Below are 288,358 nucleotides of genomic sequence, written 5' to 3'. Positions count from 1 at the left end.
CTAGATACAGCTAGGGCAACAGAAGAATTCTTCCGACAACCTAGCTACTGCCTCTCAAGGGGGTGGATTGACTACAGTGATGGGAAACCCCCTTCCCTCTCTGTAGTAAGTATCTACACTAGGCAGCATAGCTGCAGTGCCTGTAGCACTTGTAATGTAGACTTACCCTTAATCTATGTGGGAGCAGCTGTGATTGATGTGCCAGGGTGCAGGTGTTGTTGCAGAGAGCAAAGGTATCCTCCATTTTGGAAAGTGAGGCATTGGACTGTAGGGAGCTGCAGTCAAAACCAGCCTCTGGTGGCTGTTTTTGAAGTTACATAAAACACCAAAGTGGAGATAGGCAAAACTGCTATAAACAAGATTTGCATCAGTGTCCCTGCTTGAAACTGCTGCCTGGTACAAACTGTGATTTATACAGCTTTGCCTGTCTACATTCAGGGTTTGCACTAGTACAGCTATACTGGTGGCCAGCCCTCAATGGATGTAACTGGGGCAAGTCCCCAGTGCAGACAAGCCCCATGTTTCTTTCTTTGCATGTTCTCCTGGTGATGATAATGCTGCTGACAAAACAGTTTGGTAAAAGATTTGCTGCTCTCTCCCTCAGTACGTATAACTTTAAGTCATAACGCAGTTTGCCGAGAATAAAGGTGAGGAGGAGCAAATGTTATGTCATTTCTCAGCTGAATGTCACCTGCCCCTGGTTGGTTGTTTCATTTCATCATTGGACAGCATTTCTAGTCAGTGTCATTTTGCCCAGCAATTACAATTTTAACAAACTCTGAATTAGCCAGCAATTGTGTTCTATGAGACTTGAGCTTTTCTGAATAACAACACATGCACTACAGTTGCCGTGAAATCTGTTTCATATTTAGTGTAACAAATTATGCAAAGAACACAAAATAAGAACCATTTAAAATTCCAGTGGGCCTTTCTGGAGTAATGTTTGTTTGGCTGTTTCCCTTCTGCTCTTATTAAAAAGGTGATTCACTAAAAGTAATTGTGTAACAAACCAGAAAGACAATCAGTTCAGGAAAGCAGCCTAAGAGCCTATAGAAAACCAAAATGAAAGTCTTTGTTTCTTTTATGCCAGGGAGAGTTTTATTACATAATCTTGAATGGACACTTGGCTTAGACACCACACATCTCTCGCCAACAAGGAAAATTCCAAATATTTCTCACTATCAGATCTTTCAAACGCTCCTTCTACCACAGTCCTTCTGTACAGAAAATGTCCTTTCCTAAATGAAGAATAATACTAAGGGGATGGAATGGCACTGAGGACTGGTAACAAGAAACAAAGAATTTTAACTTTAACTTAATTTTAACTTTTAATTTTATATACCAAGATGCTTTAGAAATAGCTGAAGGAGGGAGAGAGAAAGGACAGACAGTTTATATAGATATCCTTGGTTCAAGTCAGGCCTGGGCAGGTGATTACCAAAAGTTATTGCCATTTAATGGCTGCTTTTATCCAGCTCTTTGGGGAAATGGGGACATAAAAAAATGGCACTGTGTTGGGGTGGACTAGTCCCAAAAGCCCCCTTGCTGGAGGCCTCAGGGTTCTGCCACACCCATCCCAGGAAAGGAGCAGGCTGGACTGGCTGCAGGGGAAGCAGCCAATCAGGGCCCAGGAGGGCCATATAAAAGGAGCTGTAGAGCACAGCAGTAGTCAGTTGCTACTTGGAGCAGAAGAAGAAGGACTGTAGGAGCAGCAGGGCCAAGGATGGTTTGCTAGCAGAGACTAGGGGAGCATTGAGGAAGCTCCTGGCTGGTTGCAAAGACTGAGTGGGGACTGAGCCTGGGGAGGGCTGCAGGAAGATAGTGTCTCCAGGGAGGAAGGCCTGGGGATACAGCCCCATATCAGGGGTGGACTACTACCACCAAAGGGATGCTGAGATAGGCCCTGGTGGACTGTATACCCTGGAAGGGGTTTGTGCTGGTTAACAGGAAGACAGTGTAACTTGGCCGGAGCACTGTGTCACTGACAAACCCAACTGAGAACCCCCGAAAGGGGTCACCAGAACTAAAGAATGCAGACATGCCCAACCAGAAGGGGGCACTCATGAGAGGTGGGTGCCAACCCCATTACAGGCACTAATTCAGTATTAACAACCTCAAGTGTTGAAAAATCAAGCTTCAGAACATCCATAGCTAGCTGTTCTGTTGTCACAGTACAAGCCCCTATGAGGTCATTGGCTCAACATCCTTGGCTATCTGTTCCTGCATCCAGGTTCAGGCCTCTGTGAAATCCACTAGCTCACCACTGCTAACTTGATGGACTGATGTCATAGCACAGGTCTCTGAGAGTATTTGCTCGACAACTCTAACTGGCTGGACCTACATCAAGGTTTCTGCTCCACTTGCTGGTGAGAAAGTCTTGGAGATCAGTACACTCTTGAGTCAGGCACAGTTTCTCTTGCTGCTCCTACATCAGATTCTCTGCCTGATTTCACCAGGCAATGCAGAAACAGCAATAGGAGTAGCTCTGGAGAAAATGAGCTCCCACAAGCTCAAGAGAGGGAGATGAAAGGGAATTCCCTCTCCAATTTCAACAGCAGAGGAACCATGTTCATCCTTAATTTAAACGCCGCTATTTCGTCCTTGCTTTTTTAACAGAGAATCCAGAATGGTAGTTTTCAGAAACCCTTCCTTCATTACTGCTTCTTCACTGGAAACAGGTGAGTGCTTTTACATAAAATGACTATCTCAAGTTAGCTCTCTGTGTCTTTAAAAAAACCACAACAAACTTTTTTTTTTCAGTGAAGACCAAGCCCCTGAGGCTAAGCATTATTTCATCCCTTCAGGATGACCTGAAAGAGATTTCCCAAGGACAGTGGGTTGTAGTAAAACAAGATTAAATACCAGGACAGAAAATCAGCTTGAAAGAAAAGAAATAGTGTGTCTAACACATTTAGTCTTATACTTTGCAAAAGCTAGTCTGGATAACTTTTTGGGTTATCATCCTTGTCTCTCTTCTCTGTGCTTTGCTCAATTTATATATCTTTCTGGCAATGTGGTAGGGTATCCAGTGTGGTACTAAGGTGGGCAGGTGGGCCAATTAACTCCACAGGCTGCACCTGGAGGAGAAGCCAGGCAGATGGGAATTGACTGGAAGCAGGCTCAACTGGACAGTAACAGGAGGAACATCATACCCCTACTCCTGAATGCATGTTTGGTTGTATTTGTTACTGAGCAGCTGTATGGGTGTATACAGGATTCCAAGAAGAGGGAAGCCAACGCCAAACTAACAACAACAAATGCCCCCTTTAGGAAGGCCGCCAAGCCAAGCCCTGCTAGCAGAGTTCTTAGTTCCCCTATCGTTCTAGGAGGTAAACTGGCTTTCTCCCTTTCCTTTAGCCATCGGGGTTAGGGGAGAAGCCATTTAACCCAGTTCATAAGGCCTTTACCTCAAAGCCTTCAATCAGAGCAACCCAACTTATACACAGAAAAATAAAGCATCTTGTGCTCAGGTCAGGCTAGTGGTCTGGGGCCTGTAACAGCCAGCGTTGTTCCTAGCCCCAGCATTGTTCTCTCTTGCTCAGCTTCCTTTTCTTGTTCATATAGCCCAGTCCCAAGGACAGGGCAAGGTGTTCTTTGACTTTTTCCCCTTTTTTGTCTTGGTTGTAAGTATCAGACTATCCCTTAAAGAGGTAATACGCCCCAACACAGGATATTTAAAAATCCCTTGGGTTTGGTGTCATGTGGTTTAGAGTGCTTTAGCACCCAGACACAATGGTCACTGGTACACTAGAAATACATCTAGAGATGTGTAGCGAGATTAGCAGGCTGACTTTCCAAAACGCTGAGCTTCTGCAGCTATTATTGACTTTAATGGAGGGGAGAATATCAGACGTTCAGCAGCTCTGAGAACTGGGCTTTAAATGTTAGTCCAGATATGTTTGTTAGCACCACCACCCACTGCACTGTCAAACTGTAATTGCTAACACTGTAAATATTTTTGACACTGAGTGCACCTCTTCTTCCCTTTGGATCTTTTCCATATAGCTGTGCTGACACTCCATTTGAGAATTAACCCACCAAGGCTCAGTAATGCTCACTAAGTAAGCCATAATTCCCATCATCTAATATATCTAGGTTGTCTTGCTTGTTTTGCATCCGTACAGACCATGCTAGAGGTTAAACTCATCTACTCTTCTTATTCTCCTTCATCTTTTATTTCAGAACAACCCTATTTTCCACCTTATTTTGTATGTTGCAAGTACTTATACGATCATTTGAGTTAACAAAACTTTCCCCTCTCTTCTGCTCCTACTGATTTAAAGTATAATTAAAGAGGTCTGAAAGGTTTGCACCTAGGAGGTTGATGCCCCTTCTGCTAAAGTGAAGATTATTTAACCCAAATAGGCTCTCATCATGGCAAATCCCAATGGGACGTAACCTCCTGGCAGATTGAGCAACACCCACATCGATCTCTAGCTAGGTCCTTAAAGCTATCATCACAGAAACCATTCTAATGATCCATGAATCCAAAACCCTCCTCTCTTACCCTAATCAAGATTTCAAATGTGGGGCATGATTCTTCCTTGCAGCCCACATCTCCTCTTCTACCTTCTCCCAACATCTGTCCATGCAATATTCCAAACTTCTTTATGAAGCCAGAAAGTTAGCCAAAATTGTTTTTATCTAAAATGTGGGAGTATGAGTGGCATATCATGGCATTTCTGAGGAGCAAAATTTGATGCTAGTTGAACTATACAATATCTGGATTAAAATATGCCAGGTTCATGAAGACTAAATTGTATTATATAGAAAACTTATTGAAATAAATGAAATGCTTAAATAAATGAAAGATAAGGCCAAACACACTAGCTTATCAGCCTTACTTATGAAATGCCCATGAACTTAACTGAGGGTAGGCATATTACCAACAATGTTGTTCAGGAAAGTGGTTTTTGAATAGTGGGCCATCTGGTGATTTGATAAAAGTATTTAGTTTCTCAAGGCAATCTGAGTGTATACTCCCTAGGCGCCACCGTTTATAGACTAAATTTGACTTGCATGTGGATTCAGCATTACAAATAAGAAACAGCAGCCGTTGGACATGTACACTAATGTAGTCCTTTCATCACCCAGTTACCCTTAAGCATCTCCTTTCCTATTGTAATTTAGGTTAAATGCAAAGCATTAGTCCCATCAATAAAAACTAATGGTTATACTTAAAAAAAGAGGCTTATTTAAAATAAATAAATAGCTTGCTTTTCCCCTCCCTATCTGACTGTGTCATGTTGTATTTGGAAGCCGCAGGAAGTTTGCTGGAGGGTGGATTGCAATCTTCGACTGCTAAATACAAGTCGATCAAAGCAGTGCCTGTTGGCACCGCTGTTAAGGGTCAGTCTGCATTTCTGGTCTTAATCCTATTTTCTGGGCAGTTCTAACTCACCAGCTAATGCTAATGTTGATATTAAACTAGGGTGACCAGATGTCCCAGTAAAACAGGCATTGTCCTGATATTAGGGGCTTTGTCCCCATCCCAATCAAAGTCCTGTCAGGACGTCATTTTGCCCAGATTTTTCACAGTGCTGAAGGAATCCGAGCCATGCCACGTGGAGGAGCTCAGGCTTAGGCTCCTTCAAGGAGGCCTACTTTGTACTGTAGGGCTCCTTCGAGGAGCCCTGTGTGCACATTCTACTTTCAACTTTTTAAATCTTATATACACAACTCCCCCCCGCACCCTCCTGGAAATGTTTTTTCCCCTTTTTCCACACTTGCTATCTGGTCACCCTATCTTAGACAGGCAAAGACAGAACCAGGGGATGCATTTTTTCTTTACCAATTTAACATAATCATATGTTATGGCACTGGTGTGTATGAAGAACCTATTGAGAGAAAGCAGAGTTGACAATATGAGTAAAACATGTGCACTGCAATATCTTGTCACAGTGGGAACAGTGTAACATTAACTCCTATGTATTCTTGCCTCAGAGCAGTTAAGTTAGTAACTGAATGTTCTTTAACTCTGATATTTCAGTTGACATGGCTCAGGTTAGAACCAGGGAATTTTTATAAGGAATCAAACATAAATGATATGCCATATTTTAGCAAATCAAGAGAGAAACAGACATTGTGGGCAAGATCTTCAGCTAGTATAAATCAGAGTAGGTCCACTGACGCTAACAGAGCTACCCTGATGTACAGTCAGTGAAGATTTTTATGGTACCACCGAGTCTGAAATCACACAGAACTGTATCAAATAACTTTCTGTTTCACAGTAGCTGAGATCTGCCTAAAAAAGGAATTCATACAATATTCTATTTTTAGTGTACGTGCACACTTCAGCTATAAATATTAAATATGCCACTTATGCCTATTGTTGGGGTTGACCTACTGTACACTAATACTGACTCCTGACTCACTACTCATGAGCAGGGTAGAGTTTCCTCATGAAGCCAATAATGAGATCAAGTGCTGAAGGCAGGAGGCCCACGCAACATTTTTTTGCAGTTAGTCGTAGTCACAGAGTTTAAGGCCAGAAGGGACCACAAGAAAACCATTCCCAGAGAGTAGTTATCCGTGGTTCACAATCATGCTAGAAGGACATAACGAGTGGGGTCCACCAGGGATCAGTTCTGGTTCTCTTCAATATCTTTATCAATAATTTAGATACTGGCGTAGAGAGTACACTTATAAAGTCTGCAGATGATTCCAAGCTGGGAGGAGTTGCAAGTGCTTTTGGGGACAGGGTTAAAATTCAAAATGACCTGGACAAACTGGAGAAATGGTCTGAAACAAATAGGATGAAATTCAATAAGGACAAATGCAAAGTACTCCACTTAGGAAGGAATAATCAGTCGCACACATACAGAATGGGAAATGACTGCCTAGGAAGCAGTACTGCAGAAAGAGGTCTGGAGGTCATAGTGGATCATAAGCTAAATATGAGTCAAGAGTGTAACACTGTTGCAGGGGTGGGGGCGGGGGAAGCAAACATCATTCTGGGATATATTAGCAGGAGCATTGTAAGCAAGACACAAGAAGAAAAGGAGTACTTGTGGCACCTTAGAGACTAACCAACTTATTTGAGCATAAGCTTTCGTGAGCTACAGCTCACTTCATCGGATGCATACTGTGGAAAGTGTAGAAGATCTTTTTATACACACAAAGCATGAAAAAATACCTCCCCCCACCCCACTCTCCTGCTGGTAATAGCTTATCTAAAGTGACCACTCTCCTTACAATGTGTATGATAATCAAGGTGGGCCATTTCCAGCACAAATCCAGGGTTTAACAAGAACATCTGGGGGGGGGGAGGAAAAAACAAGGGGAAATAGGTTACCTTGCATAATGACTTAGCCACTCCCAGTCTCTATTCAAGCCTAAGTTAATTGTATCCAATTTGCAAATGAATTCCAATTCAGCAGTCTCTCGCTGGAGTCTGGATTTGAAGTTTTTTTGTTATAATATCGCAACTTTCATGTCTGTAATCATGTGACCAGAGAGAGTGAAGTGTTCTCCGACTGGTTTATGAATGTTATAATTCTTGACATCTGATTTGCTCAAGAAACTCCCTGAAAAAGCACAAGATCAAATCCGCACAGACACACCCCTGGAACCCCGACCTGGGATATTCTATCTACTACCCAAGATCCATAAACCTGGAAATCCTGGGCGCCCTATCATCTCAGGCATTGGCACCCTGACAGCAGGATTGTCTGGCTATGTAGACTCCCTCCTCAGGCCCTACGCTACCAGCACTCCCAGCTACCTTCGAAACACCACTGACTTCCTGAGGAAACTACAATCCATCGGTGATCTTCCTGATAACACCATCCTGGCCACTATGGATGTAGAAGCCCTCAACACCAACATTCCACACAAAGATGGACTACAAGCCGTCAAGAACACTATCCCCGATAATGTCACAGCAAACCTGGTGGCTGAACTTTGTGACTTTGTCCTTACCCATAACTACTTCACATTTGGGGACAATGTATACCTTCAAATCGGCGGCACTGCTATGGATACCCGCATGGCCCCACAGTATGCGAACATTTTTATGGCTGACTTAGAACAACGCTTCCTCAGCTCTCGTCCCCTAACACCCCTACTCTACTTGCTATATTGATGACATCTTCATCATCTGGACCCATGGAAAAGAAGCCCTTGAGAAATTCCACCATGATTTCAACAATTTCCATCCCACCATCAACCTCAGCCTGGTCCAGTCCACACAAGAGATCCACTTCCTGGACACTACAGTGCTAATAAACGATGGTCACATAAACACCACCCTATACCAGAAACCTACTGACCGCTATTCCTACCTACATGCTTCCAGCTTTCACCCTGACCACACCACACGATCCATCGTCTACAGCCAAGCTCTGCGATACAACCGCATTTGCTCCAACCCCTCAGACAGAGACAAACACCTACAAGATCTCTATCAAGCATTCTTACAACTACAATACCCACCTGCGGAAGTGAAGAAACAGATTGATAGAGCCAGAAGAATTCCCAGAAGTCACCTACTACAGGACAAAGAAAATAACAGAACGCCACTAGCCATCACCTTCAGCCCCCAACTAAAACCCCTCCAACACATTATTAAGGATCTACAACCTATCCTTAAGGATGACCCAACACTCTCACAAATCTTGGGAGACAGGCCAGTCCTTGCCTACAGATAGCTCCCCAACCTGAAGCAAATACTCACCAGCAACCACATACCACACAACAGAACCACTAACCCAGGAACCTATCCTTGCAACAAAGCCCGTTGACTACTGTGCCCACATATCTATTCAGGGGACACCATCACAGGGCCTAATAACATCAGCCACACTATCAGAGGCTCATTCACCTGCACATCCACCAATGTGATATATGCCATCATGTGCCAGCAATGCCCCTCTGCCATGTACATTGGTCAAACTGGACAGTCTCTACGTAAAAGAATAAATGGACACAAATCAGATGTCAAGAATTATAACATCCATAAACCAGTCGGAGAACACTTCAATCTCTCTGGTCACGCAATTACAGACATGAAAGTTGTGATATTACAACAAAAAAACTTCAAATCCAGACTCCAGCGAGAGACTGCTGAATTGGAATTCATTTGCAAATTGGATACAATTAACTTAGGCTTGAATAGAGACTGGGAGTGGCTAAGTCATTATGCAAGGTAACCTATTTCCCCTTGTTCCCCCCCCCCCCCAGACGTTCTTGTTAAACCCTGGATTTGTGCTGGAAATGGCCCAACTTGATTATCATACACATTGTAAGGAGAGTGATCACTTTAGATAAGTTATTACCAGCAGGAGAGTGGGGTGGGGGGAGGTATTTTTTCATGCTTTGTGTGTATAAAAAGATCTTCTACACTTTCCACAGTATGCATCCGATGAAGTGAGCTGTAGCTCACAAAAGCTTATGCTCAAATTGGTTAGTCTCTAAGGTGCCACAAGTATTCCTTTTCTTTTTGCGAATACAGACTAACACGGCTGTTACTCTAAAGACACAAGAAGTAATTCTTCCACTCTACTCTGTGCTGATTAGGCCTCAGCTGGAGCGCTGTGTCCAGTTCTGGGTGCCTCATTTGAGGAAAGATGTGGACAGATTGGAAAAAGTCCAGAGAAGAGCAACAAAAATGATTAAAGGTCTAGAAAACATGGCTTATAAGGGAAGATTGAAAAAATTGGGTTTGTTTTGTCTGGAAAAGAGAAGACTGAGAGGGGACATAACAGTTTCCGAGTACATAAAAGGTTGTTACGAGGAGTGGGGAGAAAAATTGTTCTCCTTAACCTCTGAAGATAGGACAAGAAGCAATGGGCTTAAAATGCAGCAAAGGCAGTTTAGGTTGGACATTAGGAAAAACTAACTAAATGGGTAGTTAGGCACTGGAATAAATTGCCTGAGGAGGTTGTGGAATCTCCATTACTGGAGATTTTTAAGAGCAGGTTAGACAAACACCTCTCATGGTGGTCAATTATTTTTTGTCAAGGTCCAAATTTCTTGGCCAAGGTATACTGAAGATCCAGACTCCAGAAAAAATAATAAAAAAAATAACAATGATAAGTAAATAAAAAGATTATGGGGTCCATTCAAAAGCATCTGGTGATCCAGCTTTGACATGCAGTCTGCCTATTGACTGCCCTAGTCTAGATAATACTTAGACCTGCCATGAATGCAGCAGACTGGACTAGATGAGCTCTCGAGGTCCCTTCCAGTCCTATAATTCTAAGATCATCTAGTTCCTGACCTCTTGTATATCACAGGCCACTAAATACCCCTCACACCAAGCATAACCACCAGAACTAGACCAAATCAGTACAGCACTCAGTAGATTAAACTATACAAACTTTCAAAAAAAGGCTTTTGTAATATAAGGGCTTCCTCCTTCCAGATATGAATCTGACATAACATTTCCAAGAGTCACCAAAACCGAAAAGGACAAATACCCATGATTATTGGTTATACAATCTTCTGCCCAATGTCACAGTGCAAGTCAATACAGCAGAATCCCTGTCCCCACTTATAGGGCAAGATGGAACTGTAAGTCAGACATAATAAATGGGTTGACTCTAGTCATGTACATTAATTTCAGCATACTTGCCTCTGTTCTATTAGGCAAAATAGATTGAAGGCAAAAACACATATCAGATCTGATCAGTGTGGAGGAGGTATAGACTGTTTGCATGTTTCCGCTTACTGTTCCTTTTCACGCTGAGAGACATTCAGCGTAAACCACCTCTGACTTGAGAGATTGGCAATGTTCCTGGTGTTGGATATCTTCAGTTGTAAAAGCTGTGGAGGATAAATTGAAAAGACTGGAAAATAAAACTACCAGTCTTGGTGTCTTTATACACCTTTGGGGTAAGGACCGTGTCTTCTATGTAACGAACATCTCCAGGCACATCAAGAGAGCTCAACAAATAGCTTCTCATCCTCACCTCCAAGGCTCTGCACAGCTCTCCCAAGTTGCACCATCTCTCTTCCAGCTGCCCTATGATCTGTTGATCCACCTCTCCTGATGCTCCCTGGGCCTCTTTGCCCCTCAAGAGCTACCATCTTTTCTTATGCCATCTCCATGCTTGGAAGATTCCCTCCACCCCCATCTCTAGACCATGCAACCTCACTCTCCTCCTTCAAATCTCACCTCAAAACCCACAACTGCCAGTTAACCATCCAGTGCTGAATGAACTCTCCCCAGCTTTCATCCCACTCTCCTCCAATTTCAGCCAGCTGTAAAAGGGGGAACTGACACACTACATCTGTAGCAATAAGTATATCTGACCTTTCACTGTTGCAATAATCTTTGTCTCCCCACCCCTCTTCTAAACACTCTCATCCCTTTTGTTGTTGCTGTGTTCGACCTAATTTAGATTGCCAGGGACAGGGCCCTGTCACTTTTTTTAACTGGAAGAAGAGCTCTGTCTGACGCAAAAGCTTCTCTCTTACTGACAGAAGCTGATCGAATAAAAAATATTACCTCATCTACCGTGTCCCACTTTTTTAAGCATCATACATACCTATGTTGCTGGATACATTAAAGAAAAAATTAATAATAAACAATGAAGTTAAAGTTCCTGTTAAATGGTTTCACTGTAGCATTCACAGTACACTAATATCAGGCAACAAGAAAATCAGGTACGGAGTATTAAAGCAGGTTTTGACATAATTGATAAAAGAAACTATAGTTAAGAAACTCAGAAATACTGGAAAATACTGCGAATCTGGGATAATCGAGTATGTGGAATGTGTCTGAAGCTGGGAAGCAGCTTGTTGGAACACTTTGCATTATTGGAAAATATAGGCCCACAGCTGACAGGTGCTCAGCTCCTTGCAGTAATTGGCTGGAATCTTGGTATTTTTTGAAACAATGGGTCTAGTTCAAATCCTTACAGGACAGAGCATAATATTAGCAAGAAAATTTGACCCATTGTTACTTTGCGGAGAGGAGGGTAAAGAAATGTTCTGGTTTCCTGAACATTCAGGGGTGGGGATAGAACTGGGTGGGAAGAGGCAAGGAGAGGGTGGGGACCTGGGGCAGAGCGGATGCGGGACAGGGCCAGAGGCTTGGAGGAGGGAGGCGGGACCTGGGGCAGAGCAAGTGGTTGAGCACCGCCTGAATGTTCTGGCGTCCTGCCATGGGGGTGGAACAAGGCACAGCCTGTTCACTTGTGTGGTGGTGTCAGGGTTATGGCCAGTGGTGAGCTGGAGCCGGTTCGTACCGGTTCGCTGGAACCGGTTGTTAAATTTAGAAGCCCTTTTAAAAGGGCTTCTAAATTTAACAACCAGCCAAAAGTGGCTCCTTAGGCACCGACTCCATGGGTGCTCCAGGGCTGGAGCACCCACCGGCAGCTCCCCGCCAGGCGCCCACCCCCAGCTCACCTCCGTTCTGCCTGCGCCTCCTCCCCTGAATGTGCCACCCCGCTCTGCTTCTCCGCCCCCCGGTTTCCCGCGAATCAGTTGTTCACGCGGGAAGCCAGGGGGGCTGAGAAGCAAGCGGCGACTTCACACTCAGGCCCAGGGAGGCAGAGGGGAGGTGAGCTGGGGCGGGGGGGCACGAGGAGGGCCCTCCGCGCAGCAGCAGGTAACCCCGGGGGGCGCAGGGGAACCCCTTCCCGTCCCAGCTTGCCTCCGCCTCCCTGGACCTGAGCGTGAAGCTGCCGCCTGCTTATCAGCCCTCTCCGGCTTCCTGTGTGAACAGCTGATTCGCGGGAAGCCGGGAGGGGGCACAGGAGCAGAGCAGGGCGGTGCGTTCAGGGGAGGAGGCGCAGGCCACGCAGAGGTGAGCTGGGTCTGGGCGTGGGGTGGGGAGCTGCCGGTGGGTGCTCTGCACCCACCAAATTTTCCCCCTGGGTGCTCCAGCCCTGGAGTCAGTGCCTAAGGCGCCACTTTTGATGTGATCAGTGGGGGGAGAGGCCGCTCCCCCCCCCCCAGCTATGCTACCCCGCCCCTAGGAGCCAGAGGGACCTGCTGGATGCTTCCTGGGAGCCGCCCCAGGTAAGCACCACCGGGACTCCCCACCTCACCCCCCGGCAGGTCCCTCTGGCTCTTAGGGGCAGGGTGGGCACCCACTACAGTAGCCCACGAGACCCTCCTGCCCGGTTCTAGGGGCAGTCAGGGGACAGGGGAGGGGGATGGATGGGGCAGGGGTCCCGGGGGAGGGCGTCAAGGAACGTGGGGCGTTGGATGGGGCAGGAGTCCCGGGGGGCGGGGGTGGGCCTCAACCTCCTCATGGGGTGAGGAGGGAACCGGTTGTTAAGATTTTGGCAGCTCATCACTTGTTATGGCCCCACTTCTCCTCCCTATCTCCGTTGAGGCAATATTCATGTTGGAGAGCACACAAAGGCAGTAGCACAGCTCTGCCCTGAGTACAGGGACTGTGATTGTGCTTGGCCCTTGGGTGGGGCAACTGAGGAGGAAAAGAACATTGTTTGCCATGCCTCTCACCATACACCAGCATCACATCTGGCCCTTCATATTTCCTTGACTGAGTCATATGGCTGCAAAGAGTTATTGTTCCTGTGAAGCCAAGAAGTTCTTATAATCAAAAATACCTAGCTTGGAGCAAGAAGTAAAACTAGCTCAATGATCAACTTATGAAAGGAGGACGCTATAAACAATTATCTTCCCATATGTTATGGTCATTGGTGGCTTTTACTGGGCAGTATCTGGTTCTAGACCTGACTGTATCTCTCTTTCCTTACATCTATCTAAGATATTGACGTGGCGCCCATTACTATAATACCTGAATGCCTTTCAGTCTTTAATTGTTGTATGCAGTATTGTAGCCATGTCGGTCCTAGGATTTTAGAGAGATAAGGTGGGTGAGGCAATGTCTTTTATTGGACCAACTTCTGGTGCTGAGAGACGAGCTTTCAAGCTTATACAGAGCTGCAGAATAGCTCTCTGAAAGCTTGTCTCTCTCACCAATAGAAATTGGTCTAATAACAGATATTGCCTCACCCACTATGGCTCTCTCAATCTTCAATGTATTTATTATCCTCCCTAGCACTACTGAGAGGGCAGAGAGACAAAATCTCTTTCCCTAAGTCAGATTGCAAGTCAGTGGCAGCACAGGAAAATGAACCCGAGGCCTTGTCTACACTCCAGAGTTTTGTTGACAAAAGTCATGCCGCTTTAATTAAAGCACTGGTGCATGTCCACACTATACTCCTTGTGTCAGCAGAGCGCATCCACACTAACAGCTTTTGCATTGACACAGAGAGCAGTGCACTGTGGGTAGCTATCCCACTGTGCAACTGGCCACAGAGTGCTTTGGAAAGGGTTTGCAATGCCTCATGGGGCAGATACAGAGTCACATGATGCACGCAGGTTTCTCAATCCCTTTGTTCCATGGGCATCCTACTAGATTGCCAGATGCTTTTCGACTGAAGTGGAGGAGGGGGAGCAGAATGTGTGACGGGGAGCATGTGGGAGCAGGAGAAGAAACAGACAGAGTATATGTTGGGGGCATAGCACTGACTTCCTCCGGGCCGGGGGGGGGGCGGTGCTCAACCACTTGCTCCGCCCCAGGTCCCGCCTCCTTTCCCCAAGCCTCCAGCCCTGTCCCGCATCTGCTCTGCCCCACCCTCTCCCTGCCTCTTCCCACCCAGTTCTACCCCCACCCCTGAGTGCGCCCCATCCCCACTCCTCCCCCTTCCTCCCAGAGCCTCCTGCATACCAGGAAACAGCTGATTGTGGCAGGCGGGAGGCACTGGGGGTGAGGGCAGCTGGCTGCCGGTGGGTGCCAAGCACCCGCTAATTTTTTTCTCGGCGCCTATGGTCGGGAGTGTGTGTTGGGGGAGAGTGAGTGTGTCGGCATGTTGTCTCTAAATTCAGACAGCTGCTGGAAGCAACCAATCCTGAGGGAGGGGGACACCCCAGACATCAGCCCCTGCCTCTCCCTGGCTTTGTACAGCAGTCTCTCTCTCTCTCACACACACACCCCTGCCCCCGGCCTGCCTGCCTCTGTGTTCCTTGTGGAGGACAGAGCAACATTCCACATTAATGATTTGCTCTTTGTTGCCTGCAGCAGAGCAGCAGGCTCAGCTGTCAGAACTTCCTGGAGCTTTGAAAGGGGAGGGACACATGCCTGCAGGGCAGCTGAGTTCAAAACAGTGAGCAGAGTGGTCACGGTGGGCATTGTGGAATACTGGAGGAGACCAGTTAAGTCGACATAATGAATGGCAGCGTCTGCACTGACACTTGGTCGTTTTAACTTTGCCGCAAAGAGCTTTATGCCTCTTGTCACGCTGGTTTTATTTTGTTGGGAAAACAGCAAGTTTTGCCACCAACAGTAGATTTGTAAAAAGAAAAGGAGGACTTGTGGCACCTTAGAGACTAACCACTTTATTGGAGCATAAGCTTTCGTGAGCTACAGCTCACTTCATCGGATGCTGTAGCTCACGAAAGCTTATGCTCAAATAAATTTGTTAGTCTCTAAGGTGCCACAAGTCCTCCTTTTCTTTTTGCGAATACAGACTAACACGGCTGCTACTCTGAAGCCTGGCAGTAGATTTGTAGTGTGTACTTCTCCACTGTTGCCTTTTGCCGACAAACCTGTGTAGTGTAAACAAGTACTCCATCTCTCAAATCCCAGGGAAGTATTCCAACCCCTAAACCACCCTTCCTCTCCTTATGTGTTGAAATTATTTACAGTGGATACACTTAGGCCGGAATGTACTTTGGCCTGTAAATATTATAAAAATAATTTTTATAGTGCACTCCATTTAAGTTAATATTATCAATGCATGATCCTTTCATGAAGAGTCACACAGTCCCAATCAAGCCCCATTATCCCATGTGATCCTCTGATTAATTGCAAATGGTACATCCTACAGGATCATTTGCTTTATCTGCATGCCAAATTCAGATCCAGCTATTGCTCTGATTATTAGATTAATCCTGAGATTTTTTTCCCATTAATCTGTCTATCTGTAGGAAAAAATCTCACTGATATATACAAACATTTTTGTGACATGAAAACCATCCCCATAATGGTGAGAAGACTGTGCAAAACTTTAGGTTGAACCAAGTGAGGGTTCAATTGTCTAATGCTATAAGGGAGTGTTCATTAGAGACTCTCATAGACACCAGTGGCAGTTTGATGGGGCCCTTAGGTGGCTAAGTTTTGGAAACTACTATATGCTCCATTTTCAGGGTATAGTCCTGTGATTATGTCACTACATAGTGTGAGTGTATATATATGCATATAAACTGTGAGTGTTTTATATACACAAAACACATGTACTTGGAATGGTCTAAGGCTGTACAATAGTCACACACAGATAATTTTATATACATAAAATTTATGTGGAGTAAACTGTGGCTATAAAGATAACATGTAAACATCTTTCTTTCATTTAGTACAGTATATAACAAATACTGTTAGGGGTTTTTTAAAAGACATTTGCATGCATAAAACTTCTTAATTTTATTAAGACTTCAGAAAAAGATGAGACCCAGCAGCCTGTAGACAGGGGTAAGTCCTACAAAAATGTGGTTACCAACATTCTAAAAGCCAGCTAACAGCTGTCTGACCATTGGATATGGCTATTTGCATGGTTAACAATTGGATGTCTATCTACTATTTGAATGGCCTGCAACAAGCTGTTTGTTTGGAGACTATTCATAATGGCACAGTCAAAAGTCCCCTGAAAGGCATACTCGTTTCCATTTCTGTTCTTTACCCCTCCAAAATTGGCAATTTATTACATCAAAAAATAGCAGTCACCCCAGAAAAGAACAAAATTGACACAGTTCCCTTTTGATCTTTTAGTTTTGAATAGGCACTCACCAATGAACTTCCCAATGAATATTCAGTGGATGCAAAAGAAGTCGTCCAGCATTTTTATAAATAGAGAATTTACTCTAAATATTTAATAAAAGGATGTCAGTTGGTTCTTTAAATGCTATGGAACCCAATTACAAATATCTTTATAAGAGTAGAGAGAGAATCTCTCTTTGCGCATTTATTACATTTTCTCTATTTCCATTTTTTTTTTACATTTCTATTCTTGTGAGCAGGTTATTCCATAACTGCTTTCTGCAGAATTTCTTGCACTTTCCTCTGAAGCTCCTGGTACTGGCCACTGTCAGAAATGGGACTGGACTCTAGATGGACCACAGGTTTGATCCCCTATGGCAATTCCTAAATTCCACTGAGTATCTATATTATGATTCAGAAGCTTACAGTACAAGGGAGATATTTGAAGTTTCCTATTCCTGCAAAAAGACAATGGTCCCTACAGAAATATGTTCACTTCAAACTACATGCAGTACCATCGAAATAGTTGTAATATGGCATAGTAGTCTTTGTTTCCATATCAAAGTCATTTGAAAGAAGTGTTCAAAAATGTTTGAATGCTGTGGAATACTTAGCATGATATGACACAAAGCTTTCGCTTGAAACAGACCAATAGAAGAACTATCTGAGTTTTCAAATGTGCACAATTCAGTTTCACTAGATTGTAAGTCTCCTATGATGTGGTTCCCACTGAAATCAAAGTGAGAAGTAAGCACTCAGATACTCTGGTGATTAGCACAGTATAAAATCCTAGGTAGGACAGAATAGTTGTGTCACTGGCATAGCAACATGTGGTGTGAAAGATGCCACATTAATTGTAAATTGGAGCAAGTGCTTTTGTCCATGGTTCTGTCAACTCTTTTTTGTGCAGTAGAATAAGTCGTATATACTGTTACGCTTTGCCATTGTTATGTTATCTTTTTTGGCAATGGCAAAATACAAGGAATTTTGAACCCTCATTTGCCCCTGTATTTTCCAGGTAACAACAGTGGTTTGTGAAGTCTTTTTTTTAACTGATCTTGGGATGACGTGTTCATCCTTTTCTCCCACATGTTGACCACAGTTGTTCTGTATTTTTGCTCCACTGACTGGATTACTGTGCTGCCTTCTGAACACATTATGCTCTTGAAAGTCTTGGAAGCTCCAGCTAGTGAAGAATGCAGTGGTCTAGTTGCTTAGTAGGATTGGAAAAAGGGAGAACGTAATATCGGTGCTCCAAAGATAACTATTAATTTGCACTCAGAAGTGACGTAGAAACTAAAATATTGACTTTTTTCTTCTCTAGAGACTTACATGATTTAGGGCCTAACCACCTTAGAAACCAGCTCTCTCTCTGTGCACTGCTGCAACAGTAGAGATCAAATGAGATGCTGGCTAACAGTCTTTAGAGTCATGTCTGGGGCTGAGGGCAGAATATTCTCAGAGTCCTCAGCTATGGAATTTCCAACCCCATTTAGTCCAGTGGAGCCCAAGGGTTTGTGTACTGCACAAAAGTTGTACTTCTGTATCTATACCTGTATAGTTAAAGTGCCACAACAGTGCTAGTGTGGATTCAGTTGTATTGATATTGCTTTTTTGCCCCACACACTGGGAATTGAACCAGGAACTTCCAGAGTCAAAAGCATGAGAAGGCTAGAGCTAAAAAGCCAAGCTTTTGTACCGGGAGTTGTAACAACACACTGACTATGCACTGGCACAGAAGTGGACTTGTAACACCCACTCACCAGTGGGTAACACACATACTGGAATAGCTTATTCCCATCTGGCAAGGGGAATACATTATTTAATGTACCAATATAACAGTGTCCACACTAGGGATTGTACCAGTATAACAATAGTGGCACAAAATCATACCTCTATATATGAAAAATGTCTTGTGTAGACCAGACCCCAGTCTGCACACCTTCAGGGCACAGCCCATTTCTTCATGCTTTCATCATGCTTTGTTTTAGGACTGCTCAAGGTAATGGATTAAGAACTTTATGCTTGTCTTTATTTTTATTCTGTCAGAAGTAGCTGTAAATTCAAGGAGTTCATCTTGTTGCTGCCACTTGGTGGAATATCAAATTTTATTTCATGGTGTTTCAAAGTCTAGCTACATTTAAAGGCTTAGGTGATTCATAAATTGAATCAAAATTGAAATAAGCATGTAGGTTTTTTCTGCCCATAGTCTATTAATTTAGAACCTTAAACAGTTTAACCAAACTTTGTAATTCACCTATAAATGTTCAGACTGGCTTTTGCTGTTTGGGTGCTCAGTGGTGGTCCTACAAGACCCTAAAGGAAGAAAACATGGTACTGTTATGTTCACAGTTACAGTAAGTCATGGATCAGTCTAGTAGCAATTTCAGAATCCCCCTTTAATTCCGCTGCTGAATTACATTTCATTTGGTCAAGTTAAATAAGATATATTAAGAAATATTAATGCTCCAAATATTATCCACAAAAACGGTCCACTCTTGTAGACTTTCCTCAAGGAAAACTCCCAGATGATAACAAGGTCTTTTGCTTGTGTAAGAACTACAGAATGAGGTCCAGAACAAAGGTGTTTTTGATATAAAGAGGTGTGTAATAACAACAATGCTTGACTCCTTCCCCACCCCCACCCCCCCACCAAAAAAAAAACAAACTCAGCTCTCATTCTGGCACCCAAATTAAGTGGCCAAGTTTTCAGAAGTGTTCACAATGAGGTTAATACTTTTGAAAATTGGGCCACTTCATGTAGGTGCTTGAATCACAGCTGAGCTCTATTAAAAAAATCAAGTCCCTCCTATAAGTTCTAAGCACTTTTGAAAATCTGTCCTGTTATACTTAACATTTTTCAATAGCACTTTTCTCCTTTAGTGCAATGTTCCACCATTAAATAATGTATCAGCCAAAGACAGGTTAATTTCAGCTCATTCAAAACACAGTATTTTCCATGTTCGTATGAAGTAACAGGACAAAATTAAGAGAGGCTCAATAGACTTTCAAGCTTCTTTAAAAGAAATTACAAACAATTCAATATACAATTGTAAAGAGATTAGCTGAAAATTAAAAGGACATTTTAATATACAGTTTTTCAGTTGTTTCTAGACTGAATCTAGCTCACAGTTTTTCAAGGATTTTTCTTACAATCCACAAAAAATATGTTTCATACTAAATTAGGACGAACGAGGAATAAAACATGTCTAAAGCCTGTTTGCACATTAGTCAAATATTTCTAAATCAGTTCATCTTTAAAAAGAGATCTCTAACCTGCTTATCTATTTGCCATATAAATGAAAATTATGTACTTTAAATCTGAGAGGCTACTTAATTTGCACTCTAATTCCCACAAACTGAGTTCTAGGTTTTCTGTTTATAAATTAATAGGCCTGTTTCAGGATTCATTCTCGGGGTTTTGTTTGTTTGTTTGTTTTGGTGGTTTCCCTGCAAATTACCTCCTCCTTGCTCATGGCACTCAAGCGCTGAACCTGCTCCCATTGAAACAGATAGTAAAACTCCCAATGACTTAACAGGGAGTGGGGTCAGAACCCAATGGCTGAGAACCTGTAGCTCCCATTGACATCAGTTAGAGTTTTGGTTAGAGAACAAGATACAAGATTGCTCATGGTTATCATGATTATGATGCCAATGCTTGGAGCAGAAAGGACAAGGGCCCAAAAGATTTGGAAAGACTGGGCATGTCTTAGGGTAAGTGAAATAGATTGCTGCTTGAGTGTTGTGCAGATTGAACCTTTAGGTGTTTATCAGAAATTGAGCAGGAATTTGGATCAGGAAATAACACACCTTTGCTGCCAGCGCAATGGGAGGATTTGTAGCTATCAGGAAGCAGTAGATTTTGTGAGAAGGCTATCTGGGGAAAAGTAACTAGTACCACTGGGGAACAGATGCAGTCTCTCAAACCCAAACCATTCCGAGCTTTATAAATCAAAACCATCTTTAAATTTCATCCAAAAGTCAATCTAGAGTTGTTGCCTTAAGTGGGTTATGCCAGACTGGGGTTTTGACATAGCTTGTTGTAGAGAAAATAAGTGACCCACATTGCTCTTTTAGATGTCTTGTACCTTGAAAAGCTTTGATCTCAAGAAGTAAAGACACTGTTGCATTTTGGAGTAGAATGACTATAAAAAGGGTTTGTTCCAAATGGAAACAGACGTTCTGGCACATAGACCAGCTTTTCTTTATAAATCTGCAGTAAGCCCTAGTCTCTTCCCTGCTATGCAAAAAAGCCTGTGATGGATTTGTCACAGAATTAATGCATACAGAAAGGCATTTCTTTGAGAAACTATGTGTAAAATACCTGTAATTTACTACAAAAAAACACATCCACTTTTGGTGCACAGCTGGGTAATTTTACCCACTATTTCCAAATGTCAAAATTCAATCCATGGCCAGTCTTTCACCTAGATCAAACAGTGCAAGTAGACCTCTTTTTTACTGATGTGGATAACAATTTAGCCACAGTATTAAAAGACTATTCCATGGAGAGTGTAATATGATATATTAAGATCACAAGAAAACAGTATACAACTTGTGTTAAACTGTCTAGACTTACTAATACTATGATGGATAGTCATGAAACCATTGAAGAAGTCCCAAAAGAATAAAATCCTACATCACCTATTTTTTCCCAAGAATCAAAATTATACAGAGGTGGAAAATAATAATGCTTTAAAAGATACAAAATAACCCAACCCATTGTGTGAGTAAAACCTTGTCTTGAAGTTTCCAGATTTGTATGGTACATCCTTTATCTATTATAGTGCTTTATGCAATATATAAAAAAGATTAACTTGGACAGATTTTCTAATCCTACTGCAACACCCTCCCACCCTCAAAGTGCTTTGTGCCAGCTAAAAATTACTGGAGCAGACACACTTCAATCATCCCCTCTTCAGTACTCAACATGCACCCTACACCAGAGGCTAGGAAGAGGGTGATGAAGAGCCAGCTATGGCATCTTTGTTGCCAGGATCCACAAAGGGACTTAGGCATTGCAAACCTCACTGTTGCAAATGCCTATGTTTTAGGGTATATCTACACGTGAGCTGGGAGCATGCTCCCCAGCCCAGGTAGACAGACACACAGTAGCTCTGCTCTAGCTAGCGCAGTAAAAATAGCAATGTGTATATTCTGGCACAGGTGGTTGCCTCAGGCTACCCACCTGAGTACAAGCCCACCTAATCCCTTTGGTCCAAGCTCGGGTGGCTAGTCCATACCACCACATTTGCCATAATGTCCATACTGCTATTTTTAGTGGGCTAGCTACAGTAGAGCCAGCAAGCATATGTATATCCAGGCTGGGAGGCTTACTCCCCACTGCAGCAGAGAGAGACCTTTATATGCCTAGGTAATCACTGCAACAAGAATGGGATCCACAAAGCCTGAGTCAGGCACATAGAGTCCCTATACAATGCCTGCAAAGATATAGGTGCCTAAGAATGGGATCCACAAAAGCCAACAAACTAAGCAGGGAGCTGCCTAAACTAGCCAATGGGAGATGGTGAGAAAAGGGGCATATTATCCTAAGTCCCTCCTCCCCCAGGAATTTCAATGCCTAAATCCATGCTACAGGGAGACAGCCATCTCTGCTGGTGACCCACTGTCAGAAACCCATTTCCTTGAGCCTGATGGCTTAGGTGCCTAAGTCATTTCTTGCAAGAATTAAACAGGTGCCTAACTACAAAAAACAGGGGCCAAGTTGATATGCCACTAAGGCTTCCCTTATACCTTTTATCCCAGAGGTTAGAACACTCTCCCAGAATGTGAGACACCTTGGGTTCAATCCCCCCACTCTGCCTGAATGGGAGAAAGGATTTCAAGAGGGGCTTTGCCACCTCCCAGGGGAGTTCCCTCACCACAGGACTATGGGACAGTCTAATGTTGCTGTCCTTCAGTTTCTCCTGTTGAAGCCATTTCACGGTATATAAATAGTCATTGGAGAAGGGGTTCTGGATTCCATATCTCTTACCTCCCAAGTGGGTGGTCCAACCATCAGGCTATAGAGTCAGTCATTCTCATGTTCCCTCTTTGGCTCAAGGACTATTTGAGTATTTATCCAAAGTGGAATGGCTTCAACAGGAAAAAGTGAGGAAAATCCACATTAGCATATCCTATTGCTCCTGAGATTGTAGGAGACCCCTGGCCAAATCCTCACTCCCCCTTGTCGAGAGAGGAGAACTGAACCCAGGTCTCCCACATCCCAGGTAAGTGTTCAAGTCACTTGGCTAAAATATATAAGGAAGGCAGCAGCCTTTGCTGGCCAGGTTTTGAACAGGGCCCAATGTGATAAGGGCATATTCAGAGCATGCCTACCACATTGGGTCCTGCAGGCAAGATAGGTGGAGGAGTGCCTATCTTCCCCCTAGTTCATGGATTGCACTGGGGCTTAGTTGTGAGATAGGCATCCAGGCTCATAGAGCAAGGTAGCAAAGCGCATACTCAGAGGCAGGAATTTAGGCACCCTAGGGAACTTTTACACCAAAAAATTTAGGCACTGAGTGAGTTTAGGAACCTACCAGGTTAGGCAGCAGCTGACTGGGAGATTTGTGGGTTGCAGTGGCACCTATTGGGACTTAAGCACCTAAATTGGGGATTTAGGAGCCTATATATCTGTGTGTATCTGGTTTATGCTACCAGAAGATTCCCCATACACAGAAGGAATCTTCAGTTGATGCTTAAGCTGGCAGTATGGACTTTTGACTTTGGAAGCTATGTGGAACTCTTGGAGTATCTGCTATTAGGTATTGAACCCTATGGCCTAGTCCAATATAATAAAAAGATGTCCCAGTGAAGCTCAGGATTTAGCCTGAAATATCTGAGAGACTTCACTTACATTAATGAAAATCTTGTTGTTGTACTGCAAAGAATCAGGGCACATACCCAGACATCCATTCAAAAGTATTTTTTGTCAAACCCAGTTCATATGTCACATACAAATTACACTTTATAATGGAGTGACTATAATAACACTGTAGTTACATTGCAATTCCTATGTAATTACTTTATGGTTGTGCTTTTGGATGCATGTAATTTAATTACCAATAATTCCTATAACCAAAAGTCTAATCGCAGTGTATGTACCAGGGGTTCTCAAACTGGGAGTCGTGAGGTTATTACACGGGGTTCATGAGCTGTCAGCCTCCAACCCAAACCACGCTTTGCCTCCAGCATTTATAATGGTGTTAAATATATAAAAAAGTGATTTTAATTTATAAGGGGGGGTCACACTGAGAGGCTTGCTATGTGAAAGGGGTCACCAGTATAAAAGTTAGAGAACCGCAGGTATGTACACTACATGTACTTGGTTTTAAAAACATGAAAAAGGGGTAATTAGTAATATTTACTTTGTAGGTGGATTAAAGTTATATGAATTAGTTCCCAGCAGTCAAAGCATAACTGCACTGTAAATGCAAGGCAACTACAAGGCCATTAGTCACTCTGTTAAAAAGTATAACCAGTGTTTCATTATTCATTTATATTAATTATGTTATGAAAAATATCCTCATTTCTAATTACTCTGTTCTTCTTGCCCTGTTCAGCAATATTGCTATCCAATGTTTAACTGTGACTTTCCAATTCACTACCGTGAAAGGAGAGCTGTGATGTAACACATATGGAATAGTGGGATCACCAAATGAACCAAACTGGACTTATTCACATAATTCATGCTACATAAGGAGGGTTCAAAATGAATATACATACATATATGCGACTCCCATTGGCCTCTACTGGTTGTGTGTGCATAAAGACATAAATAGTTATTGGGTCAGAAAGAGAGTGAGTGATTCTCTAAGCCTAGTGATTAGAGCAATCTCCTAGGAAACTCAGGTTCCAGTCCTGGCTCTAATGAATATTAGATTATTAAATAAATGTCATACAAAGTAGAGTAGGAGAGAATGAGCAAAGATACCCTATAGCCTAGTGGTTAGGACACTTACATGGGAGAACTGGCTTCAAGTCAAATCAGGTAGAGTGGTATTTGAAGCTGGGTTGCCAACAGCCTTGGTGAGAGCTCTAACCACTGGGTGAAAGGGAACCGGGACAACATCACCATCACTTTTTAAAGAAAGGGCTGATGTGGCTTAGGCATCACAGTTGTGAATCCAAACAGAGAGGCACTTAACCCTCTTTAAGGGGTGTGACCTAAGCCGTGCCCCTCTCCTTGGCATTTCTTATTGGCTAGTTTAGGTGGCCCCCATTCTGCCTTCTGACTTCTACAAATCCGATTTTAATTCTCCCTGTGCATTGTATAGGAAGCCTGGATGCCTAACTTAGGGCTGTGATTCTGCTATACAGCAGGGCACATAAAAGTTAGGTATTGGAACGCTGAGCCTTAGTCCCCTTTGTGCATGTATCCCTAAGTGAATTAATCAAAGTCACACAGGAAGTCTGTGGCAGAGCAAAGAATTGTATCTTGGTCTCCCAAGTTCCAGGCTAGTACCCTAACCACTGGATAATCCTGCCTCTCAATTTCTTGTTCCAACCACAGATGGAATAATGGGGGTGACATTTCTAAAGAAATGCTGCACAGTGAGATTGGATATCTCAAGACCTGAGTATAAACAAATGTCCTTGCTGAAAGAGGGAAATAAAACCACATGATTGTATCCTTTTGGCTTTATAACATTACAACCAAAATTAAAAACAACTTACATTTGCTTTCTCCCAGCATGTAAAGCATCCTTACTCTCTGCCTTCAAATCCCTCCTGAAAACCCACAGCTCTTGGCACTGACACACTATCTCTCTTTTTCCATTTCTTTTGTCTTTCATTTTGCATGCCTGGTGATGGTGAATTCTGACTGGATGCTGCTGCAGTGTCATTCATTCTAGATGTAATTCCAGGAAAATATAATGACATGGCAGTTTGGCAGATCCAGCTGTGTAAATATTCTGTATTCCTCTGGGGAGAAGTGGGTTGTTCCCATATTCATTAAAAAAAATAGTCTTTGTTTCTGTCTGGTCTCCAACCATCCTTGCCTGCGGCATGGCTGTTCTCCTTAGTGTGATGTCACAATTCCACCACTCTAATTATTTTACTGAACAGGTGACTTCTATGATGTCACAATTCCTCTGCTCAGCATGACCTGTTCCTAAAACAAAGCAGAGGGAAAGGAGCGCCAACTCCAGTGGCACAGGTCCACCATCCAAGGATTCCCCCCAGGTACCAGTGAGCTTTAAATATCACAGAAATGCTCACATTTTGATTGTCGTGTCAGAATCACACACTTTTCATCAAGTTTCAGAGTAACAGCCATGTTAGTCTGTATTCGCAAAAAGAAAAGGAGTACTTGTGGCACCTTAGAGACTAACCAATTTATTTGAGCATAAGCTTTCGTGAGCTACAGCTCACTTCATCGGATGCATACTGTGGAAACTGCAGAAGACATTATATACACAGAGACCATGAAACAATACCTCCTCCCACCCCACTCTCCTGCTGGTAATAGCTTATCTAAAGTGATCACTCTCCTTACAATCTTAATTTGTGCTGGAAATGGCCCACCTTGATTTTCATACACATTGTAAGGAGAGTGGTCACTTTGGATAAGTTATTACCAGCAGGAGAGTGAGTTTGTGAGTTTGTGTGTGTGGTTTTTGGAAGGGGGGGGGTGAGAAAACCTAGATTTGTGCTGGAAATGGCCCACCTTGATTATCATACATATTGTGAAGAGAGTGGTCACTTTGGATGGGCTATTACCAGCAGGAGAGTGAGTTTGTGGTGGGGGGGGTTGAGAAAACCTGGATTTGTGCTGGAAATGGCCCAACTTGATTATCATACACATTGTAAGGAGAGTGATCACTTTAGATAAGCTATTACCAGCAGGAGAGTGGGGTGGGAGGAGGTATTGTTTCATGGTCTCTGTGTATATAATGTCTTCTGCAGTTTCCACAGTATGCATCCGATGAAGTGAGCTGTAGCTCACGAAAGCTTATGCTCAAATAAATTGGTTAGTCTCTAAGGTGCCACTAGTACTCCTTTTCTTTTTGCACTTTTCATCATCATTTGAGGAAGATTGGCAAGATGTAATGTTCAAAGAGATTGGTTTTGCACACTGTATAAAATAATACTCTCTGTATCTTATTTGAGTAGACAAGGCTTGGCAATTCATGGCCATCAGATTGATGAAGGGAATTTTATTGAATTACTGAAGCTTCACAGCAATGACAATGAGACCCTGGGAAGCTAGCTGAAGAGAAAACAAGATTACACAAGTCCAACAATTCCGAATGAAATCATCAGTCTAATGAGCCATGAAGTTATCCACACTATTGTAAAGGAAATTAATTGTGGTTCACAATGCCATTCTGTCATAGCTGATGGAGCTCAGGATTACATAGATATGGCATGCAGTAAGAAAGTGTTAGTCCCCACCATGTAGACCCTGGCACGCAGCATTGGGAGGAATCAATTATATTTTACCAGCCAAAAGGCAGTTCTGGGGATTTCACTGCAAAAACGACTACATCTATATTGAATAAGCCAAGTCAATACTTTAAAGGTGTCCTTTAGGTGCACATGGTTTCATAGATGGGACCATTAGATCACTAGATGGGACCATTAGATCATCTAGTCTGGCCCCTTTCATAAAGGGACAGCATCGTTAAAAGCTGTTATCCAGCCATGTGACACTACAAAAGAAATTAAATTGGGAGATGTAAAAACAAAGGCCAGCTGTCTCTGAATAGGATAATTCAATTGTAAATGTGTTTGCTTTAATGTCCCTCACTTGTAGAATCCTAGACACCTCTGGAATAAAAGTTCACAGGAGAGCCAATGCACTATACCAAGCTGGGTATGTCAGGTAAACTTTGTCAAAGAAAAATTAATGAGGCAAAAGAAGTGATTCAACTGTGTCTATTATTAAATAAGCAGAAGAAATTGTCTAAACACTGGACTTGGATCCAATAGCACCTCCACAGCCCAAAGCTCCCTACGGCGATGTGCTGCTAGCAGAGGAGCAACTTGATAGAATAATGTCTGAAGAATTTTTCAGCATGTAGTACTTCAAAGAAATTGTGCCCTTTGTACAGCTGGAGAACTGGTTCCCGGATCCTGAACTGAATGAGTATCTGAAATTGGAAGGAATGCTTCATGCTGTCGTGAATGAGGAATTTGTTGGCTGTGAACTTGAGGGGAAAAGATTCATGACTGAAGAAATATCCCCCACTCAGAGTCTGAATGCTTGAAATGCAGCTAGAACTACTGTTATGAACACACAGCCCGGGAACTGTCATAGTAGATCCTCTGTTGCATCAGTGTGAGTGACAACTGCACGGGCTTCTGCCATAGAAAGGCTGTCTGCAGAGTTCCACAACTGATCCATCTCCAGATTAGTCTGCGGCAGAGAGACTGCATCTCTTCTTTGTTGTTTTACTCACCAGCAGAAAGATTCATAGCACATGTTGTTCCCCCTAAGGTCTGCGCTGTTATGAACTGATTGGCTTTTGAGGCTGTATTAATATCAGATCACCAGTACAGGCCACTTTAGGGTAAAAGATCCTTTAGCAATACCCTTGTCCATCATATGACGTTGTACACCTATCCAGAAAAACAATACATTTTTAGATAGCATGCTTAATACACAGGGCTAGATTCACAGGGTGGACTTAAGCATTGCAACACACAGGGCTGCAACACCTAACTTTTAGATACCTGCTGCATAGTGGAATTCCTAATCTTGAGTTCGGCACTCAGGCCCTCTATACAATGCATTGAGAGAATTAGGTGCCTAAGCAAGGGATTCATAGAAGCCAGCAAGCTGAGGGGGAGCTGCTTAAGCTACCTAGTAGGAAATGCCCAGGAGGTGGTGGGGCCTGAGTCCCACATCTCTCAGGGAGTTATTAGCCTTTTAAATCCTAGCTGAAAGGAGGCACCTCCCTTCACTCAGGATTCGCAGCCATAAACCTCTCCTCAGCCATGAGCCCTCTCCTGGGGATAGGGCTTATCTGGCTTTGGTGCCTTTCTCCCAAAAAGCAGAGGGGGAACCTATACATCCCTAATATTGACAGCATTCACCTGGGATGTGGAGATCCAGGTTCAAATCCCCACTCTGGCTGAGGTGGAGTAGAGATGTGAACCCAGCTCTCCTACTTCTCAGGAAAGCATCCTAACCACTGGTTTAGGGGGTACTCTGGGGTTAGGGAGCTCTCCCAATCTCTCTTGTTGGAGCTGTTCCACTCTGTATGAAAAAAATGCATAAATATTCATTAGCCTAGGGACTTGAACCTGGATGTCCCACATCGCAAGTGAATGCCCTAACCACTGAGCTATTGGGTATAAAGGGTGATGAGGACACAATACCTCATCCTCAGCCATCTTTTGTGTGGGGTAGATATGCTCTGAGAATGCCTACTGAATAGGGCCCCACAGGCAAGATAGGTAGGGAAATGCCTAGCTAATGAATCTCACCAGGGCTTAGGCATGAGTTAGGGGCTGAGGTACTAGGCAGTGTCAGGACTTAGGTGGGTTCCCACATGCCCACAGGAACAAACTCAGACACCTAGGGCACTTTACCAATGGAATTTAGGAGCTTAGGGACTTTAGGCACCTCCAGAGGTACCAAAGGCAGCTGAACAGTGGCTTTGTGAATGCCAGTGGCACCTGAAGGGGAAGTTAGGCAGTTAGGTCCCCTTTGTGAAACTAGCCCAATTCTCTATTAGTGGGTCATTAATAGGAGCTCCAAATTCCCTATTGCCACTTATGTGCTTAAGTGCCATATGAATATTCAAAAGCAAGGTCTGAGCAGACAAAAGATGGCCTAAGGTTGCCATATCTGAAAAATGGGTCCCCTGTATCACACACGTTTTTAGAGACAATTGTAAAGCAAGATATAAAGACGGAGTTCCAGGCAGATAGAACTAGTGACCCTCTGACAACTGCCTCCCCCGCATGGTGATGTGTTAGAGGAGGCTCTGAGGAGACCCTTGGTAAAATATCAGCACCATGCTGAAGGGAGCGTTGAGATAATTTCCCTGCTTCTGACACCACTCACTCCCACTCTGGATGTGGGTATATCATCCTTGCCAGATATGATATTCCTTTAAATAATGCCAGACTTCCATTCCAACTGACCTCTCCTCTTTTTCACTCCCTCTTCCCATTGTTCCCACCCCCATCCCTCGATCCCCTCCTTCCCTTTCTCACCTATTTGTTCATGTTGTCTTCTTTTTTATATTATTCCCCCATTCTATGGCTGTGTAATATTGTCTGATTTTGCATTCTCTGATCTTACAGCATTGACAATGTAAGCGGGGAAATGGTCCCGCTATTGTGGGGAACTTTTCTGACTCTGCACTACCCCAGTGAAATGGGCTAGCAGAAGAATCTGAGTCCTCGCTCCCACTTTCTTTACCCAGAAGCCTCCCTGCCCTCAAGCACTCCCCTTCCACTCTCCTGTCTGGCAGAGTCCTTGTAACCCCAACAAGGCTGGGCCCAGGATTCCTGGGGGGCTCAACCCCCCAACCTTACTGTAGTCACCTAAGACAGGGGTGAGGGTGTCCCCACTCCGGGGTACTCTCTCTGCACTGGACACTTCCCTAACCATTACATATGACTTAAAGCAAATACAATTTATTTAATCAACAATTAGTTTAAAAAGGAATAAGGAAAAATGGCAAAGGTTAAAGGAAAACATATCACCCCGCTCTGTGGCAGGGAACATCACAAACAGTGTCTCTGGAATGTCAGGGCAGTTCAGAGTCTGTTCCTTGTAAGTCCCAGGCCTTCTTCTCAGGCCTTGGCTGTGCTGCAGGAATGCTGTGGGTTGAACACTTGCTCTGGTGGTGGCCACACGCTCTCAGGCTCTGAGTGGCAGGACCCTTCTTCCCAGTGTTGCCCCCGCTCTGTCGGGGTTACATGATCCCTCTCCAAGCCTGGCCTGCAGAGCCTCTTGGCTGAGGCATCTCCCTGTGCTGGGCCCGTTGCCCAGGGTCCCCCTCGCTCTCCTCAGCTGCTCATGACACCCGGCTCCGGGCTGCTCCAGCCCCAGCCCCACCACTCTGTCTCAGCGCTGCTGCTGCTCTGCCTCCAGCTCCCTGGGCTGCTTTTCTAGCCCCTCTGGCTCTGGTTGCTGTAGCTCTTCTCCCAGAGCAAGTCTGCTCTCTCCGGGCTGTGCCTCTGGCTTTGGGGCTGCAGCTCTGCTCCCAGGACAGGGTCTGCTCTCTCTGGGCTGCTTTTCTGGTCCCTCTGCATCTGGAATGGCTCTGCTCCCCAGTTCAGTTTGGACCCCTGCTTTCTCCTTAACTTGGCCCCACTCAGTCTGACGCAGGCAATTCCAGCTTACACGGAGGACGGGACCCCCCTGGCCTCCTGACTCACTGATTAGCCTGCCCACCCTGTCATTCAGGCTGACCTGGAGCATTGGCTTCTCCCTATTGTTCCTGGGGACTGCCAGTCTCAGGGTCCTGATTTCCCAGTGACCCTTCCCCTTTTAGTACTGGGAGCTAGCCAACCAAAACACCCCCACTGAATGTTAGTAAGGGGGCAACAGTCCCCTTACATTCCCCCTTGCTAAAATTCTGCTACAGCCACAATATTCACACCAGCACATCTGGGCCCCATAGTAACAACATATATCCACATCATGTTATATCAAAAGAACATTTAACATATTTAACATTCCACATCTACTTCTTCATACTATACATGACAATATTCATTAAAATACTACATAGAACCAATAACATAATCATCTCTAAATTTAACAGGCAGTACACCCTTATTAGCCGTTTGGGACCTTCTTAAGACTGGTGTTTCGTTACCGGTCCCTATGTACTACTCTCTCAGGACCTCCTTGTTCAGGCTGGATAGTGTACACTGGCAGTTCGGGACTGTTGTGAGTGACCACAGTGTGGGGATTTGGCTCCCATTTGTCCTGTATTTTATTACGTCTCTGGCATCTGTGGCTACGAACTGGTACACAGTCACCAGGTCTGATGAGAGCCCCACTGGACTTGCAATCATAAGTCCTTTTTCTACTTTGGGCTGTGTCTTTAGTTGTACTGGGAGCAACTTCGCTTGCTGTCTTTGGCCTGTCAAGGACACCTTTGACCCAGTCATCGAAATTGGTCATCCCATCCTTTGAAAAGGCTTCTTGATGCTTCTCTGGCAACACCCTTAAGTTAGCCACCTATGCAGGAATCAGCCCTTGGCATGCTGCTTGAACTGGAACTGGCAGTCTCCCACCACATCTTTCCTGAAGAAAGGTAACTTGTTCTCCCTTCTCCCCAAATGTTACCTTCACCTGAGGGATCACCTCCTCAGGCTGCAACTCCATAGCCTTCACGCTTGAGTTTAGAAGACTCACTGGTACTCTTCCTTTGATGGCACTAGTCAGTACATTGGCTGACTGAAGTCCATTAGGTAGGTTTACCCCAGATGTAGGATCTACAAGAGCTCGATATCTATTGGTATTTTCTGATACACAGCAGTGTTCGTCAAGGACCTTCCCTTTCCAAGGACGAATAACAGTTTTCTGCTTTCTGCCCACTTTAACATTTCCAATCTGCCCCGCAGGGCCCAATGAATGGTTTTGTCTCTGTGCTCAAGCCAGTACTCTACTCAGCACAGCATTCTTCTTAGAGTGCCCATGACGATTCATCCTCCTACTTCCTTCTAGTGGCAGTGGTAGCTCCTTCAGCTCAGGATGTTCATCCCTAGAATCCCTGGGACTCCTTCTCCCATATGGCTCCCTTCATAGTCTTTCTCTTTCAGGATGAAGATGCATTTCCCTAGCAGTGTCTGGCCCATGTAGTCTATGTCTGCTTCAAGATATCCCACCACTGGGATTGCCAGTCCATTAACTGCTGTTAGATATACAAACTGTGTGCTATGCATGGTCAGCTCCTTGTCTTTCAAATATTTTTGAAAATGCGACTCAGTAATGGTGGTGACTTCTGAGCCAATATCTAACAAACATCTGGTCTTCACCCCTGCTATACATACTTCACCAGTTAGTCTCCAAATGTTCACTTACAGAAGTCACTAGATATGCTGGCATTGCCCACATTCCTTTCAACACTGTATGCAGAGTGATTTTCTACCAAGGAAAGGCCTAGGAATCCTTCTGCCACTGCTTGGCCTTCTACTGTAGATGGACCACTTGCTCCTGGTGCCCCACTGGTTTCCAGTGCCTGGGACTCTGTTCTCCTTCTCAGTGGACATTCTCGGCTAGTATGCCCTGGCCTTTCACAAGTGTAACAGAGGTACCTTCCCAGCTCATCCTTCAGTGGGGCTCTTCGGGATCCCAGTGCCCTTGGATACTTTGACATACTAATGGGATTTTTTTCTTTCATCAACTCAGTTATCACTTTCATCATCTCCTCCTGTTGGACTGCCAGTTTTTGGAAAGCCTCACTTAAACTTTCCAGTGTTAACTGTGTTTGAGGCAGGGTCTTTTCCTCAGTAGTTGCATTCACTAGGCCCCCACTTGGTGTATGGGGGTTAGAGTTGGCCCTCTCTTCCACAGGGACTTCCTCTTCTTTGGACCACATAATGGCAGCCTGTATGAGTTCATGGAACTTCTTACTGGGCTCTTCTTTAAACCTCCTTTTCATTTCATGTCGGAGGGAGTCATCCCAGAGCCCCAGCACCAACTGCTCTTTTAGAACCATATCTGGGTCTGGAACTCATTGAGGGTCCCGCCGCTCCACTTTGCTCATTCTCTCCTGGAGGTCATATGCGTATGCCCGGACAGTTTCACCAGGCTCCTGCTTCCTCTCAAAAGACTCCTTTAGTCGGGTTCCAATAGGTACCTTGTCTCCATACACTTCTAGGAGGAGTTCAAATACCTTTTCCACATCTTTCTTGTTCGCCATTGCCATGAACTTTATTGTGGCCTTGGCCTGGCCCTTGAGGTGTTCCTCTGTGAAGTCTACACAATCTTCTTCAGGTACTCTTAGCACATGCAGAGCTGCCTTCACAGACTTGACCCACTCCTCTACCGTAATGTCTCCTGGTCTTGTCGGGAAGCCACCAAACTCCATGCCCTTCCGCTCCCATGAGACATAAATAGTAGGGGGTTTCTTAGCTTCTGCTGCCTGTTGGTCTATTACTGCCTTAGCCGGTGATAAGGCTTCTCTCTGTTCTGTTCTAGCTTGTTGTAATGCCTCAGCTACAACAGTCCCCTTACAACAAGTTGTAAAGTTGCATAACTGCATCATTTTATTGGCTATCCTGTGATATGTGTGGTATTTGGTAACACATACAAGCTGCAAGTTATTTTACCTTTTTGTATTTTTTATGGTTTCTTTTTTTATGAAAATTAACAAAAAAAATGAGGGAGAAAAAACAAGTGATACTCTTGAGGCTCATAAAAATAGATCTAAAGAGCAAATTTTGTGGATTTGGAAGGGTCCAAATTGTCCCAAAATATTCAAAGTACGTGGGAGACTGGTATAGTCATTTTTTTGTTTGTTTTTTGTGTGCTCAGAGTCCAACGAGGATAGAGGAGAAAGTGGTGTCATCATAGTTTACTGTGAGATCAAGAAGGATGAGGTAAGAAAGAGATCAATTATTAGAGGTAAGAAATAGGTTGTTAATTACAAACAAGTAATAGGCAAGATTCAGAAACGATACAAAGTGGGTGTAACTCTACTCATGGGACTTCAGTGAAGTACCGCAGGTCTTAATTTGACACATAGTGTGTGTGTATATATATATATATATAGGGCTTTGAAAAAAAGACTTGAATGTTTAAGAGGTATCTAAAATAATTTTTTAACCTGAAAATTAACAGAGCTTGGCCTGACACATGACTTCAACTTTTACATGTAAAAAATATCTTTATTTTCCTTTGGATCTGTGAGACTGTTCTGAAATTCATGGGCCAATGATAGTATTTGGGGAGGAGGTTGGAGAGACAGATTCTTACTTCAGATGTTTTAGTCCATGTTGAAAATATACAAATATAAAGGGTTTCAGAGCATTTTCTAGATGATTACTTTTTCATGCTTTCTGTGGAAAGAAACTTTTTAAACGTAATTCTCCTTATCTACAGTAGAAGTTCTAGCAAGTTTTAAACTCCACTAAATTTTGTACTGAGATGTCCAATGTACTTCATTAGAGTTAACTCAAGATAGGAGAAGAAATACTATTTTGAACTTTAACGTTACTTTAAGTACATAAAAATTGCCATTGCTAAATTAAACCAATGGTTCATTGAATTCAGCATCTTGTCTCTGATCGTGACAGGTGCCAAATGTTTCAAAGGAATAAACTTTCCATGATACTGTACCATTGGGCACAGCAATTTCTTCCTGGCCCTATCTGTCAAGAATCTTATACCGTGTAGCATGAGAGACATACACAAGTGTCATAGCTGCATAGACACTTGGTGCATACAATAGTTAATTTTGAGGTAAGGTTATTAAACTCATCTCCTACCAACTCAAACCATAAAATGTATTGAAATGAGCAGTTAAGTCATTCAGTGGTCCATTTATATTCCAAACATCAGTTCCCCTTCTCATCCTCAGTTACCTTTCCTTCCACCACCCACATCAAGAACAAGCAGTCTCTCTGAAGAACCGTAGGTGCTTTGTCAGAGTGGGGATCTATACTCTCCAATTCTTCCTGTAAGCCCTGTAGCCTTAGAGAGTAGAGAGCTGACTAGTGACACCTGTTGGTAAACAAGGAGAAGAGTGATCCAGAGCTGCTTGAGAACTCCACATGGAGAGAAGTTCCATATGGGAGGGAGCTCTCTGCTGGCATCTGCTGGTGAGCAAGGCAAAATGACTGAATGACACAGGTCTTACTTGCATCTTTGTTATGTAACATTTTGGGGCCTTTTGGTCAAAATTCATTTATGTTTAAAATATGAGAGTAATAAAACAGAATTATCCCTGTTAGGTAATGATAGTACAGGAGAACTGCACCAAATGATTCTGGGTAAACACTCACCCTAACCAAAACAGCATGGTTGGGTAGTGGAGCCTGGACAAAGCTAAATAGAGAAAGATGGGGAAAGGGGTATCTGTCTTCTGGTGGAGTGCATCCCAGGACTCTGCTCAGGGTCCTATAAGCCATTGATCCCTCTCTGAAGACCAACTGAAGAGGCAATTTTGAGGTGGGTGGTGGTACTGAGGTGGCGTTTATGGAAGCCATAAAGAGCAACAATATAGCTGTGCATCTCCAGTGAGGACCCCCCTATGCAGTAATCACTAAAGCTGTAATCATTACAGCTGGGTTAGGTGGTAGAGGCCCCTGGAGCAGAACTTAGGGGCTGGAGGTGGGCCTATCTGAACTCTGGACTCTGCTAACCCTGAACAACAAACAGTGAGTGGGGGATGAAGGGAAGGAGGGAAGTGACTATTTTAGGATCACATTACTTTACTGGATGCTCACAATGCAGGTGGATGAATTTATTTAAGACCATTGCCAAGACACCTAGGGTTGGGGAGTCTCACTTACATACACGCAGATATTGTTGATATAGTATTACTGGCTTTCCCTGATTTATTTGGTGCCCTTTTTTCCTCCAGTAAAGTTTTATTGGTTTTGTACAATGGACTGTGTGCTTGTGTAGGGGCAACTATTGCTTATCAAGGTCATCCAGAGGAGGCAATATAGTTTCCCCAGGTTTCTGAGCAGGGTCTCGAGCAATGTTATTTAAGTTTTCAGAAGGAAACATTAGATAATTGAACCTGGCCCTTGTTGCCGCAGACGACACCTAGGAGAAGGGTTACGCCCCCTCCTAGCTCAAGTCCTATATTCCCGTCCCACCCCCGGTCTTCCCTCTATGCCCCTCACCCACCATTATACACCTGTCTTGCATCTCCTCCCCACCAGCAAAACCCTCAAACCCCAATATTACTCTTTCCCCGACTCCACCCCACATGCTCATTCCCCACCATGCCCTGTACTTCCCTACCACATTCAGTTCTCAAACATCAATATATGTCCCTGGGACTATTTACAAATATCGATACCCATCAACATTTTAAAAAACGATTGTGATGAGGAATGGGGATAAGAGGGGAGCATGTTGTGGAGCAGGGCATGATCGGGGGGGAATGAAGGAAGCAGGTGGCTTCAGGGAGAGAGCAGGGAAACTATGAAGGCATGGGGGTAATGGAATACAGCTCTATATTGGGGAAGAGGAACAATGGGGTTCTGCATGGAGGCATACAGGTGATAATACGTAACCGGTGATAGCTATTTATAACTGTTAACACTGATACAAAATTTTTAAGTATCTGGTAAATTCCCCCAAAAAACTTTGTTACCTTTTAGAGATAGTGGATGGACCCCATATTCCACCAATGCAAACTGTAAGAAGCAAGAAAACAAGCAGTTAGGACATTCAACACCTCATCTATACTCCAACAATCAGTTCCCTTCTCAGACTCTGCCTCTACCACCCCCCTCTTGGCCCATATACCATGCTGACATCCTGAACAATCACTGTGCAACCTTCACTCCATCCATAAACATAATACACCAAAGCACATGCAGATTTCAATACTGTAATTTCCTCATAAAAATTAATACCAAATGTAGAACAATCGCCAACATAGATCATCAGACATTCAGACATTTCCCTGAACATTCAAGAAATATAGTTTATAGCTACTATTTGCAGTCTGACACTGTGTGTCTTACTTACACACCCCAATAGAAAACCACATACAGAATCACTTAGAGTGTAATTCATGAAAGCCACACTAGCCATAGAGTAATCATTAAAACATAGGAACTTATAACCAGTAAACCTGGCCAAAGTTCAAGAGTGCATGTTGGTTGTTTTGGTTGGAGGTGGCAATATGTGGGCTGCAAGTGGTGGAAGGGAAGTAGTTGGGGTTGAGAAGAGTAATGGATGAGTAGACTGTAAATGGGGTGGGAAATGATTTAACTGCCTTGTGTTTTCTTTTGTGGGCTATGCCCAACATTCACAAAGACTTTTGTGTGGTGTCTAATATATAAATAGATACACACTTCAACACATTGAATTTTCCCAGACAGAAAATAAATTAACCTCGCAGAGTCTGGTTCTTACTCTCACTGGTACAAAAGTGAGGTAATTTCATTTTGAAGTTATGGCGTTGGTGTGAGAGGAGAACCAGAGCCAGTCTATACATGCTTTGTGGGCCTACTGTTTGCTAAAAGGTTGTATAGCAGCAAGCTAAAGGAAAGATACAATAGGATCTAGAAGCCCCCTCTTGTGTTTGTCCTGAAAACTGCAAGTCTGCGATATTTTGATATTGTTATGGCTCTTTTCAGAGTAACAGCCGTGTTAGTCTGTATTCACAAAAAGAAAAGGAGTACTTGTGGCACCTTAGAGACTAACCAATTTATGCTCAAATAAATTGGTTAGTCTCTAAGGTGCCACAAGTACTCCTTTTCTTTTTGTTATGGCTCTAATTCATTTCAAAACACTTGAACGCTATTTGCTATTGTTAACTCTGTTTCTTTTAAAACAATGTGCTTTCGTGGTAACTTTTCTTAAGCAACAATTTAAAAAAAATTAAATATAGTCTAACTTTATTTGCAAACCCAAACAGTGTATAAAGATTACTGTAAAAATGAATTTCAATGCATTGGTTTCTTTAAATGTTACATGCATTGCAAACAGATACCTAAAATCTCTTGGTCTCATATTAAATCACCACAGGGGGAAAAGCCCTCAAGTCTTTACCCAGTTCTTACTCGGGCAAAACTCTCAACACTGCTTTGAAGAGACAAAGTGCCATGCAAGTGTTAAGTATCATTATTAAAGTGCAACCATGCTCAAATGGCAAAAAAAAAAATTATAAGGTAAAGGGATATTTTGTTGAAAGAAGCCAAAATTGTTATACTGCAAAGCCTTGAGGTTCATGACAAAAGCAAAGTCAAAAGTGTCTGAGAACTTCATTTCAAAAAAAGATCAGCAAGGTATTTTCCCTTGCTCAAAACAAACTCAAATCACACAAGGTCGAGACTCCACTTCAGATTTTGCCTGGATATTTGACAGCTATGAAATTGCAGTATATTTTGTTAAAAGTTTACTGCTTGTGGCTTGAAAGTGCTAATATTAAGTATAAGAACTTTTAACTCAAAGAAATAGCTGCTTGGTCACATTTTTACAGCACGCATGCTTGGTGGTCATTTAAACAATGATCCACAGATTACTTTGATACAGACTTGCTCGCTTGTGTGCCAGTGATGCTATTGCTTGTACATCAATCTAGTCAGTCAAATCAAGTAAACATGCTCGAAGGACCAAGCATTTCTACCATTAAATATGGCTCTAATGACATTTTCAGGCACAAAACCTAAAACAAATTCCGTACAATGAAGGCAAAGTGAAGTGGTTGGGAGGGAGGGAGGGAAATGGCTCTGGGACATGAAAACAGTGTGGGAGATTCATCACAAGGTAGGGAATCCCAGAGTTATCTGTATACCCAGAAAAATGAAACACAGCAGACCAGATTAAATTATTAAATTAAATATATGACCAGATTAAATTTAGTGCCAGTTCCTGCAGTCTTTACTAGGTCCTTATGCAATTTCAATTAATTTTAGCATGTGTTTTGATTGAAGACTTAGATATCCTGCTGTCCTCTGTCTAGGTTTTATAAAGGCCACAGCCCTGCAAATTCTTATTCATGTAAATACCTTTACAAACATAAGTTGTGCCATTGAGCTCAGCAATACTACTTGCATAGACAAAGGTACCTGTGCATATATTTTTGCAGGATTGGGACCATGGTGCCCATCACCATGGTATCTAAGTACGCATTGGATAGTAACTTGGTACATGAAAGGGTAAAAGGATAGTTATAAATGTACTTTGAATGGAGAGCCATTATATGTTGTCAGCTATTTTTGGAAACACTACACAGCTCTTCAGATTTGTTTTTATACAGAGAACAAATTTAAAAGGACTAGCTAGAAATACTGCTGTTAAATCAACCCTCTACTCTCTGTCATTCACCACCACATATGGAACAGTTAAGACCCAAATAGGCAAATGCTAGACTGACTCATTTATTTCCTTTCTCAAAAATGTGTCTTTAAGAAGTGTTAAAGGTTAACCAAAATAAAGGCAATCATTTTTCTGTGAGTTTATTTCAAACCTAAAGATTAGGTCATTCCCAATGTGTTCGTAGACTCTGATGCTGGGTAACCAGTTTAGAAACATCATGCTTAATTATTTTGATTGAGATTTACAAACTCTGTCAGATTTTGGTGGCATCCAGTTTTCATCTATCACACAGTTCTCTCTGTTTTCCAGTGCCAAAGAAACCGGGCACCTTCTAAATCTCACCTTCTACATTATTTCAAGAGTCTAGCATAGATACCAATAGCACACGCTACTTTTTCTTGCAGCCTCCATTCAGACGCAATTGTGCTTATCTTTTCAGAGATTCCATACTGTTTTTTTCATGTTGCTGACCACCAAGATACATGACTCAAATATTTGTATATTGTTTCCAGATTAATATGAAAATTTGCAATACAAACAATAGTTTTATTACATTCTACTAATATTTACATTTTTTAAAAAATCAAATCCTCCAGTATTTGATTCCATGGCAGAGGAGGAATATAATATGCTATAAAATTAGCTTTAAATCATGTAAATATCCCCTAATTCCTTTAGCTGCAGGCAAAAGATTGTATCTCTAAGAGAGAAGATTTTTAAAGCTTAAGGACATTTTGCATCCAAGCAGTAAAAGCCACTAAAGTATTGCTGTTACCTTTGTATTACTATTTGTGAAGAACAAAGGCCTTTCTAAGCACTGAAAAGCATATTGGTGCAATTAAGGTCTGCTAATAACAATTGAAAGTATTTTCATAAGCCAGTGTAAACTGGGGTTTTGGTCTTTGATGAAAAGATTTAATCAGGAATTTCTCACACACTGTAATTGCTGTAAAAACTGTTAATTTGGTAAAGAGAACTTACATTCTGTTGATGTGTCTATACTTTTCCCATCTAACTACTCCATGAGCTCATTCTTTATCCCCAACTTTAATTACATTCTAATCCTAGTTTTATTGTCCCATAGAGTCAATATGGCCACAACTTGTTTCAAATCTTAAAATTAATTGCATCCTAGTGAAATCCTATTTGGAAGCATATTGTGTTGTAGATGCATATCAATTAAATGCAAAATATAAACATGCACCAGGAGAGCTACAAAGCAAGATGCATACATAATACAAAGGGAACGTGGGAAAGGTGGACAGCTTTTTAAGAGAGTTATGTAGAAAGGATTCTCTGAATATTGCTAATGGACCACTCTACAATTTAAAGTTTGGTAAGTGTATAGCAATATTTGTTGCGTCAAAGTAACTCCTAAAAATAAATATTACCAGTATAAACAAGCTGTTCTTACTTCAAGGTCTATTTACCAGTATCAAACCAGGCACATTCTAACTTGCTGAAAAGGTTTGTTTAAATTTCTCATTACCTGGAAAAGCCAGTGGCTTTCCAGAAGCTAGGTCTTCCACTGTGGAAGGAGCTTATCAAGTCACTTCACCAAAGCCTGACCTTGCTGACCTCTACTTCATGCTGCAAAGTCTGTTTGTTCTCCCAAACTTTTCCAAGCAGTAGGGATGAGCAGAGGGGATGGGAGAGCTTTGGTTTTGGAGGCTATGCCCCATGTAAAACAACAATAATAGTCTTGCCTTTACCTTGACCTTTGTCTCTTTTGCCTATTTAGATTATAAGATCTTGGGGGCAAAGACTGACTCTCAGTATGGGAGACACTCTCACTTACTTCAATAGGCTTTGGATCAGGCTCTGTGTGTGTGTACACCCATCTCACTTGGGGCCTCTGGGCATTATTGTAATTATGGAGGTGCCAGTCATGAAATCATAGTTGAGGCTGAGTTCTGTTTTTCACTTAAAGCAAGGATTCGAGCTCTGTGTTTTGTATGACATATACAGAATATCCTCCCCAAATCTGTAATATGTACACTTAAGGCACCCAAACCACCTTAGCTCTGTCCTGTTGTGATGCCATGAAGGGAGAAAAATATGAACAAAAATTAATGTTTTTAAAAATTAGTTTAATCTAATCTGGGACCCCAAATATTAAATACCGTAATCATAACTACATGGTTATTGCATGGCATCACTACAGGGCATATTTAAGGCTGTTTGGGTACCTTAACTGTGCATTCCTTTCCTTAACATGCATGGATTTCTTTTTAGATTAATCTTAACTCTGAATTTCCTGGATTCATAATGGTTGGTTCTGACTTCATTAAAACATTCCTGGAAAGTATTTTACCCTTAAGTTACTGATGTGTATTCTCAACCTTAACTCCATTTTAACATAGGTTACTGGGTTCTCTTGTCTCAACATATAAATAATATTTTATTTCTAAAATAAGTGAACATAAGTCTAGATCAATGGAAATATGAATTTTGAAAGAGAGAAATATATAAATATATAGAAAGATATTTAGCTAGGATTGGAATTAAAAGCCATAGTAGTAGAGTGTACAGAGAAGTGAAATTGGTTTATAGCAATAAATGTAGCTTTATATGTAAGCTAAATATAATCTTTTAAATAAAAATCGATTCAACATACGAAGATTTTTTTTCATTCCATTATTACTCACAGTGTGAAACACTTGCCCCACTGAAGTCAATAGCAAAACTCCCATTGAGTACAATGGGGCCAGTGTACAGTTCATTAAATAGTTATAATTTTGTGACCAGAACTTGAAAAGCTAGTGCTCAAGTATGCATGATTGTGGCTTATGTATTTTTATCTTAGAAGTATATGACCTACTCTCTAAATAGGTTTGTTTATGTGTATTCCATCCAGTGCTACAAATTGCTCTGTCAATAAATGTCCATGATTGAAATCGAGGGAGGAACACCATTCTTGGATTACTAAACCTGGGTTTTAAAACCATCCAAGGGAAGGAGTTGATAAGACCAGAGAGACAAGGTTGCCACCAGTCTGAGATCTGGAATGTAAATGATACCCAGAAGCCATTTGGGTGCTTTATTTTAAAAAAAAAAAAAAAAAAAGCACTGAAGTCAGAAACACTACTTGTGTGTGGGTTTTTGCATGCATGGTCACTAGGATTATCCTTATGTAATATCTGTGATGACTAAAGATGAAAACGGTACTGTTTTGTAAAAAGGTAGTAAATTTAAAGGAGGAATTTTTAGGACAATGGTTTGAAAGATTCACCCATAAAACTGCTCTAATTATACTGCTTTTTTCTGAGTCATAAGGAGGTCTAGACCTGGCATACAGGAATAATACCTATAGTTGTAAACCCACAGTCGAAAACAAAAGTGAGTATGAGAAATCTTAAGGCCTGGCCCTGCAAGATGCTGAGAACTGCCGAGTCCCACTGAAGTCAAGAGGTGGTGCTCAGACCCATGCAGATCAGCCTGTTGGAGGGAAGAAAGATAAAGCCATTGCTAAAAAATAGTCTCTAGTATATTATATTAGTAACTTTGCAGTAACTCTCTTTGGTGAATGAGACCATGCTTGACGGTGAATGGGTGCCCCTTAGCAAAAGCCTGATGAACTAGTAGAATATTATTTTTAAGGCAACTTGCTTATTGGGTAGATTTTTTTATCTTTAATGAAGATGATCATTTTCACACCAGAAACAATCTCCAGGACCAGATTCTGCCATGATGAGCTAATTATTTCTTTGTCCTATAAGTAGTCCCACTACTTGAGCAGAAAGCACAGAGGCCTAGATCCAGCAAGGGGCTGAAGTCAATCGTACTGCTCACATGCTTAAAGTTAATCTTGTGTCGAAATGCTTTGCTGATTCAGGCCTAAAGTCACAAACAGGAGAAAGAGACTTAAATGAAGCATTAAGGAGTGAGCAGAGTATAGGAAAACCCCAAACCAAACCCTATTCCATAATGCTGCCAGGAGCCGAGCTCTAAACACAAACCAACATTTGGCACAATCACTGTATAAAGTAATTGGTGGGAGGGTGGAGAGGTAGTTATGGTTTTAATGACAGTCTGCTCTGCTCAGTTTTTTCATAGCCCAGCTTCACTTTCTGCTGGTTGGTTCAACTTCAGATTTTTTTTTTTGAGTCCCTCCTTGTTCTGTGGTGAAAGGAACCACCACATTTAGCTTAGGTCTCTGGTCACTGCTCATCCTCCTGTTAGGCACTACAGGATACAAGAGGTTTTCCTTGGTGCTCTTTAATGGGACATACCCCCATCCCACTGATAGAAAGGACAGAGAGCATTCCTGCACTCAGGCAGTGCCAGTTAGGTGCACCTGCAAAACACGAGCCTCGAAGAGAAGTGGAGCTTAAAAAGTTGAAGCTTGCCACTGTGGGGAGTTGAGTTTGCCTAGGAGGAGAGGCTGCAGGGGATTGCTAGTGAGCTCTGGTAGGAAGTGCAGCCCAGCATTTCTGCCTGCCCCTTGCTTGGGGTAGACAGACACTGCAAGCCTGATATGGGAAAGGAGCCCTGGAAGGCTGCTTCCAGCAACTGGTGGTGAGACCTGGGTGGGGAACACCACCAGAGACTCAGAAGTGAACTGAACTCCTGCTGGGAATAGTGAGATTGCCCAGATCTGGTGGGAGGGCTTCTACAGGGATCTAGGAGCAAGAGACTGAATTTGACTATGCCCCAGTCCAGAAGGCTGAGGCTGGCTCATCATGCTTTTGTTAACTGAATGCTTGGAGTCCCTTTTCTGTACTGCCTGCCTTGGCTGCGCAGAAGACACACAGGAAAGTTGAGTGAAAAGTTGAAAGTGAAAGAACCTACCTAATGTTAGGCTGAGTTCAGCTCCTTGCCAAAGCCATAAACAAAGGCCTCTACCAACATAAAAGGAGAGGTTGTTCCTGCCTCCAGTTTCTGGTTCATATGAAACAATTATTCAGGGACTCATGAAATGGCACTGGAACTTAGAGCTTGTCTACGCCTGGAGTTGTTCCTGATTAAATCCAGTGGTGGACATTCATACTGAATGCAAGTGCCTTGTTACTGTTGAACTTAACCAGTTTGAAAGTGGAAACAATGCACTCTTATTCTAGAGTAAGTGTCCACATGTGGAGTTAACTCCCAGTGAAGCCAAGCCCCTGACTTCATTTACAAATGAATGCTTTTCATACAGTTTGTTAAAAAGCTCACACTTACTACTGGTCATTTGAAAACAGCAAACCACTTATCAAAGATTTCAAAGTGAAAGTAACTTAGAAAATCTATTCTGACTGGTCAAGAACATGAAAATAAGAGGTAACCTAAGAAAGAAAAAACAGTAATTTTACAACTATCCTAAAAGCTGAGCTTCAGTATAGTTATTATGCACTGAAAACTACAGTAATACCTGGATCTCATATGTGAATAGTTGTTTGGTTTATTCAATTAAAGTTGTACACAGTCAGTAGCTTGTTATCTCCAAAGTGAGTGACTTGAATGGGTAAGTATCAGGGTCAAATCAATGACAAACCTCCTATTGACTTCACTGGGCCTAGGATGTCACCTTAGTTTTATAACACCTGAACTATAGAGCCACTGGTCTGAATCTTGATGGGTTGGGCTCAGCCCTTCTTACTCAGCAAGATAATTCAAGCTCCTTGGGGGAGACTGTCATCCCAAGTTCTGCATGCAAAGTCTCTCCTCCCTGTATGAATTCCCCTTTCCCCTGGGAGAAGGTCAATGGCCTCTATGGCACTATTTCTCTTCCCAGACCTGTGGGACCTCTGTTAGGACCAGGGTCACTGTTAAGAGGATGGAGTCTGGGAGACAGGTACACTCAAGTGTTGTCTCAGCCAATGATGAATCTTCAGAAAAGAGTTGCTAAGCTTTAAGGTGCATGAACTTTTCTGTAAGCTACCACCATGACTTGGAATTGCCCTCTAATGGAATTCTAGAGACAGCAGTGAGCAGAGCAGTGCTGCTAGAGAGCCAGCGTAGGGAGCAGGGGATAGGAAATCCCTCACCTTCATTCTGACACTGCTATAATCATTTTCAGATCAAAGGTTTCTTTCAGATCAAGATTTAGGAAAGCGTGAGCCCAATTCAAAGCTCACTCAAGTCCAGTGAAAATTTTTGCTTGCTCTATCCACTTTTCATGAGAATATTCATAACAAATTAAAAGATCAATCACTCAACGTTGCTGTAGTTAATGTTGCCTATTTGTGCCAGGGGTATGAACTGTCCCTTCTGACTAACAGTACCTAAGTGGAATGCTTCAAGCTTTCACACTATAACCTTGCCAGTCACTTTCTACACTACCATATTTGTGAGTGGAGCTCCTTTAAGCCTTTTTTCTGTGCTACTACTCCATACTTTTTTTGTATTTTAAAGCAGATATGAGCACAGTCAACTGGCTGATATCTTGTTCTAGAGCCATTTCCACCACCTGACACATTCTAATGGCCTTTTCTAATGCTGAATCTATCCACCCTAGCAAATGCTCTTCCATTTTCTTCACACTGACCCCCACTTCCTCTCATCTTGCATGAGATCTCGCATCTCACTTCCCCCGCTTCCTCTCATCTCGCATGAAAGTTGCACAGTCCATCAAAATTACCAGGTTGATTCTTTACCTTTTATTTATCACAAGTCAATTAATAGTGGTGCATTCTTTTACCTTCTTCAATAAAGGCAAACAATGTTTCCAATGTTGCAGCATTCTGGGTGAAAGTACTATACCTGTAATAGTGTAATTTTAAGGGACTGTGTAAACTGCTAATTCATTCAGGCTCATCTACATGGTAAACTCCCTGGGGTTAGGAACTGTCTTCTTACTACTTGTCTATACAGCATCTAGTACAGTGGGGCCCTGATCCTTGATTGGGGCCCCTGGCTGTTATTGCAATATAAATAATAACCTAGGGGTAACCAATGTTACCAACTCTCTTGCTTTTGTAGCAAGTCTCATGATATTTGATTTTTTTCTTAAAACTCCAGTTCCCAGTGACTACTTGAGAATCTTAGATTTCATTTAAAAAAAAAAATGTTCTTAGCCCTAATGGTTGTGGAGACAAGCCTGAAAACATGAACCGAGTGCAACATAAAATAAACCCACAAGCAAATTTAAAGAACCCAACATTCATTATATATATCATGATTTTTAAACCAGTCTTGTGATTTTTTTGGAGCCTGACTCATGATTTTTGTTTACTTAGGGTTGGCAATACTGAATACTAATTTTCTTCTGGCCTAGCTAGCACAGACCGAACAACCATGTATTGTTTGATATATTGATAATGAGGGCAATTGAATATTAACATATAACCAAAAACTGCCCCCTGTTGTAAGTAATTTTCAACGAAAATATCATCACTTAATCTGAGATTAAAGCAAAAGAGATGCCATAGGGAGGATATACACTGTAACCTTGAAGAGCCAGACTACTGCAATACACAGAGCTAGGAAAGCATAGTAGAGTCATCGTAGATTTATTTGTATATGCTCAGGTGTTTTGACATGACCAATAGGAATTGATCTAACCTAGCTGTCCATCTAACTTTCCAGGAAATGGGTGTACAGGGAAAAATCTTAAATGTCAAATGGCTATTTACTGAGAGTCAGAGGGGAAAAGAAGAATGATGACTCTGTGCACAGTAAGTATCAGGGCCGAGGTCTAAAATAGAGAGAGAAATGGTAAGATTTAATTTTTGTTTGTAATTTTCTTATACTTTGTTTCATGAATCTATCTTGTTTTTATACCTTTTTGGATTCTTAGACTGACAGATCTAAATGCAATAGAAATTCTGTTATCTTATTTTCAACAAGTATTTTCTCTGCACTAGTTCTTTATGAATATCTATAAATAATAAATACCATTCTAAAGAGATCTAATGGTTATCTGTTGTTTCAAATAAAAGTCTGCATGTAATTAGCCTCTGAAGGGAGATATTGTACATGAAAAGCCATATAGTGCCAGATCTTAGACTTAGAGCCTAGAGAGATTCTATTTTCTCTAGAAGAAGAGGCAATGCATAAATCCAGAGCATAAACCAATAGTCAGGGAAGATAACTACACACACAAAGTGTGGATTGGAAACAGGGAACTTCATGATGCATCTCTTTCAGGGTATATTGTGTCTCTAATTCTTACATTAATGGATTCCTATATTTTCTTCCTCTGTATGGTAAATATGAGAGAGCTATAAACGTGACTCAAATGTATCTGACCCAACTAGCATGAGTGACAAAGAGCAAGACAAGGCAATCTTCATTTCTCCTCTTCACCAGTTACTCTCAACCTCCTGCCCCCCAGTTTTCTTCAATATTTCCTATAACAATAACCTCCATGGGGCACAGCAAGGCTCCATTCTCTGCACTGCTGCACGCAGTTCGCTCCTGGCACTTTGCCGTTTATAGCTGCGCCAGGTATTTCCCGTTCAATGTTTTGCCATGTCTGAAAATTAAGTCCATCCACTGAATAAAAACATCATCTCCCAACATTATAATGGGGTGAGCATTGTGTGTGGTCTTTTAGTGCCTCCTGTCTTTGTTACCTCTGAATATGCATACTGCTTATGGAAAACAGACGTTCCCCAGTCTTGAAGGAACCAAATACAAATGGTGTTTTTTGCCAGGGCCATGTAAAATAAATAAAGTAGCTTTCCAATTTCAAAGTCATTCAGAAGGCAGTGTCTGAAATAAGTGTTAGTTATGGGTAAATAACTAAAGGGTCAGTTTAGATATGCTTCCAAAATATCGAGGGTGAATTCTTGGCCCTCTTGAAGTCAATGGAAAAATTCCCATTAACTTCAGTGGGGCCAGGATTTCATCCCCAATGTTTATCCTAATTATCCAACCTTTACACTGACTTATCACCAGGCCCAAGCCTGGCTCTATTATTTGTTGTGTTCCCTCTTTATGGAGACCAGCGGCCTACAACATTCATGGGCCCTCATATTGAGCAGCTTTAGGGCTGGACTTTCAAAAGAACTCAGCGTCCAGTTAGGCAACTGGAAGTGGCCAGAGTTTCAAATGTGTTCAGCACCTAGCCGCTCCCTCTGTTCTCGATGGCAGCTTCTGGGTTCCAAGCACTTTTGAAAATCTGACCCTTAAAGTTTAGCATGACTGAAAAGTCTCTGCAGTTTATGCCCCAGCATGCACAGTAGGATACTGAAAGCACAGAGCATTTAAGCTCCCTCCCTCCTTTCATATAGGAAGCACTAATACCACAAGTAATGTTTTCACTCACTCTAAGCTTTTTCTGCACTCTGGGAAGACATTCTAAGAAAACCCAACATTTTAAAGTAGCCACTTCAGCATAGGGTTGCCAGTTTTGGTTGGACGTATTCCTGGGGGTTTCAATCTTTAATTAAAGATTAATCTTTAATTCCTGGAGTCAACCCTAGTTCAGCAGGCCCATTGGCATGGGTCTTCATGGAGCAGAGCAGCTAGTGACCTACAAGATCAGTAGTGACCTACTTGATCAATGTCTAAAAAGTGCCCCACAGGAGACGGGAAGGGAGTATACTATCTAGCTATTGTAGCCTTCAAGAAGACATGCCACAACAGGTCAGTAGTGTGATGCATAGGTCCTTAGGGATGGGATCCAGAAGACAGGAGAGCATGTCAGGTCAAGGAAGCTTTCTCTATGCTGGTTAGAGACTAACCAATTTATTTGAGCATAAGCTTTCGTGAGCTACAGCTCACTTCATCGGATGCTCACGAAAGCTTATGCTCAAATAAAATTGGTTAATCTCTAAGGTGCCACAAGTACTCCTTTTCTTTTTGCGAATACAGACTAACATGGCTGTTACTCTGAAATCTATGCTGGTTGGTTGACAGTGGGGAAGTGGTCACTGGTAATGGAGGGATTAGGAGCAGAGGACAAGTATACCTATCTCTATATCCTCAGTGTTGTATGCTGTTCAAAGGGTTAACACATTGCTTTCTGACTATTTAAATGGTCAGATAAGCAGACCTTGGGTCCATCATATCACAGCTAAACTGACAGAGTATTTCCCAATGAAGAGATGGCTAATGTGGAAGTCATCCTGTCTTACCGCTGTGAGAACTTAACAAGAGACTCGTAAAAGAGAAAAAAATAACTTGTGATGGTGGTACTGTGAGCTGCCTAAAGGAGGATGGACACTATGGTTTTTAAGATGTAGCAGTTACAATGACATTTGTGCCTCGAAATAGTGACACTTCAAAGTTATTGCATGTCATTTAGTTTTTTGCAGTTTTATTGGCTCTATTTTTGAGGGGTTAGGAGGGGGGTGTTAAATGAAATTCCATGGGATTTTGCTCAAAAATAGGATCAATGTGGAGTGAAAATGGGCTCTGGTTTTGATCAAAACAATTTTAAAAATAAATTGCAGAATCAAAATAATATTTTTGCCAAAAAAAAATTCTACTTTTTTTTTAAATCGCACTTATGAAAATTTTGCATGAGTTGATGCACAGCTGCCATTTTTAGAGATATTTTGTGACAAGAAACATTAGGTAGGAAGCCTGCAAAAAAGAGTGACACATTTTTGACTCCATTTTCATTTACTCCCAGTTCCAAATGATAACACCAGCAGAACTGAGCCAATGAGAGGAGAAATCCTATCCATGGGGAATACTGGTATCTTACCTTGACTGAGAAAAAGCAGTTGTCTTAGAGAGGCAGAAAATGAACATACGGTCAAGTGTTTTTGAAAGACTATCACCTCATGCATCACTAGGAATGAAGAAATTCCAAGCTAATTCAACATCAAGAAAAAAAAGTACAACAACAAAAACAGTAAATCAGCCAAGCTTGAATAGTACTAAGGAGAGTTCATAGCAGTTACTAGGTAACGTGTTTTACATGATTATATAAGTGTTAAAACTGATTTAACTTGCTCTTGTAAATAAAGAATACCCATCCAAGTATGCATGTTTATCTCCCTGGAAAAGATAAAAGTGTTCCATCTGCCAGTAGCCTCTGGTTGGGTTTTATCTGTATTTCATGGGTTCCAGATCTGGTATTCAGCAGTGAGCTCTCCCATGTGGAACAGTTTTGGCACTCTGACTTTATTTTAATCTTGTTTTTAGTTATTTAGAATTGTACTTCGGCGTATTACTGATTCATACATGTAAAATTAGGCTGCCAGGGAGCTGGGTCCCGATGGTCAGTTTTGTGGCACTTTGTTTTCCTGTACTAGCGGTTAGAATAAATCACTGATGCCACAATGGATGTAGTGCTAATTATCACCTGCATACCTCCCTTACCCTTATCCTCTTGAACACAAGACAGGAGTATCAAAGCTATCCTCTCCAGTGAAAACTAGGTGAGAAAAACCTGAACGTATTGAAAACCCCAGAAAATTTTATGTGTTACGTTGTTTAAGCTAGAAACACTGATGTCTGATACTCATTTATGATAGCATTTCTATGAAGAAATATGATCAGACACTTCCTTATGCAAGTTGTGTTTTCACTTAACCTCTTTATTCCATTATACATATTTGGGGGGTTTTTTTACTACAAGCTTAATAAATTCTAACATCCCTGGACTTCCTGACCACCACTGTCCTACACTAACATGTAGATCTTTGGAAACTTCAGTAACTAGATATAACTTACTGTTCTTGCTACCTTTGCTACTTATGCTTTAATCCAGTATAAAACAAATAAACTTTCATCTTCTAGGCACTTAAGCTAATTACATTTAGTCAAAATTTTAAAGTACTGGAATCAGTTCTATATACAGCCATTACAAAGCCAAACATCATAAAATCCAGATGCAAAACTCACAGCAACTTAGTCTAACAACTTTTCTTTCTCATGAAGTACAAAGCCCTACAAACCATTGCACTACTTCAAATGTCCAACTGTTAATCAGGCCTTTAAAACCCCTTTTTATTTTATCGTTATTAACATACATTAACTTTCTATAGAAATATTAACAAGTCTGAGTTAAAAGACCCATTTGGATTTGGTCAGTCTCTTATCTGTGTATTTATTTTGTCCCTATTCCAAAGATGTTAATCATATGTTATAAAATCTACTTGATCCTGATATAAGATTGTCTGTCATTTTTGCCATTGAAAGGATTTCCCATACCTTTTTTTTCCAGGCCACTAACGTAAGGGGATCTGTCCTTTTCCAAAAGTGAATGAGCTATCATATTTGGCAGCAAGTAGTAAATGTGTTATCAACTGGTCCCTCCCTGGTCAATCAGTCTTTTAAGGTCCAAACATAACATTTGAAATCATCCGCTGGAGGGAAGGGATAGGATACAGAGGGACCTAGACAAATTGGAGGATTGGGCCAAAAGAAATCTGATGAGGTTCAATAAGGTAAGTGCAGGGTCCAGCACTTAGGACGGAAGAACCCAATGCACAGCTACAGACTAGGGACCGAATGGCTAGGCAGCAGTTCTGCGGAAAAGGACCTACGGGTGACAGTGGACGAGAAGCTGGATATGAGTCAGCAGTGTGCCCTTGTTGCCAAGAAGGCCAATGGCATTTTGGGATGTATAAGTAGGGGCATAGCGAGCAGATCGAGGGACGTGATCATCCCCCTCTATTCGACATTGGTGAGGCCTCATCTGGAGTACTGTGTCCAGTTTTGGGCCCCACACTACAAGAAGGATGTGGATAAATTGGGAAGAGTCCAGCGAAGGGCAACAAAAATGATTAGGGGTCTGGAACACATGACTTATGAGGAGAGGCTGAGGGAACTGGGATTGTTTAGTCTGCAGAAGAGAAGAATGAGGGGGGATTTGATAGCTGCTTTCAACTACCTGAGAGGTGGTTCCAGAGAGGATGGTTCTAAATTATTCTCAGTGGTAGAAGAGGACAGGACAAGGAGTAATGGTCTCAAGTTGCAGCGGGGGAGGTTTAGGTTGGATATTAGGAAAAACTTTTTCGCTAGGAGGGTGGTGAAACACTGGAATCTGTTGCCTAGGGAGGTGGTGGAATCTCCTTCCTTAGAAGTTTTTAAGGTCAGGCTTGACAAAGCCCTGGCTGGGATGATTTAATTGGGGATTGGTCCTGCTTTTGAGCAGGGGGTTGGACTAGATGACCTCCTGAGGTCCCTTCCAACCCTGATATTCTATGATTCTATGATCCCATAATTTGTTTCCCAAGCCATACTAAATAGTTTTAAAAAGTAGAACCAAAAAAATCATAATCTTAACTCAAATCAGATCATCATAACTGATCAAGAGGAGTATGAGGATAATTCCCCACTGCCTTGTCCTTCATGGAATCATTTTATTCTGTGCAAAGTGGGTCAGATATACCTCCCACCCACTGTGCACAGGTGGAAGTGCATTTTGATTTGGTGCATTTTACACCTACTCTGCACAGGTGCGTATGACTTCAAAAGGTTCAAAAAGGTGTTATATAATCTCCAAGTTACAAAAAGATCAGTTCAGTCATATAAAGGTATACGGAGCCTGATTCTTCATTTGCACCAGTGTAGAACTGCTGTAACTTCAATGGAGTTACTCCCAATATATCTACCTCTAGAGGATGGTGTCCCTAGCCTCTGTTTGCCAGAGGCAGGGAGTGGACAGCAGGGGTTGGATCAATTGGTGGTTGCCTGTTCTGTTCATTCCCTCTGGGGCACCTGGCATTGGCCACTGTTGAAAGACAGGATACTGGGCTAGATGGACCTTTGTTCTGACTCAATATGGCTGTTCTTATGCACCCATCTGTCCTAGGGTTTTATACAGCTGTGGTATCTGAGCACCTTTGACATAAAATCAATTAACAGCAACGTTTCTACTGGATTTTGTGGCGTCTCTGGCACATCTCCCTTTTTGGGGTAGAAACTTTACTTGAGGAAGTTTTTGTTTTCCTTAATTTATTTTTTAAGGTTGATTTTTTTCCGGGTTATTTTTTGTTTTGTTTGAGGGGTTGAGGGTTGTTGGGGGTTTTTTCAGAGGAATGGGGTGTCAATGTTGTGGTAATCGTATGATAGAAAGGCCTTTTCAAAGAGGAAGGTTTTGCAGTGATAGCAAGATAGCAAGACTCTTTCTGTCTGGTTTCAAAGTAGGGACCACATGAGACAAATGTGATAACCAATAAACTACAAGAAATTGGAAACCTGTATGTTAAGTGAGAGGCAAAACCAGCCTAATGTATCTTTTAAAAGGAGCTATGCTAGAAAGGGTTAGCCATCTAAGGATCCATTCCTGCTGCCCTTACTCAGGCAAAATGTCCACTGGTATTAATGGAAGTTTTCTGTAAAAACAAACTGAGCAAAAATTTGATATCTGGTTTCTCATCTAGACCCCATCAGAGCAGTAACTGATCACCATATTAAATAAACTGGATTAACTTGACTACCCTACTAGGGTTAATAAGCTTATATACAGGATCACCAAGTTAGCCCTAATTGTCTTATTTCACTTGACCCTTTAAATAGCTCAGGGGTAAATTAAGGGCAGAGAAAAATCTTTACCTCTGAATGTCCTGGATTTTGTTCCTTTAAGCCAGACTCTTAACTTCTTTAATATATTTTTTGTATGTAATAAAATGATATTTTGTCTAGCTTAAGATATTTCCTCCTTTATATGTTTTTAAACGCAACTTATCAGCAAGAGTTTCATATGGTTTTCCTTTTTGTGAGTGAATATTATTGCTGGCATGGTCTGACACACAATTAATTCCTGAAAGGCAAATATCCCATGAAGACACAAAAATACACCAGAAAGAGTAATAATATTGGCATTTTTGAAAAGAGCAAATACCACACAGGTTATACTTCAACGTATTTGCAAGTTTCAGAGTAGCAGCCATGTTAGTCTGTATCCGCAAAAAGAAAAGGAGGATTTGTGACACCTTAGAGACTAATCAATTTATTTGAGCATAAGCTTTCGTGAACTACAGCTCACTTCATCAGATGCATTGAGCCTATGCTCAAATAAATTTGTTAGTCTCTAAGGTGCCACAAGTCCTCCTTTTGTTTTATTTACAAGGGATCATCAAGTCTTGCTGGAGTTTAAAGGGTTTCTTTCCTTCATCTAAGCAAGCAAGAAACCAGTGATGCCAATTTTATAATGTAATAATAGAATCATAGGACTGGAAGGGACCTCGACAGGTCATCTAGTCCAGTCCCCTGCATTCAAAGAAGGACTAAGTATTATCTCAGTGGTTCTGTACTTCTGTACTGGTGACCCCTTTCACATAGCACTTCTGAGTGTGACCCCCCCCTTATAATTTAAAAACATTTTTTAATATATTTAACACCATTATAAATGCTGGAGGAAAAGCGGGGTTTGGGGTGGAGGCTGACAGCTTGCAATCCCCTATGTAATAACCTCACGGCCCCCTGAGGGGTCCCAACCCCTAGTTTGAGAACCCCTGTATTATCTAGACCATCACTGACAGGTGTTTGTCTAACCTGCCATCATGGAGTCACTGGGTCAATGCTCTCTGGAACTACTCTATACAAAGCCAGTCAGGACACTGGGGTGCCTCCTCTCTGGGAGCATACTGCCTCCAGGGCAAGAAGCTTACACAGCTTCGACCTTCCTGGGTCTGACCTCGGAGCATTCAGCATCCCCTTCCACACCATGCGCTTCCCGCAGCGAGTCCGCCCAGGCTGGGCTCCTGGGGAAGCCAAAAGGCCCTGCACCCCAACTCTGCAGTCAGATGTGACTCTCAGCCAGCCATTAAAACAGAAGGTTTATTAGTCAACAGGAACACAGCGAGGACAAAACTTGTTAGCACAGAAATCAGTGATTTTCAGCCAGTCCATCTGGGGGGTGGGGGGGAGGGAGCCCAGAGCCAGGGCTCTGGCCCTCCCCCTGAGCCCCAAGCCAGCCGAGACTGACTTTCTTCCAGCTGCCTGACCCCTGCCCTGCCTATTGCTCCTCCTCTGGCCTTTCTCTCGCTTCCCAGGCCAAGAGTCACCTGGTCACATCCCCCTCCTGGATCTCAGGTTACAAAGCAGCAGCCATAGCCTTGGTGCAGGCAGCTGGAGCAGCCTCCACAGAAGTCACACCCCCTTATTCCCACCACCTAGACATTGGTGCAATACACAGGGAAACTGAGGCACACACAGCATTTATGCAAAACAGTAAGACTCACATAGGCTAACATACAACATAACAAGGGAAAATCCCCACTTCATCACACCTGCTCTTAAAAATCTTCAATGACAGAGATTCCACAACCTCCCTAGGCAATTTATTTCAGTGCTAAAGTACCCTGACAGCTAGGAAGCTTTTCCTAATGTCCAACCTAAACTGTCCTGTTCCATTTGTGTGACATGCTTACATGGTCATTGGGCTAGAGAGAGAGAATGACTCTCTAGACCACCAGTTAAGGCGCCTATGTGGGAGAAATGGATTCAAGTCCCTGCTCTGAGTCAGGCAGACCAAGGATTGAACCTGGATTTCCTGCCTTGTGGCTGAGTGCCCTAACCGCTGGGTTATTAGGTATAAGCCTCCTTCAGTTTTCCTGAGAAAGAATTGATGTGAGAAGGTTCACGGTGTAAATCCCAAGTGGAGGTAGTCCCTGCCTCCCTCCAGCCAGATATTAGGCACTTAATGTCTTTTGAGAGGCTGGGTTTAAGCCACATCCCTTTCCTTAGCTTTTCTTACTGGCTAGTTTAGGCACTTGCCCACTCATCATATTGGCTTATGTGAATCCCTTTTTAGGCACCCAATTTTCCACATGGATCGTATCCGGAGCCTGAGCACCTAACTCAGTGCTGTGAATTCAATGAGATAGTAAGGCATCTAAGGTGTTGCAATGCTGAACTTTGCAATGCTTAAATTCCTTTGTGAAGCGGCTAGCCCCTAGACTCACACCTGCTTACCACTGTATAATTTATAATCCACCACTTGCACATCACCTATCAATTTGCCCCAATAAATTGAATGTAAGAGAGTCTAAGACCATGTCTATACTAGAAATGTGCACAGATTTACCTAAACGTAGTTAAAACTTGATCTAGTTAAATTGGTATAAATCCCTTGTGTAGATGCATTTAACCAAGTTTCACCCTTGCTTTAATGGGATTAGCTTGCATCTCTAAATTGTGAGGCAGAGACTGTCATTTATTATGTCTCTACAGCATCTAGCACAATGGGGCTCTGATCTGGTTGAGGCCTTTAGGCGCTGTTTCATTATGTTTATATGAAAAAGATATTCAAATGTACCAGTGGCAGTTAATCATCTAAATCCAATTAAAAGTCAATGGCAGCCTCGTGCCTAATTGCCATTAATGCCTTTGACAATGCTGTTTAATGGCATTTATTTTTCATAGCCAGTAAGTTCCTAAACTACAAATAGACTTTAAGGCAAAGTATAAGGAATGCACTTTCACACACCTGCCAGGTAACAGCTCAGAGCTGTTTTCCCAATGTAACCTTTGCTGCTTGCTATCAGAGACCAGGACCTGTGCCTAGTGTGTAATTACTATAGCACTTATTTATGTCATGCTCTTAAACTAAGCTCTTGATTGATGAAGCAACCCCTTAAATGGCTCATTTTCCAATGGGATACAAGAGAACCTACAATACTCGTTATTACACCTGGTCAGGAATGATCCATTGAAATGTTTATTCAATGGGAAATGCAATTTTCCTCTAGAAAACTTCACTTTTGCTGATTTTTTTTTTAATTTTCTACTGAAATAATTTAAACAAAATATTTTGTTTCAGATCAGGTAAACCTGAATCTAAACATTTCAATTTGTCAAACTGAATTCAAATGTCTAATTTTGGATCAGGTTGACATTAATTTTTGTCTGCCTGAGTTGCTGTACTGCTTCATGAGCATTGTAGTCTAGCCAGAGTGAGAGCCTGGCCTGTAGAGGAGGGACTTGGGGCACCTGAAATACTTCTTCCATGATGCACTATGGTGTCCCATCTGGCTGAACTGATTGTGGTACATCATAGGAGATATGTGAGCTTGGTGCCTCATGGGAGAGTTAGTCCGATTGGGGAGCCCAGCCCATACGAGTGAATTAGGATCTGAGGGTTTCGAACTACAGCTCCCATGAGGCACCATGGTAGCTCAGGGGGCACAGATTAATGTCAAACTGAGCCAAAACTAAATGTTTTGACATTTCCAAAACAAATTGTTTTTGGAATTACCTTAGAACAGAAATTTCCATTTTTCAACCCAGCTCTACTTGTTATGCAGCAAGTACAATAGCTGTTTCATCATTCCATCCCATGAAACTCAATAACCAGACAAACAAATAGCTAAATGCAACCATCTGCTGAATCCGGACGATGCTTTAATTGGAATCACAAAGAAGATTTTTAAAGCAAGATTTAAAAAAAAGGGGGGGGGGCAGGGAGGCAGGAGAGCAAGGATTACAACAGAATGTGAATAACTTATGTAAAGGACCATGTTGTATCATATTCCTTGTCTTCCCCAAAATGGGCTTCAGCATGTGTTCTCTTTCCAAACCGTTTATGAAAATGGCTTCTTATTTTGGGTGCCCTTGATTTCTGATTGCCTAAGTTCTGATTCTTTGAGTCAGAGGTGCTTTGCAGCCTCAGCTGCCATTGATTTCAGCTGGAGTTTTGGGTGCTCAACACTTCTGAAAATCGAGTCCAAGTTATTCAAAATTAGAGGCTATTTTTGAAGCATTTGGCCTTGGTAATCTTGTGATATTTAGGCCTAGACCCTTTTTATCTACTGCATTGTTAGAGGGCACACAGGTTCATGTGGTTACATACTATGATGATTGGTGCTATGTAAATACAGACACATATGCTAGATTACACAGTTAACAGTAAATTGTCCACTTATAACTCACGAATTATCTGTGTTCCTCTACAGGTACAGTAATAGTTAAACTTCAGGGAATTGTGCAACTGTGACTAAACAGTCCCATGGAATAAAAAGGGTTAATGAGTTCAAATATGGTAGATGCCTCCAAAGTGATGCCAATGGCAAACTAACCACCATCCTTTCTGAGGAAGAATACATGAGGCAGCATTCAAACCTTTACTGTGTTCTTTTGTAAAATTTATTGGAGAAACCTTCCATCACCTTGACATTTTCCCTAACAAATGAGTTAATTAAACAAATTCCAAGTGCAATGGGGGAATCTCCAGGTGGCTATTTAAGGAAGCTATGCGGCCAATTTGTACTGCCAGAGCAGTGGGAAAAATTGATTTAAGTAGAGCTGTTAAGCTTTACACCAGCTGAGCATCTTTGTTGGTCCCTTACACTTCTAATTCTTCATATTAATTAGTAATATTAACAACATTTCTAAGGTACTCTTCATCACAGTATCTCTGCTCCATTAAAAGCACTGATGCCTTCTAAAAAACTAACCAAACTTTCCTCCAGATTTTACTTTTCTTCTTTTCTGTAAACATGCATATCTAGGGTGGGGATGTTTCACTAAGGATTGTCATTATTTCAGCTTGCCTCGGGACTGAGCCTTTTGTGAGGGATGTTATGTGACTTCACTTTAGAAGAAAAGTGGGGTTTCTGAGTAGTTAAAGAAAGAAATTGAATTTGTTAATGGTGCGTTCCTCACATGTCTTTGTAACTGGCATATAACATAGCACCAGATCAACCCACATAACTAAATTGCAACATACCATTGCTTTTAGTTACTAATAAAACACAGGCATGTGTCAAATGTTTTTAATTATGTGTTTATTATTAAAGTATGTTTTCTCTGCTGTGTTCCTATAAAGTTTTCATGTAAGTAAAAATTTATGCTCTGAAATTGAAGCTTAATTGTATAACTCAGAACACTTCTGGATTGGGCATACAGCAGCTAATGGCCATTATCAATGTGTAGATAATGTGGTGTCACCACCTCTTGAGGTGGTCTCTCAAGGGGCCTCAGCTTCTCCTGACTGACCCTCCTTAGTTTTTTCTCAGTCCAGTCAGTTCCTGGATCCTTGCCGTCAATTAAGCCTGTCAGCTCTTCACTTTTTGGGCTTGTCATCTCTTTCCTTCTCTGTACTCTTCCCTTTATAGCAGGCCTTGTTTCCTCTGGTTGCAGTCTGGGTGCCTGCCTCCATCATTGGCATATATGCTGCCAATCTAGTATACTATGTATACTGGCTTACTTCTCTCATCAGCCAGGATGTGAAATTGGTCCCTGATCTGTCAGGACCTCTCTAGGAAACCCATGCAAAGACTTTCGGCAACGCATTAGGAATAATCTTAGCAGTTGTAGACCAGAGTGGTATGGCTTCCAGGTAGCTGGTGGCATAGTCCACAATGAGAAGTATATGGTGATGTCCAAAAGCCTTCCACCCGCAGGCATCACTCCTGCAGCTCCCATTGGCTGCGATTCCCCAGCACCTGCCCCAAGCACCCATGGCACCCCCCCACCAGCACTTGCGGCACCTCCCCTCCCCCCAGCACCCACGGCTCTCTGTTCTACAAACAGACACATCTGAGGTAGGACTGGGGGGGGGTCTTTCCCAAGAGGCAGATGGAGAAGACCATCCGATAGTATATGTCAGCCAGAAACTCTTTCCCTGCGAGAAAGTATACTGTGTAGAAGAGATGGCAAAAGACCACCCTGGCTTAATCAGGAGATCTTTAATGATCTTAAACGTCAAAAAAGAGTCCTACAAAAAGTGAAAACTAGGTCAAATTACAAAGGATGAATATAAACAAATAACACAAATATGTAGGGACAAAATTAGAAAGGCCAAGGCAGAAAACGAGATCAGACTAGCTAGAAACATAAAGGGTAACAAGAAAACATTCTACAAATACATTAGAAGCTAGAGGAAAACCGAGGACAGGTTAGGCTCATTACTCAATGGGAGGTGGGGGGGAATAACAACACAAAATGTGGAAATGGCAGAGGTGCTTAATGACTTCTTTGTTTTGGTTTTCACCAAGAAGGTTGGTGGTGATTGGATGTCTAACATAGTGAATGCCAGTGAAAATGAGATAGGATCAGAAGAGTCTAAAATAGGGAAAGAACAAGTTAAAAATTAATTGGACAAATTAGATGTCTTCAAGTCACCAGGGCCTGATGAAATGCATCCTAGAATACTCAAGGAGCTGACTGAGGAGATATCTGAGCCATTAGCGATTATCTTTGAAAAGTCGTGGAAGACGGGAGAGATTCCAGAAAACTGGAAAAGGACAAATATAGTGCCAACCTATAAAAAGGGAAATAAGGACAACCCGGGAAATTACAGACCGGGCAGCTTAACTTCTGTACCCGGAAAGATAATGGAGCAAATAATTAAGCAATCAATTTGCAAACATATTCTAGAAGATAGTAAGGTGATAAGTAACAGTCAGCATGGATTTGTCAAAAACAAATCATGTCAAGCCAACCTCATAGCTTTGACAGGGTAAAAAGCCTTGTGGATATGGTGGAAGCGGTAGACGTGGTATATCTTGACTTTAGTAAAGCTTTTGATACTATCTCTCATGACCTTCTCATAAACAAACTAGGGAAATGCAACCTAGAAAGAGCTACTGTAAGGTGGGTGCAAAACTGTTTGGGAAACCATTCCCAGAGAGTAGTTATCAGTGGTTCACTGTCATGCTGGAAGGGCATAATGAGTGGGGTCCCACAGGGATCAGCTCTGGGTACGGTTCTGTTCAATATCTTCATCAATGATTTAGATACTGGCGTAGAGAGTACACTTATAAAGTTTGCAGGTGATTCCAAGCTGGGAGAGGTTGCAAGTGCTTTTGAGGATAGGACTAAAATTCAAAATGACCTGGACAAACTGGAGAAATGGTCTGAAACAAATAGGATGAAATTCAATAAGGACAAATGCAAAGTACTCCATTTAGGAAGGAACAATCAGTTGCACACATACAAAATGGGAAATGACTGCCTAGGAAGGAGTACTGCGGAAAGGGATCTGGGAGTCATAGTGGATCATAAGCTAAATATGAGGCAACACTGTAACGCTGTTGCAAAAAAACCAAACATCCTTCTGGGATGTATTAGCAGGAGTGTTGTAAGCAAGACACAAGAAGTAATTTTTCCACTCTACTCCTTGCTGATTAGGCCTCAACTGGAGTATTGTGTCCAGTTCTGGGCACCACATTTCAGGAAGGATGTGGACAAATTGGAGAGAGTCCAGAGAAGAGTGACAAAAATTATTAAAGGTCTAGAAAACATGACCTATGAGGGAAGATTGAAAAAACTGGGTTTGTTTAGTCTGGAGAAGAGAAGACTGAGAGGGGACATGATAACAGTTTTCAAATACATAAAAAGTTGTTACAAGGAGGAGAAAGAAAAATTATGCATACAGAGGGGTTTGCCTCTCTCACCAACCTTTGCTTTTTCCTTTCTCTCCTTTTTTCTTTCTGGGATTGTCTGTTGTTAGGCTCAGAGGTAAAAAGGTCAGGGTCCTCAAAAGGGAATAAGAACCCTAACATCTCTTCTAGGATGTTTTTCTCAGGCTCCTGTGTTAATGGAAGTCTCTGCAAGAGCTCAGGGAAATACGGCCAGTCTTGGCCTAATGTCCACTGGGTCCTTGTTCCTATGTAGGGGTGGGGCAAGGAGCTGGCAGGGCACTTAAAGGCACAGGCCTACTGTCGCAAGGAAATATTACTCATGAAACTTGAAGCATTTGCCTGCCCCCATCCTGTCCATCAACCAGTCAGCTGTCAGAGTTTTCTTGAAGTTTACATGAGGGGGCCACCACACTTGGATCCCTGGCCCATTTCCTTCCTCAGTGTAGCTGCAGCAGTTATTTCTTCTGGAGAAAATCCCCAAATGGCTTGTGTAGTCCATGAGGCAGGTGGCCTCAGCTAGAATTACCAGTAGGTGTCTACAAACCCAGTCTCAGCCAGCGGGTAGAAGAATCTGTATGAACTGTTCCATTACTGAGATCAGCTATCTGGGGTCCCATCCGGGACTCTGGCTTTAATCTTAATGCTTTGGGCAATTGCCTGTGGTCATTCCTTGAGAGGTAGCACTCATGGCAGAAACACTGGTGGTAGATCTCTTCATCTAGTCCAAGCATGTCCAATATGGTTGCCTTCACTTGCTCATAGTCCTGGGCCACTGCATCACCGAGCCCCAGGTATGTGGATCAAGATCACCCACTGGGCTGGAGGCCAGTGGAAAGCCATGGCTATCCTCTCAAAAGTTGTCAGGAATGATTCCGGGTCATCATCTATTGTCACCTTGGGGAGCATCATAGAATATCAGGGTTGGAAGGGACCTCAGGAGGTCATCTAGTCCAACCCCCTGCTCAAAGCAGGACCAATCCCCAACTAAATCATCCCAGCCAGGGCTTTGTCAAGCCTGACCTTAAAAACGTCTAAGGAAGGAGATTCCACCACTTCCCTAGGTAACGCATTCCAGTGTTTCGCCACCCTCCTAGTGAAAAAGTTTTTCCTAATATCCAACCTAAACCTCCCCCACTGCAACTTGAGACTATTACTCCTTGTTCTGTCATCTACTACCACTGAGAACAGTCTAGATTCATCCTCTTTGGAACCCCCTTTTAGGTAGTTGAAAGCAGCTGTCAAATCCCCCCTCATTCTTCTCTTCTGCAGACTAAACAATCCCAGTTCCCTCAGCCTCTCCCCATAAGTCATGTGTTCCAGTCCCTAATCATTTTTGTTGCCCTCTGCTGGACATTTTCCAATTTTTCCACATCCTTCTTGTAGTGTGGGGCCCACAACTGGACACAGTACTCCAGATGAGGCCTCACCTATGTCGAATAGAGGGGAAGGAACATGTCCCTCGATCTGCTGGCAATGTCTCTACTAATACATCCCAAAATGCCATTAGCCTTCTTGGCAACAAGGGCACACTGGACTCATATCCAGCTTCTCGTCCACTGTAATCCCTAGGTCCTTTTCTGCAGAACTGCTGCCTAGCCATTCAGTCCCTAGTGTGTAGCGGTGCATGGGATTCTTCCGTCCTAAGTGCAGGACTCTGCACTTGTCCTTGTTGAACCTCATCAGATTTCTTTTGGCCCACTCCTCTAATTTGTCTAGGTCCCTCTGTATCCTATCCCTACCCTCCAGCATATCTACCTCTCCTCTCAGTTTAGTGTCATCTGCAAACTTGCTGAGGGTTCAATCCACGCCATCCTCCAGATCATTTATGAAGATATTGAACAAAACCAGCCCGAGGACCGACCCTTGGGGCACTCCACTTGATACCAGCTGCCAACTAGACATGGAGCCATTGATCACTACCCGTTGAGCCCGACAATCTAGCCAACTTTCTATCCACCTTATTGTCAAGGTTCCTCCCCCACTCTGAACTCTAGGGTACAGATGTGGGGACCTGCATGAAAAACCTCCTAAGCTTATCTTTACCAGCTTAGGTCAAAACTTCCCCAAGGTACAAAATATTCCCCCCCGTTGTCCTTGGACTGGCCGCTACCACCACCAAACTAATACTGGTTACTGGGGAAGAGCTGTTTGGACGCGTCTTTCCCCCCCAAAATACTTCCCAAAACCCTGCACCCCACTTCCTGGACAAGGTTTGGTAAAAAGCCTCACCAATTTGCCTAGGTGACTACAGACCCAGACCCTTGGATCTTAAGAACAATGAACAATCCTCCCAACACTTGCACCCCCCCTTTCCTGGGAAATGTTGGATAAAAAGCCTCACCAATTTGCATAGGTGACCACAGACCCAAACCCTTGGATCTGAGAACAATGAAAAAGCATTCAGTTTTTTACAAGAAGACTTTTAATAAAAAAATAGAAGTAAATAGAAAAAAAGAAATCCCCCCTGTAAAATCAGGATGGTAGATATCTTACAGGGTAATTAGATTCAAAAACATAGAGAACCCCTCTAGGCAAAACCTTAAGTTACAAAAAAGATACACAGACAGAAATAGTTATTCTATTCAGCACAATTCTTTTCTCAGCCATTTAAAGAAATCATAATCTAACACATACCTAGCTAGATTACTTACTAAAAGTTCTAAGACTCCATACCTGTTCTGTCCCTGGCAAAGACGACTACAGACAGACACAGACCCTTTGTTTCTCTCCCTCCTCCCAGCTTTTGAAAGTATCTTGTCTCCTCATTGGTCATTTTGGTCAGGTGCCAGCGAGGTTACCTTTAGCTTCTTAACCCTTTACAGGTGAGAGGAGCTTTCCCCTGGCCAGGAGGGATTTCAAAGGGGTTTACCCTTCCCTTTATATTTATGACACTCTGCACTTGTCCTTGTTGAACCTCATCAGATTTCTTTTGGCCCACTCCTCTAATTTGTCTAGGTCCCTCTGTATCCTATCCCTACCCTCCAGCATATCTACCTCTCCTCTCAGTTTAGTGTCATCTGCAAACTTGCTGAGGGTTCAATCCACGCCATCCTCCAGATCATTTATGAAGATATTGAACAAAACCGGTCCGAGGACCGACCCTTGGGGCACTCCACTTGATACCAGCTGCCAACTAGACATGGAGCCATTGATCACTACCCGTTGAGCCCGACAATCTAGCCAACTTTCTATCCACCTTATAGTCTATTCATCCAGCCCATACTTCTTTAACTTGCTGGCAAGAATACTGTGGGAGACCGTGTCAAAAGCTTTGCTAAAGTCAAGGAACAACATGTCCACCGCTTTCCCCTCATCCACAGAGCCAGTAATCTCATCATAGAAGGCGATTAGATTAGTCAGGCATGACTTGCCCTTGGTGAATCCATGCTGACTGTTCCTGATCACTTTCCTCTCCTCTAAGTGCTTCACAATTGATTCCTTGAGGACCTGCTGCATGATTTTTCCAGGGACTGAGATGAGGCTGACTGGCCTGTAGTTCCCAGGATCCTCCTCCTTCCCTTTTTTAAAGATGGGCTTTTTCAGGATTGCAGTGATCCCCTGAATTATGGGGGAGGCATTCCCCGCAGGGGCAGGACTCTGGGGATTAGCAGCCAGTACTAGCGCTGCCAACAATTGCAAAAACAGTTGCTGATGGGCTGCCATCTGTTCAAATACCTGTTGTTCTCCCTATTGTTGTTGTGCTTGTGAGTCAGTCAGCCATTGCAGGCGCTGATTCACCTCCATACTTCCCTTGTGTATAAAGAAAAAAAGGAGGGAAGGGCTTTTTGGTTTTATTTTTCAATCCCTTTTTACAGGGATGGTTAACTGCAATTGCACCTTTAGTAACACACTGTCACTGCCTCTTGGGGTGGTCTCTGAGGGGCCTTAGCTTCTCTTGATTGACCCTCCTTAGTTTGCTCTCAGTCAGGTCAATTCTTGGACCATCATCTTCAATTAAGCCTGTCAGCCCTTCACCTTCTGGGCTTTTGGTCTCTTTCCATCTCTTGGCTGTTTTCTTGGAGGCAGCCTGTTGCAGGACTGTCACCACCTTGCTGTCCCAGTTCTTTCTACCTCCCTTTCCTTCTCTGCACTCTCCCTCTTTTGTACCAGGCCTTGTTTCCTCTATTGGTTGCCGCTGTGGGTGCCTGCCTCCATGATTGGCAGCTCTGGCAGCTGCGTGTGATTGTGATCAAGCTGCTTGCTTGTAAACAGAAGAGACTCACCTCCCCCCACTGTCTATGCTCAGGATGGGGTTTGTAGACCCCATTTCATGTAGATATACTTGTAGATAAAAGAAAAGCCACTTTTGAGAGTGTGATCGGTATATAAACCTCACACTGGGACAGAAGGGGATAAAAGACTATACTGGGCTCAGATAGCTCTGCCCCTCCAACCCTGCAAAGCATGCTCCAACTGGAAACAGGGTTGAAAAGGGAGCAACCCAGCTCAGAAGGGGAGAACTTGGGGAAGAGTGCAGACCTATCCTGCAGGCTCCTGTGAAAGGAGTCAGAGATGCCTCCCTGAGACACTAAGACTGGATACTGAGCCCAGTTGGGACTGACAGTTTGGTTTCCCTTTTATATTTTCTTTCTCCTTAGCTGGGACTGGAAGCAGAGAGAGCAGTGATAGGAAGCGACTCATGAAGAATAGCATAGGGGGTCCACAATCCTCTCCAGGCACCAACATTGATGACCCTCATATGGCCCAGAGTCAGAGCCTGTTGGAGTAGGTGGGCCCAGGCTCCCCTACCACTAACCCCAACCTCCATCTGGGGAGGGTGCTAACCGCTAGGCCACCTACCCTACCGCGGACCCCACTACACAGAGATGGAATGTTTTGTTCAACCCAAAATTAAATTTTTCCAACTTTTTTAATTTTCTGAAAATTTAAAACAAAAAAAACAGTTGCCTTTCAACCCAAAGCTATTTTTTGAACTGCCAATGAACCAAAAAAATCAGTTATTTACCCATCTGTAATTTCTATGCCTTTCCTTGTGAAACCGTGTAAAATGACCACTAGTGATGCCTCCCGCTGAGATTAAAAACCCAATTATCCATACTTTTGCAGATGTGGGTTTCTGTTAAAGTTTCACCCTACTCTTAATTTCCTGGATTTCGAATAGTTGTTTTGACAATAATAGCATCCTCTATGTGCCAGAGTGACTTCACCTGAAAGGGTCAGCTAGTGCCCAATTGCTGCACAGGTACAGGAGGATGCAAGACACCATTGCTCACACCAAGTTGGCATGGACAAGACTGTGATCCCACTATCACCAGTCAATACCTACACACTGGCCAACAGAGCTAGCTGGACTCAGAGAGGGGAGTACATGGGACCAGTCTAAAGGATCGTGCAGTGTGCCTGTTTCCTTCTGTATGCCGGGGAACTGTAGGAAGGACTGTGGAACCCTGAAACACAATCCCACCTAGAACACCCTCTGGGGAGATGTGGCTACTCACCCTCCTAATGCACATCTGGTAGGTACAAGTGAGCCCTAAAAGGAGGTGGAGGGAATATGAATCCCCTACTTCAGAGGGGTGTTTGAAGTCTACATCCGTTGATGTTGGTAACAGAGGTTTAAAATCCTTGGATGAAAGGCAATATAAAAATGCAAAATATTGTTAATTTCCTGATCCTGCAGCCTTTGCTCACAGGAATAGCTCTCACAATCTTTAATCCTTGAAATCCTTATCCTTAGTCACATGTGTATGGGTGATAAAACTGACCCCTAAAAGAAGAACAGAATCTCAACTATATTTAAGTATATGAGACTGTCAAGAGGTCATATTCCTGTTTTATTATTTGTTAATTACCTTTAAAACCTTTTTTCAGTAACTTATTCTTCTTTGTAATTAAAGGTGGTGAGAAGCATATCATTTATATTAAACTGAGATTTCCTTTAAGAACAATGTGATGATGTACTGTACATTCTGTGATATGGTTTGGAAGAGCCTATAGTAGAATGACTCCTTTTGTATCAAAACTTTGTAAGCCTCCAGAGAAAGGGGAATGGTTTATTTGAAAATATAATGGATTTGTCATGGACCATTAAAATGCAGAGTTTTGAACTGATAAGAATACACAGAATACAGACCGGTTATTTAGAACCTAACTGTCCCTGTGTCCCTTCTTCATATTGTTGTTTTTGGTGTAAAAAGCAAAAGACATAACACATACCTTATTGTAAACTAATATAGTACAAACCCTGTTAAACCATATATAAAAGTGATGATAGTTTTGTCTACACACTCTGCAGCTAGCATTTTGCTATCAGTTCTTGCTACACATTACAATTACTAGCTATTTTATAAGTTTAATATACGCCTTTTACCTTAAAAAAAGCATTCCTGTCAACAGAAAATATGTTACACGTGGCTTAATTTTTTTTTTTACAGGTCCAGTTATAAATGTTTGTGTGTTCTGTTAAGCAGATTGTATGTAGTAATCAAAAGAAACAGATATGCCTTTGAGAAAAAGCTAGTTTGGGAGATATTGTGATCTGGGACCTCTTTCTGGAGCCTTAACTCAGGTTGGTAAGCACTTGGCCATCCAAGTAATCCCCTTGGAGGTATTTACAATGAGGCTTTTTTTGCTCCAAAAGGTCCACCATTGTTTCCAGTGGTTTAATTTCTCCAGTACTAGCAATGTTGTGAGCTTTTGAGTAGAAGGGGCTTGAGGCAGCAGTTGGTATCTTAAGCATTGTGTTGCCTAATTCTGCCAACAGCACATCTACATGACATGGCATTTACAACACTGGCACCCTGTCTTCATTAGTGCTTCCAACGTCTAACCCTAGGTAGAGACATCTTAGAGAACTAAGTTTAGTGCAGACAAAGCTAGTGAACTACTTGTGTAAACGCTCACCAGGGTGATTAAAGGTTGCACAAATGAGCCTTAAGTGATAAATGCAAGTTAGTACATTCTCATCAAAATGAAACAGTTCAGTGTCATGAATACAGCACCAAAGTAGGTTAGTTTATAGATTACAAATTCCAGCCTTTCAACAGTGATATCAATGCATATGATTTAACTAAGGCAATTATTTGAGAAAAGTAATTGTAATGATCTTAAATTAGTTTTTGTTTCATTTCCTTATGCTGTGTTGCCTTGATTTGCAAAATACTTACACAGCTCTTTATGTTCCTCTTTGAGATCTAATGTGAAATGGAAGTTATATTCACTCTAGCATGATAGGGTGCTTTCTGCCTTTCACATCGTCCAACCCCTACGCACACAGACCCCTCTATTTTTTCTGACTGAGTGGTTTTGCAGAGCAGAGATCAAAAGGAAATTTATCAGTATCTGTCTCCCTTCAGACCATTGAAGCCAGACTTCTGACAACGTGTAGCAGCCTGAAAGCTGAAAAAGGCACCAATACCAGCAAAAAAAGAGAGAGAAAGAAAAGCCCCATGACTACATTGTAATTGTCAGATTACGAAGGAGGAAATTGCTGTGTGAGCACCCACAGATGCTTTGAAGGTAGGGTGGCAGAGCCTGGGTACTGTGGCCTTTGTTGATTGTTGGTTTGTCCTGCTCAAAAGGCTCCAAGGTCACAGGCCCCTGAAGACCCTTGAGCTTATAGCTCTGAAGTTGAAACAGCATCCTCTTGTGTTATAGAAACTTGTGGTTAAAGGTGAACTGAAATGCTTTAAATATACACACGCACAGCTCTTGGAGATCTCATTTCCCTAACAGAACACATATGTAGAGTTAGAAGTTAAAAATATTACACTGTAAATGTAGCTTAAAAGCAGTTGTTAAAAATTAGTTCTTTCTTCATGTAGCTTCAAAAACATGAGTTAAGGACAACCGAGTTCTGAGTTTCTTATGCCTGCTGTGCTCTCACACTCAAATGCTCTGGTGATGGGTGAAGTAAGAGAACCTAGATAGAGAAATCACTGACACCTAAAGCGCTTACAGATTGCTTTGAGCTGCAAAATTTGGATCTTGATTTGAACTTTTCCAGACTTCAAGGGAGTTTGTCTTGGGATTGTCTGCAGTCCCTTCCCTGACTGCTTAGCCAAGGCCTGGCATCATGATATTAGCCAGCAGACTCTTTTTAGCTAGATTGGAGCTAGAGTGTCAGAGAGCACTACAAGGCCCTGTCTATCAAATGTGCATGGTATTCACTCAGTCGTATCCTGTCTCCACCACACTGCAGGGGCCTCCTCTAAAAGCACTATGAAAAACGCAGCTCCTGCATTACTTTAGATGATCACGTTAGTGACATGATTGTTACAAGAGGAACAGACAAATCCCTGAGCTCAGGACTTGAAATGTAAAAACAAGTGGTAGGTGAACCTTCCATTTTGGCAACTCAGTTGGGGTCAGGTAATGAATTAAATGGGTAGATGCTTGTCCAAACCTCATCCCAACTGAACAATCCAAAACAATGACATCTGCTACCCCTGGACCCAATCCAATTCTCTTTGAAATCAGTAAATGGCCTCTCACTGACTACAGCAGGAAGAGGATCAGGCCCTTGGGCTGGAATTCTTAAGCAAGTATGGTTTCTTGAGGGATTTATGGCTCTTTCCAAATTCGGCACAAAATGGACAGAAGGCTAGTATTTTGACTCTTGTGCTTCTAGCCTCAGGTACAGCCAGGAAGGATAGAGGCAAGTGTAAATGCAAAATAATGTCATAACCCTCCCCCCGAAAAAATTAATGGAACTTTTTATTAACTGAAGAAAAAATTGGTTCTGTTTGACTCTTTCAGTTTGAGTCAGTTTCAATTTTATCTCAACCGGTTCACCCAGCACGAGTAAAAAGAATTCATTATGAATAAGTAATTGTTTATTTTCTGTCTAAATATTTATTTTTATTAATGAGTTAAGATCTCAATGGACATTTTAAAAAAAAGTTTTATCTCTAAAGTAAAATAACACCACAACAACAGAGCAAATTCTCCATTGATCGTAAATGAACATTTTAGAGGTTCCATATGGCAACTGGCACCAGACAAAAGGAAGTTGACCAAAGAGGTTAATTATTTGGGACACATCTCCGCAAAGTTTCACACCATGTTATTACTATCCAGATATTCAGCAGGATGTGGTTATACTTCTCATTCAAGGCATTTCAGAAATGGTTAAGACAGCATTGCTGAGCTTTTTCCAGATTTAAAAACTGTCATTCCCAATATTTGTGTTTGACAGTGTAAATGACAAAACGGATATTTGCTTATAGGGTTCTCTACATACATGTATTTAAAGAAAAATCTTTACTTCTATTGCTAGTGACTGTAGTTGGTCAAAAACATTTTTACCATGAGAAATTTTGAGCAAAATTTTTTTTATTTTTCATGAGAAATTTCTAAAAGCAAATTTTCATTTCTATTTGAATAGACTTTTTTTTAAATGAAACAAAATACAATTTGAAATTAAACAAATTGTCCTTTCACTTTGACATTTCCAGGGGAGGGGGGAATAAAATCAAAGGCTGATTGAAAATTATTTTCCCACCAAAATGTTTGTATTTCATGAAAAAAAATTACCACATTTTTTTCTGAAACACAATTTCAATCAGCTGTACTAGCAAACAGCTTTGATTTTCAAAGACATCTGGGCACATTCTAGAGCTCTTTGGGTTTCCCTTTCAAAAAGGCATCATTGTTGGTGCTCAGGGAAGGCAAGAGCAAAGAAGTTTTGCAATTGTAGTCTCTCTTAATGTGCCTTGGGATGCTAGCCACCCCAAAGGGGGTGGGGAAGAGCAGTGAGGAGGTGAGATCATGGCCTTCCAGAGATCCCCTGTAGTAGTGTAGTTCTTCACCACCCCCAACAGCAGTCTGTGCTCATCAGATACAACTGAGCCCTTTAGAGCACCGACTGTGGTATTAGTTTTGTGCCTCCTATGGCCCTATGCACATTATCTCTGTTTAGATGATTTTTTCCAGGTGCATGTGTCATCTGCAGGACTATGGCCAGGCAAGAGCATATACGAGTTTAAATGAACATTCCTGGTCCCTGGACCTCACAATGAATGTTGCTCCATGATTCTTTTCTGAACCTCTTGCAGAGGCCTGTGATATGGTCTTTCTGTAGGTTTTGGGGGAACCAGATTTGGGGTGCTTCCTTATGCAGCTAGGTACAAATGCCAACCAGAACTTGGCTCAAAGGATTTCTCAAAATCTACTTTTCTTTTTATTATTGATACCATTTATTTACTTTCTCTCAGCTGCATGAAATGCAAATTGAAAACAGTCATCAGTGTCACTTTTTTTTTTATACTCATTTTCTGGTAATGTTCATATTCTGGTTTTCAGGCACTCACATTCCAGAGTGAGCTGGACTCACAACGTGGCAAGTGATGTTCAAATGCAAAATGCTTTTCATTATAATGAGAACAAGCCATAACAACTTTTCCATTCATATTATTCTTAAAAAAAAAAAAAAAAAAACCTTATAAAAAACTAGCTTGGGGCCTTATGCCAAACAGCAGTGTCCTTGTAAAGGTAACATTTTCATCTATTTATGTTGAAAGTTAGAGATTTCCTGAAAAGTGCAGAGAACTCTCAATTCCCACTGACTTCACTGGGCATCTAAGACCAAATCCTGACATCTGTGCTCATCCCTCCTTCATGAGAAACTCTCACTGACATCAGTAAGGACTTTGGGTTGACCCTTAATTTCTTAGGACAAGATTGAGACTTTACATCTCAGCTAGATAAGGGATGGTGCATAGCTGCACCAACTTTGGAGCAGTCCAGGGAAGAAATTGTGACTTGAAAAAGTACATTTCCTTCCCTGGTTACTCCCCAGTTGGACGTAATCTACTCATGGCCCTTACCAGTAGCAGATTACTTCTTCACAAGCTGCCTCAGTTGCCTGTGTACAATGTAGATAGCTTGTGAGGAGATAAAGCGTGTCATGCCGTGCTGGAATCACAGGTGTGTGATATGCCCTTTGCGATATTCACTGTAGTTCTATGAATGAATCAGGTGGAAATCCCAACCAGTTTGAGTGAGCTGAGCCTAACACAGTCACTGTGAGGTCAGGTTTAGCAGACACCGTGTTGCTCGCATTGTGGCACAGATTCCAACACGTGCCAGATCCTTATATTCTGGGTGACCCTCCCCAGGCTGAGGGCATGAAACTAGGGTTAGATACTTCCTCAGAAAGCTGAAAAGTGAGAACATCACCACCGCAGCACAAGGGTTAGGGTAGGGCCAATAATTTCTGTATGTGACTGATTAAGAGCCCTGCACTCTGGAAACCTATCCTTGGAGCATAGGGTGCAGAAGAAGTTCAGTTTCAGAAACGTTTATGATGAATAGGAGAAGCCAAACCCAGACTTTCCTCAGCTTGCCCATTCCCCCCTGTTCAGTGCCAAAATGTGCTACAACTTTTTTTCAGACTGTGTATAAACAGTTTCAATGGTTTGTCCTTCCGCGGAGATGAATTCTGATTTCATTTACACCAGTATAAACCCTGAAAACCTTCACTGAATTCAAAAGTCTTACTGTGGGTTTGCACTCATGTAACAGAAATCAGCCCTGGCCCAGGGGGTTTGTTCACACAGTTATGAAGTCAGTGCTGACCATGCGAGTTTCAACCCTGGTGCTACAATTTATCAGGCATCTGTTCTTTTTTGTTTTAAACAAAATATGAAGTGAAGCTGATGCGATTGTGCTGACAGAAGATATTTCTTTTAAACTATCCACACACATTTCAGAACCAGTCAAAAGTCTGACAGGGAAAAATGTGCTTGCAACTTTAATTAATTAATCTACAGTCTGAAACAAGATCATGCTTCTGAAGGCTGCAGCTACAGACCACTGGGAAGATGTTCTCTTAATTAAGTGTCTCAGGCAATATCATGCTCTTATCTTTGGGTCAAAGTGCGTTATGTGAATAAGAATCTGTGCTGCTCCCTGGGAAAACATCCTACTGTGAAAAAAAGGACTAAGAAACAATAACAATCACAGTGAAATGCTACTGACATGTCTCGTGAAGGGAATAATTCTGCAATGGTAACAATGACCTTTGAGGTCTTTTCCAGCTCCAATCTCAATGGCCCAAATCCTGAAGTTCTTATTCAGTTTTTACTCATTCTCTCTTCAGGCGCAATCAGATGCCAATCTGGCTTTTGTCAGTGTAAGAACTGAGTAAGGACTTTGGAATTTGGCCCAATGTCTTTTATGATAACTTACTATGTGCCTAAAATTTTCAAGCTTGGATGCCTAGACACAGACACCTAAATCCATGTGTAGGTTCCTAAATGAGCGGCCTGCCTTTCAGAGGTGCTGAGTGCTCACAGCACCCGTTGCTTCCCATTGAAGAACAGCATCCCTTTTTTCATTGTTCTCTATTAACTCTCCTTCCCTTCCCTGCATCCTTTTGTGATTGTTTACCACTTTTTAATAGTAATCAAGATCGCAAGGTCTTCTGGGAACAGAAGATGTTGTCTTGCATGTCTACAAAGCACCATGAACATCTATGGAACTCGATACATTACGCATAATAGTAAAAATCTATTTTAAAAGCCTTCTTTTAAATTGTAGCTTGGAAATAGTATTAAACACCCTTCACATTAAATCACTTAAGTCTGGAGTTGGGCTTTTGTGTTCTGTTACTGTTACACCTATTTCCAAGAAGTCCAAATGTACTTGTTTGAAAAATGTTTAAGGCTGATCATTGAAAATTTTAGAAAGCTTGTATCATAATGAGCTACTAACCTTCTGTGCCCTATATTCTACCCACGGTGCCAACCACAGCTCTCAGTGCAGTGAGTACATGTGTTAAGTATATACATGAGCATGCATGTTTGCAATGTGTTCAATACATGTTTACCTTGTGTTTTTCAGGTGACATGTCAGGAGGAGGAGTTAGGGGTGAGAGTTAAAGTAAAATTAGTTTCTTCATTAAAATTGAAAAAACTAGTTTTGAGATGGGAAGAATTGTTACTGTTTGTAAATGGGATTTTGACTTTGGTTTTTAATTTTAAGGAACCTGTTTGCATCCTGCATGACTACTCCCTTGGAGAAGCAGGGGGGTGATTGGCAGGAGGACGACCAGCTGAGCACTCCCTTGGCTGCTCCTGAACCTGCGTGCAACAGAGGACTGGGGGTAATAGGCAGAGCCAAGAGCTTCCTCATGCGTGCAGCCAGTGGTTGGGTTTGACAGGTGATAGAGCCACTCTGAGGTTTGTCACTGAAAACTGATCAAGAACATTGTGTCGCTGTGCTTGAAGAACCGTTGACCAAGTGCAGCTTCGTTGCCTGCACGTCCGTCTGTGCTAGACTGAAATGGCAGCTTTGCTTGGTTCTGATGCAGTTGCAGTGGTACCTGGAATGCTTGGGAAGCATTTGAAGCACTTGTATGTGTTGACATGAAGTCTTTCACGAGTGCTTCAGCTGGTGCTGTTTGCACTAAAATTCACTAGTGTTGACAGACCTAGAGGGTCTAGTGTAGACAGACCCTCTAGTAAGGGTTGAATATGTTACAACCCCAATAAAGGAAAGGAGTTAAGCCTCCTGTAACTGCAGTCAATTGCACTGTTAAAATTTCTATTACTTACTACACTATCTACTTTCCCATGTTATTAGGGTTACTGGTTAACACCTCCTCCCATATTCTCTTCAAGCAAAAGGCTTAACTGCCCAATTTAACAGCCCAAAAAGCCCCACGGAACAATATAACATTCACATAGTTCACATAAATCACTGGAGTTTGCAAGGAAAGCTGGCATGCGCAAGTCGAAGGCACTGAAAGCAGTGACGAGTGTCAAAGGTCTGTATGTGAAAAGTCTGCTTATGCCCTTTACTTATTTTTCAATTCTCCATGGAGAAAACATGTCATTTAGAGCTCAGTCCCCTAACTACCCCTGCAAGGTATTAACTTAACTCCCATGGAAGCCAAAACATTTGAAGGTGGAGGCGCTTAGCACCTCAAAGAATTGGATCCTGTACATGTATTTCCTTAGAATCACCCTCATCATTATCCACTTCTGTCCTGTTTGGGATTTTTTTAAGTTGCTTTGTTTGTTTCACAGGTCCAGATCCTGACTGGGGCCTTTGGGCGCTCCCATAATACTACCAATTAATAAATAACTAGTAGTTTGGGTGTATTGGAAGGCTGACCCCACATAATTCATGCAATGTGACATTGTATACTTTACAGTGCCAGCAGCAAGGGTGCCATTCTCCAACAACCAGAACTAATTGTAAGCAGTGTGTTAGTTCTCACACTGGCTTATTTCATTGTTGTTTGTTTCATAACAACCAATTTAAAAGTCATTTATAATATTGTCATTAACAAAGGGCTACCTGGAATGAAGTGCTCCCCCTATGGCATGGGTAGTAAGTAACTGGAGAACATACCAGCTTTCCATGTGCACTTTGATTAATCCAAACTGGGCAGGACACAAGGCAAATAGAAAATATCTAACAGGCAAGAGAGAGAATTACAGAGCTGGTATGACTCTGGCATAAGAAGTAAAGGGATGGATTACAGAGTACTGTAATAGTCCACAGCACTTTGCAAATACATGGATAACAAAGCCCCTTCCTGAAGATTTTATGGTCAAACACCAAACCTATTATAAAAGATTCACGAGCAAACACTAAATTCACACCAGAGTCAGGGGCATCAGACTGGTGTAAAACTCGGGTAACAGAGCAAAGAATAAGCCCTGAGTTCTTTAAACCAGAAAGAAGCGCATGTTAACCCACCCTACATTATGAAATCTCAGCATCCTGACTACGCGGTGTAGTTACGAACTCAGATAGCATTATTATAGAGAAGGAAGAAATGTTGAGAAGAAATTATAAAGTGAAAAAGTTAGTTCCTTAGGGACTGCTCCTGCGATGTACTGAGCACTCCATTCCCGACAACTTCAAAGCTAAATATTTGGTTCACATAAAAGCCTCTTTAATTCCCCATTACTGTAAGGTATACTTGTATACAACAGTGGGAGCAATTGTCATTATAAATCAGACAATTTATCAGGAGAGCTATTCTCTAGGGCAAGGCAGATTCTAACGCACCACGACAGACTTTATTTGTAAGCCTCAATTCCACAGGAATTTTATTCAGGCAGACACCTCAAGGCATGCATCTTTTCAAAGTGTTTAGGCAGGAAACGAAATTCAAATTAGATACAGTCACGATGCAAATGCATTATTATTTAGTTCAAAACGACTGCGGCTCAAGGGTCGTAAATCCTCCCATAAAGAGATCCTTCAATTACCTTCTGTTCAGTGAATCAGAGAAGAGGAACCCTTTCCCTAGCTTTTTTCAGGCAGAACAAATTTGACTCCCCAGCAAATATCAATCAGCATAAAACTCCTGTTCTGAACATTTTGTTCTCTATATAAACCTAACTCCATATAAGATTTTTTCTAGAGATAATATCACACCAACTCCTTGGATCATTGAAATCTTGAACCAATATCTGAATTTGGATAATAGACCCTATCTTTCTGAGCTGAACCACAACTCTGGAGTGGAGGATGCTTGAAATCTGATTGATCCATCTCTGGATCTGAATGTGACCAGGCCATTCTCTAATATTTTTCTTTCTTTTTAAATTGCATCTTCATCTGCAACTTTTTGGTCTCCCTGACCCAATACATACAGGCCATGGTCAAAATTTTGCCACTCTTCCTCCACAATATTCTAAGATCTGAACTTTTCTTGCTGCTCACGTCACTAGAACTCTCATTCAAGCCATCATCACCTCCTTGTGTGATACTGAAAACTCCTCTTCTCTGGCCTCCCCAATACCCACATCCTATGCCCCTGCCCCAGTCTATTCAAAACCTTGTTACTATGGTTGTCATCCACCATACTGACCATGTTATCCCCCCACTCCCCACACACACACAGTTTGAATCCTTTAATTGGCTCCCCCTTTTTCACTGCATCAAATTCAAGTTTCTTGTCTACAGTTTCAAGACCCTTCACAACTTTGCCCATCCATACTTATCTGCTGTTGTCTGAACACCCCCTCATCCCTGCAGCCCTTCCAACTTTACCAGTGATATTAGTCTTATCTCCCAGCATTGAATGACTGGATGAGGAAACATGGGCAAATTGCTAAGAATGAGAACAAAAGAATAGCACAAACATGTATGGACAAAATTAGAAATGCCAAGGCACAAAATGAGTTATACCTAGCAAGGAAAATAAAAGGCAATAAGAAGAAGATCTATAAATACATTAGGAGCAAGAGAAAGATGAAGGAAACTGTAGGTCCTCTACTTAGTGAGGAAGGTGAGCTAATAACAGATAACATCAAGAAAGTTAAGGTGTTTCAATGCCTATTTTACTTCCGTCTTCACTAAGGTTAATGGTGACCAGATACTAGCACAATTAATATTAACAGAAAGATGGAGACAAATCAGAGAGTTCAGAGAAGAGCAACAAAAATGATAAAAGGCTTGGAAAATCTGACCTATGAGGAAAGGTTTAAAAAACTGGGCATGTTTAGTCTTGAGAAAAGAAGGAGGGAGAACCTGCTATCAGTCGTCAGTATGTTAAGGTCTGTTATAAAAAAGATGATGATCAATTGTATTCCACTGAAGGTAGGACAAAAAGTTATTTCCTTAATTTACAGCAAGGGAGATTTAGGTTAGATATTAGGAAAAGCTTTCCAAATATATGGATAGTTACACTCTGGAATAGTTTCCAAGAGAGATTGTTGAATCCCTATCATTGGAGACTTAAAAGAACTGGTTAGAAAAAAAACTGCCAGGAATGGCCTCACCGCAGGGAGCTGAACTAGATGAACTCTCAAGATGATGGTCCCTTCCAGCCCTACATTTCCATTATTCTTTTTTCCACTTCTCCCATAACCATCTTTGAGCTTTATTGCATGAAACCTGGGGAAATGGAATGTGCTCCTAGATGTGATCTGTAAGACCACTATCCTTTCCTTCAAATTCCTCCTACAGGTCTACTTCTGCTTGGGGCTGAAGCTGAAGCCTGAGCAACTTAGCTTCATGGGGCCCCCTGTGCCGTGGGTCCCCGGGCAATTGCTTTGCCTGCATCCCCTATCGCCAGACCTGGCTTTTAATCTACTGAGAAACAGTTGTTGTGTCACAGATGGGCCATGGAATTTTTATAGCATGTTGGGAGGCCTCAGGAAGAAAAAGGTTGAGAACCCCTGCTTAGGTTATCCATGGTAGACTGCAGTCTTCTCATAGTCCCCTGATAACGGTACTGAATGGTGTTGAAAGCTTTTGTGTGATGTAGACCAAGGACAAGTTACATTCCCTGTTACACATGTACAAACCCACTAAACTTCACAATGGGCCCATGTCTCTAAAATGGGCTAAACTAGGAGTTCTCAAACTAGGGGTTGGGACCCCTCAGGGGGTCCCAAGGTTATTACATGGGGGGTCGTGAGCTGTCAGCCTCCACCCCAAACCTATTTTGCCTCCAACATTTATAATGGTGTTAAATATATAAAAAGTGTTTTTAATGTATGCAGGGTGGGGGGCGCACTCAGAGGCTTACTATATGAAAGGGGTCACCAGTACAAACATTTGAGAACCACTGGACTAAACCAAAGCCTCAGATCTAAAAACTCCTGGCCTTTGAAAAAAATTCAGGTATCTTTCCAAATCTGAATCTGAAATTTGAAGTTTGGGTCCATCTCTAATTTAAAATAATTCACTCATTCCACCAACATTTCCTGCACATCGTGTGTGTGTGTGTGTGTGTGTGTACATACACTTTCATATTACACATGTAAAACATGATGGAACGTGAATCAGACTTTCTAACACAGACTAGTGTTAATTGGAGTTTTAATTAATAGGATTTGTTTACAAAATGCTTCACTCAGTGGAACAATATTTATGCATGACTTCTTAGAAAAGCTTGTTGTCAATGTCCAGATATATTCAATGCAAACATTTGGTTGTGTTCCGATTGTACATACGTGTTTTCTGAAATATAGAACTCATGACCCGGAACTGATATCTTTGAACTACGCTCCTTTTTTCCCAGTACATTTAAAATTATCGTGCTCTTTTTAAAAATGTAATTATGTGACATTAGTGCTGGTCAGAGGTGACAGTTAAATATCTGTAAAGTTTGAAGTTCTTTGTGGGCCTGATCCAAAACCCCTTAACATCAATGGATTTTGGGGGAGGTCCTATTAGAGGAATTATGGTCTTTTGGTTAAGACACATGATTATGAGTCAGGAGATGTGGGTTCAATTACCCACTCTGCCAGACTTCCTGTTTAACCTTAGGCAAGTCACTTGATCACTCTGACTCAGTTTCCCCATCTGTGACAGAGATAATATAGTCCCTACCTACTTCATAGGAAAGTGATGAGACTGATTTCATTCATGTTTGTAATGTGTTTTGTATGGAAGATATTACAGAAGTGAAAAGTATTATTCATTTATCCACAGAAAAGATACAGCATTCACAATGACAGTGCAAGATCTCCCACACTGCTCCACCAATGAAACTCAGGCTTTGTCTACATTGGCACTTCATCAGCAAAATTTTTCCCAGTCAGGGGTGTTAAAAAAACACACACACCAAACGACAAAAGTGTTACCGACGAAAAGTGCCGGTGTGAACAGCGCTTTGTCGACCGGCGCGCACTCCTGCTGACAAAGGTGTGTGGAAGTTTTTTGTCAGCAGAACAGCAGTTACACTGTGCGCCTTTTAGCAGCACAGCTGTAGCAGCACAGCTGTGTCACTAAAAGGTGGGTAGTGTAGACCGGGGGTTCCCAAACTTGGTTCATGGCCACTGGGAGCTGCGAGCGGCCGTACCTGTGGACGCTCAGGTAAACAAAAAGAAAAGGAGTACTACTGCCACCTTAGAGACTAATTGGTTAGTCTCTGAGGTGCCACAAGTCCTCCTTTTCCTTTTGCGAATACAGACTAACACGGCTGCTACTCTGAAACCAGGTAAACAAAGCGTCTCGCAGCCCACCAGGGGCCTACCCTGAACAAGCTGCGAACCAAGTTTGGGAATCCCTGGTGTAGACAAAGCCGCAGTTCAACCTAGAAGGATTGTTGTCATTTTGTAACTTCACCAAAGCATTTATTCCTTTTTTCCATGTGCTCCTCTCCTTCTTCCAATTCAAGTGAGTCTGCTTTTCTTGAGACAAAACATAGAGATTAAAAGGCAAATAATCTATATTTCAGACATCTTCTCTTAGCTTCAGCCAAAAAAATTACCCTCACTCTAAAAATATGCCTTATTTCTATTCTGTACCTATTTAAAATGAACTGACAAATCAGTCTTCATGTAAATTAGGCTTCATGAGTAGTACTAGCAGATAAATACAATGTATGGGATCACAATGCTGCACTTTAAAAGATAATATCATTCAGTGTTGAGCCTGTGCAGGCTATTTCTAGTTAGGCCATTATCTGTGATTCTACTATCTAAACAAAAGCTAATCTTTGTTTGCTTTTCTTATCTTGTTCGTCAATTGATCGTATGTTAAGTGTCTCAATGAACAAGGCTCAAATAAAAACAACCATTTACATATAATTTGTTTGGATCAGATTACATTGGAATCAAGGTAAAAGTGGGAGACAGAGAAAGTAGTGTGGACCCTACAAACAGCTAGCGGAGGTCAAAATGAATTAGCAAAATCATTGTTTGCAGTTTTCTTCTCTTCCCCCCCCCCCACACCTCCAATCTGGTTACTCTAAGTACTTTATGGGGGTGTACTAGTTACAGTTACATATCCAGGAGGAACTATGTGGATTTGAAAACCTTCCCATAACTTTGTAATGTAAGTGAGTCTGGAATTATTAAATTTACCAAGGATTTTCCCCCTTGGATAGAATTAAAAAAAAACCAACACATAATTACAGCGAATGTAGTTTCCTTGGACTCTGCTGCCTGCTGACAATTCTTCCAGCTGCTACTTTTAGTTTCTGCTGTATTGTGAAGTTCTCACATTGCTTCGTTTTACTGAAGTACGAGTATAGGTCTTGATCCTACACTTCCTGCCCCCCAGAAACTCCAGGGATGCTTTTTGTGGAGGAGGAACTAGCAATGACAGAGAAGTGCTTTGATGTTGTTTTTGTAACACAGTAGCATCTGGAGGCCCCACCTGAGAGTGGGTTGCTAGGTGTAGTACAAGCACATGGTGAGAGACAGTTCCTGCCTTGACGTTTACATTCCAAACAGATAAGACAATCAAAGCGTGCAAATGGGACAACAGACACAGAGGTGTGTAGTGACATGCCCAAGGTCACACAGCCAGTCAGTGGCAGAGCCAGGAGTTTTGAGTCCTAGTCCAAAGCTCTATCCATCCTGCCAGTACAGCTGCCCTCCCAACTCCTAATGTCCCCCAAGCTGCGTCTTAACTCTCCCTACTCAGAGTCATAGATTTTAAGGCCAGAAGGGACAATTATGATCATCCTAGTCTGACCTCCTGCAAAATGCAGGCCAGAGAATATCAACAAGTGGTTCCTGCATCAAGCTCATAGATTCTAGCTGAGCTAGAGCATATTTTTAGATATACATCCAATCTTGATGTGCTGATTTAAAAACTTTGCAATGGAGGAGAATCCCCCGAAGTAAATTGTTGCAGTGGCTAATTACCCTAACTAAAAAAATGTGTCCCTTATTTCAAGTCTGAATTTATCTAGCTTTATCTTCAAGCCCCTGGATCTTGTTATGCCTTTGTCTAACAGATTAAAGAGCTCTATACTATCAGAAATCTTCTCCTTGTGTAGATATTTATAGATTGTGAGCAAGTCACCTCTTAACCTTCTCTTATATAAACTGCACAGATTGAACTTCTTTAATCTATGACTGTAAAACAGGTTTCCAGACCCCAAATAATTCTTGTAGCTCTTTTCTTCAGTTCTTTCCAATTTGTCAACATTCTTTTTGAAGTGTGGACACAAGAACTGGACACAGTATCTCAATAACTGTCTAACTAACTGTATACAGTGGTAATAGCACCTCCCTACTTCTGTTTTTATATTTCCTTGATTGCACATTCAAGCATCACATTTGCTTTCTTAGCCACAGCATCTATGTTCATATTCATTTGTTATCCTCCATGACCCATAAGTCCCTTTCAAAGGGAGCTGCTCCTTTCTGAAATAGTCCCCCATCCTATAGAATTCAGAGTAACAGCCATGTTAGTCTGTATTCGCAAAAAGAAAAGGAGTACTTGTGGCACCTTAGAGACTAACCAATTTATTTGAGCATAAGTGAGCTGTAGCTCACGAAAGCTTATGCTCAAATAAATTGGTTAGTCTCTAAGGTGCCACAAGTACTCCTTTTCTTCATCCTATAGGAGTGACTTTCATTCTTTGCTCCTAGGTGTGCGACTGTATGCTTAGCTGTATTGCAACACATGTTATTCAAGTGAGTCTCATACCTTCACCCACACACCATTGTCCTCCCACTGCCAAAGGTACTATCCCTCCCTGGTAACCGCACTTCCTAATTTACTGAGGCCCTTCCCCTGAAACATAGGAGGGAGATACCAACCAACCAGTTCAACCTCCCTCTCAACCACCCCGGACAGGGGTGAAAAGACTTCCGCCCCGCCCCCCAAAAGAAAGAAAAACACCCTCACAATCCCTCTCTATCAACTTTCCAGAACATCCTAGTCCCTTCTAGTTATGGTGGCCTCCAACCAAACCCCTCAAACTAGTTACTCCTCAGGTAGTTTTCCTCCCAATTATAACTTTTTCACCCATGGACAGGAGGTCACATCCAGCTCAAATCAACCTCTTGCTGCACAGGTGGGACAGTAGGGACTAACCCAAGTAAGAAGGACCTGGCCTTTATTTTCCCCTTTTCCCAGTTTCCATAGAGAAAAAGGCAATGGAAACAGAGAGGATGGGCACAGAGGGAAGGGGAGCATAAAACTCCTTTCCCACACACTCATAACAGCCCCATGAAACCCCACCCTCTGCAGCAGCCTACACAAGCAGATGTGCCTTGTGCATGCCCTGAGAGGCTATTTTGGCCTGAAGTGTGGGGAGGTAAAGGTTGTTACAGAACTCTCTGCTTCCAGTCCCTGCTCTTTTATAGCGAGGTGAATTGGTCTTGACCACCTGCTCCAACTACAGCTGTGTCAGGACAGCATGAGGCTAATATATCTCCATTTCCTAACAGTTATTATTAAAATGAAAATCGGGTCAGCTTTGTCTTTCTCATTGACTGGGACCTCTGCACAGTGGAATTCAAAAGTGCTATCAGACAGCCCATTCCTGAAGGGAAGGTTGCACTGTGGGATTGCAGCTGGAGGACTGTTTATATTGGTACAGGTGTATGTGCATCCACGCTGCCACTGTGCCAAGTAAAACTATACCAGCTTATGTTACTCCATAAAGGAGAAAAACTATGCTGGAGAAAGTGGAGAGTTTTATTGGTGGGAGACAAAAGGAAGGGCAGGCGCAAGCCAGGCTGTGCTGAGGTTTGTTGGTACAATTTTCTACTGTAGACCAGGCAAGTCTGACCTTCCAAACATTGGTCTGGTTGGAATCTAGGCCTGGTCTATATGAGAAAATTAGTTCAGTTTAACTAGGTCAGGGGTGAAAAATCCACATCCCTGAGCGGTGCAGTTAAGCCAACATAAATCCCCATGTAGACAGAGCTAGGTTGACGGAATAATTCTTCTGTTGTCCTGGCTACCGCCTCTCAGGGAAGTGGATTATCTACACCAACGGGAGAACCACTCCCTTTGATGTAGGTAGTATCTACACAGAAGCGCTACACATTTGTGCCACTGTAGCATAAATGTAGTCAAGCCCTAATTCATAAGTCTAAAATGGAAGCTGTTTAGAATATAGGCCTATAATACAGCTCGACTTATTTCTCACATACAAACTGACACAAGTTATATCTCTAGCGCTCCATCTCTAAAGTTGTATTGTTTCCTCTGTCCATGAAACCAATCATCATTCATTTGAAAGTCAAACTTATACAAATATTTTGTGCAGCTGTTATGATTATTGTCCGTAACTGTCTCTGTTGTTCACACACAGGAATTCCTTTGGTCTCATAAATGCTAAACAGAGTTCTTCCCCTCCCCAGCCCCCTCCCCCCTTTAACTGTCAGATAATTACACAGTTGGCTTTAGAGTTTAACTTGTCAAAGGAGTTGCATTACTTTGTTCCTTTTGGGCAGCTTCTCCTATTGTGCTCTCTGAACACTAAACAGAACCTATATTAACTGTCAGTTAATTACACACCGTTTTCTTCAGTATTTACCAGTCAAAGGGGCAGGTAGGCTGCAATCCTATCATCTCAATCACTGTCTCTGCTCACAAAAGAATCAATAAAGATGAGTCACTTAGTGTCACCCAGTGTCTGATACTCAAAGCCACCCATTCCTAATTGCCTTTAGAGATGGATGATAATACAAACTTTGAAGTGATAATCAGCCTAATGAGTGGCCTTGCTGAGAGGGTAGATCATGTGTCAGAACAGTTTGCAGATGCTTACAGGCAAACAAAGCCAGCTTTCCTTTTAGAGCCGGGAGGACCATGGCAAGTCTGGTACCCAGAGCCCAGTACAATGGTAGAGACTGGCGCACAGCAGGAAACTGAGCCAGCTGATCACAACTGACTCCATCCATCTTGCTCTTTGCCTTTAATCACCACCGTCAGAACAAGTCCTCCAGATTTTCTGCATGTTTACACTGGATATTTAGGCAATAATTGTATAACAGATAAATTATCCAATTCTGAATCATTGGATTTAAATAATAGTTATTGGACTTGATGGGTAATGATCAGTGAGCCTGGATAAAACTATTGAGTAAGTGTAATTAAATGCAGTTGGGTGCAGCCATCCAGGCAAAGGCAGACACCACAAAAGGGTCATTCAGACAGCAATGAAAACAAATAGCAGCAAAAACAAAGTCAGTGTTTGCTTTACTAATAAGAGCATGCTCTGAGGCCTGGTCTACATTCAGTTTTTCACTGATTTGACTAAATAATAGAAAAAACTATTAAATTGGTGCAACCCCTAAGTGTGGCTGGAGTTATAATGACAGAAAGGTGTTTATTTTGGTTTAGCTAAGTTACATCAGATAGTCAGTTGTGATCATCTAGCTATATGTGTGTGTATATATATGTAACTGCATCCACATTAAAGAGTTGTACTGATTTAAAATCATGTTCTATGCCAATTTAGTTTAAATTGGCACAGGAATTGAATGTAAACAAGCCCTCAAAAAAATTTCCACAAAGGTTGTTACTTGATATGATTTAGTTTTAAATTAAAATTTGATATGCCCATGTGTGACTGGGTTGGCTAATATAGGGCCTTGCACATCAATTTGAAAAAATCTGTGGGCCATAATCTGAAATCTTTACTTACTTCTTTAGGACTAATTCTAATGCTAGTATTATCCATGAGTAGGGTGACCGGATGTCCCAATTTTATAGGGACAGTCCCGATTTTTGGGGTCTTTTTCTTATATAAGTTCCTATTACCCCCCACCCCCATCCCAATTTTTCACACTTGTTATCTGGTCACCCTATCCACGATGTACTAAAGTGTTCACATTTAGGTAGTGATAACACATGTCTAGTACATCTTTTTGTTTGTGAAATGTACACATATCATAATCAAATCAGGTGCTAGTAATGTATTAATAATTGACCCAATCCCATATTGGTTACTGAGACAAAACTCCCAATGAGAAGTGTCATAAATATAAAGGGAAGGGTAAACCCCTTTAAAATCCCTCCTGGCCAGAGGAAAAATCCTCTCACCTGTAAAGGGTTAAAAAGCTAAAGGTAACCTCGCTGGCACCTGACCAAAATGACCAATGAGGAGACAAGATACTTTCAAAAGCTGGGAGGAGGGAGAAAAACAAAGGGTCTGTGTCTGTCTGTGTGATGCTTTGGCCGGGGACAGAACAGGAATGGAGTCTTAGAATTTAGTAAGTAATCTAGCTAGATATGCGTTAGATTATGATTTCTTTAAATGACTGAGAAAATAGCTGTGCTGAATAGAATGAATATTCCTATCTGTGTGTCTTTTTTGTAACTTAAGGTTTTGCCTAGAGGGATTCTCTATGTTTTGAACCTAATTACCCTGCAAGGTATTTACCATCCTGGTTTTACTGAGGTGATTCTTTTTTTACTTCTATTAAAAGTCTTCTAGTAAGGAAACTGAATGGTTTTTCATTGTTCTAAGATCCAAGGGTTTGGGTCTGTGGTCACCTATGCAAATTGGTGAGGATTTTTACCAAACCTTCCCCAGGAAGTGGGGTGCAAGGGTTGGGAGGATTTCGGGGGGAAAGACGTTTCCAAACAATGTTTTCTCAGGAACCCAGATAAAGTTTGGTGGTGGCAGTGGAAGTCCAAGGGCAAAGGGTAAAATAGTTTGTACCTTGGGGAAGTTTTAACCTAAGCTGGTAAAAGTAAGCTTAGGAGGTTTTCATGCAGGTCCCCACATCTGTAGCCTAGAGTTCACAGTGGGGAAGGAACCTTGACAAAGAGCTAGATTGATCCTTCTCAAGAACATTGTAGGAGAGGGTCAGACAGGCAGAAAAATACTGTGAGGTTTGACTTCATGGCATTTTCTATAAACTATCCCTTCAGTAGGAAGGGGCTTCTAGGGCCACAAAGATAAGTCCTGTCAGTACCGTGGATCTCCAGGGTCCACAGGGAAAGGACATTCCAAATCTTGGGTGCATAGAGCCATTTATATAGGGGAATGCCCCTCGGTACTACTTCATTCCATAGTGTTCTCTCCTGGACTCTCTTTTGGCTTCTCAGTAACAGCTCTGAATGGGACCCCCTCTTTGTTCTTTGCAGTATTTGGGGGGGGGGAGGGATAGCTGAGTGGTTTGAGCATAGCCTGCTAAACCCAGGGTTGTGAGTTCAATCCTTGAGGGGGCCATTTAGGGATCTGGGGCAAAAATTGGGGATTGGCCCTGCTTTGAGCAGGGGGTTGGATTAAATGACCTACTGAGGTCCCTTCCAACCCTAATATTCTATGAGCAACTATGATCTATGACCCACAGGGAGTTAATAAAGCCCCAGCTGGTTTTCTACAAGTCTGTATAGATTGGTATCTCAGAGAGCATGTGTTACAGTTCTCCATCCCTTCCTGCCCCCAAAGCACCATGGAACATTAGATTCCAATGGAAACACATCTGCAGGACCTGGCGCAAGAGGTTTGGTGTTATACAGTCAGTATTCCACATTCCACCCAAACAGTGAAGGTCCACCCATGAAAGGTCACCTTGACAGTGTTGAGGTAACACTTAACCCAAAGAATTTCTAATTAACATAATTTTCTTGTAGCCAAAAATTATATTCTTATTTAATCCCACACAAGCCCCCACTTTAAATGGATAGTTAACATTGCTCAAGTGTGTTTTCTAGCAACACAATCACTAAAATTCAAGGAAATCACCAATTAAATGAGCATCCATAAGCACACCAATCTCAACTCACATGCCACACTACCCTAACATGTTAACACATAAAGACATTTACAGCTCTCTCCACTCCAAAACAAATTTCCCTGTCAATTCCAACTAAATACCCAGCTATTATGCTCACATTTAGTTCTTCATAATCACACTCAAACTTAGCTAAATTAAGGTAAAAATTACCTATTGACATATCTGTATCATTGAAGTCTACAATGTGTTGTTTGAAAAACAAAAAGTATGGAGGTCCGAGTTAAAATTGTGCATTTGAGCGTGTGTGGTTGTAGTTTAGACCTGAAAGAAAGTTGTGAAGCTGGGAAAGTTGTATGTATTTTGGGGTATTAATATTGACAAGTCTGAGATCGGTGTAAGTAAGCAAGCTGAAAGAGAACTTAAATGAACCTGATTTTTAGAGGATGTGTGAATTTAGCCCTTTCTGACAATTTAAAGTGTCTCAAATTGGATACCCAAAAATTGAGGCTGCCAAAATCACTCATGACATTTGAAATTCTTGGCCTATATGTGTATTTGCAGCTTGTACTGTGCCAAACACTAAGCTGCTTGATAAATATTTCTCTTAAATAAAACAAATGTTCTGACTTTGCTGTTGGGGTGGAAGAAAGAAATAGGAGGGAGGAGTCTGGGGAGACAATAAAGGAGTTTGAGTTAAATATTTATTTCTTCTAAATATTTTTTAAATGTATAATTGCAGTTTAGATTTATAATAATAATGTATTTAAAATAGAATCTAATTTGCATTTCCATCTCAAGGTATTTTACAAACACTAATTGAGTCCCACAAAACCCCTGTGTGGTAGAGAAGGTGTATATATACCTACCCCTGAAATGCCAGCTCATCTGGGAGGAAGCATAGCCCATGTGAAAATGAATAGCACTAGTACACAAATATTGGACAAAGTAAAGAAAAATACTATAAATAACTGAAACTGCAGGAGGAATTTAAAGTAGGTAAATATGAGTACTGGAGTTGAGTCTTGGTCAGGACAGTAGGGCTAACATTCTTATTCATATAAAAAATGCTATGGAATTGTTAATGACCAATAGTAATTACAAGCTCCTTTTTATGCACCTGTGAACACCACGTAAAAGCATAAATTCCGTACTGATTTAGGCCCATCCTTGCTCCCATTGAAGTCAATGTTAATTTTATCATTTGACTTCAATGGGAGCAGGATCAGACCCTCAGAGAGAAGAGTGTCACTGAGCAAATCACCAAGCCACTTCCTGCAGGACCTACATGGTCTCCAACTGAAGCCCTGGCCCAGTCCAGCCCTGCTTCATTTGAGCTTCCCCCTTTCTGGTCTTACAGCTCTGACAGCCAACAAATGTAACTGAAATGTATTTTGAACAGTTTTTTTTTTTTAAATGTGTGCAATGTGCTAATATAATTTTTTTGAGCAGATAATCACAAAAAAACAAAGGTGCCTGCTTTTGCTATGGTTTTCTTTCCTTTGCTGCTTTTTTTTATTTAAAGAAAATATGTTAGCATTGGAATGTCAAAACAGGGCTTTATTTAGGAAGTCGCTGTATACTCTTTATTTCCATTGACTTCAAAGTAAATAGGATCAGCCATGGAGTTTTTGAATTATCGCTACTCAGGCATCGCTACATATTTCGGCTTGGCAGAACTCAATTTTTTTTTTCTAATTTTGACAGATAATATTGATGTTTATTTTTGAAACTTTTTTTAGTTTTAGCAAGTTAAATTTTTGCAGTTGTGAGAAATTATGGAGGGGGTAGACAATAATTATTTAATGACAGTAGACGCTGAGATTCAAAAACTTAAAGCTTTATTACTGTCTAAACACAAATTGTCAACATCACATGTCAAAATATACAGAGTAAATATCCTTACATCAAACTCTAATAAGTTCTCATCTCTAATCATGATTAAAAAAATTAATCATGATTAATCACGCTATTAAACAACATTAGAATATCATTTATTGTAAATATTTTGGATGTTTACCACATTTTCTAATATATTCATTTCAGTTACAACACAGAATACAAAGTGAACAGTGCTCATTTTATATTTATTTGTTATTACAAATATTTGCACTGTAAAAAACCAAAAAAAATTATTTTTCCATTCACTTCATACAACTACTGTAGTGAAATCTCTTTATCATGAAAGTTGAACTTACAAATGTAGAATTATGTACCAGAAAAACTTCATTCAAAAATAAAACAATGTACCTTCAAGCCTTCAAATCCACTCAGCCCTACTTCCTGGTCAGCCAATCACTCAGACAAACAAGGCTGATTACAATTTACAGGAGATAATGCTGCCTGCTTCTTGTCACCTGAAAGTGAGAACAAGCATTCACATGGCAATGTTATAGCTAGCATTGCAAGATATTTATGTGCCAGATGTGCTAAAGATTCATATGTCCCTTCATGCTTCAACTACCATTCCAGAGGACATGCTTCCATGCTGATGATGGATTCTGCTTGATAACGATTCAAAGCAGTGCGGTCTGACACATGTTCATTTTCATCATCTGAGTCAGATGCCACCAGCAGAAGGTTGATTTTCTTTTGTGGTGGTTTTGGTTCTGTAAGAGTGTTGCTCTTTTAAGACTTCTAAAAACATGCTCCACACCTCGTTCCTCTCAGAGTTTGGACAGCACTTCAGATTCTTAAAACTTCAGTTGAGTGCTGTAGCTATTTTTATAAATCTCACATTGGTACCTTCTTTGCCTTTTGTCAAATCTGCTGTGAAAGTGTTCTTAAAACGAACATGTGCTGGGTCATCATCTGAGACTGCTATAACATGAAATATATGCAGAATGCGGGTAAAACAGAGCAGGAGACAAACAATTCTTTCCCCAAGGAGTACAGTCACAAATTTAACTGATGCATTGTTTTTTTAACGAGCATCATCAGCATGGAAGCATCTCCTCTGGAATGGTGGCCAAAGCATGAAAGGGGCAAACGAATGTTTAGCATATCTGGCATGTAAATATCTTGCAACACCATCTATAAAAGTGCCATGCGAACGCCTTTTCTCACTTTCAGGTGACATTGTAAATAAGAAGCAAGCAGCATTATCTCTCATAAATGTAAACAAACTTGTTTGTCTTAGCGATTGGCAGAATAAGAAGTAGGACTGAGTAGACTTGTAGGCTCTAAAGTTTTACACTGTTTTGTTCTTGAGTGCAGTTATCTAACCAAAAAATCTGCATTTGTAAGTTACACTTTCACAATAAAGAGATTGCACTTCAGTACTTGTATGAGGTGAATTGAAAAATACTATTTCTTTTGTTTATCATTTTTACGGTGCAAATATTTGTAATCAAAAATAATAATATAAAGTGAGCACTGTGCACTTGGTATTCTGCATTGTAATTGAAATCAACATTGACAATGTAGAAAAACATCCAAAAATATTTAATAAATTTCAATTGGTATTCTATTGTTATAAGTGCAATTAATTGCAATTAATTTTTTTAATCGTGATTAATTTTTTTAGTTAATTGCATGAGTTAACTGCGATTAATTGACAGCCCTAATTTAAATATTTTTTCATTCCTTTGTGTGTATATGGTTAAATTGACGTTTACCAACATTTACCAATAAAAACCTAATCCTTCCAAGTTTATATATAATTTGACAAATCAGAATAAGCATTTTTCACACACCTCAACTCAGTCTATATTCTAAAATTAAAAGAAAGCCTTCTTTAAAAGGACTTTACTTTCTATTTTGTTGTATTGGTGGTTTAGAAAAGGTGTTTATTTTCTTCTTTGAATAAATATCAAAAAGTCTAACGGCTGACTAATTGATAAGATAAATGCAGTTGTGTATCTTCCAGTTTCGGTTGTAAAGCCAGTGATTTCATAATCATGAGTTTATCGGGAAAAGAGCACAAGAGCCAGGATATCAACATTAGTTAGACTGATGGGATTAATCAACTCATGTTAACATACTGATTATCATACAGTAAAGAGGAATGTTTCAAAAGAATACTCCAGTCTGAGACATAAAGTGAAATAATTTGGACTTCTAGAGAGGTCATGGTTGAATTATCACAAAACTCTCTTTACTCAAAGCAGATGCTTATTAAGATTAATTTAGTGTGAAAAGTGAACCAGAATGCATACAAAAGACATTGTCTCTTCAATTATGTAATAAGACACCTCCTCATTGTATTGTGTTCACTGAAAATGATTGTATTTTCCTAGGGGATGTATAACTACAGTTTGCCAAAGTATTCTTACAATCCTTCTTCCCCGTTTTAGATGAAATATCAGACTGCAGAGGACGAAGCCAAGAGAGTAGAAACAAGAGAACACAAATAAACATCAATTTAAATGAAAAAGAAAAGACATTTCTTATGTTTCTATTATGTTTGTATTCTCAGTATACATATTCCAACTAGCAAATCCTAATGATGCCATAATATGAATGCAGAAAGAAATGGAAACAAACTAATACTTAACCTAAGAGTAGGTCTTCATGGGGGATTTAGTGCAAAACTTTTTGATGGGCATCTGATAACTTGCAGTATGCATGACACACCAATAGCATGCACACGGGATTCCTCTTCCATTTTCAGTTTTCATCATCTGAACACATGGGGCGGTTTGCTGCTAACTGAGGGAGTAGCGTTCTTGCAGGGTATCCATGGTCCTTTGCTTTGTGGCGGAGCAGCATGCATCATGGGATTGTTAGAGCTGTGAATTGTGACATGTGGAAGCCAGGCGGGTTCAAATATTTTTTTAAAAAGTTCTTTCCATTGTCTCCACCCATGCTTCCTTTCTGGGCAAGTGTGATGGAATACACCTCTGTGTCCACACCCTATACACTATTGTAGTAATTTTTGTACAAGGTATGCGTTGTAGGGTATCATTTGAAAACACATAAATTGCTGGTTAGTACTGCCCTGATAAAATACGTGTGGTAACACTGAATGTGAAGTTCTAAGATTCCCCTATATGATGTTATTAACACATGTTCCAAACCCCACAGCCTGCCCAGGCAGAAGTCAGCAAACAGGTCTTACCTAAACACAGAAGTGTGTACTTCTCTTAATTTGCATTTAACCAGCAAACAGAGTCATCAAGCAGAAAGGTAAAACAAAGAAATCCCAAACAGGTGAAAATAACCAGCAGGGAACATCCTTCCACATAGACAATTTGTCTCCTCATTCTCAGCTGGAAAGGTTTTTCAAGGGGGATACTAGAACTATAAAAAGGAGGGACAAACACCCCAAGGGATCCCTCGCTCTCTCTTTATAGCCACTGCACCTGAGAAGACAAAAGGAAACAGCTGCTGGACTCAGGGTAGTGGGGAGATGTCATGAAGAGTTTGATCAGTAATCTGGCTGGAAGCACTTGATGAGAACTGTTGCTTGACTCTAATATAGTTTGTTAAGTTAGATACTAGTAAGCTTTATATCTTTATTTTTCTTGAAACCATTTCTGACTTTTATGCCTCATTACTTGTAATCACTTAAATCTATTTCTTTGTAGTTAATAATCTTGTTTTACTGTTTTATCTAATCCAGTGTATTTAAGTTGAAGTGTCTGGGTAACTTTATTTAAGATAATAAGCTGGTATATTATTCCCTTAAAGTAAAATAAAACTTAAAATATTTGTACTGTCCAGTAGAGGGCAGTATAGGACATACATTTCTGGGGAAAATCCAGGACTGTGGGTGTGCTGGGGTCACCCTACAGTATAACCAAAGCTGGTGAAAGCCAGGGTGTAGCTGACTGGCTGCAGATCCACACAGACACTCAGGGTGTGGCTTGTGTGCAGGAAAGCTGTTTGTGAGCAGCCCAAGTGGGAACTAATTCAGCAAGGCATTGTAAGGCACTCAAGGTTGCATGACAGGGGTGACATAGCCCCCTCAATGGTCTGGATTGACTCCGGTAGGTCACAGCAAGCTAGCACTATTTTGAATGGCTGTCTGCCAGCACTGGTCTAAAAATGCACCGTGCTGCTATGGTGGCATGCATGAATATGGAGAGACTGCCTGGGCTGTGTCACAACATTCAAACCTGGACACATTCAGCATTGGACTTTGCCCACCATCAAGCAGATGGGGCGGGGGTGCAGGAGAATATTCAATGACAGCATCAGAGGCTCCTCTGGCAGCAGGAGAACACTGTGAACCTCTTGCGGCAGGTTCAGGATCCTGAGCTGTTAGAACTAGAGGATTCGTTCCAGGATCAACTACACACCATGCAGCACCGTTTCTGTCCCAATCATGAGAGCAAACCAGCATGGAATGGTAGGAGAGGATGGGTCTGCAGACCTGGGACAATCAGCAGTGATGAGAGATTTTCAGGATGGGGACTGCATCCTTTTTTGAGCGGAACTGAGCCCAGAGCTACAGCAGCAGCTATACCAACATATAGTGCCCCATGCCCGTGGAGAAGGGGGACACCATTGCCCTTTGGAAGCTGGTCACCTCAGAATGTAAATGGTCTATAGTCAACCTGTTTAGCTTAGGAAGATCAATTGTTGGGGCCTTTGTCATGCAGGCCTGCTGTGCTATTTTAAGATACTGTCTAGCTGGGTAATGCTCAGACATTGCTGGCTTTATATGCAGGGGGTTCTCGGACTGTATTGGGCCAATTGATAGAACCTATGTGTCTATCATGCCCTTCCCCACCTCTCAAAGCACAGAATTTATAAATAGAAGGAGCTATTTCTCCATGGTGCACCAAGGAGTGGTTAGCCACTGCAGCAGGTTTACAAACATAAATGCTGGGTGGTCTGGAAGGGTTTACGATGCTGGGATCTTTCAGAACTCCGTTCTATTTAAATTAATGGAGAAAGGAAGGTTTGCCCCAGGACCACGCTGGACATTGCTGGTTTTGAAGCTGGTCCAGTTATTCTGGGATGCTCTGGTTAATGAAGTCATACACAGGCCACTTGGACAGAGGGAAGGAACATTTTAACTATCCCTTGAGTAGTTGAAAAATGGTAGTTGTGTGGGTATTTGGCTGTCTGAACGGGGAGATGGCACTGCTTATGGAATTATTTGCAAGAAGCAGAAAACAAGCCCCAACCATTATAGCTATGTGTTGTGTTCTGTGCAGTAATTGTGAGACCAAGGGGAATGTCTTAATGACGGGTGGGAGGCTGAGGTGCAGAGACTTGCTCAGTGATTTGAGCAACCAGTAAGGCACCCCACAGAGACCACTAGCACCTGAGGGAATATTGTCAGGGTTGTCTATTGTTCATATTTTGAGTCTCATAATAGAACATGTGTAGCTATACATCCAGTTGCTAATCCATGGAGGTGGGGTTGGGATAGACTGTGAGCCAGTGCAGTATAGTTTGTTTGTAAAACTCTATGAATTATTTTAGCTGTATTTAAAGGATTGTATGTGTTACATGCAGTGATGAGTTGGGCCAAAATGGATTTGAAATGGTTTTTATTATGAAACAACAGTAATAAAGCCAAAAATAAAGTTTTCGTTGAACCCATGTTTTATTTGAAAATTCATTTAGCAAAGCAATCTACTTACTGACCAACAAACAGCAAACCTTTAAATAAAAACACAGTGTAAACCATATTGAAAGTTCAACAATGCAGACAGTGCAAAAATAACAGAGGAGTGGGAAGGCTTAAATTAGAGTCCCATATAGGTCTTTCCTGTGCCTCTTTTTATACACAGGGGTCCTGGAGTTGAGTGCCCCAGCATAACATTTTCTGGTGCATTGAAGAGCTCAAAAGTTCTGGGCTTCCAGGAGCCAGTGTTTTCAGTGGGCAGATGTTGGACCTCAGAGGGGAATGGCCTCTGGGACAAGTCCTGTTCGGGTTTGGTGAGGGGAAGTTGGTGTTGGTGCCAGTGCCAGTAGCCAGTTTTGTCCAGGGGCTGAAGGTTATAGTTGGGTCCTGGCCTAACAGGAGCATGTTTTATAGAAGAGTCTTCTGGCTCAGCACAATGCCATGAGTGGCCTTTGCATCTCCCTGTCTTTTCCCATGCTCTCCTTGGCCATAGAAATGCTTTGTATTTATGTATTTGAGGCACTTCTATGATGTCAGAGGGGATATGGGGGAACATCAGGGGCTAAGCCCCCCTGCATCTCCTTTAGGCTGAACCTAGACTGTGGCGGGTGACTAGGAGGCAGAGAATGATCTTATTCAAAAAGGCAAAGAGCAGACCAGTGACAAACCCTGTGAAGTTGTTCACCAGGATGGCCCCTCCAGAAATGTTGCAGGAGTGGGAGGGGCTTGCGAGCTATGCCATGGGGCATGGGTGTGTGTGGCTATTCCTTACAGTGTGTGAACCCAAAATTGAGCAATTCCTTGGGCTTAAGTTCTGCTTTATTTCTGCAGACAAGAAGAAAAAGTGCAGAGAAAAATAATCAGAGTCCTCCAATGCTTGTCAGCTGGAATGCACGGCATTTAAACTTCAGCAGGGAATAGTCCTGTTTGTACCTTTGTACCCCAGGCATGCAATGTCCATGTATACCGCAGGTAAACTACAAACACACTAACCAAGCTTCTTTCCCTGTAACCATTGTCTCAATAAACTGTCATGTTTTGCACAAATGATTTTTTTCATTATTCAAATATGCCGTGAGAGAGGCGTGGGTTGGGGCAGCAACTGTGCTGTCAGACTCCATATTGGGCTGGCAAATAGGATTTAAGGGGGAAAGGTGTTTGCTAGGCAGAAAGAGTTGAGGGAAAGGGAAAGAGGGGAATGGACAAGTGCCCTCCATCCCTCGGTCCTGAAAATTGTCAATAGTTGTGGCTTTAGCAGAAGACCGAAGCCGATCGCCCGAGCGGAGCAGCCAGCATTTTGGAAACATGTATGGGAAGGAGGGAGGCAGGGGTTGGATTCTCAAAGGTCACCCAGAGAGAAGGTAGAATGGCAGAATAGCACAATAATAATAAATAATACATTGCAAGCATAGCTACTTCCAGGCCCAAGTTCCCTACAGAGGATCTGCCTCTTCAGTCCCAGCTAGTATTTCTGGCTGGGATTCGGGCTTGCCCGATGCAAATGGGGATGAAGGTATATTGCCCTTGGCTTTCCAAAAAGATCCTGGCTCTGAGGGGACAGCTCATCCCCAGTTGGCCTTGCCAATTGTCCTCATTGAGGGGTAGAGTGCAGCCTGCAGGCTCAGCTTGGTGTCTTGGACGGGTTGTGCTATAATTGCATAAGATCCTGCCCAGTTCATCATAAAAATGGACAGGTCACATGTCCCTTGCTGGATTATCCCCTTTTGTCCCTCATTTCAATGTACTTACTCCTGAGTTGCTTGGTCTTTATCCAGCACTGTTGGTACCCTGGTCATGGCCCCTCTCGGACATCTGCTTGGCAAAGTCTACAAAAAGGTCTCTATTCTGGTGGCTGGCCACGAGAGCTTCCTATGTTGATGAGGCGATGAGATCCAGCGTCTCAGCATGACCTCAAACAGCTTGAGGCATGTTGTAGGGCTTCTGGAGTGCTGTCCTAGTCATATCACAAGAATGCTAATACCCTTGATTCCAGGAGCAAATGGGCAAGTTCTGTCCCTGTGTCAGCTTTTAAAGGGGGGAGGGGATATCCTGAGAACTTGACACCACACCAGAGGAGGGCACACAGGTGAACAGACAGATCAGTGTTCACCTGCAAAGCACTGTGGGATAGCCATTGGAAGTGAGGAAAAAAGTGGTGCAGAGAAATTGCATCCACCCTAATAATAGACCACATTAATTCAATTTGCATCAAACCTAGTCCACTTTATTCTTTACTGCCATAAAATCAAAGGAGTTTCTAATAGCTCCACTCTCTTGTCACAGTCTCCCTTCCTCCTGACTCTTTAGCTCCCTCTAGTGTTCACAGTGGGTCAACTGGCAGAGCCAGGATTCAGCCCTGGATGTTGTAGAAAGCCAAACTTTATAAAGCTCCATAATTTTGTTTATACTATATACAAAAAAATCTTTAGCACTTTGATCATGTAATTTAGATGGTATCTACCATATCAGCGGACACACTTACAATACAGTTGTCCTCCAATACAATTTAAAAATGGTTTAATGTTATAGGGTACCCATGTCCCTGAATAATGATAAAGACAGGTTGTTGTTTTTCCCTAAACCCTTACTCAGACTTTAATGTTTCCCTGGACATCCCATATCACAGAAGATTTTAGGAAATGATACATTGGGTTTTAAGGATTTTTTTGGTGCAGATTGGATAGTAGTGGTCTAGAGTCAAAAGAAATAATATAACTTTGATGTTATTGCAAATTGTATTAGTATCTAGCAGCCACAGAAAAAGCAATTTGTTGCCATAGACAATGCAACTTACTTTGTCCAACTTGGAAAGTAGTGTGCTCTTCAGATCCATCTTTCTATACATGAACAGAAGCATCTGTTCATTGGCTGAGCCTTAGTCAGGGCTACCAAGAAGGCCAGGGCTTTATAAAGCAGTGAGCAAGCGACCAGAGAGCTTTGCGACCAGGGGCCACTAACAGGGAGTTTCGAGAGGGAGTTTGGAAAGGGGGTGAGGTACACTTGCCATTCTTTAAAACCTTTAAACTAAACAAAAATCAAAACTTCTTGATTTAAACAAAAACCCTATCATTAACCTAGGTAGCTGTAGGAGAAAATGCAGGCAGAAGCCCAGCAGCAGAGTGGTGGCTATCCTGTTTATTGCATTCAATGTAGCATGTATGATTACCTGCTCTGTGGGCAGGTGGCGTATGTGTGCATTCGGTGCAAGGAGCTCCTGGCCCTCAGAGACCATGTACGGGCTTTGGAGGCCAGGGTGGAGGAACTGGAGGAGCTGTAGGGGGGCAGAGAGGTATGTTGATGAGGCTTTCTGGGACACTGTAGATATGTCCCACCTCCGGTCAGACAGCTCCTGTGCTGTTAAGGAGTCTGAAAGGTCCAGAGAAGGAGAGCAGTCAACGGGAACAGAGGGAAACCTTCCCATAGTTGGGACCCTCCTTCCAGATGATGTGGGGTATCCTCTCACACTGAGATTACCTCTCTGCGGGAGGGAACTCCAGTCATTAGGAAAAGGCAGGTGTTAGTAATGGAAGAGTCGATCATCAGAAACATAGATAGCTGGGCTTGTGATGACTAGGAGAACCATATGGTGACTTGCCTGCCTGGTGCGAAGGTTGCGGATCTCTCAAGGCATCTAGATAGACTTATGTGTAGTGCTGGGGAGGAGCCAGTGGTCGTGGTACATGTAAGTACCAATGACGTAGGGAAGGGTAGGAGAGACATCCTGGAGGCCAAATTTAGGCTGCTAGGAAAGACACTGAAATCCAGGACCTCTATGATGGCATTCTCAGAAATACTTCCAGTTTCACGTGGAGGGCCAGATAGGGAGGCAGAGCTTCAGAGTCTCAATGCGTGGATGAGACGATGGTATAGAGAGGAGGGGTTTATATTTATTAGGATCTGGGGAAACTTTTGGGATGGGGGAGCCCATACAGGAAGGATGGACTCCACCTAAACCAAAGTGGATCCAGACTGCTGGCACTTAACATTAAAAAGGTTGCAGAGCAGTTTTTAAACTAAGAGATGGGGGAAAGCCGATGGCTGCAGAGGCGCACGTGGATCGGACAGAGACTTCTCTTAGAGGAGAGTCTATTGATAGAGATTCTCTAGGTTTTAGTCAGGAGGAGAGGATGGAAGAGGATAAAGTATGGGCCAGATCAGAAGAGCAATATTCACATAAAGAATCTGACACATCAGAAAAGGGCAGACAAATAAACAGTGACAAGTTTTTAAAGTGCTTGTACACAAATGCTAGAAGTCTAAATAATAAGATGGATGAACTAGACTGCCTCGTGTTAAAGGAGGATATTGATATAATAGGCATCACAGAAACCTGGTGGAGTGAGGACAATCAATGGGACACAATCATTCTGGGGTACAAAATATATCGGAAGGACAGAATGGGTCGTGCGGGGTGGAGAGTGGCACTATATGTGAAAGAAAATGTAGAATCAAATGAAATAAAAATCTTAAATGAATCCACATGTTCTATAGAATCTCTATGGATAGTAATTCCATGCTCTAATAAGAATATAACAGTAGGGATCTATTATCGACCACCTGACCAGGACAGTGATAGTGACAATGAAATGCTAAGGGAGATTAGAGAGGCTATCAAAATAAAGAACTCAATAATAGTGGGGGATTTCAATTATCTCCATATTGACTAGGTACATGTCACCTCAGGACGAAATGCAGAGACAAAATTTCTCGATACTTTAAATGACTGTTTCTTGGAGCAGCTGGTACAGGAATCCACAAGGGGAGAGGCAACTCTCGATTTAGTCCTGAGTGGAGCGCAGGATCTGGTCCAAGAAATAACTATAACAGGACCACTTGGAAATAATGACCATAATATAATTACATTTAACATTCCTGTGGTGGGAAGAACACCTCAACAGCCCAACACTGTGACATTTAATTTCAGAAAGGGGAACTATGCAAAAAGGAAGAGGTTAGTTAAACAGAAATTAAAAGGTACAGTGACGAGAGTGAAATCCCTGCAAGCTGCATGGACACTTTTCAAAGACACCATAAGAGAGGCTCTTCAATATATACCCCAAACTAAAAAACACAGTAAAAGAACGAAAAAAGAGCCACTGTGGTTTAACAACCATGTAAAAAAAGCAGTGAGAGATAAAGACATCTTTTAAAAAGTGGAAGTCAAATCCTGAGGTAAATAGAAAGGAGCATAAACACTGCCAAATTAAATGTAAAAATGTAATAAGAAAAGCCAAAAAGGAGTTTGAAGAACAGCTAGCCAAAAATTCAAAAGGTAATAACAAAATGTTTTTTAAGTACATCAGAAGCAGGAAGCCTGCTAAACAACCAGTGGGGCCCCTGGACGCTCGAGATACAAAAGGAGCACTTAAAGACGATAAAGTCATCGCAGAGAAACTAAATGAATTCTTTGCTTCAGTCTTCACAGCTGAGGATGTTAGGGAGATTCCTAAAACTGAGCCGTCTTTTGTAGGGTACAAATCTGAGGAATTGTCACAGATTGAAGTGTCCCTAGAGGAGGTTTTGGAATTATTTGAGAAACTTAACAGTAACAAGCCACTGGGACCAGATGGCATTCACCCAAGAGTTCTGAAAAAACTCAAATGTGAAATTGTGGAACTATTAACTATGGTTTGTAACCTGTCCTTTAAATCAGCTTCCGTACCCAATGACTGGAAGATAGCTAATGTAATTCCAATATTTAAAAAGGGCTCTAGAGATGATCCTGGCAATTACAGACTGGTAAGTCTAACGTCAGTACCAGGCAAATTAGTTGAAACAATAGTAAAGAATAAAATTGTCAGACACATAGAAGAACATAAATTGTTGGTCAAAAGTCAACATGGTTTCTGTAAAGGGAGATCATGTCTTACTAATCTATTTGAGTTCTTTGAGGGGGTCAACAAACATGTGGACAAGGGGGATCCAGTGGACATAGTGTACTTAGATTTCCAGAAAGCCTTTGACAAAGTCCCTCACCAAAGGCTCTTATGTAAATTAAGTTGTCATGGGATAAGAGGGAAGATCCTTTCATGGATTGAGAACTGGTTAAAAGACAGGGAACAAAGGGTAGGAATAAATGGTAAATTTTCAGAATGGAGAGGGGTAACTAGTAGTGTTCCCCAAGGGTCAGTCCTAGAACCAATCCTATTGAACTTATTCATAAATGATCTGGAGAAAGGGGTAAATAGTGAGGTGGCAAAGTTTGCAGACGCTACTAAACTGCTCAGGATAATTAAGACCAAAGCAGACTGTGAAGAACTTCAAAAACTAAGTGATTTGGCAACAAAATGGCAAATGAAATTTAATGTGGATAAATGTAAAGTAATGCACATTGGAAAAAATAACCCCAACTATACATACAGTATGATGGGGCTAATTAGGTACAACTAATCAGGAGAAAGATCTTGGAGTCATTGTGGATAGTTCTCTGAAGACGTCCACGCAGTGTGCAGCAGCAATCAAAAAAAGCAAACGGGATGTTAGGAATCATTAAAAAAGGGATAGAGAATAAGATGGAGAATATCTTATTGCCCTTATATAAATCCTTGTTACCCCCACATCTTGAATATTGCGTACAGATGTGGTCCCCTCATCTCAAAAAAGATATACTGGCATTAGAAAAGGTTCAGAAAAGGGCAACTAAAATGATTAGTGGTTTGGAACGGGTCCCATATGAGGAGAGATTAAAGAGGCTAGAACTTTTCAGCTTGGAAAAGAGGATACTAAGGGAGGATATGATAGAGGTATATAAAATCATGAGTGGTGTGAAGAAAGTGAATAAGGAAAAGTTATTTACTTGTTCCCGTAATATAAGAACTAGAGTCCACCAGATTAAATTAATGGGCAGAAGGTTTAAAACAAATAAAAGGAAGTTCTTTTTCACTCAGCGCACAGTCAACCTGTGGAACTCCTTGCCTGAGGAGGTTGTGAAGGCTAGGACTATAACAGAGTTTAAAAGAGAACTAGATAAATTCATGGAGGTTAAGTCCATTAATGGCTATTAGCCAGGATGGGTAAGGAATGGTGTCCATAGCCTATGTTTCTCAGAGGATGGAGATGGATGGCAGGAGAGAGATCACTAGATCATTACCTGTGAGGTTCACTCCCTCTGGGGCACCTGGCATTGGCCACTGTTGATAGACAGGATACTGGGCTGGATGGACCTTTAGTCTGACCCAGTATGGCCTTTCTTATGTTCTTAACATTAAGTATATACTGAACATTCTTTCGGTGAGGCTCTTCATACAGACACTGTACTTTTTTCTAAGTTTAGTTTTAAACTCTGAAAAAGAGTTCTTTACACATCCATGAAGTTGCTGAGTTTACTTTGAATTTGGGCCAGTGAGAATGCATGCAATTTGCTCAGTGATTTAAACAATCTTCAAATACAGCTTTTCTCCCCTTTTGATTTGCCATGATTACAAATGTGATTTGTAAGCAAATTGCCTTACCTTTTGATATGTTGATTAAGTTTTCAACATTAACATCACATAGAAGGAGTTGCTGTTTCTATGCCAAAAAAATATGGAACACATAAAATACATTTGAGGTAGTTTTATATAGTTATGGCCAAATTATTGCTGCTCCAGCATGAGTGTACTGGAGAGGAGAAAGTTCAGGAGCTTCTTTCCCTCTACTGAGCTACTCATGTACAGGAGACTGCATGTGACAGGGAATCTTGTGTTGCAGAGGATTAACCTGTCCCAGATCCCATTTATCCCAGAAGGGCTGCACTGGGGACAGCACTGGATACACCTGTTGCTGTTGCACAGATATATCAAGTTCTGATGCCCACCAAGTTCTCCTCACAATGGCTGGAAAATTATACTTTGCAAAGGCCTAATGCCTCCAGGCATTGCTTGGGTCTCTTTCTGCAGAGGTATAACTGAGGCCTCAGTGTATACATTTTTACATATTTACCTGCTGTGCTTATGGAAAGAATGTAGTTCTTTGTGTGTGTTTAGGAAATTTACTCCAACCTGAAAATCTTAAATTTCAAGGTTAGTCTTTTTAGCAATTACAGGAAGCTACAGCATGTACTACTGAAACCTATCTGGCCCCAAACTAAGCTTTAAACTTTCAAAACAAGGTGCGTGCCTGTGGAACTGCAAATAACCACTGAGTAGATGCAGTTACTGTATACAGGAAGCTAGGATCAAGTTCAAATAAAAGGTCTGGCAACCAGTTCTTAGCAACTGATTTTAAAGTAGTTGAATCTACAAAGCTATCTGTTTATCTCTGCGGAAGAGGACAAGGGTATTATATACCTAATGAGAAAGACCATTTAAGCAGCCTTCTCTCCAGGTAAAAAAAATATTTTAACTTTTTCCTCTTTCAGATTAGCTACTCAGTCTATTGCTGACAGATGAGATCAGCTATGCAAAATTTTAACACCATGTTGCCACTGAAAAATATATCGTCTTCTGTCCTCATACTCTGAGTAGAAGTTTTAAGGACTGTAAAAGTTCAAGAATGGTTCTGTAATTTTATTATGAATTAACCAATATTATAATTTTGCTATTATCAGTAAATAGATGAAAAATATCTCATTCTCCACCCACACATTATGTCTTAGCACCTAAAAGCATGCAGGGATCTAACAATACAAGTAAAGACACAATCCTGGTTTGAAGAGTTTATAATCTTAAATCCTGATCCTGCAAAGAGTTATGTATGTTTTTAATTTATGCATTGTGAGTAATCCAATTGACCTCAGTAAAAGAATTCACAGTGCACAAAGTATGTGCGTAAGTCTTTTCAGAATCAGGACCTAAATTATACTTTGTGGTTTAAAATCTATTTTGCTTTAATATGCTGAAGCTCCCACTTCCCTCTTTTTCTGTTATCCCAGTCACTGCTCAGATTTTTATTTACTTTAGCAAATAGGATTAATATGACCCTTTCAGCCAATAGTGAATCACCCACGGTAATAGTTCAAATTTTCATTCCAAAATCATGTTTAATATACCGTTTAATTATAAGTACCTACATGCATATAATAAAGCAAAAATGGAATAGGCCATGATATGAAATAAGCACCAATGAAATGCTGTTTCTGAACACAGGAAGATAAGATGAATGTCAAGGTTTCAAACACGTCTTTTATATTCCTAAGAGCTACAGTACAGTCAAATAGCATAAGAGCTATATTAGCTACAGTCCAATAATATAAAAACTCTAAATCTTATCCAAAGCCAATTGGAGTCAATGAAAAACTTTCCACTGACTTTTTATTTTTTGGATCAGGTTCCATAAGCATAAGAATACATAGGAACTAGATCCTGATTCTGCCACCTTCTCCCACTTTTAGTAATACCTGACTATGAGCCAAGCTGTGAACCTATTATTTCTAGGGGGGAGGAGTTCTGCTCTTTGGGGACTCCCATGGGAGTTTATGGGCCAATAGCAGGCTGGGGAACTGTGGGAGCAGAGTTGGAGGTTACATTCTATGCAGATCCACCAGCTATATCCACACCCTCCTATCCCTTCTCCATGTACAGAAATTACTGGGGGGGGGGGGAGCATCATAGCCTGCTGAGTGAGACTGCATTCCCCTCTATGCCTGCAGTCTCTTCTTGCACAAAGGCTGGCTACTTCTGCTTCCCTGGGGAGAATGAATTTGCCCCAATAATATTAATTAATCATAACAAATGTTATTTCTTAAAGTCTTCTCCAGCCCTTCCATGGAGTTGCTAGTGTCACTGCATGACAATTCAAAGTGCAATATACTATTGCCCCTTCTTTCATCACCAGTGTTATGTTGCGAGACTACCTTTGCCCATCTGCTGAGTGGTAGCAGATGTCCAGGGCCCTGCAGCTCAGCTTCCCAGTGGAGAAATCATTGACACATTAACTTGTTTTATTTACACTTATACATCAGTCATGGAACAGAGGTGGTCAACAGATTGCATGCAACCCTTTTTTCGGGAATCTCAGCCTAACAAAAATGCCCAGTTCCAGAGAACAAATCTGATTCAATCAACTAACCAATTCTAATCAACATGTCTTCCCATGGTTGAAGAAACTAGGGTGGATCTATACTGGGAATTTACATCAGCATAGCTACTTCTCTCAGGGTATGGATTTTTCACACCCCCAAGAGAAGTGGCTATGCTGACCTAACCCCCAGTATAGACAGTGCTAGATCGATGAAAGAATTCTTCTGTCCACTCTAGTTACTACCTCTTGGGGAGGTGGATTATCTTGCCAACAGTGTAGGTAGTAAAAAGAAAAGGAGTACTTGTGGCACCTTAGAGACTAACAAATTTATTTGAGCATAAGCTTTTGTGAGCTACAGCTCACTTCATAGGATGCATAAAGTGGAAAATACAGTGGGGAGATTTATATACATAGAGAACATGAAACAATGGGTGTTACCATACACACTGTAACCAGAGTGATCACTTAAGGTGAGTTTTTACTAGCAGGAGAGCGGGGAGGGTGGGGAACCTTTTGTAGTGATACTCAAGGTGGACCATTTCCAGCAGTTGACAAGAATGTCTGAGGAACAGTGTGTGGGGGAGGGGGAGATAAACATGGGGAAATAGTTTTACTTTGTGTAATGACCCATCCACTCCCAATCTCTATTCAAGCCTAAGTTAATTGTATCCAGTTTGCAAATTAATTCCAATTCAGCAGTCTCTCATTGGAGTCTGTTTTTGAAGTTTTTTTGTTGAAGTATTGCCACTTTTAGGTCTGTAATCAAGTGACCAGAGAGATTGAAGTGTTCTCCAACTGGTTTTTGAATGTTATAATTCTTGACATCTGATTTGTGTCCATTTATTCTTTTACGTACAGACTGTCCAGTTTGACCAATGTACATGGCAGAGGGGCATTGCTGGCACATGAAGGCATATATCACATTGGTAGATGTGCAGGTGAATGAGCCTCTGATATTGTGGCTGATGTGATTAGGTCCTATGATGGTGTCCCCTGAATAGATATGTGGACACAGTTGGTAACGGGCTTTGTTGCAAGGATAGGTTTCTGGGTTATGGTTCCGTTGTGTGGTTGCTGGTGAGTATTTGCTTCAGGTTGGGGGGCTGTCTGTAAGCAAGGACTGGCCTGTCTCCCAAGATCTGTGAGAGTGATGAGATGTCCTTCAGGATAGGTTGTAGATCCTTGATGATGTGTTGGAGAGGTTTTAGTTGGGGGCTGAAGGTGATGGCTAGGGGCGTTCTGTTATTTTCTTTGTTGGGCCTGTCCTGTAGTAGGTGACTTCTGGGTACTCTTCTGGTTCTGTCATTCTGTTTCTTCACTTCCGCAGGTGGGTATTGTAGTTGTAAGAATGCTTGATAGAGATCTTGTAGGTGTTTGTCTCTCTCTGAGGGGTTGGAGCAAATGCGGTTGTATCGTAGAGCTTGGCTGTAGACAATAGATCGTGTGGTATGGTCTGGATGAAAGCTGGAAGCATGTAGGTAGGAATAGCAGTCAGTAGGTTTCCGGTATAGGGTGGTGTTTATGTGACCATAGCTTATTAGCACCGTAGTGTCCAGGAAGTGGATCTCTTGTGTGGACTTGTCCAGGCTGAGGTTGATGGTGGAATGGAATGGTAGTAGGTAGTGTCTACAGTGGCACACATTTTCAGTGCAGACATATCCCGAGAAAAAGAACTGGACAACTATAACACACTGTAATAGCACCACCTGGTGACACCTGCCATAACAATATTGTATATAAGAAAACATTGCATGAAAGGTCTACACTTACAAGTTTTGCAGACATACCTATGTAGTTAGAGTTATGATTTTTTTTACGACACTTATACTGGCAAAAGCCCTAGTGTAGATGCAGTTATACCAACAAAAAAGCGCTTTTGCCAAATACAGCTTGTTTCATTCACTGAACCAGAAAAAGAGATACTGGCAAAAGCACTTTTGTGACCATATAACTGCATCTGTATTAGGAGGGTTTGGCCAGTATTGCTATACTGGAAAATTCGTGTGTGTGACCAAGGCTTTAAATTAGTGTTGGCTTGTAATGGCTAAGTGTTTCCTTTACTGTATACAAAATGTTTATTCTAAGAAACAAAAAGTGAATGCTAAACATAAGACCAAACTATGCTCTTGGATACATACAGAGCTGTCATGGAAGTAAATGGGATTAGAGTGCAAAGATCCAAAGACAGATATTGATCTTTTTAGTAAATGCACGAACACTTCCAATTTTTATTTTACATGATTCAATTGAAGAAAAATTATTCCCCAAACCCCAGTCTTGATGGACCTCTACCACTCCTGGAGGGAGTCCTGTTGATATTAGATGGGCTCACCCCTTCCCATCTGACAAACTGGGGCTGTGCAGGGCCTCACTGGAGACTGAAGAGGGGGCTCACCCCCGCCCCCAATGGGACAGTACACGGTTCTCTGAGTGGAGGGGGATAACCCCACACACACACAGAGTAAGGCAGTGGAGAGGTTCACCCCACACACATACACACTGGGGCAGTCCAGAATCTCACTGGGGGTGGAAAGGAAACTCATGCCCCCCCACACACTGAGGCAGTGCAGGGTCTCCCTGGGGGTTCACCCCCCCCACATACACACACACTGGGGCAGTGAAAGGTCTCATTGGGGGGTTCATAGAATCATATAATATTAGGGTTGGAAGAGACCTCGGGAGGTCATCTAGTCCAATCCCCTGCTCAAAGCAGGACCAGCACCAACGAAATCATCCCAGCCAAGGCTTTGTCAAGCCAGCCCTTAAAAACCTCTAAGGATGGAGATTCCACCACCTCCCTAGGTAACCCATTCCAGTGCTTTACCACCCTCTTAGTGAAATAGTGTTTCCTAATATCCAACCTAAACCTCCCCCACTGCAACTTGAGAGCATTGCTTCTTGTTCTTTCATCTGCCACCCCTAAGAGCAGTCTAGAGCCATCCTCTTTGGAACTCCCCTTCAGGTAGTTGAAGGCTGCTATCAAATCCCCCCTCACTCTTCTTTTCTGCAAACTAAATAACCCCAGTTCCCTCAGCCTCTCCTCATAAGTGCCCCAGCCCCATATGCCCCAGCCCTCTGATCATTTTTGTTGACCTCTGCTGGACTGTCTCCTATTTGTCCATATCCCTTCTGTAGTGGGGGCCCCAAAACTGGATGCAATACTCCAGGTGCGGCCTCACAAATGTCAAATACAGGGGAATAATCACTTCCCTCGATCTGCTGGCAATGCTCCTACTAATACAGCCCAATATGCCATTGGCCTTCTTGGCAACGAGGGCACACTGCTGACTCGTATCCAGTTTCTTGTCCACTGTAATCCCCAGCTCCTTTTCTGCAGAACTGCTGCTTAGCCTGTCGGTCCCCAGCCTGTAGCGGTGCCTGGGATTCTTCCGTCCTAGGTGCAGGACTCTGTATGTGTCTTTGTTGAATCTCATCAGATTTCTTTTGGCCCAATCCTCTCATTTGTCTAGGTCACTCTGGACCCTATGCCTACCCTCCAGCATATCTACCTCTCCTCCCAGTTTAGTGTCATCTGCGAACCTGCTGAGGGTGCAATTAATCCCATCATCCAGATCATTGATAAAGATGTTGAACAAAACCAGCCCCAGGACTGACCCCTAGGGCACTCCGCTTGATACTGGCTGCCAATGAGACATCAAGCCATTGATCACTACCCGTTGAGCCCGACGATCTAGCCAGCTTTCTATCCACCTTATAGTCAATTCATCCAATCCATACTTCTTTAACTTGCTGGCAAGAATACTGTGGGAGACCATATCAAAAGCTTTGCTAAAGTAAAGATATATCACTATGTTGCCTCCCTTATTCAATAAGGGTCCCACACTTATCCCTGACCTTCTTCTTGTTGCTAACATACCTGTAGAAACCCTTCTTGATACCCTTCAAATCCCTTGATAGCTGCAACTCCAATTGTGCCTTGACCTTCCTGATTACACCCCTGCATGCTCTAGCAATATTTTTATACTCCTCCATAACTGTGGCAGTGCAGGGTCTCCTTGGGAGTCGTCCCCCCCCCCCACACACACACACTGGGGCAGTGCAGGGTCTCCTTGGGGGCTCACCCACACACACACACACACTGGGGCAGTGCAGGGTCTCCCTGGGGGCTCACCCCCCCACACACACACACATTGGGGCAGTGCAGGGTCTCCCTGGGGACTCACCCCCCCCCACACACACACTGGGGCAGTGCAGGGTCTCCCTGGGGACTCACCCCCCACACACACACACTGGGGCAGTGCAGGGTCTCCCTGGGGACTCACCCCCCCCCCACACACACACTGGGGCAGTGCAGGGTCTCCCTGGGGGCTCACCCCCCCCCACACACACACACTGGGGCAGTGCAGGGTCTCCCTGGGGGCTCACCCCCCCCCACACACACACACTGGGGCAGTGCAGGGTCTCCCTGGGGGCTCACCCCCCCACACACATACTGGGGCAGTGCAGGGTCTCCCTGGGGGCTCACCCCCCCCACACACACACATACTGGGGCAGTGCAGGGTCTCCCTGGGGGCTCACCCCCCACACACACACTGGGGCAGTGCAGGGTCTCCCTGGGGGCTCACCCCCCCCCCCCCACACACACACACTGGGGCAGTGCAGGGTCTCCCTGGGGGCCGGGGGGGGGGTCTCATGCTGGGACTAGGGCTGCCTCCGGCGTCTCCCCCCTGGCGCGGCGCCGGGGCCGGCCGGATAAGGCGGCGGAACCCCGCGCGGCGGGCCGAGTTGCGCGGGGAGGACTGTGCGCAGGGACCGGGGCCGGTCTGGCTGGCTGGCAGCCGGTGGCCGCGGGCCGGGCCGGCGGGAGCGGAGCGCCATGGCCGTGGACATCACGCTGCTGTTCAAAGCCAGCGTGAAGACGGTGAAGACCCGGAACAAGGCGCTGGGGGTCCCGGCCGGCGAGAGCCCCAGGGACGAGCTGCTCAAGCGGGGCAGCCAGCGGCCCAAGAGCGACTTCTCCTGCCGGGCCCGCGAGGTGGTGAGTGCGGGGGCCGGCGTCGGGACTGCCCCGGGGAGGGGACCCAGGCGTCCTGGGGGGGGAGATGGTTGAGGGGGGGGGTAATAGTAGTCACAGCCAACCGCCCCGTCTGCACAGGCGCCTCTCCGCGAGCCCCCAGCCCCCCTCCGCAGCTCCAGGTGACCCGCAGATGAGTGCCGTGCAGCGATGGGCTGGGGGCGCTCCCTTCTCCTTCTCCTTCTCCTCCTTTTACTTCGTGCACTTGGCAACCCCCGCGCCCGCCCGGGCGCTGTCTCTCTTTCCCCGCTGTAACCCCCTCGTCCTGCCAGCTGCGGTGCCCGCCGAGTCCCTGGCTGGCGGCAGGGCTCTGCCCTCGCGGGTCAGAGGGCAGGCTGCGGCCTTTAGGAGGAGGCTTTTAAAAGGCTCCGTTCCCACGAAGACCCAGCTGCTGGCCGGGCGCTTCTGAAGAAGTCTGCCCGGTGGCCGTTGACTTTCTGTGGTTTGTGTGGGACTTTCACGCAAGAAGACGGGAGAAAGAAAACCTTAGAATAAATAAAATAATAGCAAACAGTATCCTTGTAAAACGCTCAGCAATTGGTGTGGGGACTCAGGAGAACCTAAAACTGCTCTCAACGCTTTAAAAAAAAAAAAAAGGACTAGTTTCCAGGTTGACATTATCGCTTTAAAACTAACCCCTCCTCCAAGTGAGTTGGCAGATCCTTAGTAAGGCATGCATATTGCTTATAATAATGACACGTAGTACAGTCTCTGGTGATGTTATATAGCCTCTAGTCTGTACTCATTTGCGCTGATTCTGTTGCCTGCAAGGACCAAAATTTCCAAAAACACCAAGTCATCTCCCTTTCTATAGCCCCTGCTCCTGCAAACATTTATGCATGAGTGTAAATGTACTCATATGAATAGTGGCATAGGAGTTACTAGAACTACTCACATGAATAAACTTAAGTATGTGCATAATTAATTTTCCAGAATTGGGGCCATAGACACTGTCAGTGGTTTTCTTGACCGCTACTCATGCAGAGCTGAGTTGCAGATTTATGTATATGTTCTGTGTGCAGGTAAATGTTACACACCATACAGGTATAGCGTCATAACCATGTGATAAATTGTATTCACCATGAACCTCTTGACAACCTTACCTGCCTTCTGTTCATTAATCTCCCTCTTTGGGTTTTAGTCTATAATTCCAACCATCTTTAAAAGCTTGAACAGCTTTAATGAATTGCCACTTTTTAAAATCAACAACCAGAGAAATGTTTGTTTCTGGAGTTGCAGTTTTTAAAAAAGATATTTAATAGGCTCAATTCAATCCTGGTTTAAATATTGAAGTCAGTGGAGTTGTACCTGCATACACTAGAGGTGAAGTGACCTGATATATATAAATGAAATATATAACCTGCAGTTACTGGAAACAAAAATATATATATTAGAGAGAAAATGTATTATTAAGAAATAAAAATGTTATTGCACTTTTGCTGGAAGGTATCTGCAGAGTTTTTGCACTTTTTGGCATAATGTCACAGGAATATTTTACTTTTGACAGTATCAGTGATTTGCAGAAGAATGGATTTAGAGGTGGGAGTGAGAAAGTCTCTGAAATAAATATTTTTGTTAAAAATAGTAATGATCTTTCTATCTAGTTTTTTTTTATAAACTGAGCTTTTACAGTCTAGCATAGGTAGAAATATTCTTAAATTAAAATCCCATTTAAAGACTATTTTGTTAGTTTAAGATAATTGATAAAATTGTGGTGGTAATTTGACTTTATCAAAACTGGAAGCTTGTCTCCAGGAAATCTCTCATCTTAAATCACTTAAAACTGTGAAAATTCCTTCCTGACCCCAAATATGGCGATCAGCTAAATCCTGAGCATGTGGGCAAGACTCACCAGCCAGACATCCAGGCAAGAATTCTCTGTAGTAACTTAGATCCCACCCCATCTAACATCCTTTTCTCTCTCGCAATTACCTCTGTTCAGCCTCTTTGACTCTGTGGTGCAGTGCAGTCCTCTAGTGTGGCTTGTTGCTACTGCATCTTCCCAGCTTGGGGTGTCAATGATGAAAGTTTTCAAGTCCCTCTTGCAAATGTCTTTGAACCTGAGGCTAGGTCTGTGCAGTGACCTTGGGGCATCTGCAAGTTCTCCATACAGGAGATCCTTTTGCAGTATGTCAGTCATCAATCCGGCACAGATGAACAAACTCATGGAGTTGTCATGTGTTTGCAAATTAGACTTGGTAATTTTTGCTTTCGCAAGTTCTTTGGAGTCATGAGTTTTGATATTTAAAGTATGTGAAAGGTGTTTAGCCTTCTTTTGTGCCTGCTGTAGGTGGTCCAGATCTTGCCATCATACAGAAACATGCTCAGAATGCATGTCTGGTAGACCCATATCTTGATGATCAATGTTGGTTTCCTTTTATTCCACATATACTTGATCAGTTGGTCGAATGTAGTAGCTGCCTTTCTGATATGAGCAGTAAGCTCATTGTCAAAAGAGAAGTTATCCGATGCAGTTGGTCCTAGATAACAGAACTTGTGCAGAACTTCTAGAGTGGTGCTAGTTAGTAAAACTTCTGGTGCAGTCAACACATCTTGTACCACAATCATTGTCTTCTTTAGACTGATAGTTAGTTCAGATTAATCTCAGACTTCAGCAGAGCTATTGCAAAGTTGCTGGAGCTTGTTGGGGAATGATGATTAAGGCTCTAAAATTAAGACATCTCTCAAAATACAACACAGGGAAAATTACCAATTGTGTGTGTGTGTGTGTTGTAATGATTTGTAAACATAAGGGTAGACTTTGAGTGAAAAAGGCCTTTGAAAACCCATATTTAAAGAAGATTTTAAATAGCTTTGACATTTTGGGGTCCGAGTGCTCTTTAATTGCTCCCCACTCCACCCCACCAGGCATGATAATACACACGTACTGAACTATGATATTGAAAAATAAATATGAAGAATGGCTAAATGGCAAGATTGAGAGCATTGTTAGTTATATTTTTAATCATTTATAATTATGGATAGTAAATGAGTTTAGATGAGGTAACATTTCAGTCAAGGCCTTGATGGCATGAGTGTGGTTTTGCTGGTTCTCTTTTTGTATAGAATTGCTAATTTGCTTAAAACGATGTTATTGCTGACAGGACAAAGGTAACATTGTGTGGAAGGGTTCAGTTTACACAGCAAAGGCTGTGTAAATTGAAGCTTGAGCATGTGTATTGTACAGGTTACTTAAAACAAATGCTTAATGTTGGTTGGGGAAAGGTTTATAAAAATGTAATGAGAAAATGTACAAAAAGATCCAGGTGAACAAGGCCTAAATTGGAGAAACACTGGATCAGAAACTGAAGGAAAGGGGCTGAAATACCAGACCAGAGATCGGAGGTGGCGATGACCGTCATGAAATAGAGGAGAACTTTCTGCAGTGTGGAAACTGGGACTCCCTACCAGTTCTGTTTTATCTGTTTATCATCTGGCATAAATATATGTTCAGTCACCATGAGTGATGATAATTCTGTCTGAAATTCTATAAGTAAAGGTGAAAATTGAGTAAGCCTAAATTGGGTGGACTTGTGACTCTGTTTACCACCTTACACTTCCTGGATGGGGATGAGTCCAGGATTTCTTATTGCCACTTCTGGGTCTTTGGGATTGTGACCTAAAGACTTTTGGAGTATTAACAAGGCCTACGAGGTTGTAGGGAGCCCCTAGCCGTGGGATTGGGGAAAAAAAAACAAAACAGGTAAGAAAATAAGTTCTCATTATCATAACGAAGGAATATGTCAAACAGTTTATAATCTCTCACAGAGGGAGATTTGATACAAAAGTCTTAGCCAAGGAAGAACGGTAGGACATAGTTGAAAAGACTTTTAAGAGTAATATTCTGAAAAACAGAAATACAAGAACTTCCATAAAAAGGGATTATGTATTGAAGAATTATATTTAACGGTCTTGTGTGTGGGACAAGTTAAAAGGTGTTAGTCCCGCAAACAGTTAAAAGTACAGATTAAAAAAGGCTGTGGCCAGTGCTCTTCGTGAAAATCAATCACAGTGTTGGGACAGCGAGAAACCAAAAACAACACAGAATATGTGTCGTGAGAAGACAAAATGCGTAGTGATGTGCCCAAACGGAGAGAGTGCTATCAAACTATAGAGAATTTAAGGAAATGTAAGGGCACTGTCACTGTTGCTGCATTTTCCGCATCTGCCTCTTTGGGAAGAGGATAATGATGAGCTTGATTTGTGTTCTTCCCCCTCCTTCACTCTGGTGAACTCTTCTGTTAAAATGTCGGCCACTGGTAATTTTAATTATTATAGATCTCTCAAATAGTTTGTTAAAAAGTTTGTGTTAAGTCATGGAAGAGCAAATATGATGTTGGATTCCTCATACCACCCAGATCCATGAAAACATGTATGTTAAGTTTTTGCTAGAAACAGAGAAAATGGTCAAGTAAAATTGCAGTTTGGACATGTGAGCAGCTTAAACGTGTCAACAGTTTACAATCTGCAATATACAAAGGAAAAACTTCAGGAACGTCACACCCCATTTAAAGAGGAAGGCATGTGTAAAATTAATAGGCTTTTAAAAGAATTCCACTAAATCTATTTGCCTTAACAGTCAAAGAATTAAATTTATTCATGATTTTAAATATGTAAAGTAAGTTAATCTTATCATCTTTGGTTCTAAGTTAAAAAGCTGACAGGCAATGGTGAAAGTCCTATGGCAAGCAGACAACATATGGTTGCACACATATGAGAAAGTAGGGGGGAAAGGCAAACATAAAACTTATAAAGTCCTTTGGGTAAAGTAAAGAATTAAGTATATTAAAAAAATTAATCATTTGTTTAATAGTGTTTCTTTTGTTACAGTCATTCAAGACAAACAGAGTCCTGGATGAACTTCATCTGAAGTGCAGTTACTAACTCAAACATTTTTTTTCTTTTCTTTTAAGAATCAACAGTTGGTCTCAGTCAGCGTATGTCTTTTTTCCCACTGACTAACCCCAATAGCATTTTCTATATTCCTCACTCAGCTTACTATGTTAAATTGTTCATTGTATTTGCTTTGGAAAACTCTGGTTCCACCTGCCTAGCCTTATAGTTTTATATGTTGTATGTTCTGTGTCACGTGACGTTCTTTTTACATTTCTTCTTTTTCCACTTTTTTCCTTTATGCCACTTTTTCTTTATGCCACTTTTCCCAGTGAGGGTCGTGGCAGTATCATGGAGAGTAGGGAAGACCAGACCTCCCTTTCCTCCACAACAGTTTCCATCTCCTGAGGGATTCTAAAAGTGTTCCCAAGTGTTCCCAGGCCAGATGAGAGAGATAATCTGTCCAGTGTGTCCTGGGTTGGCCTTGGGGCCTCCTCGCAGTGGGACCTGCTCGGTAGAGTTCCAAAGGAAGCCTCTTCGGGGGCATCCTTATCAGGTGCCCGAACTGCCTCGGCTGGCTCCTCTCGATCCGGAGGAGTAGTGGCTCTACTCTGAGGCTCTCCCGTATAACCGAGCCCATCACCTTGTCTAGGAGAGTAAGCTCAGCCACCCTGCAGAGAAACTTCATTTCCGCCACTTATACCTGTTATCTTGTCCTTTTCGGTCATTCCCATCCTCACCTATGGTCATGAACTTCGGGTAATGTAGATTGACCTGTAACCTGAGAACTTCATCCAAGAACTCAGCTCCCACTTCACCACCACAGACCAGTACAGTGCCTGCATTAGTGTCGCTGCTGCTCCAATCTACCAGTCAGGCTCCCGCTCGTAATTACCACCACTTGTGAACAAGACCCCTAGATACTCTTCCACTAAGGCAGCTGCTTAAAGCAGCTGCTTCCCCTTCACCTGGCGAGAAGAGTCCACTTTCTTCCGGGAGAGGACCATGATCTCCGATTTGGAGGTGCTGATTCTCATCCCAGCCGCTTCACACTTGACAGCAAAATGTTTGAGTGTGCATCTAAGATCACAGTCTGAAGAAGCAGGGACAACATTATCTGTAAAGAGCAGAGATGCCATCTCCGAGTCCCTGTACCAGATGTACTCCACAGCTTGGCTGCGTCTTGATATCCTGTCCATGAAAATCACGAATGGGAGTTGAGGACGAGTTGCACCCTTGGCGGAGTCCAATGCTCATCTTGAATGAACTTGACTTAATGCCAAGAATACAGACACAACTCGCACTCCAAGAATAGAGGGACCAGATAGTATGCAAACGTGGCATTGGCATCTCAAACTCCTGCAATGCTTCCCACAAGACATCTCAGGGAATGTGGTCATATGCCTTCTGCAGGCCTACAAAACAAAGGTAGACCGGATTAGCAAACTCCATGACCCCTCAAATATCTTCACGAGAGCAAAGAGCTGGTCTGTTGTTCAACGGCCAGGACGGACTCTGTATTGTTCCTCGTGAAACCGAGGTTCAACTAATGGGCATAGCTTCCTCACCAACATCATGGCATAGGCTTTGCAGGGGAGGCTGAGGAGTGTGATTTCCCCCTATAGTTGGAACACATACTCTGGTCTCCTTTCTTAAAGATTGGGACCCCCTAGTTTGCCAGTCCAGAGGTACTACACCCGCCTTTACTCCGAAGGGAATTGTGTGCCAAAAAATTTAAAAGTATATGCACAATATTTTAAAAATCTGCAAAATTCTGCACATTTTATTTGTCAATAAATAAATGTGGCTCCAGCATGGCAGTGGGGAGCACAGGACACTGGCTGCATTGGGGTGGGAGATCACCCTGAAGCCCCCACCTCGCCCAGTACAGGGACTTGGCAGTGAGGCTGCACCTAACCCTGACACAGTGCAAGGGCTGGGCCTTCCCCAGAAACACCCCAGGGCCCCGTCCCTCTGTGTCATGTGCACCAGGTGTGGGTGGGCAGGCTCAGCTTAGCAGGATCCAAGTGTGGAGGGGATCTAGGTTTGGGGTGGGAGGTTTCTGTGTGGGGCAGTCTGGGTGTGGGCATCTCAGTGGGAGATCTGGATGCACAGGGGCTCATGGGGGGTTCTGGGTGCAGGAGCTATGGGACTCTGCAGGGGATCCAGGTGATGGTGGTTTGGCTCAGCGGCGGGGTCTGGGTGTGGGGAGATGGGGCTTGGCAGGGCGGGCTGGGGGTTCATGGGGGGGTCTGGATGCTGGAGGAGTGGGGCTCAGTGGGGTTCTGGGCTGGGGGGCTTGTCGGAGGGGTCCATGTGTAGGGGTTAGGGTTTGTCAGGGTGAGGGTTCAATGGGCCTGCTTAATGGGAGAGCCCCAGCTGCTGCCGAGGGGACTCTGCATGCCAGGATTCCCCTTCCCCCCCGTGATTCCCCTATCCCCTTTTCTTCTCCATCCCCCTTCCCTCACAATACTCCAGCTGAGGCCTAATTAGTGCAGAGTAGAGTAGAAGAATTACTTCTCATGTCTTGCTTACAACATTCGTGCAAATACATCCCAGAATGAGGTTCGCCTTTTTTGCAACATTGTTATACTGTTGACTCATATTTAGCTTGTGGTCCACTATGACCCCCAGTTCCCTTTCCGTAGTACTCCTTCCTAGGCAGTCATTTCCCATTTTGTATGTGTGCCACTGATTGTTCCTTCGTAAATGGAGTACTTTACATTTGTCCTTATTGAATTTCATCCTATTTACTTCAGACCATGTCTGCAGTTTGTCCAGATCATTTTGAATTTTAATCCTAGCACTTGCAACCCCTCCCAGCTTGGTATCGTCCACAGACTTTATAAGTGTACTCTCTATGCCATTGTCTAAATCATTGATGAAGATATTGAACAGAACCAGACCCAGAACTGATCCCTGAGGGACCCCACTCATTATGCCCTTCCAGCACGACTGTGAACCACTGATTATCAATACCCCGCATACCCTAGTACAATTCTTATTTCCCAAGTATTAAGGGAAACCCAAAAAAAGGATTAATCGGTTAATTAATCACAATAATGATTAAAACTGGAAATTATAGTAGAGCTAAGGATATAATGTGCAGTGCAATGGGTACATAAACATTCAAGAAGCTTTAAGAGATATCCAAATGGGGAAGATGCCTAGCCTCATCACCAGTGAATATTTGCTGGATTGGTATAGGAATGAAACACAACTAGTCACAGAGATTGTTACCACAGCTAGGTTTCCCAGGATATCAGTGTTACCACTTTACAGAAGATTTTCAAGTTTGTTTTTCATTTTCCCTTCCAATAATTGAAAAGAAGGATGTTTATGAGACAATAGTATATATTCACTTTGTAGGGGTCCTTGAAGACTCCATTTTTAAGGGATGTGTCAGGGTCTCCCAGTTACTAGTAAGACACGTGGACGAAGGAAAACACCAGTATTCCCTCTAATTTTTTACGTCCCTGTGTGGAATGAATTTTGCTAATGGCACCAATATGGAATGATGTGTGACACATCACCTTCATATTGGTGCACATAAAATTCATGTGGTTGGGGGTGTTTTCAGTTTACATGATGATATAATCATTTTTTTAAAAAAGAATTGCCATAATGGGCCAGTGTACGCATCAAGAATATGCTAGACTTCTTTATACAGGTACTGAGTAAGGAGGAAAAGAAAAATTCCCCATCTCAGCGGTTTAGTGTCTGAAATTACACTTTACTACAAATCCATAACAAATGACAGTGTTTATATATGCGTGTCTAACATAGCTTTTAACCACCAACCCACCTGCCGTTCCTGATATATTGCCATTGGTAAAAGACAGTTCTCATTGTCCTGTAGCATTGCAGTGGTGACAGCTTTTCCACTTATTTAAAAAACAAAAACAAACAAAAATAAAATCATGCATACACTTACAGCAAAGCAGTCTCTTGGACTTGTTATATGGTAAAACCAAATGGCCAAAATGTAGATGCTTTAATCCCATCAGGCTATTCTTTACTGACTTGAAGGGGGTCTGAGAACAACATTTGTGGACATAGTCCCAATATGTAATCAGCAGCAACAACAGGCAGAAATAGAACGCTGCTAGTCTAGCTAATTGGATCTAGATTTCAAACAAGATAGCTGTTACCCATAATATTGCAATAGTTTCATAATGTTTGCAGTGTTGTTGTATCCATGTTAGTCCCAGGATATAGGAGAGAGAAGGTGGGTGAGATAATCTCCTTTATTGGACCAGCTTCTGTGGTGGATGAGACAGAGGACTGGTCTATGCTAGAAAATTAGATCGGTGATTAAGGGAAGCTACTGATATCATAGTGGCATGAGTTCCTTATCACTTTATGTATGTTAATATAGTACTGTATTTGCTAAAAATTCAGGCTTGCTGTAGGATATAATAATTGATGAGGCCTAATCCTGAAAACCTCTGCTCATGAGACTAATTTCATTTAAATCTATGAGAAAATTGAGACAACATCAGAACGGAATCTGTTTCATCATAGTTAATTAGTTTTTCTGTGATGAGATACACCATAAGAACTAGTGCTACAAAATCTCACTCAGAGAGCTACTATGGGACAACAAATACTGCCAAAAATGTCAGAATTGAAGTTGTTAGAATCCTTATATATATAATCCTAAACAGATTTACTGTTTAGTTTATAGACTCTAATGGTTACCTAATAATTCCCAAAAGAGAACATATGCCTGAAAATGTAATATATCATATTCTTGGTATTGCAAATTATACTCTTTAGTAGAAATTAATTAATATGACCAATTTTGGACTACAAGTTATTTTCAGTTCACTTTTTTTTTACTGTGGCAATGAGTTAGAGTCTAATAAATTGAGCTCATAGCTGAGGTCATTAGGAAAAAAAGAGATTTATTTCTCCCTCTTCTAACTGTTAAAAAGTTCATTATTTCATAACATATTCCTTGATAATGCTGTGTTTTGTACAGTACTTGTACACAAACTTTTATCTTTTGACTGATTCCAAATTGTAAATTTTTTTCAGCACAATTTAAATGCATCTCTTTCCAGTATGAATGTCAGATTCTGCTTCATAATGAGGTTGAAAGTGGTGTCCGATTTATTCTCGCCCTGATTTTTTATTTCCATCCCCCCTTGCCCCTTCCCTCCCCCGTTGCATTCCCTCCATTCTTCTTAGAGAAGAATTTTGTCCTAAAAAGTTGAGGGAAGCTATGAAGGTCATATTAAAAGTGCTGGAGAAGAAAGAGTGAAAAGCAATAAGAGAAAATGATATAGGAAAGATATTAATGATTTCAGAGTAGAATAAAAAGCTTTAATTCAATCAACTAATGGTCCCCATGTGACTGTTTCTGCCAAATTAATTTAAGAAATAGTGGCAAGTATACATGGTTAGCCTTTGGAGGATGTAGTTATGAGTGTCCTTATTTTTGGGATCTCTTAAATTTCAGTTCAAATTCAGCTACCTTTTTTAAAAAAAAAGAAAGAAAAGTAAACTCCTAACCCCATTGTATAAGTTGTTTTCTCAATATAAAATGACAGGGCTGAAAATTACGGTGATTTCTGCCCCCCCCCCCCCCCCGAGTTGCTAGTCATTTTTGCCACTGTGGCTAATCCACCATTCAGTGGCAGTGAAGCATCCAAAAGTATTCCAAGTCTGCCACTCAATATTCTGAGGGCATATGCCCTCTGTGATGGAGGATATTCATTCCTCCCCATCCTCCCATTTCAGTCTTCCAGGGCTAACTTTGATGTCCCTGGGTCACTGATTTTTTTGGATGAGAGGGGGAAGGGGATTTTTTTACTGGGTTTTAACTATGGGAGGAACTCCCTAGGCTCCTGTTGATGGAGTTAGAGCCACTGTAAACTCTTTTCAGCTGCTGGCTAGCAGTTGAATTGGCTTCTCCTCTGAGTTGCAGACTTGACATCTTGCCACAAGTACAGGATAGGTTCAACAGAGGCTCAGTTACGAGCTTCTAGCACATGGTGGATTGGTGAAGAAGGGAGGATTTTGCCTTCTGCTTTCCTCAGCAGCAGGCCACACTTGGGGCAAGGGATGAACCCCAGGAAAAGGGGAAACAGAAAGGAGAGTGGGGGGAGAGCCTCAGAGAGAGTAGAAGGGGAGTGAACTTAAGTGGAGGAACAAAGTGATAGGGAAAGACAGGCACAGAGAGAGAGAGAGATGGGGGGAGGACTGGAGATAAAGTGGAATACTGAGTGAGATCCAGAGAGCTAGAGAGAACAGAAGAGGAGGAGAGAGAGTTGAACACACAGAGTAGGGAGAGGGACAGAACAAATAGGACAAATGAGAGAGAGAGAAAACGAGGGAGAAAACAGAAAATGGCATGGAGAATGATAGAATGGGTCTGAAATGGGAGGAGAAAAAAGGGAATGAAGAAGGGAAAGCAAGGAAAAACCTAGAGAACTTTTAGGTTAGTGAATTTTGTTTGTTATGCTTTATTTATTTATTATTCTGGCAGATGTTCTGTATCTGTAAATTTTGGGAGTAGGATGGGCCGACCATTTTGACCACTTCTATTATGTTAATATTGTTGGCAATTTTGGATTCTGCAATTAAAGAACTCATGAAAAAGACAAAAATGAAATTTGAAATTTAGCTGAGCAAACAGAAAACCAGCTTCATTCTTTGGAGAGTTGTCCACTGGGGAGTTTTTTTCCCCAGATGTTGCTTGCTTTGAGAATACCTCAGCTCTCTTTCTTCTTCAGGAGAGACCTGAATATTCTCATTTCTCCCTTTTCTTATTTTAGAGGGGAGGGGAGGTAGGCCTGAACTTTTATATGTGTGTATGGCATATGTCCCACATTTTAATATTATACTATGGTGATGTAAAAAAAGAAAATCATGATGAGACAGGGAGGGATACCCTATTTGTCTTGGGCATTTCTAGAATGCTGTTCACCATAGTATCTGCTGAATACAGAAGCAGGCCGAAGTGGTTTCCTTTCTCTGACTAACAGAATTTCAGAGAGATTATAGATCTTAGCAACTTTGTGCCGTGAAACTTTTACCATATTATCAGAAATACAATTGTGGTACTGTAGTTTAGGACTCTAGCGTGATTATACATTAAATTTTGTCAGCAACAAAATGGGAGGTTTTTGGTTGACGTATTTTCTCTCTCAGCACAGGTACAAAGGTAGGTGAGTAGGAAGTACTTAAGATGTGGGCATTCAGAGCTGAAAAACCAAAGAAACTGTATTATGTAAACAAATAGTAATATATATTTGCTGTCAATATGTGCTCAGATTTATGCTGCAGTATCTTTGGAATTGTTTTTATCACCATAATTAGATGCTAGGGTAAAATCTCAATGTCAAGCTGTTTCCTTGTATTTTTTGGCACCTAATGGATTAAAATTCTTTTTGTTTCAGCATTGATGAAGAGATATTGTATGTCAGTAAAATATTGTGTAATGTTCTTGGTCTTGGGATCTCCATGACTATACCTGTAAAATGTTTTTCAACGTGGAGAATAAGTAGGTTAAGGATTGGAATTACATCTTTAGCAGTTAGAGCAATTAAAGGGTAAAGTTGTGGGGTCGGGGGGAGTTGTTGCCAACAATTTTTGAAAAATGTTTCTAATAACTAAAATATTACAGTTTAAAATAATTGCTTAGAATGATAAATAGCGGCTACTTTACTGAAGACATAAGTTTCCTGATTTCAGGGCAGTGGTGGCAAACCTTTGTCTGCCAAAAATAACACTTCATAGTTGTCAGGTGCCAACCTTTCCGGTGTTTGTTTGCCCCTTCTCACCCTTTCATTCTGCCTCAGCTTCCATCTTTCCCTTTGTTTGGGGGTAGAACAGCAGTATAGTACAAACACATGTACATCATATACTCAAGTTTAAGTTTCTGCCTTTTGTTCTGTTTACACAAATATTTTGTCTCACATCTTTGAAAAAACAAATACATTTAAAGGTAATCCATCCTCCTCCTAAGTATTATTTTCCTGGTAAATAAAGTCCTCATGATGAAGCCCACAATGGATGAAATTTTTTAAAATGTTTTCACCCAGTTATCTATTTTTAATTTATACTAAGGTGTCATGGAGGCCATATAAGTGCTTAGATGTAGATGAATATGAAAAAATTAACTTGTGCAGAATCAGCACTTGAATCACCATCTGTCAGGTATTTCCTTTTTTGGTTGACTGTTTTTCTCCTGGGGTATTGTGGATTTAATCTGTTTCTGGTATGCAGCTTGACCTATGTCCACACTGCAAAATGGACGGAAGGGAGGCTTGGGCTCAAACTTGGGACAGGGCCTGGGCTTAGTGTGCAGTGTAGCCGTATCCCCCAGAAGCTCTGAGAAAAAGCATATCCGTTAATTAGACAGATTCACTAAAATTAAGAGCAAGGTCTTAATGTTTTGTGGTCACTAAAGAGTTGAAACTCTGATGTAGAAGGCTTTGAGCTGGCTGCCAACTGAATTTCACTACTGTAAAAAAATTTCAAGGTTTTGGAAATTTTGTTATCCTGAATCAGGATGAAAAGCCAAACACTGGACATTTTTTGCAGAAGTGAAATTCTGCAATATTTCATTTTGGAAACACTGAAATATTCCCACTGTGGGAATGTTTTGGTGTTTTCAAAGCAGAATATCCTCCCCAGGGGACTGGAATGCCTGGCTCCATGGCAGCCTGTGAGCTCTGCCTCTGCAGTAGCCCATCAGGTGAACTGACGGAGAGCTCCAACCTCATAGCATCCCACCAGGTGGGCTGCTGAGGAGACAGGGAGGTGGGTGAGTGAGCAAGAAACCAGACAAGTTTCTGTTGGAATTTTTGTAGAAACTGACATGTACCCTGGAAAATCTCAAATTTGAAGAATCAGCATTTTCTGATGGAAAAACATTCTCTTGGAGAATTTCCAACCACCTCTCATGACACAGTTTCAGAATTTCTGGTTGTTCTCAGACTGGCACTATGTATGCAGAGCTAAGGTTGCTTGAGTAATTGGATTGTGTGTGTATTTGCATACCTTCAAATAGTTTGGAAGATATTGTAAAGTGGAAACTTAACGTGGAATTTCCAAGCTTTCTAGTGTTTCTGTCACTTGAGGAAACTTCAGCATTCTTTTAAGAGGTTTTTTTGGCTGAGCTAAGTGATACATTCCTTCAAACTTAACTCCAGGTTTACAAAGTTTTTGCCTGGGAATTTCTTTCTTTTGTTTTTATTTGATTAGGGGAAGAGTATGAGCAATGGAGGTGAGAGTTGAATAGGTATCTAACAAAACTCTTTGAACTGGAGGTAATATATTATGCAAAGATAGATAAACCTAGCTTACTTTAATTGTAAAAACAAATAACTGAGATAGCAAACTGACATGTGAAATAAAAACGTGATTGTGATGATAACCATTTAAAGATTTGTGGAGAAACAAATATTTATTGAAAATAAAAACCAGGTCTAAAGGCCCTAATGCTGACTTTTGGAAATATAACCATGTTGTGGTATTTGGAATACCCTATGTCCTGTACAGTAGATACTGTTTAAAATTGCTTGGGAACTGGAGTTTGCAATTGTGAGTTTGGAATGTCCTGCGGATAATTAAGTTGTGGTCAGGCTTTAGAAAAATAAAAAGTTCTCGAACTATGATTTTATAAACATGCTACAATAACATTTCTTTATATTTAACAGTTTCTTGTAGAAAGCTGATACTCTCACGAGGCATTGATTAAAGGTAAAACATCAAGAAAGAAAAAATATTAAATTAAAACTTCACTTAGGATGTTGACAGTTGGCTTGTAATATTAAACAGATGTGCGTGTTCTTGGGATATTCTTTCAGAACTTGGTTACAGAGGTTTTATTTTTAAATGATAGCTACAAATTTTTGATTATTTTTAATTTCTTTTTTCTTCAGCTTTTATTCTATATTGTACTCTAGATAGATCCACCTGGATAATATATGTAGTATAATTTTTGTTGTATTATTCAGGGCGGGCAAAGAGTTTCACCGTGTAGATTTAAATTGGAGTACAGCAGATTTCATTATCTAAAGGATTTATTGAAAGTTTTCAAAGATTCATAGGCCAAATTGTACTGGGAGATGTGCAAATACTGCTTTTATTGACTTCATCGGGAAATATGTGAGAGCATAACCTGGCCAATTGAAGATGTACACAGAAATAATGATATTACGTTTTTAAACACTAAGATTTAATTTTAAAATCTAGTTTAATAAAATAAGCAGGGAAATATTGAGTAGAAGTAGGGAGAGGGTGTTGTCACTGAATATGGCATTAATGAAGCAGTGGAATACTGTGTCCAGTTCTTGTGTCCACACTTTTAAAAGGATGTTGAAGAATTGGAAGGCGTTCAGAAAAGAGCTACAAGAATCATCTGAGATCTGGAAAATCTGCCTTGCAGTGAGATACTAAATAAATCAACCTATTAGCTTATCCAATAAGAGGTTCGGAGATGACTTGATCATGATGTAGAAGCACTTATGTGGATGATTTCTGATGCTGTAGTAGAAGGCTCTTTCATCTCTCAAAGGCATAACAAGATCCAGTGGCTGGACACTGACATCGTACAAATTCCAACTAGAAATAAAGTGCATATGTTTAACAATGAAGGTAATTAACCTTAGGATCCTAGAGATGTGGTAGACGCTCCATCTCTTGAAGTTTTTAAATCAAGATTAGTTATCTTTCTAAAAGGTCTGCTCTAGTTCAACCAGAAGGTGTGAGCCTGATGCAGGAGTTACTGTGTGAGATTCTGTGGCCTGTGTTATTTAGCAGGTCAAACTACATCTATATGCGTACAGTACTATCATCCCCATTATTATTCAGAATGCCCCACAATCTTTAATGTAGTTATCTTCATAACACCCATGTAAGAAGGGAAGTACTATTATCCCCACTTTACTGATGTGGAACTGAGGCACAGAAAGATTAAATTACTTGCTCCAGGTCTCACAGGAAGTCTATGGCAGAGCAAAGAATTGAACCCAGGTCTCTCGAGACCCAGGCAAATGCAGTAATCCATGGACCATCCTTCCTCTGATCACAAGCATAATGTTCTATTCTGGCCTTAGAAGTTATGAATCTATGAATGTTCTGTCTTCATTTTAATAATAAGAGAACTAGGCAATGATGCATTAATTTAAAGCATTTCTAATGTAGCTGAACCAGTCTTGAATTTAGTCTTGTGCCTAGTTTAACAACTGGTTGTAGAAATTACCTTTGTGAATTAAGAAAGCTCTATTTTCTGTAATAGTTTGGTATTGTGGTTTCTTCCTACATAAATACCAGTGGAGATACTCAAATCCAAAGAATATTTAATCATTCTATTTGAGTTGAGAAGTGAGGGGAGGGATGGGAGGATTAAATAATTATATCCTTTGAACTGCTTTGCTCTTTATACCATCTCAGTTTCATACATATATCAGGTATCCCTTTCTCATGTATTCTACTTCTCATTTCTCTAAAAAAAATCATGATACTCAATTTCTGCAATAAAATACGTGCAACTGGCTCATTAAAATATGAATTTTGTTTTATTCAATGATATTCTTTGTTTCCTAACCTTAAATTCTTGCCTTGCTTATAAACCCATTATATAATATTACAGATGGGAAACACTTATGAAAACACAGATGCTGCATCTGTATTTTGATTACAGAATCAAAGATGTAAAGAATCAAGAGAACACTGTAAAAACTTACCTAAGAATTAAACAGTTTGAATAAAATCTGACCTTGCATTATCATTTTATTTCATATTTACCGTCCTTATGCTTTGTGGCATATAAAGTGCATTATACTGTGGTCTATGATGGTAGCATTGTTTGAAAATTTATTGTCCCTGTCCTGGAAAATTAAAGTAGTTTTAGATGTAGTTTGTGAGTTCACACAGTCCATTTGGAATATCACATAGCATAATTTTCTTTTGTAGGAAAAATAAAACATTGTACATTTTTAAAAAAGAAAGTCCAGTCCCCACCCACCCCCAAGAATGATGGGCTGAAAAGAAGCCTTTTCCTTTGTTTCCTAAAATGGGGTGTGTGTGTGTATTTTTATATGTTTATTTTTAACAATGTTACCCCATATAGATAGCCATATGAACATTATTCTTGTTGTAATGAAATGTAGTCAAAAGCACGCAGGAGAGATCTAGGAAATAATATGGTTACAAATATTCATTGTCTAAATCTGCTCTGGAGTGCATGTGAATAGTTGCCATTACACCAATAGGAGTCATTCATGCACATCTGAGGGCAGAATTTGGCTTTGAGTAGGGGTGGCTGTGTTGTCAGCGTTATTAAATAACTATGACTACATAAAAGAAAGCAAAAGAAATATTTTAAGATTCTTCATATTATTTGAAATTTTTTTGCTTTGTGTTTAATTTTGTTACTTGTATGAGGGCATTTCCATGAACAGAACACTTTTTAACTCCTAAAATATAAGAACAACTATTTTATCATATTGTGCAGCAATTATATTAACCATGGAAATATACTTGTAGACTCTTACTGATTTCAGTGGGACTTTGTCACTATATATTACACAATCCATGTATTAGGACATTGGTACGTTTTTGTCATAGAGGTTGTATGATGAACATTATTCTTATATATTCTGAAGCATCTTTCCACTTAAGCTTTTGCAGTAGCTACCTCTTAGTTCAATAAAACCAGGGTTTGGCCCTTAGTGAGAAGAGAAGAATCATTTGAAAGTAATGTGATTAAAATATTAAACATTTGAAGTTCCCTGGAGTAAATGCCATACTTTCCAGCCTCTCTCAGCATCCCGTATGGAGACAAGAGGGTTTACATTAACATATTTGATATTATCCTTATTACGAGTGCTTAGATCCTAAATCTTTGATGAAATACTCTCTTAGGGCTTGTCGACAAAAACTAATGTGAAATGAGGCAAAATATACACTTTCAGTGGATTAACTATGCCCAATTAAGTCTACTTTATTCCAGAATAAAGAGTGCTTTATTTCAAAGGATTAAGGCACTCTTATTCCAGACTAAGAGCATCTACATATGGAAATTAGGAATAACAATTCCAGAATAACTCCCTATGTAGACAATCTTGTCTGATCCTGCAAAAGCAACTGCTTGAGTGTAAGGGTCTGCACAGCCAGATCTCTTCACAGGATAAGGACCTACATGTATTTTTGCTCATATACAACTCATTCATATTCTAGTTGGAAGATTATTATGCAGAACAAAAAGGCTGAAGTGCAACTTCTGAGATATTAATAGTAAAATATAAAAATCTGTCTTATTTTATTTAAATAATCTTTCCCTTTATGTGTTGAGGCTACAGTCTTCGCTGCTACATAGCATTCTGATTGGTTATTGTTAAATTATTATTTATTGTTTGTACTATGGTAATGGCCAGGGTTCCCAACCAAAATCAGGGCTCCACTGTGCTGGGCACTAGCAGACATAGAATAACAGGAAGCTAGATAGTCCCTTTCATGAACTGCTTACAATCTAGATAGAAAAGGGTTACGGGGGAAGGATATACAAAATCCTGGACCTATTGAAGTCAGTGGCAAAAGTATCATTAACTTCAGTGAGGACAGGATTTCACTTGTGAAATACAAGCAAAGTAAACAGTGATGGTCAGCAGATGGCATGTCATGTTCCACAATTTTGCTTGTTGCTTTGGGGGATGGGGTGGTTCACTGGAAGGGAAACCTCACTGTTAAAATGTATTTAAGTCCCATTTCTGTAATATGCTTAAGCACATGTCTAACTTTAAGCATGAGAATATGTTTAAAATTAGGAACGTGTTTACATACCTTACTGAATTGGAGCCTAGAAGAGAAGTTTTATCAGTTACTGAAAAGCCTATCTTTTATCAATTACTGTAGGGAGTTGATCTGACTGCTGTTATGAGTAAGAGCATTCATGGTTTAATTGGATAATTTATTGATTCCTGTGTAGATACTTTTCACCCTAAAATATAGTATTTCTAAGAGTTTCTATATACCCCTTGCTGAGTAAAATTTTCAGTTTTCCAAAAAAGTGCAATTTTGAAAATATGTAAGAGATGTAGCTATTAACCTACATGCATGTTTATAATACTAGAAAATGGGCAGCTTATTACATTCAAAGACAGGATCTGATAGGCCCAAATTGCTTAAAACATCAGTTATTGAAGATATACCCCTGAGAATTTGAGAAACCATTTAACAGATGAAAGTACATTTTGAAAAGTTCAACCTTACAGGCAATCATAAAATGAATCAAAACAGTGCTTTCCCCCCCTGAAATGTACAGAGCCCATCTGTGTCTAATCCAGTAATTACAGACAGAGTTCAATTACCTTTTCAAACTTGGAGCAGACTGGAGACTAGGCAGTGAACAAATGTAGGGTTTTGTCTAGACCTCAATTGACCGCAGTCTAAAACTTGAATTTATATCTAATTTTATTTTTTTTGTTTGGTTTGATAGCTCTTAAAGGATTCATTTTGCTACGTAGTTGCCGGATCATGAAAGCTCTTGTTGCTGGGCACAGTGCTAGCTACTGGTCTTAGTCCTTTTGAAGTTAATAAATCTGCACCTAGTAGTAAGAATTTTGCAGGATGGGGACCTAGTATTTACTTTCTCAACATTGAGTTAACACATTTGAAGTGCAACAAAAGCTTTTGTTAATCAGCTGTTACAATTCTGTGTCTTTTTTAACAGTGCTGCTTTTAATTGAGACTTTGTTGTACTAGATTAAGTTTTGAAGAGTTCTAACAATGCTAACTCCACCTTTTGATGATCTCTGTATGTATGTGTATATATATATATTACTGTATGTTCCATTCTATGCATCTGATGAAGTGGGCTTTAGCCCACGAAAGCTTATGCTCAAATAAATTTATTAGTCTCTAAGGTGCCATAAGTACTCCTGTTCTTTTTGCGGATAGAGACTAACACGGCTGCTACTCTGAAACCAATGTTTTTAAATTCTGTTGTGCAGTCACATAAATAGACATTACATCCTGAGAAAATAATTTTTGGTTTATTCTGAAAAATGTAATCAAGATAGGCTTTTCAGTTGCCTAACTTGCCTGTTGGCAGTGATCAGAAACCAGGGTAAAAGTTTGTCATTTCACCTATTTGTTTGTTTGTTTCGGTGGGATTGTTTCAGGTGGGATTCTGGATAAAAGCGGATTATAGCCAGAGTTAATGGGCTATATGTTCAGTCACATAAGCATACTCAAAGAACAGGCTCCACTGCTCCAAATTGCAGTAGCTGGTACAGAGTCCTTGGCTGCCAAGTCCTAAGTCAGACAACTTCTGTGTTATCAGCTCACAAAGTATATAAACCACCAGTTCATTATCTTATCTTTGGGAAATACATGGTGTGTGCTGCATCGGATAGTAATAATATTTCCATTTTACCAGTCTGAGTGATTAATAAGGTGGCTTATATATGCAACCATTAATTAGAAAGTGGTCTGTACAATAAGGATGATATATAGTATGCAAACAGAGCCTGTCTTACTATACAGAACATAACCCTAACAAGTAATGACTCTTGGTGGTAAGGTAATTTCATTCATTTCATACGTTGATGGCAACAGTGTGAAGAATAAATATTGTGTTTTTAACACATGTTCATACATAAGACTTTTGCTGAAACATGAAGAAATAACCTTTGTAAACATACATTATTATGAATCATAGGGGTTTTTTGGTGTGCAAATAGTGAGAGAAAGGGATATGACTATAGTAATAGACATATCTAGTTTAACTTTCTGATTTGTAATAGTGTAGAAATCAGTATTGTGTAGTAGTTGGTGTAATTACTTAAGAATGAATGAACCTGGTGATGACTTCTCACGTTCTCAGCTACCATTTTATAACAAAGAAGACCGACTCTTCCAGTGAATAATCAGCTTTTCTAATTTATTGCAACGCTAGGGCTTTTTTTTTTTTTTCATGTTTAAATAGCTTTCCTTGTTGGTCATAAACACCTATTAGCCAGGAAAAACTGATAAGATTGAGATGTTAAATGACTATGAAAGTGAGGTGTCTAATAAAAGTTGAAGCTTATTTTTTGGGGTCTGTGTTGTTCAAAATGTATTCTCTCTCTATGCTTGATAAGCTTGGAAAAAGTCACTTGATGCCAGTTTTCTCAATTAATTAATTGTAGTTCACATTCATTAGCTGGGTGTTCATGTTGCTAATTTTTTAAGCAAAACATAATACCTAAGACATTCAAGATATTATTCCAGAAATGCCATTGTAATATACCCATATTACACACCAAAAATTATGTTAAAAGAACATTAAGGTTGCAAAGTTGAGTTCTGAAAAGTTAGGAAATGCCAGAATTATATATGCTACTCATTTCTAAAGGTTTTTCTCTGAACGTGCTGAGAACCTGTCTCCCCTCCTTTGGCTTCAGTAGGAGTTGCGGGTACTTAACAAGGTTGAAAATCTGACAAAACATTATTTCAGGAGCCTAGCGTTAGGCATCCATTTCAAAATTGTGATTCTAGTTATTAAAGTTGAGTGTATAGGTTCACAGCAGTTAGAAATACAAAAGACCTCCTACCTCTGTGGTGCTGACCCTGTGGCGTGCACCAAAATTTCTTTTTCATCTCATAGTTCTGCAGAACTTCAGCTTTAATTAACAAATAATTTTTTTAGCCTTTCATGGTTGCAAAGAGATTATTCTGAAAGTAAACTAAAGCAGTGTCTTCCTGAGTCTGTAGACAACCTATATCAATATTTGTGATGTCTCGCAGCCTCCATGCAACTTAAGGTGGTTTAGTTCTGAAGCTGAGTAAAATGTTAAGACTGTTAACAAAAAATGGTTGTACATTGTGAAGGATATTATGGTAGTTAGAAACAAATAAAAAAGACATCTTGGGGCTATAGAATACAACTTATTGTATGTATACATAGTATACAACTTACTAGGTTACTTATGGCCCCATCTATACTACCAGTCTATTGGTACCAGTGCATAATTGTTTGCTGTGATTCAGGTTGTCTGTGGATTAACACAATTTTTGTTTGTAGTGTAGATGATACAACATGGTTATGGAATCCATATTAGGAAACCAGGTTACGTTTCATTCTGATACTGCCTGGTGTATGTTTCGTCATTTCCTTGATTACATACTCTTGATATTTGTAAAGCAGGTGTTCAAAAATGAACAACTGTATTTTTAAAAAGAGAAATTCTAGTGTTGATGGTTTTTTAGTTTGTTTTTAAAAGTGATGGTAAATGTCCTCTGCGTCCCAATGGAAATCTTTCCCTTGTAATATTTTGGACCAGAGTTTCATAAATCTGTCCCTGCAGTTGCATCCACATTTTCCAGACCTAATTTGTGATGGAAATATCATACATGGATTCAGAATCACTCAGAGTGCTCACATTTTTGGTTTAGCTGCATCCTTTCAACTAAATGTTGAAAATATGACCCTGCTTTCTTGGTGCTGTCATTTCTAATCTAAAAGTAAAATGTTGTAACAAACTACAATGGCTGGATTCCTCCTTACTGCTTATTATGCTGTTAAAAAGTCATTCCATTCTCCTCTATTTCATGCTTTCTTAGGGGATCTCTTTTTTTTCCCCCTGTCTCATATTTTTCTTGGTTTATTTCTAATTCTTGATTTTTGTTTTTTCTCTATTTGTATGTGCGTTTATTTCTGGCTCTATTTGCTCTATCACAGTGTATCACTCTTTTCATGTCTGGTTCTGTTGCAGTCTGTATTTCATGTAGGCTTTGTTTCAGTATATTCCTGTCTTGAGTCTCCTTTTGTCTATGGTCCAGGCAGTCCCTTTCTGATACTGTTTTTTTTTTCTCTGTACTTCCTTTTCTATTAGCATGCACCATGAAATTAAAAACCACTCATTTAATTGAGCAATAAGATAATTAAAAATTGGCATGGGGATGACTTAGTGGCCTGCAGATCTCTAGCCATTGTTCTTATCCTCCCTATGCACCAAACGGCAGTCTTTCATTTTTCCAGTTTGTGTGAATGACGATCTAGGATGATGATATGAAAAAGAGGATGGTGTGTGTGAATGAAAACCCTGATAAACAGTAGAAATTCCTTTCCCTTCCTTGTTGATTGCTCTCCTCTCTTCTTCTGTTTCTCAGCCCATGCTTTTCTGTTTTATTTTCCCAAGAATCAGAGTTGCACACATTTGATTAAAGGTGTGATGTTTAAATTGATGTAGTTATACTTGTGCAAAACCATGTGTGGATACTCTTAGTTCTATTTTAATCTGATTTATGTTGATTTAGTTTAACATGATAAGGACTCTTCTGCCCCTTCCCTTGCCAGCTTCACAGCCTACTAGCGCTCACTGTCACACATTTGTTCCTGATATCCAGCCTATATTTTGCTTTTTATGAATATCTGTCTGTATAAGTCAAATAATTCTTCCCGCACCTTTGGTGTATACATTCAAATAACTGCAGACTTTTCATATCTCCTTCTCCTGCAACACTGACTTAATACATATCTTGGCTAAGTGATGATTTAGATTTATTTCTTTTTGGTGGTTTTTGCCAACGCTCAGCCCTCGCTCACAGTCCCTCTGCTGCAACTTCTCTCTTACTGCTTTCCTCCCTTCCTCCCTCTTTAGTATTGCGCTTTTTTCCCACTCCCATGTTCCCTAGCTCATCCACTCCCTCTTCTCACTGCTCAGATCATCACCCACTCTGCAGAATTTTAAAAAAGGGACACAAACCCCAACAAAAGATGGAAGTAAAGTGACATTTACTCTCCATCATCCTTTCCTTCTTGGAGGCCCCTTTTTGTAGAATGTTGAATGAGAGTCTCTTTCCTCACCCCCGCCATATGCACTTGTACTATGCCCCAGATCAGCTGCTGCTTGTTTACTTGTTTCTGTCCACTCCCACTCCTTTCTTCTCTTGTGCCTCCCCTCCACCCTTCTTTTCCTTTTTGTTGTTTTGCTTTCTGTTCTTCTTTGTTTGCATCTCATCCCCAATTATTTTGTTCATTTGCTTCCTCCCCTACCAAAAGGCTACATGCTGCTATGAGTTGGGGGGATGCTCACTGGAGGCTTGGGGCTGGGCATGTGCTCTCACAACCAAATTGTGGGAGGCAGCATGATCTAGTGGATAAGACACTTGGCTAGGAATCAGAGAAGGGGGGTGTATTCCCAGCACTGCCATCAGAGTCATAACTAAGCATTTTAGTGCCTTGGGCGAGCAAGCATATTTATGCCCCCAGAGGTGACGTGTGGGGGGGAAGGGGGGCGGTCATGCAGGATCCCCTCCCCCCCGCCCCGGTTTCTGCCTTCCATTTAGCACAGACATTTTCAAACTGTGGGGTGCACCTCCCTAGGGTGATGTGCCCCACAGTTTGAAAACTGTCACCTCCTGCCAGGAGCCAGCAGATCAGAAGCTGGTGGGAGTCACCCGGCCCACTCGAGTCCCTGGCCCTCCGTGTTGAGGGAGCCGGGGCACTGTATGGCTGCCTGGCAGCCCTCCCTGCCACCTCTGCGTGGCCAGGTGCTCCCCAGGCAGGGCGGGTGGCACAGCTCCAAGGTGTACCCCTGATATGCTCTTGCCTTTGCCCCGAAGGAACCCGGCAATGGCCAGTGACCCCTCTGGTGCCACCCCCTGCCCACAGAGCCTGGCTGCCATGAGATGCTATGCAAGGTGCTCCCTGGAGTACTCATCTCACTTGGGCACCTGCCTCTCAGCAGCCTGGTCACACCTTCCTCAGAACCCAGGGACCTGCCCTTGCAGCGACGTCACTGTCCCCACACTCCCTGTGTGCAGAGCGGAACTGCCCCTTGCCCCCCTGGGCTGCCCTGCCCAAGCCCTGTGGCTGCTGGGCTTGTGGTCGCACAGCCTGAGCCCAGTACCCAGCTCAGGCTCTGGGGGAAGGTGGCTGCTGCTGGCAGGGCAGACTCGCTCCCTCCAGCTCCAGCAACTGAGGCTGTGAGAACGGAGCGACCCCTAGCCTTACTATATTTCAAGTTCCACACTAGAGGACACTGCTGGGGGGGGGGGGGAGTACAGATAAGGGTCACTGGAAGAAGTAGTTGGGAGGTGTTGGAGAGGTGTCTGTGTACTGGGAGGGATATTGGGGGGTGCTGGAGTGGGTACCTGTGGTGGGAGTACCCACTGGAGGTGGGGAGCAGTATTGCTCTCTTACAGTGGCAGGGTGGCTGGTGCAGGCCATGGATGCTGCGCCAGCTGTCAATCAGTGCCTCCTGGGGGCCTCTCCCCCTCCCCAGGGCTGGGCAGGAGCGCCATTTCAGATTTGGGGGGGAACTTTAACTATGATTCCAGGGACTACGTAGGCACCTGAAAACTAAGTTTTTTGGTAGATAATTACTTAGAAATTAGTTGACCAGAGCACTGTATAAAGAGCAGAGCACTGTATAATAAAAAAAAAATATATACAAACTAGGGCTGTCAATTAATCACAGTTAACTCACGCGATTAACTCAAAAATTAATCGCTATTAATTGCAGTTTTAATAACATTGTTAAACAATAGAATACCAATTGAAATTTATTAAATATTTTTAGTTTTTTTCTACATTTTCAAATATTGATTTCAATTACAACACAGAATACAAAGTGTATGCTGCTCACTTTACTATTTTTTATTACATATATTTGCACTGTAAAAACGATAAACAAAAGAAACAGTATTTTTCAATTCACCTCGTGCAAGTACTGCAGTGCAGTCTTTTTATCGTGAAAGTACAACTTACATATGTAGATTTTTGTTGTTGTTGCATAACTGCACTCAAAAACAAAACAATGCAGAACTTTACATCCTACAAGTCCACTCAGTCCTACTTCTTGTTCAGTCAATCGCTAAGACAAACAAGTTGTTTTCATTTACAGGAGATAATGCTGCCCACTTCATATTTACAATGTCACTAGAAAGTGAGAACAGGAGAGTGAATTTGTGTGGGGGGGTGGAGGGTGAGAAAACCTGGATTTGTGCTGGAAATGGCCCACCTGATGATCACTTTAGATAAGCTATTACCAGCAGGACAGTGGGGTGGGAGGAGGTATTGGTTCATATTCTCTGTGTATATATAAAGTCTGCTGCAGTTTCCACGATATGCATCTGATGAAGTGAGCTGTAGCTCACGAAAGCTTATGCTCTAATAAATTGGTTAGTCTCTAAGGTGCCACAAGTACTCCTTTTCCTTTTGCGAATACAGACTAACACGGCTGTTACTCTGAAAGGTGTTCTTGTGACACTCTTGTAGCCGGTGTTGCAAGATATTTGTGTGTCAGATATGCTAAACATTTGTATGCCCCTTCATGCTTCAGCCACCATTCCAGAGGACATGCTTGCATGCTGATGACGCTCATTTAAAAAAATAATGCGCTCATTAAATTTGTGACTAAACTCCCTGGGGGAGAATTGTATGTCTCCAGCTCTGTTTTACTTGCATTCTGCCATATATTTCATGTTATAGTAGCCTCAGATGATGACTCAGCACATGTTCATTTTAAGAACACTTTCGCTGCAGATTTGTCAAAAAGCAAAGAGGGTACCAATGTGAGATTTCTAAAGATAGCTATCGCATTTGACCCAAGGTTTAAGAATTGGAAGTGCCTTCCAAAATCTGAGAGGGATGAGGTGTGGCGCATGCTTTCAGAAGTCTTAAAAGAACAGCACTCCGATGCGGAAACTCCAGACCCCCGAACCACTAAAAAGAAAATCAACCTTCTGCTGGTGACATCTGACTCAGATGATGAAAGGAACATGCGTTGGTCCGCACTGCTTTGGATTGTTATCGAGCAGAACCCGTCATCAGCATGGACTCATGTCTTCTGGAATGGTGGTTGAAGCATGAAGGGACATATGAATCTTTAGCGCATCTGGCATGTAAATATCTTGCAACGCCAGCTACAATAGTGCCACGAGAACACCTGTTTTCACTTTCAGGTGACTTTGTGAACAAGAAGCTGGAAGCATTATCTCCTGCAAATGTAAACAAACTTGTTTGAGCGATTGGCTGAACAAGAAATAGGACTGAGTGGACTTCGTTTTATTTTTGAAAGCAGGTTTTTTTGGTACATAATTCTACATTTGTACAATTTTCATGATAAAGAAATTGCACTACAGTACTTGTATTAGGTGAACTGAAAAATACTATTTATTTTGTTTTTTACAGTGCAAATATTTGTTATAAATATAAAGTGAGCACTGTACACTTCGTATTCTGTTATAATTGAAATCAGTATATTTGAAAATGTAGAAAACATCCAAAATATTTACATAAATGGTATTCTGTTATTGTTTAACAGTGCAATTAATCCCGATTAATTTTTTTAATCGCTTGACAGTCCTATTACAAACACCAATTAAAGCCATATTTTAAGCTTATATGTAAGTTTAGAACAATCCAGAGATAATACAGCAAAATATTCCTAATACCAAACCTTGAGGTGGAGTCAGAACTGTTTGGCTGTGTCCTGCCATTAACCGTTGAGACCCTCGTTCAGCTCAGTTGGTTGTGGGGAGGGGCCTGTGCTTTGGGAATGGGAGGAGTCCATTTCAATCCCCATGGCCAGGATAAAGTCCCATATGAGGAGGAGGTGATGTAGTCACCGAAGGGCCTGTTGCTCTCAGGGGAGAATTCTGGATTTGGGAATGAAAGGTCCCAAGATCCCATCTCAGACAAGCCTGAGCAAAGACTGGAAGTTACGGGGTAGAAGCACTTGGTACACAGAGATTTCTTATGTTGATGTCAGAAGTAAGATCTGAACAGCTAGTTCTGAGGGCAAATGTGTAATGAATGGGCTGGTGTGCATGTGCACCATGTGCCTTTCGTGGTTGTCCCAGCTGCCACGGTATCTACACTGCTAAGAGAGCAGAGATCCTCCGCTAGCTCAGACGTCAGGGCTCTGTGCTTTGGTGCAGGCAATGGCGGTTCTGCCTCAGCTGTGAAGGTCTCCAAGGCTGTTGTGTGCAGCACAGTGGCCCATGGCAGTTCCAGCTGGCTTTGTCTACACTGTTTTACGTAAATCTCTCAGGGTGTGGATTTTTCACAAGCCTGAGCAATGTCGCTGTACTGATGTAACTTTTCAGTGGAGACCAACCCTAGGGTATGTCTACACGAGAAGCACTGCAGCGGCACAGCTGCACTGCTACAGCAGCATTTCTGTAGCACTGTGGTGTAGATGTTTAGTACAGCAGTGGAAGGGTTCTTCCATCGCTGTAGTAAACCTGCCTCTTGGAGAAGAATTCTTCTACTGACACTGAGTTTTGGTGAGCTTAATTACATCGCACAGGGTGTGAAATTTTTTACAGCCCTGAGCAATGCAGTTAAGCCAACCTAACTTTATAGTGTAGACCAGCCCTAAGGGTATGTCTATACTGTGATTAAAAAAAACCCATTGCACCATGTCTCTGAGCCCAGCTCAGCTGACTTGGGCTTTGGGGCTAGGTTGTGGAGGTAAAAACCACAGTGTAGGCGCTTGGGCTGAAGCCCAGGCTCTGCGACATTGCCTCCTCCCAGGGTCTCAGATCCCAGGCTCTAGCCCAAGCCCAATTGTCTACACTGCAGTTTTATAGCCCTGCAGCCCAAGCTTGGGCTGCCGCAGCCATGCGGTGGGTTTTTCTTCACTGTATAGATCAAGGGTGGGCAAACTGTGAGCCGCATCCGGCCCGTCAGACCTTTTAATCCGGCCCTTGAGCTTCCGCTGGGGAGCGGGGTTGGGAGCTTTCCCCGCTCTGGTGCTCCAGCCGGAGAGCGGGGTCAGACGCTTGCCTTGCTCCGCTCCACTCCGCTCCGCGTGTGCAGCAGCTCCTTGTGGCACCTGGGAGTGGGAACAGATAGGGGGCTCTGCATGCTGCCCCCTCCCCAAGCGCCGGCTCTGCAACTCCCATTGGCCAGGAACCGCGGGAGCTGTGGGGGCGGTGCCTGCGGATGGGGCAGCATGCAGGGTAATTATGGGTTCTAATTATGGTAGGCCTCCCAGCCAAGAGAAAGACCTGGAATTATTTGCCTAATGTGTTCTGATATTTTCTCATAATACAGCTGAAGATAGTCCACGGACAGACTCAATGCATTGCAAATGTCATTCCATGTCTTTCTGCAACACATGTCCTTAAGTATGTGGTATGATTATTGGCAAGCTAATAATACATTGTGTCTGATAAAAACTCGACCTATTGAAGGGCTAAAAGGATTTTCGTATCTACTTGGGTAGGCTCACGTGGAAGGAGTGTGTGCAGGTAGCAAACAGTGTCTCATAATTGGGCTTGGCAGAATTTTATTCTTATATTTTTTTTAATTTTGACAGATATCTATGTTTGTTTATTTTTAAGCTTTTAACATTTTTATTAGTTTAATTTTCACAGTTGCACAAAATTGTGTCAAGCATTTTTTTCTATTGATTTAAATTTTCAAAGTTTAAATTGGAAGTTGTGGGAGATTACAGGGGAAGGGTCAGATAAATATTAAATCTAAACAGATGTTGATATTAAAAAAATTAAAGCTTTATAACTTAAAACACAAATTGTCAACATCACATCTAAATTGTAAGAAAATCAAACTCTAAGGTCATTATTATTAATGGAAATATTATTTCATTTGTGGATGTTGTGAAATTGACATTGACCAGCAAAAATCTAATCCTTGTAAATCTACATATAATGGACTCGATCATAAAATCCATATAAATCAGAAATGGAAAAGACTACTGGGGACAGCTGCCTGTGAGTTTAAAATTATTCCCAGCTGTATGTTTTTCAGGGCCTTTCCAGTCAAATTTAAGTGGCTTTCACCACTTCCCTTGGGAAACTATTCCAATCTAATATACCTCAGTGTGAATATTTTTCTGGTATTTGGGCTACATTTTCCTTTCAATGGTTTTATAACATCAAACCTATCTATGCTCCCTTGTGTGAACCTAAACAATTACTTTTTCTCCCTTGCCGAAAAAATAATAGATAGTTATGTCCCCCTTAGTTCTCTTTTAACCAAGCTATAAAAAAGTAATTCCTTTAATCTTATAGTTCCTTGTATGACATTGTGCTACTTGTTGTTGTGGCTTTGTAGTTTACTAAGATGTAAAGCATGTAGAGCTAAGATTGCCAACTTTCTCATTATAGACAGCTGGACCCCCAAGACCCTGCCCCCAAGGCCCCATCCCTGCTCCGCCTCTTCCTCAGGCCCCACTGTGCACTTGTTTCTCTGCTTCCCTACCCCATCGCTCACTGCTGTTTCCGCCCCCCATAGCTAGATCCACTCCACCTCCCTCCAGCTATGCTGCCTCTGCTCTGGAGCTGCAGCCTGACACGGAGCCTGCCTGCCTGCCTGCCTGCCCACAAGAAGCAGGTAGGAGGCGACCCCAGCTGAGCAGGGGCTGGCATGAATTAATGACCCAGCGCCTCTCCCACCTGCGGTAACCAGACTTTTGGTGTCCGGTCAGTACATCTGACTGTACACTGCTGGGTTCCCGTGGCAACCCAATACAGAACTGCTGCATGAAACTTTGTAAATACTTTTATTCCATGATGAAAACTGTTTTTCATAATGTCCTGTCATTTTATAGTCATGCTGACATAAATATATTGCTCAGTCTGTGGTTGTATCTTGTCTATCATACTTAAGTTTTTTTGTGCTGTTTTCTTACTAACCTCACAATGTAATTGTGATTTTTCTTGGCTGCTTGACATCATTAAAAGAACACTCCTATTGAACACGGCTTTTTTAATGACTTTTTTCTTCCTGATTGATGCCCTTTTGGAGTAAAATTAAAATGCATGGAAATCTAAATGCTTTGTTGAAATTGGTTAATTGGGTACAATTAAGCTGTAAGAAGCAGCCCATCAAGTAAAGTCCTATGACTACATACAGAACTTTCTGTTCAATTAAAGAAAAAATACCAACCCTAATTTGCAATAGCAGTGTTCTGATTTTCATTAAATAGATGGTATTTTATGCTATTTTGTCTAAGCTCAAGATTAATTCCTATGGTTACAGGGAGAAATAAATCTCTAGATTGCTTTAAAGAAAGATTGTGTTTGTTCAGAACAGGGTTGACAGCCTCTCCTTAAGAGAAACTATTACTTACATTCTTTCCTAGGTTTAAATGCATAAAAAAAATTTGTAATGGTACCCCAGTGGCATCATAAAAATGTAAAATAATTGTACACTAAAGTAACCAAAATTACAGGAAATAGGCTTTTTAAAAATTTTTACTAGAATTGTTAGCTTGGAGAGGGTGGGAGGAATGGAATGTCATGCTACACAAACAAACTCTATTGTCAGGTATTCAGTGATTGACTGACAATTACAAGTCTTTTCTTACAAATGTTAAAATAATCTGCTGGATGTTAAGAAAAATGTCTATTTCCCATTTTCAGTATCCCTAAAACTGTCCTTATTGATGCATAATGTACAGAATTCTCAAATCCTTCCTTGGGATGAATTTCAGTCTGCACATCTAAGCTATAATTTTTAGTCCTTAAGAGAAAATTATTTACCTGTAGCTTTGCTTCCCTGAAGATCTTCTCATGATAGGCCATAATAGCAGTTTAAGGGTGTATAAGCCTCCCAGCCAAGGTGAACAGGCTTACGCTAGCTTGGCTTGAGCTAGCACTCTAAAAATAGTAGTGTGGACGTTGGCTCCAGTGGCTATCCCAACTCCAAAATGCTTGGACTCATTATTGTAGACCAGTAGGTCTTAAGCACGGTGGAATTCAGATACTCTTCAGTTTGTTCCTATCCCTCCTTCTCACCCCCCTTCCTTCCTCCCTGATCCCTTTTCAGGAACCACTCTCAAGAGGAGATCCTCCTTTGGAAGTTCCAGTCTCTCCTGTTGGAGCCATAGAGGACATTCCTCCATTGCACAGGGGGAGAGGGCTTTTATTCACACAATTTGTCACCCACTGGACATGTGGGTTTGAGTGCCCACAGGAATCTTAGCCCAGTGGTGGGCTAAGGAATCTTAGCCCGTCAGGGTAATCCGCTGGTAGGCCGCGAGACAGTTTGTTTACATTGGCCCTCCACAGGCATGGCTGCCCGCAGCCCTCAATGGCTGCAGTTCACCATTCCTGGCCAATGGGAGCTGCGGGAAGCAGTGGCCAGCACATCCCTGCAGCCCGCGCTGCTTCCCGCAGCTTCCATTGGCCAGGAACGGTGACCCGCAGCCACTGGGAGCTGCGGGCTTGTCAAGGTTTCTTCCCACTCTGAACTCTAGGGTACAGATGTGGGGACCTGCATGAAAGACCCCCTAAGCTTATTCTTACCAGCTTAGGTTAAAAACTTCCGCAAAGTACAAACTTTGCCTTGTCCTTGAATCGTATGCTGCCACCACTAAGCGTTTTAATCAAAGAACCCACTTGGAGACATCTTCCCCCAAAATATCCCCCCAAGCCCTACACCCCCTTTCCTGGGGAAGGCTTGATAAGAATCCTCACCAATTTGTACAGGTGAACACAGACCCAAACTCTTTGATTTTTCATTGTTCTTAAGATCCATCAGGTTTTTAAAAGAAGGATTTTAATTAAAGAAAAGGTAAAAGAATCACCTCTGTAAAATCAGGATGGTAAATACCTTACAGGGTAATCAGATTCAAAACACAGAGAATCCCTCTAGGCAAAACCTTAAGTTACAAAAAGACACAAAAACAGGAATATACATTCCATCCAGCACAGCTTATTTTACCAGCCATTAAACAAAAGGAAATCTAACGCATTTCTAGCTAGATTACTTACTAATTTAACAGGAGTTGTAAGGCTGCATTCCTGATCTGTTCCCAGCAAAAGCATCACACAGACAGACAGATCCTTTGTTCCCCCTCCTCCATATTTGAAAGTATCTTGTCCCCTCATTGGTCATTTTGGGTCAGGTGCCAGCGAGGTTATCTTAGTTTCTTAACCCTTTGCAGGTGAAAGGGTTTTGCCTCTGGCCAGGAGGGATTCTATAGCACTCTATACAGAAAAGTGGTTACCCTTCCCTTTATATTTATGACAGGGTGGCTGTGCCTGCGGACAGTCAATGTAAACAAACTGTCTTGCAGCCAGCCAGCATATTACCCTGACAGGCCACAGGTTGCCCACCACTGTCTTAGACTCTTTGGACAGGTAGATGCACCCAACTGATGTATATATGGAAGTTCCTTTTATTCCCTCCCAACCTACTTTGACTCTGGTTACAGATGCTTCTGCCCTAGGTTGGGGAACTTACCTGGGGACTCTACAGACTCAAGATCTCTGTCTTGCCAGATGAGAGAGTTGAGACCATTTGTCTAATTTGTCATGCTTTCCTTCCTCATATCGAGGGAAGGAATTTATTAGTTCTCACAAACAACATGGCAGCAGTGTTCGATGTGAACAGACAGGGAGGAACCAGATCTATTTTTCTATGCCAAGAAGCGGTACTGATTTCGGAGTTTTGCATCACCAATTCAATTCACGTCAAAGCCTCCCTCCTTCCGAGTGCCCAGAACATTCTGACAGATCAATTTAGCAGATATTTCCCCAGTCACCAATAGCAGTGTTTCCAGCCAGATATAGTCAGACTTATTATTCAGACTTGGGGGCAGTCCCCACATAATCCTATTCCCCCTTCGGACTTAAGCTTGGTTGTGACATTCTGTATCCCTATGTTCACCCTTTTAACAAAACTACAATGGATTTTGTACAAAGTATGCCTTGTGAGGTACCATTTGAAAACTCAGAAGTTGCTGATCAGTATTTTCCTGGTAAAATATGTGTGGCAATGTTGTATGTAAAGTTATAAGATGCTACCATATAACATGACTAAGACATATTCCAAGTTTAGGAAATCAGGCACAAACCAGTTCCTCAAAGGGAAAGGGCAAACTAATGCCTCAGCCAGGTGTCAACAAAATCAAATAGACAATCACCTGGTTAAGAGGCCATTCTTCAGCAGGAAAAAGGGTGTGAGCAAGAAGTCAACATTTTGGAAAAGAAACAGCTGGAGGTTCTTATTCCCCAGACCATCCGTCTCTTGACCCTCAGCTGGAGGTAATTTTTCAAAGAAAAAGAATCATAGAATATCAGGGTTGGAAGGGACCTCGAGAACAATAAGAAAGGAGAACAGATGCCCCCAAATACTCCTACCTTTTTCTCTACTCATTGCATCAACAACACCTGAAGGACAAGAAAGTAACAGTGAACTGTGGGGGGGGGGGGGAGTCCCTGGCTGAAAGGAGTCCATCCAGTCAGACTGCTAAAGCATCTGGTGAGAGATTCCTTTGCTTTGAGTTCATTTAGCATGTTAAGTTAGATATTAATTGTTTTACCTTTTATTTTCCTGTAACCAGTTCTGACTTTTATGCCTCATTACTTGTAACCACTTAAAATCTTGTTTTATTGATTTATCTAAACCAGTGTGCTTGGACCGAAGTGTTTGGGAAACTCCATTTGAGATAACAGGATCTGTGCATATCATTTTCTGTTAATGAAATGATGAACTTTATATGCACTTGTATTGTCCAGGAGGGTGCTGGGCGGTACAAAACACACATTTCTGGGGGAAACTCTGGGTCTGGGAGTTTGCGGATATTGCCCTACAGTGTAATTCATGAGTGGCTGGCTATAGCACTCATACAAAATAGCTGGGAGTGATTTACATGCCGGAGGCTGTGTGTGAGCAGACCAGGAGTGGTGGCTCTCATAGCGAAGTAGTGTAGAGGCACACTAGGTTAGAGAATTGAGGGGACACAGCTCTCCATCATAGAATCAAAGAATATCAGGGTTGGAAGGGACCTCAGGAGGTCATCTAGTCCAACCCCCTGCTCAAAGCAGGACCAATCCCTAACTAAATAATCCCAGCCAGGGCTTTGTCAAGCCTGACCTTAAAAACTTCAAATGAAGGAGATTCTACCACCTCCCTAGGTAACACATTCCAGTGCTTCACTGCCCTCCTAGTGAAAGTTTTTCTCCTAATATCCAACCTAAACCTCCCCCACTGCAACTTGAGACCATTACTCCTCATTCTGTCATCTGCTACCACTGAGAACAGTCTAGATCCATCCTCTTTGGAACCCCCTTTCAGGTAGTTGAAAGCAGCTATCAAATCCCCACTCATTCTTCTCTTCTGCAGACTAAACAATCCCAGTTCCCTCAGCCTCTCCTCATAAGTCATGTGTTCCAGTCCCCTAATCATTTTTGTTGCTCTCCGCTGGACGTTTTCCAATTTTTTCACATCCTTCTTGTAGTGTGGAGCCTAAAACTGGACACAGTACTCCAGATGAGGCCTCACCAATGTCGAATAGAGAGGAATGATCATGTCCCTCGATCTGCTGGCAATGCCCCTACTTATACATCCCAAAATGCCATTGGCCTTCTTGGCAACAGTGGCACACTGTTGACTCATATCCAGCTTCTCGTCCACTGTAACCCCTAGGTTCTTTTCTGCAGAACTGCTGCCTAGCCATTCGGTCCCTAATCTGTAGCGGTGCATTGGATTCTTCCGTCCTAAGTGCAGGACTCTGCACTTGTCCTTGTTGAACCTCATCAGATTTTTTTTGGCCCAATCCTCTAATTTGTCTAGGTCCCTCTGTATCCTATCCCTACCCTCCAGCGTAGCTACCTGTCCTTCCAGTTTACTGTCATCTGCAAACTTGCTGAGGGTGCAATCCACACCATCCTCCAGATCATTAATGAAGATATTGAACAAAACCAACCCCAGGACCGACCCTTGGGGCACACAGCTTGATACCGACTGCCAACTAGACATGGAGCCATTGATCACTACCCGTTGAGCCCGACAGTCCAGCTAGCTTTCTATCCACCTTATAGTGCATTCATCCAGCCCATACTTCTTTAACTTGCTGGCAAGAATACTGTGGGAGACTGTGTCAAAAGCTTTACTAAAGTCAAGAAATAACATGTCCACTGCTTTCCCCTCATCCACAGAGCCAGTTATCTCGTCATAGAAGGCAATTAGATTAGTCAGGCATGACTTGCCCTTGGTGAATCCATGCTGACTGTTCCTGATCACTTTCCTCTCATGTAAGTGCTTCAGAATTGATTCCTTGAGGACCTGCTCCATGATTTTTCCAGGGACTGAGATGAGGCTGACTGGCCTGTAGTTCCCTGGATCATCCTCCTTCCCTTTTTTAAAGATGGGCATGACATTAGTCTTTTTCCAGTCATCCGGGACCTCCCCTGATCGCCATGAGTTTTCAAAGATAATGGCCAATGGCTCTGCAATCACATCCGCCAACTCCTTTAGCACTCTCAGATGCAGCATATCCGGCCCCATGGACTTGTGCTTGTCCAGGTTTTCTAAATAGTCCCGAACCACTTCTTTCTCCACAGAGGGCTGGTCACCTTCTCCCCAGGCTGTGCTGCCCAATGCAGTAGTCTGGGAGCTGACCTTGTTCGTGAAGACAGAGGCAAAAAAAGCATTGAGTACATTAACTTTCTCCACATCCTCTGTCACTAGGTTGCCTCCCACATTCAATAAGGGGCCCACACTTTCCTTGACTTTCTTCTTGTTGCTAACATACGTGAAGAAATCCTTCTTGTTACTCTTAAGATCTCTTGCTAGCTGCAACTCCAAGTGTGATTTGGCCTTCCTGATTTCACTCCTGCATGCCTGAGCAATATTTGTATACTCCTCCCTGGTCATTTGTCCAATCTTCCACTTCTTGTAAGCTTCTTTTTTGTATTTAAGATCAGCAAGGATTTCACTGTTAAGCCAAGCTGGTCGCCTGCCATATTTACTCTTCTTTCTACGCATCGGGATGGTTTGTTCCTGCATCCTCAATAAGGATTCTTTAAAATACAGCCAGCTCTCCTGGACTCCTTTCCCCCTCATGTTATTCTCCCAGGGGATCCTACCCATCAGTTCCCTGAGGGAGTCAAAGTCTGCTTTTCTGAAGTCCAGGGTCCGTATTCTGCTGCTCTCATTTCTTCCTTGTGTCAGGATCCTGAACTCGACCATCTCATGGTCACTGCCTTCCAGGTTCCCATCCACTTTTGCTTCCCCTACTAATTCTTCCCTGTTTGTGAGCATCAGGTCAAGAGCAGTTCTTCCCCTAGTTGGTTCCTCCAGCACTTGCACCAGGAAATTGTCCCCTACGCTTTCCAAAAACTTCCTGGATTGTCTATGCACCGCTGTATTGCTCTCCCAGCAGATATCAGGGTGATTGAAGTCTCCCATGAGAACCAGGGCCTGCAATCTAGTAACTTCCGTTAGTTGCCAGAAGAAAGCCTCGTCCACCTCATCTCCCTGGTCCGGTGGTCTATCGCAGTCTCCCAGCACGACATCACCCTTGTTGCTCACACTTCTAAACTTAATCCAGAGACTCTCAGGTTTTTCTGCAGTTTCATACCTGAGCTCTGAGCAGTCATACTGCTCTCTTACATACGGTGCAACTCCCCCACCTTTTCTGCCCTGCCTGTGCTTCCTGAACAGTTTATATCCATCCATGACAGTACTCCGGTCATGTGAGTTATCCCACCAAGTCTCTGTTATTCCAATCACATCATAATTCCTTGACTATGCCAAGACTTCCAGTTCTCCCTGCTTGTTTCCCAGGCTTCTTGCATTTGTGTATAGGCACTTGAGATAACTCGCTGATCATCCCTCTTTCTCAGTATGAGGCAGGAGCCCTCCCCTCTTGCGCTCTCCTGCTTGTCTCCCTCCCAATATCCCACGTCCCCACTTACCTCAGGGCTTTGGTCTCCTTCCCCTGGTAAACCTAGTTTTAAACTCCAGGTTTTACCCTGGATAATGTCACATTGGTGTTACCAAAGCTAATAGCCAGCTATTCAAAGAGTGGACACATCTGTTTGTTGCTTCATCTTTCCGTGAAGGTGGCCTTTTTGGTGGCAGGAGAATAGGAGAATCGAGAGCCAGGTATCTGACCCACTGTATACAGTTGTTTACAAGGACTTAAGCCCTCATTCCATATTTCTCACCAAAGTCATTTCTCACATGTCTATCAGGCAATATTTCTTTCCTAAGCTTCATGCTTGGGAGGATGAGGAGAAATTACATACATTGGATGTTTGGAGAGCATCAGTGTTTTACTTGGATGGCACTAAACCATTTGGGACATCCTCACAACTGTTCATGGCAGTCATAGACAGGATGAAGGGCCTTCCAGTCTCATCTCAAAGAATCTCATCATGGATTTCCTCCTGTATATGTTTGTGGCATGACATGGCCAGTGTACCTGCCAAACAGGGTGCTAGCGTATTCAATTAGATCGCATACGGCCTCTGCAGGTTTTCTGGCTCAAGTGCCTCTACTGCACATTTGTAGAGCTGCAACTTGGTCATTGGAACAGACTTTTGCTTCTCACTATGCCATTTGTCAACAGTCAGATGTCCGATTTGGATGCATAGTTCTTCATTCTTTATTCAGGTAGACTCTGATCCCACCTCCAGATTGAACGGCTTGTGAGTTATCTGAAGTGGGATCGAGATGTGTAATCGCTCAAAAAAGAAGAAATAGTTACTAACCCGTTCTGTAACTGTTGTTCTTCAAGATTTGTTGCTCATGTGCATTCCACAACCCACCCTTCTTTTCCTCTATATCAGAGTCTGTCTGATAAGAAGGAACTGAAGGGGGTTTGGGTGTAGCAGCAGAGGGTACGTGCACCACCCTAATGGGGAAAAATCTCTGCTAGTGCACTGGGCATGCACACATCGGAAGTGGTATGGACATATGCAACACATCTTGAAGAACAGTTACAGAACAGGTTAGTAACCATTTTTTCCTTATACCTAGGAAGCCATCTACTAAAATGCAGACCCAAGCCATCTTCTCAAAGGCACAGTGCCTAATGGAATTTTACCGTCAGCTCGAGGACTCCTGAGTTAGTTCTGAGTGATGATTTGTGCCCATACTCTCTCTTGATAGGATCAACTTTGGCCATTTGCTAAAGCATTGTGAACCATAGTTCTCAAGTAGTTGCACTTAAAATGCTTCTTTTACGTCAAAAGATTCTGCTAGTTTTAAAAAAATGTTTCTTGTACTTAAAAAAGATAATTATCAATTCTATTAGTATTCCTGAATCTCTTTTAAACTAATGTGCACACAGTATGTCTGTCAATAAAAGGCTTTTTAATAGGATAACTGAGTATTTGTCTTACCCCAAAGTGCTTAAGGCAAAGGCTTCAAAAATGTAGAACTCTGAACTGGACCTGAATGGAAGGAAAGATTGGCCCAAAGAAATATACCAGATGAGCATCACTGGTAGCTGAAGGATATCTGGAGCAGTAGCTGATGTCACAGAGATCCTGTGTACAGCTTCTTTATTAAGCAAACTGGCCAAAGAACTGATGGGAATGTTCAGAAGATATCACTTTTTACTTAAAAGTTGGTGGTGAATGGTATCCAGTAAGAAGCCTGGCTGACACTTTGCATCTTTGTTTTTGCTCTTAAGGGTCAAAACCTTAACTTCCATCAGTTTGGAGAAAGGGAGATAAGGGTGAGGATCCTGCAAGATGGTATCCTTAGAGATTGATTATATTAAATGTACCCTTTGAAATATTTGTGACAAAGCTTTACAGTGTAGTTTTTCAAAGAAGGCCCTGAGCACAGTAGCATAAATAATGACAGTTTTGCTTGTCTAAATTATACTAATAGCTATCTATAAAATTCTAAATTCAAAAGCCAGTGTACAATTACTTATATCTGTTTTGATGCAGAATTTAATGAACTAAAAGATGCTTGGTTATGATATCTTAAAAGTAAAATCAGTTTCTCTTCTGCTGATTTTCTGTCATATTACACCATTTTTATTTGTGAGCCCTATATCATGCACCACCCTGTTACCAGGTTGTGTTACAGTTTTAGGTCACAGTCTCTTCCACTGAAGTCAGTCTAGTCCTGGGGCTAGATTCATAAAGGGGGGACTAAGGCATACCTACACTCCCCTGTTTCCCCCCCACACACACACACCCCGATGTGAATATCAGTGTGCACTAAAATGCTGCAGTGTAATTCCCTGTGTGGACGCTGTGGGTGCAGACTTAAAAGTCCATAGTTCACACTAATGTAGTCCTCTTCAAAAGGGGTTATATGTGAACTAGGGAAATTTAAATTCATGCCCACACAGGGACAGGGCAGTACTTAGTCTGCACTGCTATTTACACCCATGTAATCTAAATTGTGGGGCAGTGTAGACGTACCCTTAGGCTCTGCAACACTTAGCCTAACTTTCAGACGCCCTGCCACCAAATGGAATTTACAACCCCAAGCTAGGCTCCCAGGCTTCCTCTGCAATGCATAGGGAGAGTTAGATGCCTGAAAAAGAGATTCACAGAAGTCAACAAGCTGAGTGAGAAGCTGCCTAAGCTAGCCAGTAGTAAATGTAGAGGGCGGAGGGTGACCTAAACCCCACCCTCCTCAGGGAATCAGATGCCTATGTCCAGGCCACATCGTGGGTCAGTGCTCCAGCTACTGGGGTATTAAGTAAAAGGGAGGCACCAACACCACCAGGTGGAGCCCTGTAAGTGCAATAGGCATGGGGAGACCCTCCTTTGTGAATCCCATCGGGGTTAGGCGTAAGTTAGGCACTGAGCTGCTTGACAGTGTCAGAACTGAGGCAGCATGCCGACTAGTGCACATGCCTACTAGCAAAAATTTACGTACCTAGGGGACTTTACAATGGAAACTGAGATGCCTACAGAGTTAGGTGGCAGCAGAGCAGGGGATTTTGTGAATGCAAGTGACCCCTAACTGTTGGACTTAGGTGCCTAAGGGGGCAGTTAGGTTCCTGAGTCCCCCTTGTGATTCCTGCCCCTGCTGATTTCAGTGGGAACAAATAGTCACCTCATTGTTTTCACATGCTAAGTTCTGATTTAACTAAGATTTAAGCACATGCTTAACTTTATACACTGTGGGTAGTCCTATTGACTTTACCTGCTTTTTCCCATGCATTATGACTAGTTCCACTGAAGTCAAGTTAAGCATATGTATGTGCAAGTCTTTTCAGATTGGGGCTGGAGTGTGTAAACTTGGATTCAAAAGTTCATAATGAACTTCAGAAAAAAATCAAAACATTTCATTACTGAATGTGTTATGTGACTGGAAATGTTATCATTTTTAAAAATCTATTTGAGTCAAGAATATTTTATATTAAATGAGTTTCAATTGTGAGAACAGAGGGAAAAGAAAAAATATGTCTTACAAAAAGACACAAATGAAGTTTAATGCAGTTACTGAAAAGTTGCAAAAATGGAGTCTTTTCAACAACAACAGTAAAGGCCAATTATTGCAAATACATATTTTGCCCAGTTTGCTTTTATCTCTCAAGCAAAACATCCCCCACAATTGCTGTGGGGTTTGTATTTTAGTCAGTGAGGTTTGGATGGTTGTGTGAAAATATAAATGTTAAGGAAAGTTATGATTGGAGTTGGACAACAAACATGAAAAAACAAATTGGGAAGGTCTATTAAAATCAGATGTTGCCTCTATTTTTTTCTTATTGAATGTGCTTGTTGCCAGAAACAGAGAGAGAGAGAGAGAGTGAATATAAGCAGACGAGTAGAGCTGAAAATTTAGACTGTTTTGACTATGTGAGATCTTCCATTTATTTGGTCTAGAGTTCAGGATGTGTTCTTTGAGCCCTTTAATTGTCATTGCTTACAGTGCATTCTCATAAAATGTCTGTATAGTTTGTGTACACATAGGTAGCAAACTAATCTATTCTGTTAAGACATTTAAAAATCCCACAAAAGCTAATTGTATGCATTATTACCATTAATTCAAAATGTACTCTACTTTTTTTAAAGTTCCTAAGTTTCTGTTTCAAGTAATCTATTAAATAAAGCAGTTTCTGTCTTCAAATTTTATATTTTTAGCAATTCATAGAATGATTCTACCTATACACTTAAGTAATCATTACACAGATTTTTGTCTGATAAAGATTGTATCTTTTGGCTTTAGAAAACATAAAATATATTCTGAAGCTGTGAAAGTGTTGGGGTTTTTTTGTTTGTTTTTTGCACAGTTCTAGAGTTTGGTTTAAGTACAATGCTAAGTTTCTAATGTATAGCAAAACAACCAGTGACCCACATCCTATAAGATACTGAGTGTTCTCAGTGCTCACTGAAGTCAGTGGAAGCACTGATAGTGTTACCAGGATTAGGACCTAATTTTACCATCCTCTGTCTAGTAAAACTAAATTTAAAATCAAAACGCTAGTAACAATTGCACTCTTCTTAAAAATGGCCTATCCAGCATGTGTTTTTACAAAATCTTCTAGATCCTATTTTGAACTGCTCATTTTTAAGAACAGTATTGCAAAATGTTCTTCACTGACGTAAGTTGAAACTGACTTAAATTCCCCCAAACCTCAGCCCACCTTTATATTGTAAAATAGAAAAAAATGAAAATGATCAGATGCAGCTGCAGAATATATTTTAAAAGTTGTAGTATTTAAAATATGAACTGAGAGTAATAAAAATCGACATCAGTGAGATAATTTTTGAACCTTGTACAATGTATAAAAATAGATGCTTAATAAAGTAAAATTATAAAATGAATAATGTTTCATTCCAAAATAAACTTTCTTTCTTATTATATTAGAGAGTGCTTTTAAAATGTCTTTTGGTTTTTTTGGTCATTTTGATACTGTGTAAAATGAAATGTTTTTTTCTATAAAACTGGTAATAGTTTATTAGCTATTGCATCTTAATACAAATGATAAATAATCAGATTTCTTTTATCACTACTGGATACTGTCTTTGCAATGGTTAATATAAATTTTGCAGGCATGTGTTTAGATTTTATTTTTTTGGCTTTCCCCAAACAGAAAATATTTGAATGTTCACTAGGTGTATGGAGAAATACATAATAAACACTTTACGAGTACTTTTTTTTTTTTTTTTTTACTGTTTAAAGTTTCATGCCTTATTTACTTTGAAGGAGACCACAATGGAAGAAAGGAATGTGATTTAAGATAATAGAATTCTGAAGTATGGTTTTGAATTTAACTTGGAATTTGAATAATTTTGTTGGCAGAGGTCCTTGTGCTCCATATTGTGTCCTCGTATGTATGTAGAACCAAGAACTGACTTCTGGAACATCCACATATCTCTTTTTTACAGGGATTACTTTTTTCACAGTCAAACTGCATTGGGCTTGGTTTTTGTGTTTTGTTTTTTAAAATAAAACTTGTTTTGTAACATTTATTTCTGTCATAGGAGAAATATTGTTATAGAACAAACATCTGTGATACAATATGTAAATTACATTATTAATAAGGTAGTTCTGAATTATGCTCTACCTTTTAGACTTTCCCTATGGATTGTTGTTGTTGTTGAAGGTGTAATCCTTTTGCTGATGTAAAGCAAAAACCAAACAAGGTAACAATTTTCATGAGATTAGAGGTAGCCAGGCTGACTGTCTCCTGGCTTTCTGTTACCCCATTTAAGCGCAGGGCCACCCATGTCCTATTGTTTAGATATTACTTGCTCTTTTGGGTTTCAGATTACAAGACCAATTGATCTGTATGACCTATTTTAGGAACTTCAGCATTGCAGTGGAAACCTAAACCAAATGTATATCTTCAAGAAACAAATCATCTGAAAACTGGGCAGTTGTCATTTTGATGTAATGTACCTTTTTCAGGAAATTCATATAGGACAGTACCACGTGATGGACTAGAAATAATCAGCCACCAAAAACTATTAGAATGGTGTGAAGCCAGTATTATTTGAACCAGGAAATTCAGAATTGAAGTTGAACATTTGGGTTTAATCTTCATCATATGTCCTGTACTTAGGAATTGCAGCATATATAGTATGGCATATTGTATACTGACCTCAGGCTCCTGAAATGTATAGCTAGAAGTCCTGGAAACGAGTTTGAGAGTCAGCCCTGAATCTCAGCTTCTAAATTGTAAATTTGTGTATTATATGTGCATTTCCTGAAGTGCCTCATAGTAGAGCTTTTGCCTGCTCATCTTAAACTCCCTTCTTAACTTTCATTCCTTGCAAGATGCCAGTATCTGAACCAAGGGATTCTGTAGAACCCATGTGCACCTTTTTGTATTCTTTTCACCACACAGCCAAAAAGACATTGTGCTCAGATACACTTCAGCATTTCTGAGCCACTCACTTCATCAGCTTAAAAAAAAATCCCCATGCAAAATGTGCAGTTTGTGTTTAGTCCTCAATCCTGCAGAGTGTTACACGTGCGGACCGGGGTGTGCTCAGGGATTTAAATGTGACTACTGTGGGGGGGAGGGCACTTTAAACACCACCCCCACAGTGTCTCCGGGCCCTGCTGCCTCTCTCACCCCACTGGTTCTCGCTGCCTCCCCCTACCCCCATTGTCCCGGGCTCCAAACACTTACTGGAGACTGCGGGCGAGGAATGGCGCTTAGTAGGGTTGCCAATTTTGTTTGGACATATTCCTGGAGATTTCATTTCATGATATAATCTTTAATTAAAAAATCATCTTTAATTCCTGGAGACTCCATGACAATCCTGGAGGCTTGGCAACCCTAGGGTTCAGCTGGCTTCCCGGGCCCCCTCTCACTGAACTTTGCTGTCAGCCCAGCTTCCCTGCTCTGGGCGCCATCTAGTGGGGTTCAGGGGCAGCACTAGCTGCCGTGCCTTTCCCAGGCATGTCTCCTGCTGTGCTCAGCCCGACTTCCACCCTGGCAGAAAAGGGGGAGGAGGAGCTCAGGGAAGGGAACCCTGGGGCGGGGCCCAGGGCAGAAGCTGCGGATGATGGTGGAGATGATTACTGGGAGGGCCTGTGCCCCTGCTTGCCCCCCTTTGTGCACCCCTCTGTGTGCAGACTCAGTGGGGCTACCATGCTTAATCACATGTGTAACTTTTTGGCAGGATCTGGGCTTTACTATGAACCTTTGAAAGTGGCACTCTATGAAATCAGTATCAGTTCTCACTGACAGACTTTTCAGTGAGAGCTATTTAGCTATATCCTTGCCAAATGTCCTCTAGTTCTAACTTTTCCTGCTATTTAGTAAAAAGAAAAGTAAAAAAAATAGTAAAATAGTAAATAAAAAAATAGAAAAAAATTTAGTAAAACTTCAATTGGTTAGTCTCTAAGGTGCCACAAGTACTCCTTTTCTTTTTGTGAATACAGACGAACACGGCTGCTACTCTGAAACCTGCTATTTAGTAGTTTTTAAAACGAAATAAAACAAAACAAGAATTTTTTTTTAATTATGGAAAAAGTTCATTGGTTTTAACTCCCCTTGTACTCTTAAATTTTGAATACGTTTCGCTCCAAATTCCCAGAAAAGTTCACCTTTGAGTAGAGGCCAGATTTGGAAAATTTCAGCCAACAAGGTGAAAGTTTTGGAAGTTTAGGTTACAGGGTTTTATAATGGAAACATGTATGCAAGCTTAATTATAGCTGTTGGTACATCTCCCACTTCTACGGAGGCTGTAGCTTTTCATGTTTGAGCCAGGCAGTGTCTGTATATCTTCTGGCTGCTGTTTGAAAGTCACAAATCCTTCTAAAATGTGTTCTGTTGACAGTCAACGGATGTGTTTGAACTAACAAAAATTCCACTGTAGAAAACAAAATAATAATAACAAAGTTTTATAAATATAGCAGTTTTTTTAAAACCTTACATCGTTTGCTTACTCAGCAAGAGGGGTTAGTGGTAAATGCAAAGAAGCTTCTGTGAATCTTTACGTGGGATCTATTGGGTGCTCAAAACTATTGAAAATCAGGACTGTTGTTTAGGTGTCTAAATATGGAGTTAGAGCTTAACTTTTAGGATTCCTTTAAAAAAAAAAAGACAGCACCTTGGCTTTAGATTTTAACTTCTGTTAAAACTTAAGTTAAAAAGCATACATGTTACATATATGTTACAGAAAACTTATGTAAAAGCTGTTCTATAGTGCATCACTGTAAGGTATTTTAAAGTTTTTTGGGTTTTGTTTTGTTTTTTTTACAAACTGCATCTCAAAAAGTTTTAAAGTTAACGTATAGTTAGCAACTTCATACAGCAGGAAATAGTGTTTTATTGTTCAGATGGAAGTGTAAACTTGACAAAATGCCACATTTGTTCAGTGAAAATAATTATTCAGTACTGCAGAATTTCCCTACAATATGTCATAGAAATACTCCAATCACTTTAATCATAAACCATGCTGCTGCTTCTTGCAGTGGTAAATTTATGCAAATTGGAGCATACAGTTTCATGAGTGCTTGTTGCAAGTAGAACAGAAATTTTATATCTATTGCTGAGATACGAAAATGATACAAGTCAAGTTGTTCAGCCTGATTTGTATGTGTCTTTTGAAGGTGTTTCTTAGCAAATGTTCTCCTGTTTTATCTCTTTTCATTTATTAAAAGTATCCCACTTTGAAAAATACAAAAATAAAAATGTATGTACCACTGCTATTCAAATATAAATAAAGTTGTGCATGCCACCTGTGATAGCAGATGGCAACCGTTCACAGCTTCCTTTCTGTTGGACTTGCACTAAATGCAACATTTGTTCTCATGTTTTTAATAATAACTAGATTCATTATTTTTTAAAAACTAAATACGTGTGCATTCAAGATGCTGTCTAAATGAAGATACAACTTTTAAAGTATATAAAGCTTGGGACCTAAAGTTAAAAAAAATGCCATATTAAAACTACAAATGTGAATGTACTCTACAGAGAATCTTTGATACTGGCATGACACTGAAACTTTCTGTTGCCATCTAGTGGATGCTTTATGTATCACAATTCTGAATTTTCATTTAACTCTTGTCTAGAGGATCAAGAGTCAAGCATTTTCTCTCTAATAGGATTACATGAGAGAATTTTTAAATATTACTGTGATTTGGGTGCTTAGTTTTGTGGTGTTTTAAGATTAGACTGGGTTGCAATTTGTGATATAAGTTATTATTGGAAGTTTATTTTTCTTTATAGATATTAGAAATGCTTAATCCTACTCTATTTCTATATTCGATTAAAAAAAATCTTACCCCAACCATAGCAGGATAAAAAAACTAAATTTAAATTTAAAAATGTAATTTGCAAGGTGCGAGCCTGCAGCAGAATTTTATTACTCTAGTACCCTACTTTAAATTGTTGATTTGATAATGTCGTATATGTTTGGTAATGACTGATTTAGAGACTTCGTCTCTTAAGTAATAGTGCAGCAGATACACAGCTGAAAGAGGAGGTAGCATCATGGCATCTTCAGTGAGGGGCCCTCAACTCTGTAACTCTGTTGCCACCTTTTTGGTCCAACAGGGCCTACATTTGTTGAATGCCATGATGGTCTATAAGGCCTGACTAACTTCCCAGATATCTCCTGGAGGGCAGGACAAGATTAAGTCATTGGCACTACAGTTTCATGTCTAGGGCTGCAGTTTCTGGAGTCTTGTGATGTTGGAATCTGAGCTTTCATTTAAAAAAAGTAGTTTCTTAGCCCTCAGAATGGCAGAGAAAAGCTTGAAAATGTGACATTAGTGTAACTGGTGTAGTAATATCTATCTGGCCGCGTCTACACTATAGGGACTAGAGCAGTATAGCTATGGCATCATGGTAATGCCGGCATAACCCTGTAGCATAGGTACAGCCTACACCTACGTAAAGGGTTTTTACATTGCTGTAGGAACACTTCCCGAGGGATGGCAGCTGAGTGGATGGAAGCATGCTTTCGTAAACCTCGCTGTGTCTACCCCAGCGGTGGAGTTCATCATAGTTATTCTCATAAGTATGGATTTTTCAACCCCTGGAGCTCCATAGCTATGTTGTCCTAATCTTTAAGTGTAGACCAGGTCTGAATCTGCTGTCAGCGAGAAACAATAACTCTCAGAGGTGTAAATTCTTTTGTGCAACTCAATGAGGTGTTAGCTACACCTGTAATTTGTGGGGGTCCCACCACTAATGCTACAATAGGGGACTCTTTTTGTGTAGCAGGAGGAAAAGAGTGCAATTGGCCCAGCTCACCTACCTAAGCTGATGCATCCCAGCTGCTGGGATATGTACAATGGGAACCCCCCCCCCCCCCCGGCTGCCACTCCCTACCTCTCCAATGTGTGAAGAAGGCTACTACTGCTATTCCTGGGGGAATAGCACTGTGTTTTGTGGGGAGGGAATCTTATTTATGGTGGATGAACAAATTATAGCGGATATTCAGTAGGCTGAAGGGGAATGGACTTATGGAGTTTCATGGGTATTTTTCTATGATAGTTTCTTTGTGATATAAAATAAACATAGTACATAAAGCATTGGCTAGGTGTTTGAAAAAGTAAGTAAAATGTCTAGTCCCTTCTAGTGAAACTTTTTCTTTTCACAGTGACCTGTCTGGGTCAATGTATGCCTATGGCAATGACCAGCTGAGCACATGTCAATAGAACACTGCGGAGGCAAGTGAGAAAAGGCAAAAAGAAACAGCATCAGTACATGGCCACAGAGGGGATGCCGTTAGGATTTAAGGAAAGGGGGAAAAACTCTTTTCTGGTGCAAGTCCTGGGAAATAAAAGCCTGATGTGAGTGGAGGCATAACGATGTCAGTCTGAGTCCAAATTCATGGAAATAATGTTACAAATGGAGGAGAGGCAAAGTAGTGTCAATGCAATTTAAAATGTGAGAAGAGAATTTCAGCACAGATAGAATACTTTGCATGCAAACGGCTGAAATACTTCTCTTACCACAGCTTTCTTGCTTGTAATCTAGACTTCTGTTTATGTGAACCATTCCTAACTAAAGTTTGGAAGGACACTTTCATCATGCAGTAATGTTGGCCACTGAGAGAGATTTATATATTTGTGCTAATCTGCCCCTTTTTGACTTTACTGTTTATTTTTACATGTTAATTTAAATGTGAAATATGTCACTATTTTACATTTCTACTCTTTGTTTTCTGAAACAATTTCTTGCTGCCTGTTCAATAATGTTTTTCTGTGCAGACACTGTATAGAAATACTAATTTGGGAATATATTTTGTTTTTATATTTTGTTCTAATGAATATACTGTATATATAAAATACATGTCACACCATATGGAGTGGGAGGCAAGGAAAAGAGGGCATACAGAAAACAAATTCAAATAAAGATGAGAAGAAAACCACCTGGAAATCCCACACATTTGTAGAAGAGTTTGCCTGGTTCCCCTTCGGGCCCTATTATCCAAGTTACTACTCCTTTGACAACTCATTTTAATAATAAACAGGGTGAAACCCAGCCCCATTGAAGCCAGTAGCAAAAATTCCCTTTGACTTCAGTGTGGCCAGTATTTTGCCCTCTATTTACTACATGGAAAGCCTTAGAAATTAAACCAGGGGAAAATCTTATCTAAAATTATGAATTGTAAGAAGGGGCAATTGGAGAAGGAAGGGGGTAGAGAGCGTAAGGTTTTTTTAAAAAAATACATGCATGTTTTTATGTGTAGTGAGGTACAACTAAATTACTTACATAGTTACACAAATAAGCAAGCTTTCTTCCTAAACTCATGGCAGCCTGGTCTCTCTAAAGTATGCTCATATCTGATCCATGTCTTTGGCCTCTCCCTTTATCATCTTCCATCCACAATCATTGCAAGGGCCATCCTACCAATGTAACTCTTAGGTCTCTACTGCACATGTCCATAGCAGCGTAGCCTAGCCTCTCTCAACTTGTTTTCAATTGCAGCAACCCTCATTAAACCCTTCACAACCATTTCATTTCCTACGGTCTGACCATTTCAACATCTTCATTTCCTGGTGGAACATACTGGTTTGATTTCTTGTGACTGGCCAGATCTCTGTTCTGTATGTTAGATTGTGGTCAATAGCAGTTTTATATGCTCAACCTTTATACTGGCATCTTTTTATCACAGTAAATTGGGGTCCATTGCCACCATTTGATCCAAAAGATTTAGTACAATACCAGGCATCAGTCAAGAGGGCCACATTATCAGCAACCATTGATCCTAGGTATTTACATTATTTCACTCTTCTAAGCTCTCTGCCTCTAATATTATTTTGATGGTCTGCCTCTGTCAGTTACCATAGCCTCAGTCTTACCAATGTTCAGTCTAAGTCAGGCCTGCTCAAAACTGTGTTGCCACTGTTCAGAGTTGGTTTACACAGTCTCACGATCTTCCTTACATATCAGTAGGTCATCATCAAACAACAAATTTCAAGGTAGCTCTTCATATAGTTTCACTTATCACCTCCAAGACACCCACAAATAAAAAAGGGCTCAATACTAACCCCATGTGCAGTACAACATTTACTAGAAATTCTCTGCTGTACCCCATTTGGTTTTGATTACAGTAGTCACACCATCACACACATCCTGGATAAGATGGACATATCCTTCTGGCACACACCTCTGTTGCAAACTCCACCAAAGTAATTATTTTGGTACATGATTATATGCCTTCTCCAAGTCTACCAAGACCATGTCCAAGTGCTGTCTGTTTTCTCTGAACTTCTCTAAGAGGATTCAAATAGCAAACATGGCATCAATTATATTCCTTCCCAGCATAAGTCCTTACTAACGCTTCCAAATTTCAACTGTTTCACTCAGGCACTTTTCAATAATCTCCCATATTTTTGTAGCATGGGATGTCAGCTTAATTATCACTCAGTTAACACACAGAATATTATTGCTTGTATTTTTAAAAATGGGCACCATAAAGCTTTTACCCCATTCATCCAGCATTTTCTCTCTTTTAAAAATATAATTGAATGGATTTGTAAAATACTTGATGCCTTCTGTTCCCAGTGACTTCAGCACATCCACCGGTACTTCATCTGATGCAGATGCCTTTCCCCTTTTTCATTTTTCTTAGTGCCTCTGCAACCTTTTCTTCCTCTATGTAATCTATCACACCCCAGTTCTCAGTTCCTTCCTTAGGTTTACCTTATTGATCACTCCAAATAATCGCCCCAAACTTTGATTCACCATTGTTTGCAATATACCATGTTCATTTCTAATATAAGTAAACTCATTCACATCCTTTTTCGTTTTCTCTCTTGCCTTAGAAAGTTTGTAGATGGCTTTTTCTCCCTCATATCCACCTAGTCAGTTATTTAGCTCTTCACAGGCCAAATTTTTAACTTTCACAACTTTTTTTTTTTTTTTTTTTTGCCTCCATACATTCCATCTTATCACTCACTGCTTACGCCCACTGGCCTGACATTTTTTAAAAGTTACCTTTTTCTTCTCAACAGATTATTTAACTTAGAGTCCACCTCCATGTCTCCCTTTGTTTTCTTTGAACATTGGTTTCATCACTCCTAGGACTTCATGTGCCATTTCCAGCAATATTGTTTTTAGTTTGTACCAGTTATCATTTTCAGATCCCTGTGTGTAATCAGGAAATCTACACATTACTTCCTGTTTTAAAGATTTTTTTCATTCCCATCTTTGTTTCCCCCACTTAGACCTTTCCGATGCCCAGAGATTCAGATGTTTCAGAATGCAGAATCCTCAGAAGTCCATAAGAAGAAGTCTGTGCTGATTCACAGTACTCTCATCGCGTATTACAGTTCTTCTGGTTAAAAAGAGATCAATGTGAGACACTGGCATAAGTCAGAGGAGAGAAAACCAGAGTGTGTTTGTAATCACCATGTTCAGTGCCAGACAAGTCTGTAGGACCCCTTGGGGTTTCTGGTTCTTGTGCTATGCCCTCACGGCCTGTTTCATATCCAGCCTGTTCTAGTGCATACATTTACCTCTGCTCTCAGGATTATCTTCTTGTTGAGTGATATGTTTCCAATAAGACACACCTCCTCATCAAAAAACTCCTCTTTTACCTTTTGATCCTCTTCTAACTGCGGTGCGCACCCACTGACTATATGGAGAGTTACCTCTTCCCAACTCCGTTTAATGCTTATCAGTTGGTCTGACTGTCTGATAACTTCTATCACATGTTTCTGGATGGTTCCATCCAGAAAAACTCCAGCACCATTTCAGGAAGTTGAACTCCCTGAATAGTAGATTTTGTCTGAAGTTTGACCTTCCCATTAAGTCTCTTGTACACATGCCACATTTACTCTCTTCCTCTTTAAGACCACACAAAGCTCCAAGCTTCTTCCAGTCAGCATTTCTACATTCCAGCTTGCATATTTCAGCTTACTCACTCCCTTTAACTTTAGCATCCCTTAACCAATTACAACAGCCAGGCAAGGCTGTTGCACTTTGCTTGCAGGGAATGCCCTAACTCTGAGGTACACTTGTCATGGACATCAGTGCTCATGAGCGTATCTAATGCACAAGCTTTACAGGTTGGCTGTCCAATGCTGACAACTTTGGAACTTTGAAATCAGAGTTTTCCTTGTAAATGAGCTGCCTACTGAGACTACTAGAGCCCACCTGCTCCAACAAGATTTATTTTAAGGTGGTCTTTATTCACCTTGACATCCTCGTCATAGGGCATTTTTCAGAGGTAGCCATGCCACCAGCTACCCCATCATGGCCTGATATTTATTTTCAACCAAATGTCATAATTCTGCATTTGTAACAACATAATTTGCTGTACTCTGTAAAATTCCTAGCAAATTTTTGTACACTGAATAATTAATACCATTTTTTTTAACATACCTCAGAGAGATTTTTGGTTTCTCCTTTGAAAACTTTCTTTGTTCTACATAGTCATTGTATACATGTAAAAAATGTTTTTAAAGATACTGAGCCATATTTTAGGCTCAGTAAGGGAATCACATTGGGGATTTCACTCCTTGGGCTAACAAAGGCTGTATTTCTGAGACTTCTTCCTTTCTCTGTGCCAAATTGCATCTTGTGTGGTACCAGCCTCTTTAAACCCAGACTTAAAAGTTGTTAAAAGGCATTGAAGTCTCATAAAAGGTTGTTCATCGTTCCCTTTAAGTGATCTTTGGGTGAGTGTAAAGATAATATAGAGGAAAATGTATGGACTAATGACAGGAGGAGTGTAAAATGGAGAGGTGGGTGGAAAAACAGTTTCCCCTCTGCATGCACATGCACTCAGATATGTTCAAATTCTGCAATTGATCATGAAATGGTTGTGAGGAGTTACTTGATAGGCTTAAGTTTTTTGGTTGAGGTGGAGCAGGGATTAGTCAGTCTGGATAATAAAGCAGTCACTGCAAAAATAGGTGAAAATATTCAGATAAATAATATTGATCAGTTTGCTTCCCTTTTTTGGTGGACATGGGTAATATAGCTGCTATGAGGTTCCTTCTTACAATTGAACTCAAATTTTTGGGTCAAGTTTTCTGTTTTATAAAGCATTTATGTATAATTTGGTATTTTATTTTTGTAAAAATCCTTTTTTTTAAGGAACCTGTTTTCTAAAATGTGTGCTTGATCATTGCCTGCCAACATTCAGTTTACATTTAGTGATTAAGTATATACTTCACGTAATCGCCTTTTGAATACAGTGCTTTTTTCTGTTCAAGCTGGACCCTCACTTAAACTTTTCTCCCTTATACGATTTTTATGCATTGGCTACATATATAATAAAAATGAGAATCTTATTGCAACGGGGAATCTGTATAAATAACTTAGAGCTCTGTGTAGCCTTTATAATTATAGTCTCGAATTACAAAATAGGTCGTAGTTTAGTATATAGTTCAAGTGCACAAGACATACTGATATTTGTACATTTAAAATGGAACAGAAAAGAGAAATATATTAAAAATCCATTTTAGCTGATTGTGGAGTTAACATTTTTACTTTACTTTCCTATTTAGATTACTAATATTGGGAAACTGAAAGATTTTCTTCTGCAACACAGAAAGAATTACATTAATGCTTACAGGTAAGTCTGTATTGTGTTTAAATAGTCTCTATGTTTTAAAACTTGATTTTTCAAATGTATAAAACGATTCCACTAAAATTTCATGAGCACACTGACATGATTTAAAACAAAATATACAGTTTGCTGATCAATTTCATACCAGATCATATGCCATTCAGGATAAGCTAGATTTGTTGCCTACTACTAAGGCTATGTCTGCATAGCAGCTGGGAGATATACAGGCACTAGCTGCTCAAGCTAGTGCACTAAAAATAGCCGTGTGACCAGGACAGTGCAGGTAGCAACTCAGGCTAGCCACCTGAGTATAACATTGCCTGCGATCCTAGGTTTCTTCTCCGTCGGCTAGCTTGAGCCACTGCCTGTGCCATCCCTGCCGCACTGCTCTTTTAGTGCACCAGCTCCACAGAGCAAGTATGTGCACCTCTACTCGAGCTGGGAATTACGCCTCCCAGTTGTGCTGTAGACATGCCCGAAGTGATCGGTGGAAAGCCTGAGCAGATCGATGATGAATGGCATGGGATAAGGATTTTCAAACTCTGGGAAGTGAATTCCAGAACTTAGGGACCTCATTGAGAACACCATATTGGAATACCACTATCTCTGAATTTCTTTCCTTTCCTACATGGAAATTTTGAGGAGTCAATTCTGCATGCTTGAACTTACGGGGAGAATATATTTGGTTTTGTGACAGTAAAACCATCCTTACTTAAGTCAATATAGGAAACATTTGACATTCTTGAATTTATTTGCTGCCTGAGGAGCAGGTGTCTTGTCTGTTTCAATCCTTTGTCTGTTTACAAGATTGGCGCTGGTATGAAAAGCTAAGGGGTGCTGTAGCATGCACACTTAGGCTATGTCTACACTGTGAGATAGGGGTGTGATTCCCAGCTGGCGTACACATAGTCACACTAGAGCTAGCGCAGGTTCAGGTGGTTTTGTACTTGGCATTGCTAAGTTGTGCCACTGTTGTCTGTGCTACCACAGCTACGCTACTATTTGTACTTGCTCGAGCTCTCATCGAGCTATGTCAGCCTGAACTGGGAATCAGACCTCTTGCTTGTAAGTTGACTGTAGCCTTACATCTACCATCCCAGCAAACTTAGCATTTTCTGTTTCTTGGTAGGTCACAGTCTAAGGCCTGAGGTTTTAATATTGACGCAACCTGAAATTTGGAGTTCTCAGTCCAAATAATCTGTAGGAAACATTTAAAAACAGGAAAATGTAATCTTTAGGGACGCTTTTTGATACCTGTCAACCTTAATAAGTGTATCGATATGTATTTACACACTGTGAACAACATTCCACTCCATGGAAAACTAGTGTGGAGAGTGTAGAGGAAAGGTCTCCTGTTTATCAACTCCATGACTATAAGCAAATGTTTGAAAGTTCAATTTAAAATACTTGATAATTAGTCATATTACTTTCTTTCTTCCTAAAATATGCCAATCCAGTGCCCTAGGGTCATAGCACACTCATTGTGAAGACTATAAACAGTTTGAACCAGTTACCTAAATTCTCCCAGAAGCCTCAAACTAGGACTTACTCCATCTCACTCCAACTCTATCTAATCATTCTTCTCTTCCTCCTTCCTGCCTCCAGTCCACCAAAAAGTCTGAGAGAGAAAATGAACCTTGCACTGTAACCTGAAAATCAATACATTCAGTCTTTGGCTAATTGACAAGGGAAGTATATTCAAGTGTGGAATACCCCAGATAGAAATTACCATGCCTCCAACCTACTCGCATTTTAAGATGATCTTCTGTGCTATGGTATCATATGGAGAAAAAGATAGCCTCTGAGGTTACCAGGGCCCTGCCAACAGCTTACATTTCACCTAAAAGTGAATTGGAAGCCCATGCAGATCATAGAACACAGATGTATCATGTGCTTCCTGCAAGAAACACCCTTTAACAAATGGGCCATCAAATTTTGCACGAGGTGACATTTCCAAATTGTCTTGGAGTGTAGCCCTGTGTAAAGGATCATGCTAGAATTCATTCCTGAGATGACAAAAGCAAATGTGGCAATGCCCATATCTGAAAAAGAAGCATACTGGTCAAGCATAAATAATAAAAACTACTTGTGGCTTCTGCTGCTATATAAACTTCCAGCATCAGCTGGAGAGCCATCAGGATTCCCCAACTGGAAACTTGAGTAAAAGAATGTGGGCAGTCTTCTCCAGCTGAGGGCATTGATACCACTCTGTAGTTTCTTTGGTGTTTTTTCCCAGCCTATCAGCATCACTGGGGTTTTGAGTTGCAGCCAGCCCTATCCGCTTCCTGATTCTGGCAGGACACTGGGTAAGCTAATCAGTTGCACTAGCCAAGCCAGATGAAATACAGATGTAGAACTTGTTTCAGAGTAGCAGCCGTGTTAGTCTGTATCTGCAAAAAGAAAAGGAGTGCTTGTGGCACCTTAGAGACTAACCAATTTATTTGAGCATAAGCTTTCGTGAGCTACAGCTCACTTCATCGGATGCAGTGATGAAGTGAGCTGTAGCTCACGAAAGCTTATGCTCAAATAAATTGGTTAGTCTCTAAGGTGCCACAAGCACTCCTTTTCTTTTTGCAGATGTAGAACTGAATGTCAACTGAATATTGAAGACCTTGAGTCCCAAATCATCTCTCTACCTTTCCTCCAAAGGCCTCACAGATGCATGGAAGTGACGACAAGATAGAACCCCTCCCATTAGAGAATGCTGGAAGTAGATGAGCAATCATCCGTGCTACCCTTTGGCTCCTCTCGGTAACAGATGAACAGAGCCACTCAATAACGACTCCTTCCAACCCTGTGAGGCTCTGTGGCTGTGTCAGCAATGCCATATGATCAGTGGTATCAAAAGGTGTTCCATGGTGAATTGACAAATTACTGAGTGCCCTTTTTTCCCCCCGATATTGGTAACAAATGTTGTGTGTGCCAAAAAAGGACACTAAGGGCTTGATTTTTCAGAAATGCTGAGCACGCTCAACTGTATTCAAGCCAACAGGAGCTGTGTGTGCTCTGGTCTTCTGAAAATCAAGCCCATCTGTACATATTGACATACGCCAAAGCCAGGCAAAGAGTAACTGTATCTCCAAAACAACAAACGAAACCAGCATAAAGAGGAGGGATAGCTCAGTGGTTTGAGCATTAGCCTGCTAAACCCACGGTTGTGAGTTCAATCCTTAAGGGGGCCATTTAGGGATCTGGAGCAAAAATTGGGGATTGGTCCTGCTTTGAGCAGGGGGTTGGACTAGATGACCTCCTGAGGTCCCTTCCAACCCTGATATTCTATTCTATGATCTATACTTGGTATAATAAACTCTTGTTTTTGTAATATTGGTTGGAATAGTTAATGAACAACACTAGGTGGTGCTGTAAATTTAATACAAAAAAGGCTGTCTTATTTTGTGAAAGCCACAATATGAATGGGTACAGTAGTGGAATTTCAGTAACTGCAATGAGGAAAAAAGATGTCAATAATAATTGGGTGTATATTAACTCTTAAATTATTTGAATATTCTGGATGCACTAACTTTTCATACTGTATTTGGCTTACCTGTCTTGAAAGGGAGATTAAAAGTGAATTGATGGATGGAGTGAAAAGTAGTCTAGTTTCACGTTGGATTTTAAAAATATTGCCGTGTGCTTTTTGGAAATGCTCTTTTGTAATCTCTTACAGCAGTAATTCTCAATGTTTCTCCACAGATGCTAGCACCAATAGCAATAGAGCCTGTATTTAAAGTGGAAACCTAAAATATGCAGTATTGTCAAATGTTTATAGTAGGTTGCTGAATTGTCATGAGCTCATTATTTTCATGAAAAATAATTTCCAATAGATCTCAGTTTCCCATGAATAGATGCCAAGGAGTAGAATAATCTGCTCTCATGACGTAAATGATAATATATCGCAGTGAAAGCATATAAAATTGTAAAAGATCTCGTGTTCTGTAACCCAAAAAATCCATCTGCTTTCCTTCCTAATTTATTGGTTTTGCTTCTCCTAACAGTCATATTCTTTTAGTAGTGTCTCTGTGGGTGCTTCACTTCAGGTGTATATGCGCTTCTTGAGCTCTTGATTGGAGAGTTTTCCGCCAGCAGTGCCCGTTGGCATGCTCTGCTGCCAGACTCTGAGTCTATATATAGATGTGGAAGCAAACTGCCTTCAGTTCCTTCTCAAGCACCTCAGGATGAGATGGAGCTCTAGCATGCCCACCTTGAGTGTGCCTCAGCTGTTTTGTATACTTATAGTTGTTGCTTGTTAAGTTTTGATAGCATACCTAGTTTTTAGCATACTTATAGTCAGTTAATAAGTGTTAGTAGCGAGAGGATAATTTTTTTTTTCCTTGGGGAGTCATGTCATTCTGGCATGGCATGTTTGGCTTGCCGGGGTTTAACCACTGTCTCGCCTGTTGAGAGGCTATACCTGTAAGCGATGGCCACTCTGAGTATATCTGTTGTCTGGGGGAGTCCCATGTCTCCCAGAAATGCAATGTCTGCCTAACTTTCAAGCTGAGGGCAAGGAAGAACAGGGAAACTAAGCTCAAATTGTTAATGATGGAATGCTCACTTTGACCAGCATCTGAGTCAGGTCAGACAGACAAACACACACACATGCACACACACCCCTTCTCCCCTCACCCCCACGTACATCTGTCTGTGGACAGATCCAGTGCCCCTTCCACTTTGATGCAGGCTTCCCTTAAGGAAGGTGGAGGCTTCTGAGCGGGCTCCCAAAAAATGGAGTACAGACTTTCATCTGGTCCGGTGCTGTCAGGCTCAGTCCTGTCATCGGCACCTACCCATTCAGCACTCGGTACCGAGCAAGCAATGGCGCCGGACTCCATGGGCACCTACATCAATATGCCTGTCAAAGTTATCATCAGCTTCAGCTACTGCTTCCTCAGCTACCACATTGGTACCGATTCCCTGCTTGGTACTGCAACAGTTTGGATACGTGAGGGACCTGTTCATAACAAGTGAGTTGGAATCCCCACTCCTCATGGGTACTGAGCATCTTTTGGTATTGAGACCTCGGTCTCCAGGCTGCTACCATCCCTGGGTACCACAGGACTCTCCACCCTTTTCTATGGGGATTCCTCCACTGGACAATGTTGAGGAAGGTGAATGGGATTCCCAGTCAGTCTCTTCTCTTTCAGTCCAGGATTCCCCAACTTATCCTGTCAGGAACATATCCTGTCATTGACAGTCACGGAGAAGATCATGACTCATTAAGAGCGATGGGACCAACCCTGCATATCACCCCTACTTCCAGGATGGATTCCCACAGTGCCCATACATTAAGGGGGCTGCTGCAATGGCCATACTAGGATCTCTAGGCTGCTTACCAACAGCAATTCTCCGGACCAGTGGCTCTCAACCTTTCCAGACTACTCTACCACTTTCAGGAGTCTGATTTGTTTTGTGTATCCCCAGATTTCACCTCACTAAAAACTACATGCTTACTAAATGAGACACAAAAATACAAAAGTGTCACAGCACACTACTACTGAAAAATTGCTACTTTCTAATTTTACCATATATTTATAATATAAATCAATTAGAATATAAATATTATATTTACATTTCAGTGTATAGTATGTAGAGCAATATAAACAAGTCATTGTATGAAATTTTAGTTTTTACTGACTTCACTAGTGCTTTTTATGTAGCCTTTTGTAAAACTAGGCAAATATCTAAATGAGTTGATGTACCCCTAGGAAGTCCTCTGCATATCCCTGGTTGAGAACCACTGCTCCACACCATTGGTACCATGTCAAACAGAGACTAGTGTTGTTCAATCCTGTCCTCTCCAACCAATCTCCCCACAGGAGGAGACATTTGAAGAGCAGGAGGCCAGGGCACATAAAGAGGCCACCCTCAAACACCCATCTCATTCTCTCCTCACCCAACCAGACAAAATGCTTATGCTTCCACCACCTTCCATGGCTGATGATTTTCAGCAATTTGAAGACCTCATAAAGAGGGTAGCTGATATGCTTCAAATTCCAGTTGAAGAAGTCAGGGATTCACAATACAGGCTGTTGGATATCCTACAGTCAGCAACAACATCCAGGGCGATGTTACCCATCAACGAGGTGCTCCTGGACCAGCTAAGACTGTGGCAAACATCTGCTATTATTCCACCAATGTGTAAAAGGGTGGATAAAAAGTATTACATTCCTTCTGAGGACTCCAAATTTCCATCCTCCACCATACTCCCTAGTAGGCCATTCAGGAAATGAGTGGGGCAGGCAACACTTCTCCAGGTCTACTCCACTTGACAAGAAACAAAAGAGACTGGATCTATTTGGATGGAAGTTCTATTCACCAGCAACCCTGCAGTTCAGTATTGCAAACTATTAGGCACTCATGGTCAGATACAGTTTCACAAACTATAAATAGATGGCCTTTATTGAACAACTGCCACAGAAAAGTAGGAAGCAAGTCCAGTCCATTATTTCAGAGGGCCAGTTATTAGCCAAGACCACTCTTCAAGCATCCTTAGGTGTTGTGGACGCTGCCACCAGGTCCATCTGCATGGGCTTCAGTACCTACGTTTTCAGAGCTCTGTGCTTTAATCCATGTTCTCAGATCTAATGATGCTCTGGGTACTGCAGTATTGTCTTCAGTTCTGAAGCTCCCTCCGCCTTCTGTGGAAACTGCTTGGAAGTCACCTGAAGTGGAGCACCCAAAGGGGCACTGCTCAAAGAAGACTAGGTTACTTACCTACTACCATCCAGTGTACCTTTTTGTAGTAACTGCAGATCTTCAAGATGTGTCTCCATGTGGGTGCTCCACTACCTCCCCTTCATTACCCTCTGCTTTGGACTGTTCTCTGTGGATATGTTCGGGTGGAGAAGTAGCCGAGGGCAGTTCCACATATATATTTCCCTATGTAGATTTGTATCTGGCACGAGGAGGCATAGGGCACATGTGCGACCTGAACAGGCACTGCTAGCGGAAAAATCTGCAATCAAGGGCTCGAGAGGTCCATGTGCACCTAAAGTGGAGCACCCATAGGGGGACAAACCTCAAAGAATTGCAGCTTCTGCACAAGATGTGTAACCTCATCTTCATAGGAGTATCTGTTTGCATCCTTTGCCTCCTGCTCTTTAGTATTTCATAGCTTCAGGTTCTCCACAGATATTTTTAAAATATGGTTTTGTGCAATTGTTCATTGTTTCTTTAGTACTGAGGTATGCTGCTGGGAGAGTGTGGTGAAGTTTCTGTTGTCCATGATGTACTTATCTGTGGATAAAGAGAGGATCATAGTCTCTAGGGCTATCTGTCTACCACTCTTAATGAATATTTCATTCAGTACCTTAAGAGGTTTTCTTTAATGACTTGAACAATTCAAATTATATCAATTTTAAAAATCAAATTTATTTTTCACTAATTATGCTGGGATTTTTGTTTGGCTAGTGAAATTTGACTGGTCTGTGGATCTCAGTATTTTTTCCTCATGTTCTAGCACAAAAGATCAGTGTAACGCAGTGCAGTTGACTTTAAAAATAATAAAAGGAGTACTTGTGGCACCTTAGAGACTAACCAATTTATTTGAGCATGAGCTTTCGTGAGCTACAGCTCACTTCATCAGATGCATGCTCAAATAATTGGTTAGTCTCTAAGGTGCCACAAGTACTCCTTTTCTTTTTGCGAATACAGACTAACACGGCTGTTACTCTGAAACCTTTAAAAATAATGTTTTCATTAGCACTAAAGTAATTAAATTTATTAGATTTTGTAAAACTTATTTAAAAAAATACCTTAGACCTTAACTACTTGACTATCCCCTTTTAAATTAGAAGAAAAAAAATCTAATCTTCATTAAGAAGTACAGGCTCCATTTATACATTAAAGTCAAAAACAAGGAGAAGGTGGGTGAGGTAGTATCTTTTATTGGACCAACTTCTGTTGGTGAAAGAGACAAGCTTTTGAACCATACTGAGCTCTTCTTCAGGTCTGAAAAAGGTACTATGAGCGACACAGCAACATGCAAGGTGGAACAGATTGTTTTGCATAACTTGTGCAGACTTATCTCCACTTCAGCAATGATCAACACTCCCTACAACGCACCATAGGTTCTGTACATTCCTATCACAACATATGGTGTACCTCATCCAGTGCACTAAGTGCCCCAGTAATAATTATCTGGGTGAAACCAAACAATTACTACTTTCTCTAATGAACTCACACAGGAAAATGATAAAAGACAAAAACACCTCATCACCTATGGGTAAGGCTACATTTATGTCACGGAGGTCATGGAGTCCGAGACTTCCAGAGACCTCCGTGACATTCTGTGCTTCAGCCCCAGGGCCTGTGGGATTCTGGAGCTGGCAGCCAGCGGGGCCTTGGCAGGGCTTCAGGGACAGACAACAGACTCCTGAGGGGGCCCTCTTCAGGGTTCCAGTGACAGGTGATAGCTTCTCCCTGCTGCCGTGGGTGGAGGGCCCCCCCCCACCGCTTCCAGCTTCCGCGGGCAGCGAGGGAATGCCACAGCTCCCAGCCCCCATGGTGGCAGTGGAAACCATGGAACCGCAGCAGCAAAAGTCACAGACAGGTCACGGCTTCCATTAATTTTTGTTTATTGCCCGTGACCTGTCCATGACTTTTACTAAAAATAACCATGACAAAATCTTAGCCTTACTTATGGGTGAACACTTTTCACAAAGTGGTAACCTCATCCTCAAAGGAAACCTGCACAACACGTTCAGAAGACAAGCCTGGGAGCTTAAATCCATTACTCTGCTAGACACTAAAAATGATGGACTGACCAGAGACCCTGAATTTATGGCTTATTACACAATCTGTAACCACTAATCCCTTCTTTTTGTCCTATGACTGCAGAGGAGTTAACATGCCCCTCTACCTTGAATGGTCCCTTACAATATGTGCTGACTACTTATGCTGAACAATCTGTTTCACTTTGCGTTTTGCTGTGATGCTGGAAGTACCTTTCCCAGACCTGAAGAAGAGCTCTGTGTGGCTCGAAAGCTTCTCTCTCTCACCATCAGAAGTTGGTCCAATAAAAGAGATTACTTCATCTACCTTGTGTCTCTAATATCCTGGGACTGACATGGCTACAAATACACTGCAAACAGCAATCATTAGGCAAATAGATATACCTGTTGGCCCAGTATTTTCACTGCAAAGATGAGAGAAGAAACAGTTTATCAGTAATGTCCAGAGAGTTTCGTTTGATCGCCGCCTCTTGTAAGTCTTACGCTTTGTCTAGACTGGCAAGCGAAAGACAAAACTTCGGGCGTTTAGAGGTGTTAAAAAAACACCCCACCGAAAGACAAAAGTTTTGTCCCCGACAAGCACTGGTGTGAACAGCGTTTTATCAGCAGGAGTGTTGCTGACAGAACTAACACCACTCATTGGGGGTGGAAGTTTTTTGTCGGCAGGAGAGCTCTCTCCTGTTGACAAACAGCGGCTATACTGCACACCTTTTAGCAGCACGGCTGTAGCGGCACAGCCATGTTGCTAAAGGTGCATAGTGTAGAGATAGCCTTAGTTGTCACTCCGCTTTCCTTTTGATCTTTTTTTTTTTTTTTTAAACTACAGCCACTCTCTGGCTTTACCCTTGTGACACTGCATCCCATATTCTTCGTAGAGATATTGTTATGATATGAATATGGCACAATTAAGAGGTGTTCTATGCTAGATGGGTCATGTGAGGTATCCTTGGGAAGGTTATGGTTTACTGAATATGATTATCCTATTTGTGTGCATGTATCATTTCTGTATCTGAAGTTAGGAATATTGACTATGTAACAATTACAAGTGGGTTTACACCAGGGGAACGCCCACCAGACAGAATGCAATGGATGGGACATTAGGGAGAACAATTGGACTTTGAAGATGTTAATCTCCCACCTTCCTGAGAAGCTTCCTGGGATGCTGCTTTGACATAGCAGGGTCATGTGGTTATGTCACCTGGTACTGAACTCCATCTTGAACTACTAATACGGGGTGGGTATCAAACTGGGAAACAAAGGATTCCTGCCATATGTAAATTCTATAAGGCAGGGAAGTGAGTTAATCAAGATTCATTCTTCGCTGAAACCCCACCCAGGATGACTCCTGGAAAAATCTAAGAAACAAAGACAAAAGGGGTAGGGGGAGACTGAGCCTAGGCTGGAAAAGGTGTTTGGCCTGTGAAAGAAATATCTGGAGTTATAAGTTGCAAGAAAGAGCAAAACAACATTTAGGGTGAGAAATTACTACTAGTAACCAGTTTCCTTAGTGTATTAAGCTTAGTTTGCATGTTTGTTTTTATTTGCTGGGTAATCTGCTTTGATCTGTTTGCTATCCCTTATAATCATTTAAAGTCTGTCTTTTGTAGTTAATAAACTTCTTTTTGTTTTCTCTAAACCAGTTTGTAAAATTCATAACGGGGGGGCAAAAAGCTGTGCATATCTTCCTCCACATTGAGGGAGGAGGTTAATGTTAATTAGCTTACGCTATACAGTTCTCTGTGCAGTGCAAGACAATACAATTTGGGGTTTATGTCTGTGTTCCCTGTAAGCTGTGCAGTTGGGTGGCCACCCAGGAGAGATTCAAGTGCCGCGCAGTTGATTAGCAGAGCCACGCACATCCAGCTGGCAGCATGTATTCAGGTGCTCCTCTCCCCTGCTGCTTTGCAGCCATGTTGCTCCTGCAGCTGCTGCTGGGACCCTCCTGCTGGCTGTGCAGAGCAGGGGGAGGAGGGTGCTGATGTCAGGGTGTCCCCCCTCCCCCAGCTGCTGTACCCCATCTCCACAGAGCAGGGTAGAGGGGACAGGGCCCAGGACTTGCAGCAGCTCTGAAGTCTGAACAGGCCTTCGGGTGAGTGAGTGCCTTAAAAAGAAAGTGCATGGTCTCTCAGAGCCTTCCCCAGCAGCCAGCATGCACAATTTCTCTGTGTGTGTGTGTGTGTGTGTGTGTGTGTGTGTCTCGTGCACACACGCGCACTCTGTCTCTTCCCCTCCCCCTGCCCATGTACCCCATCTCCACAGAGTTGGGGAGGGGGACATGGTTCAGGAGGAGAGCTTTCAGTTAGTTTTTTGACTGATCTGTGCATTTCATAATTTTTATTTCTGTCTTACACTTAATTTAATTCTTCGAGTAGTGAGTTCTAAAATGCCTAACTTGTCCTGGCTGCAGTAATTATCCCTATTGGTAACTTTTTAAAAATATATATATTATGTCTAGGTTTTTTGTTTCTACTGGTGGTGCACATCTGCACATTACCTTGGTGCACATAACAAAATTTATTCCGCACGTGGGTGGAAAAAATTAGAGGGAATCTTGGTTTACACTCCAGAGGGGTGTGCACTTGAGTGCTGGGCAGTTCCTTAGCTGAAAGACTCCCCATGAAGTCCTGATTTAAGTGTCTTTGTCTTTCTGCAGCTGAGTGTGTCCCTACCTGTGTGTGTGCTAGAGGCGGCTTGAGGGCCTGGCTCTGCAGGGCAGGGTGAGGGAGCCCCGTCGGGTGGAACAGTGGTACCCCAGTATATCAGGTGGCACCCCAGAGTGGGGGTTAACCCGTCACAATCCTCCTTTTGGGGAGGGTAAAATTTGGCAGTTAGTTATGGCCTTAAATAAATTAGCTAATATTTGAGAGGTGCTATCAAGCTGTTTTGAAGTATTGTTTAATAATAGTATTTTAAGTGCTTGTTAATATCTGGTTTGTCATTGTCTCAACAATTTGCTCATTAATAATTTGTTTCCTGGTTGGATATTAAATTTCTGACTGATGTTCAGAGAACATGTTCTGTTAGATGTAGTTACTTGCGGCATTGCATATATTTTAATGAAAGTAAAAAAATGAACAGAGTCAAAGACTTTCCTAAAGCAGAGTTTATTCGAATTGTAAACACATTTATTTTTAAAGCTTATTGATAGTTACAAAGAGTGTTTACACCCATGATCAATACAGAAAATATCAGAAGGTTAAATATTGATTCCTGTCACATGTCAGAAAACCACCATGGTTAAACTGACATTTATAGATTCTTTCCTGTACACTGGATTTCAATTAATTAGCTGTTATAATATATGTCACTGGTGAGCAACACTAAATAATCTTTCCCTGACTTCATACAGACTTTAGGCCTGAATCTCCTCTCACACCAGTCTTAAGCTGTTTGATTTGCAGAGCTGCTGGGAGTTAGGGTGACCAGATGTTCTGATTTTATAGGGACAGTCCCGATATTCAGGGCTTTGTATTATATAGGCGCCTATTACACTCCAGTGCATCATGGGTTTTTCACACTTGCTATCTGGTCACCCTAACTGGGGGATTCTTGGGCTCTGAATATGCTCTATATTCTGTAGGGCTGTGCTATATCTTTTGTTGCTTCTGCAGATATCTAGATAGGGGAGACCCAACAGGGCTTTTTTTTCATCTTTGCTTGTCAGGGATGCAGCTCAGTCATAGTTTCCATGTCTTTGTCACCTCCAGTGGATTACCACTATGCACTCTGGCCATCTGTCCTTCCCTCCCTTCATCTCACAGTTTGTCCTGCATCCGTCACTTTACCTTTCTACCTATATGGCTCTTATCATCATGGTATCAGGTTCTTGTAAATCACTCAGATTAGTGCAGAATGAGGTTGCTTGCTTGCTTGCTTAATTAGTGTTTTGTGCAGAGAGCATACACACCTGTGCTCTAGATACCGTACTGGCTTCCAATTGTTCTTCAAGGTGTTTTGTTTTCAGTTATGCAGCCCTTTGTGGTTTAGATCCTGGATATTTTAGAGACCAGCTCTCTCTCTCTCTCTCTCTCTCAATGGTGGAAAGAGACATTTGAGATTAAATGAGTGCTTGATCTTATAGTTTCTAGGTTTGGGCCATGGAGCAGGTCAAACTCAATGAAACATCTACAACTGTGGAATTTGTTTCCTTCCTTGGATTGATAGAGCACCAGTCCTTTGCAGCAGGGAGGCAAGTTTATGTAGTTATTCAGGCTTTCTCAGGGTGTGTTGAGTGAGGAGGATATTGTTTTAGAGTTGGTGTGGGCTTGGCAGTGCTTAATGTTACCTCATTATGAATTATACTGATTCTTAGATATTTGTACATCTAATATAGCCTGGGTATACAGACAAGCAATATAAATTGGAAAAAAAGAAAATAAGCTTTGTTCCGTTTGTTTTTCATTTTTTTATTTACCAGAGACTTATATTTCATTTATGAACCTAACAGTATTTGAAAACAAACACCAAATCAGTTAACTATTTGTGAACTCAATAAAGCATGCTCCCTTTATACAGCTGAGAGCGCTCAGGTGATGTTAACCAGTAATAGAAAATAAAATAGTTAATTTAGAGACTGAAAATAAATCTTTCTCTGGCTCCTGCACATTGCCATACATTTTTTTGGTGCTGATTAAATCACATTATCACAGCACAGAAAGAAGTATAAGTTTGCTGAATTCATGTACTTAAATTTGCAGGTCATCTGGGTCTATTTCAAAAATATATACCTTTCCCTTTAGGAACAGAATATACCCTATTTACTTTCACTAGAAAGATTTATTTTCACATTTGTTTTCCACTAAGGTTATGGACACTATTTTATATTACTTATATTTTAAAAATCTATCTTATATTTTGGAATGATGCCATTAATTTCTACAATATTTTGAGATACTGACAGAGAAGTCTAAATGGTTGACTGAAGGTTTTTAAGCAGCATTTTTCCTCCAAATCTTTAAGAAAATCCCTACTCAAATGATATAGCAGATCATAGAAATAACATGTCTTAAAAGCTAGCAACTGGCTCTTTATCAAGACCAAGACCATCGGTTTACTAGAGCCTTGCCATTGGATAGATGGGTTGACATGGTGGTTTACAATTGCTTGGCCAGTACAAGTACAGTCATTTAGTAGCATCGTCTGACCTGAACCTTTTGCTAAACCTGGAGGGGTATCTACCTCACCGAGGCCAGGTTGCAATGCTTATGTGTTGTTTACTGTTCATGCCCAAGTCCTGAGTTGTGTGGAGTATTAGGTGCTTCTCATGAGCTAAGAGTTTTTTGGTGGTGATAATGTGTGTTCTCTGGGGAATCGGAATGTCTTCTCACTATCAAGGCTGTGGCTAGGCGCATTGCTGGTTAGTTCCTCTGCCTATTTGATGGGAAATTGCTGTCCGTTATTCCTCTAATTCTCTCTACAAATATACATACTAGATCTTGACACACTACTTCCCTGCCCTGTACCTGGCGTTGCAGAACAGATTGAGACATGTGACAGGAAGAGACAATCACATGTGGATCACATGTTGGAGAAGCCCAGGGGCTGTTGTAAGGTGCTCCAGCTTAGAATCTTGCAGCCCAACCCAAACCTGACGACACGTGTCTGGTTTAGGTTGAGTAGAGTCTGAAAACAACCTGACGTTCTTGGGCGCAGGTTGGGTTGGGTAGTCTCTGATCATCTTCTCCGGCCTGTGGGGTTGGTCAGCGGCAGCTGTGTGCCCCGCTCCTGCCAGCCACTGCTACTTCACTATGCTGTGTGTGCTGTGGAGAGAGTGTGCCAGTGAGTCACAACGTGGCTTGCTCTGCAGCACACACAGCATAGCAAGGCAGTGTCAGAAGGCAGGAGTGGGGCACACGGCCACTACCACACTGACCCCATGGGCAGGAGGTGGCTGAAGATGGATCGCAGGCCTGGGCGTAGGGAGTATGGAGTCCCCACCAGACCAAGTCCCAAGGATGAGGTGGCAGTGTTGAGACAGGTTCGGAGGGAAGTATCAGGTTCACATTGGGTCTGAAAATGACTCATGTCGGATTTGGGCTAATCGGGTTGAGGTCAGGCAGACCTCTACTCCATCTGACAATATTCCCCTAGTGACCATTCACCAGCTGTGGATAGCTGGAGTGCATTGTGGTATGCCCCATCCCCAATTACCTTGATATGCGGCATAGCGCAATATTTGGTCTATGTGGAGGCTGGTGTAAAAGCTGGCTTTACTGGCTCTATACCTGTGGGGACACTAGTGAACCCTAGTCAGAGGAACACTGCCTGAGCTATGGAGAGGGAGTGGAGCAAAGCAGAGGATCTGTCCCAGTATGTTTAATGGCATTCATTTTATTATACTGTGGGTGAGGAATTTATATGTACACTGTAAATCTCTCATAAGAAAATAATAATAATAACCAATACTTTGCAGCACAGTTGCATTGTCTTTTTCAGGTATTGACAAAACACTTCGATGTAACACTTTGAAATAATGGAAATATAATTTCAAATAATTGCTGCTATTTTCTTTTATATAATCACTCATGATCTGTCTTTAAATAATTTGTTATGTTTGAAATATATAACTTTAATCTGGCTGTGGGATGGCATTTCTACTGTTTTTCTAAAATGAGACAATCTCTGAGCATTAATCCTCCAAATCCTATTTAAAAAGTGCAAATTAGGAAGACTAGAATTCCTACTGGGATTTTTTCACAGATTTATGAAACCTCTCAATTCTTAAAAAAAACAAAACCCCACAAATAAAATGGCTAACTATGTAAATGGAAGAAGCATACGTGGCTGCACCTGTGAGTTAAAATTTTCCCCATTTCTTCCCCTAATTGGATTAGCTGGTTTATCTTCTATTTAAAGAAACTAAAATAATTTTGTAGTACTTCGCATTTAGAATTGCTCTCATTGGCAACTCTGACCTCCTCAGTGATGCATTTGGTATACCACATAGCTGGGAATAATAAGAAACCAAACAGAATAAAATACAGATTACCAACTATCTCACTTTTTACTTTTATATGCTATACATAAATAGAATTATATGTGCATGTTTATAATATACATGCTGTAAACAAATGGGAGAGTTGGGTCACATATAAAGGTTTGCACTAATTAAAATTGGGGGGAAGGTTTCCATTTATGGTTTTAAAGTGGGTTGTAATGTGCTGTGGTGGATATATAGCCAGGAGGGCTGAGATAAATATCAAATAAATCACCACAATAAAAGCTTGATCACCCTCTCATGTACAGAGCAACTATGGAATCCCTAAAAAGTGGATACAGACCGTAGATATTCTCTCCTTGTATATTATCTTACTGGGTATCTAGTGTGTTATATATGTTATTGATATAATACGCTGAATTAAAAAACTAAAGCTATAATGTGGGCACTTAAATGCATTGGACCTGTTTTGCCTTTGAATGGAGAGTTCTGCTTAAAACTCCCTGGTAGTATTTGACCCTTTGTTTGCTTCCAAATGTTTGCTTCCATTTTAGTTTATCTCTGAACTACAAGACTAATTGTAAAATGTTGTTAGAAACTATTAATTGCATAATATATCATCTATAAATAAAGAGGCAAGCAGTAGTAGATGTTTTCAGTTATCTGATAAACCTATATCATGTTAAATATATTCTGTTCCATACACCTTCTTCCAAGTGCTGTCCTTTGAAGTCAGAGATTTTGTAGAAGTGAAGCCGTGTGCATTATAAAGGGCAAGTTCAGAGTATGAAATGATTAACACATGAATTTCAGGGAACTCATAATCTCCACATTTTTATAGTTCTTTCACTATTTGAGTTGTTCCTACATCCTACTGAGTAAGCTAGTGTGCTTCTGAAACATGGATCTTTTACTTTCAGAACCAAAAACTGTCTAAAAAGAACAGGTACTGAGAATAATAGTTGGTGGGTTCTTCATAGAATCATAGAATATCAGGGTTGGAAGGGACCTCAGGAGATCATCTAATCCAACCCCCTGCTCAAAGCAGGACCAATCCCCAATTTTTGCCCCAGATCCCTAAATGGCCCCCTCAAGGATTGAACTCACAACCCGGGGTTTAGCAGCCCAATGCTCAAACCACTGAGCTATCACTCTCCTCCTCTCCCCCCCCTTCAGTTGCATGTTTCTTTTTTTTCTTTTTTCTTCAGTTTGGTAAAAGAGAATCTGTGGTGGACTTTCATCTAGGGGTTTGATGGGATGAAATAAATTTTTCCACAAATGTTATTTTTCTTGCAAATCCCAAAAAGCATGTTCTCAAATATTGATTATTTCATTGAATGTGTCCATTCCACTGTAGGCGTGTGAATGCCTCCTTCACAGTTGTCAGATAACTTTTCTCTCAGTGATACCTGTCAGGGTGGCTCAAGCGCTCTCTGCTGTTGTGTACCACTACATAGCTTAGCAGAGTCCAGGGTAACTCTGAAGTCACTTGGAATCTATACACTATGGAAGAAGAGGAAGCAGTTCCCGCCACAGCAGGCTTACAGATATCGGAGCTTGAGCCCCAAGACCTGCAGAGAATAAGGGACAGGAATTACAGGAGGTGACCACCTCCCTTCTCCTCTGCGACAGTAGGTTTCTCTTGATCAGCAGCTCAGTCTAGACACACATTTTGACAGGTTTGTTTAGGGCAATATACCAGTGCCTACAGGCCCATCTTTTCCTACCAATTATGTTTTGCAATAGTCTCTCCCACTTCCTCTGTGCTTGGACTTGTATCACAACTCTTCAGTGGGTCTTAACCTTTGTGGAGCTGGGATATTCCCTTCAATTTGGTTCTATCCCCCTTCCCACCTGCCTTCCCTGTCCCTCTTCAGGAACCACTCTCATGAGATTGTTCTTCAGCAGGAGGTCCAATCTCTCCTTTTAGTGGGCACCTGTGATGTTCCCCTGGTGTTATCTGGACCAGTGATCTGCTAGGTCACTCCAATCCTTGACTCTGGGAGCCAGCTTTACCCTGCTCTGCTGTGAGAGCCCCCACTCCCAGCCTGTTCACGCACAGCCTCTGGCATGTAAGCTGCTCCCAGCTACGTGAGTGAGCACTTTTGGCTAACCGCTGCTTGGATTGTGCAACTGAAAGACACTAGCCAATATCTCCGGTCCCAGTTACAACCCTAGGAACCTCGGTCTTGCAGTGTCCAGTTACGCCCTCTGGATGCTGCAGGTTTATATGAGTTTGTCAATTTAACAAAGAAATTGATATGTACCAGGCTTGTTATCCCACAGGGAGTCTCTGACACACTTCAGACCAAAGGCACTGCTTCAGGTAGAATAAACAAACAAATTTGTTAACTACAAAAGATAGATTTTAAGTGATTATAAGTCAATGCACAAGTCAGATTTGGTCAAAGAAATAAAAGCAAAACATATTCTAAGCTGATCTTAACACTTTCAGTGCCCTTACAAACTTAGATGCTTCTCACCATATGCTGGCTGGTTGCCCTTCAGCTAGGCTTTCCCCTTTGATCAGTGTTTTAGTCGCTTGTTGGCGGTGTCTGTAGATGGAGTTGGAAGAGAGAGAGCATGGCAAAAGTCTCTCCTTTTTATCATGTTCTTTCTTCCCTAGGTTTTGCTCCCCTGTCCCGACCCCATCAGAATCAGGTGAGCATTACCTTATCATAGTCCCAAACTGACCAAGGAAAGAGGGGTGACTCACTCAAGAGTCCAACAGATCCTTTGTTGCTGCCTAGGCTAGTGTCCTTTGTTCCTGTAGGGCTGGGCTGGGTTTGTCCCATACGTACCCTGATGAGGTGTGAACTGCCCCTCTGCTCCTGGAGAGTTTTGTTTGGGCTTGTTTTAAGCCATGAGGACACATTTTCAGCCTCATAACTATATACATTACTATAACAACAGTGTGCAGTGCACCATGAGCCTTTCAAAGATACCTGACATGACAAACTTTGTATTGGTTACCACACAATCATGTTATAAGGATGAACATGGGCGTGCAGGGTGTTCCCCTGAGGTACAGAGTGTCACAGCGCCATAGCAGAAGTTCCTCTGTTTCTCAGGGAGAAAGGTTTTTATTCCTGCTGTTTCCTTATTCACAAAGTAAAAGGCAATCTCAGGCCTATTTTAGATCTGAGTGAAACAAATACCTGAGGAAAATAAAGTTCTGCATGGTTACCCTAGTTTCTATTACTCCTTCCCTGCTGGCCTCAACTTAAAGATCTGTTCAGACTACTGGAAATTTCTCAGGTTCATAGTGAATGGAAGCCACTACCAATTTGCAGTACTTCTGTTTGGCCTATAAGGAGCCCCCCACAGAGTGCATGATGATGGTGGTAGATGCATATCTTTGGAGGTTGGGGATCCATGTGTTCTTCTACCTGGATGACTGGCTAGTGAGAGGCCAATCTGAGATTCAAATACTGTCTGCTGTGACCATCATCTAGTCCACCTTCAGCGCCATCAGTTCTGCTCCATGGAGGAGGGTTGGGGGCATCACAGTCCGAGTTCATTAATGGATGCTTTCTTGCTACCATGAAAGAACTCTGTGCTCTATGCCTGTCCTCTGATACCATTACTTCCCAGAGTCTTGTTCAAGACCAAACAGGACGATGCTTACCTCATACTGAGAGCACCAGCGTTTCCTTGACAACACTGGTTCTCAACCCTACTAGCATTGTCAATGAGATCTCATCTGCCTTTTCTGTTGCACCCAGATGTGATTTTTCAGGACCATGGCCATCTGCTCCACCGCAATCTGCAAGCTTGACAGCCTGGATGCTTTCTGGCTAACACCATTAGAAAGGGCTTGCTCAGAAGACGTTCAGGAATTACTTCTGAATAGTAGAAAGGCTTCAACTAGGTGTACTTACCTGGCTAAATGGAAATGTTTTTCTATCTGGCTCAACAGAAACATGTCTCTTCAGCCTCCATCAACCACATTTAGAGCTATCTGTTGCACCTAAAACATCAAGGTCTGACAGTTCTGCTACAGTACATTTAGCAGCAATTTCAGCTTTTCATCCTTCAGTGAGTCATAGATTGCTTTTTTGCAGTCCCAATATCAGATTTCTAGAAGGGCTAGACAGTTATACCCACAGGTACAAGAACCTGTTCCTCCAGGGGATCTCCACCTGGTGCTAGCAAAATTAATGGGATCACACTTTGAACCTTTTGTGTCTTGCTCCCTACTCCACCTTTCTGACAGTGGCATTTATGGTTGTGGTAACCTCAGCAGGCTGAGAGCCTTAGTCTCAGAATTTCCTTGTACAGTTTTCTAGAAGGATAAAGTTTACCTCCACCTCCACCCAAAATTCCTGACAAAGGTGGTTTCCAATTTCCACATTAACCAAGCAAATTATTTGCCAGTTTTCTTCCCAAAGCCTCACATGCATAGAGATGAGGATAAACTTCATTCATTGGATGTTAAAAGAGTGTTAGCCTTCTACTTGGACCACGCTGATATTGGCATCCTTTCATCAGCGAGAGACGGTGGGAATTGCAGCCTATGATGTAAATGGTTTTCAATGTCCCATATGACTGAATAGTCGAATCCGAGATTTGCATGATCTTTGGCAGTTGCAAATACGTGTGTCTTGGTTGGGAGTTGCTTGCTTCCTGTGGGCACTTTTCTCTTCAAGCTGTAGGAGCCAGCTCCTGTCATGGACTTTGATACCCTGATGGAGATAATGGCGCCACTTGTTATGATCACTTGCCAAGATTTCCCTTTGTTTGGGAGCAATTCAAAATTCCTCCATATCTCGCTTGCATGTGTCTTTATAGCGAAGCCTGGGATCATAGAATCATAGACTATCAGGGTTGGAAGGAACCTCAGGAGGTCATCTAGTCCAACCCCCTGCTCAAAGCAGGACCAATCCCCAATTTTTGCCCCAGATCCCTAAATGGCCACCTCAAGGATTGAACTCACAACCCTGGGTTTAGCAGGCCAATGCTCAAACCACTGAGCTATCCCTTCCCCCAAAATGTCTGGGATGTCTGGTTGTTCTTGTTCCCTCTGATAGCTCCCCATATAGCATGTCCTTGGGTATGCATCTGTCTTCCAGCTACTCGTCTGGGCTGGGTGGACTATACTGGGTCCTTTGGATCCTCAGTGTAAGTTATTTGTCATGACTGCAGACAAGATGAAAGGCCAACTGGCTTCCCCTTAGTGAATTTCATCCTGCATTCATTTGTGCTACCAGTTAACGAATATCCTGTCACTTCCTAGAGCTTCTGCCCACTCAAGCAGCTTCAGCAGCTTTCCTTGTGCAAGTACCTATTTAAGACATTTGCAAAGCAACAACTTGGTCATTGGTTCACATTTTTGCTGCTCATTATGCCATTTCCAGTCAGTGTAGGAATGGAGCCAATTTCTGACGGGTTGTTCTACAATCACTGTTCAGGTAGACTCCGAGCCCTTCTCCATGTTAAACTGCTTGTGATTCCCCTACAGTGAAATGGGCACGTGCAATCATTCAAAGAAGAAAAAATATTTACCTACTATGACATTCCGGGGTACAATCCAGCCAGTGAGGGGTTGTGTCACCGCCTGCCCTGCAGCCTGGGGTACCTCACAATGCTTTGCAGATGTAGCTCCCAATTTGAGCCCCTCACAAACAGCCAAACAGAATGTAGGTGACTCCCTGAGTGTCTGTGTATAGCTGCAGCCTGCAGCATACTCCAGTCACACTCTGGCTTCCACCAGCCTGAGTTACTACTTGGAGGGTGACCCCAACACACTCCCAGTCCTGAATTTTCCTTCAAAATGTGGGTTTTGCAATGTCCAGCCCTTTCCTGGAAAGTTAAAATATTTTAGGTATGTTGCCCCTGTAAGGGAAAAATGTCCAACAGTTTGCTACTTTAAATGGGGTTACCGAAACAATTCAGTTTGAATGTAACACTGGATTTGTTTGATTCAAGAAGAAAACAAGTTTATTTAACCACAAAGAGAGAGATTTTAAGTGAGTACAACCATACGGCATTAAAGTCAGAAATGGTTACAAGAGAAATAAAGAGAAAATGTCTTCTTGTGCTAAAACTTAACAAATTAGACTTGGTTCAAGATCAGATCCTTACCACATGATCCCAACAACACGGCTGTCCAAATTTCAGGTCAGGTTCTCTCCAAAAGTCAAATGGCTGCTTCCTTTTGTTGTCTTAGGTCAGAGAGAGAGAGAGAGAGATGGATAGGAAGAGATACCATGAGGTGTTTTTACCCCTCACTTTGTAGTCCAGTCCCCCTTTGAAATGCATTTCCTTGAAGGGTTACCCTGAGATAAAGTTAATTCCTGCTGTGAGGACGGAGACAAGGAGTCTTGTGGTGTAAGAGGTTCCATACTGTTGTTTGCTAAAATGCAGATCTGTTTGTTCCTGCCCCCATTCCTTGCCAAAGCATGGCCACATGACAGGTGGTTGCCCATCAGCTTTGATGACACCTGGCTAGAGGTGTCAACTTTGAGAAACTGTTTTACCCACTCTCCAAACTTGTCTGGTAAACACCTTGAGTCATAATTTCCCCTTATGTTTATAACTTTACCTATAGTGTTGCTACACACATTTCACCATGATCTTACTGACTAGTGAGTAGTTAATTTTCAAATGCTACCTCGCAAGGCTTATTTTGTACAAAGATTATTACTATAGTGGTGAATACAGGGGTACGTTCGGTCACGCCTACCTTTCTGTAAGTGGTGTTCTTCGAAATGTGTTGCACATGTCCATTCCATGACCCACTCTCCTCCTCCTCTCTATCGGAGTCTATCCAGTAAGAAGGGAGTCGGGGTGGCTCTGTCCTCTTATACATGCATGCAGTGGCATGCGACGGCCCAGGGCGCTCAAGCTGCCCTGATAGGTACTGAAGAGGGGAAAAAGTTCTCTGACAACTGCGCACGAGGCATGCACGCACCCACAGTGGAATGGACATGTGTAACACATCTTGGAGAACAACAGTCACAGAAAGGTAGGTGACTGTTTTTTAGTGATATTCCACCAGTATGCTGGGTATTGTACTTTGAGAGTGGCCCATTGCACCTTCTTGGTCTTTATGAAAATCAGGCTGAATAACCTGACACAAAAATAAATAAATAAATACATCTCGATGAAGAGAAGTAGGGAAAGGAAGGTCAAAACATACATTTATAAATTATACAGGATTTTAAAAAAATGATAGTATTTCATTTTTTTCCTCAGCCATCTTATGTCTGAATACATTAGGATGACAGACCCAGAACGTGATCAGATTGATCAAGATGCTCAAATATTTATGAGGACATGTGCTGATGCCATTCAACAGCTGAGAACAGAAGGTAAAATTAATAAAATGGTAAATGGATTATGTTAATTATTGAAGAGTTAATGATAAATGCTGATATGACTGTGAAGGTTGAACAATATTCTGAGCAACCTTTAAAAAGAAAGATACATAGGGTTTAATTTTCCATTCACTTAAACCCTTGTAACTCCATTGACTTCAGTGGAATTATTTTTGACGTACATCTGTTTGAGTGGTTTCAGAGTAACAGCCGTGTTAGTCTGTATTCGCAAAAAGAAAAGGAGTACTTGTGGCACCTTAGAGACTAACCAATTTATTTGAGCATGAGCTTTCGTGAGCTACAGCTCACTTCATCGGATGCATACCGTGGAAACTGCAGCAGACTTTATATACACACAGAGAATATGAAACAATACCTCCTCCCACCCCACTGTCCTGCTGGTAATAGCTTATCTAAAGTGATCATCAAGTTGGGCCATTTCCAGCACAAATCCAGGTTTTCTCACCCTCTACCCCCCCACACAAATTCACTCTCCTGCTGGACAACTTGTTACTTTGGATGGGCTGTCACCAGCAGGAGAGTGAATTTGTGGGGGGGGGTGGAGGGTGAGAAAACCTGGATTTGTGCTGGAAATGGCCCAACTTGATGATCACTTTAGATAAGCTATTACCAGCAGGACAGTGGGGTGGGAGGAGGTATTGTTTCATATTCTCTGTGTGTATATAAAGTCTGCTGCAGTTTCCACGGTATGCATCCGATGAAGTGAGCTGTAGCTCACGAAAGCTCATGCTTAAATAAATTGGTTAGTCTCTAAGGTGCCAAAAGTACTCCTTTTCTATCTGTTTGAGTAAACATTGGCTGGGAATGACGAACCGTGGCCACTGGGAGCTGCGGGGGTCCATGCCTGCTGATGGTCAACATCAGCAAAATGTCTTGCGTCCCGCAATCAGGTTACCCTGATGAGCCGCAGGTTGCCCACCACTGTCTTAAATCTACTCCTGGTTCAAAGCGGGATAGACCAAAGTGCACTAGGGAACTGTTAGTAGATTCACACCCCCGCTTGCCACAAACTAAACATTCATATAGACAAGCCAAGAAGAATTAGTTGTATACAACTGAGTGACAATGGTTTCATTATGCAAAGTTTTCTTGATAGCACGCTTGGAATATTGTGGCCACTGCTGGATACTGAGTTTGTAAAGGAATATGGCCAATCTTGATAGTTTGAGGAAGAAGCTTCTGATATCCAGATGAAAGCCTTGCAGGATATATTTTATGAGGGTTCATGACCTGAGTGTTCTTTTGCCTTTTTAAAATTGATTTGATTGCATGCACCAAGTCATGTCAGTACGTGGCATGTCCAAGGTCATGGTCAATCATGACAGGTCAAGCTACAAGAAGAGGACAAAATTGATTGAACTGATAAAAGATAATTTCTAACTAGGGTTTTGATTTTGGGGGTTTATTAATTTTATTTGGGGGGGATTCTTTTTAGCAATTTTTGAGTTTTATGTAGATGTCCAAAAATTGAGGGAGGGGAGGTTAGGGCTCTCTTTGGATACATTCTTTGTATATTTTACTCAAATATACTGTAATGAGTAATCTGTTTGTAATATTTCATATGCTCTTTAACATAATACTGTTTCAAACAGCACTACATTAAAGCACACTGAGGTACCCTTAGTGCTCACCAGCAGGATCTGCATGGACCAGTTAATTTGCAACACTTCAGTGCACATTAGAAATCACACTTCTGTAGTCTGTATTACTGCTCTGTGTAGACAAGCCCTTAGAAACAAGTATCTATTTCTTGTCTTTATTGTATAAACACCAATTTCATTTTTTGTATCTGAGAGGTTTTATCTGTGTTTATTGGTTAAAATCTTAAAATTAGAAGCCCGATTTATAACTAATGCCAATGGGAGCATTCCAAAGAGGACCATCAGCACAGGGAGTAGACTATTAAGAGAGGAGACTGGAACACATGGTAAAGATAAATTCAAGGAATGGGTGGGCATACTGTGTCAGGGTTGGATAACCCTAGGTTGACTTGCTAAAAAGCCGGTCTTTCCTAATATGTGATAAGTGTACCAAAGGTTTGCATCAAATTTAAGCTTCCATAGATAGATAGATACGCATCTGCAGCACTAATAAGAAATGTATTTCTGTAATGTAGCCATGGGAGCTATATGTTGTTAAAATAAAAAACATAAATATTTAAGGGCCAAATTGGTGCTTGGCACTGGGCAAGACATAAATATCAAGACAATCTCTATCCTGGAGAGTCTATAGTCTAGTACGTTACAGGCAAGTTGAGTCTTTAGATTTGTCTCTTTAAGCTTAGCTTCAGCAAAAGTCTATTTTTAATACAAATGTAATTGACACATAACTAGGGAACCTGAAGAAACTATCTACGAGCAATGATAAAAGGTAAACTACGTGATACTATTTTTTATTTTCTTTAACTGCTATTGTGAAGATATAAATTTAATTTCTTAAAATATACTAATAGATTTTTGGAAATATAAAGTTGTATATAAAGAGTATATTCTGTGGAAAACTGAAAAGGTAGGCTTTCATATTCTTCAACACAAAGTGTAAAATATTATCTTGAAATTTTTCATTTCAGCACACAAGAACGTCCAATCCCCACAAGTGAGGGAGCACAGAGCAGCTGTCTTGGATTTCATTGAAGATTATTTAAAAAGTACCCTATGCATGTTTTTCTACAAATGTATAACAGTTCAAAGTGAATAATTATTTGATTGTACAATATTGTCAACCTCTTTATTTTCATATTTTTAAGATCATACTGATAATTTCTGAGAGAAAATCATGGTCGTCTAACTACGTTTTTTTCTGTTCTTCTTGACATTTTTGAACAGGAGTGTGTAAGCTGTACTCTGAACAAAGAGCCATCCGAGTCAAACGAATGGTAGATAAGAAAAGATTGTGAGTACTGTTACTTTAAATTGCCCGGTTCCCTATGTAACTCTTTAGCTGAATAAATATGAACCTAGTGCATGGGACTAGCAAATTTCAGCTGATGCACATATTCATTAGAAGCAACAATATGTGCAGCTTTCATTGTGAACGGCAGCATATTCGTACTTTTTATGCCTGTATCACACCGTGAAGGCTATAAAATTGCTGAATGCTAAAATATATAACCATTTGTTCCAGATTTCAGATAAGTATATGAATAAACCACAGAATTGTTAAAAGAAGGATTAACAATCTGACTTGAAACCCACAAATACAAGGAAACTCTTGTGTAGATCTGAAATTGCCTCTGTAATCCATCCTTTTTAAAATTAGATCTATGCTACTGTGTGTAAGATCATCCAGTTTGGGGACAGTGCAACCTGACAATATTCCTCAAACCTGATAGGGAGGATACCCTCTCCGTGTGTAATTGTTCACTCTTCATGCCCATTCAGCTCTGATCTTTCTGCGGACACTGCTAAGAGGGATAAAAGAATGCTTGAGTTAGCATTTTTTGTGATGTGGACTAACTAGAAACTGGATTGAAACCACAAACTCATAGCTCATCAAACAGCTATTGGAAAATAACAGCTTTCTCCTGCCACTAGCATGAGTTAGATTCGAACTAGTCACCTAGAGGTGAAAAGTCTTAGTACTGTTTTACTACTCCCCTGAAACATCTGGTCATCCAAGGAAGGCTACTATGAAAGAATATGAAGGTTGTTGCTTTTTTCCAACCAAGGGTTACACACACAGCTGCCTGCAAGTTTTTTCTTTTTGGTTTGTTCATTTTCATGTGGGGAGACTGAGTGAGAAAGTTAACAATTTAAAGTTGGTCACTTCTAAAAACCAAAGTCTCTAAAGTTGTAATACTGCCAACTTTTTCTGAGTCTTCACAATGCACATTTTAACCCTGTTTTCCCTGAGGCAGGTTTTCATGTGGAAATAACAAATTGCACAATGTATGTGCCTGTAGTTAAAGTCTCAAACATTTTTCAAAGAACTCATACTCCTTTATCTGGTTAGAGTGCAAACATGTCAGATATTATTTTAATTAAAACTAGTGGGGTGGTCTTTAAATATCCTCTGGTATGTTGTATCTCCAGAATCATACAACATCTGTAATTAGAGGTGATGGGATTCACTTGAGGCTTTTCCCCTTAGAAATAAATAGCTGTAAGATATATTTTATTTTTCTTTTGTGGAGAGGTTCAAACCAACTATATTAGAAAGTCAGGATAACGCCTTACAATTTTTTGTAACCCATTGAGAGGCAGCTTCTCATACAACACAATGGAAAAAAACCAACCCAGCAATAAAGTCTTGCACATTAGGCATAAAATCTTGTCAGATTCAGTATTCTTCATATTGAATTTTGAAGAAAAAAACAGTTTGATTCCAGCAGTCATCTAATTAAGCTAATAAATGTTCCCTGCTATTCTGCTCACCATGTTGTTGTGCTATCACCTCCATGTGAAGCCCATTTTCAAGATGCCTCATTGAACTAAATGGGGAAAACAAATCAATTTTATGTGCGCTAACAATGGAGCAAAAGAGATACACTAGAAGTTAGAACTTCTCTCAAGGCTAAGCAACAGTATAACACTTAAATAAAATCTTGAGTAAAAGACCAAAATATGTTGTTTTGCCAGTCTTACCCAGTGTAAGAACCAGAAAACAGATGTTAACCAGGTGGAGGCTGTATGCACTGCAGATGTGATGTAATAGCTAAATTGCTATTTAAATTAAAATTCAATTTAAATAAATCACAGGGCATAAACCAATCTTTCTGATGACTTAAAGAAAAATTGTTTTTTTTCATATGCCTTCAACAAGTTGATTTGTAATTTCCCTAAGGATTTCAGTAGACACTTCATGTGATAATAAGAATTTGTTTTATTATTTAAACTAGGTTTTGTTAAAGTCTGCTGCATTGCAGACTTTTTATTAATTGTTAATTGAAAATGGGTATTTTAGCATACTCTGGAAGGTAAGGATTACAAAAAATAAAGGGATATATTTATTTAAAAGTCAATTAATCCTTCATCAGATCTTCTTTACTGCAGTTTAGCAGGCATTAAATATATGCTTGTTAATAGGATCCTTTTTTAGTATTATATAAGTAAATCTTGTTTCTCTTTATTTAGATGAGCATTCTAAATCTTAAACAAACTATCTGGGTGTTGTAATTTCCTGACATAATATAATTTGGCTTTGTGTATTCAAAACTTCTGCCAATTAGATTCGACTAATTTCCCAAAATGAATGTTAAGAGAAGTGGGCTGTTTCCCTTCCATTTTATGTTGCTAGGTTACTGACCTAGTGGATGGTGAGGAAGCAGTAGATGTAATATATCTTGATTTTTAATAAGGTGTTTGGCACAGTCCCCTCTGATATTCTCATAAACAAATTAGGAAAATGCAGTCTAGGTTAAATTACTATAAAGTGGGTACATAACTGGTTAAAAGACCGTACTCGAACAGTAGTTATCAATGGTTTGCTGTCAAACAGAGAGTGTATCTAGTGGGATCCTGCAGGGATTCGTCTTGGGACCAGTACTAGTCAGCGTTTGATTAATAACTGGAAAATGAAACGGAGAGTATGCTTATAAAGTTTGCAGATGACACCAAACTGAGAGGGGTTGCAAGCACTTTGGAGGACAGGATTAGAATTCAAAATAACCTTTAGTTTGAGAAAAGAAGGCTGTGGGGGACTTGGTAATAGTCTTCAAATATGTTAAAAGCTGTTAAATGAAGAATGTGATTAATTGTTATTCATGTCCACTGAAGACAGGACAAGAAGTAATGGGCTTAATCTTCAGCAAAGGGAATGTAGGTTAGATATGAGGGTAGTTAAGATCTGAAACAAGCTTCTAAGGGAGGTTGTGGAATCCCCATCATTAGAGGTTTTTAAGAACAGGTTGGGCAAGCAGCTGTCAGGGATGGTCTAGGTTTACTTGGTCCTGCCTCAGCAGAAAGGGCTGGACATGATGACCTCTCAAGGTCCCTTCCAGCCCTACATTGCTACGATTTTATGAAATGTGCCTAATCAGTTAAAAATAGTTATATTAATTGATATTTAAAATTATATTTTATCTCCGATTATAAACTGTTCATAGGTACAGACTGCAAACTCTGGCAGTGGATACAGCTTTTAAAGAGAGAACAGATTTTTTATTCAACTCAAGTTAGTTTTCATTTACATGGGGAATTAGTATTGTATTGTTTTTCAGAGCAATTATGCAAATTGTTATTGTCATCTTCAGCAAGTCATAGATTTCTATCTATAGTACAGATGCAGGAGGCTTTTTTTTACTGTACATGCTTCGCCCAAGACCCAGTTCTTGTAGTTAATTTATAGGACCAGAGTTCATGTTACCTCTCTTTTTGTCTTGTTTTAAATATAGTGAGAATGAGCAGATTAGACTTTTTATCCCACTTTCTCCATTTTTTATTAATATCCTAACTGGGTACATACCAAAGGAATTATACACAAGTATTTAGACAGAGTAAAAGGTCATATGTGAGATTTTTTGTGTGTTAGAGAAAGCTACTGCAATACCTAGTGCACTGGGTTGGCAGGTGTTATTGCCTGATAGTTTTTATCAGTCATTTGCATTCTTGGGTAGCAAATTTTCATCAATACTTGAAAAAATATAAAGAGGTCAGATCTGCTATTTAGTTTCTCCATATAACAGCATACCAGTTTAGCTTCAGTCCTCCAGTCCCTTGCTATTAGAGTTCATAGCTGACAAATACAAACCACTGAAGTTTACTGCTCATTTTAAATTCCACTATTACTCTATTTCTGTATTTTTTTAGGAGAAATATGTGTGACGGATATTTAGCAAGAGATCGCTGAATAAATAACTGATATTTTAATTGGTCTTTTAATAATAATAATACATTAATTAATCCCTAGATCTTATGTAGCTCTTTTCATCAATAGATCTCAAAACATTTTACAAATGAGGTCAGCATCATTATCCCCATTTTACAGATGAAGAAACCAAGGCACAGAGAGATGATGTGACTTGCCCAAAATCACTAAACAGGCCAGTGGCTGAGCTGAGGATGGCATTCATGTTTCCTAAGTCCCAGCCAGAGGTGAAAGTAAGCCGGTCCAGTCCGGTATGGCGTACCGGCAAGAGCCAGTATGCCGTGCCGGACCAGACCGGCTTCCCCAGGCTGGTGCTTTAAAGGGCCCCAGGTTCCACGCAGTGGCCAGAGCCCCAGGCCCTTTAAAGTGCTGCCCGAGCCCCACTGCTGGAGCCCCTGGAGTAGCGGTGGCAGGGCTCCGGCCGCGCTTTAAAGGGCCAGGAGCTCCGGCTCCTGTGGGGAGCCCTGAGCCCTTTAAAGTGCCCCCCGAGCCCCGCTGCCGGAGCCGTGGGGTAGTGGTGGCAGGGCTTCAGCGCTGATTTAAAGGGCCAGGGGCTCCGGCCGCTGCGGGGAGCCCCGCACCCTTTAAATCAGCCCCCCTGAATCCCCGGGGCTGCCCACAGCAGCCAGAGCTCCTGGGCCCTTTAAAGCGCCACCCAAGCCTCACTGCCAGAGCCCCGAGGTAGTGGCGGCAGGGCTCTGGCGGTGATTTAAAGGGTCCAGAGCTCTGCTGTGGTAGCGGCGGCCAGAGCCTGGGGCCCTTTAAATCGCCCCTGAGCCCCGGGGCTCCCAGCTGCCTCTGCAGCTGGTAGCTCTGGGGGTGATTTAAAGGCCCCAGGGCTCCCAGCTGAAGCCGGAGCCCTGGGGCCTTTAAATCTTGATTTAAAGGGCCCGGGTATTTAAAGGCCCCGCCTCTTCTGGTTGAGACCACGCCTCTTCCTGTCGAAGCTACGCCCCCCTGCTCAGGACTCCGGAATACAGGTAAATCCTTTAAGTTACTTTCACCCCTGGTCCCAGCCCAATGCTCTTTTCATAGCACACTTATTAATATTACAGACAGTTGCAGGGAGTTACTTTACAATAAATCTGTACATCACATACAAACTTTCTTGATTTGTTTCTAAGTATCTGCTATGCTCTTTGGCAAACAGTATATGTGACATTAATTTTCCTTTACTGGCTGCACTACTGGAGTACGTTGGCTTGCTGAATAAAGATAATTATGTTTGAAACCAGATGCTCAGAGTTTATATTTTGTTACCTTTGCTTGATGATATTTTGACAATATATACAGTAAGAACTCAAAAATTACTTGAAAAGTAATGTTGAATTGGCCATTGGCCAAACAGAAAGCATGTTTGGTATTAGAGGACTGTTTAAACAAATTAGTTTAGAATTGACATTTTAATATGCTAGGTTTATCAAAGGAAGTTCATTGTAATCCTTAGTAAGGCTGCAATAAATGGATACAATATTTTGCTTACCCTGAGCAAGTAATTATTTTTTTCTGGAGTGAGTAAAATGTCCTTCATTTTCTTTATTATTCTCAAACATCATGGTAAAGGGTGGTAAATAGATTTTGTGTCTTGGCTGGTAAATTTTCGTAAGAGTTTTGTAAGGCTGACTTTACTGTATGGTATATTTCTAAGTAATCTTTCATCAACTCCTTATTCTCATTTTAGGGAGAATCAGCTGTATAAACTTAGTTAAATTATGGGCTCTTGTGTTGTAGGTCCAGACTTGAACCTGAACAGAGCAATAAAGCTCAAGCATCCTCTTTCCCTGAAAAAATTGTAAAGAATTCTTCAGAAGAATCTGAAGAAAAACCTGCTTATGAGGAAAACAAAGGTAAGAATCCAATCCTATTAGTTTTTACTTTTGTGGCAGGCACTCTTCACCCAACTGGATACCTTCCTCAGATCACAGATTACACAGTAGCAGCCGTGTTAGTCTGTATCCATAAAAAGAAAAGGAGTACTTGTGGCACCCTAGAGACTAACCAATTTATTTGAGCATAAGCTTTCGTGAGCTACAGCTCACTCTGAAGTGAGCTATAGCTCACGAAAGCTTATGCTGTAATAAATGTGTTAGTCTCTAAGGTGCCACAAGTACTCCTTTTCTTTTTTCAGATCACAGAGCTATTGTAAGGCTTCCTCTTGTCACTTTTACTTCCTCTTCTTTCTCTCTCCCTTCCTATGGTAACCAGGCTGTCGCAAAGCAGATTCTGAGAGTGAGGCAGCAAAGTCTTAAACTTTGTGGCATATTTCAGAAGCATTCTTCAGCCAATGGCAAAAACTTTTTTTTGAAGCACATTTTTCCACGCAGAGCTGCCAGCAGAGATCACTATAAACTTTCCCAAAAGCCTTTGTTCCCTGGTTGTTTATAATTTCCTGATTTTTTTCCCCCCAATATTTAGGATATGACAGTTCAACCCGTATTAAACCAACTCTGTGAATATCTTGGTTCTCACTTTTTTAGTACTCCTCTAAATGCATCTGCCCCTGAGGTCCTGTAAGATTCTGTAGAATTTCCTTAACTGATAAAAGGGCAGGCTGTCTGAAAATTAGCCTACTATATTATTAAAAGAACATCTGCTCTTTTAAAGCCCAAGGGAGGCACTCAATCTAGCACCTACAACAAAGATTTGGAATGTTAAGAAAAAGAGTGTGTGAATTGAGGGAGAGGAGGCAGATGGGATGGCAAATATCTGGTTCCTGTGAACCACAATCCTGATTTTTGCTCTGAAAGGATTGTGTCCTGTCCATCAGTAGGTGAGCATTGCCTGATAGCGAGGTTGTTAAAAATGGTACTTAGGATAAGTATTCAATTCAGCCAGTTCCCTTTAGGCTGGAGCCTGAGGATAGTGTTAGAAATTCTCTAAAGGTGTCTGCCTGAGCCTGTGAGATGTGTCTCGCTTTTCTCCTCTATCTGTCAAGATAGCCTTCTCAGATTATGTCTAAACTGCAAACCACCCCTCTCTCCCAAAAAAGTGTTTTTAACTCAGGTTACCTAACCTGCATTAGCCAGCTCTGGTTAAAATAGCAATGAAGACACAGCAACTTGGCTTTTAATTCAGGTTAGGGAGCCTGAGGTTGAATTTAAGTTGCTAACTTGAATTAAAAGCTGAGTTGCTGTGTCTTTGCTGCTATTTTAAGCTGAGTTGGCTAAGGTGGGTTAGCTAATGCAAGTTAAAAGCACACCTTTTTTTTGCAGTGTAAGCATATTCTAAGTCTGCATCAGGGCAGGTAAACTGGCAGAACTTTTTTGCAGGAAGCCTTTCTGTGCAGTACCAGCAACCTCAAGGATAGTTTCAGGGTTCATCCCCAAAGGGACCTCTATTTTCTAAATGATGTTATGGAAACAAGTGCTTTCTCCAGCATTAGTTCTGCCGTTTGATCTGATAGAAGAGCCTGGGTACTGTATGAATATGATATATAGCACTGAAATTCTGTTTAGAGGGAAACAAAAAGTGGGATGACTGTTACTTGAAGTTTGGGTCAGACTGCATCTGATAGAGGGGAATATGTACATGGAGACAGTCTATTAATCAGAAGGGTATTTCTGGTCATCAGCTATTGAGTGCTTTTCTTAAACAATTTTGGTGAAAGAGGCAAGCCCCTCTGAGCAGTGATTTTACATGTCATACGGAAGGATGATTGGGGAGAAGTGGAAACTCCATTTCTGAATGAAGGCTTTAATTTTGAATGGTCCCTCAGCACATACAAACATTTTAATCCTCAGATGCTGTAGTTTTATCTACTTAACCAGCTACATTTCTGAAACTTTACAGTAAGCTTTTTCTTCTCAAATTGACCCTGCTATAAGACATAAAGCTGCAGACTGTGAGTGTCTGTTTATGGTACATGCTACATTTCCATAGTAAGTCTGAGCAATGCAGCATGTAGGTTATAGTCATGTTTTTCCTTAGCTCATATTATCAGCACCTTACAGCTGTGAGGCGCTCCTGCAGAGAACCGGCAATGTAGTAGTAGCGTCAGTGGTTCTGTGTGGTTCCAGACGCCTAGGACACCACTGCAATTTTGGACAACTCTGTGCAGCTCAATCGTCCAGAGCACGGTTATAATATTCAGCTCAGAAATCTGTGTCATGCCACAAGAGACTCTAGTCTTTGATTGCCTGGGGCCATCAGATCTGATAACAAGATTACACTGCAAAGAGGTGTCACTTATTGCACCTTTCACCGCATTTCAGACTTGATTGTGCTAGTTATTTTCATTATTAGCCTACCTTTAATTGTTTAGAAGCAAGTAGCTAAAAGTGTGTTTTATTATATAAGTAAAGCTGATGCAGAGCTCTTAGAGATGCTAATTACTCTTTGAGAACACTGTGAGGTCTCTCTGAAAATAGTTCTACCTGGAATATTTTGTACACGCCTACATTACCCCCACTCACCCTACACCCCGTATTCTTTGGTGACTGTATGAGGTTGACTTAAGAGTTTGCTGCTATTGTTTATAAAACCATAATTTTCATTATGGCGTCACAGTAGTGAAAATGATGGTGATGCTATCAATAGGGGATTTCAGAGTAACAGCCATGTTAGTCTGTATTCGCAAAAAGAAAAGGAGTACTTGTGGCACCTTAGAGACTAGGATTGTGAGTTTAAATCTTTTGACCTTTCATTTCGTAGAAGTGTTTTCTGTAATAAAAAACAAACAAAAGAAAATTGAAAAAATAGAATCGAGGTTATTTCTAAATAGAATATTTTCCATGGGGTATCAGTAGCTTGGGGAATGGTGATCGTTTGCATTTCTGAAGTGTCTATCACCATAGCCTCTGGGCACTCTTACACAAACATCTGTGCTACAAAGATTGTTCCCTGCTGGGAGCATAGCTCTCGCCCAAATCCGCACGTACTCTGCCCTTTGTTAGAACATTTGGAATCTTGGATGAATCTTTTTCCTCAGTTCATCATCGTTTAGTCTGTTCTCTGGCAGATTAGATTACTTTGTTTTGATACTGAACACCTTTTTTACATCAGAATTATAAAAAACATGGATCATTGTAGGAAACGCCCATTTGGTGTTTGATAAGTCTTGAAAGATTATATATTGCCCAATTTTGATTTGCTTATTACAAACAGGACAGTTTGTTTATGGCATGAAATATAAATTATAGCTTCTGAATTAATCCTTCATTTTAGCACTTCTTTCATTTCAGTGTGAAGTAAACCAGTTTGGAAATGGGTTAAAAGGAATTTGATAGTTATTTAAAACAGTTAATGCATCTTTCAGAAACAACAGAGATATGAAGTACTTTATTTCAGCAATCCTAGGAAATAGATATTTTTCTTTCTCTAGGTTTTGCTAGATGAATCATAATCATTGAGCAGCATTAAGGTATACCCCAGGAAAGCCCAAAATCTGCTTTCCCAGTAGCAGGAAACATGCTGTAGTGACAAGAGCAAGCTGTAGCTCACGAAAGCTTATACTCAAATAAATTGGTTAGTCTCCAAGGTGCCACAAGTACTCCTTTTCTTTTTGCGGATACAGACTAACACGGCTGCTACTCTGAAATCTGGGAAGATGAGAGAATGTCTCTCACCTGCTGCTTACCTTACCTATACCAAATAAGTATTTGCTTATTAATGAACTTGTTGGATACACGTACTGTTTCTTGCCAAGTATTGGCAGTGCCTGTAAATAATTGGTTCCTTGGGGATAAAAAAGGGAATATTTATTATTATTTTATAGTCAGTTCCGTAAACTAATTATCCTCTTTTCTTTGAATCAAGTGAATAAGCTCAGAATGACAGATGAAATCTTGAACAACTACTTCACTGAAAACTGAACAGGATATTTTCCTGAAGTGACATGTATTCATTATAATTTTGGTGTAACATCTAAATAAAATGATTTATGTCTCTGTGAAATACATGTAAAGAGCTGATGATGCCCCAGGGAAAATATAACCAGAATTATTTGTAAACAATCTTATATGTTTTCTTATCTTAACTTGCTTTTATTAGTTAGGGCACTTGTAAGAAACAAAAAGTCTGGTTTTCATAAGAGCTAAGCTGATCCTGCTGCTCATTCACAATCCCTTGTTTGTAACATTGCAAACATTTCTACAGAAACCAGTTGTGATGTCAGAAACCAGTCCTATAATTTTTGGAGAAGGAATGAGCAGTAACAGAAGCGTTTTTTTTTTAAAAAAAGATGGGTTTCATGCAGATGTTCTGGTAACAAAGAGCAAGAGGAAAATATCCCCTTAAAATATCTCTCATGAAATTGTTTTTAAACAGACTGCTGTCAGAGGTTTCCCAAGAGAAGCTGGTTTCTTAGAAAAAAGAAAAGGAAGACTTGTGGCACCTTAGAGACCAACAAATTTATTTGAGCATAAGCTTTCGTGAGCTACAGCTCACTTCATCGGATCCGATGAAGTGAGCTGTAGCTCACGAAAGCTTATGCTCAAATAAATTTGTTGGTCTCTAAGGTGTCACAAGTCCTCCTTTTCTTTTTGCGGATACAGACTAACACGGCTGCTACTCTGAAACCTGGTTTCTTAGAGTGATGCATCAACATTGCTTATTTAACTGAAAACATTCAGATACAAGATTATAAACAATTACAATAAATCAAATAAAAAAGTATCTAAGCATCTAAATAAGGAAAAATATTATGATTAACAGCAATTCCAAAACCTACTAAAAAGTGAAACAAAAACCTTTCTGCATCTTAGTTTTATTACTTGAATCTGGTAACTCTAAGCAACCAAGGCATAGAGTCCCTTGTGGGATGGCACAGATCTCTGTGCTGAGGCTTGTAACAACGTCCCAGTTGTGTGGTAGTAAAGAACCTCCCAGGGATATGGTAAAAACTCTGACACTTTGGGTACTGATGCTGCTTCTTGCCAAAACAGACAAAATGTCAGAATCAGTTGATTCCTATGAGATAAAAGGAATGAAAAGAAAGTGGTATTTTTCTCCTTGTACAGAAGTACCTTGTAGTAGTTAATCTTAAACTTCAATTTCTGTTGTATACTCCATTTTCAGAACTTATATATTTAAGATGTTTTAGGTCCCAGTGTTGCAAATCAATAGGCAACTTCACTTATGAGAGAGTAGCCCTATTGAGATGAATGGGGCTGCTCCAGTATGTAAAAAAATAAAAATTGGTGTTAAGTGATTGCAGGATGGAGCCTGATCTGACTTGTTGCATGTAGGCAGACCCTTTGTGAGGAATCAGTTGCATGATTGGGGCCATAATCTTCAGAGTCAACAACATAAGGAAACGAAATCAGTCTTGGGAGGTTTATGCTAATATTTTGAAATGAGGTTCTGGGTTTAATTTTGCAAAATAATGTGAGTAGCAAGGAGGTGGTTTTCTGAAATCTCAGGAAAGGTAATGGCTTCATACAGTTGGTGTCTATTTCAAAAGTAAAGGAGTACTTGTGGCACCTTAGAGACTAACCAATTTATTTGAGCATGAGCTTTCGTGAGCTACAGTGGGCTACAGTGGGCTACAGTGGGCTGTAGCTCACGAAAGCTCATGCTCAAATAAATTGGTTAGTCTCTAAGGTGCCACAAGTCCTCCTTTTCTTTTTGCGAATACAGACTAACACGGCTGTTACTCTGAAACCTGAAATATTTCAAAAGTGTACATATATTTCTGTTAAAGTGCAAATTATGGGAGAAATTACTTTGTTTCGACTTTTACAGATGTCTCGTTTCCTGAGAAAGGAAACGATGCTGCGAAGACTTCTGCACGGGCTTAACTTTATGCGCTATGAGTAGTTCTACTTGCTGCAACGTCCATACTTCAATGCAGCTACTCCCAGTGACAAAATTAAGCGGGTGTATAAATCTTTGGCCCCAGTCCTGCACTTGTACCTTAGCGGTGTGAACTGCTGATAGATGTAGAGCATGAATCTCAATTAACTAGAAATGAAATCTAATCATTTGATAGTTGATACTAAATGAGTAAGCGGTGGTTGTAGCTTCACATTTCAGTATGCTGATGTGTTTGGGATTTTTGGTTATCTTTACAGATCAGAATCTGACAGATGCCAACTCCAACTTTGGGCTGTGGGGGGATGGCAAAGGTGAAGATGAACTGTCACCTGAAGAAATTCAGATGGTAAATTCTGTTTTATTTCTTCCCTCCCGCCCACCTTTCCAGCTAATGCTATCTGTGCATATGGTGCATTAAGGAACACAGTACACACTCTCACTTGGCTCTCGACTTGCTTTTTGTGCAGAGGAACTTAAGAACAAATGTGCCTTTTCAACTTGGTTTCCTAATTCTTAGTATCAGTTAATATTTAAAATTGCTACAAAAAAAGAGAGATTGCTGTGCAGCCATGGTATTAGTGAGAGAGTATTTTTCAGCAATTAAAACTGCCCATTGAAATTTAAATTTAAATTGTCCTTTTAAATTACTGCTAGGGTTTGCTGTTTAAATCAGCAAACCAAGGAAGTCATGGCAACATTAAGAGAAGCATAAAAAAACATTTGGAAGATAAAGATAGTTGCTGCTGCTATTGCCGTCCCTGTTCGAGTTGTTCTGTTGCCAGTTACTCTTATGTAATTTTATTCTTTTTATCTGTGAATTTTTAGAGCTTACAAAAGAGATTGAGCAGTTTTTTTAGTGTGAATAGGCAGCCTGCAAGCTTTCCTTCACAGCTGTCTGTGCAGCTTGCTTCTTTGCCACTTTATGAGGCTTGTTCTCAGAGCAATGTGTTGGAAAGCTAGAAAACTCAAACCCTGGGACTAACAAATGCTCTGATCCCAGTTGTCAGAAGGGGGTAGGTAAGGAGAGAGGCAGTCTTTGAGGCTCTTCCTACACTAGGGAAATTTTCTGAATCTTTCCTGCCATTGCTAACACCAGGTTAGCACTATCCATGTCAGCCATATTGGGAGTCCTGGTGTAAATAGGCCACTGGCTATCACCATAATTTCATGCTCTGTGTCAGTTAACCCTGCTCTTGGTAGAGCTGATTGACATAGTGCTTTAAAACGCACGTAGCAGCTGTAGCCCATCTACATGGGGTCTCCATGTCACTGAACTTTCTCTAGTGTGGACAGGACCCAAAGTATTCAGAAACCAGGTCTCGTGGGGCTTTAAAGTAAACACCTTGTATTGCACTTTGAAGCAAACCAGAAGCATAACAACAAACAGGCCATAGGTTTTAATGTCCTCAACATGACTAGTGTTGCTAAGCAGAAGGCTGCTGAATGCAGCAGTATCTGAAGTTCCATGATGGTATTCAAGAGTAGCCCTAGGCAACGTTCCCTCTAATTTTTTCCATCCACGTGCGGATTGAATTTTGTTATGTGTATCAATATTGAGGTAATGTGTGGATATGTGCCACCAGTAGAAACAAAAAACTAGATATAATATATATTTTTAAAAAGTTACCTATAGGGATAATTACACCAGCCAGGACAGATTAGGCATTTTAGAACTCACTACTCAAAGAATTAAATGTAAGCGTAAGAGAGAAATAAAAATTATGAAAGGCATAGACCAATAAAAAAACTAAAATAACAGCACTTTGAAAGAATAAAATTACAGAGAATATGTGTGCATTGCAGGAAGTATCAAGAAGTAACAACCACAATAATACAAGTATGTGTTGGGAGGTGAGTGTGAAAGACTGTGTGTGTGTGTGTGTGTGAGAGAGAGAGAGACACACTGAGTGTGTGTGTGTGTGTGAGAGAGAGAGACGCATGCTGGCCCTTTAAGTATGCTGCCCGTTTAAGTAGATTGGCACTCACCAGTCTGAAACCTGTTTGTTCAGACAGAGAAGCAGCTGCCAGCAAGCTCCGTCCCACTCCTGAATCCTGTCATGTCCCCTCCTTTGCTCTATGGAGATGGGGTACAGGGGTGGGGGAGGGGGAAGAGGACACCCTGACTTCAGTGCCCCCTTCTCTCTCCCACCCTCCCCCGCCTCCGCTCTGCACAGCAAGCAGGAGGCTCTCAGGAGCAGCTGGCCAAGGGCTCCAAGGCAGAGGGAAGGAGTAGCGCAGCAGTGGGGGGAGGGGTACCTGAAGTGCAAGACACTGGATAGACTGCTGGGTGGCCATATAGCTTAGAGGGAACTTAGGTCCTAGGTAGAGCACTATAATACTCATCCTAGACATGACAAAGGTATAAATAACTGTAGGAAGGGCTATATCTAAGGAAAAAGGTCAGACTAACTTAGCTAGTTGCAGATTGAAAAAACAAATACTCTTGACCACAGTTGCTGAGTGTCTAGGAGGAAGGTGAGGGACCAAAATAGCCCCCTGAATTGCAGACCATATTGAGAATGAGTGAATGTGGCCCCTCTCAAGAGAAGGGAGCAGACATGATCCTACTTAAAGCCCTTCACAGGCTTCCCTGGATGATGACAACATCCTCCTCCTCACACGTTACCATCTTTTTTTTTCTCAATCTGACATAAAAAGGCCACTTTTCACAGAGGCCTGTTTTCTTCTGTTTTCTTCCAGCAGTCTGCATGCTAATGTTGGAGCTCTCCATGTAAATGGAGGTTAACACCAGCTATTTGAGTTGCTATATATAAAAAATGGTTTTCTAATAGTTGATTAATAACCATCTTGTTATTGTCTTTTCTTTTGGCTCTGTGCTATATACTAGGTTTTGGACCAGTTGCCATACTCTTTATTCTAGCAGTTTAGGATAAAGTTTCATGGCATCTCTATATAGTATTTAAATATTTTTTTAAGTGATTGAGAAATAAATATTCACAATGAGATGATGAAAGGAATTCTAGAATTCACAATCCTGAACTAGCTGTAGTCTGACATTCTGTCAGCTATTCCTAAGGGATAGCTGCTGGATGTTTTTAGAAAGTGCATTATTACTCCATGCAATCTTTCAAACTCCTCCTGCTCTTCATTTTTATTTTTTATATATTTGCACTTGGCATTGTCCCTCTTACTAAACCGACTCACTTTTTACACTTCATCTGCTGTGAGTCACGAGTGACACTTCAAATTTGACATATCCAAAAAACCTGCCTAAAAACAACATTGAAGTTCTGAGCTAAATAAACAAATACAAGGCCATCCTGTCACTTTTATTTTTAACATGCCTTGTTCTGCCGACATTTTGCAGGATGATACCCCAAACATGACAACGACCTGACACCCCTGCTATGCCTAGGCTAGTGGAATAACTTGTGTTGGAAGTTTTAACCTTAGCTCCAAATGTAATAGCCTGGTCAGTGGAGCATCAGATGCAGAATGCTACTGAGATTTTTTTCTTAAATCTCTGCTTGCAGAGTAATATATTAACATGGTAAGTAAATTGCTCCTGGGATTGTGCATTAGTTTACTTTTAAATATTAACTACAAATTTTCACTTCAAATGTGTTTTTGTTAGCATAAAAGGAAAAGTAGCTTCCCTTAGTACTGGAGCAAATAGCACTGGAAAATATAGCAGGAAACAAGAGGTGAAAGAAGCATACAAAAGTGAGCTATTGCTATAGCTAGAGTTACCCTCTCTCCTGCTCTAACTTACTTAAAATGTTGCCAAAAGTCAATCCTGAACTGGTTGGCTCATTTTCTTTTGATGGAGGTGTAGGCTACACCATACCTGCAGTTCAAGCGCTGGAGTCCTACCTGAAAAATCACTGATATCTTACCCAGAGTTGATCTCTTTTGCTACACCAGCATTATAAGAGGTGAATATGGCCAACATTAATCAAAGCTGTAAGTAAGGTACTTTAGCTTCTCACCCTCTCAAATGGGATTAGTGTTATCTGCCCTTATGGGTCCCCCTTTTTGATCTGTTAGCCTCCTGCTTGTGGTCTTTAGTGAACGTCACCTCCATGAGGAGAGTAGGTGAGCTGCATGTCCATGATCCTCCATATACTGTTTTGTTAAGGACGAGATATAGCTTAGGCCACAGTTTCTCTCCAAAGGAGTATATGTCTTCCATCTCAATCAGTCAGTATGTTTACTGGTTTTCTTTCCAAAGCCACAAGCTTGTAAGGACGAACCAAAGCTCTACATTCTGGATGTTCTGGCTTTTTCTCTAGATAGAATGAAGCCCTTTCAGATCTCTTCTCAACTATTAGTCTCCTATGCAGAACAATGATTGTCCAAGTGGATCATCAGCTCTGTTGTCATGTGCTACAACACTAAGGTTTCCACCGCTCAAGAAACACCATCTGTGCTTTCAGCCAGAGCACGCAACATCCACAACATTTGTAGGAAACATCCCTATTGTGGACACTTGTAGAGCAGCAATGTGATCGAGACATTGTGATTGCCACCGAGTCAAGGGAAGATACTAATGTAGGGAAAGCAGTTCTGCAGTCCCTCTTCCAGTGAGATTCCTAGCCCCACCTCCAGTGGAAACTGCACAGGAGTCACCTAGTTTAATGGACATATGTAACCACTCAAAGAAGCTCACCGTTACTCACCTCTTATAACTGTTGTTCTTCAAGATGCATTGCATGTCCATCATAGAGCTCACCCTCCTTCCCCAAACTTCCAGATGTTTAATCTAAGGGTCGGGTATGAAGGAAGTGAAGGGTGGGCAGCATGGCTCTGCCCTTTAGACCCTTGGCTTGGAGCATGAGGGCACCAGGCAGAGGCATGGCCCCTATGGATACCGCTAAGGAAAACTTGTCAGCACTGGTGCACGGGATGCCCACACATGTAGTGTAATGAACATCTACACCACATCTCAAAGAACAATAGTTATAAGAGGTGAGTAATCATTCTTTCCTGGTATTGCCCTCTTTCCTTCTCTCTCTCTCTTTTTTCATATGAGCAGTAAGAATGTTACTGATATAATCTTTTCCCTCTAATTGATTGATGCTTAAAGTGCTGCTAGCATTTTCTAGACCCAATATGAATAGTTTTATTATTAAATATAACTAGATGACGGTATTTACAAAATGCAGGGATGTGTGCAGTAGTTTGCTGAAATGAAACTGCACTGTCTCCAACACCTGAAAGCATTTTTGAGCAATAGTTCTCCAGGTATGCCTGAGGTTTGGAGACCTGCTGGCACCTAGCCAAAGGATTTTGTCCATATGTTGTTGAATTTTAGGTTATTTTAATATTATTGTGTTAATTAACAAGAACTCAAAGCTGATAAATTTACAAGCTGTTCTGAAAGATTTTCTCCCCTGGCAGAAATAAAATGTTTGACAAAACGCTGGACCCAGTTTTTCCATTCATGTGCGAAAACTAAATTCAGTGGAGTTACATTAGTACGAGCAGAAATCAGGCAGCTATATGCTCTTCCCTTGAGCATTGTATTAGGACATTGTACCAGATAACATGCTTCATCACAACACTGCAACAACCTAGTGTCTTCAATGCAAGAATCTCAATGTGCTTTACAAACGTCAAAGAATCCTCACAGCATCCAATAGCTGATTTGATAAGGGGTGTTTAGACATTTCTCTATTTTTATGTATGCTATTACAGGAATAGTTAATTTTTACTCTTTTAATTCTTTTTCTGTGAATAATGGTCCAATTGCATGGAAGTTACATTTATTTTAAGTAAATTGACTCCCAAAGGGTGAGAAATACTGTAGAAACTGGAGTATTGGTTTTAAAGTGTTGTGGCAAATTATACCCATAATTCACAATCAGTGTTTCATGATCTTTCTTAAGGGTAAAATAATGAGTTAAACCTCTCTCATATGGCTACAACAGCAATTTAATTCATTATTTCACCCACAGGAGAGATCATTACATGGTCCAAAATGGTTGCAGACTATTGTACGATTTGCACAATAAATCCTAATTTATAACCCATAGTGCAGGTATATTAATGCTTTTATAGTTATTGTAAGCAGATGTCTTGTGGTCAGATTGAGTGGAATAAAATCCGTTTCTGCTGTGTCTGTTCTGAAAAGGTCTAATTTTCCTCAACTACTTTCATCTTATTATTTTTTGTCTACGGTGAAATCACATACAGACATTTAATGATGTGTCTCTTGGGATAACAAAAAAGAACTCTGATTATTACTTCTATTCATTAAATCTTGGACAAAGTCTAAGCAATTTGTCACTTTGTGCCATCCTTTTGTAGCAGCATATTTTACTGTCATAAAAAGCGCTTTCTTTATTAAGCCATAGATAGTTGAGCTATATTTAGATTGTTGTAGTTTCAGTTTTATGTTCCTATCATGTAAATTCTTTTGTGACATATTGATGTATTATGTGGTGTGTTCTAACCTTTTGTTCAATTGACTGTTCTATCATAGTTTATTACAGTGCAGACCAAATAATTCATCAGCCATCATTTCAAATTACAAAGTTTATCTAGGGATATTTTTTTTAAATATGAGTAGCGGGTTTGGGATTTCTTGTAAAATACATTCTCAAAGTGGATTTATACTATTTGTAACAGATCACAAGCATTTACTGTGTATTGAAAATCTGACTTTTAAACTGGTTATATAATTCTTACTAGGGTGCTAAAAAACGGTAACATTTTTGGTGCTGAATTTTTAATACAGGACTGTTCCAACTTATTCCCACAGAAGCATGAACAAGTTTGAATAGTCCTGCGTGAAAAATTCAGCACCAGAAATTTTACCAACAGCTATAAATTGGCTGCCTTCTCCAGTCAATGACTATCTTGACTATTTGGTGCTGGACCTTCTGTACTCGGTACACCACTTTACTTCAGGTTTACACTGGTGTGACTCCATTTAATACTTACACCTGTGTAAACCTGACATAGTGCAATGGTGAATCAGGTCCCACGGGTTTAACTCTTCTAGCCATTCATTACTATAATTGTAACTATGTCTATACCAGTCATTAGATTTTGTTAATGCATGCTCCCTTGGAGGAAAAGTCTCCAAAGACAGGGTCCTTGTGATGGGAGGTAATTTAATCATTTAGGTTGGGATGTTAGAATTCTGCCATGATCTAATCATGAATCTGTGGGCAGGGGAATAGGCTGAACTATGGATGGATTACTGCTGATAGGACTGAACCTCTGGAAGAGACTTTCTAGAGTGCTTCAATGCTTGTGGGGAAAGGGAACTTGTATCACTAGATATCACTCCCCTAGAATCACTCTGTAGTTGAGGATGGGTAGGCCAGGCTGCGAATATTTGATACAGTTGAATATTCCTGATACATGGAATGTAGCTGTTACGAAGCCATCCCTAAAGATATATCTGTAGACAGGATAGGACATTTGGGAAGAAACAGATGAATGGATTTGCTAAAAATTATCATAGTCAGCACCCACTCTTCTGTTGTGAATGTTGAAGCAATATTAATTGGACACTAGCTCCTTTTAATGGATTAATGCTCATTTTAAATATCAGAATGAAGTAAATAACACACAATTACTAAAACAGTATTTCAAAATGTAAGACCATCTGTTGTGGGGTGGTGACTCCTCTGTAACGCCCCTTGCTGGCCAAACCTGGGCACTGAAGTCACCCCCTGCCTCGGTTTTCCTCCCCAAGGTGTAGTGCCTCAGTTTTCCAGACACTAGGTTGTTCTAGAGATGTGACCAAGTCACAAACAAACACTTCTTCCACTATAGCACAAGTCAGCTAAAATTCCCAACAAACACAAGGTTCTTCTGCCTTTCAGGAGCTTCTCTTCAGCCACAGGCTCCATTCCCAGCCCCTTTTTGGGCTACCTTTGAGAGTCTGTCTGGCTCTGGGATCGAGCGCTCAGCCCCCAGGCCATTTCCCCTGGAATACTGTCCACGTTCCCTGCTGGGCTCTGTTCCTTGCGTCCTTCCCTATTCTGGTATAGAGCACCAGGCCACAAGGCTAATAGCTTTGGAGTACCCAGCCTCCTGTGGACCATCACTCACGGCCTTTCACAGGAGCCTGCCTGCTGTCTGTGATTCCACTCTAGACTGATCTCTCTCAGCCCTTCTTCTGTGACCCAGGTGTACATTAAAGCATCAGCTGACACTCCTTAATCCTGCCCTCTCAGGCTGGGAAGCAGCTAATTAATTATGGCATATACGGGGCTGGTCCCAATTCTCCTTAAAGGGACCAGTCACATTGTGACAGCATCTCTCCGTAATGAGTAAATAAATCCCAGAACAGTATATCCTAAAAAGAAATATTCTAAAATTCAGGCTTCCTTTCTTGAAGGGCAAACTTCCTCCTCATAGATCTGCTTGGTATGTTCTATTCCTGGAATGGTCTAATGGTCACTCTATGAACTAAGATCATTTGGAAGGGAAGAAGTGCCTGACTATACCCAAAAGCAAAAAGAAAAGAATTTGTACTGTTGCTGTGTTGGAAAGTTGGAATAGTGTTACCAGCAGGAAAGAAAAATACTGGACTATTATACACAGTATTCAACGGCATATCCTAGGAATATGGATCAACTAGTAGACATTATGGAGACAGTGTTGATTTAGCCTCTTGAATCTCTAAAAGTAAGATTCAATTTCTGGGTTAGTACAAAGATTCCAGTGTATCTTCCTGAAATTTACAGCATGTAATCTGTAAATAAAGATTGAATTTTCTGAGGATTTTCAAATTAATGTCAATTAGTTTGAGATAAAAGTAGATCTTTTGAAAAATTTGTGCTGTGAGCATAATCCTTTTTTATGCTAAGAGGACTGGGGGGAAAGTGACTAGGGTGAGAAACGAACATTGTGATTAATTTTGAAAGATGGCAGCATAATGGCATTAAAGTTGCCTACTTATGCAGATTGGAGCTGCACAAAAGCTGAGTCTGATTAGCTCTGTGCCATATTGTGCACATTGATTTACATGCAGTATCTTGAAAAAATTAATGATGAATTAAATGTTTAAATTACTCTGAAGTATTGAAATGTTTACATTGTCCATCATTTAAAAAAATACAGCTTAGTGAGGGCATTTTCAGTAACGTCTGTGTAGAAAGCGAAATGTCTAGCTACCTACATGAGACTAATTTCACATGAATGTAACTACCTGTCTTTCTTGTTAAAGATAGTGGTTCTCAGGCAGTTACTAAATTCCTCTGCTTTTTGCATTGACATATAGTGTTCTGAGTAATTTTTGCTTAATCCCTACAGAACTTCTGTTTCTTAGAAATACTTGGCATTTGCTCAGATTGCTACCAACTCCTATTGGACAGAGCTGCGGAGCCAGTGCTCCCGGTGGGGACAGCACGTGGAGTCTCTGTGACTGTCCCTCCGCCTAGGAGCCGGAGGGACATGCTGGCTGCTTCTGAGAGCCGTGTGGTGCCAGGCAGGGAGCCTGCCAGCCCTGCCGGCAGCACCACCAACCGGACTTTTAATGGTCCGGTCAGCACTGCTGACTGGGTATTCCAGTCAAAAACCGGACGCCTGGCAACCCTATAATGCAGAAGCATTGGATTTTTATTGCTAATGAAATTGAAACTCGATTGGCTTATGCAAAACACAAAGGAAGTGTTTTAATAGATGAGTTCAGTGTAAACACCAAGTGTTCTTGAAAGAAATGGAATAATACTCATTCTCTTTGCACAGTTAAGGTGCTGGACTATTTCACTCCACTCTCGTGTCAAATTATTTGGACTGCAAGGACCACATTTTCCACTATTCATACTGCTACGTATGGGGCTCTATATTTAGAAATACAATATATCACAGGCGCATCCTACCTAGGATGTGTATTATAAGTATTAAGGTTTCATATCCAGTAAAATTTTCACACAAAATAAATCAACCCAGCATTTTCCACCTATAGCTGTTCAGGGACTCTGAAACTTTATAGTGGGCGATTTCAGAAGCATACCTGCTCTTTGAGAAGTAATCAACATAATTCTGAATTCCCCTGGGTGTGGTTTTCAAATGGAATTTGTGACTTTCAATGGGATTTGTTCTCCTAAATCACTTAGGCACTTTGGAAAATCCCATCCCCCATCTATGTAGAGTTTCATCTGGTGATTAGGGCATAGAAACTGGTTCTTCTTGGAACAGTTTCTTTAAGGTGAGGATTGCAGTTAGCCTGTTATTTATATGTTACAGTTTGACTGTGCAGACTTGTTAAATCATTTTCAGATCTGTTAGTCTTTTTGGATGAGCATGATGCAAAATCTACTATGGTGAACTGCAAATGAATTGGCAATTAATGTAGTCCATCTCTGAAAGAAGAGCTTATTTCCCTAATAAAATTTGTTTATGGTTATTTGCTTGGAAAATGTAATGATAATAGTACATTTAAAAGCTATTTCATTAAGTAACCCCAATTTAAAATGGAAAGTGACAAGTTAGAGAGACTGCAACTTTACTGGCCTTTGCTTTATTTTCTAAAGTATCAGTACTAGACGTCAGAAGGTTTCATATTTTGTCAAACTCATGCTCTTAATTTCATACTACACTAGGTTAGAATAATATCATATACTATGGCTGCTTCTAAAGTCAAAACATATGTTAAATCAGGAGGATTGTTGCTTTTATTGTGTCTTTTGTGTACTTGTGTATTGAGCAAATCTGTAGAATCATTTTGGCTCATCTTTGGGGGAAAAGAGGAAAATAGTGGCTTTTCAGGTGGCTGGTTAAAGCAAACATGTTCATGCTGGTTTTTTCTACTTCTCAAACTGGGGTGAGTAATACAGAAAGATCTCTGCAGCTCTTAATTAATTCACTAACAGTCAATGTTTATAATTAATATTGAGATCTTGCTTTCTTGTTTAGAATGTCTTTTACAACAATCTGTGACTTCATGTGGTTTTTGTTGTTGTTTTGTTTTCCTCCTTTAGTTTGAACAGGAAAACCAGCGACTTGTTGGTGAGATGAATAGCCTATTTGATGAAGTGAGGTACAACTTTCTCTTATTTGCTGCGTTTGCATGTTTTATAGCCAGCGTCCCCTGTGTTCCAGGGCTACAGAATCCACCCCTTGCTAATATCTTGCTCCAGAATATGAACTTTCATTTAAAAAGCTAAATCCATAAAGTTGGGTATAAACCTTGAAAATGTGAACTGAATGTAAACTCATGCCATGTTGTTTCCCGAGTCTGCAGGCAGTCTGAAAAAAATCTGATGTTTGGTGTCTGATATTTCCATTTGATCGGTTATAAAACTCAAATATAGCCATTTAAATATTAATTGTTTCATTGCTGATCTTTTTAATAGATAGATAAATCCAGATTGTGTTTATCCTATAATGCCCAATTATCTCCCATGCTTCTCCAGGTGCAAAAGACCCAACTGCCCACCTACCAAACCTCTCCATCTTTTCTCTGACAACTTCTACCATACATGTGTTGTCAATACAAGTCTTCAGCAATCAAAAATTTTAAACATGGGGTCATCATAAAATAGATATGTCAAAATAATTAATTAATCTAAGGGCTACTGTATTTGTATTATTAATTTCCATCTCATTTGGATAACCCTCATTGTTAAGATAAGTGAAGCTGCTACAGAACTTCCAGTATACTCCAGCACCTGTGCAGGCTCCACTCCCTCTCACCATAAATCATGGAATATTTGTACATTACTGCTAACTAAAATTGCTGACAATATGACTACCATATTAATAGTATGATTTGCTGGGTTTGAGGATGTGAGTCTAGAGTAATCTACAGTGGAAAATCTTTGCACTAACACAATGACATATCTGGGGGGGTGTTTTGTTTTGTTTTGTCAAGACAAATTGAAGGGAAAGTGGTTGAAATCTCCAGACTTCAAGAGATATTCACAGAAAAAGTCTTGCAACAGGTAAAAAATGTTTGCTGCTGTAATGTCAAAATGTCAAGAGAAACAACTGAACTGTATGCTTAAGAGAAATGAGCTTTTCCTGCAGACATTTCTCTGCTGTGAAACTGCTCTGTGTCTTATTTACATTACGTTATCAGAGATGTGAATAAAAGAAAACCCAGACACTGAGGAAAAATGGAACTTAAAAGTTGTGTTTCAAAGCCAAATACCGAATGGCTTTTCCTGCATAATATTCTTAGTAGATACATCTTCCTAGTAAGGTCTCTTTGCTCCAGAACAATGTATTGTTAATGTTGCTTGTTACTTATGCTCAGTTAGTGGCATTTTGGAAACTAAACATCTTTCCTAAGACAACTGGTGAAAAACTATAGGCTACACGTAGGTCTGATACAAGGCTACTGAAGTCAATGGAAGTTTTTCTATTGATTTCAGGGTCCTAGTGACATAGACAGAAAATTTAAGATTTAATTAACCCTCGGTTCCTTGAAGATTGGTAAAGATGCACATAAAATATTAAGACACATACTTCTTTACTTCATAGTTGTGATCTATTCTGACCCAGATCTTTACAGTTAACATTTTTCTACAGAATTTGTCATTGTCTTTATGGAACTCTTGCTCAACAGGACACTGAAATTGACAATATTCATCAGTTAGTCGTGGGTGCAACAGAGAATATCAAAGAAGGCAATGAAGACATAAGAGAGGTAATGTTACTAAGTAGTGTTTTGATGCATTTATTGTTCCTAGCTATCAAAGCATTTTTGCCTAAGCAATACCCTATACTATGGCAATATTTACAACTTGCAGGCTGCCTTATGGGCATATCTGATTAGCAATAGCAGTGTGGGCGGAAGCTACCCGGATCCCTTACACTGAAGTGTAGCCTGTGAAACTTCATGTTTCACTAATGTTGATCTGAACAACCACTGGGACCTGTAAACTTTGCTGGTCTTTACCTCCTTGTTAAAGATGAGGATAACCCTGGGCTGCATGTAGTCACCTATGCAAAGGAGTTTGGTGGAAGAAGACACCACTGAAATAGATGGGAATGCAGTCTTGATATGCTATCTTGATTCGAAGAGGCCCTTCCCCATACTGCATAAGGTCTTGTTTACAGGTTGTCTTATCTAAATGCCTAAACATGAATTTAGGACCCTATCATTAGGCACTTATTTTTGAAAATCTGTTTGGGACTTTTTTTTCAGAGACTTGATTTAGGATTGTTATTTCTCATATTCAACTATCCAAAAGGTAACATGGCTTAGCAGGCAGAGCATATGATGGCAGGGATGAATTTTTTTAGACTCATTGCCAATAGACTAAATAGATTATTAATAATATTCAGCACTTAAGTACAGTGCATCTCATTCATGGCTCTCAAAGCATCATTATCTTCATTCTACAGCTGGTAGAACTGAGGCACAGAGAGTGTAACTAACTTTCCTAAGGTCACATAGTATGTCAGTGGCAGAGCTGGGACTAAAACACAGATCTTCTGATGCATGTTTACTTGGGGAAGTCACTTAACCTCTGTGCTTCAGTTTCCCTCCCCTTAAAACTCTGAGATCCACAAATGAAAACTTCTGTATTTAATTGAGACTGATACTATTAATGATAGTCTATTGATATGAAGTCTAAAATAACCCCCCATCCTTCCCATTTCAGTTGAAAAACAAATCTTGGAATCAGTGTTTGGTATTTTAAACTTGGACTTGGTCATTTACAATATTTAAATATTGCCTTGAGCTATGTTAAATCAGCCCTCAGTAACAGCTATTATTTAAATCACTAAAGAGCTTTAATAAACTATTTAGAGAAGCCGTTTCTCTTGTTCTTAAAGTTAACTTTTGGCATTGAAATAGATAATGTATGCATTTTTAATAAGTTCTTGTATCACTTTCTTAGAACATATGCCATGCACAAGAATGAACAGTTCTAATCATTAACTAACCCAACTCTATTGGTGGGATGGGGGATTCCTTTTTTCCCTTCTGCTGACTCTGCTTTTGGAATTTTGAGGCCTGAGTCATGGGGTGAGAATCTAGAGAAATATGGGCCTAACTCTTCTCTAAGTGAAGTCAATGGTGAGTTTTTCCACTGGCTTAAAGAGGTGCCAGACTGGGCCCAGATAGACTGTTGGTTGAGTCATATTATGGAAATCAGTATTTTTAGGGAAAAATAGTCATTGAGCTCATATCTTCCTACAGGCAATCAAAAAAAATGCTGGATTTCGAGTATGGATCCTTTTCTTCCTTGTAATGTGTTCATTCTCCTTGCTTTTCCTGGACTGGTATGACAGTTAGGCTTTGTTTTATTATGTGCTATGTTTGAATAAGATTTAGACATTCCTCCTCTCAAAGCAAGATACACTATCTGCAAATGACATATTGTTGTGACTGGAAAATATTTTCCTGCAAAAAAGTGTGTATGTACCACTCTTGCAGTGAACAGATCAACACCATTTGAGTCCATTCAGCAACTTCATAAAACAGGTAGTCTTTCAAAGCTAAAAACTTTGAGGCAGCTAGCAAGTGAAAAGCAGACTCCAGTTTAGTACGTTGCAAGAAATTTTCAATAAAATGTAAGTTATACGTTTAGGAAATTTTAGCCCACCAAACCAATTAGTGGAAAGTTCACAATGTAGACAGGATGTACAAAGAAGAAAATTGTTGCAATGCAGACAGGGTTGAGCTTTTCTGTTTGTCTTCTCAGGTTTCTTTTTTAGTCACATCACTCACTACAAAGTGTAGAGACCTTGTTCATGTATGACAGCCACTCCTACTCCCGTAGAGTTAGTTTGCGCAGGGGTCACTTGTATTTGTTGGGAAATAACTGTCTTTTAAACACTGTTATAAAGCTTTACTTACACTAGGTTCTAAGAAGTTTGGAAAGTGTCATGTTTGTTAAATTATAGTAAACCCATTGTGATGCAACTGATGTATTGAGATGTTGGAGCAAAGCTGAAGAATAGATAATATAGAAGCCAAACTTTTTGAAGTATTAAAATTAACTACCTGTTCAAAACAAAAACCCACACTTCAGAAACTGTTGGAGCCAGGAGCTTATGAACCACCTCCTGCTGAAGTCAGTGAGAAAACTCTTTGACTTCAAGGGGTGCAGTATCAGTCACCAAATGAGTTGTTTCCAGCTGCTTGAAATTTTTGAATGTTTTCTTTTGAGGACAGTAACTAGCCTTATTGTTCAGCAGCTGGCTCTACAATGAAGTTGTTTAGTGGTCTAAGGTTAAGGGAAAATATAGTTTTAAATTACATCGCTAGAGGATAATAATGAGAAGCAAATCTTACAAAATTTGAATTCATGTTTTTGGTAAAAATTTTGATTTCGAAGTTCATTTTACTGTGTGTCTTGGGAAATGTATATAAACATACTGTATGCAACAGGCAATATCATCCTTATTCTTTATTTTGTATGAAGTGAAAATGTCAAAAGTTACATGTGAATTAATTTACATTCAATAAAGTACATGTCTACTAGCAGACAAAACATGGTATGTTGTGATGTGTTTGCATTTTTAAAGTTCAAACTCCTGTAAAGAAAATTTTGGCACATAATTTATTGCTTTTTATGCATTCCACACAGCATAATAACAAAGCTTTTTATAGTTCATAACTATATAATGCACACTCATTGTTATGTTTGGTATCAAACCTATAGAATTGAGAAGCAGTGGCCATTTTGTACTTTATTGGTATGTAAAATTCTTGATACTAAATACATTAATAATGGATTAGAAGAAAACCCAAAAGTGGAGCTGACCAAATTTGTTCTACTACAGAACTAGACAAATAACCAATGATTTCCCTTCATTTTTGTATAGTGCCTATAACAATGAAACTTTTGACATGTCCACTAGAAATATCACATTCAAGTAATATGAAAGGAAAAGTGAATCTCATACCTAAAAGCTTCACACACTTATTTTGTCTAACCAGCATATTAATAAAATTATTTTTGTAATGCATATTTAGGATTAAATGAAAAAACCATGGTTTCATACAAAATAAGAAATTTGTCAATACAATGAAACATCAAACTTGAACGTGCACCCACAATACTAGGCTTGTCTACATCTTTTTTCCTCCAAAATCATACATAAACAGTTATGCTTCTTCACTCAATTTTGACATGTCACTTTAAAACAGCAAGTAGCGTAAACTAATACACTAGTTTCACTTGTGATGTCGTGTAGTTTAAAAATTAGCAAATTGCAAACAGCATAGTTAACTCAAAGCTATTCAGAATATATAAAAAGGGGAAAAAAGTGTTAATGTTATATAAAAGGGATTTTTTTTTAAATGTTGCTCCCTCTGTCATATCAGACAAATTACAGACTATATCTAGAGTGAAAGGCTTTCTGCCTCTTTCTTCAGTGTGATCAAAGGATGTCTTTTCTCATCAAAACACCCTCCAGTTCTTAAGTTGCTTTTACACCACCTGAACAAATCCACAGCTAAAAATGTGTCTCTCTCCCCACTATGTCCTATGTCGTTTGTGTTTCAGTGCACACCCTAACATACTAAAGCCATAGTGGCAATGTAGTGAAATTTTGTTGACAGTAATAATAAAACATTGAGCATGCCTTGTTGCAGAGAACTTCATTATCACTTACAAATCAACAGTGAAGAAAAATATGCTACCTGACAGTTTCTCCATTCTAATCATTACAGCATGTCCTTGATATCAGCCTTACTTGAGCTGAAAACAAAAGTTTTAAATATAGCTCTTTGCTAAACAAGAGATCACTCTAGTTATGGCTATGGTGGTTCAGTTTGCAAAAATGGCTACATAATAAAAACAAAATCAGTTCAGACAATAAAGCACATTATGTGAAGTCCAAACCACTGAAAAATCCAGTGAAAAATTGTCAGCATCCAGTAAATTGCAAGAAAATATCTAAAGTTAATTTTTTAACATTGAAAATGGTGTCAGAGCTCTAAAGCGACGCTGATATGCACCTTATTTTATGCCCATGAATGTTTTGTAGCAAGTTTTATTTTTTGCAAAGCAGTATCAGCAAACAGAAGCAATTGCACCATAAACATGAGTAACCTCTAAATTATCCATAATTATATTTAATGAAAAGTTCCTTAAAGTCCCTTGGTTACCTTCAAATGACATAATAATTAGCTTATCGCACTAAGCTGATTTCTCAGCAGCTTCAGTCTCCTGTTCAGACAATTTCTCTTCTGACAGTACTGTCATCCACGGAGACACTGAGCGTGTGATGGTTTGTTTGGCCAGATTGTAGTGGTTTATGACAGTGTAAAATTTCCCTCGAGCACTGGAGTCTTGTTCAGAGTAGTAGTTCTCTAATCCAGCTGGAATGCATTGATTATTCTGGAAGAAAACCCACCATTTACATTAGAGACTGTTCCAAAGACAAGTAACTTCTCTTTATAGTCTACATGATTTTCTTGTGTGTGAGTCTAGAAGCAACACACCAATATTGTTGAATCATTGTGATGATAATAGTATACAGTGGTCTCAATGATCCAAATTTATTTTGGAATACATTCCTTACTGTGATAAACCTCCTAGATCACATCTTATTTTCATGAGTCCCCAGGGGACAATAGTCATGCAATTGTATTCCACTATACTTCAGTAGTTATTATTACAGACACTCTAAAATAGCAGACAACATCAAGCAGTCAAATTTAGTTTGTTACCCTAACAAGGTTTTTTAAAAGGCTTTAAATGTCTAGAACCAGACATTTTTGGTGCCTCTCAATACAACAGTCAGCCAATTCAAGCAGTTAAAGCTACAGTTCCATAGTTAGATATGGCTGTAGGCACTTTAATAGCTTTTATTCAACACAGACTGAAACCAGGCTAACGAATATGCTGTTGCCAAACTATGAACACACTATGTCAGTGTAGTAAACCTAATGCCACAGCAAAAAAAATATATGCCTGTATGTGTTTACACAAAAAGAAACCAAGATTTTCAAAAATACATGGCTAAAGTTAAGCTCTTAAATCCATGCTTAGGCTTCTAAATATGGATTTCAGAGTCTAAATGTAGCCACCTATTTTTGAAAACTTTGTCAGATGGGGACATGTGCATGCTTTCATTATCGGTTGGCTAGCTATAAGCTATTATTCCAGTGATGATGTAGTAAGCAACACCAGTACTAGCTAAGGCAATTTCAACTCCGCTTAGGAGGCTAGTTCAAGTGAAGATGAAGGAAAATATGACTAAAAATAATTTTTTTCCCAAGGTATTGGTACTTGCACTACTCAGATCAGTTTGAAGAATGAAGAAGTCTAATTACGTCTACCTCAGCTAGAAGCACATTTAAAAGAAATGGTATGCTAAGTCTCCTTACAGAAATGGAATATTTATATAAATCATGTTCAAATACACAATACATTTTAATAGCATTCTCACAGAACTCCACAACAGCAATAAAGTTGAGTGGCAGCACTCCTCAGGCACAATAGAGGGCATGTTAAAATTACAACCTTAATGACTAGATACCACTTTAACAGTGTTTACTTTTCTGTTTGTCGAATCCTCACCTTAGTAGAAAAGAAAGTGGCTTTTAATTGCGTACCAATAACTTGGATGTTTAAAGAGACAGACAAAAATAAAACAAGATATTCTGGGAGATACAATGAAAAGTATTAATTTAGAATAATTTGTGTCCTAAAATGTTGGGGTAGAGCATGCATTAGATAAACACTAGCCCCATTCTGTAGGCCACACACACAAAACTTAAGGAAAAAAGTAAAGGCAAACCAAAACTGTGAGGTTGTATGTGTTATATCTATCAGAAAGGGTCTGAAGAATAAAATATTGTGGTAGGCCTGACCAGTGCAGGAAGCATTGCTGCCAAAGAGCATTTCAGTAAACATCCTTTTGAAATTCCTAATTTGTAAGAGCACATTGGATTTGATGACTTTGCAGTTTTAACCCATTCATCCATTCAGTGTTTACAAAAGCTGGATGCATGTCAGATTAACGATAACATAGGACAAGGGACAGTGAATCTTGTTGGATAGAGTCAATCTACCTGGATTTTCCGCTTTGTCTTGTCTTATCACTAGCCTGGATCCTACAACTGGCTCCATGAATTAAGTCCTAGCCCCACTGAAATCAATAGAAGCATTGCCACAGACTCCCATGCGGCCAGAATTTCACCCCATATCAGCAGAGTCCTAGGCTCATGCAGAGCCCCAGTGAAGTCAATGGGGCTCTGTATGAGCACAGTGGTCAAAGCACCCAGAGACAGTTGGAGGATAGGAGCCTTGGTGAAGAATGGCAAGGGTAACTCCAGGATAGTAATCATTTAGCTGTTTTTGCTCAGCTACAGCAACCACATTGTCATCTGAAAATATAAATTCTTAATGTGAAAAACTAGAATAGTTTACATTAGCACTAAAACAGAAAAATGATTAAAATGCTTCTGTAATTGGCATTTATGGCAACTGTGTTTCATTATAGCACAAACTGGAAGCAATGCCTGATTCTTCTCATTATAGGCCCCTATCTTCAGTTGCTTATAACTTTGACAAACTGAGTTAAAATACTCCATGTCAGGTGTCCAACTCATCTGCGTTGCATATTGAAATTACTACATGGATATAGCACATTCTGTATGTGATTTTAACAGAACCTTAATGGTACCATTCCCTGACTTTCCTGCTCTTACATTTAAAACTGATACATCACAGTGAATGTGTAATGTTTGTAGAGCGCTTGGCATGCCTTAAAGATGAAAGGGGCTGTATACTTTAAGCTGTTATTAGTGATTAGGGGGGCACAATCTAGTTACCTAATTAAAATTGCAGGGGGCAAACAGAAGAATTACCAGTATTGGAACCAAGCCAAACCTACTTGCAGTACAAAAGGTACCACAGGATCTTTAATTGATCATAAATGCACTTTATTTCATCACACCCAAAGAACAGCTTCCCAAATGGCACAGTATCCCCTATTAAGTTTTTTTTTTCTTCTTTTTTTTTACAGTCACAGATGTACACAGCACATGGCAGAACAGCTTAAGACACACATACTAGAGATCCCATTTTGACTGGATTCCTACTCGCAATGAAAGGCTTTTGTCCCTTTGAGGAACTCCTAGATGTACCTATTGTATGGCCCAGCCCAGAGTTCTTGAACATTCCCCACCAGTAAGGCACTGGTCAGAGCCACCAAATGAGCTCCCTGTTGTAAATGTTTTGTGGGGCTGGTTCCAGACCTCTACCTGTCCTGCAGCCTTTGTCTTAGTTCAGGACATCATCCTGAATCCTTTATCAGTTTTCCTAATGCCCACATTAGAAAAGAAACTAACACAGAGGGATGACAGAGATGAGGTGTACACCTCAAGTCTGGGGCACCAGTCTTTTTCACAGCCTGCTACAGTAGCTAGTCACAGGCAGAGCCCTTCATGCCTGTGGCAACTGTGGTTTCCAGCTTGACCTGAATTTGACTGCATCAGGATGGCTCTTGAGTTCTCTTGAGGTGGGCTGTGTTAATGGCCTCAATGCTTCCTTTAGGAGGAGAGTGACTCTATTCAGCTCCACTAATTTTGTTGTGGAGCTTCAGAAGCTTCAGGTGTAATGTGCAAGGCTGTGCTGGCCTCTAGTTGATCTATTGAAATTGTTTTGACCTATTGTCTCCGGGTTCATCAGAACGCAAGCACTCTGGCATCTGTGGCTAAAAACTCCTTTATGGGTATGTTAAGGTAACTCCATATCCTGGAGAAACTGACCCAGGCTGTTTAGATGAGAGTGGAATGACCCATGTCTCCAGCTGAGACTCCTGTAAGTCAGACCAGTATGTAGCCAGTTCAGAGTGCTTCAGAGGTGCAGTCTACCTCATAGCAGATATCTGGGTTAGGCTCACAATGTCAAAATTCACCCAGCATCTAAATAAGCCATGGCTTTATGTCTGCTGCCTGGTGGAAGGAGACTTCATTGTGGAAAGGCTTAGAGGCTATAAAGCTATCCCACAAGGCCAAATTAGGAGCCAACACAAATTTATGCTATTGAGCCACTGGCACAGAGCTGCACCATGATTATTTTAGAAGCAACAAGGTTGGTCGTCAGACTCTCTGGGACAGGATCACTGACTCCCTAAAGTGTCAAGATGAGAAGCAGTTATTTCCTGTGTCTCAGTTCTTGGTTGTTGAGTTACAGAGCTGTCTCACAATCCAGGACCCTCTGGGCCTGCAAGCAGGAGTCAAGACACACGCATTTTATGGCTGTGTGGTTGTGACACAGTTGCAAAGCTTTTCCATAGAGCATAGCTACTAAAGTCTTGATGGAAGTATTTCCAGTGCATAACATGCCATGTGATCCACCTCTCAAGGCAGCTAGAGAGTCATGTGGAACTGACAAAGCCATCCATGACATTTTATGGTCAAAGCAGGGTCTTACTTCCATGAGATTTCCACACAGCTGTGCTCCAAGCATGACCAACAACATTGAAAGCCTCAGATTAGGTAATGTTAATACAGCTGGCCTTCATGGTCTAAGCAGCTGTACCATTGCCATGGGAGATGACAATATAGCATTTTTAAGTCAACACAGACACTTTGAAGCCTTGGATGTACAGAACAACGTAAAGGTTTGAGACCATGGAGCCTGAGGCATCCATGACATGGTAGGACTGCCCATCACAGCCAGGCATCGATTCAACAAGGGCCTAAAAACAAGTTGTTTCAGTCTGAAGATGGCCCACAACGTGTGGACATCAGCGTAGAGTAAACTAAGTTTGACTCAAGGACGTGGCAGCATGGCCTTTATGCAAAGATACCGCATGGCACTAGAACTACTGATGCGGGACACTCTTTACCCTTTGCAAGCAAAGCACATCAGCATCCTAGTCTTGGGGACGTCGATGCAAGAGAACTTCAGTGCAGGCAAAGTTAGCATAGACAGTCTGCCCAAAGGGCTGCATGATCAATGTAAGACAGTTAAAGTAATCTTTGCTGGTGCAGACTTTTCCTTGGTCTCAGAATGTGACATCTGTGCAGAGCTTTGCCTGATCTTCCAGAAAAGAGGCACAGACATTGGCACCAAAGACAGACTCAAGTCAGCATTGAGTCAGTTTTAGGCCTCATGACATGCAGATCCGTTATTGCAGCACAGCTTTGATATTCTATGGATTTATCTGACAAAATGTAAGTTTACGATCCCTTGTATCATGAGATGGTCATAGATCTACACTTCCTTTTGGAAACAGTCTCCACAAAACCCTCACCACTGGGACCGTAACAAGTAGCAATAAGGGTCTTTGCATGAGCTGTATGTACCAGTGCATTAAACAGCCAGAAAGCTTTGAGAGCCATGGGAGATCCCACCTGTCCTTTGTTAGAAGGACAAGACCAAGAGTAGGAATCCAGTCAAATAATATCCTCAGAAATGCTGAATTAGAGGTAAGAAGTTTTCCCTTCACTGACCAGTCAAGCTAGAAAAGGCAAGCAAAGACAACAGAGCACATGGGACAGCAATTCAAGTATGGGGGGATGTAGAGAGTTTACTGCTGAGGAGAATATGATACAAGTCTTCCTGGAAGAAACAGCCTTTATTGCAGTAGCACTTAACAGGCCCAACTGAGATAATCATTCTAGGCACTGTACAAACACATAGTCCCTGCTCAGAGAGCTTTCAATCTCAATAGACAAAACGGACACAGGTTAGGAGAAAGTATTATTGTCCCCATTTTAAAAATGAGACAGGCACAGACAGCAAGTGACTTGCCTAAGGTCACACAGGAAATCTCCAAGGCATAAACAGAAACTGAAGTCTGATCTCCTGAACTCAGGCAGAGTTGCTGAGTGAAAGCCTTACTATCTGTGCCACCAGGAAACTAGCTAACACTCCCACAAACAGAGGCTGAACTTGTTGGCTCAGCAGGATCAGCTCACTAGCAGCAGACTGCTGACTGGACATATCACAGCATAAAGCGTCCTGTTCCTGACGCAGCCAGTTGCTAACCAGACCCATGAGATCAAGTTCTGCCTCCTCGCCTGGTTCCCACTCCTTGTGCCTGTTCCTGCTTCCTCACTGCAATTCTGGCTGTGACCTTTGGTGTGACTCCTGACCTCAACTCTGACACAGCACAAGGACTGGGCCTACCCCAGAAACACCCCAAGGCTCTTCCCCTTTGTACCAGGTGTGGGCAGGCAGGCTCAGCAAGGCAGAATCCAAGTGTGGAGGGGGTTAGTGTGGGGGGAATCCAGGTGTGGGCTGAGTGTTGTGTGGGGCAATCTGGGTGCAGGCGGCTCACTGGGGGGATCGGGTGCAGAAGCTTATTGGGCGGTTCTGGATGCAATGGTAATTGGACTTTGCAGGGGGGTCCAGGTGAAGATGGTTGGGGCTCAGAAGGGTGGGGATCCAGGTGGCTCGTCGTGGTGGTCCAAGTGCAGGGCGAATGGGGCGGGGGCTCAGTGGGAGGTTTGGGTATGAGGGGGTCTGGATACACAGGGGTTGGGCAGATGGGGAAGCAGCTCCCTGTGTAGGGATCCTGTTGCATCTGAGGAGCGATGCATTCAGGAAGTGGGTGGGAGGATTTGCAGAGCTTCCTGCAGCTGGGGGAGAAATCTGGGATCTGACCTGGCCCCAGATACAGTGCAGGGGAAGAGGAAGTCCCATCCCCCCGAGCCCAGCTGGGACTAGCAGCTGAGCCCACCACAGGATAGGAGCCACCAGCTGGGTCTTCCCCAGTCCCAACCCCTGCCCCACAGTGATTACTTCTCTGCCAGCTGCCTGGGCACCCGAAACATACTGCTGGAGAGGGTCGCATGACTGCTTGTGTCTTTCCTTTGCTTCCCCCTCAAAAAGACATTTTTCTGCAGGGAAGCAAAGAAATCTGCAGGGGACATAAATTCTGCACATGTGCAGTGATGCAGAATTCCCCCCGGAGCATATAAGAACTTTTTACACACACTCTCACTCACACTATGACAACTTTCATACATCTGTCATAAATCCAAAGTAGGAGCTGAGTCCAGATGCTTCACTCCATGATTTAGATTTATATCTTTGTTCTTTCCTATGGCCTATAAATTTGGGGGCACACGTGATATCCATCTTGCCTAATAACTAAGAACATCTTTCAAACAGCTGCAGGTGAAGATTACCTAATTTTAAGTGCACAGGCATTAAGAATGATGTTCGCCTGATCTCTGGAGCAGCAGCAAAAAGAACCAAGAACATTATGAAAATTATGAGATAGTTGATAAGTGAGGTGGTGAGTATGCGGAAAGAAATAGAGCCTTATTCTATAAAAAAATTAAATTATGCAAATAAACATAACTTTCCCCAAGGATAAGGAAAAAGTAGCAGAGACACTTTTGCATGTTCTTCTGTTTTTCTAGAATGTGTGTGCTTTACCTTGAAAACGAATCCTTCCGGACAGGTATGATCATACTTGTAAACCTTGTAGACTACTAGAAATACAACACATGTTAGGAATGCAAGGGCAAAAAGGACCAGAACAGTTACCTGCAAGGAGAGAAAATACAACATTCTTGTTACTAATGCATTGCTTATTACATTATCACTCATTAATGTACTTAATACCTGTCTAGTATCAGTGTGCTTTGCAATAAAAGAAAAAAAATCAAACAGGTAATTAACCACTAAGTGGTGAACAGAGTAGCAAGAGTGCCCCTGTTCCTCCCAATTAGAGAAGACAGAAGATAGTTCCAGTCATTTGTTCATTGCCTAGAGGGCTGTTGTGACAATTGGGCCTATAACTGTGTCTGCTTGGGAATTAAACCATGAAAAGTTGGTCAACTAATTACCAGACACAAAAACTGAATTAGTCCTAACAAAAAGGACAATTAGTATAACTCCAGGACTATGTTGAGATCATGCTTGGTAAACAAGAAAGTGTCCGGAAATTAATGGACCGCAATTGGTGTGTTGGAAACTTGGCCTTGTTTTGTCCCTCAGTTATCAGGGGATGGGCTGTTCCACCCATCACTCCCTTTTGGGGTCCTTAAAGAAAGTCTTTGAGAGGAAGAGGAAGAAGAGAAGGTGGCTACTGGAGTAAGCTTCACCATCATGGTTGCCATCCCCACCATCTTCTGGGACCCCAGGCCGTCGTCGTCCTGATCCTGAGAGATGTCCATATCAGGCCAGAAAGAGGGACCCAGATGACATCACCACCTTTACCAGGCCAGCTGAATCCCAACCACCACCTGGGATTCAACGGTATCGGATTTTAACAGCAACAGTCACAACAACTTCTCCTGCCCATCTCAACTAGCTTCTCTTTACCCCAAAAGGACAGTTATTACCATCTAAGAGATTGTCAAACAAGGGGGGTTTCCTTCTAAAAATCTCTCTCAAGCGGAAGGGAAAGGAAACAAGGGATGTTGTTAATATGAAAACCTCACTACTGTACATTTCAAGTGTTCTAACTGTTTTTCCTGCTTTTTTTAATAAAAAGTTAAAAGAATGTTTAATGTGGATTTTCCATGGTTCTAAGCAAGCTGAGGTCTCTGTATAACAAGCCCCAGACTTTAACACTGTTTAATGCTGGACAGTGACTGGGTTAACACCTCTGCACCATTTATTCCATCTAAATTAATACAAAAGGCCCTTGTATTGAAAGGTTCTGTTGTCACCTTTCCTGTTCAATATGTGCTTAAGCCTGCTGGGAGAGAATGAGGTGGTTTGGGGCAGCAGTATCAGGATAACATAAGCTCTAAGTCTAGCTTGCATTGGTTAAGTGTATTTCCTTTCCCAATGCCTTCCCAAAACAGGGGTTTGGATGTCAGCAACTTAAGATCAATCTAGATATGACAGAACTGCCACTGGTGGGTGCAAGAAAACCATCCAGAGGGTATGGAGAAAGTGTTATCTGCTTCCTCTAGTTAGGGGATGTGAGACTTTTTTGTTAATGACCTTTGCAGTCTGGGGATCCTTTTTGGATTCTCAGTGCTCTAGAATTCATAGGTTGCACCAGCAACTTATCACATGCAGGCTGCACTGCAGAAGTGTCTTGCCACCTCCAAATGGAAATACAGCAATGTGTTCAAAATAAGGCTACCTTTGAAGACTAGAAACTCCAAATACAACTGCCCAGCTACCTAGCAGTGCATGTGGTAGAGCATGTGACAATCTGTGCTCAACAGACTGCACTGGTTACCAGTCTGTTACTGAGTAAAATTCATGGTGTTGACTTTGACCTAAAAAAGCCCCATGATTGAGGGTCTTTATGCTCACTGAAGTCAATGGAAAGACTCCCATTGACTTGAAAGGGTGCTGGAGCAGGGCGTTAGACAATCTCTTTCCCTAAGCATCATCCTGATGGTTGTGATGTGAGCTTCCGTGTTCAAACTACCCATTCCCAGAATGGAACTGCGGGTGGGGCTCTCCCCTTGTCCTTAGAAACCCAAGATGGTTGAGCTAAAGGGCATGTTGCAGAGCTTATCTCATCAGGCCTTTGCCTGAGAGAGGTGTAGCCTGAGTGTTTTATATTTGTTGTTTGGGGAGTTGTCTTTGAAATGACCTTGTTATTTTTAGCTGAAATTCTAAATGGATGCACATGTGCCTAGATGCTGCAAAAGGCTTTAAAAAAAAAAATAAAAAAAAAAATCAGAAAAAATAGCACACGTTTCAGCCAGAGAAACAACAGTAAACAGAGCCAAACAAAATTACGTGACTTGGAAGACAGGGGACTGGGCTAGATGGACCACTGGTCTGACCCAGTATGGCCATTCTTATGTCCAATCCTGCAATTTTACTGGGAGTTGTAGGTGCTTGGCACCTTGCTAATAAGGCTTTGGGGGGCTGATTTTCAGGGGTGTTGACTATAAATATCTCTCACTGACCTCATTTGGAGCTGTGGGTGCTCAGTGCTTCTGCAGCTCAGGTCCTAAATGACTGGCCCATTGTCACACAGTCCACAACTGGAAATAGATCCCAGGTCTCCCAATTCTCTGTTCCCAGGTCTTACCATTATCCCACACTATTATAAAATATATTACCTAATTAATTAATAATGGCATTCAAATGTGAATTCTTATTCCTGTGATGCTTGCAATTTACAACCATGCTACATTTCCAAACCCCTAATCAGAAATCTCTTGGCTCCTTCCAACCAGGTGTCTTATCCTCCTCCCATCCTTCCCCCCTCCAAGATACAAGTTACTCCTTGTATATATCCATAGAGGCATATGCAAGGAGAGGGAAAGAATAAAGTCTGTAGATTACAATCTGAACTCCCCTCAGTTCCACCCAATTCACTCATCCTCTCCTATAGCCTGACCAAAGCCTCATCTACCTGCCAACAGCCAAATTTCCCCTGATCACACAATAACCCTCGTTTTGATATCCCAGAGCAACCCTCCAGACTCTGATCCAATCACCTGGCAAGAAATCCACTTCTCCCACACAACTGATCCTCCCCATTCAAATCCCCATCTTTATAGCAAGTCTCACCCACCGCCCCCCCCGAACCCTCATTCGATCCCCATGGCCACCCCCCCCCCCCAAGAACAACCAATTGCCAACGGCAATTTGAGGGGTGGGAGGATGGAGGCAAAGGACATGAGCAAGGTGCTCCACATCCATGACTCCCAACTGAAACAGTCACTCTACTGCTTCCCTCCAGTAGCTTTTCATCCTCTCCCTCACCTAGGGGAAGGTTCTTTTCTTCCTCCTACAGTGGTCCTGGCAGTTCACCCTCATCCTTTGTTCAGATGGGGGAAAAAGGTAGAAATCCTGGTACAGACACAGCTGTTCTTGTCCCCAAGGGGACTTCGCATCTCTTCTGCTCATGGCCGGAGTGCCGACACAGTGGGAGCAGAGAGTGTGTCTGCTAGTGAGCGTGCATGCCTGAGTACTCTCCTGGGAAGCGTTTGGGTCTCCACCATTGCACAGGAGTGATTACCCCTTTAAATGATTTTTATAAGTACAAAAACAGTTCATGTAAATATTTCTATTATATTGTTCTTTAAAAGAGTCCTTTTCACCTGGTTTTAGACAGCACTGTGGTGTGATTCCTCAGACGGAAGAGGTGACAATATATTAAGCATATGACAGATTTCTGAATAGATTTTAAGTGAAAGTCTAGCCAGAAGCTATGGTGGGGTGCATGAACCCTGCACCAGTGACAAAGGGCTTAAAGAGCTGCTGTGAACAAGGCTGCCCACCTCTCCAGCTGGGTCAGTTGTATCGGGGTGGAATCAGGGTTTAGAAAGCAGGAAGTTCCAGTCAACTGCAGGACATCTCTGGGAGAGAGCAGACAGCAGCTCTACAGCTCCCAAGAGAGGACTCCTGGAAGGCTTCAGGGAAACTGCTCTCTAGAAGGTCAAACTGATCCTACAAGGAGACAGCAGTCTCTGGCTTACCATCTGGGCAGGATAGGTTCAGCAAGCCCCAAGGCGAGCCACCAAACGGTTGGTATTGCTATGCTCAACCCCTCCCGAAGTTAGGGAATACGGAACTATACTGAAAGGACATGGGGAGTGGGAGCCAGGAGCCCCATCCCCTTCAAAACGCAGGCAGACTATTCAGTTCTGAGACTCCTGTTTATGCAGATGGGGGTCCCCTACAAGTTTTGCAGCACCCAAACAGCAGGAGGCACCTGTCAGTAATCCCAGAATTGTGGCAGAAGCCCATTACGATAATCTAGGCAAGAGATGACTAACAAATGAACCAAGGTTCCTACTGTGGGTACAGTTAAATGATTATGGATTTTGGAGATACTAAAGAAACAAAACTCCCGGGTTCTGACAATTAAACTAACATAGGAAGAGGCAAATGATACACACAAAAATCAAAAAGTCTGAAAAGCAACAGATGTAATGCTACAAGATCTTCTAATCAATCCATTCCCCTACACGACAGCTGCAAAAAATATTGTCGAAGCGGTGTTCACCTCTCTCCTTGACTACTGCAACCTCCTCCTCTCTCACTTTGCTGACATTTACCTTGCTCCCTTTCAACCAACCCAAAATGCTAATGCAAAAAGTTATCCACTGCTCAAACACCGTCTGCCCCTCTTCAAATCCCTTACTGGTTTCCCCTCCCCTTCTGAATTAAATTTAACCACCTTAGCTAAAAGTCAATTTGTTTCAATGCCATGTGCAATTTAGCTCCCATCTCTGTTCTCTTCTCCTTTTACTTTCTCTTGTTCACTTACTTGGCTTACTGCTCCTTGTGTCCTCACCTCCACACTGTCTTTCAACTAGCCCCTTTCTGCCTGAAGCCTTTGGAAGCCTGATAGACTGGGTTAACCACTCTCCCCTCCATCAAATTTTTTCCTCAAAGCACACATCCGTCAGGAGGCATATAAATCTTACTCCTCCCCTCCTAAAAACATTCATGTTAGTAAACATGGAACTAACATGGCATGCTCTAGGTTTCCCTGCTCAGCCACTTACTTTTCGTCGCATTCCATCCCCCAGTCTCTGTCTCCATATTAAGCAATTTAGGTTGTAGACGCTTTGGAACAGGAACCTCGTTTCTGATTTGTCTGTAAGGTACCTAGCACACTTGATGCCACACTAAAGAGTGAAAACTTGTATTTACCTTTCATCCAAGTGACTCACAACCTATACATCTGTTCCACTTACCACTGAAATGCAGGCACGTCTGGGAGGAAATACAGCAACAATGCAAAACAGTTTAGGCCACACAGAGAAGTCTATTGTTATCCAGGAGAATTTTAGGCAGGCAGAATGTAATTATTCAAGACTAAGTCTGGCTATATCACTGCAGGTTAATGCTGTTGTAAAACATACCATGGGAATAAAGGTCAATGGACTGTTCTGACATATATGAGGTTGCAAAGAGAGACATAATAGGATATCCTTTACCAAAGCAACAAGCTGGCAGCATGCTGTCTCAGGAAACGGGCTGGACACTCCAGGGAGATACTTGGAGAACTCAGGGGTTGGTACGTTTATCACTAACCTGCAGAGGGACAATACAACCTGCATAGGCTGGGAGGGGAATGCTAGGTGTTGCCCATTGCCAGTGGAGTTGGGGAGCTGACCCATGGCAGGCACAGACAAGGCTTCATCATATTAAGGGCAGGTGGTAGCGAGGTGCCTCACTGCCCTGGGTACCCCATGGCTCTATGAAGCTTGAAACCTTGTCTCTTCCACCAATAGAAATTGGTCCAAGAAAAGATATCACCTCACCCACCTTGAGTCTCTTCAGAAAGAAAGGTCATTCTTAAAATTGATTCTATCCCTTTAAGTAGATCAATAATGAAACCTTTAAGTATGTTGTATACACTTACATTTCTTCCATGTATTAAAATGGCTTATTGAAATAATAGGGAAAAGATACCAAACTGTAGGATGTGAATAATGAAAACTGGGGTTTTTTTGTTTTTGTTTTTTTTAAGAGGATGCCTCTTTTGCTTTCCCATAACCGCTTGTAAATATTTAAACAACTGTTTGTTACTTCATAGCACATGACTTGTGTTGCAAATAGGCTTCGGACTTTGGCTGTGTAGTTTGATGTGTGCATAGATGTCAAGGATAATGTCTGAAGAATTCATTTGCCTTTGTAAGTACAACATGGATTATAAAATGTACTACAATTTTTTAAAAAAGGCTTGAAATGTATTGGGGAAACTGAAACATTTACTTTCCAAATCATTTAAATTGTAAGTGTTTCTGTACCAAGGTTTATTTCACAAAAGGTAAAAGCATCATCTTTCAATAGTGCACCACTTTATTTCTGAAACTGTTGTGTGCAGCCGACAGCGTGTGCATCACTATGCCAGTGTTCAATGGGAGGAATATCGAACATCTAGTGTGAAATCCTGGCTCCACTGAAGTCAATGGGAGTCATAACTGATTTCAGTTGAATCAGTATTTCACTCCTAGGTGTCAATGCACCTCAATTCTGACCTGCAATAGCTTCTTCCTCTTCCCACAATTCCCACCATAGGTCTCTTCTGAGCAGAGACTGCCAGCCATGCTGAACTATGTGTAGCGATTCTGTGTTGTGGACAACTTGTTGGAGACAAGATAAAAACCTCTACATGTAATTCAATTGAAGCTGGCTTTCCAAAGGTGACAGAATAATTCCCCATATTTCTCCACAGTAATTCCACAGACATCTATTCATACTCTAAACTAGCCATTTAAATTCATGTCCATACCAGAGTGGTTACTTGCGGAAAACCAGAATTGGATTCTCATATATACACAATGTCCATATTCTGTCCATTTTGGACAAATCCTGATTTCAGTTGCATTGAAGTAACAAACAGAATCTGACTGTATATATCTAATTAAGCTATAGGGAAAAATTACACTTTAATTCTACTCTAAAACAATTTCAGCTGTATTATAACTATGATAGTGTAGTCGGAATGAATATATTTTACAACTTCCTATTCACCCAACTGCTGAAACAAATGAGGTATATGACATATGCACCTGTTGTTTGCTTAGTTTGTCATAATGTAGAACTTCTTAAGAAGCACAGCTTTAGATGATCTGCACTAATGAATCCCCAAAATACAATCTGCTTTGTCCTTATTTAAGGACTACATCTTGGAATACACATGTGAATTATTAGTAAATATGTTTGTTTATATTTTTAGTGCAATTTTATGTTTTTAGTCTGCAGAAAGCATATCCATAGCTGATGTACAATACTAAAGTCATTAAAACAGCTTCTGAAGCTTTTTCCATGCACACCAGCCAAAGTCAATATCCTACCAGTTAAATAATGCATTTTATAATTATAGCAAATATTTGACTTTCAAACAAACATCCTTTTGCTCTCTCAGAAATCAGCAGCAGCAGTTAACATGATGGTTCACAATAAATAAGGACCCAGGAGAAAATCCCACAATCATCTCTTCTTTTCATCTGCATATTTATGAAATTTTATCAATTATTCATGAACTGTTTACTACTGGGAGTGGTGAATATAACAATCGTCTCTGCTGGAGAAGCAGTCAGTCTTTTCTAAAATGTTACAAAGCAGCATAACTTAATCCTAACACTGCTATAAGGAAATTGAGGGACATTTTTAGGGCTTGATTGTTCTGTATGAAACTACTGTTTTCTATTAAACAAACTACAATTTTCCTAATTGGTCAACCCCTCACGCCCTCCCTTCAGAAACCTAGACATACAGCCATAGTGTGATTCATCATGCAATTCCCCAGAGATACAAAAATCTTACAGAAATCTCTCTGATGCAGCAGTTACCTAGCAGCACTACCTAGCAACCCTGTAGTTTGAGATTAATCCCAGAGAGGTAATTGTAAAGTCGTATCTAAAAGACATTTTGTTTCAAGTATGCTTCTAACTGCTCAGCCGTACAAATTAGAAATGACTACACAACAATATTACAAGCAATGCACTTGCTGCTCAGAGAGGTCTTCTTTGCTCAGCTCTCTCTCTCAACACAGGCACAAAGACTCCAATTCCACTGTTGGCTATATGCATATAGCCGTCACTGAAATCAAAGCAAGCTATCTGTACACTTCTGAGGGCAGCTTTTGGCCTAAAGAACTTTCAGAATCATTGTTCATGCATGGTTGCTGTGTTCTATTCTGCATGCTAAAGAGTATGTTCTTCTCTTGACGTGCCCACAAAACTCCCATTAACACCAATGGGAGTTACACATGTGCACTGGGAAAAGAATATGGTTCTTTATTTCAGCCCAGCATTCTATCTCCAAACTAAACCTTAAACCTTCTAGCCATGTTTTAGTCTGTGCACTTTAAACTGCCATCACACACTAAATATTTTAAAGATGTTTTCTGAGTGAACTTAATGCCTGTGCAAGGTGCCAGACAGACAGGAAATTGAAGTTTGACAGAACAGGTACAGAAGCTTGCCTTGTTGCTGACATTTCAACACTTTGCCTTGCTAATATGGCTCGAGGAACCCTATCCTGGGGCTGGGGTGGAGGAATGATTCAAGTCTTTTCATCCGGTAAGTCCTTTGTCTCTGTCAGACTACCTACAAAGGGAGTTATTGTGATGTGGACACATTTTCACCAAGGAATGGACTTAGACCACTCACTTTCACTGAACAGGCATCAGATGGTAAGAGTTTTCATACATCACCATACTAGGGGATAAATTTGAACTAGTAACAGAGCTGTTTGATTTGGTGGCTCAGGGAATTAGTAAGATGGTGGCAGTGTATTCAAATTCACTAACCATCACAAGGAATAACATTGGGGAAAAGACTGCTCCTTTAACAGAATGTGTTTGAAACGGTAAAAAAAAAATAAGCAAAAAAGAAAGTGGATGCCTGTACAGTACTTCTCCCCTAAAGCTAATGGGAGTATTAGTCACATAATGGGAGTTACATGCCCGTAAGATACTCGCCACTTAATCATGCTGAACTTCCACGGACAAATTTCAATGGGATTTTTGTCAAAGTAAGGAGTGAAGTACCTGGATGTAAGGACTGCAAGAGTTGGTCCTAATTACTAATGCTGAGATACTGTAGTTGCACTCAATTTTTAAAAAATTTTCTGCCATATCTTTGTTCTTTAAATCAAGTTTTCTTTGACTATAGTTGGTAATTGATTGAGTGTAGTTCTGTAACAGCAATTGAGTTATTAACAGCATAGATAGCCTTGCTTACCTTAAATCTTTCCGAAACTCCTTCAGTTATGCTGATTGTGAATTCAGCTATTTTGGGGGTACGAAATTTTCCTTTCTTGCGATCAGGTTCATATTCTGTTTTCGTTTTGACCACAACCTTATCAAAAACATCAACAAAAAAGCGATTGATTACTAATTAGATCTGTTTCAGAGTAACAGCCCTGTTAGTCTGTATTCGCAAAAAGAAAAGGAGTACTTGTGGCACCTTAGAGACTAACCAATTTATTAGAGCATAAGCTTTCGTGAGCTACAGCTACTGCATCTGATGAAGTGAGCTGTAGCTCACGAAAGCTTATGCTCTAATAAATTGGTTAGTCTCTAAGGTGCCACAAGTACTCCTTTTCTTTTTAATTAGATCTGCACACCCTAAGGCTTATTTCCCCAAAACACCTAGCTTTGCACTAGACATGGGACTATTCTTGGTCATAGCTTTACATATGAAATAATGTAAATTTCCCAATGCAATTAAAAGGATACCATTGTCACATTCTGGGGTGGAATCTGGACTGGTGAGGAGTTGTCACCACCTGCCCTGTAAGCTTGGGTGCCTCACAATGCTTTCCTGTTGTAACTTCCAACCTGGGCTGCTCATAACTAGCTTACCAACATGCAGATCACACCCTGATTGTCTGAGTGCTAGACAGCCCTGACCCCAGCAGCCTGTCAACAGCCTAACTCTGGCTTTCATCAGTCTGGGTTACTACTTGCAGTGTGACTCCAGCACACTCCCAGTCCCAAGTTTTCCCAAAACTGTGTGCTCTGCAATGCCCAGCTCTGTCCTGGAAAGTTCAGAGAAATAATATTGTTTGTTTATTCCTCTAAAGACACAAAACATCACAGCTTATTAAGCTAACCAGGGTAAATACACACTTCCCTGTAAAACACAGCACTGAGTAAAAATGAAAAAAATTAACAAAATAAACATAGGTTAAGTGAGTTCAAGTATAAGTAAAACAAAACTAGAGCTTAAAACTTAATCTAACAAGATACAGGCTTTATTCAAGATAGTTCCTCTCACCAGCAGGGGTGCTGGAACAATTTTTATAGTGGGAATGCTGAGAGACATTGAGCCAAACTGTAAACTCGGTATATAATGGAAGCCATGGGTCGCTGCAGCACCCCCCCACACACCTATTCCCAGCACCTATGCTAACCAGGTCATTCTTCAAGTCATGGCTGACTTTCCCTCAGTCAGGACCTTCCACAAAAATACAAGGCACTGGCTTCCCTTGTCTTATTAGATGAAAGATCTTTGCCCAAGCAGGTTTCTCACCTATATTCAGTTCCAAACCCCTCCCCTGCATCTTGGTTTTAAGGCCCATCTTTCTCAGCTTGCAAGAACTCTGGCCTCTTGTGTCAGTCTAGTGGTGGATGCCAAAGATGGCTTCCATCTTTACTTCTATTTTCCAAAGTCCAATGAACTTGTTTCAAGAGGAAGGATGACCTCATACTGTTCTTCTCTTCCTGTGGGCTTCCCATCCCCTAGGTGATTTCTATGTAAATGGGACTTCTATTGTTTGATTCCACCATGCCTAATTTACATAGGGACAAGTTGACAGCTGTGACAGTCCCTCCTATCTGGGCATGCATTCATAAAAGATCTTACATGATGCATTAATATTGCATTCAATTTGTTGATTCAATTGCTTATCACTTGAGGTACAGCTCCCTTGTCTTTATAGGCCACTTTGAAATGGATTCTTCTGAAAAGTAATACCCAGACCAAGCTTCTCTCTCTTGCTGGGTGTCGTAGACACCATCCTGTCTTCTCTCCCACTTGTTAGTGTGTTTTCCTCCACCTCTTGTTAGCTTGATGGGCCTGTTTACATGTAAATTGATGGAAACACAAACTCCTTTGTTCAGGATACACCCGTTTAACAACTCCCCAACACACCTGGTTTACACACAGTTATAATTGCAGCATAGATTCATAATTCTTAATACCCATTGCATACATACATCATGCAAGAATATTAATGAGTGAGTTATTAGTTTTCAAATGATACCTCATACGGCATATTTTGTGCAAAGATTTTTACAATACTGTAGTGTGTAAATGCAGGGGTGCTTTGGGTCACAACCACCAAGTAATTTTTTGAATTCATTTTATCCACTTTCACTGGCATCAGACACACTAGTGATGCTAACTAAGTAATTCTTCCTATTACATATCATTCCCTCATGGAGGACATGAAAATATCCTTCCTATCAATTTTACCCTTTGTCAACTAGCAAATACTGATGAATTTCCCTTCCATGTGTTTTTGAGGAAGCTGAAGGGAGCATATAATTAGAAGACTATTCCACAAATGATTGGTTTTGTTTAAACGCTGCATTGATGTTGCTACATTTTATTTGTGCAGAGGGGTGTAGGTGCATGTGAGCACATCAGAAATGCAATTGGTTAGTTCAATCCACTATTGGTCAAGATCAAATATGATGTGGTGCTGATTTGTTTCCCCATTCCTTTAGTATATTTTAAGAGCAGATATAACTGCACCTGTATTTCCCCTCACTGGTCCAGCAAGGGCATCTACTCTCAGGCTTTCAGCTTCCCAGCTGTTGTCCTTCTGGGTGACGATCCACATCTCTCTCCCTTCTGACTGGGGTATTTCCAGGCAGCACAGTTCTCTGCCTTCACTGTTTCAGAGTAACAGCTGTGTTAGTCTGTATTCGCAAAAAGAAAGGGAGTACTTGTGGCACCTTAGAGACTAACCAATTTATTTGAGCATAAGATTTCGTGTAGCTCAAATAAATGCTCAAATAAAATGGTTAGTCTCTAAGGTGCCACAAGTACTCCCTTTCTTTTTGCCTTCACTGTGTTACTCCCAGCACAGACAGGTTGCCCAAGGACACCTACTTGCTTTCTTTTCAGAGACTGTTACCAGGCGTAATTGCTACCATTATAAGATACCACACAACACTTCCTATGCAAGCTTATGTTATTAAGGTAAAAAAGCACTACAAAGAAAATATACTAAAAAACAATAAAAGTACCTATACACATTTTAATAAGCTTACTAGAAATCACCCTAACATGGAGTCTGTCAGGAGCAGTCCTTCAACCCCTCACCCAAGGGGATTCCTTCTGGTTACAAGCTCATCACAGCTTCAGCTCAGAACAAGCACCCAGTCTTATGGGGCCTCATTAGGCCCAGTCCTTCCAATCCTTCCCAAAGGATTGGGGCCCGCTCTGGACCAGGGCCCTGTCTGTTTACTGGATCAGGAAGAAGGTCAAGAGCCAGTTTAAAACCATGCTGTTTATCCCAAAATTCTTCCTTTGTTTGTTGGTCCCTGGAAAATCCAGTTTGAGCTAGTATCTGTGCACCTTTCTGGGGAGGAGGCTGGGGAAGTGGGTTTCAAAGGTCTGAAAACAGAGGCAGTACATTAGCCTCCCCCTCCTTACTAGAGAAGATACACAACAGCACAACACATACACAATTGCATTTTTAGTACAATGTACTCCAAAGATATTAACCCAAATTCAATACGATTTAGCTTAATTCAATAAAGTTGATCTTAATTCCATCAGGTTTGTTCAGGATATTGTCAGTCTGTCACAGTGGTCATCTCTATCAGCTTCAGGGGAATTCAACTAGTGAGGTTTGAAACCAGAGATAGACTGGATCAGATAGTCAATTAAGAGGTCAGTTTAAAAAAATAAAAATAAAATCGAGCGGATGACAACATAGTAACAATAGCAGTATTCTTCCACAGTAGCATTCTGGGACTGAAAGAAGTGTAGGTCCATCCACCCACCTATCTACATACTGTGTTTTGCATCTATGCTGTGATATTGTTCAAGTGTCAGGCTAACTTTTAAAAAAAATATTTACCTATGGTAGTAACTGCACACAGGCCTTCTCTGTAAAGAGACTCCTGAAAGCCCTAAAAGCCCCATCAAACAATTCCATCTCATCATCATATCCTTAAAATATTCCATACCTCAGTTATGTCCCTATTAATCTCTTGTATTCTAGTGAATACAAATCTAGATTCCTTTATTCCTTCACAAAGTTATAGTTCATCATCTTCTACAACTTTTTCCAATACCGTCTCTATAGCATCGCATTCAAAACTGGGCACAATCCTCCCTTTGCCTCCCAAAGCCTTAATGATCTGTTCCATATTTTGTCATCTTCCAAAGATTATAACTCTGTATCCTTTTTGGTTTTAGGGCCCAATACTGTCATTAGATGAAACCCACTGATGTCAGTGGGAACTATACACCTCTGAAAGCAGAACTGTGACACTTAAGCCAGACACTGAACCGAAAGCTTTGGGTTTGCCTACTTTCTCAGCCAGCTCCTTCTCTGAAACATGTGATGGTTTGGGCCCAATTCCACAAAACATACACAATATCTTTAGAATATTACATAGATGTGTTAGTTTTAGAAACTAGTTTCCAAACATCCTATCTTCATTTTGATTATAGATATGTTCAGTGGCATCATGGGAGTTAATTGGTTTTGGGATTTTTCCCCCCCCACCTACCCCCCTTTCATCATATTGCATAATTGCAGGCATTCAAAAAAAAAATCACATCCAACTGACAGTGATCATAGTTGTAGCTGCCTGGTTATATAATGTTTTCTTTTGTTTAATATAACCAAAAGTATACTTAAATCAATTCAGCCTTTAATTTAGAAACTGTCAAAAACATCAAATTCTTAGCATTAGTCACTACTCTTCATGAAGGTTTTATGCTTCACTGCAACACCAGAGCTTTGTAACTGCATAAGCTTGGATATGTGAAATATGTACTTACATTTATTACACAAGACTACACTGCTACTTCAGAATTTGATTTCTGTCAATCCTTTCTACTACTGGCATCTTTAATATGAGCTCTATTAAAAAATAAAACATTTAAGTCTGTATCAGTGGTCTACGAACTAAGAAGCATCTTACCTGGCTGGGCACAAAAGGGACCCATTGAGGCCTGTAAAATACTCTTCTACTCGTTGTAAATGATTGCACAAAGGAAAGGAAACACCACACACACACACACAGATGAGCAGTGGGGAAAGAAGAAATGCTAACCAAATGTTTGAGTCCTCTGTTCGGGTCCATAACTTGCCCTTGGTTCTGCTCACACAACTCCTGTTATCTGCAGTGGGAGTTCTGCCCAGTGCTACTTGACCACGTACTAATCAAAGAACAACTTCCAGTAATGACAAACTTAGTACAGCTCTTACTGGATTAACCACAGTGGCTCCATTTTCATTAATCTGCTGCCTGTGGACCACAGGGGTTCCTGGTTCAAGGCTCTGCTTAGCAGCTGAGTAATATAACATGCACACTCAGCAAGTTTGGCCTCTGGATGCAGGACCCTGCTAACTGGTTGTCTGCTCACCAACTGGCAGACACAGTCAGCCACAACAACAGTTTTAAAGCGTTTGGGTCCAATTCTGCCCTCAGCACAGGAATTACATACATGTAACTGAGGGCAGAAACAGGCTCTAGGGCTTTGAAGCCAATGTTATGGGCTAATCCCATCTAAAGTGCCTGCCAAGTGGTGACCACGTACTATACAGAAATGTCAATGGAAGTTACACCCATGTAATGGAGGGTATAAATAGACCCTTATTGTCTACCATACATGAACGTTTAGACAATTTTACAGATATTCTTTATCTCTAGGGTAAGAGCACATGAGATTTTCAAGATATGCAACCTATACCTACCATTTATCTAAGAAAAGAACTAAGCCTTCAAAGATTATGAAGCAAAAACTCACCACGAAATTTGTTACTATATGTATTTAGTGACCATTTCCAGTTCAAGTTTATGGCTGCTTATATTATTTTTCAGAAGGTATCAACACCAGAGACCAGTAAGCTTTTAACTTATACAAACAGAAGAATGTTTGAAAAAAAAAAAACCAAACAAACAAACACAAAACACAAAACTGTTTTCTTGTATCTGTTCCATTATGTCCCATAACTGATAATTATTATCAGATTATTTGTGTGGGGAATGAAAAAATGTCTTGAGGTTTCTGCACTTGCCCTTCTGCATCAAAGTTTGAATAATCAGGCTTTGCATAAGGGACCACTAAGCAGCGGTCAGGGAGGTGAAATACAAGCCTCTCCCCCAAGTGGGCAGGATAGGGGGTGGCAGTACAACCTTTCTTTGATCCACACTCCAGCCTATGGGCTGGAACAGCAGATACTAATCCACACACCCTATTCAGGAGTTTTGGACCACAGAATCTGTTAATTATGCATCTAGTAACCCAGCCACTATCCCATCCACAGCTTCCCCTTTCCAGTTGGCTTATCAGCATGGAGCCCCTTCTGAGACACACAAATGGTGTGGAAGTTCCCTGTGTGGCTGTCCTGCCTGAGCCCACCCTGTGGAGTTCTAAAGCAATGCTTCCACACTTTGGGAGGTTTTACAGCCAGCAGGATACATTTCACCCCCAATGAATTTTCACAGCTGCCTTACAGATTCTGAAGATAAGGGCATACAATGAAAAGAATGACAACATATCACAGACAAGCTTGCAAAATACTACACCATATCCCCAAAGCAACAAAGAAATCTAAAAGTACTTATCACTGATTTTTTCAGTACCATCTAACCCTATAATATGTATGTGTTTTAATGATAACTAATGGCATTTAAATGAAAAAATCACTTTTACTGAAATGTTTATGATGATCATTGGCTTAATTATTTATTTTTTTCTCAAGAAGAAATAGCCACTCCTTAAAATGCCCTCTAATAAATGGAGTTTTCTAAATGGCTTATTACACAAATGATTCTCCTGTTGTTTGAGAGAGATTGGGTGTGATTCTCTGTGGTGGAAACTGTAGCCTACTGTACCTTATCAGGAGGCGGGAACTGTAGCTGATTGACATCCAGGGGTGTGATCAAGGGGATAGTGTCAAATCCATCCTCCAAAAGGGGCTGCTTTGTGCTCTTCTCACTGAAATTATTCCCTAGTTTCACCATCCTTCCTGGATTAAAAAATTAAAAAAAAAAAAAAAAGTCCTACAAGTACACACACATAAAAATGAAAACCTTAACACAGTGATAGGCCTTAAACTCATATTGCACCAAAAATATGCCCCAAACACACAAATCCTAAAACACGTTTTTGTTTTGTTTTTTTCCCCTCAGGGAAAATTTCTTCTGTTGATCTCAAGTGATCTAATTCCACTTTTTTACATCGCTATTACTTTCTGAATTGTCATTAGGAAGGCATAAGCTATAATTGTGTCACAGTTTGGGAGGAGGTGGAGGTTGGGTTTTTGGTTTTTTTTTGGTTTTTTGTTTTTTAAACAGAAGACTAATTAAAACTCTGTGTTCCTTCCCAGTCCAAGGGCGAATGGCATCCTCTCCAGAGCGCTTTCTGGAAGCCCTGAATAACATCAAGTGGAAATGCAACATCCTTCTATGTAGTTTATCCATCCATCCCCGCAGTCCCCTCCATCCACACAGCCCCTTTCACCGCATCTCTCCATCGACACAGCTTTCCCCCCCCCCCCCCACGTCCATCAATCCATTTCCACAGTCCCCGTCTCTGCATCTCTCTCTGCCCAGCGACATCGCCCCCCTCTCCGCATCCATCCCTTCTCGGCTGTCTCTGAACGTGCCCATCTCCAGGAGAGGGGGGCGAGAGAGCAGAGCGCAACGAGAAGCCCTCCAGCGTCCTTCCCCACCACGAGATGCTGGGCATGAAGCTCTCCTCCCCTCTCCCAAATAGCCGCAGCCGAAAGAGTCGCTACCTACGGGAAAGAACAGGCTGGGACTTACCCCACCTACTCCTCTGCCTTTTCCCTTTGTGCGGGGCCGGTGGGTGGGTGCAAGGCAGGGGATGCTCCAAGCCCTTCTGTTTCAGCTCTCGGAAATGGCGGAGCTGCTGGGACGGCTCTCCGGAGCGGCTTGGGGCGGGCGGGGGGGCGGGAAAGGATCGATCGGGGATGGGTTGCCTTGAGGTGAATGGGCTTGTGCGCGTTGCTAGCAGCAGCAGCGCCTCCGCCGTGACGCATCCGCCGCGTGTCTTAGGGCAGATCCGAGCAGCAGCACAAAGGGGCCCCGGGGGAGGCGCGCTACTCGCTCCCCCTGCGCCGGCCGCTGGTGCAGCTGGAGGGGGGCTGCAAGGCTCCCTCTGCAGCAGCGCTACAAAGGGGCGTGGGGGGCGCAGTCCCCCGGCAAGGTCCTGGGGCGGCGGCGCGAAGCGGCTGGGGGGGGGGGGTGCATTGCTCCCGCCAGGGTAGCCGTGGCATGGAGCAGCGGAGGCGCGTCGCTCTTCCCTCCTCGTCGAGGTCAGCGCCAGGCGGTACAAGCGGGCTGGGAGGGGACAGTGACCTCGTGAGGCAGCCGTACCAGCGGGGGGGGGGGGTTGCGCGGCACAAGTATGGGGGCGGGCTGGGGGCGTCGCTCCCCCCAGGCTCCCGGTGGAGCTGCAGGTCCCTCCCCGCGCCTCTGGCAGGAGGCGCGGTGCAAAGGGGCTGGGTGGGGCTGGGGGCTTTGTTCCTGCCGCGCGAGCGCTCGTCGCTCTCTCCCGGGGGCAGCGGCGCTCGGCGGGGGCCGAGAAGGGGGCGTGCGGCGCTCCCCGAGCCTGCCCCCTTCTAGACGGCGATGTTGCGGAGCCGCGTTATGGCCGGGGAGCACAGGGAGGGTCGCGCCGGCGCCCCCTCTCTTTCCATTCTGCTGACTCAGCCCCTTAGCACGGAGAAGCCCGCCCGCCCGCCTCCCTCCCCCGGGGCTCGCACCTGTGAGCCGCTGCCTCCGAACACACCCCTGGAGCCAGGCGCCCGCGCTGCTCGCTCCTCGCCTTAGACGGGGGTTGGTGAAAGGGGGGTCCAAAACGCTGCAATCCACAACGGAGAAGGAAAATTTGCGCTAAATAAGCCGCCCGGTGCGCCCTGCTCGCTGGTGCAGCCAATCTATCATTTTAATTGCATTGTTTTCCTGGGCCCTGGTAATTGGGAGGACGCGATCCGTTATTCGGCTTTCCTGGCGCTGCTTGCTTTGCTGCTGATGGACTAGGCATAAGTATTTCAGGCGCTGCACAGCCTCCTCAATGTCAGAGCCAAGTCAAAAAGCGAGAGGAGGCCCCAGGGAGGGGAGGCAGCCCAAGGCAATGGGCCAGCTTATAACGCTCAAGCTACCTGATGAGTGTGGGTAGGAGATTTTAGGATTTTTGTGCTTCATCATTTGGACAGTTAACTTTGCCCTTAAGTATTTTCCCCCATCCCCAACTGGGAGACAGATCTGCCGTTCACAGTAGTAAAACACAGGAAGGTCAAAACAAATAGAAAACTAACTCTTGTACTGAAGTCCTTGGCGCTCCAAGACGGACACAGATCACAAAGCCCAAGCAAGAGGCCATTTTGGGTGGGGAAATGTGTTTCAGGTGCACTCTCCTTCTGTCTTCTGTAACCCCAAGCAACCAGTGTGCACTGCTTGTAATCTTGCAGGTGCAGCACCTTGTAGAAAGCAAATGTAGGCATCCTGAGGAATACTGATTTATATATTATGAAGTCACTGAGGGGATGGAGAGGATAGAACAAGGTTGCTTAGCCAAGATCCACTGACAAAAATCAAAGTCCACCCTCCAAAACAAGACACTGCTCACAATTGATCTTTATAATATGATCATCCCTCTCCTTTCTTGTGTGCTTGCTTTATGCTGTAGGTTTACACTCATTTCATATGGTGAAGATTTCCTTTGTCACCATAACGGCTAGAGACTAGTTACATGCCTAACTCCCATTGATTTCAGTATCTCTGAGGATCTGGACCTAAGGGTTTATCTATATTTGGGAGTCGGCCATCAGTCCCCAGAAATGGGGATAATAATATGTTGTGAGGATAAATACAAGACGCTTTGAGATCTACTGATGAAAAGTGCTATATGAGAGCTGGGTATCATTACCATTCAAGTGCCAACAAGGAAAGCTGCTATTTGCGCTGGGTGAGTTTACCAAGGGTAAGTTCAAGTGGTAAAACCAGTTATTCACTATTGGTAGCTGAGTTGAAGCTACTCCCAAATATGAACAAGACCTTAATTTTAAACGAAAGCTGCTATTTTTATTCAAGGTGGTGGCTGCATATTCACACTGGTGGGATACATGCTATTGCTTCTACTGTGCTGTTGAAATTCAAGAACCTCCTGGAAAGCACTACCTGTTAGGGGCATACACGCCTGCTTTTGTGGCATCAGTAGTTTGTCCCAGTACGTCCCTTGGCCCGTGCCGTTTCCAGCAGCTCCCATTGGCCTGCAGCAGTGAACCACGGCCACTGGGAGCCGCGATCGGCCAAACCTGCGGATGCAGCAAGTAAACAAACCGGCCTGGCCTGCCAAGAGCTTTCCCTGCACAAGCGGCGAAACAAGTTTGGGGACCACCACTTTAGAGCTAATGTTAATAAAGAACTATGTGGTCTCCACTACCCAAAATTTCTTCTTTTTCACAGCTAGCTGCCTTTGCCCAGAACAAGTTCACATTTTTAAATTCTATAAATCCCCTAATTTTTATTGTTTAGTGGCATTAGAGTTAGTAATGTTAGGTGTGTAATGGTGCAAAAGACTTGGGGTGGGATTTTTATAAATGCTCAGCATTGGCCTACCTCCCCTCTTGACTTCAAAGGGAAGCATTGCTAGGCTAGTGTTGAACGCTTATGAAAATCCAACTCTTCGTTTTCATTTGGGCCAGGGCTCTTGGACCACTTCCGTCATGGCCAAACAATCAATTTGTAAGTACCTGGAGGATGATAGGATTATAAGGAACAGCTGGCATGGATTTGTCAAGAACAAATCATGCGCAGACTGACCTAATTTTCTTCTTTGGTAGGGTTGCTGGCCTAGTGGACAGGGGGAAGCGGTAGATCTGATATTGATTTTAATAAGGTTTTAGACACAGTCCCACATAAGATTCTCATAAGCAAGCTAGGGAAATGTGATCTAAAACCGTTCTTCTCAACCAGGGGTCTTCCAGGGGGTACATCAACCGATAAAAAGCATTAAGTCAGTACAAACGAAAATTTCATACAGAGAATGACTTGTTTATACTGCTCTATATTCTATACACTGAAATGTAAGCACAATATTTATATGCTAAAAATGAGAACATAAAAGTAATTTTTCAGTAATAGTGTGCTGTGACACTTTTGTATTCTTATGTCTGATTTTGTAAGCAAGTAGTATTTAAGTGAGGTGAAACTTGAGGGTACGCAAGACAAATCGGACTTCTGAAAGGGGTATCGTAGTCTGGAAAGGTTGAGAGCCACTGGTCTAAAAAAAATTACTATAAGGTGAGGGCAAAACGGGTTGAAAAACTGTTCTCAAATAGCAGTTACCAGTGATTCGCTGTCAAACTGAGAGGCGTATCTATTGGGGTCCTGCAGGGGTCAGTCCAGGGTCCAGTACTATTCAATATTTTCATTAATGACTTGGATAATGGAGTGGAGAGTATGCTTATAAAATTTGTGGATGACATCAAGCTGGGGGGAGTTGCAAGCACTTTGTAGGAAAGGATTAAAATTCAAAACATCCTTGACTAACTGGAGAATTGGTCTGAATTCAGCTAGATGAAATTCAACAAAGTGCAAAATCAGGGCCGTCCCTAGGAGAGTGCGGGGCCCAGGACATAGGTGCTGAGTTTCTATCTGCCGGGGGGTGCTCCGCCCAGGCCCCACCCCCACTCCACCCCTTCCCCAAGGCCCCAGCCCTGCCTCTTCCCTGCCTCGCCCAGTTCCGCCCCCGAGCGCGCTGCACCCTCGCTCCTGCCCCCCAGCGGCTCCAGACGCTGTAGGACGTGGGAGGCGCTGATTGGCTGGGCCAAGCAGCGGGCAGGAGGTGTGGGAAGGAGGGGAAGTTTGGTAGGGGGGCTCCTCCTTGCTCCCCCTCGGCCACCCATCTCACCTTCTTGCCCGCCTTCTCACGAAGCGCGGGACCCCCCAAAGTGCCGGGCTTGGGGCGGTCGCCCAGATTCACCGTACCCTAGGGATGGCTCTGTGCAAAATACTTCACTTAGGAAGGAAAAATCAAATGCACAACTACAAAATGGGGAATAACTGGTGAGGTGGCAGTACTGCTGAAAAGGATCTGGAGTTTATAGTGGATCACAAATTGAATAAGTGTCAACGATGTGATGCAGCTGCAAAAAAAGGCTAATATTCTGGGGTATATTAACAGGATTGTCATATGTAAGACATGGGAAGTAATTGTCCTGCTGTAGTCGGCACTGGTGAGGCCTCAGCTGGTAAACTGTGTTCAGTTCTGGGCACCACACTTTGGGAAAAATGTCAATAAACTGGAGAGAGTCCAGAGATGAGCAACAAAAATTATAAAAGGTTTAGAAAAGCTGACCTATGAGGAAAGGTTAAAAACAAACAACCCATACACATGTTTAGTCTTCCGAAAAGAAGACTGAGAGGGGACCTGATCACAGTCTTCAAATATGTTAAGGGCTGCTGTAAAGAGGACTGTGATCAATTGTTCTCCATGTCCTCTGAAAGTTGGACAAGAAGTAAAGGACTTAATCTTCAGCAAGGGAGATTTAGGTTAGGTATTAAGAAAAATGTTCTAACGATAAGGAAGTTAAGCTCTGGAATAGTCTTCCAAGGGAGGTTGTGAAATCCCCATCATTGGAGGTTTTTAAAAACAGCTTGGACAAACACCTGTCAGCGGTGATATAGATTTACTTGATCCTGCCACAGTGCAATGGGGTGGACTTGATGACTTCTCAAGGTCCCTTCTAGCCCTACTTTTCTATGATTGTGTGTTATGCCCCTCCACGTTCCCAGAGGTAGACACATACATCTCAGGATTCCCATTTCACAGATGGCTACTCCCAGTGTGGGGCCTACCCTCCTTGAGCCCACACTAATAGACAACAGAGGCTCTATGCCTTCCTCTTCTAGGAGGCCATCCTAGTCTATGGATCCAGCATCAGAGTTAGCTGTCTGTTCCCATGAAGGGACAGTAGGCTGCCTTTGGCTGCAAAGCCAAGCAAGTCACGGACAATCCCGGCGCTGAAAATAGCACTGGAGAGATCAGGACCCATGGCTGTATTGCTAAGTCTTCAATGGGCACTGAATCTATAGGTGAAATCCTGGTTCCAAAACTCCCATTGAAGTCAAAGGAGCCAGGATTTCACCCTTAATCTTTCGACTGAAAAACTAAGCAAATTTGACCTGGAAGTAATGAGAGAATATACTTGTAAGCCCACAATATCCTACTCCAAGAATCACCTTTAGAGCAATTTAAAGTGATAATACAAAGTATATTTTAATTCTTATTTTTGCTGTCTAAGGGCCAGCATGTAATTTTTTTTCCTATCATGGTTTCCTTTTTTCTCTTTGGCAAATAATTGATTTACTTTTCCTTCTGTTTCTCAGAGAACACAAACCAAATGGATTTTCCTTCATTGACTGTGTTGTTGTCATAAGCATAACTGATAACGTCAATGTCGTCAGCACAATTCTAGGAAATACAGTTCATTAGTTAACCTGCTGGGTATGTTGCCATCTTTTCAACAGCAAAACAAAGCTCGTGGGAGACCAGCATTTACAATGGATATCAATTGCTTATTAAAAGTTTCTTGGTGGAGTAGCAGATACATTGGTGAGGCCTCATCTGGAGTACTGTGTCCAGTTTTGGGCCCCACACTTCAAGAAGGATGTGGATAAATTGGAGAGAGTCCAGCAAAGGGCAACAAAAATGATTAGGGGACTGGAACACATGAGTTATGAGGAGAGGCTGAGGGAGCTGGGATTGTTTAGCCTGCAGAAGAGAAGAATGAGGGGGGATTTGATAGCTGCTTTCAACTACCTGAAAGGGGGTTCCAAAGAGGATGGCTCTAGACTGTTCTCAATGGTAGCAGATGACAGAATGAGGAGTAATGGTCTCAAGTTGCAGTGGGGGAGGTTTAGATTGGATATTAGGAAAAACTTTTTCACTAAGAGGGTGGTGAAACACTGGAATGCGTTACCTAGGGAGGTGGTAGAATCTCCTTCCTTAGAGGTTTTTAAGGTCAGGCTTGACAAAGCCCTGGCTGGGATGATTTAACTGGGAATTGGTCCTGCTTCGAGCAGGGGGTTGGACTAGATGACCTTCTGGGGTCCCTTCCAACCCTGATATTCTATGATTCCAAAAATAGGTTTTTAGGATCCACAGGATACTCCTAAACCAGCATAGAGTATTTTTATGGTAAGTGAAATTTTGTGCCTAACCTGCTTGTCTATATCTCTTTCAATCACTGGGAGATCACGTCTGATCTTTGTTTTGGGGGGAAAAACCCTAAAAAAGTAGGTGTATCTCAGAGCACTACAACAGTAGCAGCATTTACCTTATACATTGTGCTATTTTCTTTGGCAATCGTGCATGTACATATCCAGATCCGTGCTCCATGTTCTGACAAATATGGCCACTGTTCACGTCTTACCTCTGGCTAAGTATAGGTTTCCTGTGAGGTTTGTTCTGGTTCTCTAATCCAAGATGGGATTCTAGACTGGTCTAAGACTCAGGAGACACTCTCTATGCCTCCTTTTGCACCCTTTATCTGTCTGGTCTATATAGACTGTACGCTCTTTGAAGTGGAAACTGTCTCTCATTCTTCGTAGAGTGGAAAGTGCAGTGGGATCTGATCTGGGTTAGGGCTGCTGTGTGCTACCATAATACAAATATTAAATAAAAATAACTCAGAACAGTGACTAAGATTAAGTATCAAATTAATTTTAATTTACTAAAACTGACCGTTCTAAATAACCTAGCCAACATATGCATTAGCAAGAGATACAATTAATGTAATATATACTTGTATTCCTAATAATCTATTTGTGATTGATGGAATCCAAAATTATATATAGACCCACAATATTATATGCCTGCAATACGTACAGTATTACAAGATGGGGCAGTTAGGGTTACAGCTTTGTTTGAACTGAAAAGCATATTACCATACTATTCCTCAGTCAAAAATTGTATGGCTGTTATATTACTAAGATGTATGCTACATGTTTAACAAAATGCTATATACATAATATATGAGAGGGAATTGCAATTCCCACTGAGCTGTGTTCTCCCACACAGTGTTGCGATGGATAAATAAGATGAATAATATTTCTACCTTATAAGCAAGATTTTACAATTTTTTCTTGGCTTTGTTAATAATCAAAAAATATTACCTATACTGTAGTGAAATCTGCCCTGACAAATGAAAATGATAGAGGAAGGACTTCTCTGAAGCAATGGCTATCAGAGTTGATCAATTAACTTTGGCAATGCTTGTATCCCTAGTCAGAGTTTATTGAATTGAACCAATGAATAAACCACAGGTGGGTGAGTGTAATCCAGTCATTGGTTTGTGGAGCCAAAGTCACACAGTGTGTCACAAATCCATATGATGCCCTCAAGTGCACTTGAGAATATACTATAGGGAACAAACTTGCAATGGCAAAGGGATTAACAAGATGACTGAGCAGGTCTTTTCCACCTCTAATGTCTATGATTTTACATTTGGATCCCTGAGTTAGCTAAAAGATGTGAAAAATTAGCATGTACTGAGACAGCTCACTATTGATTATGCATATGAGGAAACTCATGTACGTTTTTTAATTCCAGGAAGTACATTTCATACACTGTACCTCTAAGATATGCCCTTTATTTATTACTATTTATTATTTGTATTACTATAGTTTCTAGGAACGCTCATCGTGAACCAGGACCCCATTGTGCTAGACACAGTACAAACAGAACCAAAATACTGTCCCTTCCCCAAAGAACTTACAACCTAATAATAAAATGAGATGTCAAGGTTCCTTCCCCACTCTGAACTCTAGAGTACAGATGTGGGGACCTGCATGAAAACCCCCCTAAGCTTATTCTTACCAGCTTAGGTTAAACACTGCCACCACCAAAGTGTTACACAAAGAATAGGGGAAGTGGCCACTTGGAAATGTCTCCCCCCCAAAAAATATCCCCCCAAGCACTATACCCCCTTTCCTGGGGAAGGCTTGAGAAAAATCCTCACCAATTTGCATAGGTGAACACAGACCCAAACCCTTGGATCTTAAGAACAATGAAAAAGCGATCACGTTCTTAAAAGAGAATTTTAATTCAAGAAAAAGTAAAAGAATCACCTCTGTAAAATTAGGATGGTAAATACCTTACAGGGTAATCAGATTCAAAACACAGAGAATCCCTCTAGGCAAAACCTTAAGTTACAAAAAGATACAAAAACAGTAATATACATTCCATTCTGCACAACATATTTTATCAGCCATTTAAACAAAACAGAATCTAATGCATATCTAGCTAGATTGCTTACTAACTCTTTACAGGAGTTCTGACCTGCATTCCTGCTCTGGTCCCAGCAAAAGCATCACATAGACAGAGAGAACCTTTATTTCTCCCCCCGCCCCAGCTTTGAAAGTATCTTGTCTCCTCATTGGTCATTTTGATCAGGTGCCAGAGAGGTTATCTTAGCTTCTTAACAGGTAAAAGGGTTTTTCCTCTGTCCAGGAGGGATTTAAAGGTGTTTACCCTTCCCTTTATATTTATGACATGCCCCCCAAATCACAGATAGGGTGAAACGCTGGCTGTGATTTCTTCCGGGAGGTCTAGGAGAAAACAGAGTTAATAAGACACATGCACCTCTAAATATACTTCCAAGTATATAAAGACTAACAATATTTTCCACATCTCAAAGACTATTTTAACCAGTTGATTCTGGGAAACTTTCATGGGAGAGTGCATCAGCCACTTTTGTTAGAAGCTCCTGAGATGTCTTGGATGTCGAAATCAAAATCTTGGATAGCTAAACTCCGCCAAATAAGTTTTTTGTTATTTCCCATGAAATACAGTGGTATGAAGCCACTGTAGCGCAGCATGGTCGGTTTGCAGGTGGAAACGCCATCCCCAAACGTATGGGTGTAGCTTTTCCAGAGCATAGACAATGGCATAACATTCTTTTTCACTGACTGACCAGTTGCTTTCCCTCTCAGACAGCTTCTTGCTGAGAAACACTACAGGATGGAATTCTTGATCCGATTCTTTCTGCATTAAAACTGCTCCCACACCACGCTCGGACGCATCTGTGGTTACTAGGAACAGTTTGTCAAAGGCTGGGGCCCTTAGTACAGGGTCAGACATGAGTGTTGCTTTAAGCTGGTTAAAGGCCTTCTAACACTCTTCGGGCCACTGAACGGCATTTGGCTGTTTCTTTTTGGTTAGGTCTGTCAGTGGGGCGGCGATTTGGCTGTATTGCGGTACAAATCGCCTGTAATATCCGGCCAAGCCTAAGAAGGATTGGACCTGTTTCTTTGACTTTGGGACAGGCCACTTTTGGATAGCATCCATTTTGGCCTGTAGGAGGTTGATAGTTTCTTGACCTACATGGTATCCAAGGTAAGTCACTCTGTTTAGGCCTATATGACACTTCTTAGCCTTAACAGTTAGTCCTGCCTCCCTTATGCGCTCAAAGACTTTTTGTAGATGTTCCAGGTGGTCTGCCCAGAAATCCGAAAATTTGGCCACATCGTCAAGGTAGGCGACTGCATATTCTCCTAATCCCGCTAGGAGACCATCTACAAGTCTTCGGAAGGTGGCGGGTGCATTCCGCACCCCAAAAGGGAGTACATTAAATTCATACAGCCTGACATGGGTGGTGAAGGCTGACCTTTCCTTGGCGGATTCATCTAGTGGTACCTGCCAGTACCCCTTGGTTAAGTTCAAGGTAGAGATGAACTAGGCCTGTCCCAGTCTGTCTAATAGTTCATCTGTGCGTGGCATTGGATAGTTGTCTGGGCGAGTTACAGCATTTAGCTTACAGTAGTCCACGCAAAAACGTATCTCCCCATCTGATTTGGGAACTAGAACCACTGGAGATGTCCATGCACTGCCAGAGGGGCGGATTACCCCCATCTGTAGCATATCCTGGATCTCCTGTTCTATAGCAGTTTTAGCTTGAGGAGACACCTGGTAAGGTTGGACTTTAATTGGGTGAGCATTACCTGTTTCAATGGAGTGGTATGCCCATTCAGTCAGTCCTGGGGTGGCTGAGAATGTCAGCGCATAGCTAATGCACAGCTCCTTGATCTGCTGTTGCTGCATACGCCCAAGGGTCATGGAGAGGTTCACCTCTCCCACGCCACCAACACTTTTCCCTTTGTAGTAGACACCTTCAGGCCACTCAGCGTCATCTCCTCCCTGGGCTGTAAACTGACAAACCTTTAATTCTCTGGATAGATTAGAAGAGCTGAGAGGCAGTGGGTTGCTCCGTGCCACCATCCAAGCTCTCTGGAGGCTTTCATCTGCTTCCTGTTCGGTCTGGAACTGTTCCCTTGATGCTGGAGACATCAGTTCCTCATTGGATTGTGGACCTAGGGGTAGGGGATGGGGCTGTTTCCATTGACTGTGAACCACTCTCCACTGGTGCACTATGTTGGGGTTCAGGCTCCAGCTGAGCCTCTTGTGTAGAGTTATTGGCTGCTGCTGGTTCAGGTTCCGTGGGGCCCTCTGGTGTTGGGGTTGCAAGTACTGGATTCAGTGCTGGCAATGGGTCTGGTGCTGGTTTTTCTGCCGGTTCTGGGGCTGGCTCTGTCTGGGTCTCTGGGACTTGATTCACTGCTGCTGTTGCTGACATTGGCATGGAGTCCAGTTTCATCACCTCTGACCAGGTCCTGATAGAAGTTTCCGGAACAGAGCTAGGCGTGACAGCTTGTTTAGCCTGGCTGCAGGTGACCATTCCCACCCTCTTGGTTAGCTTCACATGATTGGCCAAGTCTTCCCCCAGCAGCATGGGGATGGGATAATCATCATAAACTGCAAAAGTCCACGTTCCTGACCAGCCCTGGTACTGGACAGGCAACTTGGCTGTAGGCAATTGAAAGAGTTGGACTTGAAGGGTTGAATTGTCACTTGGATCGCTGGGTCGATTAAATTTGGGTCCACTAAGGAAGCATGGATAGCCGACACTTGTACTTCGGTGTCCCTCCACGCGGTGACCTTCTTCCCGCCCACACTCACAGTTTTCCTCCGCTCTGAGGATATCTGGGAGGTATCTGGGCCTGAGGACCTCTGGTGTGATCCCGGTGCAATGAACTGTAATCTGTTGGGGTTCTTGGGGCAGTTGGCCTTTACATGCCCCAGCTCATTACATTTAAAACATTGTCCAGCTGACGGGTCACTGGGGCGAGGTGAGTTGCTGGAGAACGGTGTGGCAGAACGATACGGTGTCTGGAGTATTCCTTGGTGTGTAGCTGGGGCCTTGGGCTGCCCCCAGTAGTAGGGTGTGGTCTGAGGGTGTCCCTTCTGGTATGCGCTCCAACTGTGACCAGGGTTGTTCCTCTCTCCTCCCTCCACCCATTTTGTTCCGGCTTGCCCCGCCTCTCTGGCGGTCTGGGACTGCTCGTATCGATCAGCATAAGAAGCAAGACTTTTTGCTGAGTCCATTTCCTTATCCCATAAACACTGTTTTATTTCCTCCTTGGACATATTCAGGAATTGCTCGTGAGCTATCAAATCACACATTCCGTCAAAGCTAGTGACATCCCTTCCTTGGACCCATTTATCTAACAGATCCTTCGTCTGGTTTAGATAAGTCACATTACTTAGTCCAGGCCCTCTCTTAAGGGTTCAAAATTTTACTCTGTAAGTTTCAGATGTAATTTGAAATTGCTTTAAAACCAAATCACGGGTCACTTGCTGGAGGATTCTCTGCTCCTTGAAGTCTTTAAACCACGATTTGTGGACTTCAATAGCTCAGACATAGGTGAGAGGTTTTTCATAGGAGTGCATGGGTCAGATTCTGTGGCCTGCGTTGTGCAGATGGTCGGACTAGATGATCATAATGGTCCCTTCTGACCTTAATATCTTCGACTCTATGACTCTAAATCCTTGAACTTATTCTAGTCAGAAGCCTCATCAATAGGCATCTTATTGAATATGTCCAGAGCTCTTCCAGTCAATTTTGCAACCAATGTGGTCATCTTGTGAGCTTTAGGAATTTTATGGAGAGTGCAGTGTCTCTCAAAGATGAGAAAATATTGAGCAATATCACTGGATTCATCATACTGTGGACACAGTCACTCCCATTTGTGATTGTTGGGGAAGGATTGTTGGTTAGGGTTATCCAGTAGATTCCGCTCAGCCCTTACCTTCTCCAACTCCAGTTCGTGCTTCCTCTTTTTCCTTCTCCTCCATTTCTTTTTCCCTTGCTTCCATATCTCTCCTGTGGGCAGCCTCTTGGTTTTTTTCTGCCTCTTTCGCTGCCTCCAGTTCTTTCCTGTGGGCAGCCTCTTTGGCTGTTTCTGCCTTGGGCTCTGTCATGTTAGCCTCTCTGTTTTTAACTAACTTTACACCCGATAGTTAGAAATCAAACAAACAAAACTTGGCTTGTCAAAACAAAAATAGGTTGTGCTGTAACCGGATACCGATGTTCTTGGATAGTGATTGTCAGCCTACAGAAAAATCCTTTAAAAAACCTAACACCTTTGTCTCCAGGCAAATAGACAGAAAAACCCTCTAGTTGCTCTTAGCTTAAAAAAAACCCACCTCTTCAGGTCTGTGAAGAACCTGTGAATTTCCCTGCAGGAGGTTAACTACCCTGCCTTTAGGCAGAGAAAACTCCAGCTCACAAAAGACAAATCCCTTTCGTCTCTACTCTGGCTGCCAAGCAGAGACAAAAAACTCTAACTGTTTTTCAGCTTAAAACCTGCTTTCAAGCAGCCCAAAGGGGGAAAATTATGTCCTTTTGTTATGCTTGTTGCTTTGTCCCCTTTTACAAAACCCTTTAAAATCTTTTAAAATCCTTCTGTGCTTCTGGTTCAAAAAAAAAAAAAATCTCAAATTGATTTCAGATAAATCCCACCGCTCTGCCACCATGTCAAGATTCCTTCCCCACTCTGAACTCTAGGGTACAGATGTGTGGACCTGCATGAAAAACCCCCTAAGCTTATTCTTACCAGCTTAGGTTAAACGCTGCCACCACCAAAGTGTTACACAAAGAACAGGGGAAGTGCCCACTTGGAAGACGTCACCTCTCCAAAATATCCCCCCAAGCACTATACCCCCTTTCCTGGGGAAGGCTTGAGAAAAATCCTCACCAATTTGCATAGGTGAACACAGACCCAAACCCTTGGATCTTAAGAACAATGAAAAAGCAATCACGTTCTTAAAAGAGAATTTTAATTCAAGAAAAAGAATCACCTCTGTAAAATTAGGATGGTAAATACCTTACAGGGTAATCAGATTCAAAACAGAGAATCCCTCTAGGCAAAACCTTAAGTTACAAAAAGACACAAAAACAAGAATATACATTCCATTCAGCACAACTTATTTTATCAGCCATTTAAACAAAATAGAATCTAATGCATATCTAACTAGATTGCTTACTAACTCTTTACAGGAGTTCTGACCTGCATTCCTGCTCTAGTCCCAGCAAAAGCATCACACAGACAGAGAGAACACTTTGTTTCCCCCCCACCCCAGCTTTGAAAGTATCTTGTCTCCTCATTGGTCATTTTGGTCAGGTGCCAGCGAGGTTATCTTAGCTTCTTAACCCTTAACAGGTAAAAGGGTTTTTCCTCTGTCCAGGAGGGATTTAAAGGTATTTTCCCTTCCCTTTATATTTATGACATGAGACAACACATGGAGAAACAGATAGATGGGGAGACAGTATTGGTCAGCATGTTAGGCAGTAGCCTCTGCACACCAGCAGCCAAATCATTGTCAATTCTTTTTATAGACATCACAGCAAAGAAGAGTTTTGAGGATGGATTTGAAGGTGGATAATGAGGTAGCTTTGCAGACCTCTATGGGAAGTATTTCCTAAGCATATGGAGGAGCATGGGAGAACGCATAAATGTGATTGTTTGAAAATTTAAGAAGTGGGCGATGGAGGCTGGCATCATGGGCCAATCAGAGGCAAGCATTGAAAGCAAATGAGAGATGAGAGGATGGGGATTGCCCAAGAAGGGCCTCGGAAGTGAATACAGGCAACTTATGTGTGATTTGATAGAGAAGGAGGAGCTAGTGAACAGATTCGAAGAGAGGGGTGATATGGTCAAAGTGACATGCTAGGGAAATGATCAGTGCCGCAACACTCTGAAGAGTGGGGCAAGATTGCATGTGCCAAGGCCAGAGAGAAGGCTGCTGTAGTAATTGAGATGCAGGATAACACCTTGAGCAAGAGGATTAGCTTTGTGGGTGGATAAGAATGGCTGTATCTTAGAAATGGTATGCAGAAAGAATCAGCCAGATTTAGACATAGACTGCATATGAGGATTTAGGGAGAGGTCCAGATCAAAGATGACACCCATGTTACTGGCCTGAGTGGCAGGCCTGATGGTGGTGTTGTACGGAGTGATTGAGAAAGGATGTAGTGGGTAGGACATGGAGCGGGGCAAGAGTAGGCACTCTATATTAGTCACATATAGCTTGAGTTGAAGGCTAGACATCCATGAGGAGATATCGGCGAGACAGGGATGTCAGGGAGATAGGCCAAGATTTTAGATTAGAAGATTTAGAAGGAGACAGGTCCGGAGTTGAGAGGTAGTTCTGTGAGTTGTCAGCAGACAGATGATAGTTTAATTTGTGTGTGGATGAGATTACCCAAAGATGAGGGGTGAAGAGAGAACCCTGGGGAAACTCCACAGAAAGTTGGAGGAGGGAATGAAGAGGATCCTCTGAAGGTTGTGCTGGAGGTGCGATTAGAGAGGCAAGAGGAGAAGCTCGAGAGGACTGAGTCATAAAGCCAAGGGAAAACAAGATTTCAAGAGCATGGCTGACTGTCACAGGTGGCTGATATGTGTACTTGGGATGTTCTAGGTCAGTGGTTCTCAACCTTTTCAGGATACTGTACCCCTTTCAGGAGTCCGATTTGTCTTGCGTACCCCCAAGTTTCACCTCACTTAACAACTAATTGCTTACAAAATCAGACAAAAATACAAAAGTGTCACAGCACACTATTACTGAAAAATTGCTTAATTTCTCATTTTACAATATCATAAAATAAATCAATTGGAATATAAATATTGTACTTACATTTCAGTGTACAGCACATAGAGCAGTATAAACAAGTCATTCTCGGTATGAAATTTTTGTTTGTACTGACTTCACTAGTGCTTTTTATATAGCCTGTTGTAAAACTCGGCAAATATCTAGATGAGTTGATGTACCCCCTGGAAGACCTCTAAGTACCCCTGGGGGTACACATACCCCTGGTTGAGAACCACTGGTCTAGGTAAAGTTGGTCTTGCCTCAGCATGGGGGGATGGATTAGAAGACCTCTCAAGATCCCTTCCAGCCCTTCATTTCTATGATTTGGTGGTAGGTCAAGGAGGATGAGGAGGGTGTATTGGTTCTGATCTTTAGCTAGAAAAAAGTCATTAGAGACTCTGGGATCTGCATTTCCAGAACAGTGATCATACTCTAAAAAAAAGTCCCTATATAGGACCCAGTCCTACCCAGAGATATTCATGTCATATAGCAATCTGCTTCTGTGCGCAAATAACTTGTGACCGCTGTACTGAATAGCTTGGAGCCATTCGTCCTGCTCAGCCCCAGCTCACCCTATAATGCTACAACCTGCATAGCAGGAAAAGGGGTATATATTAGAGGTTGAGAAAAGGAGTGTCAAAGGCTGACAAAGCCTTGCATTTTGCACACTAGATACACAAAATGAGCACTAGCCATCAGAGAGTTTGTGAGCGGTTTCATCTCCAGCTTATGCATAACTATAGTTGTAGACAGATTGCTACCAGTGGTTATATTAGAAGAGTATAAGTAATGAGGTCATTATGAAGTACCTTGCCATGTTCACAAATCAGAAATTGCCACTGCAGGACCTCCTAGTTGTATGTTGCTAGATTTCACTTGTCTTCTAGACTTTGTTTTTAACAAAACAAAATTAATCTTCCACTACAGCCCAAATCACTGATGTGTTGTAAGAACCTTCCACAAACACCAGTTTTTAAGTTTAGTTTTGGTCCCCAGGTCTCTTTTCACATTTTCCTGGGCAAGCCATAGAAACAGAGCTGTTAGCTAAAGAACCCAGCGTATTTAGGCTACAGCTAAGTCCACTGTGCAGTGGAATACCCATATCTAATTCTCAAGATCCTGACTGCTTTATGACAATCTGACTTGGTACTACCAAACTCTCCACTCCTGGAGTAATATACATCACCCAAATCTTCTTTCTATTGTCTCATAAGAAGGGGAGATTTCCAAATAAGCTACAGAGAAACATTTTAGCAAAATAGTTTTGTGGGTAGAATCTATCTGCCACAACTGTGTGCATGGAAATCTTTTTGTTTATGCTCCACAGATAACCTAAGTCATCAGTTTCATGTTCAGTCCATATTTCATCAAACTGGTCTGGTCATGACATAAATGAGAGGAGAAATATTCCACATTTCTGCTGCTTTTCAAGGTCATGAGAAGCTGTAGAGCTCCTTCAGTCAGTGTCAATGAAGAAAAGGAATTATGAGTAGAAGTTGTGCTTAGCCCTCAGATCTTTTCAGTCATAGATGTTGAAATTTGGTTTTACTATTCTCTACAAATACTAGACTTGACTAAGACACACTAGAATTTCCTGCAATTTTTATTTCCTTCTCCTGTTCCCATGTTTATGTTTTTTTCTACGCTGCTTCATGAATGGAGCGATATAGTCCCATGTATTCCCAATACACTGGCTCCCCCCTTGTTTCTCATTCACATCTCTCCTAACAAAACTCACTTCTCCCAGAAGGATGGAAAAGGCAGAATATTAAATTAACTATATATTTAAAAAAATGAATACTGTTCTTTTCTCCAGGTTTCCTGTTGTGTGTCATTTTGCTATGTCTGCTCAATCGATTGTAAAATCCTCCTCCTGATAGTGTGTCTTGTACAGAATCAAGCAAGTGACCAGGGCACAATATATAGTACACATCCCTGGTGTGGAGGTATACAGTCATGGGACAGCAATCTTTAGCTAAAGTTAGTGTTCTCTGAGAATGCTATACTTGTTTGTGCTTTTTTTTTTTTTTTAAACTGGTGGGCAGGCAACAGAACAAACAACCTAGTAGTGGAATTGCTCACCATTGGCTTGACTCATTAAGTCAAATTCTGCTCTGATTTACTTGCTCTGGAATCTCATTGAGTTCACTGAGGTTACAAAGATGTAAATCAGCAGAATTTGGTCCATGGAGTGTGCACCCTGAACACTACCACAAGCAAAATGTAAAAATGATACTCATGTAGTTTGTAGTAAGTAGTTGTAGTGTTACATAGTGAACTGACTGGAAGCCCTGGCTGAGCAAATAGGAAGTATGCTAAGCTTGTCTCTGCTGGAAGTTATTCTTAGAAATTATACTAGAATAAAATCTTGCCTGCTATAATAAAATTGAGGCAAATTCTGTTCTGAGTCATACCAATACATCTCACCTTTGTAACAGAGCAGACAATGGCCAAATTTGGACCAAATACATCGCTGTTGCAATGGAATAGAGTTGTACCAGGGATGAATGTGGCCTAATCTATTTTAATAATATTAAGGTTGTGACAAACAAAGGTGGTGTGGCAGAAGGAACAACTAGACAGGGCAACCTATGTTCCATTGTGACCAGAGTATGTATCAGTCATGTCACGTTCTCAGTCTAGGAGGGGGCCTGTAGTGGCTTCTCTCCATATGGAAATGGAAAAAGTGATACCATTCTAGCAAGGTGCACACTGCAACACGACTGGACAGCAGATTGCTAGGATTTTCATTTTCACCACTGCTTAAGTATACATTTTTGTTTCTTTAAAAAGAGGAGTAAGTCCCTTTCTTCTGAAAAATAATTTAAAAGAGAAAATTACTTATGCATATTGACATTTTCAGCCTTAAAGATGCTGCATATATGTCTGCCATGTATAGTCTTCTTTGCAGTTTGTGGTTCATTGCCACAGTCAACTGAATTGACTCTTTTAGAGCCATTACAATTTATCATGTCAATGCAGCTGAAAACACTTTAACATACCATGTGTCACACCCTGTCAAGTTATCAGCTGATGCTCCCAAATCAGGATTAGGAACAGTGCTGATGCAGAACAATGCAGCAATTGCTTGTGCAACAAAAGCTTTCATAAAAAGACCCACACTCTGCTGAAATAAAGAAGGAAGTGTTAGCTGTTGTTGTTTGCCAGCTGTCCCACCAATTTATTTATTCAAAGGCACTCAGTCCTCTACATATCTGTGTTTAATCTAAAAGAGGCTGGACCTGAATGTAGTGAAGAGAGAATAGCTCCTTTAAATCAAACAGATCTCAGACAACTAATCCTTTTTTTTTTTTTTAAAACAAACCAATAATCATTTCAAATACACACTGGCTACTGCTAGTATTGAGCTTATTACATCTGAAGAGCTGAAAACACATGGCAAACATTAGTGAATTAAGCTTAACAGCAGCCTTGTAAGGTAGTTAAGTATGAATTATTGTTATGCAGATGGAGAAACTGAAGCTCAGAGAGGTTAAATGATGTATTCAAGGATACTTAACATGCATGGCAGAGGTGGAAATAGAATTAAATTCCTTGAATCATAAACTTATCCTTCTTCCCTAAGGTACTAACCAAGAAAAGAAAAGTGACAGTGAGTATGTGACAGACTTTTAAGGGTGGGTTTTAATGAAATTGTCAGACATTCATGCTGAAATGGATGAAGAAATATTTGGGTTAATAAACACATCTTGTAGCTAATCTTCAGTGAATGATCAAAAACTATCAGGTCAGAGACAAAGATGAAGACCTGACAATGTTAAAAGCAGTAATATAAAATATTCAAAAAACACTGATTCTCTGGTTATTCTATATTAATACTATACTAAGGCTGTGTCTGCACTATGGAGACTATACCAGCATAGCTATGTCAGTGTAGCTATGCTGGCATATCTCCATTGTGTAGATGCAGCCTACACTAATGCAAGGGGTTTTTCCACTGGAGTAGAAAAACCACTAACCTAGACAAAGTTAGCTACATTGATGGACATAGCTGCATCTACACTAGGCGTTAGGTCCGTTCAGCTACGTTGGCCAGGGGTGAGGTTTTTTCATACCCCTGACTGACTGACATAGCTATATCAACCTAACTTGTAAGTTTAGACCAACCCTTAGAGATGACCTGGGTGGGAATGAAAGAATGGTAATAAAGAGGTAAAATCTACTAATTCCAGAATCGTTGAGAAAGGGGATATTAATCTCAGACATATCAGAATTGAGAAATGTAATCAGTGATTAAGAAATGTGGTGTGGAATTAAGAAATGTTCTAGACTGGAATATTTGACCAAGTGGAAGATCTTTGCCAATTTATTTTTCAAATCTGGATGCCTAAAGTTAAGCTCCTAAACTCACATTTAGACTCTAAATAAAATTTAAATAGCACCCACAAATCGGACTGGAGTCGATGGGAGCTGCAGGTGCTCAGATTCTCTAGAACAGCGGTTCTTAAACTGTGAGTCGGGACCCCAAAGTGGGTCGCGACCCGCTTTGAATGGGGTTGCCAGGCCTGGCTTAGACTTGCTGGGGCTTGGGGCTGAAGCCCGAGCCCCACTGCCCAGGCCAAAGCCAAAGCCCGAGGCAGGGCTCAGGTTGCAGGTCCCCTGCCTGGGCTGAAGCCCTTGAGTTTCAGCGTTGGCCCTCCTGTCCAGAGCAGTGAGGCTCGGACTTTGGCCCCCCACCGGGGCAGTGGGGCTCAGGAAGGCTCAGGCTTCGGTTCCCCTTCCTGGGGTTGTGAAGTAATTTTTGTTGTCAGAAGGGGGTCGTGGTGCAATGAAGTTTGAGAACACTTGGTCTAGAAGTAAATCGAGATAGAGCTTTTAGTGATCTCTGCACAGGTTATTTTTGCTTGTGATTTAAATTCATTTAAATCACAAAAGTCACTCTCATCTGCTTTGTCAAACACAGTAATGTTTTGGCTAGTATACAAATTGCCACTGCACGTGGCTTTCAGATAGCATCCAAAACACACAAGGTCACATATATATTCAAGTGACTTCTTATTAATTGAGAATATTAGGTGAAATTTTAAGGATAAGACCAGTTTCAACTAAATACCAACTTACCTGCGGAACCACTTATTTAAAAAAAAAGAAAAAGTCTTTACCGAGCATTCTGGGATATGATTATAGACTTCTCTTTGGCCTTGAACCACTTGAAATTAGTTGGTCTGGAGCCAAAGGAGGTGGATAATATAATGCCATAGTTTTATATTTAGGCAAAAGTCATTAGAAATGAGAAAGTTATGTAATTCCTCAGAGAAAGCAAAGGAAAAAAATAGGACAAATAATACTCAAAACCTGCAGTTAGCCTGCAGCTAAATCAAATCAATTTATCTTTAAAAAAATATTAGGACAAAGTCTTATATAATGTAGGAAGAAAAAGCTCTTCTGAAACGAAATGTAATTAGACACACATTAATATATTAAACACACTGCCTTTACATTTGTGTACACAATTTTGAGCTCACTCTCATTTGAGCGTGTAAATAGAATTTGTGTATGCAAATAGATTGATCGGGCCCTCATATCTAACGACCATTTTTCTGCATGCTAATATAGAGGCCAGGGTGAACCTCTTCAGATCTTTATTTCGTGTGTGTCCTTTTTAGATCATTTTACAGATACAGCCTGGCAGATATACAATTTGCAAGTAACTTCTGCTTTAATTTCAATAGCCATAGGCTGAAATTTTCAAAAGGGACTCATGATTTTGGGTACCTCAATTGCTAAGTACCCAACCTGAAGCACCTGAGAAGAAGCCTGATTTTCAGAAAGCATTGAGCAGGGACCCTCTTTGAAGATCAGATCCCTTTACAGGTGTCTTAATTTGAGACACCTAAAATCATTGGTCACTTCTGAGAATTTAAACCACAATTCCTAAATGTGCTCAGGTTTCAGAGTAGCAGCCATGTTAGTCTGTATCCGCAGTACTTGATGGGGATAGAAATGTGGTTGCAATTATTTGGAGGCAATACTGAAACTTCACAAGCTCCTCAGGACAGGGACCTTGGATAACATTTTCAAAAGCACCTAAATAGCATAGGCCATATTTACATTTGGAGTGCTTTATCGATATAGGAATACCCGTCTACTATGCTGGCAAAGTGTGTCTAGTGTGGACACAGCTATACTGGCCAAGCTGTGCTTTGTACTGGTACAGCAAAATCACCCCACATAAGTAAACCAAACTATATAACTAAATGCACAATTTTGTGGGTATAATTGTATCTGTACTAGGGGCTTCTGCCAGTACAGCTATGTCAGTCAGGGATCACACCTCTTCGCACCCCTGAGCAACACAATTATGTCAGAAGAAGTCTCTAGTGCAGACAGAGCCTTAGAAGCCTAAATTTCATTTTCAAGACTGACTTAGGTTCAGATTTTAAGGTATTTATGCACCTAAAGATGTAGGTGCCTAGTGGGATTTTCAAAAGTGGCTATGCACGTGACTCCCAATGAAACCAGTGGAAAATCACTGGGAGTTAGGTGCCTAGGACCAGAGCTGTTCCTTGGGTACGGCGAATCTGGGCAACCACCCTAGGCTCTGCGTTTTGGGATCCCCGCGGGTAGGGAGGTGAGGCGGGTGGTTGAGCCCAGTGAGGAGGCAAGCAGTGGGTCGGGGGGCAAGGAGGAGCCCCCCTACAAGAACCTCCCCCTCCCCACAGTGCCTCCTGCCCACCAGCAGGCCCCGCCGATCAGCGCCTCACCCTCCCTCCCAGCGCCTGCCATGAATCAAATGTTTCGTGGCATCAGGAGGTGCTGGTTGGGAGGAGCAAGGGCACGGCGCGCTCAGGGGAGGGGGCAGGGCGGGGCAGGAAGAAGCAGGGCAGGCGTGGAGGGGGGCGTGGCCTGGGTGGAGCCAGGGGAAGCACCTCATGGCAGATAGGCACTGAGTTTCTAATGTCCTTGGCCCCGCAACCCCCTAGGGACAGCCCTGCTTAGGACCTTTTGAAAATCCCACTAGGCACCTGTCTCTGTTTACTTTGTGAACTGGACTTTAGGTTGCATAGAGCCTACAGATGCAGGTAAGGGTCTAGTAAGATTTACAAAAGCACCTAAGTGAGTTCGGCTCAACTAGATTCTTTTGATTGAATTACTTGATAGAATGGAATAATGGAATGCAGCAGTGTGTACCACAATTAAGCCTTTTTGCAAAATTTTAAATACAGTGGACTGAAAACTTGAAAAAGGATTGCAAATAAAGATAACTAGTAAACAGCAATTAATTGAGTCAGGAGACATCTGTCAGGATGCCACAGGAAATGATGTGAGGCTGTTTTAATTATAATACTCATGAATAACCTGGTAAGAGGAGGGACATTTTACCTAATATGTACTGCTATTCCTACAGGATACTATTGTGTTTCTACACTCTGGATGCACATGGGTTTATGTTGGTGTCATTTGCTTTAATGGGAAATATATATGAAAAATCTTTATCCAGAGTGATGAGTGTACCCTATGGACACATCTTTATAAGATTAGAGCCCTACTGTCACTTAAAGTGCTGAGTTTCTCCTCTCCTTTAATCCATTTTGGTTCCTTTACACTGACAATCCCTGCAAGTGGAGATCCTTTGAAAAGGCATATCTGAAAAAAATGTAGCAGGTAGTTGTCAAGGTTCCTCCCCCACTCTGAACTCTAAGGTACAGATGTGGGGACCTGAATGAAAACCTCCTAAGCTTACTTTCACCAGTTTAGGTTAAAACTTCCCCAAGGTACAAATTAATTTTATCCTTTGCCCCTGGATTTCCACTGCCACCACCAAACTCTAATTGGGTTTACTGGGAAATGTAGTTTGGACACATCTTTCCCCCCAAAATCCTCCCAACCCTTGCACCCCACTTCCTGGAGAAGATTTGGTAAAAAATCCTCACCAATTTGCATAGGTGACCACAGACCCAAACCCTTGGATCTTAGAACAATGAAAAACCATTCAGTTTTCTTACAAGAAGACTTTTAATAGAAGTAAAGGAATCACCTCTGTAAAATCAGGATGGTAGATACCTTACAGGGTAATTAGATTCAAAACATAGAGAATCCCTCTAGGCAAAACCTTAAGTTACAAAAAAGACACACAGACAGGAATAGTCATTCTATTCAGCACAGTTCTTTTCTCAGCCATTTAAAGAAATCATAATCTAACACATACCTACCTAGATTACTTACTAAAAGTTCTAAGACTCCATTCCTGTTCTATCCCTGGCAAAAGCAGCATACAGACAGACCCAGACCCTTTGTTTCTCTCCCTCCTCCCAGCTTTTGAAAGTATCTTGTCTCCTCATTGGTCATTTTGGTCAGGTGCCAGCGAGGTTACCTTTAGCTTCTTAACCCTTTACAGGTGAGAGGAGTTTTCCTCTGGCCAGGAGGGATTTTAAAGGGGTTTACCCTTCCCTTTATATTTATGACAGTAGTATAAGTAGCAACTCTGGGGGGGGGGGGAGTAAGTGTTAGACCCACAGGACGCTAAATGAATTATGTTGCTTAAGGGATAACTCCTGTTCTGTTAGTTGAAAAAATGAAAAGCATGGCCAGTTGCATCCAGACAGCAACAGATGTCAACTAGCACACAACTACTGATATTCAGATTTCTTCCTCATGTAATGCAGCCAGAGAGCAAAATACTTGGAAAGAATAATATTTGAAAATCTTTTCTCCTTGTCTTCAATAAAATATTCATCATTGATGGTACTGTATTTAATTGCTAATTTTTATATTATATATTGCTATTTTATATTATTTTATAAAGCTCCCATCAAAGACATCAGATACTAGAAATTTTAGAAAAAACAAAACTAAAAATAAAATGGCTCAAAATGGCTAAAAATGAAAAGGCCCAGGATCTGGCCAGTTTAAAAATACATCAAAGTGGATTGTGATGATTTGGAGTTTTGAAGGAGAATTATCCAAAAAAGAAAAGATTGTGAAAAATAAGAGTCATGACCGAGAATGTACTGACCCAGATAGAAAGGCTTCATAAAAGAATTAAGGACTGCCTAAGAAGAACTCTGCCAAATATATTCAAGAAGTCCCTTGAATCAATATCCTGAATCAGAACTGACAACAAGGACATCCAACTGCCTAAGAGGAACATAATGGGAGCAAGATGTCTCAAGTGCTAGACTGAGGACAGAATGAGGGTAGCAGATGTTACTAATGCCTTTGCCTCCTTCACGAGGAGAAAACCGTATTCTGCAGCTTCCGAGAACACTTGCAGAGCACTTTCCATATTCAAATCACTAGACAAACATGAATTAAGTAATCCTCACAACATCCTATGCAACAGGCAAAATCGAATTCCAGGGAAGTCCAAGTAGAAGCAAATTAGTCAAATGCTGAATGCTTGTCTGGAGGACAAAGAGAGAGAAAAGGACAGCTTCTGGAGTATGTGGAAATGATAAAAGTTAATCAGAGGTACTGATGCAATATGGACTTCCATGCTGAAGCTCCTTATTCTGGACCTTGCACCTCAAAAAGAAGGGTGCACAAATCTCCCAATTTCCTATACGCATTTTGCTCAATTCACTGAATTGCCTCTATTTAATTCTGATTGAACTTGAGCCAGTTGCCCCTTACCCAAGCAAAAAAGTCTACAGGTTAATGAGATAGTTGAGACAGCTCAACAGGTAAAGAGACAAGCAGCTGTGTATCACTGGTGATATCTCAGCCCTCTACATTCCTTTAGAATATCTCCTAGTATTGTCATATATAAAATCATGTAATCATAAAAAAAATAGGGCTGGAAGGGACTTCAAGACATCATTAGTTCACCCCCCTGCGCTGAGACAAGATTAAGTATACTTAGACCGTCCCTGACAGGTGTCTGCCTAATCTGTTCTTTGAAACCTTCTCTTTATAACAGCCCTTAACATGTTTGAAGACTGTTATCAGGTCCTTCCTCAGCCTTCTCTTCTCCAGATTGAACATGCCCAGTTCTTTGAACCAGTCCTCATAGGTCATGTTTTCTAAACCTCTGATATTTTTCTTTCTCTCATCTGAACACTTTCTAATGTGTTCACATCTTTCTTACAGAATGTGCCCAGATGTTGAATATTGGGGGTGAGGGAAATTGTGGCACCCCATAAAGGGAACACAAGTGTCCATCACCAGCTTTGAGGCCTTTTGTAATAAGAATGAGCTCAACCACTGAAGAGCTGTTTTGACCTACCCATCAATACCCAGTTTTCAATGGTATAAAAGCTTGCCAGTAGATCAGTAGCAGCAAGAACGGGATACTTTCTGCCATTGTACACAGATGATTGTTCTCAGTGTGGCCATTGTTATGTCATTAAATGGTCTTGATCCAAATGGAAAGATGTTAAAAAGAACAACAATCTGGAATTAAAAGTCTTGACTTTCTCGGAGATCTTCTCTCCAGTCTCTAATCTTTGCCTTTGGCATAAGATTATCAAGACGTCAATCTAAATAGGTTCTATATGACCCCCAAACGTTTTTAAAGCAGTGGGCTCACCGTGATGCTTTCAGGCTGGGATTTTCAAAGGAGGCTTCAGCCTATTCTATACACAATTTTTGTACTAGTTATAACTGTCATTGATTTTTTTAAAATTGAATAGTTGTACCAGTACAGCCCCTAGGGTGGACATAGTTATACCAGTATAAAGGCACCTTATCCTGGTCTAGCTTATTACTCTTCCCAGATGGGACCAGCTATGCTAATTTAAAGCACCTTTATACCATTATAAATTCATCAGTAGTAGGGGTTGTACTGGTATACCTATGATGGCTTTAGTTAAACCAGTATAACTTTTGTGGGTAGACAAACCCTAAGAGAATTAGACATCCCAATTTCAGTGGAAATTGGGGACCAGATTTGTAATGGTATTTAGGTGCCTAAAAATGCTGATAGATAGCTAGATTGATTTTAAAAAACAACTGGGCACCTAAGGAGTTAGGTACCTTTGAAAATCCCCTAGGTTCCTATTTGCATCTTTAGGTGCCTAAATACCTTGTGAATCTTGCCCTAGGGTCTAGGTTTACAAAAGGACTTAAGCACCTAACTTCCACTTTAGGTACTTATATCCCAGAATCAGTCCGCACTGGGATTCACAAAACTCCTACTCAACTGGCTCAGAATCTTATAGGAACCTAAACTCATTTGATGCCTAAATTTTTGCATTAAAAGTTCCCTAGATGCCTACATTTCTGCCTCTGAACATGTGCACCGCCTCACCACACCAAATGTCCAGACACTTGAGCTTCCAGAGTGAGTCATGAATGGGAGAAGACAGGCATTCCTTCACCTAACTTGTTGGCAAGGCGCAGACAAGTAAGCATACTCAGATCTCACCTACCAGCGTGGGCTCCTATAGGTGGGGAACAGAAACAGCAGAGTGGGGGTGGGGAAAGAAGAGGGCTCACCTGAGATGGTGCTCTGGTACATTTCTTGGTACTTATCTGAGATATGGGAGCCATCCAGTTCTAGACCCCCTTTACCTGAAAGAATTTGAATAGGCATCTGTCACCACTCATGTGAATACCCTAACCACGGAAATATAGGATATTCTGATGTGGGGCTCCTTCAGTCTCTTCTATTGAAGCTGTTTCATGGAGGATAAATAATTTTAAAAAATCATTGGAGCATGAGGACTGGATCTTGGGTCTCTCACAAGTGCTCTAACATGGCTACAGTGTCATTCCCATGGTTTTTCTCTCTCTCTCTGGCCCAATAATGAAGCTATTGAAGTGTGGCTAAATAATGGAAGAATCATTGGGCCAGGGACAGCACAAGCACAAGACTGACTCTGTGCTCTTTAAAGCATTGACCTGAGAAACCCAGAATTTAGTCCTCCTGTTCCTATGGATGTTTTAATTATTTCTCCACAGTGAAACAGGTTCAACAGAGGAGACCAAGGAAACCACAACAGAATATTCCGTAGCCCTATGCACTTAGGACATGTAGAAAACAAGATGCTCTTAAAAAGTTAATAACTATTTTAACTTGTGTAATACAGTAGTTAAAATATACCTTTAGCTGCCTTCTAAACTTTCAGAGGTGCTTGTGCTTTAGCAATTCAGTTCCTACTGACTTTAGAGGGAGTTATAGATGGTAGTTAAATCCTGTTCAACTTGGGTAATTTTTCCTAACAGTGACACAGCTAGTAACAAGATAACACCAATTACAATGATAAACATTCTTACTGTAAATGACAGGTTTCAGAGTAACAGCCGTGTTTGTCTGTATTCGCAAAAAGAAAAGGAGTACTTGTGGCACCTTAGAGACTAAACAATTTATTTGAGCATGAGCTTTTGTGAGCTGCTCACGAAAGCTCATGCTCAAATAAATTGGTTAATCTCTAAGGTGCCACAAGTACTCCTTTTCTTTTTGCCGTAAATGGTAAATCAATAAAATGTAATTGGCTTCTATAGCCAAAGTCACTACAAAAGCTGTATTATTTGACACATGGCACTTTATAGTTTCCTTTACAGCGTTTAGTGTTGTAAAGAGATTTAAATCCAACTGAGGTGGTATGAGCCTTATTTTTCTAGCTTCAAAACTACATTGTATAAAACCAAATTATAAAGGCATCTGCAGCAATTGCATAATTAAGGTTGTGTTGAGATTTGCACTTAAAAAACCTGTTTCTTAGGTGCCCAGCTGTTTTTAAAAACCCAACTAGGTATCCATCAGCATCTTAGGCACCTAAATACCATTAAAAGTTGAACAGGACTTAACTACCATATAGAACAGGCCAGCAGCAGGACCCACCACTACTGATGGAGAGGGAGAAGAGACAGAAAACACAGGACAATTTGCCCGTTTTTAAGAAAAAGTTGGGACACCTGTAGGAGGGCTTAAATAAGGGACTGTCCCTTTAAAAATGGGACATCTGGTCACCCTACCTGTGGCCAACCAATCAGAGTCAGAGAGTCTGGAATTTGTAGGATTGTGGTTGTTTAGCTAGAGTAACCCAAAGAAATGTGGGCCAAAAGGGAGCATTTGAAAGTGTTTTCTCTACAATAGTAAATATTTTCCTGAAAAAAGTATGTAGAAAAATCTATAAAACGTTATTGTGCCAAATGTGCAGACTAAAATCAAACCTTAAAGTGTAAAACAAGGATTTTAATCCTGCTCTAAGTGCAAATCAGGCTGTGCACATGAGCTGCGGCAGCTGGTGAGTGCAGACAGGCTCCAGGCAGTGTCCGGTTACGTGTCACCTCTGCTGCCCACCCATCGGCCTTGCTGTCCTCTCTCTGCTTTGCCCCTTCACCTGCCTCCCTAGCCTCGCTGCTCCTCCATATCCCCCCTGGCGGGGCGCCTCCCACTCCCAGTGCTGTGGGGAGAACCAGCCCCTGGTCGGAGCGCTCAGCTCACCAACAGCTTGACCGGCAGGCTCCTTCCTTCCCCCACTGCTTCTCGCTGGGCTGGCGTCCCGAGAAAGCCCAAGACCATGGGTGGTGGGTGGAGCCCCACTCTGGAGAAGTTAACCCCCAGCTCCGCCCCTTTCACCCACGCCTGGAGCCTCAAGACCTCCTGCACCCTCCCCAGCCCAGAGAGCCCCCCCTGCCCAAAGGAGCCCCAGCTGGTCAAAGCCTTGAGCCTCCCTGCCCCTACACCTGCCCGGAGGAGCCCTGGGCCAGCCGCAGCTCGGAGTGCTCCCCTCACCCTGCCCAGAGGAGCCCCACCTGGGGTAGCCGAAGCCCCAAACCTCCCCTCTGGCTCAGAGGAGCCCCGGTTGGGCTGGCTAAAGTCTTGAGCCTCCCCACACCTGGAGGAGCCCAGGGCTGGCCGCAGCCATGCCATGCCTCCCCTCCCAGGACCCAACCCGCCCACTGCCCAGGGGAAAAGCATCTGTAGAAGATGCTTTTTGATATGCCCATGCAGTTCCGGGGCGGCTAACGAGGTATGTGCCTCCCCTGGATATTATACCCACTTCCCAGGCCCAAGATCCTCCAGCCCAGGGCACTGGCCAGGAGGAGCCGAGCCCTGCGTGTGCCAAAGCCCTGCACAGTGCTGGCACAGGGAAGCCTCTCCACCCCTCAGCTAAGCTCTGGAGTGCCTTTCGACACTGTGCAGGCAAGACGGGATGGGAGCTGCTTCCAGCCCGGGGGTGGGGGGAAGGGGAGAAAGAGATGAGTTCTGCAAAGTCACAGGCCAGGTCATCGCTTCCCCCCACCTCCTCCTCCCCTGCAGCTGGAAGCAGCTCCCATCCCTTCTCTCCTGCACAGTGCCACAAGGCTGCTGCTGGCCACATTCTGGTGTGAACCCTGACAGAAATATGGGGAAGGGGGCATGTGACCCTGTGTGGCCGCCCTCCCCCACGTGTTGCCTTGGGAAGATGTGGCGCCTGGTATCAGGAGAGGCGAGTCCATCCCGGGGGCCCAGCCAGGCATGGAGGGCGGAGAGCGCCAAGCAGGGAGGGTTGGGTCGGTCAGTCACACCCCCCCACCCCCGCGTGTGAGAGAGGTGTACGGGAGTGTGTCACCCCTCTCTGTGTGAACCCTAAAGCCTTAAAGATAAGGTAAATGAAAAGAATCCAACTACACAGTATTTCTTTTTAACAGGAACTCAGTCAACTTGATGTTAATTTGAACTGCATAGTTCTGATTGATTGCCATTGAACTCGCTTGAAAATGAGTAATTTTACCAGGTGTCCCATATTCAGCATAGGGAAATATGGTCACCCTAGACATAGGCTACTTCTGAACTTTTTTAAAAAGTCATTCCTTTGATTCAGGATAGCTGGTTTGAGCTGCACTGAGAGTAGCTGATGGAAATGTCAAGTTCGGCACTTCTTCTGTTTTTCTGATGATGCCAGCCTGCTCACTAGTCCATTCATCCCAAAGACTATAGGGAGATAGGCTGGGCAGTAGCAGGCAAAGCTGGCGCATTGCCTGGGGCTTTAGGGACTTAAGGGGTTGCACAGGGCTTTGGGAAGACGGGATAAAATTCTGTGCTGTACCATTTAGAAACCCAGCACAGAAATCACAGGCCAGCAGTAGGATGGACTGAGGAGGTGCTTCCCTTGGGGTGTTCTGGTTAGCCTCATGTTAGAGGCCCCATGGTGCAAATCATATAATTGGCACATTTAAAGAAACCCTATTGTAAACTATGTCCACATTAAAAAAAAAAAATCCTTCTAATCACAATCTTCCTACACATCACGCTTCAACATAACCATCAACTGAATATCTACAGTTTACACAAACCTTCTATTTCAGTTCAACTTCCATTTTTAACCTCTCTACGCAGCAAGAGATAAGAGATGGCCATCTTGTGTGGTGAAGGTGGAGGCATGCTATTTTGGGAGAGATAATGAGTAGGAAACAAAATGCTGGGTCTAGTTTGCAAGGGTGATGACTAAATTAGGGATTTTCTGGCTTTTTACGGTTGTAACAGGGCATGCTGACCTATTACACACAGGCCTTTCACTAATTTCATCCCAGAAAGAGGCATCTGGGGAGTTGTACATCTCAGGGATCCTGGGAACTTATGGGAACAGAGGCAGGTCTATAAATCATTTCCCTCTTCTGAGCGAGACCTGTGCTGAAGGAGCTGAGAAAGAGACCAGAGAACTCTTGGAGGAGGTAGAAGAGTAAAATTGTTCATTTGGTAAAGGATGGCTTGTGAGTCCCCCTCCGAGGGGTGAAGATTTGGGATTTGTAAGAAAGGGTGTTCACTTGCTAGCTTTGAGAGTTGTGTTATCTGGAAGGGATGGAGTATTCAGTTTGCTGAGGGGAGCAAGGGAGAAAAAGAAGTGGCAGCAGCACCTGCTTTTAAACTTTTTTTCATTTCTTTTCATTTCATTTCATTTTTTATACATTTCTATATTGTTGTGCTGGAAGAACTTAATGGCTGCCATCTTTGATCTGCAGACAATTGCAGACCTGGTTAAAGCCAACTGGTGTTTCAGTCTAAATGGAAGAAGTAATTAAATACTCCTTTATGTAGTGATAGCTGGGAACAGTAAGAGGCTATTGGCCCAGTGTCTTGAGCAGATGGCAAAGCTTGAGCAGGGCGAAGGCATGTGGTCCGAGGGGTTTCCCTTGGATTGGTTACAAGCAGGAGGGCTGGGAAAATGTTTGTCAAGCTGTGTGTTAGATGCAGAAAGCCAGGATGCAGCCATTGAAAAAATCAAGCATGGCCTTGAGTGAGGGCAGAGACCCAGAGCTCCTGGTGCACAGAACTGACTGGAGGGGCATATTTGGAAATAGTGAACAAGGAAGGCATGCTGTCTGTTCAAATTATGATCAGGGAAACAGGATTTTGAACATTCTTTGTAACAGGGTGGATTGATCTAAATCAAAGTGATTTAAAGTGCTGATTTTATTATTTATATAACAAGCAGGAAACCTTGATTTAAATCATAAATTTTAATCTTGGTTTATATTTGTACTTTTTCTAAAGAGATGTTGATTCTCATTAAAACATGTTGATTTGCAATTAAATATAACTTTACACTAAATATGGTACTTTTTTTGCTAACCAGGATATACTATCTATGCACACTTTTTATACAAGTAATTATTTACTTTAAATTACATTTATTCAGATTCTTAAATTTTACATTTTAATTATGTTAGAAAATGGTTAATTATGCATTTCTTATTGAATAGATTATTTTTTTAATTGCAACTTACATCAAGCTGTATTTGGATGGAAGCTGGAATTCAATTAAAATTTCACAAAACTAGTATTTTAAAATAGTTTTATGTAAACTAATAAACAAACTTAAATATGTGGGATACATAAGGAAAGTATCAAAACATGTTTTGCATTTATAACTGGTTTATTTTTAAACAAAGGAAGTTTTGTAGTTGAAGTATTGAACTGATTGCTTCTGGTCACCATGTCCTTCAAGGTTTTAAAACTAAGGCCTGGTCTACACTACGAGTTTATGTCAGATTTAGCAGCGTTAAATCGAATTAACCCTGCACCCGTCCACACAACGAAGCCATTTTTTTCAACATAAAGGGCTCTTAAAACCGATTTTTGTACTCCTCCCCAACAAGGGGATTAGCACTGAAATCGACATCATCGTTTCGAATTAGAGTTAGTGTGGACGCAATTTGCAATGGGCCTCCGGGAGCTATCCCACAGTGCACTATTCTGAACGCTCTGGACAGCACTCTCAACTCAGATGCACTGGCCAGGTGTACAGGAAAAGCCCCGGGAACTTTTGAATCTCATTTCCTGTTTGGCCAGGCGAACTCATCAGCACAGGTGACCATGCAGAGCTCATCAGCACAGGTGACCATGCAGTCCCAGAACTGAAAAAGAGATCCAGCACGGACTGAACAGGAGGTACTGGATCTGATCGCTGTATGGGGAGAGGAATCCGTGCTATCAGAACTACGTTCCAAAAGATGAAATGCCAAAACATTAAAAAAAATCTCCGAGGCAATGAGGGACAGAGGCTACAGCAGTGACACAACACAGTGCCGCGTGAAACTTAAGAAGCTCAGACAAGCGTATCAGAAAGCCAAAGAATCAAACGGACGCTCCGGGACAGAGCCCCAGACATGCTGCTTCTACGCTGAGCTGCATGCAATTCTAAGGGGGGCAGCCACCATTATCCCACCCCTGTCCGTGGACTCCGATGATGGGGTACTCTCCGCCATGCCTGAGGATTTTGCGGACGGGGAAGATGAAGAGGAGGAGGACAAGCTTGAGGACAGCATACAGCACACCATTCTTCCCGACAGCCAGGGTCTTTTTATCACCCTGAATGAAATACCCTCCCAACCCAATGAAGCCGGAGAAGGGACCTCTGGTGACTGTACCTTTTTAAATATAATACATGTTATAAAAGCAAGCGTTTTTTAATGATTAAGTAGCCCTGAGGACTTGGGATACATTCGTGGCCAGTACAGCTACTGGAAGAGTCTGTTCATGTGTCTGGGGATGGAGCGGAAATCCTCCAGAGACATCTCCAGAAGATTTCTGGGAAGAGCAGCCTTATTCCGTCCTCCATGGTAGGACACTTTACCATGCCATGCTAGTAGCAAGTAATCTGGTATTACTGCATGACAAAGCCTGGCAGCGTATGGTCCCGGTGTTTGCTGGCATTCAAGCAACATCCGTTTTTTATCTCTCTGTGTTATCCTCTGATGAAGTGAGCTTTAGCTCACGAAAGCATATGCTCAAATAAATTGGTTAGTCTCTAAGGTGCCACAAGTACTCCTTTTCTTTTTGCGAATACAGACTAACACAGCTGCTACTCTGAAACCTCAGGAGAGTGATATCGTTCATGGTAACCTGGTTGAAATAGGGGAATTTAATTAAGGGGACATTCAGAGGTGGCCATTCCTACTGGCCTGTTTGCCTGTGGCTGAAAAGAAATCCTCCCCACAGTTAGCCACGTGGGAGTGGGGGTGGGGAGGCTTTTCCTTCCCTCCTCCCACACCCCACCCGGGCCACCTTGTGAGTTCTCTCCCTATTTTTATAATCAATTAATAAAGAATACATGTTTTTAAAATGATAGTGACTTTATTTCCTTTGCAAGGAAGCTGTGATCGAAGGGGGGAGGGCGGGCGGCTTTCAGGGAATTTAGAGGCACCCAAGGGGGTGGGTTTTCCTCAAGGAGAACCAAACAGAAGTGTCACACAGTACCCTGGCCAGTCATGAAACTGGTTTTCAAAGCTTCTCTGATGCGCAGCGCTTCCTGCTAACCGCCCTGGTGTCTGGCTGCACGTATTCAGCAGCCAGGCGATTTGCCTCAACCTCCCACCCTGCCATAAACGTCTCCCTCTTACTCTCACAGAGATTGTGGAGCACACAGCAAGCAGCAATAACAAGGGGAATATTGGTTTCGCTGAGGTCTGAGCAAGTCAGTAAACTGCGCCAGCGACCCTTTAAATGTCCAAAAGCACACTTTACCACCATGCTGCACTTGCTCAGCCTATGGTTGAACAGCTCCTTACTACTGCCCAGGATGCCTGTGTATGGCTTCATGAGCCCGGGCATTAAGGGGTAGGCTGAATCCCCAAGGATAACTATAGGCATTTCAACATCACCAACAGTTATTTTCTGGTCTGGGAAGTAAATCCCTTCCTGCAGCCATTTAAACAGACCAGAGTTCCTGAAGGCACGAGCTTCATGAACCTTTCCCAGCCATCCCACGTTGATGTTGGTGAAACGTCCCTTGTGATCCACCAGTGCTTGCAGCTCTATTGAAAAGTACCCCTTGCGGTTTATGTACTGACTGCCCTGGTGGTCTGGTCCCAAGATAGGGATATGCATTCTGTCTATAGCCCCACCACAGTTAGGGAATCCCATTGCAGAAAAGCCATCTAGTATGACCTGCGCATTTCCCAGAGTCACTACCTTCGATAGCAGCAGCTCAATGATTGCGTTGGCTACTTGCATCACAGCAACCCCCACAGTAGATTTGCCCACTCCAAATTGATTCTCGAGTGACCGGTAGCTATCTGGCATTGCAAGCTTCCACAGGGCTATTGTCTCTTGCTTGTGAACTGTGAGGGCTGCTCTCATATTGGTATTCTTGTGCTTCAGGGCAGGGGAAAGCAAGTCACAAAGTTCCATGAAAGTGCCCTTACACATGCAAAAGTTTTGGAGCCACTGGGAATCATCCCAAACCTGCAACACTATGCAGTCCCACCAGTCTGTGCTTGTTTCCTGGGCCCAGAATCAGTGTTCCACAGCATGAGCCTGCCCCAAATTGCCGGGGACCTGCGGTTTTAGAGAAATCTGTGTTCATGTCCTCATCACCGCGCTGCTGTCGCCTCCTCGGCTGCTTTTTCAGGTGCTGGTTCTACATAAACTGCACAATAATGAACGAGGTGTTTATAATGGTCATAATTGCTGCAGTGAGCTGAAAGGGCTCCATGCTTGCCATGCTATGGCGTCTGCTAGGGCAATCCAGGGAAAAGGGCGCAAAATGATTTTCTGCTGTTGCTTTCACAGAGGGAGGGAGGATTGACTGACGACATTTACCCATAACCACCCACAACAAATTTTTGGCCCCATCAGGCATTGGAAGCTCATCCCAGAATTCCAATGGGCAGTGGGGACTGCGGGAACTGTGGGATAGCTACCCACAGTGCACCGCTCAGAATGTTGACGCTTGCCACGGTACTGTGGATGCACACCGCTGAACTAATGTGCGTAGTGTGGCCGCATGCACTTGACTTTATACAATCTGTTCCCAAAAATCGACTTCTGTAAAATCGGAGTACTTTCATAGTGTAGACATGGCCTAATAGATCCCATCCTCACATCTCATTTTTATTCATAGAGTGGTAGAGGAAACAAACTTTCATGCTTTTTCAACCACTTGGTTTCTTAACTTTGAATGAACTAGTCATTGAACTGAACTAGTCGAGTAAACTGAAATGAAGACAATACAGTATTCTCTCTGTACCTGCTGTCAAAAGCTGGTTTAGCATTTCAACAAATTCTGGTTCCATGTGCTTAGCCAGTGATTTCCACCAATTCAGTGGTTTGACTTTCTTTAAAGCTTTGGCAGCAAATATTGGCTTGAATATTTTTTATTTAAACTTTAAATTATTTTAATAGATTATACTAAATTGAGGCCTTAATATAGGTTTCATAATTTCAAATTTATATATATTTTTAAAAGAAATGTATTTTAAAAATCTAAATAAATAAACCAAATTTTAAAAATATTTTAACCCATACTGCTTTGTAAATAAACAGGATTGTACCAAAGAATATATCTGACTCATATAATCAATTTTTCCTCCTCACAGAAACAAGCCTGCAAGGCCCAGAATATTGGCTGATCACCCAGGCTAACTAGACAACAATATCTATGGGGTAGATGAGAACCCTATATTGTTTTTTAATGAAATATTTGGTGAAATATAGCTAATGCAACTAAATAAAACTGAGCATTGATATTCTTTTGCACAGTCTTACATCACTGCTTCTGGTGAACTTAGTTATCCCTGGATAATTGCAAGATATAAAAACCGGAAGAATATATTGAATGTATTTAGATAAATCAGTGGCTCATAAAATATAGCTCTGATTTTTCAGACTAAACAAGAACATAAATTGCCAAGACACATAGTGATAAAAGCTCATGCTCAAATAAATTGGTTAGTCTCTAAGGTGCCACAAGTACTCCTTTTCTTTTTGAGAATACAGACTAACATGGCTGTTACTCTGAAACCATGAAACTTGATACACTATCCATTCATAATAGTCACAGATTGAAGCCTGCGCACATCCTTGCTATTGGTGGAAATGTTGACTTCTCCAGCTTTTACTCTAATAGCAAGCATTGTTAAGAAATCACTGTTACAGTTTACTACAGTGTTACAGTTTAGAGTTCCAGATTTCAATCCAGTTTATTAACCGCATAACCACACACTAATAGAAATGAACGGGTTTTATAATTGCTGATAGTGTACAGAGCAAGAGTTTTCTGACTGCATACAGAGTATGTATAAATAAATAAACCAGTCTTAATTACTGAATTGGAGCCATGGTATTTGTCATGCAGTCATCTGAAGCAAGACAGAAAAATATAATCACCTCTGTTAAATTAGGCTTTTATTGCCACCTGGTGGACAATTGCTAGTAACTGATTTGAAAAAACACATGAAAACGAGTAAAGAGAGATGGACTTGTAAACACAGGGCCAAGTTCATTCCATTCTGTGAGGATTCTTAGGCTTAAGGGGTGCGTGTGACGTTGCACTCGATATGATTTTATAAAAATATGCTAACGAGAGTGAATATAATGTAACTGGACCTTCAGGCAAATGGTCTCTTGTAAGGTATCGTTACAAAGTTTATAATCTACTGAGTGTGGTCATCCAATTTGTATAAACTTATCACTCCTGTATCTGAAACTAGAAATATGAAATATAACTCTGAGGTCCTATTGTAGTTATGCAAAGTGTAGGCCATTAATAGTGGTTTGGAATCTTGATGGCTCCTATTAACCAGGAGAATTGTCTGTAGATGGCTCTGTTTTACTTGTAAGTCTTCTTGTATACGTGTGTGCTGGCAAGTGGGTAATGAAGTCTTAGTGACATGTGATCATGTCACCTGAACTGGAATCCATCTTTAACCTGGTGCTTTTCCATTTAGAAGGAGGGGTGGGAACCCAGAGAGGGACAAAGGATTCCTGTCTTATGCAAAAGATATATAAATGGGTGGAACAGAACGAAGAGGTGGTCATCATGAGAAATCCCCTAGCTACCACCTGAGCTGGAACAAGGGCTATACCAGGGGAAAGGATTGTGCCCAGACTAGGAAGGTGTTCAGTCTATGAAAGAAACTTATTGAAACATCTCTAAGGGTGTTATGTTGGATCATATTAAAGAAGTTCTGTATTAAAATCACAAATGAGTTTAATTCCCCATAGTTTGAATTCCAGGGTATTGCTAATTAAGAGGTCTCTCGGGTTTTGGTCTCTTGTTTTTACTGTTTCTCTCCCTCTCTGTGTGAAATTTGCAAGCTGCTAATTGTGTAAGTACATGCTAAGACAGAGTCTGTTCTCAAAGCAATACTTCGTAACAACTACTCACAGAGAGACAGACTCAAAGCGATACTTTGTAACAACAGAAACACCACACAGAGATTCCCCACCCTTTTGTTGTATTCATCTCACTTTGTTAACAATTGTGATTAAAATAGAGATAGAGGATGGGTGATTGGTGTGGATAATAAATGAATGATCAGGGAGGTGCCAGCCTAAGAATCCAGTGTCCATCGGCCGAAGAAGGCATCAAGTGGAAACAACCAGAGGACCGCTGGAGGGCAGACTGGGATCCACCCAACAGCCTCAAGGATGGGAGAACCGAAGAACAAGATAACATCTGGCAGCACGGAGCCGTCAGGAATGTGCCATCTGCTAATTGATTCAGCAACAGCATGATGAAACAATTCCTATAGATTGGCATAGGAATAAATTCCTATAAAAATGGACTCTAGAAACTGAGAACTTTGGGGTCTGATGCTCCAAACCAACTTCCAGGAGCATCAGATGAGCATCTGACAAGACCTTGCTCCCTCCTCATGTCCAGGCCACCTTGGCACGAGCAACTCTAACGCTGAACCTGTGTGTGTGTGTGTGAATAAATATGAAAATGAATGGAATGTTATAGCTATAACTAACTGCTTACTATGATTCTTTCTGGATTCACAATAAATGTGGCATTTTGCTTATCCCTTTAATAAGATCCTGCTGGTTTTTATTTTATTGGTATAATAAGGGTGAGATTTTATCTGTATTCAGTTTTATTATTGTATTAGACATAGACTTGCGTGTTCTATTTTATTTTGCTTGGTAATTCACTTTGTTCTGTCTGTTACTACTTGGAACCACTTAAATCCTACCTTCTGTATTTAATAAAATCACTTTTTATTATTTTATCATCACTTATTATTTAACCCAGAGTATGCATTAATACCGGGGGGTAGGGGGACAAACAGCTGTGCATATCTCTTTATCAGTGGTACAGAGGGCGAACAATTTATGAGTTTATCCTGTATAAGCTTTATACAGGGCAAAACAGATTTATTTGGGGTTTGGACCCCATGGGGAGTTGGGCATCTGAGTGTTAAAAACAAGAACACTTCTCAAGCTGCTTTCAGTTTAAGCCTACAGCTGTTAGGGGACCTGGTTCAGACCTGGGTCTGGATTTGCAGCAGGCTAGCGGGTCTGGCTCAAACCAGGAGGGCACTGACGTCCCAAGCTGGGAGGGCAGGAAAGCAGGGGCAGAAGCAGTCTCGGCACATCAGTTGGCAGCCCTAAGGGTTTCTGTGATCCAACCGTCAAAGTGCAGGGGGGGTGAGAAAGAGTGAGTGCATGCACAAGAAATTTGACTTCTCAGATCATGTTTAAGATCAGGCACAGTTGCAGACAGGAAGAGGAGTTAAATTTACAAATTAGGGGCCTAATTCTGCTAAATTTATGCTGGTATTTATTCACTCAGTCATATTAATAGATTATAAAGCCAGAAGGGACCATTATGATCATCTAGTCTGACCTCCTGCATAACACAGGCCAAAGAACTTCCCCTCACCTAATTTCTGAATCAAGCCCATCGCTTCTGTTTGAGCTAGGCCATAACTTTCAGAAAGATATCAAGTCTTGATTTAAAGACTTTGAGTGATAGGGAATTCACCACATCCCTAGATCACTTGTTCTGATGGGTTAATTACCATTGCTGTTTCAAAATGTGAACCTTATTTCTAGTCTGAATTTGTCTAGCTTCAGCTTCCAGACATAGTATCTTCTCATAACAGAGGGAGGAAGATGAGGAGTTCAGAGGGGTCATTAGATTTCCTGGCTGTGCAGTAGCCTGTCTTCAGCTTCTTAATCCATACTTTGCATTGTTCTGTTGTCCAGTCAATCCTCAGTGCCTCCAGCCACTTGGATATAGCTTTGTAGACATGATAATTTCTTATATTCTTACTGAAGACAAACATCTTGCTTGCCTTATATTAGAGGTTAACAAGAATCCAGCTGTGTTCCTCTGGTCACCTAGCAGTGTGCTTGATGCAGGACTTCTTCTTAGTGATGGCCACGCTAGTACACAAGAGGTTTAGCTGTTTCCAGTTGAGCAGTCCACATGGTAATGAAGGGTTAAATGCCAAGTAGCTGCATTTGAACCAAGAAGTTGCTTCCAGTTCCTGGAAAGTGAGTGGGAAGTTTGGGGATGAAAGAGCTGGCAAACTCAGCCCCAGAAGATTGGAGGTTAGCATTGGCAGACTCTCCAGACCCAAGTCTGGTGACTCAGGTTTCAGCTGCATCCATACTGCAAAATACCCACATCACAGAACTCAGGCTCTGACCCTCCCTCTAGCAGGGTCCACCGGCCTGAGTCCAGAAGGGTTCCTGTGTGGATAGAAATGGGGCTTGGGCTTAAAATGGAGTCAGAGATCGGGTCTAGTGTGTTATGTAGCCATACCCTATATCTCTAACAGCATGAGAAATTTTGCCATCTACTTAAAAAAACAAAAACAAAACAAAAAATCCTGAACATTACAGAAATAGAAAACTGTTAATCACCATGATCACTTCACCATTTCCAAGCTATAGAACAACTTTGGAAGAAACCTGGACAAACTCATGGGTTTGTGTCAATCCATATCGTTTTCAGATAACAGTAAGAATGAGCTTTGCTTTGTGGATTTTTGATTTCATTCAGATTATAAATGCAAAGTGAATTATTAGGATGTGGAGGGTGCTGTCTTACAGTGACAGGTTTCAGAGTAACAGCCGTGTTAGTCTGTATTCGCAAAAAGAAAAGGAGTACTTGTGGCACCTTAGAGACTAACCAATTTATTTGAGCATGAGCTTTCGTGAGCTACAGCTCACTTCATCGGATGCATACCGTGGAAACTGCAGCAGACTTTATATACACACAGAGATCAAAGGAAGATGATGTCTGTCTGTATCTGTACAAGTTTTTTCATAAAGGAATATAAAGTCTGCTGCAGTTTCCACGGTATGCATCCGATGAAGTGAGCTGTAGCTCACGAAAGCTCATGCTCAAATAAATTGGTTAGTCTCTAAGGTGCCACAAGTACTCCTTTTCGTCTTACAGTGAATTACTTTTAAGTTAAATTTACAAGTTTCATATAAATGGAGACTACTTACTGTAACAGGAAGTTCTTCAAGATATGTTGTCTCTATCTGTATTCCAAACTTGGTATGCATGCACTCCATGGTCCGGAGACTGGAGATTTGTAGCAAGTAGTGTCTGTTGGACTGCACCTGGGCAGGTGCCCTTCTTGTGCTTTGGACTGACAGCATAAAGGTTGGCAAGGACCTACGCCTCTCCAGTTCCTTCTCTTACCTGGAATCAGAGAAGATCCAAAGCAGAGGGGAAGGAGGGCAGAGTAGTCAAATACAGATATGGACCACACATCTTGAAGAACCCCAGGAAACCTCCATTTCTTCGAGTGCTGGTCCCTATGTGGTGGGTGATTTGTAAACAGTATTTAAACAAGAGAAGGGTGCAAGGATGCAGCTAGTATAGATGTCTGTAGTACTGCTGTCCCCATAGCTGCATCTGCAGAAGAGGCCTAAACTCAGGTGCAACTCTTCATAATGGTATGGCTGGAACTCCAGGTAGCTGCCTTACAAATGACCTGCATAGGTACCTCTCAAAAAGATGCTGTTGAGGTTGCTTGTGCTCTCAAAGAGTGGGCCCCCACCTTGTCTGGTGGACAAATACATGCCAACTGATTACAAAGAAAGATACATCCAGAGATCCACTTAGAGAGTCTCTGGAAAGATGTTTGTCATTGCAATTGCTCTGCTATAGCAACAAATAGCCTCAATGTTTTCCTAATCAGTTTCGGTCTTCACAGATAAAAAGCTTAGGCCTGTCTGATGTTGAGGGAACGCAGTCTCTTTTCTTCGCTGGAAGCATGAGGTTTTGGGAAGAATACCAGTATGTGAATAGGTTGGTTCATGTGAAACTCAGAAATTATCTTGGGATGAATGTTTGGGTGCAAATGAAGGGAGACTTTTTCCCTATGAAATATGGTGTACAGCAGGTCAGCCATGAGTGCTCCCAGCTTGCTCACCCATCTGTCTGATGTGATGGCAACAAAGAAGGCAACCTTCATGGAAAGGTGTGACAAGGAACAACGTGGTCATCACTCCGAAGAGTGGTGTGGTAAGAACTGAGAGTACCAGGTTGAGGTATCATTGCAAAGTGGACTATGAGTGGAAAGGCACTAATTAAACCTCTCAGGAACTGAATCATGGTCAGGTGAGTAAAGATAGAATAGGCTTCCATCAGGGGATTAAGGCACTGATTGCTGCCAGGTGGACTCGCAACAAACTAATAGAAAGTCCTGAAATCTTGAGGGACAGGAGATAGCCTACAATAGCAGGACTACCTGCTGATTCTGGTGATAACTGATTATGTTGTGTACAGGTAGAGAAATGCCTCCATTTAGATAGCAGAAGAGTTTCCACCAGAAAGCATTAGCATTGAGGACAGCTTGGATGGCCTCTGAACATGAATGTTCTAGGTCTGATGCCCATCCAAATACCGGCTGAGATGAAAAGGATCTGGGTTGGGATGTTTGATCCTGCTGTTCTGCTGAGTTAACAGATCTGGAAAGGGACAGATATTGACAGGAGAATGGGATAACATTTGTAAGAGATCCAGAAACCAAAACTGTCTGGGCCAATTTGGTGTAATGAGATTGACCCTGACATAGTGAATTTTCCACAGAACCTGAGGTAGAAGGGAGGTAAAGTGTACCTCAGATGGTCTGTCCAGGATAAAAGAAGGGCATAACACCTAGAGTCTCTGTCTAATGCTCCTCTGGAGCAGGAGAGATTGAATTTGTTTGTTTGTTTCGGAAGTGAACAGGTCCCAACATGGTGTTTCCCACCGGATGAAAATTTTGTTGAAGACAGAATTGTGTATTTCCCATTTGTGATCTGTGGATAAGTGCCTGCTGAGATTGTCTACCAGAGTTCTGAACACTGGTAGGCATGTTGACAAGAGTGTGATGTGGTTTCTGGTGTACTAGTTTCATAAACTCACTGCCTCTATGGACAGAGGAAGAGATTTTGCTCCGCTCTATATTATCTGGATGTGATGGAACAAATAAGGAGCAGAAATGTGTTGCAGACTAGATGACCTGTCCTTACCTCCTAGAGACTGGTATGCATTTTGGCTTCCCGGGGGACCATGTGATTGTTCATGTGGGCTCCCCATCCTATGGGGGATGCATAATTAGAGTTGCTTCAGAGGTGGGTGGAAGGAAAGGGACTCCTGATCGCACCTGTTTCAGTTTTGCCCACTAGAGAGGTTCTGACCTTTTGGGGAATGGTTACCTTGGTATCTATGTTGTCTCTGTCTGATGAGTAAACAGACCGAAACCAGGTTTGCAGACAATGGAGGTGAATGACATTATGTATGTATGTGAAGCTATGTGGACTAGTAGGAAAAGAGATACAAATTGTGATTGTGATACAAAGTCTGAGGGTGAACTGAGTTATCAGGCTATTCATGGCCTGAAACTTTCTATAGGAAAGTAAGAGAATGAGTCTAGGGTTGCTCCTATAAAATCTATAGTTTTTGTGGGAGTCGGAATGGATTTTACTTTGTTTACACAGATCTCCAATGCTATCAGAAGGTGGAGTAAGAATAGAGTCGCCAACTGGGTCTACTGGCTCAATCTGCCTGTTAGTAGTCAGTCATCCAGATATGGGAAAATGGTATAGCCACTGCATCTCATCTGGACCACTACCTCTAAGAAAACCTTTGTGAAGAACCTAGGTGCTGTTGCCAGCCCAAATGGGAGACTCTGAACTGGTAGTGCTCCAGTACTACCACAAATCTGAGAAACTTTATGTGGGACTGGTGACAATCCACATGAAAGTAAACCTCTTTCATGTTGAGAGCCACAAACTATGTGTTCTCTTCTACGGAGGGAATTATTGATGCTGGTATCACCCTGCAAAATTTTGCTTTGTGAATAAAGACATTTAGTTGACGTAGATCCAGAATAGGTCTCCAACCTCCATTTTTCTTGGAAACTATGAAAAATGGGGGGTATAATTCATTTCCTGGATGTTGGGATGTCACTTGTTCTATGGGCCCTCATTGAAGGAGAGCCTCTACCTCCTGATGAAGGATTTCCTCATAAGACTGCAACTGGAGGCTGGTTGATGAAAATACTTTCCTCCCAGAAGATCAAGGCATTTAAAGCCCTGGTCAGTTGGAGTCGACTTGGGATGCTGTCCTAGACCTCTCTATAGCCTCCTGCACCACTAAGGAGTTGGGGGCTGGGTGTGTAAATAAAAACTTTACCCCTTTGGTTGGAATGAAAAAGCATTTTTTCAGGGTAGGAGCACAGGAGGAAGGGGTATGCCCCACCATCCTGGTGGGTTCCAAAATGTCCTAGTTAACTGGGAGGGCCACCCTATTAAGGCCAGAGGGTTGCAGGATGTTCAAGAGGCTGTGTTGAGTATCATGGGACTCCTCATGAGGGATCTGGAGCTCAGCTGCCACCCTCTGCAAAAGCTCCTGGTACTGCCTGTGGTCATCAGGTGGAAAAGGGGATGATGGAGCAATTGCCTCATCTGGTGAGGAGGATGACACACCCATTGAGACTGGCAGATCGGGCTTGACTTCCTCCTCTGCAGACTCTGACAGCGGCAGTGTGATTCCTCCATGCATCCGAGAGTATCTAGTATATGGATTCCATGGAGCCCACTAGGGCCAATAGGAAGGATCGGACAAGGGTGAGGATGTGCAGCCAAGGCTTTGGGTACCAACGGTCCCCTGGGTAGTTGTAACCAGGAGGAGGAGAGCTCCAAGACCTCCAGTTTGTTCTGTCTGGACTTGTTTCCCTTAGGGGGAAAGGTTTGTCTGGAACAACAGATTCAGCCAAAGAGAAGGTAGATTCCTGTTCTACCAGCGGTACTGTCAGCCCCAATGAAAGAATGCTCCAGCTTGTGGTCATGGTGGGAAAGTATCCTCTCCTCCTCATGGTGGTTTATTCTGGTGTTGAAACATCTTTGAGGAGGACTGTCCCAACAGGCGAGGAGACTGATAAGGTAAGGCAAAAATGTCCTCTGTCAGGATCAGCTGATTAGGTGTGTCCAGTGACATGGTACTCTGAGAATCTTATCCGGAATGTACCAGAACCATTGAATGGGTCCATCATAGAACTCCCAGTCAGAACCAGCTGGTGCTGATCTTTCAGCCTGTGAGATCAAGATGAAGCCAGTACCAGCAGATCCTCTTTCCTTTGCGCCTTCCCTTCCTGGAGGGGAAGATTTATGTGGACTTAATTCCTTAGGATCATGCACAAGGACTCACCTGACTTGGACCAACATGGGGAGGGATCATTTTTCTTAGAGGCACATCTGGACAGGGATCCTTTCTTATGCCTGTGATCACATCCCCTACTCTCATGAGAGGGGTTTCTTACACATAACTAATCTGGCCTCTGTTCTGGAGCTTGTGCTCAGCAGGGCACTGCTCACAGTCTGAGGCTGATGTACAGGAGAATCTCCTCAGCTTGGATCCAACTGTGGTCTCATGGCCTTCTCTGTGAGATGTTTTCACAGACACAGCTCTCATTCCTCACAGGTTCAGGGAGGGAAGGAGCAGCAGATGCTGCACTTAGCAGCCATGAGCCTCCCCAAGGCAGTAAAGTTTGTTGCTGATTGAGAAGGAACGGAGCAAGAGATACTGTTCTGAAACCCCGGGACTCTGCATATTCCTTCTTCACAAGGAGAAGTTCCACCAGGGTGGGAGGAACTAAAGAAACTATAAAAAGAAAAGGAGTACTTGTGGCACCTTAGAGACTAACACATTTATTTGAGCATAAGCTTTTGTGAGCTACAG

General features: G+C 41.7%; 2 protein-coding genes across 4 annotated transcripts; one reads left to right on the top strand and one right to left on the bottom strand.

The window, feature by feature from the left end:
• The first annotated feature begins 110,322 nt into the window (after positions 1-110,322).
• On the top strand, positions 110,323-228,025 carry STX18 (syntaxin 18). 2 transcript variants are annotated; one of them, XM_084627466.1, is made up of 11 exons: positions 110,323-110,579; positions 164,011-164,078; positions 186,939-187,054; positions 189,651-189,728; positions 189,907-189,973; positions 195,617-195,732; positions 201,895-201,983; positions 212,542-212,600; positions 213,435-213,504; positions 214,131-214,211; positions 226,438-228,025. In XM_084627466.1, the coding sequence occupies exons 1-11, from the start codon at positions 110,418-110,420 to the stop codon at positions 226,498-226,500; spliced, it is 969 nt and encodes a 322-aa protein (XP_084483592.1). In that variant the 5' UTR covers positions 110,323-110,417; the 3' UTR covers positions 226,501-228,025. The 2 variants fall into 2 exon arrangements, with proteins under 2 accessions (XP_084483592.1, XP_084483591.1); XM_084627465.1 differs by lacking the exon at positions 226,438-228,025 and adding an exon at positions 215,715-218,106 and having other exon boundaries at positions 110,324-110,579.
• Positions 218,107-244,065, bottom strand: NSG1 (neuronal vesicle trafficking associated 1). Of its 2 annotated transcripts, none has more exons than XM_084627468.1 (5): positions 243,820-244,065; positions 241,925-242,058; positions 235,074-235,190; positions 225,874-225,984; positions 218,107-218,865 (listed from the first exon to the last, which is right to left on the bottom strand). In XM_084627468.1, the coding sequence occupies exons 2-5, from the start codon at positions 242,051-242,053 to the stop codon at positions 218,665-218,667; spliced, it is 558 nt and encodes a 185-aa protein (XP_084483594.1). In that variant the 5' UTR covers positions 242,054-242,058; positions 243,820-244,065; the 3' UTR covers positions 218,107-218,664. The 2 variants fall into 2 exon arrangements, with proteins under 2 accessions (XP_084483594.1, XP_084483593.1); XM_084627467.1 differs by lacking the exon at positions 243,820-244,065 and adding an exon at positions 242,858-243,321.
• Positions 244,066-288,358: the final 44,293 nt, after the last annotated feature.

This window comes from Lepidochelys olivacea, assembly GCF_965140295.1.
Source record: "Lepidochelys olivacea isolate rLepOli2 genome assembly, chromosome: 4".
Classification (NCBI taxonomy): Eukaryota; Metazoa; Chordata; order Testudines; family Cheloniidae; genus Lepidochelys; species Lepidochelys olivacea.
The sequence above is the reverse complement of the archived record's forward strand: the minus strand, read 5'-3'. Positions and strand labels throughout refer to the sequence as shown.

What these genes read in the sequence shown, in the direction of transcription:
- STX18 (XM_084627465.1), top strand. Translation starts at nt 110,418, where the DNA reads ATGGCCGTGGACATCACGCTGCTGTTCAAAGCCAGCGTGAAGACGGTG. An exon ending in CATTGAAGATTATTTAAAAA is followed by an intron (nt 189,729 to 189,906) that starts GTACCCTATGCA and finishes ATTTTTGAACAG; the next exon opens with GAGTGTGTAAGCTGTACTCT. An exon ending in CAGAAAAAGTCTTGCAACAG is followed by an intron (nt 213,505 to 214,130) that starts GTAAAAAATGTT and finishes CTTGCTCAACAG; the next exon opens with GACACTGAAATTGACAATAT.
- NSG1 (XM_084627468.1), bottom strand. Translation starts at nt 242,053, where the DNA reads ATGGTGAAACTAGGGAATAATTTCAGTGAGAAGAGCACAAAGCAGCCC. An exon ending in AGTTCCCGCCTCCTGATAAG is followed by an intron (nt 235,191 to 241,924) that starts GTACAGTAGGCT and finishes GTTTTTGATAAG; the next exon opens with GTTGTGGTCAAAACGAAAAC. An exon ending in CGGAAGGATTCGTTTTCAAG is followed by an intron (nt 218,866 to 225,873) that starts GTAAAGCACACA and finishes GTTTTCTTCCAG; the next exon opens with AATAATCAATGCATTCCAGC.